Raw genomic sequence first — 288,358 nt, 5'->3', positions numbered from 1 at the left:
TTATTTTTGTTTCAATATTGATGAAATGTGAGCATTAGTAAGAGGGAAAAAATTGATTATTTCATCATCTGTGATTACCTGTTGAATAGAATAATTAATCATAAAGTGTGTCCCCATCATTCTGTTTTTTTTGCTGCACCTTACAGGATCTGGTTTCCCAACCAGGGACTGAAGTGGTGGCCCCCACAGTGGAAGTACAAAGTTTTAACCACAGGACCACCAGGGACGCCTCTGTTTCCCATTATTCTAAAATTAGGAAGCTGAATGGAGTAATCAACTAAATGCATACTGAACTGAGCCCCCTCCTGTGTTCTCCTAGGGGATTATTTTCAGCATCATTTATATGGATAGCTTTGAAAAAGGGGTACACAGTGTGGTGTCACCCCAAATACTGACAATGACAAAGAGCAAACCTGAAAATAACAGGGCTTATCTTTTTCAACAGGGCTTCCCTGGTGGCTTAGACATTAAAGAAACCACCAGCAATGCAGGAGACCTGAGTTCAATCCCTAGGTCAGGAAGATCCTCTGGAGAAGGGAACGGCTACCCACTCCAGTATTCTTGCCTGGGGAATTCCATGGACAGAAGAGACTGGTGGGCTACCGTCTATGCAGTCGCAAAGAGTCGGACATGACTAAGTGACTAACACACATTTTTTCAATACTTTTAACAACTGCAACTTACTAGAACATATGGAAGAATGTATTTTTCGAATATATCACTTCTGACATAAATTTCCTGAGGCCTCCTTTCCTTTTCCTAATTTTTCCTTTCCTTGTCATTACTGGTAACTTTCAGTTCAGTTCAGTTCACTCGCTCAGTTGTGTCCGACTCTTTGCAACCCCATGGACCACAGCACGCCAGGTCTCCCTGTCCATCACCAACTCCCGGAGTCTACTCAAACCCATGTCCATTGAGTCAGTGATGCCATCCAACCATCTCATCCTCTGTCGACCCCTTCTCCTACTGCCCTCAATCTTTCCCAGCATCAGGGTCTTTTCAAATGAGTAAGTTTTTCACATCAGGTGGCCAAAGTATTGGATATCACTCCTTTCAATGAAAATTAAGGACTGATCTCCTTTAGGATGGACTGGTTGGATCTCCTTGCAGGCCAAGGGACTCTCAAGAGTCTTCTCCAACACCACACTTCAAAAGCATCAATTCTTGGCACTCAGGTTTCTTTTGAAGAAAAATTCTCGATTTTCTTTCTATGATAGTTCCAACATGATGAAACACTTTCAAGAATAATATTAATAGAGTGGATACTTAGCATTAGGAATTATGTCATGAACAAGACAGAAATGGTCCCTGTCCTCATGGTGCTCACATCCGTCCTCCTTGGGCTAAGATGCAAAGTGCAGCCGACACACCGCCAGCTCCTTAAGGGCCAAACCTACTCTCAGGGGCCATAACTTTCAATCACCTAATGTTAACAGTGAGAAATTCCACAGAACAGTCTGCAGAATTTCAGGGGTCTGGTTAATTGCATTATGAGTGGAAGACAGCCTGCACTGCCCTCCCAACCTGAGAGCCCCAGTACTCACTTGTACATTCCAAGCGTTTTACATCTCGTGACGTCTCTAAGAAATACCACCGAAGAACAAAGAAAATGATGCCAAGGGGAATCACAGGTATAGCAGTCCAAGGAATTGCAGCCACCATCACGACCACCACACCAATCACAAGTAGAAATGTCTGAAATAGAGAAAATACAGATGCCTTTGTGTCAAGGATACTTATCAAAGATAAATGTTATTGATTTGTTCAGATTAAATTCCTTTCCTTGAAACTTGTTGAAACAGCAGGGAATGTTTTCCTTTCCAAAGAAATAAAACTATAGGTGGTCCTTATGATGTTTATTGAATGCACCAAACACTCTGATAAGAACTTTCTAGGTATCAGCTCTTGTGATACACTCAGCAGCCCTTTGAGGCAGGCATTACTGCTTTTAACAGAGGAGACTATTTGAGGCTCAGAGAGAAGGAGCTGCATCTCAAACTATCAGGAGTCAGCAGGTGATACTAGAGAGATGAGTGAGCAGGCATCACAGATGAGGAAGCCAGACACCTCAGCTATCCATGTAGGGATAAAGAAGTGGTTAATTACAGATTCAGTGCAACATATCTAATAACAGTATTATCTAATTTTACAAATGGAGACAGTGAGGCACAGAGAGAGGAAAAGCAACTTGATGGAGACTGCAAAGCCTGAGTCACGGAGCTGGGAAGCCCATGTCATGAGCCTTTGTGACATGTTTAAGCTTGCCCCCAACTTACAGCCATCTTTCTACCATTATACTAAGTATTTAAAATGTCCATTCCAAAGGTTAACTATTATAACAACACCAGATTCCATTTACAATGTGTGCACTGTGTGTAATGCTCTGTGCTGAGTTCCAGGAACATTCTCTTAATCGTCACATTATCTCCTGAGATGAAATTCTCTTGGGAAATGATCTTGGTCTAAAAAAGACAGCAGGTAGAATAGAAAATGAAATCACTGGTTGATGCTGATTTAAGCATCCATCTTTATCAGGAAAAGCATGATACCCTGGAGGACAGTATCAGGCAATAAGAATACAATCAACATTTAGTGTCTGCCTGCTATGAAAGTGGGGTGAGATGGTAGGGATTCACCCAGTCTGGGCCAAGGCCTCTGAAGTTTATGATCTCAGGTGGATACAAATTCATGGTGATCTGCACAGAGTGCTGGGGAAACACAGAGAAGAATATCTGAATATTTTTAGACAATTCTAACACTCATGACTGATTTTATAAACTTGTTTAACAAATAGAAAGAATGGCATGAATGACTTGCAGGCAGTAATCACAGTTGATGGAAATTTTGACCAAAAAGGAGCTGGGATGAGAAGGTTGAGATGCTTGTCTGAGTTAACACTGGCCTTTCTTTAAGATAAGAAACATGAGGTTGGGAGGGTAAGTGGCTGTCCTAAAGTTTCCCAGGAAGGTATTGCTTATCCTGGAGAAAGAGAGGAGCAGTTTGTACTCTGAGAATCCCAGAGCCACAGCTGCAGACAGGAGGAACAAACAACCAGAACTGTGGCCAGGAGCCTTTGGAAACCAAATTGCATGATCTGGATGGAGACCCATGTGCTTTTCCTATTTCTCCCCATCTCTGTGGTGCTATCAAAAGAAAACTCAGAGTGAAGAGGATGGAGTTCTGAAGGAATAAATTCTAATCATAAGTGGAAAAAAACAGGGCTGTCTGACCTCACTCCTAATAGATCTACAGAAAACAATTTCTTACAGCCACTGGCTTGACTGTGCATCCTACCAGGCTACAACCTTCATGTTCATGGGGAGGGGTCCTTCCAGCTCCTTCTATGTCTAGCCTTTAGGTCACTTGGCTTTCCATTTTTGTTTGTCAAAAAAAAAAAAAAAAAAAAAAAAACTACTAAAATGTCAATTATAAAAAAAGTCCAAATTACTGGTTTTTAGCAGACTTGCATCATTTGATTAACAACATTCATCCATTTCAATAATCTGGCTCTCCCCAGGTGGCTTCCCTGGTGGATCAGTCATTAAAGAATCTGACTGCTATGCAGGAGACCCAGGTTTGATTCCTGGGTCAGGAAGTTCCCCTGAAGAAGGAAATGACAACCCACTCCAGTATTCTTGCTTGGAACATCCCATGGAGAGAGGAACCTGGCCAGGCTAGTGTCCATGGAGTCAAAAAGAGTCACACAAGACTGAGCGACTAAACCACTCCAGGTGAGGGCCTTTTATGTCTAACCCAGCCTGGAAGGTAACCTGAGAAGCAGAGCTAAGATCAAAATGAAGGGCTCCATGGAAGCGGTGCCAATGCTTTTTCCTTAGGTACCCACTGAAGACCTATTACTAATGCTCTCTGAAGCTCCGGGGTTAGGGTCAGATTTCATGGCCCTAAATCTAAAGCAATTTAAAGAGGATGGCTCTAACAGCTTTATTATGCACACACACACACACACAACATATTGATTTCCCAAGTGGCTCAGATGGCTAAGAATCTGCCTGTAATGCAGGAGACCCAGGTTTGATCCCTGGGTTTGGAAGATCCCCTGGAGAAGGGACTGGCAACCAACTCCAGTATTCCTGCCGAAAATTCCATGGACAGAGGAGCCTGGCAGGCTACAGTCCATGGGATCCCAAAGAGTTGGACATGACTGAGCACTTTTACTTTTATATATATATACATTTGTGAATCTTTTATTGCCAGCCATCTCAAACACTTTATAGAAGTTTGTAGAAGATGAAAATAGTATCTAAGCAAAAAGCCAACATCTGAAGAAGGAAACAAAAGATCCTAGTGTACAATAAACACACAATAAATCCCTTCCTTAAAGCAAACCTCATTTCTTTCTCTTACACCCCCAGGAATTAAAAAAAGCCCAGTTCAAGCTACACACACAATTCCCCCCACTGGTTGGATTCCAGGCCCATTTGATGGACCACATCACCATGGCCAGTGCTTCTGCACCTCTGTCACACTATGGAACAGAGACAAGGATGGATATAAAGAAAGAAACATATTGACTCAGAAGCAAGTGACCCAAGTCTTGATACTCCCCAGATAAGGATAATCATTATTTTTATATATTTCCCATTTGGACCACACCATTTGGGAAATTCTATCCAAAGTCTATCAATCCACATGCACAATAAAAAAAATCCTTAGATGAACTCTTTCACTTGAAAGAAAATGGTGATTTTTCACAATTCAGAAAAATTCTTCAGTTGGCAGAGGATGACAATCTATACCTGCAGGAGAAACTCCATTAACCCAATATTGTGCTGAGATGGGCTTCCCTGGTGGCTCAGATGGTAAAGAATCTGCCTGCAATGTGGGAAACCTTCCTTTGATCTCTGGGTTGAGAAGATCCCCTGGAGGAGGGCATGGCAACCCTCTCCAGTATTCTTGCCTTCAGAATCCCCAGGGACAGAGGAACCTGGCAGTATACAATCCATGAGGTTATAGAGTTGGACATGACTGAGCGACTAGGCACACAAGCTTAACACTAACCAAGGGTCAGTGCTGAGTCTTCATGTAAGCAGTTACCGTAGCTTGCACGTCTCAGAAGTTTAGAGATCAATTCTGGTCCTCAGATCCCTCCTTCATCACCTCTGTTTCCTTTGATATAACCCAACTCATTTAACTCTGTTAAATCAGGACATTATAAAATATTGGTGAGTCTTAGCTATATGATGAGTCTTAGCTATACAAACCCTGGACTTCCCTGGTGACTCAGATGGTAAAGAATCTGTCTGCATTGCAGGAAGACCCCGGTTCAATCCCTGGCTTGGGAAGATCCCCCAGAAAAGGGAATGGCACCACACTCCATTATTCTTGCCTGGAGAATTCCATGGACAGAGGAGGCTGGCAGTCTATAGTCCATCAGATTACAAAGAATCAGACACAACTGAGTGACTAACATACATACACACACATGTACAAAGCCTAAGACTAAGATTTCTAAACCTGCCCTTTGCTTGGGATATATTAATCACATTTTTCATCCCTCATTTGGCTGCCTTGGATCTTTTCACAACCACATAAGCTCTGGGACCTGAGTATCCTTCAATTCGTTCCCAAATGAAAGTCACAGCTAACTCCACTAAAGAGTGAATAGTGGGGTTTGGTTCACTGTTTGCTAACCAGTACAACAGGAAGCTTTAGGGAAACATGATGTATCTCTTCCTTCATGGTTAGTGTATCTCATTGATCAATAGCTTCCTTTCCACTTTTGTCAGGGTTCAACATTATTACAAAATTTAAGTCTGGAGCCCACTTATTTGTTAATTTAACAAGGTACACCTTCAAAAGAAGAGCACTATATAAGTATATTACAGGGAAATCTACTCAACATTCTGTGATAACCAATATGAAAAAAGAATCTAAAAAAGAATGAATATTTGTACATGTATAACTGAATCACTTTGCTGTACATCTGAAACAAACACAACATTGTAAATCAACCATACTCCAATAAAATTAAAATACCTTTTAAAAAAGAAAAAAAGTCTTTAAAAAAAGCTAAAAGTCAAGGGTTTTGAAATCTATCTTATAAATAAAAGAAAAAAAAAGAACATAAAGTATGTAGGAGAATGAAAATAAGAAAAAAAAAAAAAAAGCCTCTTGAGAGTCCCTGGGACAGAAAGGAGATCAAACCAGTCAATCCCAAAGGAAATCAATGCTGATTATTCACTGGAAAGATTGGATGCTGAAGCTCCAGTACTTTGGCCACCTGATGTGAAGGGCTGACTCACTGGAAAAGACCCTGATGCTGGGAAAGACTGAGGAGAAGGGAGCGACTGAGGATGAGATGGTTGGATGGCATCATCAACTCAATGGACCTGAGTTTGAACAAACTCTGGGAGATAGTGAAGGACAGGCAAGCCTGGCGTGCTGCAGTCCAAGAGGCCGCAAATAGTCAAGACACAATTGAGCAACTAAATGACAAAAGACCTGAATGAAAAAGAAAACTAACTTTTAAACAGAAAAATCAACAAACACAAAGCATGGTTCTTTAAAATCACCAAAAATGCAAAAGAAAAAAAAAAGAGAAAAGTTACAATTCACACGAATTAAAAAAGGATAACACAAAAGACTGGGCTTCCCTGGTGGCTCAGATGGTAAAGAATCTGCTTGCAATAGGGGAGATCCAGGTTTGAGCCCTGGGTTGGGAAGATCTGGAAAAGGAAATGGCAACCTACACCAGTATTTTTGCCTGAAAAATCCCATGGACAGAGGAGCCTGACAGGCTACAGTCCATGGGATTACAAAGAGTGGGACATGACTGAGGAACTAATACTTTAGCTTTCATTTTAATACAAAAGATACCATAAGCATTACAAAGAGAATATAATAAACATTGTGCAGATAAATTTTTAAATTTTAATGTAAAGGACAAATGTCTTAAAAAACGACATACAAAACTAACATAATGACATAGAAAATCTGAATAACTGCATATTGATTTAAGAATGTGAATCCTTTATTTCATTTTACTTTATTTTATTGTTTTGGCCTTACTATGCAGCTTGTGGGATCTTAATTTTCCTACCAGCAATCGAACCCAGGCTCACAACAGTGAAAGCATAAAGTCGTGACCCATGGACTACCAGGGAATTTCCTGACTACATGGGCTTCCCTGAATACATAATTTTTAGATTTCTCAAAGAAAAGACTGTAAGTCCAGAGGGCTTCACAAAAACATTGTACAGAAAAGTTTTACCAAACTTTTCCAGAGTACATGAGTCCAGCATTATCATGATATGAAAAAACCAGATAAAGACATTAAAAGAAAGAAAAATTACAAACCAAACTGTCTTGGAATATTAAACAACATACCAATGAACTGAATATAGCAATATAAACAAGATAATACTCCTCAATCTAACTTGACTGGGCAAGTACAAAATCCTCAGGTTCGCCTATTACAAAGGACAGGCTAAAACCCTTGGGCAAGAGTTGCTGTTCTCCACAAGCAGAATTTCTTTTACTTCAGGGAGGCACTGTCCCTACTTAAAATTAACTGAATATGGACTTCAATCACATCTACAAAATACCTACAGAGAAACATACAGATCACTTTTTGACTGAATAACTGAGAAATGTAGTCTGGTCAAGCTGACATTAAACTGACCATTAAAAATGGAAATATTTACCATGTATTTTCATGAGGATACATAAGAATTAATGCTTTTGAACTGTGGTGTTGGAAAAGACTCTTAACAGTCCCTCAGACTGCAAGGAGATCCAACCAGTCCATCCTAAAGGAGATCACTCCTGGGTGTTCGTTGGAAGGGCTCATGCTGAAGCTGAAACTCCAATACTTTGGCCACCTCATGTGAAGAGCTGACTCACTGGAAAAGAGCCTGATGGTGGAGGGATTGAAAACAGGAGAAGAAACGTGGCTTGGGAAATTTTGAGCATTACTTCACTAGCGTGTGAGATGAGTGCAATTGTGCAGTAGTTTGAGCATTCTTTGGTGTTGCCTTTCTATGAGATTGGAATAAAAACTGACCTTTTTCAGTCCTGTGGCCACTGCTGAGGTTTCCAAATTTGCTGGCATACTGAGTGCAGCACTTTCACAGCATCATCTTTTAGGATCTGAAGTAGCTTAACTGGAATTCCATCACCTCCACTAGCTTTGTTTAGTGATGCTTCCTAAGCCCCACTTGATGTCACATTCCAGGATGTCTGGCTCTAGGTGGGTGATCACACTATCATGATTATCTGGTCCTAAAGATCTTTTTGTACACTTATGTGTATTCTTGCCACCTCTTCTTAATATCTTCTGATTCTGTTAGGTCCATAACATTTCTGTCCTTTATTGAGCCCATTTTTGCATGAAATATTCCCTAGGTATCTCTAATTTTCTCGAAGAGATCTCTAGTCTTTCCCATTCTATTGTTTTCTTCTATTTCTTTGCACTGATTGCTGAGGAGGCTTTCTTATCACTCCTTGCTATTCTTTGGAACTCTGCATTCAAATGGGTGTATCTTTCCTTTTCTCCTTTGCTTTACACTTCTCTTCTTTTCACAGCTATTTGTAAGGCCTCCTCTGACAGTCATTTTACTTTTTGCATTTCTTTCTCCTTGGGATGGTCTTGATCCCTGCCTCTTATACAATATCACAAACCTCCATCCATAGTTCGTCAAGCACTCTGTCCATCAGATCTAGTCTCTTAAACCTATCTCTCACTTTCACTGTATAATCATAAGGGATTTGATTTAGGTCGTAACTGAATGGTCCAGTGGTTTTCCCTACTTTCTTCAATTTAAGTCTGAATTTGGCAATAAGACACCTTAAGACAGAGCAATCAGCTTGTGAAAAGGAAAACTGTCTACAAAAGCAAAAGACATTTTCTGAGATGACTTTGATCCCATAATTGAATTACTGGCATAAAAGCCTTCATATCTTCAAAGCTGCTCTCTATTAAACTTGTTGGACTTCCCAGGTGCCTCAGTGGTAAGAATCTGCCTACTCTACAGGAGACACAAGTCTGATCTCTGGGTTAGGAATATTCCCTGGACAAGGAAATGGCAACCCACTCCGGTAGCCTTGCCTGAGAAATACCATGGATGGAGAAGCCTGGTGGGCTGCAGTCCATGGTGTTACAAAAGAGTTGGACACAATTTAGCAAGTAAACAACACTGTCCTTGTTAAAGTATTATTTTCACCTTATTTTTAACCAATATTTTCTTTGTAAGTAACCACACCTGGCTTTATCCAAATAAAAAGGTGCAGCAAATAATTGTCCCCTGTGGGAATACAATATATCATGCTCGTGCTTAGCTCTGTCTGACTCTTTGCAGCCCCATGGACTATAGCCCACCAGGCTCCTCTGTCTGTGGAATTTTCTAGGCAAGAATACTGAAGTGGGTTGCCATTCCATTCTTCAGGGCATCTTCCCAACCCAGGAATCGAACCCACGTCTCTTGCATCTCTTGCATTGGCAGGTAAATTCTTTACCACTGAGCCACTTGGGAAGCCCAATACAATGCATAATTTAGTTGATCTAGGTTATCTTTCCATGAGAGGTGATTGTCTCTCTGTTGTGAAATGTGCTCACAGTAAAGGGAATCCATACCAGACACCTGGAAGGCAGAGGGAGAACCACTTACCCAGCATGTCGCTGCTTCAGACCAACCTTGACATGACCGTGTAGCCACTCCTGCCCCAGGTGTCATTCATGTTAACTCAGCCTCCCAATCACAGCCATACCTGTCTCTCAGAAACACAGCCTCTTACTGAAGATAACAGGCGACATCAGCAGGCTGAAAGGCCCACCTCCAATCCCTGTGAAAAATCCTTGAGAAACAGGCACTCTGCTCTTCCCTGTGAGAACTCTGGCAGGACTGGTACACTACCTGTATGAAATCTTGAAATATCAGGGGCAACAAGTCATCCATATGCCCAATGTCTTTGAAGAAACGATTTAAAATTCTTCCTGCAAGAATAGGGATACAAAAAATTACTCATTTCCTCAGATAGGAGCTTTAAGAGAAATAATACATGAACAAATCAAAACAATATTTTTGAAGTATATGTATTTAGGGACTTTCCCGGTGATACAGTGTCCCCAGTGCAGGGGACATGGTTTGATCTCTGGTGCAAGAAGATTCCACATGCCACAGAGCAACTAAGCCTGTGAGCCAGAACTACTGAAGCCCATGTGCCTAGAGCCTGAGCTCTGCAACAGAAAAAGAGACCACAATGTGCAGCAACAAAGACCCATGCAACTAAAAATAAATAAATAAATAAATATTTTTTTAAAAGTACATGTATTAAATATTTAATATATTGGGCTTCCCTAGGGGCTCATGCTAAAGAATCCACCTGCCAATGCAGGAGACATAGGAGACAGGAGTTCAATTCCTGGGTCAGGAAGATCCCTTAGAGTTGGAAATGGCAACCCGCTCCAGTGTTCTTGCTAGGAGAATCCCAGGGACGGAGGAGCCTGGTGGGCTGCCATCTATGGGGTCGCACAGGGTAGGACATGACTGAAGCGACTTAGCAGCAGCAGCAGCCAGTATTCTTACCTGGGAAATCCCATGGACAGAGGAGCCTGGCAGGCTAGAGTCCATGGGACTACAAAAGAGTCAGACATGACTTAGTGGTAACACAACAACAAATTTAATATATTACAAATTCATATGAAATAAGCCAATGTCAGTGGTATAAAGAAAGACAAAATAGGATGATACCTAAAGAGAAACAAAAATACCACCAAATGGCATTGGGTGGGGAATTGAAATTTGAGTCCTGATTTCTAAAAGAACGGGGGAATCTTGTGGCAGTAAAAGGAAGGGTTGGTGGATTTGAGAATGTTCCCTCCCTTTAGATCCATCCCATCTAAGGCTCACTCCAAGTGCTAAATTGGTAAATAAATAGTTGCAAAATACCTAAGTTTATCCTAATTGTTACACCAATTTTGCTTTCATTATCAAGATCAATTTTGCCAAGTGATACTTTTTAAATAAACATAACTATAACCTCTCTGCAATTGTTTTTTTCCCTCCAGATGGCTCACAGAAGCTCACATTTTGGGAAATTATGGCTTGTGGCCATTTCCAAGCTGTAAGTTTACTACTGGGGTAATAAGCCCTTATTTTCAGAGGTGTACTAGGTGTGACAAGCACAGACTTATGAATAAGCATCTAAGAAGACCAAAGGGATGTAGGCAGGAAAACTGAAATATTGCTAAATGACCAAGAATCACTTATCATTGATTTTACCTCCCTTCTCAGAATCCACAATAATAGTATATCCTTAAGGCTGCAGGATAGAATATGAGAATTTCTGGTAAATATCTGGCATAAACTAAAAATGTCACCTGTCGCTTCAGTAAACAAAGGATGCTGTAGCCATCAGGACTCTGCAGCCACCCCTGTGAGGGTGCTGCACCCTAAGGAAACTCAGGATGAGAAAGAACAGGACACTGGCCCCAGACAGGGGAGGCACACGTCAAAGGAACTGTAACAGAGATGAGCCAATATTGACTCCATGCTGGATCTGTTTCTTTGACCATTGCTATTCACTGTTTTTGTCAGGGAACCCTGCCCTTCTGCCTGAATGTTAAACTAAAGTGGCTTTTATCATCTCACATGGAGACAATCTGACCCTCACCACCTGTGAATGGCTGCAGAAAAACTACCCTCTTATTGTGTAAGATAAATGGCCTTTTGACTTCACTTCCTTGCCTACTCTCCCCTATATTCTGTAAAAGAACCAGGCATCTAGACCCCAATAAGATGGTTATTTTGAGATTTTAGTCTGCCATCTTCTCAGACGACCAGGTTTCCAAATAAAGTCATTATTCTTTGCCTTAACACATTGTCTGTAAGACTTATCAGCATTGTGAGGCAGGCAGAGCGAGCTTGAACTTGGTAACAAGTAATACCACTGTATGTGGTTTTCTCTTCATGCCATCACATACCAGAAACCAAGACCACCATAAATTATCTATTAAAAATTCTACTTTTGAAAATAAACACAGAAAAGAGTTCAATTCAATACACCACCAAAAGAGTAAATAACTGATGCCCCTAAACCTTTGGACCTATCTTTGCAGTACTTATTTGGGCTTCTATTTTCTTGAAGGAATGAAGTTCTGATAATAGACACAGGAGGGGGAGATAAGATACACACTGTGTATGCCTGCTGCTCTAGGATTAGTGACCTTAAAGATTTAAACTTGGTTCCAAATCCTTGAATAATAAGTCAGCATCTGGAGAAGTCTACAGGTCATCAACAGCCTGGTTAACAGTGGTCACAACCACTCAGAGGCTGTGATAACAGAAATTCAGTCCCACTTGATGCTCCCAAATTTATGACTGTAGTTTTCACATTAACAGGCAATGTATAGAGACTTCACAGCTGCAATAGCAAAAACCTTTCCAATTACTTTCTCATTTCAGCTTTGTAATGAGAAGAGACTGTGTGGGCCTCTGCCATTTACTATCCTGTGCTCCTCACAGTGCCTGGACTAAAGAACATGTCTTGAGTAAATCTGCACAAGATGCTGCCCTAAACAGTCTTATTTAATCCTCACAAGTCTTGTGAAACAGGAAGGGCAGTGGTTATTCCCATTTCACAGGAGAGGAAGTTCCCAGACCCCATGTCGACATTCTCACTGAGGTTCATAAGGCACTGACCCTGTGCTAAGTGCTGTGAACTATTAACATGCTTAATGGCCATAACACCAAGATATTGGTAAGTGTGTGAACAGTATCCTCATTTTACAGGTAAGAAAATTGAAACACAGAGAAATTAAATAACTAGCATATAAGTATTAACATAATTATAACTGGCTATTACTATTAGTAACTAGCACCAGGAAGTTGGATCCAGGGCCAATACTTATAACCATGACAACATCTTGCCTGGAGATTTGCTTCCAGTAGTATCTACCTACTTTGGCCTTGATCACACAGCTAGTTGATAGCCAGGCCAAGGCTACTCTTGTCCTCCCTCCAGTCACACCCCTGTCTCAACAGGTCCTGTCAATAATCACCTGCAAAAACAAAGCCACCCTGGGCCTCAGCACAAGTCTAACCAACTGGACAGAGTGGGCATGTACACTGATGAACTAACTCTTCATAGGAACCCAGATCAGGAGACTACCTTCCAAAGCAAGACAGGTGAAGGCCTCAGGGTGGAGAGAAGCAACCACTAGGAACCTTTCAGGGACACTTTTATTTAACACTGAAGATCCACCTGCTATAAACTACAAGACCTCTTAAATGTAACCAAAAGTCCACTGTAAAACTAGAAGGTTGATTTTATTGAAGAGGATGTTTACATTTCACTGATCTTGTATTTTAATTAATCTTACATTACCATTTAGGTAAAACTCAAAATACGGGCATGTGTCAGAGCTCTGTGGTCTCAGAAAAGGATGGACAATGAAAGAAAGAAACACACAGCCTGTCTTCTGTAGAGATGTTCCTGGAAAAAGGTTCTTCCTCATTAGCTCAACACTACATAACACACCCAGCATTTCAACAGCTGGTCAAAAACATTTCAATACTTTTGCATCATCTGTTAGGTGTTTAATATGCCACATAACAAATGGACTCCTAAATCATCCTGCAAAGTAAACATTCATGTATTTTTACAGACATGCATAAATTGGAATAAAACATTATATGTTACTATATTCAGATTTGCTCTGGCAGGAAAAATTATCAGTGAAGTTTTTGTAGAAAATGAATAAACAGACACAGTGATTTTCTTCCAAGTGTATCTTCCATTTTCAAATACGAAAATGTAACCAGGCACTTAATGTGTTAACAAGACATATTCACTGAAAAATTTGGTGTCTGACTTACCTATTGGATTTATATTGAAGAACAATACCGGAGCTCTTAAAATGGCCTCCAACATTTTGTTGTGCAAAGTTTGTGAAGAATTAACAAGGATGTAGAATATCAACAGAGACCGTGTGATGCCAAAAAGGACAGTAGACACAGTTAACCCTGAAATAAAGAAGCATCAATCAGCACAAGATCTCTGTCTCATCCTCAACCATGCTAAAGCATGGCAGGCAGTTTAAAAAGATACTGTGTATTTTATTTTATAAATAAAATTTGTATAGAGGTTTACATACACAGAATACAGAATAAAAAACATATATATATATATATATATATATATATAAAGTAGATTTTCTAATAGTTTAATGCTTTCAAAAAATACATTTATAAAGTAAAGTGTAAAAATCACTGTTTCCCTCTCACTAAATAGAAACAACATGGAGGAAAAATTGTGTAAACTACAGTTTCATTCTAGGCCTAATTCAATTACAAGTTCTAATAAAACTTGTAAGAAAGATAATTATACAAGTAGCTGATATTTTTTTTTGCCACATTTCAAATCTCATTATTTACAACATGTCCCATAATCTAAAAGTAAAGTATGCTTTGGTGAAAGTGAAAGTGTCAGTTGCTCATCTGTGTCATACTCTTTGCAACCCCATGGACTGTAGACCCCAGGCTCCTCTGTCCATGGAATTCTCCAGGCAAGAAAAGCGGAATGTGTGGGTTGCCATTCCCTTCTCCAATGCTTTGCTACCAGCACAAGAATTAATAGGAAAAAGGAGACATAATCTACCATTTCCTTGTAATTTACAAGGAAATTTATTTCCATGTAAAGTAGCTTTTTAAGAACTCACTCCACGTAATACTCTGTGGTGGCCTAAATGGAAAGGAAATCCAAAGACAGGATACCTATGTTCAATGGTTCACTTGGCTGTACAACAAAAACTAAAACAACATTGGAAGGAACTGTAATAAAAACTAATAAAAATTTAAAATAATACAAATAAACTAGCTACTTCTATGCCCAAGTAGCTACAAGGGGTATGAAGAGAACATGTTAAGTTGCAAGTGGACAATCTCTTAAATAATTGAACTGGAGAAACTACAAATTATATGTTGACATGAGATAATCTAAACTAACCTCTCACTATTTTATAGAACCCCAAAGCATTTGTAAATAAATATAATCATTTAAATTTATGTCATATTAATGACATAAAAGAGCACAGGAGACAGGGATCAAGACCATCCCCATGGAAAAGAAATGCAAAAAGGCAAAATGGTTGTCTGAGGAGGCATTACAAATAGTTATAAAAAGAAGAGAAGCAAAAAGCAAAGGAGAAAAGAAAAGATATACCCATTTGAATGCACAGTTCCAAAGAGTAGCCAGGAGAGATAAGAAAGCCTTCCTCACCGATCAATGCAAAGAAATAGAGGAAAAAAATAGAATGGGAAAGACTAGAGATCTCTTCAAGAAAATTAGAGATATCAAGGGAACATTTCAGGCAAAGATGGATTCGATAAAGGACCGAAATGGTATGGACGTAACAGAAGCAGAAGATATTAAGAAGAGGTGGCAAGAATACACAGAAGAACTGTACAAAAAAGATCTTCATGAGCCAGATAATCACAATGGTGTCATCACTCACCTAGAGCCAGACATCCCGGAATGTGAAGTCAAGTGGGCCATAGAAAGCATCACTACGAACAAAGCTAGTGGAGGTGATGGAATTCCAGTTGAGCTATTTCAAATCCTGAAAGATGGTGTTGTGAAAGTGCTGCACTCAATATGCCGGCAAATTTGGAAACCTCAGCAGTGGCCACAGGACTGGAAAAGGTCAGTTTTCATTCCAATCCCAAAGAAAGGCAATCGCAAAGAATGCTCAAACTACCGTACAATTGCACTCATCTCACACGCTAGTAAAGTAATGCTCAAAATTCTCCAAGGCAGGCTTCGGCAATACGTGAACCAAGAACTTCCAGATGTTCAAGCTGGTTTTAGAAAAGGCTGAGGAACCAGAGATTAAATTGCCAATATCCGCTGGATCATCGAAAAAGCAAGAGAGTTCTAGAAAAACATCTCTTTCTGCTTTATTGACTACGTCAAAGCCTTTGACTGTGTGGATCACAATAAACTGTGGAAAATTCTGAAAGAGATGGGAATACCAGGCCACCAGACCTGCCTCTTGAGAAACCTGTATGCTGGTCAGGAAGCAACAGTTAGAACTGGACATGGAACAACAGACTGGTTCCAAATAGCAAAAGGAGTACATCAAGGCTGTATATTGTCACCCTGCTTTTTTAACTTATATGCAGAGTACATCATGAGAAACGCTGGGCTGGAAGAAGCACAAGCTGGAATCATGATTGCTGGGAGAAATATCAATAACCTCAGATATGCAGATGACACCACCTTTATGGCAGAGAGTGAAGAGGAACTAAAAAGCCTCTTGATGAAAGTGAAAGAGGAGAGTGAAAAAGTTGGCTTAAAGCTTAACATTCAGAAAATGAAGATCATGGCATCTGGTCCCATCACCTGATGGGAAATAGATGGGGAGACAGTGGAACCAGTGTCAGACTTCATTTTTTTGGGCTCCAAAATCACTGCAGATGGTGATTGCAGCCATGAAATTAAAAGACTCTTGCTCCTTGGAAGGAAAGTTATGACCAAACTAGATAGCATATTAAAAAGCAGAGACATTACTTTGTCAACAAAGGTCCATCTGGTCAAGGCTATGGTTTTTCCAGTGGTCACGTATGGATGTGAGAGTTGGACTGTGAAGAAAGCTGGGCACCGAAAAATTGATGCTTTTGAACTGTGGTGTTGGAGAAGACTCTTGAGAGTCCCTTGGACTGCAAGGAGATCCAACCAGTTCATCCTAAAGGAGATCAGTCCTGGGTGTTCATTGGAAGGACTGATGCTGAAGCTGAAACTCCAGTACTTTGGCCACCTCATGCAAATAACTGACTCATTGGAAAAGACCCTGATGCTGGGAGGGATTGGGGGCAGGAGGAGAAGGGGACAACAGAGGATGAGATGGCTGGATGGCACCACCAACTCGATGGGCATGAGTTTGAGTAAATTCTGGGAGTTGGTGATGGACGGGGGGGCTGGCGTGCTGCGATTCATGGGGTCACAAAGAGTCAGACATGACTGAGCGACTGAACTGAACTGAACTGATGCATATAAAAATTAAAATAGCCCTCCAAACATCTCTTCAACTCACAATGCTATATAGAGTGGGGATAACTTTGGCAATATATATTCCATCAAGTACTTTTTTCCATTCAGCTACCACATCAGTGTTATTTAATTTCTGAAAGCAGCTTAAATTCCTGAATTCCATCAACAGGAATTTGCCTTAGCCCACCATCCTATATTAATGTGTAACAGAATCCCTTTCTTCTTCTTTAAGCCATCATTGTCCACCAATTCAGAAGTTAAAAACTGGTAGATTCAAGTTTCTTATCAAGTGATCAATAAAATAAATACCAAATTTCAACGAGTGGATTTTTACATATCTTACTCTTTGTAGGAAGCTTGTACAAGCATTACCTGTGAGAATATTTCAATGTTTAGTTATTTAAAAAAAATAATTGGGGTATAGTTGCTTTTCAATGTTGTATTAGTTTCTGCTGTTCAACAAAGTAAATCAGCTATACATATACATATATCCCTTCCCCCTTGGACCTCCCTTCCCCCATTCCCTCCACTCTAGGTCACTGCAGAGCACTGAGTTGAGCACCCTGTGCTATGTAGCAGCTTCCCACTAGCTATCTGTTTTACACATGGTAGTGTGCATATGTCAATCTGAATCTTCCAATTCATCCCTCTCACCTCCCCACTCCCGCTCTGTGTCCAAATATCTATTCTCTACATCTACAACTCTATTCATCCCCTGAAAATAGGTTCATCTGTACCATTTTTCTAGATTCCATGTTGTTGTTCAGTCGCCAAGTCATGTCCAACTCTTCACAACCCCATGGACAGCAGCATGCCAGTCTTCCCTGTCCCTCACCATCTCCTGGAGTTTGCCCAAGTTCATGAATCGGTGATGCTATCCAATTAGCTCATCCTCTATCACCCTCTTCTCCTTCTGCATTCAACCTTTCCCAGCATCAGAGTCTTTTCCAGTGAGTAGGCTATTTGCATCAGGTGGCCAAAGTATTGGAGTTTCAGCTTCAACATCAGTCCTTCTAGTGAACACCGAGGACTGATCTCCTTTAGGATGGGCTGGTTGGATCTCCTTGCAGTCCAAGGGACTCTCAAGAATATTTTCCAACACCACAGTTCAAAAGCATCAATTCTTTGGTGCTCAGTCTTCTTTATTGTCCAGCTCTCACATCTGTACATGACTACTGGAAAGATAACCTTGTGTATACAGACCTTTGTTGGCAAAGTGATGTCTCTGCTTTTTAACACACCATCTAGGTTTGTCAAAGCTTTCCTGACAAGAAGCAATTGTATTCTAATTCATGGCTGCAGTCACCATCTGCAGGGATTTTGAAGTGCAAGAAAATAAAGTCTGTCACTATTTCTGATGTTTGCCCATCTATTTGCCATGAAGAGATGGGACTGGATACCATGATCTTAATTTTTTTAATATTCAGTTTGAAGTTGGCTTTTTCACCCCCCTTCTACAACCTCATCAAGAGGCTCTTTAGTTCCTTCTTTATTTCTGCCATTAGAGAGGCATCACCCACATACCTGAGACAGATACTCTCCAGCAATCTTGACTTCAGCTTGTAACCCATCTAGCCCAGCATTTCACATGGTGTGCTCTGTGTATAAGTTAAATAAATGGGGTGACAACAAACAGCCTTGTCACACTTCTTGCTCCATCCTGAACTAATCAGTTGTTACATACAGGGTTCTAACTGTTGCTTCTTGACCCACATACAGGTTTCTCAGGAGACAGGTAAGATGGTCTGGTATTCCCATCTCTTTAAGAGTTTTCCCCAGTTTGTTACGATCCACACAGTCAAAGGCTTTAGCTTAGCCAGTGAAACAGAGGTAGATGTTTTTCTGGAATTCCCGTGCTTTCTCTATGATCTGGAAAATGTTGGCAATTTGATCTCTGGTTCCTCTGCCTTTCTAAATGCAGCTTGGACATCTGGAAGTTCTCAGTTCACACGATGCTGAAACATAGCTTGAAGGATTTTGAGCATAACATTACTAGCATGGGAAATGAGTGCAATTATCTGGTGGATTGAAATTCCTTAGTACTGCCCTTCTTTGGCACTGGGATGAGGCTTGACCTTTCCCAGTCCTGTGGCCACTGATGGGTTTTCCAAATTTGCTGACACACTGAATGTAGCACTTTAATAACATCATATTTTACGACTTTAAATAACTCTGCTGGAATTCCATCACCTCCACTACATTATAGGCAGCAGTGCTTCCTAAGGCTTACTTGACTTCACACTCCAGAATGTCTGGCTCTGCGTAAGAGACTACATCATTGTGGTTATCCAGGTCATTAAGATCTTTATTGTACAGTTCTTCTGTGTATTCTTTCCATCTCTTCTTGATCTCTTCTGCTTCCATTAGGTCTTTACCGTTTCTGTCCTTTATTGTGCCCATCTTCAGATGAAACGTTCCTTTGATATTTCCAATTTCCTTGAAAAGCCTTACCCCTTCTGTTGTTTTCCTCTATTTCTTTGTATTGTCCATTGAAGAAGGCCTTCCGGTCTCTCCTTGTTACTCTCTAGAACTCTGCATTTAGTTCTAGGAGGTCTTCTAGGTCTTCATAGACCTGGTCAACTTCAGCTTCTTCAGCATCAGGGGTCGGTGCATAGATTTGGATTACTGAGATGTTGAATGGTTTGCCTTGGAAATGAATCGAGATCATTCTGTCATTTTTAAGGTTGCACCCACAAACTGCATTTGGACTCTTGTTGATTATGAGTGCTATTCCATTTCTTCAAAGTGATTCTTGCCCACATTAGTAGATACAATGGTCATCTGAATTAAATTCACCCATTTCTGTCCATTTGAATTCACTGATTCCTAAGATGTTGATGTTACTCTTACCATCTCCTGTTTGACCACATCCAATTTACCTGGATTTGTAGACCTAACATTCCAGGCTCCTATGCAATACTGTTTTTTACAGCATCAGATTTTACTTTCCCCACCAGACACATCCACAACTGAGTGTCATTTCCACTTTGACCCAGCCACTTCATTCTGTCTGGAGCTATTAGTAGTTGTCTTCTGCTCTTCCCAATAGCAGCCATGAAATTAAGAGACACCTACTCCTTGGAAGGAAAGTTATGACCAAGCTAGACAGCATATTAAAAAGCAGAGATAATACTTTGTCAACAAAGGTCCATCAAGTCAAGGATATGGTTTTTCCAGTGGTCATGTGTGGATGTGAGGGTTGAATTATAAAGAAAGCTGAGCGCAGAAGAACTGATGCTTTTGAGCTGTGGTGTTGGAGAAGACTCTTGAGAGTCCCTTGACTGCAAGGAGATCCAGCCAGTCCATCCTAAAGGAGATCAGTCCTGAATATTCATTAGAAGGACTGATGTTGAAGCTGAAACACCAATACTTTAGCCACCTGATGTGAAGAGCTGACTCATTGGAAAAGCCCCTGATGCTGGGAAAGATTGAAGGCAGGAGGAGAAGGGGATGACAGAGGATGAGATGGTTGGATGGCATCACCAACTCAATCATCTGAGAGTTGGTGATGGACAGGGAGGCCTGGCATGCTGAGATTCATGGGGTCACAAAGAGTCAGACATGAATGAGCAACTGAACTGATCTGAACTTCCCCAGGAGCATATTGGACACCTTCTGACCTGGGGGCTAATCTTTTGACATCCTATCTTTTTGCCTTTTTATGCATTTCATGGGTTTCTCATGGCTAGTACACTGGAGTGGTTTGCCATTCCCTCCTCCAGTGGATCCCATTTTGTCATAACTCTGCACTATGACCTGTCTGTCTTAGGTGGCCCTACATGGCATAGCTCATAGCTTCATTGAGTTATGCCAGCCCCTTCTCCATGCAGAGACCCACGAAGAGGCTAGATTCCATATATATGCATTAATTCAAATATATTTTTTTTTCTGTTTTTCTCTTTCTGACTTACTTTACTTTGTATGACAAACTCTAGGTCCATCCATGTCTCGACAAATGACCCAATTTCATTGCTTTCTAGGGATAAGTAATACTCCAGTGTATATGTGTGTTAGTCACTCAGTCATGTTCAACTGTTGCAACCCCATGGACTGTAGCCTGCCAGGCTCCTCTGTCCATGGAATTCTGCAAGCATGAACACTGGAGTAGGTTGCCATGCCCTTATCTAGGAGTTCTTCCTGACTCAGGGATTGAACCCAGGTCTTCCACATTGCAGGCAGATTCTTTACCATTTGAGCTATCGGGAAGCCCCCCCCCCCCCGCCCCCGACCCAGTGTATATATGTACCATAAATGAAATGAAAAGACAGTCCTGAGAATGGGAGAAAATAATTACAAAATAAGTAACTGACCAGGGATTAGTCTCCACAATATATAAACAGCTCATGCAGCTTAATATATATATATATATATTAAAAAAAAAAAAAAACCCAATCAAAAAATGGGCAGATCTATATAGACCTTTCTCCAAAGAAGATATACAGATGGCCAAGAGGCACATGAAAAAATGCTCATTATCATTATTAGAGAAATGCAGATCAAAATTCTGATACGGTATTACCTCACACAATAAATGCTAGAGAAGATGTGGAGAAAGGCAACCTTCTTTCACTGTTAGTAGGAATGTAAATTGCTACAGTCACTATGGAGAACAGTATGCAGGTTCCTTAAAAAATAGAACCATCATGTGACCCAGCAATCCCACTACTGGGCACATATCCTAAGGAAACCATAATTCAAAAAGACACACGCACCCCAGTGTTCATAGCAACACTATTTACAAAAGCTAGGACATGGAAGCAACCTAAATGTCTATCAACAGATGAATGGATAAAGAAGGCATTTAAAGTTTTTGTTAAAGACATCCTTTAAATAGTATGTAATGCTATGCTATATGTATTCTAAATACTCTTGTGAATGGAGACAATCATGATAATATTAGTCTGGCAAGCAAAAGTTTGAATTAATCACACAGTTGGGGAGGAGATAACACTGCGATCTCAGGGTAAGAAAGAGAAGGAATCCTAATTCTAGACAATGGACTTCCCTGCTTAGCTTCTCGAATTATTAGTGAAGTCCAGGTGATGAGCAGTGTGGAAAGGGGAGCTTTGCATACCTGGGAGGGAATACTGCTTTTATCTGGGGCCCATGCTGTCAGAGGATTTCATTCAAGATCAATAAAAGCCAAGGTTTATTCAGATAGAACTGGAACAACCTGAACCACAGGATAGGGATCCATTTCTAAACCCCCTGCCCATCCATACAGCGATATAAAATTTAGTTAAAGCACCTATTAGAATACACAATAGCTACATATTTCCAGTGGATGATTTTCTCAATAGTCAGTCCTGGTTTAACTACCAAAATCCAGTATGGACCAAATTAAGAGTCCCTATTCAACCTCTTTTCTTCTAGTAGGTCTTTAAAATAATTATTTTAATTAATTCATAGAGTAAATGTGATTCAGACTCTTAGTCTGTTGACATTACTGAATTACTCTGGAAGCCGTTGTTGCTCACACAGACTCATTGTAAGCACCTTAAACCCTGGTATAACAAAGCAGATGACTCAGCTTTACCTGAATAAACTCCTAAGTACCAGTTCAGAACGAACACTACATCTTCATGTTCTTTTACATATCTCCCAAAATACAGGTCATTTTGTACATTTGCCCTATGGAACAGGAAATAAAAAATATTACACTATAGATATACACAGAATTTACACAAATATCACAAAAAAAATTACCTCAATTCAAGAAATATATATTATGCTGGAAAGTGTTTCCCAGCTTGAAAGGCCCAGTGTATATCTCCCTTTTAAAAACCTGAATCATGTATTTACATGTATGACAAAAACCACTACAGTATTGTAAAGTAATTGGTCTCCAACTAATAAAAATAAATGAAAAAAAAAATCTGAATCACGACTTTCAGTTTTCAAAATTATCTGTGAAGACAGACTTAGAAAATGAACTTATGGTTGCCAAGAGGAAGGATAGTTAGAATGTGTGGATGCTCATGCACACACTGCTATATTTAAAACAGGTAACCGACAAGGGCTTATTGTAAAACACTTGGAACTCTGCCCAATGTTATATGGCAGCCTGGATGGGAGGGAAGTTTGGGGGAGAATGAGTACATGTATATGTATGGCTGCGTCCCTTCGCTATTCAAATGAAACTATCACAACATTGTTGATCAGCTATATTGCAATACAATATTAACAGTTCAAAAAAAAAAAAGAATTGTCTGTGAAGAAGCTGCTATGGGGAGGGACATGAGGAAGGACCACAGGGGGATCACACACCAACTGCAGGAACTTTCATCTTTCTTCAGGGAAACTACCTTAGGGTCAGAAGAGGAGGCTGAACTAGCCCCATGTCTCCCCCTGACTCTGTGGGAAAGTGAGGCTCCGTGTATATTTCTCAGCACTTTGGATCAGACCAGGAATCACTTACCAGTATGCAAGCCACCAGTCCTGCAGGGTGTAGGCGACCTGGAGCAGGAAACACAGTCACTCAGACACTGACGTCACCAGGGTGGGGGATGGGAAGGCTCCAGGACACGGAGACGGTCCTTCTGGCTCAGGTCTGCGCCAAGCCCCACAGGTGACCACAGCTCAGGGAAGGGCATCTTACAACTTAATATGCTTAAAAGAAATCCCCTTTTCCCTGGAAAACTTTGCTTCCCAGATATAACGTACTTCAATGCAAATTCAAGTGGACTGCAAAAGGCAGTAATAACAAAACTAATGCTGGGAGTTTTCAAAGCAAAAAGCTTAACAGGTACAGCGATGGTCAGTTCTGGGTTTCAGGTTAGCTGGGCCAGTCTCCGGTGATTCAACCAAACACTCATCTAGATGTTGCTGTGAAGGTATTTTGTGGATGTGATTCACATCCGTCATCAGAACTTCAGGAAAGGAGACCACCCTCAACACTGTGGTGGCCTCATCCAGTCAGATGAAGGCTTGAAGAGCAAAACCTGAGGCTTTCTGGAGGAGGAAGAAATTCTGCTTCAAAACAGCAGGGTCAGCTCCTGCCTGAGGTTTCAGTCTGTAGGCCTGCCTTTCTGATTTCACATTCACCCAGATAGGCCTACAACTTCATGAGCCAACTCTTTGAGATAAATCTCTTAAAACACATATTTAAAAATAATTATAAAATATAGTATAAATAGTATGCAAATATCAACCTGAGTGCACAAACCAAAATAAACACCCTTACATACCTGAGCTGCGATGTTGACTAGAATAAGGAAGATGATGACAGGCCAGTCAGCACCAGCTGTGAAGTAATTCTCATAGGTCTTAAAACCAACTTTTCCTTCCAAGTGGTCCTCTAGAGGTAGTGTAACATGTATATTCTCAGTCTAGAAGGGGAATATGTCAGTGAGATGAAATTTTTAAAAATGAACCCCAAATGTGAAGAGTTCAACAATGTCCTCCACTGCAAAGCTGTGGGAAAGACACATTTCATACACTGGCAAGAGTGCAGGATGGTCCATCTCCTATGGAGAAGGGTGTGGGAATATCTAGCCAAATCACATATGTGTTTACACTTGGACCCAGCCATCCTACTTCTAGGAATCTATTAGAAAGAAGGAAATGTCATTCACATGAGGTTATTCACTGTTGGGTACCTTTGCTTAAAATAGAACATGACTCTCAACACACACACAACAAAATCAATTAACGTATAAATGCAGAAGCTTGCTCTAAGATAACACACAAAATGATATGGAGATAATGTATTCCTCTAGATGACTTGTGTCATTCAATGATAGAAACATAAAACATACTTAGGGCCCAAAATACTAGCCAAATACAGCAAACTGAGTTCACAGAAAGAATTGGAGTAATATGAGTTTGGATAGCACATTGCAAGCATGTGGTTTGAATCTATTTGATTCCTAAGTTTCAGAGAGTGACTCCTGAGTTTAGAAAGTGAACAACTAATCTGAATACTTATCAGAGTCATTCCAGGGTCCTGGGTTTGGATATTGAGGGTTTGGTTATCAAGGGAATATCTGTATGTGTTTTAAAGGGAGATCTAGTGCATTTCTGTCTGGAGGACTTAGAATGCATTATAGCACCACAGGAGCCTAGTGTGTCCTCGGCTCTCTCCTGGCCACTGGGATTCAAGGTTGATAAGATGTGGTTCTGTCTTGAAGGGTAAGAAAGGAAGATGGGAACTAACACCAAAGTCTCTACCATGTGTCAGGTCCTTTGCCCACATTACTTCTGACCTGTCATAAACTATCTGACACCAAGGCAAAATACTACCATCAGCCACCTGCAGTGCCAGAACATTCCAACATATAGGAAAAGCAGCTGATTTAATGTGGCAACAGCAGGACTCAGTCTAAGGGAGTCTTCACATTAAGCCTCTAGATGCATAAGGGAAGCCAGGAGCCACCAGCATGACTAGGATGTAACTATGGTAAACTGAAGAGTTCTCAATCAGTGTGAGCCACATAAACCCAGAAATTCATAGCAGTGCACCCACTCCTGGTCTCCATAAGATTCTACATCCTACATTCAAAGGGGAACCCCAAGCAGGCTTGCTCCCTTCATGCTCTTCTAACTCTACCAATTCCATGGAACAAGACTTTGGGAACCTTAGGGTCTACTTTGGGACAAAGGAAGATGTCATGAGCAGAGCAGACTGAAGGTCCGTGAGACCACCAAGAGCAGACAGACCCAGGCACACTGCAGGATGAGAAACTCACATCTTGGTCTTCTGGAGCCGCATCTTTCAGCGAGGGTCTGGGAGATTGGAGAGACTGAACCAAAGACTCAGAGTTCACAGTGGGAGTTCCTGGAACTGGAGATGATTCAGACTGCTCATTTCCCTTCTCAGAAAGGGAGAAAACATCTACCCCAGATTTCAGGAACTCAGAATAAGTTCCTCTTGCCACCATTTTGCCCTAAAATTAAAAAAATTGAGAGAAATTAATTTATATTTGATAATATTAAACCAACCTAAATATTAATCAAAAAAAGTTATCTGGTCTTAAATTATGATTTTTATAACAAAAAAAATGATGCCTGGGTCTAGAATTCTTGTTAAGAAATTTAGTTCTGTCAGCTCAGGACAGAACTGAGCATTGTGTTCTCTGCCAAACCCTGTCCCTGTGTTAGGTGCTGGGGGATGTGAAAGAAAGGTGTGCTCATGTGTTAAAAATGAAGGTCATTGACATGACTACCCTGGGCACTTAGGGAAGGAAGAAGTACAGAGGTTGGTGGCAGGATCAGCACAGTCTTTTTAGACAACATGGGAACCGAGAGAAGCCTCATGTGACAATTCCAGGAAAGAAATTTAAACTTAACCCAGAGTTGGCACAAGCATATCTACATATAGGTAAGAGTAACTCATTAAATCTTCAGTGACCACCGTCACTGTCATACTATCATGTGCCCAGCTGGGATAATAGGAACCAGTCCCGGACAGAAAACCAATGAGAGGCATCTCCATGGTCTCCACAACTGGCCCCACACACTCAGCAAGTTCCCAACTGAAAATTCAATATTCTACCTGATAGAGTAATTAAACAAGGAGGCCAAGGGTCTGGGGTGGCTGTAAAGCCTTGGCAGTCTGTGCCCATGAACCAAAACCTAAGCCAGAATCAATGCACTTAGATCCAAGAAAAAACTTCAGAACAATCAACCACATGCAACCAACTAGGCTTCCCCAAATTAGGCAACTGCTTAAGCTACAGCAAATCAAATCATTTTCTTTGAACATGTGTGACACATCCTTGCAGTTTTTCTCCCTTACAAAGTCATATAAAATAATGTGCAGATGTTTCACTATTTTCTGACCCCATGAAACCAGACTCAGCTGATCCCCTCAGTAGCAAATAAAACATCAGAGGAAAAAAATGTCAGGATGCAAAACTCATCAATTGAGAGCAGTTGTGGTTAAGGCAGCTCAGGTGGAGGGAGATGGCCCAGGACCCTCGCTGGGACCCCTCTTACCCTCTTCCCTGAGGGGGTCCACTGGGAGAAATGCAGGGAGGCATCTGGGTACTGTCTGATACTGCAGAACTAGAAAATTATGCAGAATGTATTGTGTCTTGTTCCACAGCAGAGGCAAAACTCACACACCTCTTTAATGAAATCACCACCCCCCACATCAAATCTATAATATGCACAATGAAATGACTGGTAGTACAAAGACAGCAATTTCTCTCAGCAGTCAAGCACTGACAATTCCGAAGGGATAAGGGGGCAGCCATCCCCTCTCTGCTGTGAGAGAGGAACCAGACAAACAGTGAGGATGGTCCCCAACTCATCCAGGAGTGCTCACCAGTGGACAAATAGTTGTTTTGTTAATACTAAAGTTGTAGGTAGTGTCCTGAAAGGAAGCAATAAGGGGGCCCCAAAACATCTAGGGACTGGCTAAATAGATTATTCTCCTGCCCACTGATCCTGTGCTCAGTGGGTCAATATCAACACTGCGGTTTACACACTAGAATCACCCCCTCTGAACATGAAATCAACTGCTCTCAACCTTGCGAACCTTAGCCTCTTCTAGAGGAGTGGAGAAAGAGTTGACATATGGAACTGCTTTCAGAGAGGCAGGGGTTCTGTATTTTTATAGTCTTTCTTGGAGCAGAGATTCATTTCAGAAGTCAGGGATCTGACCAAGGGCCTGTGGAGCACTCAGGGGTTAACAACAAAGGTGCTGAGATCTAGAAGTAAAAAAGCCTAGGTTAAGTGAAGCATTAAACAACCATCAAGTCTATAAACTTCTCACTAATCTCCACACCACCCCCAGTCATGCTAGGAGTTGTGGGTTGGATGGTGCCCCCTCCTCAAAAAGAGAAGTTCAAACATGACACCTATGAACATGACCTTATTTGGAAACAGGATCTTTGCAGATGTAATCAAGTTAAGAAGAGGTCATACTGGAGCAGTGTTATCTCCAATAAGACTGATGTTCTTATGAGAAGAGACCCAGACACGGGGACAATGGCCATGTGACATCAGAGGCAGAAACCACAGTGCTGCAGCTGGAAGTCAAGGAACACCAAGGAAGGCCCGTGAACACCAGAGGCTGGAAGAAAGGATTCTCCCCTGGAGCCTTCAGGAGAGCACAGCCCTGCCAGCACCTAGATGTGGGACCTGAAGCCTCCAGAACAGGGAGATGATAAACTTCTGTTGTTTTAAGTCACCCAGTTTGCAGTACTTGGTTAGGACAGCTCTCGAAACTGATACTCTAGCCTGAACTCACACTTCTATCTCCTCAGCTTTACTAAGACTTGTCACTGCTTCTGCTGTCCCCCCTCCAGTGACCATCAGAGGAATCTCTTAACTCCTACATCAGACCACATCCCTCCTCTTCTATGGACCGTCTAAGCTTTCCATCCTACTTCCAGGCCCACAGCTCAGAGACCAGCTCCCTCCCATATCCCTGCTCACTCTATTCAGACACGCTGGTCTTCCTGCCGTTCCTTCAACCTGTCAGGTCAGCTCCTTCCTTAGGACCCCCTGCCTCAGACCCCGCCTCCCCCAGGTGACTGCGTGGTCCCCACCTTCATGTCACTCAGACCCCATGAGGCACCAGCTCATCAGGGAGGCAGCCAGGATGTCAGTCCACCTCTCTCTGTCACATCCTCCCCGTAAGAACAGGAGCCCCATGAGGGCAGGGCCTTGTCCTCCTGCTGCACAGGCTCCCATACGTATCAGGCATATAGAGACCTGGGCAGGGAGACCAGCAACTGGAGACACCAGCAGAGTGGGCATCTCTGACCCGGATGCTCAGCTACCCAACCTCACTTCTCGTGTTAATGGTAGATGCTCTTGAGGCAAACTATATGACAATCACGTGGATACAAACAGATCTAAGTATCTCTAATTTCTAAGTAATAAACTTTGCCTTAAGTCATGGAATAAGAAAATAAAAAAAAAATCTAAATAAAATTACAGCATTACACTTAACAGATTTCATTAGAAGAGTGATGATTCGGTAACCTAGGTTTTATGCAGCCTAGAGTTTGAAAGAAAGTGAAAGTCAGTCATGTCTGACTCTTTGTGACCCCATGGACTATACAGTCCATGGCATTCTCCAGGCCAGAATACTGGAGTGGGTAGCCTTTCCCTTCCCTTCTCCAGGGGATCATCCCAACCCAGGGATTGAACCCAGGTCTCCCATACTACAGGCAGATTCCTTACCAGCTAAGCCACAAGAGAAGCCCTAGAGTGTAGGCTTAGAGTATAGTAGTGATATTTCTGGGCTTTCCAAGTGGCACTAGTGGTAAAGAATCTACCTGTCAATGAGATAGTGTTCAATGGTAAGAGACTCAGTTTTAGTTCCGGGGTTGGGAAGATCCCCTGGAGGAGGACATGGCAACCCCCTCCAGTATTCTCGCCCGGGAAATCCCATGAACAGAAAAGCCTGGTTGGCTACAGGTCTTTGGATTCATCCTCCAAGGCATGAACAGCAGCTCTGAGCAGAAGGGGACATAAAACTCAGGGAGAAGAGGGTGTTTACCATGAATGCCAGGAGAGTGACTTGTGGGGATGTCTGTCCTTCAACACACTTGAGTGCTAGCAATTCCACAGACTTCTAGAAACTACTTACATCTTTCAGTATCAGAATCTGACTTGCATCTTCTAGGTACTGCAACTGATGAGTCACAAAGATCATGATCTTCTCCTGCATGGCCTGACGAATACACCTACAAAGGTAAAAGGTACAGTATGCAAAAGCACATTAATGGGGGTACTTCAAACTGGAAACTTATATTTTGAAAAGAAAAAGACAAAGACTACACAGCAGTCAAAGATCTGCAGTTTAAATGCCAAATCAATAATAAATATTAAATAAACATAAATCAGTTAATCCAATTAGGTTCTTAAATTTATCAGCAGCAAATTTGAATCTAACTCTGCTTAAAAAAGCAGTCTAGTGAAGGAGGCACCAACAGCTAAGGTTTTTTTCTAAAACTCAGCTTAACAATTATTTACATGTTTCATAAATAAAAACAACTAATACTGAGATTCTGAAGTTCTACTGAACTAAAATACTATTTTATTGCTATGTAGGAATGGGAGGAGAGGGATCTATGTCATATAAAAATGTGTACATTCTTAGACACCTTTCTATGTAATTATAATTAATGATGTAAATATTAACAACAACAACAACAAAAACTAAGATTTTTGGTAATCTTTGCCACAGTGCATTTGCTAGACACTTGTTCCCAAAGAACATTAGATAAAAAATGAATGCCAGCGTGGCCTCCATTAGTTTCTGCAATATTCTCAGTTCCATCCAGAAAGCAAGTCTTCTTCCATTAGGACTGAACACTTTCCAAATATGAAAATAAAATGAACGTATTCCAAATGGCCCGAATCACAGTGGAAATCACCCAAAGTCTCAGAGCACGTGCCAGTTCTCTATAGTCAAGATCCCCCTTACTATTCAACCTTAAATTTTTTTTTACAGAAAAAAAAAAATCCTGCTCCTACATTTTAAATGCAGACCCCTAATAACTCAGCCCCAGTCTAACCCCAAAGGGTCCACAGCCCCTCTAGGAAAGCGAGTGTCCAGGTCTGGGGCCCTGGTGACCATGGGCAGGTTTCCAGGCAGGTACTCTGAGAGCCTGAGCCCCCTTGCAGAGTAAATCTCAAGAACCTGGGCCAGAACTCAGCCTGTGAGTGAGTCAGGAGAGTCTGAAGGCAGCAGACTGCAGCTCAGTCCCTCTCAGGAGCCTGATAATGTTGGACAAGAGAGTAAATCTCAGTTTCTCCATCTCAGAACAACATCAATGACAACTCATCCATACCTTCTAAGAAATCAAACCACCAATACGCTCAGTGAACATCAGTCCTTTTCTCCACTCCTTCCTAACCACAAATGGTCAAGTGCTTTGGACTCAGGACAGAAGAGTCCTAAAGGGACACTCTGGACACTGGGTCTGTGATTAGAAGCAAGACTCCAGGATGTATACACATACACCATCACTTCATTAAGTCCAAAAGGATTCATTTTTACTCTTTAACATGTGTTAGTTCAGCATTCATACTAGGTTTCTTGACTAACACTTTTTTTCAGATATAGTACTAAAGCATTTAAATAGAAATTTTTCTCCTTAATTCATAATTACCTGCCAGTAGTCTCTGAAGGTGGATGTTAATCAAATCCAATGGGCTGTTATGTCCAACCAACACAAAAGTTTTTAAATGTTTTCTTAACAGTCCATCACAGGTGAGATAACGTAAATCATTACAAGAAAGTGATCAGTTGATGGCTTTATATTTTTTCCTAAAAAATGCTTTTATCCAAATCATTAGGAAAATACACTATTTTCCAAGTTTTTAGAGTAAAGATTTCCAAGTCATGACATAGAAATTACTGAGTCAGCAACCAGTTGTTTAGCTGTTATTCCAATATAAAGGCTGTGTTAATCCTATAATCCCACATATAATCATATATAAGGACTGGCCCCTGATAGCTCAGTTGGTAAAAAAAAACTGCCTGCAATGCAAGAGACCTTGGTTTGATCCCTGGGTTGGGAAGATCCCCTGGAGAAGGGAAAAGCCACCCACTTCAATATTCTGGCCTGGAGAATTCCATGGACTGTATAGTCCATGGGCTTGCAAAGAGTCGGACATGACTGAGTGACTTTCACTTTTACCTTAAGAGAGGACACATCCCTTGTTGGAGGGGACACAAATGAGACAGAGGCCCCACCTCCATTCATTCAATCGGGAGAGGTTAGCTGAGGAGCCAGGCACCGTCCTAAGTGCTGAGGATCCACCCACAGGTCAAGATAGAATATAGACATACAGATGGCTAACACACACATGAAAAGATTCTCAACATCACTCATTATCAGGGAAATGCAAATCAAAACCACAGTGAGGTACCACTTCACATCAGTCAGAATGGCTGCTATCCAAAAGTCTATAAGCAATAAATGCTGGAGAGGGTGTGGAGAAAAGGGAACCCTCTTACACTGTTGGTGGGAATGCAAGCTAGTACAGCCAATATGGAGAATAGTGTGGAGATTCCTTAAAAAACTGGAAATAGAACTGCCATATGACTCAGCAATTCCACTGCTGGGCATACACACTGAGGAAACCAGAATTGAAAGAGACGTGTCTACCCCAATGTTCATCACAGCACTGTTTATAATAGCCAGGACATGGAAACAACCTAGATGCCCATCAGCAGATGAATAGATAAGAAAGCTGTGGTACATATACACAATGGAATATTTCTCGGCCATTAAAAAGAATACATTCGAATCAGTTCTAATGAGGTGGATGAAACTGGAGCCTATTATACAGAGTGAAGTAAGCCAGAAAGAAAAACACCAATACAGTATAATAATGCACATATATGGAATTTAGAAAGATGGTAATGATAACCCTCTATGTGAGACAGCAAAAGAGACACAGATGTATTGAACAGACACAGATGTATTGGACTCAGTGGGAGAAGGCGAGGGTGGGATGATAAGGGAGAATGGCTTTGAAACATGTAAATTATCATATGTGAAACGAATTGCCAGTCAAGGTTTGATGCATGAGACAGGGTGCTCAGGGCTAGTGCACTGGGATGACCCATAGGGATGGGATGGGGAGGGAGGTGGGAGGGGGCTTCAGGATGGGGAGCACATGTACACCCATGGAGGATTCAAGTCAATGTATGGCAAAACCAATATAATATTGTAAAGTAAAATAAATTAATTAATTTAAAAAAAAAGAAGATAATGCTCTGCACCATGTAGAGGACACACTGAACAAGTATAGAAAATGCACTATTTGGCTGTGACCTGTGCTCTAAAGAAAAACCAAGGGGGCCTGCTGTCTTAGATGTGGAGACATGGGAGCCCTGAGACTCTCTGGGGAAACATCTTGGAAGAAGACACAGCAGGTGCAGGGGTCAGGACTGAACACTCTGGGCTGAGGCACTTTCCTGCATTCACAGCTTGGGGGTGGGTAGAGGGGACTCATAAATGGTCAAGGGCACCCACTGAGGGCTGTGGGAAGACAGAGGGCATGGCCGCCCCCTGGAGGAGTAGGAAAGAATGGCAGGGCCCACCGTCCTGTGTCCTGTGCACTGCTCCCTGGCTCTGGGATAGAGGGACCAGTGTGCACAGACAGACAGGGTGAGAAAGGACCCCCACAGAGCCAGCACAGCTGGATACCGAGTTGGTGTGGGGATGAGCTGGAAAGGCTGATGGGGACAGACAGCAAAGAAGCCTATTCTCTGTCTGAGGACCTGGAGCTGCTTCCTGATTGTGAAGAGGGGTCTGTGAAGGGCTGGAGCAGGAGAGTGAGCTGTGTAGACAGCAGTGTGGGAATCTGATCAGGACAGAACTGAAGACGTGATAATGCAGGAGGTGGAGGTCTGGGATGTGGAGCTGAACCAGGACCAGATCCATGGCTGGACACAGGTGAGACAGCATTGGTTCACCTAAGGCCCCTCACCTTCTGTGGGTGACAGAACTCATTTAGTGTTCACAGCATACTGTAAATCTCATGAACCTTAATGATCTTCCTTCATGACTGAAGGAATCTGCTAGTCATAAGTAAAAGTATTATTCATTCATTTTTAATACAAAACCCTTCACATGACTAAGCTTCCACGTGACCACCATATCTCACAGCATATTGTTCCATCCAACTCTCTAACTTGAAAACACCCTCCAGTTGCTGCTGAGTGATTTCCTAATTTGCTTTCATGCTCTCTGCTTTTGCTTTAAGTCTCCCTAGAGAATGTGGTTCTGATTAGCAAACAATAGTCTTAAGCCTGCTTCTATCAAATATATATCCAAAGTGGTGCACCCAAAATATTTGAAAGGATTTTATAAATATCTCCTGTGTTCGAAAAAGAACTCAGGAGAACTTCTGTGATCAGCACACTATATCTGACACCAATTGCCTTCCCCTGTGACACAGATGCAACATCCAGCAGAATCTGTTCCTGCCCTGATGGAGAACTTGTGCATATGCTCACAAGATGGGGTGACACACATTTATGAGCTCAGGTTGGGGTGCTGGGAACAAGGAGGCTGAGATACTCATGATGCCAGGAGGGTGAGGGTGGGGAATCCCTGCACAGGACAAGCTCCTGTCACTGAAGTCACGACAAGACACAAGGAACTTCTCTGAGGGAAAATTCATCAAGTTATTAACAGGAGAGGGTGGGAAAGGGAGGTCAGAGCAGAGAGCTGGAGGCCAAGCCATGTGTCATCTGCCCTGTTCTCTCATTCTCAAAGATTCTGTGCTACTATGCAGGTTTGTATGTGTGTTACAATATACCTAACATGAAATTTACCATTTTAACAATTTTAAGCATACAGGCCAGTGGCATTAAGTACATTCACATAGTTGTGCAGCCATCACCATCATCCATCTCCATGACTCTTTCATCACCTTAACACTGAGCACATGTAAAATTTGGGCAAGTTCCACCAAAGACTAACGATCCCTGCTTAGAGGACATGGAATCCCACCTCCTCATGTCCAGAGCTCAGAGCTCCTCACATGTCTCGCTCTCACACACTGGACTCTGCTGAAGTCTCTACTTTGCTATTCAGGACCTATAAATCAATCATGTCCCCTCAGATTCACTTGACACTTTTAACCATCAGTACCGTCGAATTCACTGACAGGAACTTTTAAAAGGTAATCATTACCCTTAGTTATACTGGACCTAATCTAATCTGACTGGTGTGCTTAGATGAAGAGGAGACTAAGGCACAAGGACAGAGACACAGGCATGTAAATCAGTGAGGTTAGAACACACCCCCTCACCATGCACAAAAATAAATTCAAAATGGCTTAAAGACTTAATCATAAGATGTGACACCATAAAACTCTAGAAGAGATTAGAGGCAATACATTCTCTGCATTAATTATACCAATGTTTCCTTAGGTCAGTCTCCTAAGGCAATAGAAATATAAGTAAAAATATACAAACAGGGGCTTGTCTGGTGGCACACTGGTAAAGAACCCGTGTGCCAATGCAGGAGACATGGGTTTGATCTCTGGTCCTAGAGGATCCCACATGCCATGGAGCAACTAAATCCATGCACCACAACTACTGGGCCTGTGCTCTGGGGCCCAGGAGCCTCAACTACTGAGCCCACACACCCTAGAGCCAGTGCTCTGCTCAAGAGGAGCCACTGAAATGAGAAACCCACACACTGCAACTAGAGAGAAGTCCCTGCTCATCACAGCTAGAGAGAAAGCCCCACAGCAACAAAGAGCCAGCACAGACATAAATAAATATTTTTTAATTAAAAAAATAAACAAACAGGACATAATCAAACTTACAAGCTTTTGCATAGTAAAGGAAACCATAAACACAGTGAAGAGACAAACTACAGAATGGGAGAAAATACTACAAATGATGTGACCAACAAGGGCTTAATTTTCAAATACACAAACAGCTCAACAACAACTACAAAAAATCCAATCAAAAAATGGGCAGAAGAACTAAATAGATGTTTCAACCAAGGGCACATACATGTGGCCAATTCAGTTCAGTTCAGTCACTCAGTCATGTCCAATTCTTTGTGACCCCATGAACTGCAGCATGCCAGGCCTCCCAGTCCATCACCAACTCCTGGAGTCCACCCAAACCCATGTCCATAGAGTCGGTGATGCCATCCAACCATCTCATCCTCTGTTGTCCCCTTCTCCTCCTGCCCTCAATCTTTCCCAGCATCAGAGTCTTTTCCAATGAGTCAGCTCTTCGCATCAGGTGGCCAAAGTATTGGAGTTTCAGCTTCAACATCAGTCCTTCCAATGAACACCCAGGACTGATCTCCTTTAGGATGGACTGACTGGATCTCCTTGCAGTCCAAGGGACTCTCAAGAGTCTTCTCCAATACCACAGTTCAAAAGCATCAATTCTTTGGTGCTCAGCTCTCTTTATAGTCCAACTCATATCCACACATGACCACTGGAGAAACCATAGCCTTGACTAGACGGACCTTTGTTGACAAAGTAATGTCTCTGCTTTTTAATATGCTGTCTAGGTTGGTTATAACTTTCCTTCCAAGGAGTAAGCATCTTTTAATTTCACTGCTGAAGTCACCATCTGCAGTGATTTTGGAGCCCAGAAAAATAAAGTCAGCCACTGTTTCTACTGTTTCCCCATCTATTTGCATGAAGTGATGGGACCAGATGCCATGATCTTAGCTTTCTGAATGTTAAGCTTTAAGCCAACTTTTTCACTCTCCTCTTTCACTTTCATCAAGATGGCCAATAGTCACATGGAAAGAAGCTCACCATTTTGAATTAGAGAAATGCAAATCAAAACTACAATGAGGTATATCACCTCACACCAGTCAGAATGGTCTTTATTAAAATAACAGTTGCTGGGGGGGAATGGAGTAAAGGGAATCCTCCTACACTGCTGGGGAATGTCAGCTGTTGCAGGCATTATGGAAAAGATTATGGAGGTTCCTCAGAAAACTAAAAACAGAATTACCTTATAATCCAGTAATCCCACTCCTGAGCATATATCTGGAGGAAACTATAAATCAAAAAGACACATGCATCCCTATGTTCATAGCAAAACTATTCACAATAGCCGAAACATGGAAATAACCTAATGTCCATAGAAAAATGAATGGATAAAGAAGATATGATACATATAGACAATGCAATACCAGTTAGCCATAGAAAAAAAAGAAAGAAAGAATACCATTTGCAAAAATGTGGATGGACATAGACTTTATCATACTAAGTGAAGTAAGCCAGAAAGAGAAAGACAAATATCATATATCACTTACATGTGGAATGTAAAATATGGCAAAAATGAACCTATCTACAAAACAGAAACAGACTCACAGACTAGTGAACAGACTTGGAGTTGTATGGATGGAGGGGGTTTGGGGGAGAGATGGACTGGGAATTTGGGGTTATCAGATGCAAACTATTATGTATATAATGGACAGACAACAAGGTCCTATGGTATAGTAAAGAGAACTATATTCAATATCCTGAGATAAACCATAATGAAAGAATATTAAAAAGAATGTATATATGTGTATAACTGAGTCAGTTTGCTGTACAAAGAAATTAACACAATACTGTAAATCAACTTTATTTCAATAAAAACTTATAAAAAAACACAAAAAATGAACAGAGACACAGGGGTGCTCAAGGACAGAGGAAAGATCATGTAAGGACACAGCAACGTGGATGCCACCAGTAGCCAAGGAGAGTGTTCTCAGCAGAAACCAAAGCTGCCCACACCCTGAACTTCCAGCCTCAAGAACTGTGAGAAAATTAATTTCTGTTCTCTAAACACCTCTATCTGTGACACTTTGCTATAGACTGAATGCTTTTGTCCTCAAAATTCATGCATTAAAACCTAATCCCCCGTGTGTTGGTATTAGGAGGCGGAGCCATCAGGAGGTGATCAGGTCATGAGGGTGGAGCCTCCATGAAAGGGATTAGTGTCCTGATAAAAGGAACCACAGGGCTCCCTCACCCTTCTACCATGTGAGGACACAGGAATCAGACCCTCACCAGACGCTAAATCTGTCAGCACCGTGACTTGGACTTTCTCAGCCTCCAGAACTGAGAGAGATAAACTTCCATTATTTTTAAGCCATCCAGGCGCTGGTCTCCTGTGAGAGCAGCCTGAATATATGCAGCCCCAGCAACTAACACAGGACCTGACAGTGAGAATTCCCAAACAGCTTCTCTCTGCTGAGTACCCCACCTCCTCCAGGCGAGGACGTGCCTGCTGTGCTCCTCACAGTCCTGCTTCCTCCTCCCACCACACCTGAGCTTCTACTCTTCCTTCCCCAAAAGAACGGGGTCCTCTTCTCAGCCTCCACACACCTGCCCAGCCTGCAGGCCCCCAGGGCACTGCCCGCCCAGCCCCGGGCACAGGGAGCTTTCCAACTTCAGTGAAAGCCTCCAGCTGCCACTTCCACTTAGTATTTCCCACCCTGTATCGAAACTCTCTAAAGCTTGACTCTGCTGACCTTTTCCCAGGCATCTGTTTTAACAAGCTCCACGTAGAGACAGGTTCCTCAGAGGCAGGAATGAGAGCTGGGCGTCCTAGTCTCCCTTATTCGGTCCAGTGTGGTCCTTCCCCTCTCCTAGCTCACTGTCCTCCTTGTAAACTAAGAGGTTTTCTGTAGGAACATCTGTAAGGGCATCTAACTCAGTGCACACAGCAGGGTGTTAATAAGTGCAGCTGGAAGGCTCATTGGCTTTAACAAGGTGAACAACAGCAAGAGAACTAACTGTGGGGTAGATGTGGAGGATGCTTCAGAAAGAGCGAATTCATGAGGCTTTTAAAGAGGCCAGTATAGACTCCACCAGAGGCCTTGGTCAGCATGTGTTAGGACAGAGAGGCATCAGAGCTGTTATCCTTCAGGAGTTCTGTGGCCAAGAAAGCACCACTGACAACAAATTCTAGAAACAAAGTGAGAGTCAGGACTTCAACTAAGATACCGAGTTTCAAATTCAAGGTAACCCTACATGAGGGTCTAAGTATTAATTCTAGTAAGAATCCATGAAACAGTGTTAAGTAATTGAGTCATACTCAGATGTGAAATAAACCATTTGTAAATTCTAGACTTTATTAAGTATTTCCAAACCAACAGATTAATAAACCAACAGTCTTTCTATGGAAGCCCTATGTTGGTACTGAAAACTTCACTTCTATTGTGTCTTCAACACATAATGGAGGGAAATGATTGGCATTCAGTTATCAGGTTCCCAGGGCCTATTCTCTGATTTAAACATTTTACATCATCCTTCTTATCCCTGGAGTCTGGAAACATCAACTGCAAGTCATGGGGGAATCTGCCATCTATCCCCGACTCCCTAAAGCACAGACCCCAGTCTCCTCCACACACTGGAAGCACCTTCTGTATGTTCCTGTCCTGACCTCATCATGATGCAAAACTTCTCTACGATGGATCTTCTGTGGAGGGAAGAGAGGGGAGGGAGGAACACCAGGGCAGAGCGAGCTAAGACTCCTAAAGCACAAAGGATTTCCTGAGTTGTCCTCTCTGATTTCTCTCTACAGGTGCCTGGAAGGCAGAGATCATAGAAAACAGGCGCAAACTCACTGTTCGAACAAGTGCCTGCTGACCACCGTGTCCACCGCGCTGAGTGGATCGTCCAGGAGGTAGATGTCCGCATCCTGATACACGGCTCTAGAAAACATAGAGAGATGTCAGGAGAAAACACTTCACACTCCCTGGGTCTCAGCCCTGAATCATGACAGCGTCCAACAATTCCATGTTCGTTCCAGGAGCCCAGGGGAAGGAGCAAGACCCTGCTTCAAACAGGCCCACCCGGTGAGCGGGGTCTGTGTGCTCACGTCCACTAGGAGCCATGGAGGAGGAGGGGCAGGACGGCAACTGAAACCCCATTTACCTGGCGAGGCTGACCCGGGCTTTGTCCTGCACTCAGCGGGGTTCCTCCATCTCCTGTCACAGTTAGATGTGAAATAAACCATCCTGCAGAAGCTGCAAATCCTGTATGGAGATAGAAAAGGGAAAAAAGAAAAGATTTAGGATGTATTCTCCTCCTCTCATCCTATTTTTTTTTTTTTTTTTTTTTTAGCCACACCGTGTAGCTTGTGGGATCTTAGTTCTTTGATAAGGGACTGAACCCACATTCTCAGTCAGGAGAGCACAAAGTCCTAACCACCGAACCACCAGGGAATTCCCATCATCCTAATCCTTTAGCATCAGTTCTTCATACAAGTATTTGATGAAGAGCAATGGGAATGTTTCATAGCGACTAAACTATAACCTTGAATAACAACAGCAAAAAAAAGCCTCTTAGGGTTTCTCATTTGTTTTCATTCTGTAGTTTTTCACAGCATTTATGCATTTGACCATTTTAATAGATATTTATTGAGGATTGACTACACACCAGGCATTGTTCTGGGCACAATTAATTCAGCCACTGGAAACAAAGTCCCAGAGTTTCTTTACGTGGTAGGAGATGATGATATGGAAAATTAACCTGAGTGCAAGTACTAAGGATGAGAAGGAAAAGGAAGCCGACTCAGGGGGATGGAGAGTGAAGGGGGGAAGTGAGTCCACACTGGGGTGTGAGGGCTCTGCTCAGAAGGGGTGTGAGCAGATATGGGGGTGGTGCTCAGGCAGACCTGGAGAGGCTGCTCCTCACAGAGGGAGGGGTGGGTGCAGGGGCGGAATGCCCAAGGGGTTCAGGACAAGCAAGGACACAGGAGAGCAAAGTAAGAATGAGGGGGTGAGGGCGGAGACAGAGGAGGAGGAGCCTGGGGTCACTCCAGTAAAAGGTGGAGGTGGGTGATGGATCTGGTCTGAAGTTTTTAAGGAATCACACCTGTGCTTTATGGAAAACAGACAGGGGCAATGAGTGAGGGTGGATACAAATGAGGAGGCTACTGGAATAATCGAGGTGAGAGATGACCACAGTCAGAACCAGAGTGGGAGCAGCAGGAATGGAGTGACAGGGTCACATTCCAGACCTAGTTGGATGGTGGAGTCTGTAAGACCTGCTGTGAGGATAAGCATCGGTCATAAGAGAAGAGGTGGTGTCTGGGACATGAGGAAGGGGAAGGATAGGGTCTCAATTTACTGAGTTGGGGAAGATGTTGGATGCAGGTTTAGGGGATTCTGCTCATGGACAAGCTGAGATGACCTCTCAGTGATGTCATGCTGCAGTTGTACATGCAGGTATGAAGGTCGGTGCTAGAGATACAGGTGTGAGAGCTGGTGGCCCAGGCTGGTGAAGGCACAGTATTTATTTTATCTTAAATTACCAGTTTTGCTGATCTTGGTCTCCCCTTTCCACTTTCAGAGAAGTAATAACACCTGATCTGTGTTTTCACAGTGATACTTAAGGCAAGTCATAAAGCAACAGACAAAAGCTATACAATAAACGTGAGTGCACACACACACACAAAACAAGCTGGGCAAGAAAAACCAAAGGGAAACAGTGTACTCAAGGGACACCAAACAGATCAGCTAAACCAAGTAGATGCTTGCCTGTGGAAGCAGAAAACAAAGAAGGATATAAAGCTTTGATTTGAGGATCAGGGAATCTATCACGAGTTTTATTTGAATATTACTTAAGAAATAAATAGAAAATTCAGTCTATTTTCTCCAGAGTACCTGGTGAAATTAAAAAAAAAAATGACAAGAACATCACCAAAATCACAAGATAACAATTAGGTTTAAGTTACACAGTTATTATATTAGAAATTTTAGACTACCTATAATTATCACTGGACAAACCCTGGCATAGACAAAGCAGCACCCATTTCTTTGTCTCTACTTTAGCAAATTTGGGGAGGAAGCAAGTGGCACACTGGGTCTCCATGATAAACAAGTCCTTTGATCTCCCTAGGTCTCACTTCCCTCTTCTATAGAACATGCTGCAGAAACAAGAGTGACTAAACTTAAGGATGCTGTGAGAATATAAAGAAGTGTATGAACACTCTCCATAAATGAAAAAAAGGACAGGATTTGATAACTTCCTATTGGTGACTGATCACACTCCTAGTAAAGAGAGAAACTGAGACTCAATCCTTGAGCCTTCTGACTCCTGGACTTCAGAGTTATGTCATCAGCCTGAATTGATGGTGCAAATGTGATTACTTCATATCTCCCCACTTTCTTACAGAAAAGTCTTCAGCTCAATGAACTCAGAGGTTTATTGAGTTGCTCAGTTGCTCACTTCAGTTGCTCAGTCATGTCCTACTCTTTGTGACCCCATGGACTGCAGCACACCAGGCTTCCATGTCCATCACCAACTCCTGGAGTTTACTCAAACTCATGTCCATCGAGTCGGTGATGCCATCCAACCATCTCATCCTCTGTTGTTCCCTTCTCCTCTTGCCCTAATCTTTCCCAGCATCAGGGTCTTTTCCAGAGTCAGTTCTTTGCATCAGGTGGCCAAAGTATTGGAGTTCCAGCTTCAGCACCAGTCCTTCCAATGAATATTCAAGACTGATTTCCTTTAGGATGGACTGGTTGTATCTCCTTGCAGTCCAAGGGACTCTCAAGAGTCTTCTCCAACACCTCAGTTCAAAAGCATCAATTCTTTGGCACTCAGCTTTTTTGTAGTCCAACTCTCACATCCATACATGACTGCTGGAAAAACCATAGCTTTTACTAGACAGAACTTTGTCAGCAAAGTAATGTCTCTGCTTTTTAATATGCTGTCTAGGTTGGTCATAGCTTTTCTTCCAAGGAGCAAGCATCTTTTAATTTCATGGCTGCAGTCACCATCTACAGTGATTTTGGAACCCCCTAAAAATAAAGTCTGTCACTGTTTCCATTGTTTCCCCATCTATTTGCCATGAAGTGATGGGACTGGATGCCATAATCTTAGTTTTTGAATGTTGAGTTTTAAGCCAACTTTTTCACTTTTCTCTTTCACTTTCATCAAGAGGCTCATTAGTTCTTCTTCACTTTCTGCCATAAGGGTGGTGTCATCTGCATATCTGAAGTCATTGATATTTCTCCTGGCAATCTTGATTCCAGCTTGTGTTTCATCCAGCCTGGCATTTCTCATGAGGCACTCTGCATATAAGTTAAATAAGCAGGGTGCCAATATACAGCCTTGACATGCTCCTTTCCCTATTTGGAACCAGTCCATTGTTCCATGTCCAGTTCTAGCTGTTGCTTCTTGACCTGCATACAGATTTCTCAAAAGGCAGGTCAGGTGACCTGGTATTCCCATCTCTTTCAGAATTTTCCAGTTTGTTGTGATCCACACAGTGAAAGGCTTTGGTATAGTCCACAAAGCAGAAGTAGATGTTTTTCTGGAACTCTCTTGCTTTTTCTATGATCCAACAGATATTGGCAATTTTATCTCTGGTTCTTCTGCCTTTTTGAAACCCAGCTTAAATATCTGGAAGTTCACAGTTCATGTACTGTTGAAGCCTGGCTTGGAAAATTTTGAGCATTACTTTACTAGCATGTGAGACGAGTACAACTGTGTGGTAGTTTGAACATTCTTTGGCATTGCCTTTCTTTGGGATTTGACTGAAAACTGACCTTTTACTTCAGTTAGATCTAGTTTAATACATTAGGTGTTATTAACATATGTAATATAAAAAAAAAAATGTTGCTTTTTTTAAAACCTATTTGTCCTCCAAAATTAGGCAGAAATGGGCATAGGGAGAAATGTAAGGAGAAATCTTTATTATATGTATATGTATTTAAGTATGGATGAATGAAGAGAAATAGGCTATAATAGTGACAATGACTACCATTAACTGAAAGCATTTCACAGGCATGGCCTGTGGCCTTTACAGTAATCCCACCCCTCCCCCACTTAATAATGAAGAAACTGAGATAAACACCTGGAGCTACTATGGAGGACTGTTTCTCTTCAAAGATTAAGCCTTTTCCATTGCACATGTAGTCTCTGTATATTCAGGCCAAAATAACTCTTAAGACACTACTATTCTGAGACTATCTTATGTCCATCCACTGACACGTGGATTCCACAAGGAGATAAGCAGAGGATTGTAACTCATTAAGTGGTTCCCAGGTGTTGCAAAGACATTGCTGACCCCTTGCTAGTTGCTAATCACAGTCATAGACAACATTTCAAAGCAGCAATAAAACCTCTTGGAAACCCTCTGATTCATGGTCCTTACATTGCTGCAGAAATGTCAGAGGGCCAGGCAGGTAACAGGATGTGTCCAAAGTGATAGTGAGCAAGTGATGAACTGAGGCCAGGACTCCCTCTCAGCTTCTCCTCCACCCTGGGCCTTCCTTCCTGCCAAGGAGGGAATGGGCACAAGGGGCCCCGATGCTATGTCCCAACCACACAGAGAACAGGAGAGCAGTTCATGTTTATAAATGTTCCATCACATACAGAAGAATCACTGTGCAGGCCAGTCCTGCAGGGGCCCTTCCCACCAGAGCCTGCTGCACAGACCTCCGAGGGTGGGTGAAGCCCTGGACACTGTCCATGTTACTGTTCTTGTCACCCCACGCGGCTGCAGGAAAGCATCAGCTCCCTGGGGAAAACGCTGAACAGCAGACACTGTCCCAGCATCTGCTCTTCTCAAGAGATGCTCAAATGTGGGGAAGAAAGACAGGGCTGAGCTTCACCAGAAAGGGAAGGCCGTGAAAGAAACACCCCACCCTGGCCTGAGTCTCTGGAGTCTGATCTGGGCATCAGGAGGTGGACGTGACTAAGCTAAAGAGGAAAGTCTGAGATCTGTTTACTCCACATCCCACTTTCCACTTTCATGCATCATCTGCTTTTTAAAAAGTTCTTTATTTTAAACTTCTTCAAGACAGCACAGCACCATGGGCAAGCATGGAGTCTAGAGTTGTACAGAAACAAATCTGAACTTGAGTACCAAACTTTAAGGACAGCTGTTTCAATTCTCCAAGTTTTAGTTTTACCAAAAAGCAATGAGGAATTTAACATCAAGGACACTCACAAAGAATAACTTACGTACCTTCTTATGTGTGTTCTCACACATGGATGAGAGAGAGAAAAATGATTTGCACGTACACTCTGAAAAAAATGGGAACTATGTTCTCACTGTTTCATACTTGCTTCCCCCTTTTCTTATGTAGTATTTGGAATGTAGTGTTAGTTGCTCAGTTGTGTCTGACTTTTTTGATTCCAGGGACTGTAGCCCACCAGGCTCCTTTGTCCATGGGATTCTCCAGTCAAGAATACTTGAGGGGATTCCATTCCCTTCTCCAGGGATCTTCCTGACCCAGGGATTGAACCTGGGTCTCCTGCATTGCAGGCAGATCCTTTACCATCTGAGCCACCAGTGAAGTCCAAATATTTGCTTTTCTATTGTTTTTTACTTTTTGGTTGTGCCATGTGACATGTAGGATCTTAGTTTCTTGACCAGGGATTGAACTCATGCCCCCTGCGTTGAGAGCACAATTTTAGCCACTGGGCCATCACAATACAAACACCATTTAATATAAATCCAGTTCACTCCTGCTTCCTTGATACTGTAACCAGGAAGGGTTAATTTTGAATTCATACTGGATCTTTTTCTGTGATGTTAACTCTTATCTTGCTGCTTTTGCTATTGTAATAACAATAATCCTGCCCACCTCTGAAGGGTTATAAGGAAGTGAAAGTAACACATCCCTCTGCCTGAGGCTGATGCTTTATGAAATACTTGCAAGAATTAAATGGCCTTATACTTTGTTTCCTCACCTCCTATCTCTGATCCATAAAAGAACCTGGAAAACAGGCCCCAACAAAATGGTTATTTTGAGGTGCTAGCCTGTCATCTTCTCAGGCAGCTAACTCCCGAAATAAAGTCCCTTCCTTGTCTGAATGCACTCATCTCACACACTAGCAAAGTAATGCTCAAAATTCTCCAAGCCAGGCTTCAACAGTACATGAACTGTGAATATCCAGATGTTGAAGCTGGATTTAGAAAAGGCAGAGGATCCAGAGATCAAATTGCCAACATTCATCATCAAAAAAGCAAGAGAGTTCCAGAAAAATATTGACTTCTGCTTTATTGACTATACCAAAGCCTTTCACTGTGTGGATCACAACAAACTGTGGAAAATTCTGAAAGAGATGGGAATACCAGGTCACCTGACCTACCTCTTGAGAAATCTGTATGCAGGTCAAGAAGCAACAGCTAGAACTGGACATGGAACAATGGACTGGTTCCAAATAGGGAAAGGAGCATGTCAAGGCTGTATATTGGCACCCTGCTTATTTAACTTATATGCAGAGTGCCTCATGAGAAATGCCAGGCTGGATGAAACACAAGCTGGAATCAAGATTGCTAGGAGAAATATCAATGACTTCAGATATGCAGATGACACTACCCTTATGGCAGAAAGCGGAGAAGAACTAAAGAGTCTCTTGATTAAAGTGAAAGAGGAGAGTGAAAAAGTTGGTTTAAAACTCAACATTCAAAAACTAAGATAACGGCATCTGGTCCCATCACTTCATTGCATGTAGATGGGGAAAGAGTGGAATCAGTGACAGACTTTATTTTTTTTTTGGACTCCAGAATCCCTGTAGATGGTGCCTGCAGCCATGAAATTAAAAGACACTTGCTCCTTGGAAGGAAAGTTATGACCAACCTAGAGAGCATATTAAAAAGCAGAGACATCGCTGACAACGGTCTGGCTAGTCAAAGCTATGGTTTTTCCAGCAGTCATGTATGGATGTGAGAGTTAGACTATAAAGAAAGCTGAGTGCTGAAGAATTGATGCTTTTGAACTGTGGTGTTGGGGAAGACTCTTGAGAGTCCCTTGGACTGCAAGGAGATCCAACCAGTCCATCCTAAAGGAGATCAGTCCTGGGTGTTCATTGGAAGGACTGATGTTGAAGCTGAAACTCCAATATTTTGGCCACCTGATGCAAAGAACTGACTCATTGGAAAAGACCCTGATGCTGGGAAAGATTTAAGGTGGGAGGAGAAGGGGACGACAGATGAGATGGTTGGATGGCATCACCGACTCGATGGACATGAGTTTGAGTAAACTCTGGGAGTTGGTGATGGATAGGGAGGCCTGGTGTGCTGCAGTCCATGAGGTTGCAAAGAGTCAGTGACTGAACTGAACTGAACTGTCTCCAAACCTTATCTCAGATTTACTAGCCTACTGTGTAGTGAGCAGAGCGAGCTTGGTCTAGGTAACAATTCATTTCCACAGAAGTGCAATCTCCCATCAACAACAATCCAGGAGAAAGAAGCGTTTCCCTGGTGGCTCAGCTGGTAAAGAATCCACCTGGGTTTGATCCCTGGTTGGGAAGATCCCCTGGAGAAGGGAACTGTTACCCACTCCAGTATTTTGGCCTGGACAATTCCAAGGACTGTATAATCCATGGGGTCACAAAGAGTCAGACACAGGACCATTAAACAAGTGATTATGTTCTGTTCATACCATCATAAAATGCTACTCACCTGATACAATCTATGATGTGCAAGCCACTGTTCAAGCAAAATTACTAACACCTCACCAAGTGAGTTTGGAGCCTTCAATACCATACTTTTAAAAGCCCATCCCAGCTTTTTCCTCACAGTATAAAAGAACAGACTGCACTGAATAGGCCTGGGGAGGGGAAGCCCTTCAACACTGTATTATTCACAGATTTTTATAACTCAAGAGAGTAATATAGTATTTATCAGCATTTAGTTTTTTCTTTCTTTTTGCCAAATTATATCCTCTTATCAGGTAAGTTCAGTTTTCACCATTCATTCACCAATTTTTATCTAAATTCCAACACAGGGTTTCATCTTGCCATTTTCTGTAAAATTCAATGCTATTTCTGAAAACAATCTCTCCCCCAGTAAAATAGGAAGAATTAAGAAGAAATGTTAAACCATGCTATTTCCTTTAAATAAGAATAAGTCAAAACCAAGTGAAGAGAGAAACCTAGAAGACTGAAAGGGACAAAGGAGGAGTGCAGGGGGCAGACCTCATGTGGAGTCTGATTCAAACCAATGGTGAAGAAGATTTCTCAGTGAAGTGATTAGCAACAGGTAAATACTGACCAAAAGGTTGATAATATTGAGGAATTTGGGTTATTTTTCAGGTGAAATAATGTGTTTTTGTAAACGCTTTTCTTAGTAAAACATTTTTGTGTTAGTTGCTCAGTCATGTTTAACTCTGCAACTCCATGGACTATAGCCCCCAGGCTCCTCTATTCACAGAATTCTCCAGGCAAGAATACTGGGGTGGGTACATTCTTTCTCCAGGCAATCTTCCCAAGCCAGGAATCAAACCCAGTTCTCCTGCACTGAAAGCAGGTTCTTTATCATATGAGCCACCAGGGAAGCTTTCAGTTCATTTCAGTTCAGTTCAGTCACTCAGTTGTGTCCGACTCTTTATCGGTCAACTAATCTGAGGTCTAGGATCTGCTCTAGAATAATCTGGGGTGGGGGGTGGGGCTGGCAGGGAGCAAGAGTAGAGATTCAGCAAGACTGGCCACCAGCTGAACCTGGCTGAAGCTGGGGATGGATACATGGGGGTTCATTACACTGTGCTCTCTAATTTTAGAAATTTTCAGAACTGTAAACTAAGAAGTTAAAAGTGAATGAAACTTCACAAAATGAAACAATCTGCCCCCCAAAGAAGGGTATTCTGTGAGTGTCATTATGACATCAGGATTGAACAGTAACATATATGCCTACATTATTACCCAGGAGACCAGCATAAATATTAAGCAACACTGAATGATGTTTCAAACTTTGGGGGAAAAAAAAATTTTTCAACAAACCATACTTCTATTTTAAACCAGTTTATCCTTATTTGAAATTATGGAACTACTCAAAAGTCATTACTCACCTCTTCCAAAGCACAAGCCCTTATTACTTCTTCATACCGTTCTTTTTCATATTTCTTCCCAAATAAAATATTACTCCTCACAGTCCCTGGAAACACCCAGGGCTGCTGAGAAACATAGGCAATCCTCCCTTGCACGCTGACCTTCCCCTGGCTCAGGGGCAGCTCCCCCAGCAGAGCGCTCAACAGTGACGACTGAAACAGAGGGCAACACAGGCAAGTGAATAGGGTGCACTCAGGATGGAACACACCCTGCGGCACAGCCGACCCCACCCTGGTGCTTCATAAATAATAGAATCCTTGTTTTGGAACAGGATAAAGCACAGCCCTTGAAGTTTGGACAAAAGCAATTGAAAATAACACTACTGGTCAATGTAAATGAATGATTTATAAAAAATATTAATAAAATACTACAACAATCTCCTCTGCCCAAGAGGAGACCCCAAATGAAGTACCACATTCAGCAAAAACTAAGAATGTTTAACATTCTTAACTAGCAAATCAGCCCAGCAGAATGTGTATTTCACGCACATGATGTTTAATGCAGCTGTTCCTGCATCTGGGTATCCTCCACTTGACAAACACTTGTTCTTAAAAAGCTATGTGTGAAGAATATATACAAAAATTATTACTTAAATGAACTCTAAAGTGAGTCGTATCTAAAGAGCAAAAGTCCATCACAAAGAAAATCATCACCCTCTCCTGTACACATCTCACGTTGAGGTTTCTATATTTTATTGTTTCACAACACAGGAAGCTAAGTGCAAGTGCACATGCCCTTCAGATCTCTTATAACACACAGAAGTGACATATCTGTGTTTATACCATCAGTGTGTTCACCACACTGGACTGAGATAATCTGCCTGCATATCTGTCCTACTCTGGAATCTGGTTGTCTTTGGATGGCAGACTTGTCAGGGTTTTGCTCATGTCTGTATCTTTAGCTCCAGCACATGGCTGCACATTCACTACACGTGCACTGACAGGACAAAGTCAAATCACATGAGGAAATCCTCAGAGCTTCCCAGAAGAGCCTTTACCACCTCCAGACTTCCTGGAGGGGCCTCTGTGACAAAAAGAAGTCCCCATTGTCGCCATCCATCCTGAACAGCTATCACATCAATAATTTCCTTTATTGAGATGTCCAAACTCCCAACAATGGTTCCCAACTGTGCAACATGAAGCACCAAAAAGGGAAACTCTGCGTGTGTTTATCAAGATTTACTTGCCATGAAACCTTCTTGCAAAACTAATAGTCCATGAAACACACTTAGAGAGACGCTATTCTAGACACACTTGATTCAAACTGAGTCACACTCAGCTCTGGGCTCCACTCTGAGGATTTAACAGAGGCTGTGGTATTGCATCAAGCTGAGAAAAGGCATAACAACTTACCTTTCCTGAGCCCACAGGTCCAACCACAGCTAATAGTTCACCGGGTCTGACAGTGAAGGAAAGTCCTTGTAGGGTTGGGGTTCCTGATGCCTACAAATTAAATTTCGTAAAAATGTGCACATTTCAATAAAGTAACATACATTACTTCAGAAAGTACAGAAAATTGATAAGCTAATGTAATTCATACTTTTCTCCTTCCTATTTTAAGATACTATGTTCTAGAGGCCTTTATATCCAATTGTACATATCTCTTTGGGAGTTTGAACGGTTTTAGTTGCCTTTAACAAGGCACATTCTTTTATCAGATTTCCATAAGGACATAGCTCTAGACACCCACAGAATTTAAGTAGTAGAAACAGCAAGGTATCTGCCTTAAATGCAAACTGAATGATACATCTGAGATAATTAAAATAATGTACTTAATAGAACATTCGGGGGGGTGGTGGTGGTGGTTAATCACTTATAAGTTTTCATCATAAACCTTGGCTTTAACTATCTCACTAAACTCCAAAGGTGGCAGCATAAGTTCCTGGCATGCCTTTGATATTTTTCAGTGGCTCTGTCTTGTCTGACTCTTTGAGACCATATGGACTACAGCATGCCAGGCTTCCCTGTCCTTCACTATCTCCCAGAACTTACTCAAACTCATGTCCATTGAGTCAGTAACGCCATTCAACCATCTCATCCTCTGTCATCCCCTCCTCCTCCTGCCTTCAATCTTTCCCAGCATTAGGATCTTTTCTAATGAGTCAGCTCTTCACATCAGGTGGCCAAAGTATTGGCGCTTCAGCAGCAGTACTTCTAATGAATATTCAGGATTGATTTCCTTAAGGATTTACTGGTTTGATCTCCTTACAGTCCAAGGGACTCTCAAGAGTCTTCTCCAACACCACAGTTCAAAATCATCAATCCTTTGGTGTTTAACCTTCTTTCTGGTCCAACTCTAACATCCATCCATGACTACTGGAAAAACCATAACTTTGACTGTACAAAACTTTGTTGGCTAAGTAATGTCTCTGCTTTTTAATATGTTGTCTAGGTTGGTCATAACTTTTCTTTTAAGGAGTGAGCATCTATTAATTTCGTGGGTGCAGTCACCATCTGCAGTGATTTTGGAGCCCAAGAAGATAAAGGCTGTCACTCTTTCCATTTTTTCCCCATCTATTTGCCATGAGGTAATGAGACCAGATGTCATGATCTTCAGTTTGTTTGTTTTTTTTTTTTTTCTCTTGTCTTGGAAGAAATTTTATTTTATTTATTTTTTAATTTTTTCCATTTATTTTTATTAGTAGGAGGCTAATTACTTTACAATATTGTAGTGTTTTTTTTCATACATTGACATGAATCAGCCATGGATTTACATGTATTCCCCATCCCGATCCCCCCTCCCACCTCCCTCTCCACACGATTCCTCTGGGTCTTTCCAGTGCACCAGGCCCGAGCACCTATCTCATAGTTCCAGGCTGGGCTGGTGATCTGTTTCACCCTAGATAATACACATGTTTCGATGTTGTTCTCTCGAAACATCCCACCCTCGCCTTCTCCCGCAGAGTCCAAAATTCTGTTCTGTACATCTGTGTCTCTTTTTCTGTTTTGCATATAGGGTTATCGTTACCATCCTTCTAAATTCCATATCTATGTGTTAGAGCCCTCAGATTGGGAGAAAATAATAGCAAACGAAGCAACAGACAAAGGATTAATCTAAAAAATATACAAGCAACTCCTGAAGCTCAATTCCAGAAAAATAAATGACCCAATCAAAAAATGGGCCAAAGAACTAAACAGACATTTCTCCAAAGAAGACATACAGATGGCTAACAAACACATGAAAAGATGCTCAACATCACTCATTATCAGAGAAATGCAAATCAAAATCACAATGAGGTACCATTACACGCCAGTCAGGATGACTGCTATCCAAAAGTCTACAAGCAATAAATGCTGGAGAGGGTGTGGAGAAAAGGGAACCCTCTTACACTGTTGGTGGGAATGCAAACTAGTACAGCCACTATGGAAAACAGTGTGGAGATTTCTTAAAAAACTGGAATTAGAATTGCCATATGACCCAGCAATCCCACTTCTGGGCATACACACTGAGGAAACCAGATCTGAAAGAGACACATGCACCCCAATGTTCATCGCAGCACTGTTTATAATAGCCAGGACATGGAAGCAACCTAGATGCCCATCAGAAGATGAATGGATAAGGAATCTGTGGTACATATACACCATGGAATATTACTCAGCCATTAAAAAGAATACATTTGAATCAGTTCTAAGGAGATGGATGAAACTGGAGCCCATTATGCAGAGTGAAGTAAGCCAGAAAGATAATGACCAATACAGATCTTCGTTTTTTGAATGTTGAGTTTTCAGCCAACTTTTTCAGTCTCCTCTTTCCCTTTCATCAAGAGGCTCTTTAGTTCCTCTGCTTTCTGCCATAAGGATGGTGTTTTCTGCATATCTGAAGTTATTAATAATTCTCCCTGCAATCTTGATTCTAGCTTGTGGTTCATCCAGCCCAGAATTTTTCATGATGTACCCTGCATAGAAGTTAAATAAGCAGGGTGACAACATACACCCTGACATACTCCTTTCCTAATCTGCAATCAGTTGGTTGTTCCATGTTTGCTTCTAACTGTTGCTTTTTCACCTGCATACAGATGTTGCAGGAGGCAGGTAAGGTAGTCTAGCATTCCCATTTTTTTTAAGAATTTCCCACAGTTTGTTGTGATCCACACAGTCAAAGGCTTTAGTGTTGTTAATGAAGCAGATGTTTTTCTGGAATTCTTTTGCTTTTCTATGATCTAATGGACATTGGTAATTTAATCTCTGGTTCCTCTGACTTTTCTAAACCCAGTTTGAACATCTGTGAGTTCTCCGTTCACACACTGTTGAAGCCTAGCTTGCAGAAGTTTGAACATTACTTCACTTGCATGTGAAATGAGTGCAATTGTGTAGTAGTTTGAACATTCTTTGGCAGTACCCTTCTTTGGGATTGGAATGAAAACTGACCTTTTCCAGTCCTGTGGCTCATGCTGAGTTTCCCATATTTGCTGGCATATTGAATAAAGCACTTTAACAGCATCATCTTTTAGGATTTTAAATAGCTAAGCTGGAATTTTATCAGCTTCACTAGGTTTGTTCCTAGTGATGCTTCCTAAATGCCACTTAACTTCTTATTCCAGGATGTCTGGCTCTGGTGAGTGATCACACCATTGTGGTTACCTGGGTCATTAAGATGTTTTTTGGTATAGTTCTTCTCTGTATAGTTCTTCTGTGTATAGTTCTTCTAAGTCCTCTTCTTAATATCTTCTGCTTCTGTTAGGTCCATACAATTTCTGTCCTTTATTGTGTCCATCTTTGCATGAAATGTTCCCTTGTTATCTCGAATTTTCTTGAAGAAATCTATAGTCTTTCTCATTCTATTGTTTTCCTCTATTTATTTGAATTGTTCACTTATCTCTCCTTGCTATTCTTTGGAACTCTGCATTCAGATGGGTATATATTTCCTTTCCTCCTTTGCCTTTAGCTTGTCTTCTTTTCTCAGCTATTCATAAGGCCTCCTCAGACAACCATTTTGCCTTTTTGCATTTCTTTTTCTTGGGGATGATTTTGATCACTGCCTCCTGAACAATGTTACAAAACTCTGTCCATAGTTCTTCAGGCACTCTATCAGATCTAATCCGTTGAATATATTTCTCACTTCCACTGTATAATTGTAAGGGACTTGATTTAGGTTATATCTGAATTGCCTAATGGTTTTCCCTACTTTCTTCAATTTAAGCCTGAATTTTGCAATAAGGAGTTCATGACTTGAGCCATAGTCAGCTCCCAGTCTTGTTTTTGCTGACTGTAGAGAGCTTCTCCACCTTTGACTGCAAAGAATATAATCAATTGATTTCAGTATTGACCATCTACTGATATCCATGTGTAGATTCTTCTCTTGCATTGTTGGAAGAGGATGTTTGCTATGACCAGTGAGTTCTCTTGTCAAAACTCTGTTAGCCTTTGCCCTGCTTCATTTTGTACTCCTAGGCCAAACTTTCCTGTTACTCCAGGTACCTTTTGACTTCCTACTTTTGCATTCCAGTCCCCTATTGTGAAAAAAAACTTTTTTTTTTTTCTTTTTTACGTTAGTACTAGGTCATATAGGTCATCATAGAACTGTTCAACTTCAGCTTCTTTAGCATTACTGGTTGGGGCACAGACTTGGATTACTGTGATATTGAATGGTTTGCCTTGAAATCAAACAGAGAACACTCTGTTGTTTTTGATATTGCACCCAACTACTGCATTTTGGACTTTTCTGTTGACTATGAGGGCTGTGGGCTTCCGTGGTGGCTCAGATGGTAAAGCGTCTCCCTGCAATGCAGGAGACCTGGGTCTGTTACCCAGATCAGGAAGACCATCTGGAGAAGGAAATGGCAGCCCACTCTAGGACTCCTGCCTGGAAAATTCCATGGATGGAGGAACCTGGTGGGCTACAGTCCACGGGGTTGCAAAGAGTTAGACATGACTGACGACTTCATTTCATTTCACTTTGTAAGGGCTACTCCATTTCTTCTAAGGGATCTTGCTCACAGTAGTAGATATAATGGTCATCTGAATTAAATTCATCCATTCCGGTCCATTTTAGTTCACCGATTCCTAAAATGTTGTTCACTCTTGTCATCTCCTATTTGACCACTTCCAATTTACCTTGGTTCATGACCTAACATTCCAGGTTCCTAAGCAATACTGTTCTTTACAGCATCAGACTTTAATTTCACCACCAGACACATCCACAGAAGGGCATTGTTTCCTCTTTGGCCCAGCCTCTTCTTTCCTTCTCGAGTTACTTCTCCACTGATCTCCAGTAATATATTAGCCACCCACCAACCTGGGAAGTTCATCTTTCAGTGTCATTTCTTTTTTTGCCTTTTCATACTGTTCATTGGGTTCTCAAGGCAAGATTACTGAAGTGGTTTGCCATTCCCTTCTCCAGTGGACCACTCTCTGTCAGAACTCTCCACCATGACCCATCCATCTTGGGTGGCCCTACATGGCACAGCTCATAGTTTCATTGAGTTAAACAAGGCTGTGTTCCACATGATCAGTTTGGTTAATTTTCTGTGAATGTGGTTTTTATTCTGTCTGCCTCTGATGGATGAGGATAAGAGGCTTGTGCAAGCTTCCTGGTGGGAGGGAGTGGCTGTGGGGGAATCTGGGTCTTGCTCTGGTAGGTGGGGCCAAGCTCAGTAAATCATTAATCCAATTTTCTACTGATGGGTGGGGCTGTGTTCCCATAGTTTGGCCTGAAGGGTAATGGCTTTCCTTCAAAAGTACTTATGCCAACATGTCAAGGCTCCCAGGTCTGTTGTTGTCAGTCCTTTGACCCGGCAGCAGGCTACTGTCAACCCATGTCTCCTCTGGAGACTTCCGGACACTCACAGAGAAGTCTGGCTCATTATCCTGTGGAGTCACTTCTCCTTTCTCCTGGGTCCTGGTGTGCACAAGGTTTTGCTGTGTACTCAAAGAGTCTGTTTCTTTGAGGGTTTTCAGTCCTTTTGCCGGATGCCCAGGTTAGGAAATCTAGAAAGGTTGTGGGCCAGGTTGTGGGCCCTAGAACTTTTGCAACACTGCAAGAACTTCTTTGGTATAATTGTTCTCCAGTTTGTGGGTTGTCTGCAAGGCGGCTCTATAGTGGCACTAATGGTGACCTCCCCCAAGAGGACTTATGCCTTTGCTGATTTCTGGGTTGTCTCACCCACCACCATTTTACCATTTTTGATTTTCCCTGCTTTCATCATCTATGTAACTAATTCCCTGTAGGAATTCCCTCTCCTGTGGTTAGGGTTCTGTTTTCCTGACTGGTCCACACTGATACAGGAGGATGTGCACAGAGGACCGGAGAACCATAGTGATGGAAATGTTTCAGTCATGGGTAAAGGGGACAGCAATTCATGTGCAATTTTGAGAGCGGACCCTTTTTGTTTTTTCTGTTTGCCAGAAAGTCATAAATAAACCAAGTGTTGGAAAATCACCAGTATCCCTATCAGCTTCCACACTGTGCAACCCTTAAACTAGGAATCACTGGTGCTCACGATGCCCACCTGCTGTCTCTCCACTGCCTGTGGCTGCCACCCAAGTAGCCAGAACCATCCAGAAGCTCAGGATGGGGGAGCGCCCACCCTACCCCACAGCAAAGATCCAGATCACCCAGTATATAATAAAATGATAATCAAGGCAAAAAATGTACACTGATTTCCCAAAGCCTCTTGTCTTTAATAAATAGTTGTGCATTCATTAGTTAACCCATTCCACACTGCAGCATTTTGTCCCTTCAATCCTGTAAAATCCAACATTAGAAACACATGAACTTTAAATTCAAACATATGTCCTTTTAAATTCAATCATATGTACTTTAAATTATTAGAATAGTACTTTGAAAGCTCTCTTGAAAATGAAATAAAAAGCAACGTGTCAAACTTCTTAGGCTGATTTTACACTTAATCTCCATTAGCTGCAAACCTTATTCCCTATTTTCAGAATTTTTGTAACATAATCTCAGTAAATGATCAAATCACATTTTACACCATGTGTAAAACCACAACATTCTCCAATAAATCTGTCTTCGGTTGTCAATTAGTAGTCATGATCTTGGAATGGAGGACTTGTTACCTTATCCCAAGAAGCAGTGCAGTCTTTCACATCCACTATCGTTTCACCGTCTGATGGCAGCTGACTGTTGAGCTGTGATATCTCATCAAGCAATAGAAAGTTCTACAGAAAAAAGGAAAAGCAGACAGTTTAAGTTGCAAGAACAAAGCAGAAACAAAAATTATTGCTTTCCTGGAATTTGCAATAAAAGACTTTATACAGCCTACATATCATTTTGCCAGCTGTACTTAAAGTAGTTTTGTTTCATATCAGAACATACTAAATAATATACATTCTATAGAACAATATGTATCATATGGAATATACAATCATGTAATATAGTATATATAGTATACATAGTGTTTTATATACATATACATGTATAAATATGTAAATATATTTGTATAGAAAGCACATATAAGAATATTTCACATATAAACATTGTTGTCTAATCACTCAGTTATGTTTGACTCTTTTGAGACCCCCTTGGGATTTTTCAGGCAAGAATACTGGAATGGGTTTCCATTTTCCCCTGCAGGGGATCTTCTTGATTCAGGGCTCAAACCTGCATCACTTGCATTTCCTGCACCTCTTGCATCTCCTGCACTGAAAGGATTCTTTACCATGCACCACTTGGGAAGCCATATAAACATATATGCAAAATAAAGATTTCCTGGCCAAGAGCAAAGTTATAACTTTCTCAACAAGTGAACTAGTTCCTCCTTAAAGGGAAAATATGACTCCAAACTCCAACAGTTAAGAACCTGGACATTTTTTATTGCTTAACTTTTGAGTTACTAACAACAAATAGCTGAGCTGATAGGAAATGATTCCATACATATTTCCTGGATCCCACCATGTGCCAAGCATTATTAAGCACACTGCTAGGAACAGAGAGAGGAAGGCCGTGCCCAAACCTTCAAGTATCAAGTGGCACAGGACAGGCTGGGGACACGAAACCAAAGGCAGAGATGCCAAACAAAAATCCCAGCTATGCCTGTTTTGCCTCATGGTCTTTCCCTGGGCACTTAAGCACACTTTGCCTTTCTCCTCATGTGTGTTAGGTCAGTATCACTGCTTTTCATTAACTATCACTTAAGTCATTGCTCTAAAAATGAAATACTCTTAAATTTCCATCTCTTATGAAATATTTTACAAGTATCTTTTCACAATCACTGTCACTTCTCCCTAGTCACTGCCCTCTCTCCTCCTCTAGAGTAGGAATGGGTGCAGCTCCCACTTTTTGTGATTTTTCACACCACTTAGCAGCTATTCAGTGGAATATAGCTGAATAAAAGCAAGTCCTGAGAACCACTACAAAACTAATATAATCTTATGCAGGAAACTTCCCTCTTGCCCTTCAAATGCTAGACATCATTCAGTGAGAAAAGCTACTATGATAGAGAAATTGAGTAAACAACCAAGACAACCCCAGTGCCACCTCCTCCTGCAAGAACTGTGAATGTGTGGCAGAGACTGCTGACTGTCCTCAAAATCTGTTCTTCCTGAATGCTGGATTTTAGCTGCACCTGGCAACCTGGAAGGAAGGCCTCTCTCTCCAGCCTTCTGAGAAAATAGGTGCAGCCACATGACTAAATCCAGGTCGATGGAAAGTGGCAATGCCCAAGACCTTCCTCCACCCACCCCACCCCAAGCCTGGGCTTTGAAGGCTGCCAACTTGGTCAAGGCCATACACAGTGGGGTAACAAGAGTCTGGGACTTCCCTCATGGTGCAGTGGATAAGAATCTGCCTGCCAATTCAGGAGACAGGGATTTGATCCCTGGCCCAGAACATTCTACATGCCACAGAGCAACTAAGCCCATGTATCACAGATACTGAGTCCAAGCTCTAGAGCCCATGTGCCACAACTACCAAAGCCTGTGCACCTAGAGACCATGCTCCACAACAAGAGGTCACCACAATGAGAAGCACACTTGTTGCAACTAGAATACATGTAAATCCATGGCTGATTCATATCAATGTATGACAAAACCCACTGGAAAAAAAAAATAATAATAATAAAAATTAAAAAAAAAAAAATAAAAAAAAAAAAAAAAGAAAGATTAAGACTAAAAAAAAAATAAATAAATAAAAAAAAAAAAAAAAAAAAAAGACCCAGCACAGCCAAAAAATTAATTAAATTTATTTTTTTTAAAGAATTTGGGCCCCTGGTACCATGGAGGATGATACTAACCACAGAACTTGTTATGGGGTGAACAGCATCCCCACAAAAAAGTATGCTGAAATCCTAACAGTGAGAACTGGACATGGAACAACAGACTGGCTCTGAATAGGGAAAGGAGTATGTCAAGGCTGTATATTGTCACCATGCTTGTTTAACTTATTTGCAGAGTACATCGTGAGAAACGCTGGGCTGGAGGAAGCACAAGCTGGAATCAAGATTGCCGGGAGAAATATCAATAACCTCAGACACACAGATGACACCATCCTTATGGCAGAAAGTGAAGAAGAACTAAAGAGCCGCTTGATGAAAGTGAAAAAAGAGAGTGAAAAAGTTGGCTTAAAGCTTAACATTCAGAAAACTTAGATCATGCCATCCAGTCCCATCACTTCATGACAAATAGATGGGGAAACAGTGGGTGATTTTATTTTTGGGGCTCCAAAATCATTGCAGATGGTGGCTGCAGCCATGAAATTAAAAGATGCTTACTCCTTGGAAGGAAAGTTATGACCAACCTAGACAGCATATTAAAAAGCAGAGACATTACTTTGTTAACAAAGGTCCATCTAATCAAGGCTATGGTTTTTCCAGTAGTCATGTATGGATGTGAGAGTTAGACTATAAAGAAAGCTGAGTGCCAAAGAATTGATGCTTTTTAACTGTGGTGTTGGAGAAGACTCTTGAGAGTTCCTTGGACTGCAAGGAGATCCAACCAGTCCATCTTAAAGGAAATCAGTCCTGAATATTCATTGGAAGGGCTGATGTTGAAGCTGAAACTCCAATACTTTGGCTACCTGATGTGAAGAGCTGACTCATTGGAAAAGCCCCTGATACTGGGAAAGATTGAAGGCGGGAGGAGAAGGGGACAATAGAGTATGAGATGGTTGGATGGCATCACTGACTCAGTGGATATGAGTTTGAGTAAACTCCGGGAGTTGGTGATGGACAGGGAGGCCTGTTGTGCTGCAGTCTGTGGGGTCGCAAAGAGTCAGACACAACTGAACAACTGAACTTAACTAAACCTCAAAATATGACTTGTTTAAAAACAGGATTGTTGCAGATGTAATCAGTTAAGGTGAGATCACACCAGAGTAGGGTGGGCCCTGAATCCAATATGGTTGGTGTCCTTATAAGAAAAGAAACCCAGAGACACACACAGAAGGAGAAAGTGCCCACGTGATGATACAGACAGAGGCTGAAGTGATTGCAGTTACAAGCCAAGAAAGGCCAAGGTTTTTCTGCAACCACCTAAGTTAACAGAGGCAAGGAAGGATTTCTTCTTCCAGGATTCACAGAAATCATGACTCTTCTGACACCTTGATTTCAGTCTTCTAGGCTCTAGGACTGAGAAACAATTAATTTCTGGGGTTTTAAGCACCTATTTGTGGTACTTGGTTATGGCAGCCTCAGGAAACCCAAACACAGCATTAAAGGACACTTACATGAGAGAAAAATAAACTGTGTAAGCAGCTTTAACATAGGTAATTCCAGGAGTCATAGGCAAACCAAGTCCTAATCAACACAGGGAGAATCTGAAATAAGTCTTTGAGGATTTTGAGGAAGAAAACAACACATAAATAGTAAACTGTGTGCTTAGTCGCTCAGTTGTGTCCTACTCTTTGGGACCCCATGGGTTGTAGCCTACCAGGCTTCTCTGTCCATGGGGATTCTCCAGGCAAGAATATTGGAGTGGGTGGCTTATTCTTTCTCCAGGGGATATTCCTGACCCAGGAATCAAACTGGGGTCTCCTGCATTGCAGGCAGATTCTTTATCGGCTGAGCTACCAGGGAAGCCCCAAATAGTAACCTACTACCCTACAAATCATAAATACCCTTGAAGCATTTAACTTCAGAATATCATGTCCCAAAGTCACAAATGTTATTGGAATCTTCTACTGCAAAAGAACAAGTTGTAAAAACTGAATATGAAAACCTGCTTCTATGCAGGAAAAGTTAGATGAGATCCTTGCATTTCTCTCAAAAACTGGTGGGAGATGCAATCCACTCACTCCTTCCTCCTCTCATCCAAGCTCACTGAGAATTTGAACCCTGGGTACACCTAGTCCTATCCACCCCGAGCCTGTGTCCAGAAGGAAGCAGGATGCATGGACGGTGGTCTGAGGACTTCTCTGCAGACTCTCAACCACTGCTGCCTGAGTCCTCTCTCCACACCACCTCTCCCATCATCAGCCAGGTACCAGTTCTCACCTGTTCTGCCACTGTTTCTCCCCTTCCACTTCTTTCCTCTTGAAACAACATAATTTCAGAATCTCACTCACTATTAATCATTGTAAATACTAATACAACTTTTCTTTTTTCTGGCTCCTTCCCTAGCCCTCCCTAACCCCATCAAACTGACCCCAACACCACTCCCTCCTGATCTCCTTACACACCTCCAATAGTGTCCACCACACTTAACAGCCTCCAGTTACCTGTCAGCACCTAAGTCCACACTCTCCAGGTGGCCTCCATCTGGACACCCTGAGTGCTGACCCACCTATCCCTCCAGTCCATCTCAAATGCTAATCCTCCTGGGAACCAGCTCAGGACATTCCACGTTGGCATCACCCTCCCTAATTTTGAATCCGCAGAGGGATAATAAGTAACGAAGAGGGGCGACACTATGTCATTCACACACTTACACAGTCCCAACTCCAACTAAGACCAAGCTTTGCACAGATTGACCAATTCATGGGTAAGACAAGGAACAGACTGTAGGGCTGGTTCAAATCAGTCCAACCATTGACTGCATGGCTATAACCGTACACAGCTGAGCTAACACAGCAACCAAAGGTTACACATGTATATTATACATCTTGTCTAGACAGAAATTCCAATTTTAGCTTAAGCATGCTACCATGACAAAAAAAAATATCCAGTATGTACACAGTAGAAATTTCCAACTTTCAAAAAAAAAAAAAAAAAAAGAAGGTAAAGAATAAGCATGTCCTAAGTGAAGAATTAAATCTATTGAGCACTTGTCCACAAATAATAGGACTGAGTAGGGAAAGACATCACAGTCTTCCAGGGATTAAATGAGACTCCACTCAGCACATGACCAGTTTGTAAAGGTGCAGAAGTGCTGGCTGGATTTTTCTCCAGGACTCAAGGTAATGAAAAAGCTGAAATTAAATTGCTGTTAGACCCATGATGTGCAGACCCAGAACTGGTCACATGGGAAAGTATTAACACCAGAACTGCAGCCAAAATGACTGACTTCCCAGTAGCATAATGGAAAACCTGTTCTGTGAACAATATAATTTTAGACACATTTTACTGGATGTAAAAGTCACTGAAGACTTTCAGTGCTTCAAAGTTAAGACAAGATATTTACAATCCTATTGGAGTCATTCAATGCCAAGACTTTCAGTCCCTTTCCTTATTCAGAGAAAAACAGAGGGACTTCTTGAGCCTGTAAGATCATGATAAATCTTCAAATTCTTTATATGAAAAAGGAAATTGAAAAGCATGTATAAATAAGACAAGAAACTTTGAAGCCCATTTGTGGGTCTGCCTGTGGGTATGAACCATCGCTCCCTCTCCAAGGTGGGCAGGGGTGGTGGATTTCCTTCCTAGGGCTCCCAGATGTGACCTGAGCAGAAATCCTGGATGATGAACTATCCAGTCTACTGAGTCCCAGGCTGCAGGAGGCAGTGGGGCAGCAGGGCTCAACACCACACTATGTTCTAAACTCGACGCTCCCACCACGTCTCCAGCCCATCTGTGGTCAAATCTTGCCAAGTTTTGACCACCTGGTCAGTAAACTCAGCTGACCTTTTCTCCCACTCCTGCCCTTTTCACCTTCTAGTTGGGCATTATCACAATCTAAGTGAGAGGCAGGGAAAGGAAGAAAACGAATATCTGATCATTGCCTGTTACTCGTTAGATAACAGGACAGAAGGCTGAATCAGGCTCATGGCTGGTCAGTCAGGTGGGTCTTAGAATAAAACTGAAAACACTGAGGTACTTCACAACCTCTCAGAATTCAAAACCAAGTTCATGCTTTTCTCCTCCCCAAATTTGGTTCTCTTACAGTATTTATTTTAGTGAATCCAGGTGATTTTGCAGCCTGAAAACCAAAAGCAGCCCAAGATTCACCTCTCCCTCCTCTCATACCCAACTCAAGATGTATCCTGAGTGGCTCTCAAATCTGGCCAAGGCCATTTCACCCTAAGCTAAAGCACATCATACTTTTCCTGGGCCATGCACAGCACTAAGCTCTTGATGCATTTCCCCATCTCTACTCTGGGTCCCCATCCCACTTCCCTGACCTGTTTCCCAGGCTGCAGCCACAGTGAGCTTTGAGATAAGAAAAACTTTGATGTTACCTGTGGAGTCCTGTATAAAGTCAAAATCACTCAGCCATGTCTGACTCTTTGCAGCCCCATGGATGATACAGTCCATGGACTTCTCCAAGCCAGAATACTGGAGTGGGCAGCCTTTCCCTTCTCCAACCCAGGGGTTGAACCCAGGTGTCCCACTTTGCAGGCAGCTTGCTTACCAGCTGAGCCACCAGGGAAACTCAGAATATTGAAGTGGGTAGTCTATCCCTTCTCCAGCAGATCTTTCCGACCTAGGAATCAACCCAGGGTCTCCTGCATTGCAGGTGGATTTTTATCAGCTGAGCTACCAGGGAGGCTTAACAGTCCCCTGCTCAAGCCTCTCACTCTCTATTCTGCAGCCTCAGACATTTTTGGTTCCTCAAATGCATGACCCCTTCCTGTGCACTAAAAGCCTGTGCCACATCACCATCCCCAGGAAAATGTGAAGCATCAACCCCCCACCTACCCCACCTCCCCACACAGAATTCTCCAGGTAACTTTTTCAGCCTTCCCAGGAAGCACGAGCTCTAAGACTACACCAGTAACTCTGCCAAAGCACCCCATGACACCTTGGACTTTTCCTTCCAAGGACTAATAACACACAAACACGTCCACAGTGAGTTTCACTATTTGATTCTCTATTAACCCCCCACTTAATGAAACATATATTCCAAGTGGGAAGGACTTCTCTGCATTTCCTTACCTATGATTGTTATATATGCATCTAGCCTGTGCCAGGCTTCAGGCAGACACTCAGTTATTCTGTAGAGAAAGTGACTGAAGGAATAAATTCAAATTTCACCCTGAAAAGTCTAGCATAAAACAAGAAAGTTTTTTTTTTTGAATCAACTGATTTTAGTCTTAACAAGATCCTATCATCTAAATGCTAAAGTACATTTTGTTTTTGTTTTTGTTTTCTGTAACCAACATAATGTTACCAAAATATGGTTTATTTTCAGGTACACAGGATCATTGATTAAAGATATAGATATCTTGGGCCCTAGCCAATATCCCTAATGAATCAGAAACTCCAAGGTGTGATGATGTAGGTTTAATAAGCACTCCAGGTGATTCTGATGAACTAGAGAACGAGATTTTTAAAGGGTTGCCAAAATTATATATTATGAAGAAGCATCTAATATCTAAAAGGTAAATCTTACGCCAATTAATTCAACTCACCAGGAATCAATTTCCCACGGTAACATCAACCCTAATCACCACTGTTATTCTCAGCCATTTGTCCCACCTTTACTGATAACAGCTACTGAAGAAAGATCTCTAAATTTCTAGACCACCTTCCTGACAGACACTTTGTGTACACAAGGGAAATTTTAGGTTTTATGACCAAAACAAAGGTGCTTTCTTCATCAGGACACAAAGCAGCTTGACAAAGTCAGCCCCAGAAAATTCAAAGTGTTTCCCAGGTCGTGATTTTAATATTACTGCACATATCTGCACAGGAAGAAATTTCAAGTCTCAGATAGTTCAGCTGCATTTTGGTGGAAAAAGAATAAAAAATCCTACCTAAATATTTGAGCACAATTCCTTGAAAACCTTCTGTAGGATCCCTTTTATACCACATTCTTTGGTGCATCACATAATTCACCAAAGAATCAAAGTCATCACTCTCTCCACTACAACCATGCTTACTGGTTAGGCATCTATTGCAACCCAGACATGATGGAGCTGGAAGGTCCCTTCAGTTGCACATTTCCTGAGTGCTTGCTATTTGGGAGGACTATGAAGATGAGCGAGGCATTGTATCTGCCCTTTAAATAAGTCTGGAGTTCAGGGAAGCAAAGAAATCCATAAACAGATGGCTTAGTGAGTACAAAGTCATATTCGGGAGCTTTAAGGAAGAGACGGGGATTCAAGAGGGTGTGATGGCTAATTTTATCTCAACTTAACTGAACTGCAGTCCCCATACACTTACTTAAATATGCATTACAGTGAAAATATTTTTCAGGTGAGACAAACTTCTAAATCCAGAAGACTCTGAATAAAATAAATTAGTCTTCATAGTGTGGATGGGCCTCATCCAATTAGTCAAAGGTCTTCAGAGAAAAAAGACTGACCAACTTCAAAGACGAGGGAATTCTGTCTCAAAACCACCTTCAGACTAGAGATGCATTTTACCATAAAGCCTCATGGTATTGATCTTTTTTATTATTTCACGATGGTCAACAAGACAGTCGGACTAACTTTGTTAACTCAGTAAGACTGACTGTTTCTAATCACCTACAAGCCCCACGAGCCCAGATAAGGAGCCAGGCCAGAAGAGTCTACATGAACACCAGGCTGTGCAGGGCACAGCTCCTCTCTTTCAAGAGCAGGTCCACCAAGTTCAGTCAGGCTGGTTTCAGATACACAAATGGACACACAGAACAAGGGGAGGATTCAGACCTATTCCCACTCTGGATAAGATCCAGCTCCCCTGGGTTGAGACCCTTCCCCAAGACCTGATGTTGCAGGAATGCCTAACTCTAACCTGCTCCCTCCTTCTGCATTTCTGCAGCTTCTAGTACAGGTTGGATCACCCTGGGCCTCTGTGTCACATCCCAGCCATTTCCTGTAACTCTTGTTTCAGTCAATCCAGTGTTTATTCAATGCCCATGATGTGTCCAGCATGGGCGGGGCACTACACTTAAGAACAACCAGACATAGTCTGCTGTCACGGGGCTCAGAACACTCCCGGGGAGTCAGCTTCATGCCAACAAATACTAGGCTGAGTGGTGTGGGACTGGCCGTGCACATAAACAGAAGTCCTGGATCAGCGTGAACGGAAGTGCTGGGAGAGGGTCATGGGGCTATGGGAGGCTCAGCAGCATTTGCTTAAATCAAGAACAGAAGAGAAGGAACCCAGGGGGCCCAACAGAGTGAGCCAAGACCCCAGAGTGAGGGTGAGTGTGGCAGGTCACAGGCAATGTCCCCCCCTCCCCCTCCCCCAGAGCGCAGAAAGTGATGGAGCAGCCAGTGGAGCCTAGGGTTTAACATTTTGATTCTACAAGAAACAAAGAGCCTTTGAAGGTCTTCTGAGTGAGACTAGATGATGGAGACCACATTCAGGAGATATCTCACGTGCCAGAAGGCATGAAGGAGACACCATAACAGTGGTTAAAAATGAGGCTTTAGACAGACTCCTAGTTCTGTCACTCACGAGTGAGGATGGGTGAGCTATTTCTCCTGTTCCAGGAACCTGCTCGCTTATATGTATGGTGGGGGCACTGACGATTATCCCATTCAATTGCTCTCAGGTAAATGAGAGATGTGTGAAGGTTTCAGGACTGCCCAGACCACACATCGAGTCCTGACGGCACTGATCTAAGACAGTGACTGTGCCAGCAACAACCACAAAACCACAGCAGCACAAAATACATACGTGTGAAGCTTTCATCTGAACAAATTACCTTGTCACTGATAAGGTCACCATAATCCAAGCACACAGTCCAAGTGTATTCCTAAACATCTTATTTCAAGATGTGAAAGCCATGAAAAAGAAATTTTGTTGAACTGAATGTATCATCCCTTATCAGTGTTGCTAAAAGCCCCCATCAGAAAGAAGAATAAGCTCACAGAATCAGAACTGACTCCATATGACTAATGTTTTATGGGTAATAGTTTTTTGTAGTATAGAAACTTCATCACACACACACACACAAAATCAGCTTTTATGGCAAGACCTAAAAATAAAATGTCATCACAACCAGAGCTATATAACTTTTCTAGAGATCTATTACTGACCATACATCACTGTGGAGAAGCAGGAACAGAACGATTTAGACTTTTTATAAAGCCCAGATAAGTTCAAGCTCAGGCTGCACCACAGAGTCAATGTATCTTCATTGTAGACCTACTCATAAACATGTGAATACTTGAGCACCTACTGTGTGCCAGGGCCTTATCTTGGTGATGTAAATTATCTGCCCCTAGCTATTTACAAACAGTTAGGAAAAGGACACAGTGGGTATGGAGGGAATCACAAGTTTGAAAGGAAGAGGGCAGCTAGAGATAGGATTAAGCAGTAAGTGAAAAGAGGACAAGGATGACAAGGCAGATCCAAAAGGCATGCTCAGAAATCCACCAGCAAAGCATCTGTGGAGGAAAGAACCCATTTTTAAAGACAGAGAGCTAAGTGAATCTGAGGCCACTCTTCCTGCCTGAGGAGCAGGGAGCTCCCAGCAAATTCTTCCCCCGCCATCCAGGCCAGAGAGGAAAGCCTATTCACCTCAGGACTGAACATAATTGTTACCTAGTCATTTGAGTCACAATCTGCTTCCTTCTTCTGCTTTTAGACATTTAATCACACTGCAGTCATCACTGCAAATTAAGATGCAAATGCCACTGCTACTGCTACCCATAAATGAGTAAGGATCTTAGCATATTTGTAATGCACTCTACCTTGCCTAAAAAATTCCACGATGGAGAAGCCTGGTGGGCTACAGCCCAAAGGTTCACAAAGAGTCAGACACAACTGAGTGACTGAGCATGTACGCACTACCTAAGAAGAGAGAAGAGTGTGTAAGACAGTTTGGAATGGCTGCCAGGTTTGGCACTGAGAGAGTTAAATCTCACTTATAGGAATACCGTCACATCAAATAAAAGGTATTTTACATAAAATCCACCTACAACTTGAAAAAGTTATTTGTCCCCAAACCTTGATTCTTCGGATGCTGATGACAGTCTCCGACACCTTCTCAGTGGCCATGGGGAAGTAAAGGGTGCTCGAGAACCGCAGAGCCTCGAAAAGTGTCACCACCACAAACACTTGGCTGGCTGTGATCAGGTTGTCAAGGAACTCATTGGTGATGAAGGTAACGAAAATCATGATTTTGCTTACAGCGAAAAATGATGCCAAATTCATTCCTCTAAGGTAGGAACTTCTGAGAATCTTGGAAATTTCCTCCCTAGAAACAAGAGTTTTAAAACAGATTTTAAAACAATTGTTGACATCCAAGGCATGAATTCAAGTGCCCTAGGTGAGTGGCCCCTTTCTAGGGAGTGGACACAGATTAAGATAAACCACCCCTCCCATTATGGAGACACTACACAGTACATACCCAGGGCCCTGCCCCAACCCAAGGACCACACACCACAACCCAAGGACCTCATCACCACTTCACTCTTACAATTAAATGGAGGCTTAATGTTGCACTTTTAAACATTTTGGGTCAATCATACTGTATTTAAACATTCATTCAACAAGCATTCATAACCACAAGTCCCATGCCTGGCTCCTCACTGATGACAGAAAGACAAAGCCCATCCCCTCCAGGAGCTCATTAAATTGGGGGAGGGGGGAGAATAATAAACCCCTGTACTTCCCTTGTGGTACAGTGGATAAGAATATGCCTGCCAATGAGGAGGACACGGGTTCAATCCCTGGTCCAGATAGTTACACATGCTGCAGAGCAACTAAGCCCATGTGCCACAACTACTGAGCCCAAGCGTTGGAGCCCACATGCTGCAACTACTGAAGCCAGCGTGCCTAGAGCCTGTGCTCTGCACCAAGAGAAGCCACCTCAGTTAGAAGTCCACACACCACAATGAAGAGTCCGCTTGCCACAACTAGAGAAGGCCTGCACACAACAATGAAGACCCAGCACAGCCAAAATTAATGAATAAAGAAATAAATAAAATGATGTGGTGTGATGTGTGTGTACATTAAAAAAAAGAAAAAAGAGTAAGCCCCCAAATTGTAAGACACTAGACAGAGGCAGCCAGCACAGCCCCCACAGGAGCACAGAGCAGAGGCATGTAACCCTGAACAGTAGTGACAGGAAAGTCACACACATGTGGACGCTGAGATGAGCTGGAGTCAGTCGCTTGGCAGAGGCTAGAGAAGAAGAAAGACGAAGTGTGTCCCCAGCAGAGGGAGGGGCGCCCACAAAGGTGCACAGTGAGAGGGGACAGGGAGCAGCCAGAGAATTCTAAGCACCCTGGGCTCGAGTACAAACACTCATCAGATATTTAAACGAAATATTTTTTAAAAGTCTACAAACATAAAGCAAAGACAAAAGAACAGTCTTTTCAGGGCTCTGTTTGCAATGAGTAATACCGGTTCATAACATTTGGCCTGATACAGGTACACTCAATCTCTATCAACTCCCCATTTATGCTATATCAACATATACTACAATTTTAGTTTAAATACTGTCATCTCAAACACTAATATTTTACAATCAATGCTTAAGAAATATTTAGAACTTCATTTCTGTATAAGTAAGAAGCATATATGTATTTTCCTTTAAGAAGATGGTAGATGGAGAAGCAAGTTAAACTGACATCTCCTCTGCTCCACTTAACATTCCTGCCAAGTGTGAGGGGATAAAGTGAGTAGTATTTAAATTCACTTTAATGTGAAAACTAGATAAGACTTCTAAACCATTCAGTAAAAATAGGAAATAAAAAACTACAAACATACAGTATAATATATATATATATATATATATATATATATATATATATATATATATATATATAAATATAAAACCTTACCATCTCAATCTGGGAATAATGTCTATAAATGACTTTTCCCAAGCATTCATTTTAATTGTTTTGATGCCAGTTATAACTTCGCTTATGGTTCTGATCCTGTCGTCTGTGATAGCCGCAGTCTTACTCCTGAGGAAACAGATGTGAGAGATGAGCCTTAGTAACCACAGCCCAAATTTCCTTATTATCAGCAGCAGCAGGGGGCACAGACAGAGACCAAGGATCAGAGAAGTCCCCACAGCTCTTTTGTGCTGACAATACAGGCAGCTCCTACTCAAAGTACAAATGGAGAAAGATTTCAATTAGGAAGCCAACCACTCAGTCCAAATCAAGAATTAACTTGGAGAACTTGCAGCATCAGCTAAGGAACACCTGAAATAATTCAGATACAAAGCATCTGCTCAAAGTGGTCACAGTTAGGCAGGGAAGGCAGAAAAGAATATAACAGGAAGACAGTGTTTGTGTTGTAATAAAAATAGGAATAAAAATTGCTGGTTGCAGTGGAACAGGGCCTGGAAGGATAAGGAACATCTCTCCAACCAAAGAGAGGAAAGAACTTCCAAGTAGAGAAAAATACCACACATGGTTGCAAAAAAAAAAAAAAAAGAAGAAGAAGAAAAAACTCAAGAAAAAACCTTCAAACAGCACAACACCTCCATCACCTGACAACCTGGACAATGACACATCTCCAACCCCCTGGGACCTGCTTCAGCTTTATCTGATCATCACTAGGCTCTTCATCACCAGTCTCTTTTCTGTCACATACACTGCTGGGACTCTGGGGTTTTATGAAGATATAATTAAGGTCAACCTTGCCCTTGGGATGTCTATAACTTAATGGAAACATTGAAATAAAACACAACATAAACATGGCTCTAACACAAGTATAATAAAAATAAATGCAGCTAGAAATGGGCCTGTACAATTATGATTATTTTTAATAACATTTAAGTAACTTAGACATGGGTAAATTCTGCTTAAGGACACTCTGCTTATTCAGATACAATGCCAGGAGGAGTCAGTGAATGCCATCACCATGTCCACTTCAAGATCAGCCTTCAGCTTAAGGCTGGAGCCTCCACTGGCTAAGCCTGAAGGGTGTATGTATGTGTTCAGTTGCTAAATCATATCTGACTCTCTGCGACCCCGTGGACTATAGTCCACCAGATTCCTCTGTCCACGGGATTTCCCAGGCAAGAATACTGGAGTGGATTGCCATTTCCTTCTCCACGGGTCTACAACCCACACAAAGAAGAGAGGAGAGAAACCTTTTGTTTTGCTTTTGAACAAAAACATCTAGCAGACTGTGGAAGTTGCCAAGTACATGTTACCTATTTTTTAAAACCAGTGTTTCTCTTACCGGAGTGATGAAAACAAATTTCCGAAGCAGCTTTGCAAAAGCAGAAGAATAATGAGAACCGCCATCCCGGCAAGACACGACATTCCTATTTCCATCCAGAGCAGGGCGGTCACTGCAATAGCCTGCAGTGGCCCCACCCACAGATAGTGCAGGAACATCATTACCTTAAAAGAGAAAGACAGAGCCTTCTTAGAATGGTATAAAAACAAAACCAGTAAGGACCCATTATAGAAATAATATGCTGTGAAAGAATAGACAGGAACCTAAATGGGAATGATCCCAATGGGTTTTAAACCTGCTGAAGCAGAGAGTGAAGCATATACCCCAGATGACGCTGTTCTGGGGCAGCACAGGGCCGGCCTCAGGGACATTCCGGGAGAACCAGACCAGCAGCCTTGAAAGAAAATGTTGATTTTGTCTATACCACATGTGAGCTCAGGGCTTCCCCAAACTTTCTCTGCCTCAATGTTCAGTCCCCATTTCACTCCAGCACCCAAGAAAAGCTTATATTACCTACCACACTCTCCAGTAATAACTTGTATACTCACCTTCCTGACAGCCCATGACTTCTTCAGGGAAAAACTAAATTGCATTCATCCCTGAAACTGAGTACTGTCCTTACTTCATGTTTGATGAATGAATAACTGAAAGAGAAGTGTCTAGTGCAATATAGATGTTTGACCAATAGCAATAACACCCTGGGTCATGTGATCTATTCATTACATAAGTGGGGAAAAAAAGTATGGCGGGATAGCAGAGAATCAGCTGTGTCTAGCTGGGGACCACGCACTTGACATATTCTTCACGGGCTCCTGATGCAGCAAGCACTGAACAGGGTTCAGGGGAAAGAACAATCCCTGCCCTCCAGGCCTTCATCATCCAGAGGAGGAGGAAGACAGTCCAGCAACACCAACACTACATGCCAAGAAAAGTCACTCCAGGAGGACCCCGGACACTAAGCCAGACAAGAACACTGCTGCCTGCCTAATATTAGAAAAACAAAACCCTCATCTACAGGACAACATACATTATTACATCTAAGTTGCACACAGAAGAAATAAGCATTGAATAAAGAGAACCCTTGTCTAAGTTCCTCAACAGAATCCAGGCTGACACCAAACCCTGGCACCTGGCATCCCACTAAGCTGAACCCAGCGAGAAGGACAGGAACTGGAAGAGGATCCCTCAGGGGCAGCTTACCTGATCAAACCTGTTCACATCGTTGGACAGCAGGTTGACTATCTGGCCTGTGGTGGTCTTCCCCATGGCGGAGCTACCCAGGCGAAGTGCCTGAAATGAGAGAAAGAAACAGAGAACTGGATTCCTGTAGTGATACTAAATCACTCTTAGAACATAAAATGAAGAGTTTTTCTGGGGTCTTCTGTGGTATCAGGACAAGCAAGATGATCCCCGACAGCAGGGCTCTAGGGACGGACATTCATTCATCCTTCGTGTCCTCAATGTGGCAGCAGCCCTGCCCATGAGGACAGCAAAGGGAGGAGTAGAAGGTAGAAGCAAAATCCTCCACCCTGTTTCTCAGTGAACTTGGCCCTGTCTGAAGGATAAAGGGTGTAGGTTTAGGTTTTCCTTCTCCAGAGGTTTAGACTTGGGAACAAACTAAAGTAAATTTGAGGCAAATTAAGTGAGAGTGGAGAGGCTGCATTAAGGAAATAAAATAAGAGATTTGGACTGTAAATCTGGAATCAATCATTAATTCTGTGGATGATGTCATTTAAACACTTTGGGCTTAGGTTCTTCATTCTGAAATGAATGAAACCTGAAATGTAGCATTCAAAGCACTATTCCTGTGAGGAATCTGTGTTCTTAATGCCAGTCTGCTGACTTTACAAAAAACACAGCCTGAGTTGCCCAATCCCTTTATTTGGTAAAAAGTTCTGAAAAATGCCCTAGAGAGATAAAGAACCTGAAGAGACACCACAAGCTGCTTCAATAGACCACCAACTGGAGCCACTGATCCAAACAAAATGTCAGTTTGTAAAATCTTCTCATATAGTCCTTAAGGTAAACAGAAAAACCAATCAAGTGTGAATGTAAAATGATGTAGCTATGATGAAAGAGAGTATAGCAGTTCCTCAGAAAACTAAACATAAGATCAGCATATAGTACAGCAATTCCACTTCTGGGGATGTACTAAAAGAACTGAATACACAAACTTTTTGCACATCTGTGTTCATGGCAGCAATGTTCACAACAGCCAAAAGGTGGAAAGAACCCAAATGTCCACTGACAGATGAATAGATATACACAATGTTTTATAATGGAATATTATTCAACAATGGAATATTATGGAATATTACTCTACAATGGAATATTATACAACAATGATCTATAATGGAATATTATTCAGCCTTAAAGAGGAATTAAATTCTGATACCTACTCCAACATCAATGAACCCTGAAGGCATTGTGCTACATGACATAAGCCAGACACAAAATGACAAACATTGTATGATTCCACTTACATGAAGCACCTACAGTAGTCAAATTCAAAGAAGTAGAACGGTGATGTCTGATGGGAGGGAAGTTGTGGCTAAGAACAGTGGTGATAGCTGCACAACAATGTGAATGTACTTAATGAACTAATGGCTGACGCGTGTTGACATGTGGCAGAAACCAACACAATACTGTTAAGCAACTATCCTTCAATTAAAAAAAAATTAAAAACATAATAATAAAGTAATGAGATGCCCTTTAAAAAAGGCTCAGGTGGAAAGAGGTTTAAAAGAAAAAGTTAAAAATGGTAAACGTTATATTGTGTATGAAGTGAAGTGTTAGTCGCTTATTCATGTCCAACTCTTTGTGACCCCATCACAGTATAGCCCTCTAGGCTCCTCTGTCCATGGGATTGTCCAGGCAAGAATATTGGAGTGGGTTGCCATTCCTTTCTCCAGGGGATCTTCCCGACCCAGAAATCGAACCTGGGTCTCCTGTATTACAGGCAGATTCCTTACCATCTGACCACCAGGGAAGCCCTATATTGTGTGTATTTTGCCACAATTTTTAAAAGTCAATGATCAAAAGCCAAAAGTAATTTTACCAAAACTGTGGAAATGTTAATAAATGACACACCATTTTACATATGATCCCTCTCACAAGATCAAAGTTCATCTGAAAAGAGCACTAAAATGCTGAATGGGCTATTTTAGGAAATGGCAGATGTGCAACCTTAGAGAGCTCCTGGAAACATGCCCAGCCTGGAGTCCACGGTGTAGACAAACTATGACTATGAGCTTAGTGGCCACTCCTTTTCTAACACCCAGCCTGGTTTCTCCCAGAATCAGGGATTATGCCACAGCCTGTGGGCTGAAAGTCATCAAAGGCAGCCCTGACCCAATCTCAATAGAAAGCTTCCCATTATATACTGGCAAAAGTTTGCTGAGATGACAACAAACTTGACGAGGCAAATAGCAAGCTTCTCTGTTGCCGTTCAGTCACTAAGTTGTGTACAACTCTTTGAGACTCCACAGACTGTAGCCTCCCAGGCTCCATGGGATTCTCCAGGCAAGAAAACTGGAGTGGGTAGCCATATCCTTCTCCAGGGGAATCTTCTTGACCCAGGGATCTTGACCCTGTGTCTCCTGCATTGGCAGGCGGGTTCTTTACCACTGAGCCACCTGGAAGCCCTAGCACATTTCTCTAGTAATGTGTAAGTATTTCTAGTCACAAAATGTATAATTTACAGAGAACTTTCCCCAAATGTTCCCAATGCTTCAGGGGAGGTACACACTGTGGTACCGAGCGACACTTACCTTGCGGTAGATCATATGGCACACGGCTACTCTCAGCCTCATCCCCACACGCTGAATGTGATAGAAGTACAAGTGGTGCAGAACGGCCCACACGAGCACGCAGGCGCTCAGCCCTGCTGCATAGCCGTAGGCTTCGTGCAAGGTGACAGAATTGGAGCTTTCAACATAACTAATCATTTTCCCCAAAAATATGGGCTGAACTACTCTGGTGCCTTCCTGAAAGAAAAAAGCTTTAATTAGAAATGCAAGCCATAATTATTTTTTTAATTCAAGCTTTACTTTTATTATTAGAATGTTAAAAAGGTATTTTGACATAATGCTACATCCACGGCTAATCTAAAAACAACAACAAGAAAACAAAACAAAAAAAGCATATATACTATCTTCTAGAAGACAAGCAGACAATAGTTTTAACCTTAAGCCCAAACTCTATATTCCAAGACAAGAAAGCTTTAGTACATTGTGCTGAATACACTCTGGAAGTTCAATAAATAGTACAACCAGTACATTAGAACACATTTGACAAAATACCAAGTGAGCCTTAAGATGAATAAGGATAAAGGTGGCAGAAGAAGGCTAAGAAATCTGCTTCTATATGAATACAAGCCCTCTGCCAGGCTTCCCCTGTCCCTCGTATGCTCAATGTCTCAACCCAACAGAAAGTCAAAGTGGCTCCTATATGTGGGACATGCTCTTACCATCTTCTGCTTTAAGAATCTTTATGAACAGAGACACCAGCACAAACATATCCACTCTTTCCCACCCTGAACTGCACATGTCTGTAGATGAAGAGAATGGAGCCCAGCCACTGTTGGAGTATAACAAAGAAAGCAGGTTGGGGAGGTTCCCAGGCTCTCAGTCCCAGGGTGATACTGTGTTAACATCTCTACCCCCTAGAATCTGGGATGTACCTCAGAATCAACAATTAAACATGGCAGAAGTCAATCTAAAAAACAATATCTTCCATGATTTGTCATCAGCCACATATTGAAGGTACTGGTTTGGATGAAATGTTACCAATCATCTCTTCCCCAAGGCAAAAATTAAAATCCTAAATTAATGAACTGGGGGGCATTGAAACTTACCTCCTGAGTAAGACTTACGGAAAATAATTTTCTTCCCCAAAACTAAAAGCAAAAAACTACAACATTTGCTCACTCTGCCAAATGGCCACTCCACCCCACAACCTACTTCCTCCCTCTAGGCACTCCCTGAATGTCCCCCTTTCCCCCATCAAGGAAAACCAAACACTCAACACAAATCCAACTCACCAAAAGTGAACACCTTGGCCCTCAACATCATTTCCTCCACAAAAAAAGACACAATGACAAAAGTTTGGAAATCTTTCAGGATCTTTGAAACAAGCTTTTCCTTTTAGGTAATCCCTTCTTATTAACACAGACAGGGTGAACAGCCAGCAGCTTGCTTTGATAGCTCTCTTCTGTCTGTCTAAAGTTGAGAAGCCCACATGCAAGTGGAAGGGAAAGAGAATCCAAAACATCAGACATGAAACAAAACTAACAGCATTTTCTGTTCAGCCAACTAGTGCCTGATCAGGATATTTACAGAAAGGTGTCCCCATTCCTCAAGAGAATATAACGTGAAACTCCAACACTCCTGTTTTGTTCTACATACATGTTCACAGGCTGTACCAACTGTCTCACCTTACACAAGGTCACAGAAGGCTTCATCTACTACAGAGAAATAACAGATCACCATTCAGCTGAAGAAGTATGAGTAGGATGATCAGATCAGAGTAGTAGGATCAATTCACAAGAACACAAAGGCTCACTATTACATTTCCAGCAAGCCCCATCATTTACCCCTAGAAGCTCTAAAAGTTTATGGAAGAGCCCCTCATACTGTAAAATGTAAAACAGACTTTTTATAGACTTCACTGAAAGAGAAATTTGTAGGCTCACACAGAGAAACAAGAATGTCAGCCCAGGCATGGCCGAGGGCAGTCCAGTGCTGCAGCCTGCAAACCCGGGGCTCTCCACCAGAAGCCAGCACTAACACCTGCCATCCCAACCTTTCCTGAAACATATGATTCTCTTTGGGAATCAGTGTTGCCTGTTAGCTCTCCATTTGAGCCTAATATCAGTGTAATTACAGGAGAAATAAGAGTAATGTCCCCTACCAAAGAGAATACTGATAGATACAACAAATTCACCAAAAATGAGTACAAAATAAAGGCGGGTCATTACTACCTAAGTGTCTGGAATTTTCTGCTGAGAGATAGTATTTAATAATCCAGTTGAGTGATCAGTCTCATTAAGGAGTAATGTCATGGGCTTCCCAGGTGGATCAGTGGTTAAGAATCCACCTGCCAATGCAATAGACATGGGTTCAATCCCTGGTCCAGGAAGATCCCACATGGCACTTAGCTCATGCACCACAATTACTGAGCCTACAGTCTGTGCTCCACAATTAGAGAAGCCATCATAATGAGAAGCCCGAGCACTGTAACCAGTGTCCCTCACTTGCCACAACCAGAGAAAGCCTGAGTGCAGCAATGAAGATTCAGCACAGCTAAGAAAAAAAAATCACATAGGGATGGTAATGAGGGGAAGGTGATTCCTGAAGGGCTTCTGGTCCATCTGAAGGTAGCATGATGTTGCTGCCACTGTTACCCTAGCCACTTCCGGCAACCAGGGGACATGGCCACCTGGACTCTACCCTCATTTATGATCCCATCTGACTTCCTGCTGCAGGAAGTTCTTAGCATTCTATTTATTACCCTTTGGCCAAGTCCAGGATGCATATGTCTGAGACCATGAAGACAAAGCTCTCAATACGAGCCTTCCTACCCTGGACAAGCTCGCAATCATTGAGATGGTCAGGCTCACAAGTCAGAGAGCCCAAGATGGAACCTCACTGTCCTTTATGTTTTGTGTGATCAGAGGCACACTGTGTAAATACTTGGACTCAGAGTCCTTTCTTCTAAAATGGGGTGATATGAAACCTACAACTTTGTTGTCAGCCAAAGGAATAAAAGTGATACTGCACATAAAGTGCTCATAGCAATTCCTAATACATAACTTTTTTCAAGTACGTCCTGTTGTTGTGTGTGTGTGTTTTCATTTGCTAAGTCACATTCCACTCTTTGTGACCCCACGGTCTGCAACCCACCAGATTCCTCTGTACATGGGATTTCTCAGGCAAGAGAACTGGAATGGGTTACCACTTACTCCAGGGGATCTTCCCAACTTAGAGAAGGAACCCTCCTATCCTGCATTAGCAGGTATATTCTTTACCACTGAGCTACCAGGGAAGCCCTGCTTACTAAACTAATAGTACTGCTGTGGATACCACCATAACTTCTGAGTATGTAGTTATTTGTTACTTCTAGTACTACAGAGGATGAACCCCCACATTTACCAGGTCCTCAACTCCCCACTTCTCTGCCATGACCACCCAACAACCAGTCTCCTGAAGGAGGGACCAGGGCTCTACCAGTTGCACCTTATGCAGCCCCAGGCCCGGCCTTCCTAGATCCCCAGCAGGAAGTATTCCTGGGGCTGGAAACTTAGAAATCAACACTCCATCCTGCCCTTCTCAAAACACTGAGGTATCTACATGGTCAGAGCCCTCTCTAATGCGGCATTCTGCCCCACACACCTGTTCCCACCCTCTGGCACAATGGTCAACACACCTTTGTCATCAATGAGAACTCCATCCCCCAGGACCACCCAGTCCCCTGGGAGCTGACAGACTCTGTCTCTCCAGTTGTGTGGGGCGGACTTCACCTACCCAGCTGCCCACTGCCCTCAGTGCCCTTCAGTGCAGCACAGCCTTTAAACAAGAGCCACGCCGCCCACCTGTAAACCACCTGGCCCACCCATCTCACCCCCAACACAATGAACTAATGACAGCTCATACCTTCTCCACCTAAAACCCCCCTTTGACAGCAACTGCATTTTCCATCCCTCCTGCTCTCATACACTCACAGCCCGCCCATGTCCCTAAGGCAGCGCTAAGGGACCACGGAGAGCACAAGCCGCCCAGGGGGGTCTGCAGCAGAACCCCAGCAGGCTCAGCCAGAACAGGGGGCTGCCGGCACTGTGTTCCCAGGTGGACTGTCCTCTGGGGGATCTTGACTCAGGATCTTCAGGGTCATGGAGGTCACTGACCTCACAGCTTTCTGTCTCTGGTTTTCCCTGCACATCCCCTTCTCCACCATCTGCCAGTGCCAGGCTACCAGGATCCCCCTTCAACCAGAAAACCACCCCCACAGCCAGGATGGAAACCAGCACAGTTGGTGCACAGATTCTCCACGATTCATGGTGAAGCTGGAGCTCCTCCCCACAGGGGGCTCTGGCCTGAGTGACCTGGCCTCTAGGGCAGGGGGAACAGCCCAGAGAAGGGCGTGCCCCTGGAAGCTCTGGCAGGTTCAGCCCAAACACTGGGCCCAGGTTCTGTTCCAGAGGAAGGGGAAAAGAAATGATCATTTCTTAGGAAAGCATTCATCAGATGTGACCTGGGCAAGTTAACAATTATTTGCTGATCACCTGCAAAATGCCTTACGTTACCGGGGCTCTGGTCCAAGTTTATTTCCTCCAAACCAGGAAGTATATATTCCTTGAGCTTGTAGGATATTCTTCTAGTAAAGGAATAATTTTAGCATTTATATCATTTACTGAGCACCAATAATGTCCTAATATGGTATAAAATGTCTTTTCTTTTTTAGTGTCATCCTTCCATCACACTATGTTGAAAGGAAAATATTCAATTAGCCAACAAATTCGTTTGGGTTTTTTCAAAAGACGTTATGGTGGTTAAGTGGTTCAGAATTCACATGCTAATGCAGGGGATACAAGTTCAATCCCTGGTCCGGGAAGGTTCCACATGCCATGGGGCAACAAAGCCTGTCTGCCACAACTGCTGAAGCATGTGTGCCCTAGAGCCTGTGCTCTGCAAGAAGAGAAGCCACTGCAATGAGAAGCCCACACACCATAACTAGAGAGTAGACCCTGCTCACTGCAACTAGAGAAATCCTGCACACAGCAACAAAGACCCAGTGCAGTCAAAATACATTTTTTTTTTAAAAAAAGATACATACAACCACTGAGTTATATCATATTTCCTAGATGAGATTTAGCCTCAGACCTTAAGCCATTGACCTCTCTCCACACATGTCCATCTCAGTACTGACCCGCATACCCTGAAAAGCAATGCACTGTATGTAAAAGTTTTTACCTCAAGAAAAGTAAAAATTCCCCAAACTATATAGGATTTCCAGTAACACTTTATGATCGCTTTCATTAAAGAAGGCTCCCATGCATCTTTCTCAGCTCTCTTAACTTCCTGATCCCAGTACCTGCGATGAGAAACAGAGCACAGTGAAGAACAGCGTGTCCATCACAGGGAAACGGGGAGGGGCGGAGTGGGAGATGGGCCTTCACTACAGGGCGCTCTGTGGGGCCCCATAGATGCTGGCTGACTGCTCACAGGGCTCCTGAAAGATGAGCGGTGCAGACCTTGAAGCACCAGAAAAACAGGCCTTGAGGTAAAAGTTTTAGTCTCAGGAAATAAGTTCCTGCCAAACTTTGCTGGATTCTTAGCACCATGAGCAGCTCATGAGGGCAGACATCCTCCTCCAGGGGCCCCACCTCCGGGGACAGAGCTCGACCTCCAGGGCCATGGCTGCAGGCTCCCTCCACGTCCACAGATGCACAGGGAACACGGGCTCCCCCAGCCTCCAAAGTGGGCTAAGCCCAGGGTCAGCCTGAGGGGGTGAGTGTGCAGTGTCAGGGGAGGAGGCTCAGAAGAACCCAGAGGAAGATAAAGCCCCCCCACACCTGTAGTCCCATGTGGAAATTCTGACTCTTTCTCCCTTCTGCCTGATGTCTGTGCTCACCCTTGCAGCTCTTCTCCAAGGTGCTGGGAGCGATCTTCTGCAAGCACTGAGTACAAGTCATCTTGTTTTAATTTCCGTTTATAACCAATTTTAAACAAGGGGTTTAGCCACCTGTTAAAAATTAAAAGGACAGTGACATATATCTAAATTACACAGCTCTAATTAGAATCCTACAGTGATGGGCTTTGTTAAAAACAACAACAACAACTGTATTCTAAATATATAGAGATAGGGGGAATAATTAGATATGTGTTTACACACTCACACACAGACATGCACACACACGTACACACTCCCTAATTGTATGTTGAGAGGCCCCAGAAGCAATGACACACTGTTAGCAAAGAGCATTCTAGCCCCCCGATCTTGGGGTTTTGTTTAACATACACAATTACAATTTTTTTTCTTGTCGGAAGAAATTTGTAAGGTTTACTCTCTTATCAGCTTTCAAATATTCAATACAGCAGGATTAACTATAGTCACCAGACTGCACATTATATCCCCATAACTGACTTGTTTTATAACGAAGTTAGTGCCCTTTGGCCCCCTTCACCCAGACCTTGGCTTTTTAACACCTTCTTCCTTAAAAGGAACTAATTGAAGAAACGGCTGGTTCCAAGGTTGGGGCAGTGTGTGTCAGCACCTGATAGTTCATTTTTATTATTGTAATATAAGTGCCTGACATTAAGCTTTGAGGACAACCATGTCAAAGACATCCATCTCCAGTGAATATCTACACAACGTGACAGCTACACAATGAGATAAAGAGCCAGGCCACCCCACCCATGAAGTTCCCGCTTTCAGAAAGCTCTGGTTGACCTGATAACAGACCATCTCACTGACTGCTTGCTTCTCCCTTCTCAGACTTTATTTCCCGCTCTTAAGTTTTAAATTCACCAATAAAGAATGAACCTTTAAAATACTAGACACCCTACTCTCAACCTCAAAAAGGCAGAACCCCAAGTTCAAGCTTGCTCATGAGCACTCTCTCTCTATCCAGAACCTCGCTGTGTCACCCCAGGGGTGCATTGTACCCTCCAGGACATGTGAGTGATACACCTTGGCATTTCAAAGTTCCTTTATGGTTGTTTCTGAGATGTGTCTCACAATCCTAAGAACCACAAGGGCCAGTTCAGCCACAACACTGACTGCAAAAGGAGAATTTCTGTGGGGGCTGCTCATAACTAGTATGAGCCCTGATGAGCAGAGCTCCAGGCAGAGAAAGTCAAGATGGGTCTGGGACATCTTGTGCCATAAAATAAGGAAGCACTCAAGGAATCATGAGGATGTGTAGGAAGGACAGAGAAGCTTGAATGACTCTTGCTAGACAAATCTGGGATACTTTGAGCATCAAAATAAATAAATGGCAATGAACCCTAACCCAGTAAATAGTGAAAGAATCCATGAATCAGTACTGTTACATAAACAGGAGAGAATGGAAAACTCTTGCAAACAAATACAAACAAACATTAAAGGAGAAATCATTTACTTTTAAACTGTGCACATAACTGAGAATGTACTCTACTGAAAAAATTTTAAGTGCAAAGGTATTTTTTTATCTTTATATGAGGAAATAACTTGGGGAATTGTTTTGTGATTCAATCCGTAAACTATGTATCCCAAGACATGTCTGTTCTATATAGATGCTTAGTCCTTTGTTCAAATCAAGTGTTGGTCCAAAAGACTGCTGAAATTTTAAATGCTTACTGATATTTTACACTTTTTTATCCTGCATGTCCTGTAAAGTTATAAGTCTACACAATAAAAATGTTTAACAATTTCAAAACAAAAAGGAACAATCAAGTCAGAAAATCATCAATGGAAATTAAAAACAGTGTGTGAAAGTTTGAAGGGGAAGATTATATTGACATAATCTCAATGTATCTCTCTGCAATTATTTATTATAAAGGGAAAAAATAGAACTGTACAGAAGATCCCACCAAAAAAACCTATTCAGATCAGTTATGCATTATTTAAATGATAATAGCTAATATGCAGAGACAGCCCATAGGTAAACACCATTTTACTGATTTTGCCAGGGTAGGAAATTTCCAAGATCAGACCATAATAACCCATGGATACAGATCAAACCAGTCAATCCTAAATGAAATCAACTCTGAATATTCATTGGAAGGCCTGATGCTGAAGCTCCAATACTTTGGCCAAGCTAATGCAAAGGAAAAGACCCGCATGCTGGGAAAGAATAAAGGCAAAAGAGAAGAGGACAGCAAAAGGTGAGATGGTTAGATGACATCACCAACTCAATGGACATGAGTTTGAGAAAACTCTAGGAGAGAGTAAAGGACAAGGAAGCCTGGTGTGCTGGTACATGGGGTGGCAAAGAGTTGGACAGGACTGAGTGACTGAATAACTGCAACGACAGAGATTACATTTCTTTTATCCTGTTATTCTTAGGATGACATGGGTACAGATGCTCAAGAACTATTTGTTGAATGTATGACTATGCATGACTCATTAAAGAAGCAATAAGACTGAACTTCAGATTTTGCTAATATGGGTACCTTGGCACCCCTAAAGAACCCCAGCCCAGGAGTCAGAAGACCGGACTCTAGTCCCAGCAGTAGGGCTGAGCACCCAGGACCTCAGCTGCCCTCTGCTCCAAGTTTCCACTCCAGTTCAGCACCTCCACCACCTTGAACATCTCTACGTCTCAGTTACCTTCCAAAACAACAGTATACCATCTGTGAGGTTTACCACTAAACAGGCTTCAAACATGTTGGGTGATTTATTCCACACTTGTCCCCTATAGAAAATTCTCAGGGAATTAGCACCAGGACTTACCCAGATGATGACATCCTACCCCCAAAATGAAAGTGTTAGTCACTCAGTTGTGTCCAGTCTGCAACCACATGATCTGTCCATGGAATTCTCAAGGCAAGAATACTGGAGTGGGTAGCCATTCCCTTCTTCAGGGGATCTTTCTGACCCAGAGATTGTCTCCTGAATTACAGACAATTTTTTTCATCATTTAAGTGACAAGGGAAGCCCACAAAGACCCTCTTTAAAATTCTGCTTGAAGAGCAAAAGATGCTCAAAATCACTAATCATGAAGGAAATGCAAAAGAAAACCACAATGAGATTCCAGCTCACATATATTAGGAAGACTACCATGAGAAAAAAAGAATAAAAAATAGTGTCAGCAAGAATGTGGAGAAACTAGAACCCTGCACACTGATGGTGAGACTGTAAAATGGTGCATCACAAAGGCAAATATTTTATGATTTGATTTACATCACATGCTAGTAAAGTAATGCTCAAAATTCTCCAAGCCAGGCTTCAGCAATATGTGAACTGTGAACTTCCAGATGTTAAAGCTGGTTTTAGAAAAGGCAGAGGAACCAGAGATCAAATTGCCAACATCTGCTGGATCATTGAAAGAGCCAAAGAGTTCCAGAAAAACATCTATTTCTGCTTTATTGACTATGCCAAAGCATTTCACTGTGTGGATCACAACAAACTGGAAAATTCTGAAAGAGATGGGAATACCAGACCACCTGACCTGACTCTTCAGAAACCTGTATGCAGGTCAGGAAGCAACAGTTAGAACTGGACATGGGACAACAGACTGATTCCAAATAGGAAAAGAAATATGTTAAGGCTGTATATTGTCACCTTGCTTATCTAACTTACATGCAGAGTATCATGCATCATGAGAAATGCTGGGCTGGAGGAAGCACAAGCTAGAATCAAGATTGCCAGGAGAAATATCAGTAACCTCAGATACACAGATGAGACACCCATACGGCAGAAAGTGAAGAAAAATTAAAGAGCTGCTTGATGAAAGTGAAAGAGGAGATTAAAAAAGTTAGCTGAAAGCTCAACATTCAGAAAACTAAGATCATGGCATCCAGTCCCATCACTTCATGGCAAATAGATGGGGAAATCGTGGAAACACTGGCTGACTTTTTTTTTGGGGGGGAGGGGGGCTCCAAAATCACTGTGGATGGTTATTGCAATCATGAAATTAAAAGACGCTTACTCCTTGGAAGGAAAGTTATGACCAACCTAGACAGCATATTAAAAAGCAGAGACATTGACAACAAAGGTCCATCTAGTCAAGGCTATGGTTTTTCCAGTAGTCATGTATGGATGTGAGAGTTGGACTATAAGGAAAGCTGAGCACCAAAGAATTGATGATTTTGAACTGAGGTGTTGGAGGAGACTCTTGAGAGTCACTTGGACTGCAAAGAGATCCAACCAGTCCATCCTAAAGGAGATCAGTCCTGGGTGTTCATTGGAAGGACCTATGTTGAAGGTGAAACTCCAATACTTTGGCCACCTGATGTGAAGTGCTGACTCATTTCAAAAGACCCTAATGCTGGGAAAGATGGAAAGCATGAGGAGAATGGGATGACAGAGGATGAGATGGCTGGATGGCATCACTGACTCAATGGATATGGGTTTGGGTAAACTCTGGGAGTTGGTGATGGACAGGGAGGCCTGGCGTGCTATGGTTCATGGGGTCACAAAGAATCGGACACAACTGAGTGACTGAACTGAACTAAACTTATATGAAGTCCTCAGAGCAGTCAAATTCAAAGAGAAACAAATTGGCCTTGTGGTTGCCAAGGGCTGGGGGCAAGTGAAGTGGCAAGTTATTGTTTTAATAGCACACTAGTATACCATCTAGTCAAGGCTATGGTTTTTCCAGTCATCACGTATGGATGTGAGAGTTGGACTGTGAAGAAATCTGAGTGCCAAAGAATTGATGCTTTTGAACTGTGGTGTTGGAGAAGACTCTTGAGAGTCCCTTGGACTGCAAGGAGATCCAACCAGTCTATCCTAAAGGAGATCAGTCCTGGGTGTTCAGTGGAAGGACTGATGCTAAGGCTGAAACTCCAATACTTTGGCCACCTCATGCGAAGAGTTGACTCATTGGAAAAGACCCTGATGCTGGGAGGGATTGGGGGCAGGAGGAGAAGGGGATGACAGAGGATGAGATGGCTGGATGGCATCACTGACTCGGTGGACATGAGTTTGGGTGAACTCTGGGAGTTGGTGATGGATAGGGAGGCCTGGCTTGCTGTGAGTCATGGGGTCACAAAGAGTTGGACTCGACTGAGCGACTGAACTGAACTGAACTGAGTACAGGATGAAAAGTATTCTAGAAATTGGTTGCACAATAACATGAATATACTTAACAATACTGAACTGTATGCTTAAAAATCATCAAGATGGTAAATTTTGTGTTGTGTACATTTTCCACAGTTTTAAAACATTTAATGAGAAACAAAAATGGAACCCAATGTGCCTCATTTAGAAATGTTCCTGTGTTAGAGTCTAGACTTCGCCACTTCCTGGTTACATGACCATGAACCAGCCACAAAACCTCTCAGGATTGGCCTCTGGAAAGTGGGGAGAACACCTGGAGAGAACACCTCCCTGGGATGCTGAGAGGGTCAGTGATGCTCTGAACAGGACAAAGGTCCCCGCCCCCCCCACCCCCACCCCAGACAAAGAGCAGTCATCACCACCACAGAGTGCTTGAGTAATCCCATGTGGTCCCCAGCAGAAAGCCTCTGAAAGTTTGATACATGAAGTTACAGCAGCATTGCCCAACAGGAAGAAGAAGGACTGCTCTCCTTACCTGGCAAGGACTCAGCCAGTGAAAAGCCATGGACTTTGTAAGAGCCCGTCCAACCTTCTCTTCCCCTCTAAAAAAGTGCTTTCAAGCCCTGGCACTTTGGGGACTTACACTTGGCTCTCCACAAATGTAGACCTCAAACTGCCATTCTCTGATGATTCTGAATATGCTCATTTTTGCTGGAAAAAGTTCAGGTCAACAGAGGGAATGGAATCAACAGGACAGGGAATCAACATGGAAGATTCCAAAAGGCAAATTATCTACTTGACACATCTGAGTGGATACTAGTCTCAGGATGATCAGATGCAGGACTGTAAAGCCCAAAAAAGTCAAGATTAAACTACAAGAGATAAATTTGTTAGGCAGTTTATTTTGCCATAAGGACATACGAGTAACTTTAAATATACCTTTGGGTTGTTCTACTTCTTTCTTGAGGCTATAGTTATTGTATAAAATTACCAAAACTCAACAAACTAAATGCTTACAGGCAACAGGTCAAGGCCAGAGAGAGAACCCTGGAGAGCTCGCCAAGCCTCCTTCTACAACATGTGGATTTCTGACTGTTAATGAAGAGTAACAAGTGGTATTCTAAAAACGGTGCAAAGAATCCTAGTTTGAAATTAAACATTTCTATCCATTCACAATCAGTAGTTACTGAGGACCTAACAGGACCAACCTCCCTAAACCATCTCAGTACTCAGCCAGTTCACATCCCCCTCATGTCATCAGCTTCTCTGACAAGAGTCTCTGGAGAGTCTGTCTTAACACAAGTGACAGTTTCCACATCCTCACTCCCTTTGCAAGGGGACAGTTCACTGACTGAGACATGGTCAGTGTCAGGGGATTGAGGATGCAACCACTCCCTGAAGGGTAAAGTGCATCTGGTCCAAGACCATGCTCCACCCTCATCTCTGGGGACAGGTCCTGCACTCACCCCCAACCTGCTGGCCTCTGGGACAAGGGTGGAGAGAAATGCAGAGCACACCCCAGAGGCTGCAGTGAGGACAGTAGGGACATCATCAGGGATAGTGTCAGCAGACTAGACAATCTGGTCCCCAGCTGGCCACGGTTCATTAACTGTGCTTCTTATTTCCAATAGAGGGAAATAAGAATTATTTAATCAACCGTAATAGGAAAATGGACAGTTTTTTAAAAATTGGGGCCTATATCAACAACTAAAAAAAAAATTTCTAGCTGTCTTTACTGTTAGAAATAAAATAAGAAAAAAGCTAAAACAAAACAGAGATTTAGATGACTTTAGGACTTTTAAAAGACATACTACAAAAGCCACAGGAGAAATAAAAAAGAAAAGCTCAATTTTAATTAACGATATATAATTTAAAACCTCTAAAGAACAAATGAAAATCTGAAAAAGTATTACATACACTTCAGTTCAGTCACTCAGTCGTATCCAACTCTTTGGGACCCCATGGACTGCAGCAGACCAGGCCTCCCTGCCCATCACCAACTCCCAGAGTTCACCCAAATTCATGTCCATTGAGTTGGTGACACCATCTAACCATCTCATCCTCTGTCCTCCCCTTCTCCTCCCGCCTTCAATCTTTCCCAGCATCAGGGTCTTTTCAAATGTGTCAGCTCTTCACATGAGGTGGCCAAAGTATTGGAGTTTCAGCTTCAACCTAAGTCCTTCCAATGAACACTCAGGACTGATCTCCTTTAGGATGGACTGGTAGGATCTCCTTGCAGTCCAAGGGACTCTCAAGAATCTTCTCCAACACCACAGTTTAAAAGCATCAAGTCTTCGGCACTCAGCTTTCTTTGTTGTCCATCTCTCACATCCATACATGACACCTGGAAAAATTATAGCCTTGACTAGATGGACCTTTGTTGTCAAAATAATGTCTCTGCTTTTTAATATGCTGTCTAGGTTGGTCATAACTTTCCTTCCAAGGAGTAAGTGTCTTTTAATTTCTTGACTGCAATCACCATTATATGCACTATTACAAGTTATTTAAAAAATATAAATGCTCTATAGGAAAAAAAATCTATTAATAGACATTTGAAGAAAGACATAAATGGTCAATAGACATAAAAAAATGTTCCATCTCTACAAATCAAATGGCAACCCACTCTAGTATTCTTGCCTTGGAAGTCCCATGGACAGAGGAGCCTGAGAGGCAGTCCATGGGGTTGCAAAGAGTCGAACAGGACTAAGTGACCGAGCTTGCATAAATTAAATAAATTCAAATTAAAACTGAACTATTTTTAACTTTAGTCCCAGGAAAAATGTAATTCAGGTACTCAAAGTTGAAAATGAAATAAGCTCACAAACAGCTGTTAAGAGGGCAAATTGGTCTGAACCTAATGGAAAAAAATTCAGCCTTTCACTAATTATTCTACTTCTGGGAACTTGGAAAGATGCACCAAAATATATTGTCATAAATGTGCATCACATCCTAATTAGCAATAAACTGTATTAAACAAAAGTGAAAGACTGCATACATTTTAGTTAAATACCACATTTTGACAGAAACAGACTCTCAGAGAAGAAACTTATGGTTGCCAGGGAAAATGATAGGGGTAAGGGATAGTTAGGGAGTTTGGTAGGGACGTGTACGCACTGCTTTATTTAGCATGGATAACCAACAAGGACCCGCTGTGTCACACAGGGAACTCTTCAGTGTTATGTGGCAGTCTGGATGGGAGGGGGGTTTGAGGGAGAATGGATACATGTGTATGTATGGCTCAGTCCCTTTGCTGTCGTCCTGAAGCTGTCACATTGTCCATTGGATATACTCCTATACAAAGTAAAAAGTTTAATTAAAAAATAAATGCCATGTTTTGCACATTAGATAATGCTATAAATAAATGTTAACCATCAAAAATTAAGAAGAAATCAGGATTCAGACATATTTAACTTCATAGGAAAGCATGCATAACACAACATTGTTAAGCAATTTACTCCAATAAAAATTAATTCTAAAAAACCATAAGCTATAATTTCAATTAAAAAAAAAAAAAAACTGTGCATGTGCAGATAGGCAAAGATGTCGAGTGGAAAGACTAAGAAATAACCAAAATATCAGCAAGTATATCAGGCTAATAAAAACAAATCCTTATTCCTTTCCTCTTCTATGTGCTGTCCTGTCTGACTCTTTGAGACCCTGTAGCCCACCAGGCTCCTCTGTCCATGGGATTCTCCAGGCAACAGTATTGGAGTGGGTTGCCATTTTTTACACCAGGATATCTTCCTAACCCAGAGATCAAACCCCTCGTCTCTTGTGTCTCCTGCACTGGCAGGTGGGTTCTTTATCTCTGTGCCACCTATCTAGGAGGCCCTCCTTCTTCCATACTTTTAAGCTTTTTATAGAAATATAAAAATATATATATTCTTCTCAAATTCACAATTACCAACAGTCATAATGCACGACTTCTCTTAGACTCTCAGTCCTACTTGTGCTGTGAAAACACTAAAACCCAGTGCGATCACTTGTATAAAGTCAGTAAGCTAGTTATTGGCATCATTGACAAGTTGAGGGGTTGCACAGAGTTGAACACGACTGAAGCGACTTAGCAGCAGCAGCAGCAACAAGTTGAGAAAGCAGATGAAATGTGAGAAGAAAATCAAACACCCAAAGAGAAGCTGAAAACAGTTTCTCTACAAGGTGGGTCTTGTCTCTGGGCAGCACGTCCTGCCTGGGCTCATTTCTACTTTCCCAGGACAGCGAGTGGGGGACACGAGGAAATCATGAGGGTACCTCAGACTTTACAAACAAGATGGCAATTATGGTCACCAACTAACTTCACTAAGTCTGGACCCCTTTTTAAAAGTTAACACTGAAGGAACAATGCCAATGGGAGGAGCGGCTTAAAGCAGAAGTCAGCCTCCACCTTCCATCAGAATCGCCTGAAGCCTGTTTAACCCCACTCCACCATTTCTAAATTTACAGAACTGGTCTAGAAGGACTGGAGTAGGTGGGGGTGGGGTGGGGGTGGGGACTTGCATTTCTAACAAGCTCCCAGGTGACGACAAGGATCTTGCAGGTCTGAGAGCCATGCTCTGAGAACAGCCGCCTTAAAGCTTGATTATAGAGATGTTTCACGAGCATCATCTCCAACAGCAAGAACTTAAAGAAAATCCTTGAAAATCCCCTGCCTACAAGACCAAAGCTGTATTTGCATTTGCCTTCTCCCTGCATTTAAGAACAAGTATCCAAAGAGAAGCAGTTCTGAACAGCAGTTACATACAGGACAACACAGACTCAGGAGCCAGACTCCTGGTTTGGGATCCAACTTTTACTATTAAGCTATGTGACACAGGCAAGTTACTCAAACTCTTGGAATTTGGGGGAGAATGGTTACATGTATAGGCATGACTGGGTCCCTTTCCTGTCCACATGAAACTATCACAACATTTTAAATTGGCTATACTCCAATATAAAATAAAAAGTTTAAAAATACTACTCAACCTCTCTGCTTCAGTGACTTCACATGTAAAACAAGAGGTAATAGCTACTTCCAATTCAGCAGGAAAATTGCAAATGGGGTCTACCCAAATCAATGAGAAGTCCTCATCTTCCTATTTCCATACACACACATTTTGAAAATCCACAAATAGAACATCCCTGGAGAGTTCCTTGCCCTGCCTCAAGTTAAGGAGAGGTGTCTCTACTTTGTTATCATTTACAGTTGTTGCTATTCAGTCACTCAGTCATGTCCAACTCTTTTGCAACCCCATGGGCTGTAGCCTTCCAGGCTCCTCTGTCCATGGGATTTCCCAGGCAAAAATACTGGAATGGGTTGCCATTTCCTCCTCTACGGGATCTCTCCAACCCAGGGATTAAACCCACGCTTCCTGGTCTCCTGCTATGGCAGGCAGATTCTTTACCACTGAGCCAGCAGGGAAGCCTACACCCATATTTTTTCTACTTGACCCTCTTTCCTTAAAGGCTACCAAATGGCCAAGAGATGTAATTACACACACTGAACACACCACCATCAGAACAAGCATAGAAGCTTCGGTTCCCTGGGGATCCCCAAGGCCCTCCCATATAAAAAAATGAAATGTCAGAATTTGTGGGAAAGATGAATGGATTAGTGTTCAGGAACAAAAGATAAAAATCACTCAAGTGTGATTAAACCCAAAGGTTCTGCCCCACCTAATTAGTGGTCCCAGGTACCAGATGGAAAACTTTAGTTGAGAACTTCATCTCTCTGAGCCACTTTTTGTCTTTGTTACCTCCCAGCTCAGGGACCCTTCAGTGGTTTCAGGACCAGAGGACTCCAGGGCAGGACCACCTGCATCAAGACCCTGCACTGCTTCAGGAAAGGCTAGAGATGCAGATAAGACCCCACAGGCTTCAGGGACCCCATCCTCAGGGTGACTCTCAAAGGTGGAAGCAGAGACATTTCACAGTTAGGAAAGGGGCTGGTCAAATACATCCTCCAGTCCTCTCAATGTATCCTAGATAAAAGCAAATTGGGTTCAAGAATCACGACCGGTTCATTAAATAAAAAACAATAGTGTTCTTACACACGTGAAATGTGTCACAACTACATACCAGGATATACAGTGAGAGATGCGCACGGAGAGAAAGAGGGAGGGAGACATGGTCACAGACACAGGGACAAGGGAGCCCGGTGCAGTTGGAACTCAGCCGCCATCACTTAAGGAATGTGGGGAAACGTGGGGCCACTGTTGGAAGATGGCAACAGGAGCAGAGCACTCATTAGATAAAGGAAGCTGTTCAGGGTTGTTTGCTTAGTGGGGAAAGGGTGCAAATTAATTCAGAACTATGAATCCGAACTGTCCTGGGGAAGCCGGCTAAGGATGGAGGTCCGGGGTCCGGTCCTTCTCCGGCTGGCGGTGACCCCCTGGGCAGCCTGGGTTCTCAGCCTCCCTGCCTGCTGCTCCCGCTGCCCCTCCTGCTCCCGGGACTGAGGAGGCTGACAGGGCAGCGAGCAGCAAGGCAGGGAGACCCTGCGCCCCGCCACCAAGTCCCTCCTCCCCTTCCTGCTACCCCTTCCCGCCGCCCCACCCAGAGGGCGCAGACAGGGACCCCCGCGGCCGGCGTGGGGCGACCCCACCCGCTACAAGCACCCATCGGAAAGCGCTCCCTCGCCCTGAACCTCGACCCTCAGCCCCTGAGAGGGGTCAGCAGCGTCAGGCACTGGCCCCTGAGGCGGCGGGGTGTCTCAGCCCAGGCGGGGCTCACCAGGAGAACAGCCGAGAGCAGACATTCGCGTCCTGAAGCGGGTTGGGCTTCTCCTCCGGGGACACCGGCCGCATCTTGCCCGCCTGGACCCGCATGGGCTGGGGCCATGGGGTGGGGGCAGCCGGGGCCACACGCAGGTGTGAGGCGAGGCCGCAGGCGCCGCTGATGGAGGCGGTGGGGGAACCTCACTGCGCGGGGAGCAGGACCCCAGGTGCCCACGGTCCTGCACTGGGCTGCAAACTCTACTAGAGGGAGCGCTCTGAGCCCGGGCCCCCACCCAGAAGGTGGAGAGGGAGGGGCGGGCTGCTGCAGAGACACCCCTCAGCTGTGGTGAAGACCTGGAGAAAGCTGGCAGAAGGAGATAGCAGCCCGCCCTCCGGGCACGCTGCCCTCATCAGGACCAAACAAGGGCTCTGTGGGAAGCGCCAACTGGAATGGAGCAGGACTCTGGGGGACTTTCCTGGGATAGACCCCACCCCACCGCGAGATACACTGAGCTAGTGGCCAGTACTGATCAATGGAGGTGAGAACTGATGACGGGCACAAAGCTGCCAGGCTACTTAGATGACAGCCCCAGGCTCCCTAGTGTCTGTTTTACTGCTAGGCTGGCCCTGAGGAATCCTATTTTGATAAAACGAGGGAAAAGGAAAGACCACAGCGCATTCTTCTCCTGACATGAAGGACAGCTACTCAGCACTGAACTGAGCACAGAGAAAAGCACATAAGCAAGAAGTCAACGTTTACTTTGTTTATCCCTCAAATAAATAAACTAAATGAGCTAATAAGCAGGTATCAGTACAAGAGGGAAGTGAATTACTTCAGCTATTTTTCCTATACACGAAGCTCATATTAATATATATGAAGAAAACAAATGCATTCAAAGAAATATTTCTGGAATGAATAAATAAAGTGTGGTATAAACATACAATGAAACATCACTCAGCCTTAAAATGGAAGGAAATTCTGACACGTGCTGCACGGTGGATGAACCTTGAAGACTGTGATGTTGTGACTTAGAATATGTCTTTGGTCTTCATGATGTTGCTGGTACAAAACTCCTAAAACCCTTAGGTGCTCTAAGGTAAGAGTGGAAAAGTATTTTTTGATAATTATAATAGGCCCCTTTCAACTACACCTGAGTTTTAGTGAATTCATCTATTGTCAGAAAAACCAAACACCTGATGAAAGGGTTGGCATTTTCAGCATCACCCTCCCATGTCTAGGGAGAAGAGGGACTGGAAACAGTTCAACCTCCAATGGCCAATGCTTTAACCAGTCTTGCCTAAAGTATGCTTCTATGAAACCTCAATAAAAAACCAATAGGATAGGGTTGACAGAGCTTCCCTGCTAGTGACCCTGTGCAGGTGCTGGGAGGGTGACTCACCTGGAGAAGCCTGGAAGCCCCTGCCCCTCCCCCTACCTTGCTTTCTGCATCTCTTCCATCTGGCTGTTCTGGAGTTGAATCCTTTTATAATAAACTATTATTGGGTAAATTGTTTTCCTGAGCTGTAAGCCACTCTAGAAAATTACAAAACCCAAGGAGGGGGTTATGGGAACCCTGATTTATGATCAGTCCATAAGAAGAATAGGTAACCACCTAGACTCACCACTGGCTTCTGAAGTTGAGAAGAAGGGGTAGTATTGTGGGAATGGGTCCTTGACCTATACATGGTCTAACAAAAATTCCAGGCAGTGTCAGAATTGACTTAAATTGTGGGACACAGTTATGTCTGTATAGTCAGAGAACTAGTTCAGTTCAGTTGCTCTGTCATGTCCGACTCTGCAACCCCATGGGCTGCAGCATGCCAGGCCTTCCTGTCCATCACCAACTCTCAGAGTTTACTCAAACTCTTGTCCATTGAGTTGGTGATGCCATCCAACTGTCTCATCCTCTGTCATCCCCTTCTCCTCCTGCCTTCAATCTTTCCCAGCATCAGGGTCTTTTCAAATGAGTCAGTTCTCTGCAACAGGTGGCCAAAGAATTGGAGTTTCGGCTTCAGCATCAGTCCTTCCAATGAATATTCAGGACTGATCTCCTTTAGGATGGACTGGTTGGATCTCCTTGCACTCCAAGGAACTCACAAGAGTCTTCCCCAACACCACAGTTCAAAAGCATCAATTCTTCAGCACTCAGCTTTCTTTATAATCCAACTCTCACATCCATATATAACTACTAGAAAAACCATAGCTTTGATTAGATGGACCTTTGTTGGCAAATTAACGCCTCTCCTTTTTTATAAGCTGTCTAGGTTGGTCATAACTTTTCTTCCAAGGAGCAAGCGTCTTTTAATTTAATGGCTGCAGTCACCATCTGCAGTTTTTGGAGCCCTTAAAAATAAAGTCTGTCACTGTTTCTATTGTATACCCATCTTATTTGCCATGAAGTGATGGGATCAGGTGCCATGATGTTAAGTTTTCTGAATGTTGAGCTTTAAGCCAACTTTTTCACTCTCCTCTTTCACTTTCATCAAGAGGCCCTTTAGTTCTTCTTCGCTTTCTGCCATAAGGGTGGTGTCATCTGCATATCTGAGGTTATTGATATTTCTCCAGGCAATCTTGACAGACTGAAAATCACAATCACAGAAAACTGAAGATTAGCTGTACTTAAAACAATCAAGTTGACACTGGTCAGACCACCAGTGACCAATTTCAAGATGACTGTCAGTGCTGACTCTGCTGTTTATACACACAGCCTTCTCCCTCTGTCTAAAAAAGCTCTTGTCCACTAATTGTCAATGGTGGGGACAGTCAGCCTTTGGACAGGTGTCCACCTTCCCCCAGCCCCAAAACACACATACTGGCATCCAAAATAAAGTTCTTTTCCACCAACCTGGCCTCTTTATTGGCTTTTGAGCAGAGAGCAGCCAGACCCCCTCTTTGGTATCACTTTTTTGACTTCTATGGTCAGCCTTTGAACTATCACAGCACTGGTCATGGTAAGAGGGGAGTGACTTTTAGTGTTATAATGCAGGATCAGAGGCCAGACCATGCTCAACATCATCCTGATTTAACTGATTCAAGCAAGTTTTTGTGGAATCCTGTTTTTCTCAATATCTGTGCCCCTCTTCCTTCCTGTCTCAAAAGCATGGACACGCTATTTCCTTAGTGACCAGGCCATCTTAATGTGTCATCTTGGAGTCCAGACCTGGTACCTGATGCCTAGGTCTTTCCCTTGCCCATCTAAGCAATACCAGGTTGTCTTCCTCAAATGAAGGGCACCACAGACTCCCACTTATTTCAGGAGCAACACCAAGCCCCAGTCAAGAGGAAGTTATGTTATGGGTAAAAAACCAAAACTGATTATATCAATACCTTTCCTTTTGGACCTTCAGGCATAGGGGAGAAATTGGTCTCTTTCTCTTCATCAAGATTATCTCCACAGGTAACAAAGGAAACATTCATTAAAGGTAAGGTAGGGCCCTTCAAAGCCCATCAACAATCCCTTGGGAGTAAAATTGGAATCTGGATAATGAAATGAAGTTTACCTTGTTTCTGAACTCCCTTTGTGCTGAGTCTTGTTTCACTTGCTCACAGGGCACCTCGTGCAGAAGCCTTGCACCTGGTCCTTCAGACAAGACCCCCTGGTGTGAAATGGCTGTGCTGACACCTCAGCTCTGAGGGCCGTGTGCAGAGTCTCTGCGCCCGGCACTGTGATTCAAGATGCTGGCCAGGGGGCCGTGTGCAGAGATGCTGAGCCCAGCACTGTGATCTGAAGCCAGAGGCAGAACAGTTGAGCTTGCCCTGTGAGAACCCAAATCACATACAGCAGTCCCAGGTGTGCTTTTGGGAGCGAGTGTGTCCTCTAGAGCATGTTATGTTAGGACAAGCCACACCTGGCAGAGGGGCTTCCCAGGTGGCTCAGCAGTAAAGACCATTCCTGCCAGTGCAAGAGACTCGCATTGATCCCTGGGTCAGGAAGATCCCTTGGAGCTGAAAAATGGCAACCCACTCCAGTATTCTTGCCTGGGAAATCCCACTGACAGAGGAGCCTGGAGGGCTGCAGTCCATGAGGTTGCAAAGAGTCAGACATGACTGAGTGACTAAGCACACACACAAACCTGGTTAAAGGACTCCCCAACCCCGGTTTGGGTCTGACTGGGGAGGGTCAGTAACAAAATAGGAAGAAATCAAACCATCTTTGGTTTCCTGGTGGCTCAGATGGTAAAGAATCTGCCTGCAATGGAGGAGACCCAGGTTTGATCCCTGGGTTGGGAAGATCCCTTAGAGAAAGAAATAGGCAACCAACTCCAATATTCTTACATGGAGAATTCCTTGGAATTCTGGAGTTGCATGAGAGTCATGGAGTTGCAAAGAGTCAGACAAGACTGAGTGACAAACATTTTCTAGCATGAAAGCAGCTGCCATTTGGGAAGAAATGAGATCTTTTCTTCCTATAACATAGGTTCTCTATTGGCTGCAGGGTGGAATTACCTGAGGGTTTTTTTAAAGTGTTTACTCCTGCATCCCCTCTCCCGAGATTCTGATTTAACTGAGATGAGGCTTCAGCACTCGGTTTACAGAGTCCCCTGGTGATTTTACAATCCATTGGACTTTGCCATGTTTAAGCTATAAGGACTCCATCTGGACGAGGAACGGAGTAAACAAATCAGGTGATTCTATAGGAGCAGGAGTGTGTGTTTCTGTGTCTAGGGTGTAGATGAGGTGGGTGAGGTGGGGGCCTCTCTCATGCCCGCTGAGAGGTCTTCCTGGCTGCTCATTCCATGGCCCTTCCACGCTGCTCACCTGGATACATTGATTCATCTCCCCCCTGGTGGTGATGTTCAGTATAGCACAGTTGTCCCTACAGGTTTCACACAAGCCCAGCCTAGTTGGGCTTCCCTGGTGGCTCTAGTGGTAAAGAATCTCCCTGCCAATACAGGAGCTGCAACAGACACAGGTTCAATCCCTTGTTCGGGAAGATCCCCTGGAGAAGGAAATAGCAACCAAATACTGCAGTATTCCATGGACAGAGGAGCCTGGCAGGCTATAGTCTGTGGGGTCGCAAATAGTTGAATACAACTGAGCACACACACACACACACGCAGGATTTATGGGCAGATGCTGACAACATCAATTCACTCATGTTATTAAAAGCTGGCTACAAAACAGCTTCAGTGTGGATAAGTGCCTCTCCAAGTGTTACACTCCTGCAGTTACTTCTTTTAAAAGATTCCCTGATGGCTCAGATGGTAAAGAGACTACCCGCAATGCAGGAGATCTGAGTTTGATCCCCAGGTCGGGAAGATCCCCTAGAGAAGGAAATAGCAACCTACTCCAGTATTCTTGCCTGGAAAATCTCATGGACAGAGAAGCCTGGTGGGCTAGAGTCCATAGGGTTGCAAAGAGTCGGACATGACTGAGCGACTTCACTTTCACTCCTGGGGCTTCCCTCCTAGCTCAGCCAGTAAAGCATCTGCCTTCAAAGCAGGAGACCTGGGATTCAATCCCTGGGTCGGAAAGATCCCCTGGAGAAGGAAATGGCAACACATTCCAGTATTCGTGCCTGGAGAATCCCATATGGACAAAGGAACCTAGCAGGCTACAGTCCATGGATTCACAAGAGTTGGACAAAACTTAGCAACTAAACCACCACAGCCTTAGTTCATCACAAACCTTAGCCTGAGTCCCAGTGTTTGGTTTTCTGGGAGGGAAATCCTGGGAGCCGTACAGGATGAGCAGCTGGGCAGTAACTTCAGGAGTCACTCCTGTGCATAGAAGCTCATGGAGCTCTGGGCCACTGGCCAAGCACGGGTCTATAACAGGGCTGTGACTGGAGTCTTCAAATGCCTGGGGTCTGAGGGGTGTGTGTGTTCAGTCATGATGACTCTTTGGGACCCCATGGACAGAGGATGGGATTTCCTAGGCAGGAATACTGGAGTGGGTTGCCATTTCCTCTTCTGGGGGATCTTCCTGACCTAGGAATGAAACCTGCATCTCTTGTGTCTCCTACAGTAGCAGGCAGATTCCTTACCACAAGCCCCCCCTTGGGGGGTTGAGGCAATTGATCTTATCAGCCAGGGACAGGTGCTTCCCAGTCTCAGTGGTAAAGAATCTGCCTGCCACTGCAGGAGACACAGGAGAGGCAAGTTCCTTGTCTGGGTTGGGAAGACACCCTGGAGGAGGAGATGGCAACCCACTCCAGTGTTCTTGCCTAGAGAATCCCATTAACAGAGGAGCCTGGCAGGCTACAGTCATAGGGCTGCAAAGAGTCTGACGTGACTGAGCACAGCCAGTGACATGAACAGCACAGCACAGCCTATGATATCGAGCATCAAGCAGTGCAGAGGTGTAAGGTGATGAGTGTCCCAATAAACAGCAGCCGCCCCTTATTCTGCTGTGTGCCAAGATATGTTTTTACTTAACTATCATGTTTAATTAGTTTTTGGTATATAAAAATTTATTACTATCATGCTTTCATCATCCAAATTTATGATCTTGGTCTTTCCTTCTTGCCTCTGTATAAGTCCAAAAGAGAGACACTGGCTACTTTGACAACCTTAAAGCGGACTCCAGGAATGTCACCAACAGTATGACCTTTGCAACCAAATCCAGCAACCATAATGTCATTATTTTCCTCAATAGAATTCAAGCAACCATCACTGGGTACAAAGACTGTGATTTTTTACCATTCTTGATGAGCTGAACCCTGACACTTTTCCTGATGGCAGAATTTGGTTGTTTGGCTTCAACCCCTACTTTTTCGAGCACAATTCTCTTGGCATGAGAAGCGCCTCCAAAAGGGTTGGCCTTCAGGGCTGTGTCCAAATGGGCTTTCTTGTACTATTTATCATGCTGCTTCTGGGCTCGTCAGTGGTTACAGAAATTCCTGGCAGTATGGAGACCACGACACTTGCCCATTCTGCCAGTATCATGGGCCTGAACAAAAGACTATCATGTTTAATTTTAACACAAGCTCGGAGGGTATTAGAAACCCCATCCTACAGCACTTTAGGACCTTGATCAATGGCATAGGACTCCTAACTGGCAGATGCAGACTCTGAGCCCAGGCAGGTGGGAACACAGTCTGTCCCCACTCCACCCGTGTCCTGCGGGACCAGGAGGTCTCTCTGCCCAAAGACCTTCTCAGTGGCTTCAGCCTGACTCCCCGGGTGGGTCCTTGAGGTCCCTCTAGGCACCCGCAGCCCCTTTGCTCTGACTCAGGTCCTTCTTTCTGTAGGGCAGCCCCCGAGAGCCCCACGGTCGGCAGGAGGACACCCTTGCCCTGTTCTGGCAACTTCTCCCTGCAGCCAACTCACGGAGGTGGGGTCAGGCCAAGTTGTGAGGAGAATCAGGAGAGAAGCTGTAAGCTGTAAGTTGGTATCAGTGTCTTCCTCTGACCTGGGACCTCCCTCTCTCTCCCTGACACTTCCTGCCACTTGTGGCAGCTCCCCTCCATGTCCCCCCTAACATTACACGTGCTCCTGTAGCTCTGCTGTGGATCAGAATCACCAGAGGAGGGGGTCAGAATGCAGAGTCCTAGGCTCCAATCCCAAAGATCTGATCCAGAAGGTCACATAGTGGGGCCTGGGAATTTGAATCTTTATCAATCCCAGTGGATTGGGATACATGAAGTCCTGTGAACACTCTGAGAAACATTTAAAAGACCTGTCACTTACATCCGTGGCCCCAGGTCAAGAGTATAAATGAAGCCCATACTATATGTTTAAATATTTTAAAGTTATAAATCAGTCATACAAAACTGTCAAGTACACCTAGGTAACTATTAAAACCTGGAAGACTGGGGTTTTGGACACTGAGCTCTAAGCCAGAAGGCAGGGCAGCAGAGGGAGGGGCCGCCCCAGCCCCCAGCCGCCCCCTGCTCTTCCCGCCTCTGGCTCTGACCCGCTCTGTGCCCTGAGCACTCTGCTGCTCAAGCAAGAGCACCCCCAGCCTTCAGGTCCAATCTCAGGCCACGCTCTTTGTGCCCATAAACAGCTATATCGTGACCACCTGTCGAGCTGGGACATGGGCCCCGGGAGAGGGGCGGGCACAGGCCCTGGGAGCAGGGGTTCTGGGGTCCAGGTGCTCAGAGCACGGCCTGGAGGGGGCGGGGCTCCAGGTGGCCACACCCTCTGGTCCTCCCTGGCGGCCTGCACCTGGGGAGGGTGCAACAGTAGGATGACGGATCAGGGCCTCTAAACCAGCACTTCTCTGACTGTACTGTGAGCAGGACTCACCTGGAATCCAGAGATTCTGAGTCAGTGGGTCTGGGATAGAGACAAGATTCCGTGTTCTAATGGCCCCCCAGGCCAGCCGATGCTGCTGGTCCACAGGCTGCGCTTAGAACAGCAGAGCTCTGGGGCAGGGTGGGCAGAGTTTTCCTGTAAAGGACCAGGAAGTCCATTTCCAAGCTTTGTGGGCCTTGCGGTGTCCGCTCAGGAAAACATTTACTTCTGCTTCGCTGACTACACTAAAGCCTTTGACTCTGTAGATCACAACAAAATGGAAAACTTAAAGACCACCTTACCTGTCTCCTGAGAAACCTGTATGCAGGTCAAGAAGCAACAGTTAGAACCAGACATGGAACAACCACCTGGGTCAAAATTGGGAAAGGAGTATGACCTGTATATTGTCACCCTGATTATTTAACTTATATGAAAAAGAATGTATGTATAACTGAATCACTGCTATACAGCAGAAATTAACACAACATTGTGAATCAATGATAGATACTTACATAAATTTTTGAAGAAACTAGGGAAAAAAAAGTCAAGGCTGTCAGTAGGTTCGCTATTAATAATATTTACTCTGGTTACTTGCTTAGCCAGGTGTTTGCCAGATTTTTCCACTTTGAAAATACAATTCTTCCCCAAAGAATTAATCTGAGAAGATATTTTGAGTCCATGAAAATGCTGTCTCCCCCAACCCATGAACATTCACCATATATTCAGACAATGATGATTTTTGTCTGAATTATTTATGACAAGGATGGCTGCTATATGGTAATTTGCAGTCAGTCTGGCTACATTTGTGAGTTGACCCTCTACTGCAAAAAAGGGCTTTCCCTTCCTACTACCTATTTTACATCTTATAGGAATCAGTACACTCATGGATTTAAAAAAAAATTAATGTTATAAAACAGGGTTTTAAAGCCCTCAGTTCTCTGTTTATCATTATTTACTTATTACATTTCTAATGTGATGAAAACTCCATCTCAGAGACTCATTTTTTGTCTAGGTAATCTGAAAATTTTAATTTTAAACATGTTTTTCATGTAATGTCCTCTAGAATTAAATATGATAAACTTTTGGATCAAACACTGGTTTGGAATACCCAAAGCTTCCACCTGTTGGGATGGATACTTGTGAACATGTTTGCTGAGTGAAAGAGTGAATTTAGTCAGAACCATCCAATGTGAACTTCTTATAGAACATTCCTAGTGTGTCTAAGTCTTAACCTTGGTTCTTCTTAAAAAAATAATACAATCCCAGTTTGACTCCAAAGGCAAGTCAGATGGGCCTGGAGTACAGATGGAGGTCTCACAGGGCTGGGGCATGCGATTCCTTCTAATAATGCTATTTTTTAGGTCTAAATTCAAATAAATATATATTTCTCCCAGTTTTCAACACACATTGCTGTTCTAGTTTTTGGAAAAAAGAAACACTTTCCTTAGAACATTAGGTTTAAAAAATAAAAGATCCACATTCTTTCTGTTTTTAAAGGAAAATTAATAGCTTACACATAAAACCTTGTGTTTAAAAATTCTGTAGGTTTTAAAGTGACCTGTTGTGCTTCCAGGGACCTTCTTCAACATTAGGACCATGCTGCTGTTTCAAGAATAGAATTGGTAAAACATATGCACAGTATTATTTTTAGACTTAAAAAAAAAAAAACAAACCTTTAAACTTGAACAGGAATTTAATTATTTCTAGCTTTTTAATGCTATTAAAAACATTGACAATGTATAGTAGGGCCTTTTGAAAGCCTATGTGCTCTAATTGTAAGATAAATATGATGGTAACAATTAATAAAGAGGATAGTGCTGGAGAGAGTAGTACTGATTGACAGCTAATCACATATCCAGTATTGTTCAAAAGCAGTGTTTCACACCTGTCTGGGATTAAATATCAGTTTTATTTAATTTTACATTTTCAGCCCATTGCAACCTAATCAATGATCCACTATGCACGGCTAGGGTGCAGTTCAGCCACGTGTCCCTCCCCCACCCCAAAAGTGCAACACTCACACTGGTCCCTGGGGTGTTCAGGATCCCACCCATCCTGAGGGTGGATGTCACAGCAAAACAGATGGTTGTGAGTTTCTAACTTTCTTGAATTTCCTGTACTTATTTCTAACCAGGTTACAAACAGGTCATGGACTGACACTAGTGCACAGACCACACTGTGTCACTGTCATAGTTAATCTTGGCAGCAGCCCTCTGAGAATCATACTGTCCCCACCTCAACTTTCAGACAAAGTCATTGAAGCACAGTGGGCTTCCCAACCTTAAGAGCCCCCACTTAGCAGGTAGCAGAACTTGAATCCAAACCCAGTCAGTGCCCAGAGATGCCAGGATTTGTCCCTGACTCCAGAGCGTGTGCTCTTCCCCATGTGCTTGTGTCATTTTAACTATATGTGGAGGAGGAACAGTTTGGTTTAGGCCATCAGATGAGGACCTCCTCAAGTACACCTTCTACAGTCTACAAACCTCCTTCATCCAAACCCATCCTGTTCTCCTGTCCTAGTGATAAGATTCACCAAGGTCAATGATTCCACCCTGTGTCTTTGGATGATCTTAGTCCATCCATCATCCAAACCAAAGCAATGGTTTAAGAGAGCAGGAACTATATTCATTTTCCAGACAAAGAAGCTGAGATTTAGAGGTTGAGATATATACTCAAGCATGTAACTAAGACTACATGACTAAAGGATGTCCAGAGCCTATTTTGTCAAGGATGGTGCCATTCTAATATCCTGGCACCTTGGCTGGGTACTGCTTGCCCACACCCACACTGCTAGTGAATAATAGAGAAAGGACAGATCAGTGTGACTGACTCCAAAACCAGGGCTTCCTGTTATCCCAGGCTACCACTCAAAATCTCAAAGTTATAAAGTTGAGACGAAGGTTTGCTCTCAGTCATCATTTGTTCATTCCACAAACACTTACTGAGCAATATGTATAGATATTCTGCTGGAAGACATAATTAAAAAGTGAACAGGGCACAGTTTCAAGTCTTACCACGTGTAAGCTGAAGCTGACTGTGGCTCGGATCATGAACTCCTTATTGCCAAATTCAGACTTAAAATGAAGAAAGTGGGGAAAACCACTAGATCATTCAGATAAGACCTAAATCAAATCCCCTATGATTATACAGCAGAAGTGAGAAATAGATTTAAGGGACTAGATCTGATAGACAGAGTCCCTGATGAACTATGGACACAGGTTCATGACATTGTACAGGAGACAGGGATCAAGACCATCCCCAAGAAAAAGAAATGCAAAAAAGCAAAATGGCTGTCTAAGGAAGCCTTATAAATAGCTGTGAAAAGAAAGGAAGCAAAATGCAAAGGAGAAAAGGAAAGATATACCCATTTGAATGCAGAGTTCCAAAGAATAGCAAGGAAATATAGGAAAGCCTTCCTCAGCAATCAATGTGAAGAAATAAAGGAAAACAATAGAATAGGAAAGACTAGCGATCTCTTCAAGAAAATTAGAGATACCAAGGGAACATTTCATGCAAATATGGGCTCAATAAAGGACAGAAATGGTATGGACCTAACAGAAGCAGAAGATATTAAGAAGAGGTGGCAAGAATACACAGAAAATCTATACAAAAAAGATCTTCTGTGTGTTGAAGCTGAAACACACAATGGTGTGATCACTCACCTAGAGCCAGACATCCTGGATTGTGAAGTCAAGTGGGCCTTATGAAGTATCACTGGGAACAAAGCTAGTGGAGGTGATGGAATTCCAGTTGAGCTATTTCAAATTCTAAAAGATGATGCTGCACTCAATATGTCAGCAAATTTGGAAAACTCAGCAGTGGCCAAAGGACTGGAAAAGGTCAGTTTTCATTCTAATCCCAAAGAAAGGCAATGCCAAAGAAAGTTCAAACTATCACACAATTGCACTCATCTCACACACTAGTAAAGTAATGCTCAAAATTCTCCAAGCCAGGCTTGAGCAATACATAAACTGTGAACTTCCAGACGTTAAAACTTGTTTTAGAAAAGGTAGAGGAACCAGAGATCAAATTGCCAACATTCACTGGATCATCGAAAAAGCAAGAGAGTTCCAGAAAAAAACATCTATTTCTGCTTTATTGACTATGCCAAAGCCTTTGACTGTGCAGATCACAATAAACTGTGGAAAATTCTGAAAGAGATGGGAATACTAGACCACCTGACCTGCCTCTTGAGAAACCTGTATGCAGGTCAGGAAGCAACAGTTAGAACTGGACATGGAACAACAGACTGTTTCCACATAGGAAAAGGAGTACATCAAGGCTGTATATTGTCACCATGTTTATTTAACTTATATGCAGAGTACATCATGAGAAATACTGGGCTGGAAGAAGCACAAGCTGGAATCAAGATTGCCAGGTTAAATATCAATAACCTCAGATATGCAGATGACACCACCCTTGTGGCAGAAAGTGAAGAGGAACTAAAGAGCCTCTTGATGAAAGTGAAAGAGGAGAGTAAAAAGTTGGCTTAAAGCTCAACATTCAGAAAACGAAGATCATGGCATCCAGTCCCATCATTTCATGGCAAATAGATGGGTAAACAGTGGAAACAGTATCAGACTTTATTTTTCTGGGTTCCAAAATCACTGCAGATGGTGACTGTAGCCATGAAATTAAAAGACACTTACTCCTTGGAAGGAAAGTTATGACTAACCTAGACAGCATATTAAAAAGCAGAGACATTACTTTGTCAACAAAGGTCTGTCTAGTCAAGGCTATGGTTTTTCCAGTAGTAATGTATGGATGTGAGATTTGGACTATAAAGAAATCTGAGAGCAGAAGAATTGATGCTTTTGACCTGTGGTGCTGGAGAAGACTTGTGAGAATCCCTTGGACTGCCAGGAAGGACTGATGTTGAAGCTGAAACGCCAATATTTTGGCCACCTGATGCGAAGAGGTGACTCATTTGAAAAGACCCTGATGCTGGGAAAGATTGAAGGCAGGAGGAGAAGGGGGCGACAGAGGATGAGATGTTGGATGGCATCACCGACTCAATGGACATGAGTTTGAGTAAACTCCGGGAGTTGGTGATGGACAGGGAGGCCTGGCGTGCTGCGGTTCATGGGGTCACAAAGAGTCAGACACAACTGAGTGACTGAACTGAACTGAACACTCACAGTCAGGGCAGACTACATGCACAACAGAAAGAACAGGCCCCTTGTTTAAAAATAAAGTATCTCAAGATGGTGACAACAGGACCCTAACCAAGTATGGTTTAGTTTAACACGAGAGGTGCTCAGGGTAACACTCAAATCCGAGTTACCTAGGATGACAACTGATCTTCATGTGACTTCCTAGAAGAGGTGACAACTGGGCTGACCCTGGAGAATGAGGATATCTCCCCTACATGGACCTTCTCCTCTATTTTTTAGAACAGAGGGTATTCAGGAGAATCACTGAGTCATCATTTTAACTTAAACATCAGTCATCAAGAGTCTCCCCCACAGTACACCCTCATCACCTACCTCTGGAACTGTGATACATGCCCAGGGGGGACATGGAGACGTGCTGTCCTGACCTTTCAAGGACTTGTTGTCCAGCAGCTGTAAGTGCTGTCAATGGGCAACCTTAAACCACCAGCCCTCTGGGGGCAGCCTACATGCAATGATCCATCCAGGTGAAGGTATAAAGGCTTGGCCATTGGATGTGTCAGGACAACCCTGAAGGGCCATCGTCACTCCAAACTCACATGGGGTCAGCTCAGGTCATCTGGCCAGAGTTGCACCTTGATCTTTCCCTCTGCCTTACCCTGTTTCTTCCCTCCTGATTCCACAGTGTTGACCCCAAGGGCAACCCTGATACACATCCCAGCACTAAAGTCCATCTGAGTCTGCATCCTAGAGAACCAGCCTGCAACACGTATCAGAAGACATTCCAGTATTGGGGGACGACTTTTTATTGAAAAAATTTTATTGAAAATTACTGGTTATACATGTACTTATAACATTTTAACCCCCCGCCCCGAATAAAATACAAAATGGCAGAAACAAGGACCTTTAGTATGAATGCGATTACCTTTGAGTTAGAATTCACAACCTAATGTTCTCTGACCAAATGAAATTAAGTTATATATTAATAACAAAAGACAACTATATGTTGAACCATATGAAAGTGCCATTTTATAGCTTATAAAAAGACTGAATGTTAACAGTTCTACATGGTTCAATCTAAAAGAAGAAATCTATTAGCATTTGAAATTTAGAGAACATTATACTTATAAATGTTCAAGCTGGTTTTAGAAAAGGCAAAGGAACCAGAGATCAAATTGCCAACATCTGCTGGATCATCAAAAAAGCAAGAGAGTTCCAGAAAAACATCTATTTCTGCTTTATTGACTATGCCAAAGCCTTTGACTGTGCGGATCACAATAAACTGTGGAAAATTCTGAAAGAGATGGGAATACCAGACCACCTGACCTACCTCTTGAGAAACCTGTAGGCAGGTCAGGAAGCAACAGTAAAAACTGGACATGGAACAACAGGCTGGTTCCACATAGGAAAAGGAGTACATCAAGGCTGTATATTGTCACCATGTTTATTTAAATTATATGCAGAGTACATCATGAGAAACACTGGGCTGGAAGAAGCACAAGCTGGAATCAAGATTGCCAGGTTAAATATCAATAACCTCAGATATGCAGATGACACCACCCTTGTGGCAGAAAGTGAAGAGGAACTAAAGAGCCTCTTGATGAAAGTGAAAGAGGAGAGTAAAAAGTTGGCTTAAAGCTCAACATTCAGAAAACGAAGATCATGGCATCTGGTCCCATCACCTGATGGGAAATAGATGGGGAGACAGTGGAAACTGTCAGAATTTATTTTTTGGGCTCCAAAATCACTGCAGATGGTGACTGCAGCCATGAAATTAAAAGACGCTTACTCCTTGGAAGGAAAGTTATGACCAATCTAGAGAGCATATTAAAAAGCAGAGACATTACTTTGCCAACTAAGGTCTGTCTAGTCAAGGCTACGGTTTTTCCAGTATTCATGTATGGATGTGAGAGTTGGACTTTGAAGAAAGCTGAGCACCGAAAAATTGATGTTTTTGAACTGTGGTGTTGGAGAAGACTCTTGAGAGTCCCTTGGACTGCAAGGAGATCCAATCAGTCCATCCTAAAGGAGATCAGTTGGGTGTTCATTGGAAGGACTGATGCTGAAGCTGAAACTCCAATACTTTGGCCACCTCATGCAAAGAGTTGACTCACTGAAAAAGACCCTGATGCTGGGAGGGATTGGGGGCAGGAGGAGAAGGGGATGACAGAGGATGAGATGGCTGGATGGCATCACCGACTCAATGGGCATGAGTTTGAGTAAACTCCAGGAGTTGGTGATGGACAGGGAGGCCTGGCATGCTGCGATTCATGGGGTCGCAAAGAGTCGGATACGACTGAGCGACTGAACTGAAGTGATTCTTATAAATAACCCATGGGTAAAAGATATAGTTAATGAATTAAATTAGGAATTAGAAAATATATAATACTATGGCTATTGACAGTGATGAGTACCAAAACTTGCAGGTTGCAGCTCAAGTGGATCTTAGGAAAAAAGTCAGCTTTATATACTTATAGTAGAAAAATGATGACATTACTAATCTCTTTTCAATTTAAGAATTAGAGGAAAAACCTCAAAGTTAAGCAAAAGTTGAAGGAAAGAAAGAATGATATAATGAACTAGCAAAAAAAGAGCATCAATCAAGCAAAAAGTTGATTCTTTGAAAACAGGGAAAAGTTATGCAAGATTATTCATAAAAAAGAAGGTTAAAAGAAAATTAAAAAGCCAAAAGAACACAGATGCTGCAGAGATTAAACATATAAGATATTGTGAATAAATTTATGTCAATCAAGCTCAAAACTCACAGGAAACAGATTCCTCCTAGAAAAATGAAATCTATCAAAGTGACTCTGCAGAAATAACACACTGAAGAGGAAGCACATAATTACCAAAAGTTAAGCTGCGCTACACTGTAAATGTGATTAATGCCACTGGATTGTGTGACTAAAAATGGTTATATGGTAAATTTTATGTTATATATACTTTATCACAATTTGTAAACAATAAAATAAAATCCTCTATCTAGAAGACAGTCTAGCACACATCTGTGCTTCATTAGCAAATCCCCTAGAAGGGGTCCTTTTTTGAGAAAGCATATTTTCCCTTCCTTCTCTTTTAGAACATCTAATATTGTCCTTCTGTATTGTATTTAACCATATATCTATTTTTTTTGTTACTTAAACTATAGTGTATTATATGTTTTTCCTATCAGGTTTCTCTACGGTATTTTAATCAGAGGTCTTTTAGTATAAAAATGGATCCTAGTCATGTTAAAGGAAGTGGTGACACAAAACAGCAACTTCACACAGTCCTCAAGTAAACAGAATCCCTGATATAATTGGAAAGTAATATGTAATTCTGGGAACAGTAAAGAAACATCTGTGACAACTTTGCCTCAAATCTTAGAAAATGAGTTTGGCTCTGGAGTCTCTCAAGACACAAAACCTGTGAGACAGTTTATTGGTGGCCTGCACGTCTGATTTAGATAAGAAAGCAAGTAATATAACATTTAAATAAACATAATAAATCTTTTTTCAAGAGCCTGAAATCAATGAGTGAAGTTGGAGAACTAACATCTTGTAATGTGTAAACATTTGTTGCTGGTGTAAAAAAAAAGCAGAATATAGTTTATGCAGTGCAAAACCTGTTGGAAAAAAAGCCTTTGTAGTAGACATGAACTCGTGGTAGAATCACAGTGTTGACTCAAAAATTGTTAAGGCTGAGGGCTGTCCACTGGAAACGTTCATAACCACAGGGTCACTGTGAGTAATATCTGGCTATCTCCTTTTGAAGTACACCTGAGGGAGAAAAAGACAAAAACGACATGTTTAAAATTTTAAAGTCCTCCTCCTAAGGCATCACATTTCTAGGTTTCCTTCTTCATGTTAAGCAATCATATCACTATTGGAGGCACAGTTTTAAAAAATCAGGGTTGTATTTATTCTATGGAGGATGCAGTCCCATTAAAACCCTTAGTGGGGCTGGGTTTAATGCCAAACAACCTGTAGCTCTAAATTTCTGATCATTCTGATTCACAGATGTTTTATAATTACAGTAAATTGATTAGAAAAATCATTTATTCCCTGAAATAAATTAAAAACAGGGTAACAAAGAGAATAGGAAGTCTAGCATCTGAACAGGGTTTGTCATTTTCACACATAAAAGGAGCACAGCAGATCTGGATGTTAGTATCAGGTTATTATCTTTATATTTATAAACTCTGACAGGCACTGAAACACTGGTGTGTATGTATGAAATATCCTGGGGTTTAATTTGTGTGGCAAAACAGTTATAGGGCCTATAGAAATGTGATCTGTGGATAGTGGGTCCCAAGAATGAAAAGAGAATCAAACATTTTAATGATGACTCAACCAATAAACTGCTCTAAAATGGAAGATGATACACAATAATAGGACAGCTCTTGAATTCTACCAAATTCTAGCTGAACTGGAAGAGATACACTTATATCAGTATTTTTCAGTATATCAGTATTTTTTCAGTGTATAATCAGAACACAAAGGAAATGAAGTGCTGTCAAGTTCCACAATCATCAGTTTTTAGTAGCTGTATTGTATCTCGGTTCCTTACAGATGCACAAAACAAAATAAAATAATGTCAGGGCTTGTGAAACCTTATCTCTGAACATGTTTGGGCAAAAAACGAATTCATGTGTAACTCTTTTTCCTCAAAGAAGAATGTGAAAAGTTTCCTGAGTCTTTAAAACAGAAAATGTATCCTCTATCAGAGGCTGACACCTGTCACAAACTGGGTTGCTTAGACACATGATTCCAAATCTCTTTTAAAAACCTGACTGCAAGTGCATTTGTGGGTGCTGTAAACAGTTATTGTGAGAGAGAATGAACTTCACACATGAAACAGAAAAGCACTAGGACACCTACCTTCATAGTAAGTGCACTTACTAATTCTCTTGTTGCTAACATAACCTGCTCTGCATATGAAATACTATATATTTAAATGTCACTTAAGGAGAAAAATAAACTCTACAAGAATGCTTGGGCCCACTGGCTGAAATCTGAGGCTATTTCCATTGTAATGGAAGCACTTAAAAAAGCCTTTGGTGGGAGTAGGGGGGAGGTTAATTGCATGTCATCACCCTCCTCCATTTTATTAAGCTAGACATATTTGGTGATTATATATTTAAGTACTCTTTTGGTGAAACTAAAACAGTTAAAGAAACTGTTAGGTAGTTAGAATAGGGAAAAGGAGTCCAAAATGGTGGTGGCTAAAAGACCTGGAAGGGAAAAGCCAGCGAAAATGGAACAAAGGAAGGTCCAAGGACCAGAGTGAGAACCTCAGGTAAAGCAAACAGCACTCTTGGCTGGCCCAATTTATATAGGACAGGCCCAGGGAGAGAAAAACATATAAAAAGAGGAGCCAAAGGTAGCTGGCTCGCTCTCTCTCCCGCGCACTGGGGCACTCTTCTCTTCGCGTCTTTGGGTCGACATGCCCTCATGCCTCGAAGATGAATTTTCCTGCTATTATCGAAATAAAATAGAGCTGTAATACTGAGCTAACACTGATTTCTCTAAGAGCTATAACACGGTCCGTTCGAGACCTGAGAGCTATAACATGGTCTGTCCAAGACCCGAGAGCTGTAACATGCTGAGGGGCTCTAACATCCGTCACTTCAAATCTTTGTTGTGATGAGACAAAAACCGAGGAGCATACACTCGCCTGACAGAACAAAAGAAAATTCATTTCATCTTCTACTGCTTAATATTCTTTCCAAAATCTTCTGGCTCTTTTCTCCATAACCCTTCTCAATACAATTTTTTATAAAGAAAATATTACTTTTAGCAAGTTTTAACTGAAAAGGGCTTTGTTTCATGGTCTAAAATACCTGAACTGAATACTGCAAAGGATATTCAGCAGTTAGGGACCCCTGATTAGGGTCTCTAAAGTGACCTAGAACAACTATGGGTATATTTGTTTTATTACTGGGAGGCAACATTTCTACCTAGAGCCTTTTACAAAATGATCCCACTTTTATACCATAAAACACTCTATATTCTCAAAGCACTTAAGCATCTGTTCTCTCATCTGATCCCTGTGATAAGTGTGAAGAAGCCAGCAGGGCTGTAATCCTGCTCTACACACAGGTGAGGACCTGAGGCTCAGAGACTCTGGGGGACACAAGGCCACATGGATGCTAACTGCCTGCTCCATCTAGCCAACTGGACCAGGCTCCTAGAGCTAGGATATGAGAATTTTATAACTTCTGGGCTGTATTAGGTGATTTCACGAATAGACAAAACGACACCTCTGTTACACACTGGGAACAAAGAAACTTCAAAAAACCTCAACCAGATCTGCTTCATCACAGAACAGAATGGATGACAGGCATTTATTCTTGGAGCTGAACTGTGTCCCCTCTGAAAGGCTGTTGCTGAACCACAAAAGACGTCATGATTCGTGGCTTCCAGAGGAGAAGAATTAAATTTGGGGCCAGTGATGAGGCCTGATCACTCAGAGCTTTTGTGTAATAAAATTTTATTAAAGTATAAAAGAGATAGAGAAAGCTTCTGACATAGACATCAGAAGGGAACAGAAAGAGTGTCCCCTGATAGTCTTTAGGTGGATGTTACATAGCCAGTAGTAGTAGTCAGTAGTGTTAGTCGCTCAGTTGTGTCCAACTCTTTTTGACAACATGGACTGTGGCCTGCCAGGCTCCTCTGTCCATGGGATTCTCCAGGCAAGAGTACTGGAGTGGATGGCCATTCCTTTCTCCAGAGGATCTTTTTGATCCAAGGATCTAACCCACGTCTCTTGCATTGCAGGCAGATTCTTTACCATCTGAGCTACAGGGAAGATCCAAATAGCAACTAGCAGTCTGCTAATTAGAGAAAGGAAATGTCTCAAAACTCAGAGACTGTCACCAGGCCCCTCACATACAACTTGCATTTTGAGATAACATTGGCACAAGGTGAGTTGTCCCTGGCCATAAAATGATTGACATGAATCTTGAATAGGCAGGTTTCTAAGCAAATACAGTCTCATTGACATAGCTTAAGAGAACATTTGCATGAGTAAAACATTCTGGTTTGCAAAGTCCATTCTGAGTCTTAGGGGGAGCCCACTTGAAGACTGAGTCTAGGGTAAATACATAGTTCATTAACATGGTTTAAGACAAACATTTTCATAAGAAAATTGCTTTGGTTAGCTCAAGGTTTGGGAAAAGTTAAGTTCAGGTGGAACCAGTTATCCTATAGCAACACAGAATTTTAAAAGAAACTTCTTTTTAAATTTGTATCACTTCAGTTCAATCCCTCAGTCCTGTCCTACTCTTTGTGTCCCCTTGGACTGCAGCATGCCAGGATTCCCTGTCCATCACCAACTCCCAGAGCTTACTCAAACTCATGCCCATTAAGTCATTGACGCCATCCAACCATCTCATCCTCTGCCATCCCCTTCTCCTCCTGCCTTCAATCATTCCCAGCATCAGGGCCTTTTCAAATGAGTCAGTTCTTCACATCAGGAGTCCAAACTATCGGAGTTTCACCTTCAGCATCAGTCCTTCCAATTTCCTTCAGGATGGACTGGTTGGATCTCCTTGCAGTCCAAGTAACTCTCAAGAGTCTTCTCCAACATCACAGTTCAAAAGCATCAATTCTTAGGCGCTCAGCTTTCTTTATTGTCCATCTCTCACATCCATATACGACTACTGGAAAAACCATAGCTTTGAATAGATGCACCTTTGTTGTTTAAGCAATGTCTCTCTCTCTCTCTTTTTTTTTAATATGCTATCTAGGATGTTCATAACTTTTCTTCCAAGGAGCAAGCGTCTTTTAATTTAATGGCTGTAGTCACCATCTGCAGTGGTTTTGGAGCCCCCAAAAATAAAGCCTGTCATTGTTTCCATTGGCTCCCCATCTATTTGCCATGAAGTGATGGGACTGGATGCCATGATCTTAGTTTTCTGAATGTTGAGCTTTAAGCCAACTTTTTCACTCTCCCCTTTCACTTTCATCAAGAGGCTCTTTAATTCTTCTTCACTTTCTGCCATAAGGGTGGTGTCATCTGCATATCTGAAATTATTGATATTTCTCCTGGCAATCTTGATTCCAGCTTGTACTTCATCCAGTCCAGCACTTCTCATGATGTACTCTGCATATAAGTTAAATAATCAGGGTGACAATATACAGCCTTGATGTACTCCTTTTCCTATTTGGAACCAGCCTGTTGTTCCATGTCCAGTTTTTACTGTTGCTTCCTGACCTGCATATAGATTTCTCAGGAGGCAGGTCAGGTGGTCTGGTATTCCCATCACTTGAAGGATTTTGCACAGTTTGTTGTGATCCACAGAGTCAAGGGCTTTGGCATAGTCTATAAAGCAGAAGTAGATGTTTTCCTGGAACTCTCTTGCTTTTTCGATGATCCAATGTATGTTGGAAATTTGATCTCTGGTTCCTCTGTCTTTTCTAAATACAGCTGCTTAAACATCTGTGAGTTCATGGTTCACATCCTGTTGAAGCTTGGCTTGGAGAATTTTGAGCATTACTTTGCTAGTGTGTGAGATGAGTGCAAGTGTGCAGAAGTTCAAGCATTCTTTGCTATTGCCTTTCTTTGGGATTGGAATGAAAACTAACCTTTTCCACTTCTGTGGCCACTGCTGAGTTTTCAAAATTTGCTGGCATATTGAGTGCAGCACTTTCACAGGATCATCCTTTAGGATTTTAATTAGCTCAACGGGAATTCCATCACCTTCACTAGCTTTGTTCGTAGTGATGCTTCCTAAGGCCCACTTGACTTTGCATTCCAGGATATCTGTCTCTAGGTGAGTGACAACACCATTGTGATTATCTGGGTCATGAAGATCTTTTTTGTACAGTTCTTCTGTGCATTCTTCGCACCTCTTCTTAATATCTTCTGCTTCTGTTAGGTCCATACCATTTCTGTCCTTTATTGTATCCATATTTGCATGAAATGTTCCCTTGGTATTTCTAATTTTCTTGAAGAGATCTCTAGTCTTTCCCATTCTATTGTTTTCCTCTATTTCTTTGCATTGATCACCGAGGAAGGCTTTCTTATCTCTCCTTTCTATTCTTTGGAACTCTGCATTCAAATGGGTATATTTTTCCTTTTCTCCTTTGCCTTTAGCATCTCTTCTTTTCTCAGATATTTTTAAGGCCTTCTCAGACAATCATTTTGCCTTTTTGCATTTATTTTTCTGTGGATATAAATTTGTATAGAGAAGGGGAAAAAATATAACACTAGTAGTTTGTTTCCTCCTGCAGCTTAAGAGAGAGATAAAAAATGTCTGATACTTGCAGCATATTCCCTCCGTTTGGAGTCCCCTGGTCTTCTTGCCTGTTACCCTCTCACCTCCGATTTTACATGTTGAAGTCCTAAACCCCCCAGTACCATAGAATGAGACTGTAGTTGGATACAGCATCTTTAAAGAGGCAATAAAGTTAAAATGAAATCATACAAGTGGGTCCTAACCTAACAGACTGGTTCTCATAAGAAGAAACCAGGACACACTCTCACACAGAGGGAAGAGCATGTGAGACACAGAGGGAAGATGGTGTCTCCAAGACAAGGAGTGAGGCCTCAGAGGAAACCAACCCTGCTGACACCTTGACCTCAGACTTCCAACCTCTGGGACTGAGGATGTAAGTTTCTGCTGTTTAAGTCACCCTCTCTTTGGTCTTTGTATGGCAGCCCTAGCAAACTACTGCCCTCTTTAGCTGTATGTATCTAAAAGGGACTTTCTCTACTTTTCATGGATCATCCAAAAAGGGTCAATCAGACTGTGATCAGCTCACCTGAGCTAGGAGTTCAAGAAAATGTGATGTTGGAAGCACCTTCTCCCAGATGTTGGGTTTTCTTTTCAGATGAATGAATTCTGTTCTATTAGAGTAAAAATCTTGTGACTTAGGCTAATGCTCCCGGTGTTATAGCTCTGAACAATACATTGATACCTGATGCTTGCACATTCAAAAAACTGATAATCTGACAGTTTATCCTCCTAAGAGGATGCAGAGTATGCAAAAATAATGTCAAGATGGCATGAGAATTCAGAAATGCTTTAGTTTCTGTAGAGGTGACCTGAGCCAGTGGCAGGACTAAAATCCAAGAATGAGGTTCTGCCACCCTGTGAGCTTAGGTGACTGGCCCTCCCTTGGCTACCACATGACAGGAGCAGTGTTCTCAGGCCCGACACAGAACGCAGGACCTAGAACAGCACCCAGCCTCCCTCAGCAATCCCCGCTCTGTGCAGAAAAGTATGAAGAAAGGAAAATACAACCATAATTTGACACCCAGAGATAAATTTTCAATAGGGAAGCCACATCCCACCCTGAAACATGCATGTTAAGGGGCAAGAACATCAGACCTTCCTTCCCTCCGTTTATCTTCCCATCAATCCCAATCCCACTCCCACCTTCTTCCAGAGAGACTTACAGATGGCTGTATGACAATGGCTAAGGTTCTTAAACCAGACCTTGGTTACCAGTACACCTCTGTTAGGAGGATACCACGTGACTGGAATGTTCCTCACTGAGCGCCTTCCTCACACCACACTCAGTGCTTCGTGCCTCCCACACCTCGTCTCTGAGAAAGTGCTCTGTGACCTTCAGCACCACTCAGACTACAGTGTGAAGGTGTTGTGAGTTCCTGATTTGTCCTGATGACAATTTCATCTTCTAGAATATAGAGGAAGCATGGGGGGAAATGGACCTAATTCTATGCAACAAAGAATTGGGGAGAAAGTGATAATATCAGGTAAGAGTTTTCTTTACAGATTAGGAAATAGAAGAGACCTACTTTTCTCTGGAAGATCTTCCTAGAATCAAAATCTTCCAAGTTTTTTTTTCCCTTAAATTCTCAAATTTCCTGAATGTTCCTTGACAGAACTTGTATCACAAATGTGCTGAGCACCAATCAGAATGAATGTAAAGGATCTGCAAAATGAGAATGTTCTATGGTCCATGAGAATCTAAACCCAGAGACCAAACATGTGGAAAGTTGAATCTAAAATCTCTCTCTCAGGCACAGGTGCAGGCACACAGAAGGGCACACATCGTGACCCCACCCCCAGCACTGCTGCAGATTCTCAGCCGACCGGCCTTCCACCTGCCCTGTGTTGTTAAGACCCAATCATGATGCTTCCTCTCTGAAGGCTTCTATTGAAAAGAACACAGGGTGCTTCTTCTCAGACCCTTGGTGGAGAGCCTGTGAAGAGTGAACTCTGGAGGTGAATTGTAATTATATCTTCCTGCAGCAAGCTCACCTATTTTGCCCTTTTAACAAGGACAGCAGCCTCTTCCTCACCCAGTTGTTGAACCATCTTATAAAATAGGCTGTTTCTATCTTGCAGCAAATCATATGGCGGATAATATTCTTCCTGTTTCCCTGAATCAAAAACCTGTTAACAGCAGAAAGAAATCCATTAGCACACAGTATCTCCGAGTAACATATAATTCAGACAATATTTCAAAAAAGGGACAGGACAGGGAGAATTTGGGTGGTAGGATTGGTGGTATTTAAATGGTTTGATTACTCTGTTTTACTAGGCACACAAAGGCCTAACCCAGCCTTTCATTATTGTATGGTTATAGGAAAGGAAGAAAATGATAGTTCTCTTTCATTTTCAGAAAACAAAAGTTTTAATCATGACTATGATTACCGGAACTGAACAGTCTGTAGTGTTTTATATTCTGCCCAGGGGCTTTGGGGTTGTTATCATCAGTTAGTGCTTTTAGCTCTCAGACTCTGAGCTTTGAGGGCTATTTATAAGATACGCAGAGTTGGGAAATGTCTTGATTCAGGAAAATCAAACATTCAAGAAAATCAAACATCTGTCACTTCCACAGCCCCTCCTCCAGGCTGGTGGTCCACCCTCTGGAGCATTAGACTTTGCAGCAGACTAACTTGTCTTTATGTCCTTAAAGGTTTCAGAACAGACAGTCACTTGCTTTCCAGAAATAAAATAGGTACAGGCATCCCTCAGAGCTATTGTGGATTCAGGTTCAGAATACCAGAATATAATGAACATCACAGTAAAGTGAGTCACATGAATTTTCTGGTTTCCCAAGGCACGTGGAAGTAATATTTACATTATACTGTACCCAAGCATGTGTGCCATAGCATTACACCTGAAAAAAAAATAATGTACAGACTTTAACTTAAAAATAAGGTATTGCTAAAAAATATTAACTATCATCAGAGACTTCAGTAAGTCATAGTAGTAACATCAAAGATCATTAATGTTATGGATCATAGCTATATGATCCTTATAGCATGATCCACTCTGCTCTCCCTCCTTCCTTTACATCTAAAACCACACTGACGGTCTTTCAGTTCTCCAGATTCAGTGTTCACTCTCTTCCAATGTGCCCTAGACTGTTGGATTAGTCTAAAATGCCTGTAGTGGAAATGGCGAGATGGTGGGACTTGGGATAGATAAGGAAGTGAAACCAAGTGGACTGCTTGATGGATTGAACATGGGATCTGAGGGCAGAGAAAGAAGTTGATGTTGGTTTCTGGGTACAGAGACTGAGCATCTGTGTGAGTGGGGAAGACAGAGGGAGAAGGGAGATGCAAGGGTTCTCTTTGGAGCCTATCACCTTTGTGATGAATGACCTTGTTTCCAGGAAAGAATCCTACCCTTCACTGTGGAGCTGCCGTTCCCACTCCTGTGTTGGGAGACCTTCAGTTTAGGGCTCCCTGGTTGAGGTCATCAGGGATGTCACAGGGAGGTCCCACCAGGAAATGTAAACTCGGCCACTTGTTTATATCTTGTTCTGAACTGGTTGTGGTTGCTGACTCCTCTGGTAGGAACGGCAGGATTAGACCTCAGGGGACCAAAAGACAGGCATCCCCCAGTTACAGAGTTGGGGATTATCCTCTGTGCTCCATTCACTCCAGATGTAAAGCTTGTATGTTTTTCTAGAGCTTCTGGTTACCAGTTGACTTTCAATTCAGCAAAAACATCACCAGTAATGTTCTTTCTCAAACCTTTAATTTTTGAGGCAATCTTGTTTTTATTGATTGCTTTAGAAATACAGATATACCTTGTTTTATTGTGCTTCCCAGATACTGCATTTTTTACAAATTGAGAGCTTGTCATAAACCTGTATTAAGCAAGTGTATGGGTGTCATTTTTCTAGCATCAATTGCCCATTTTGTGTCTCTGTGTCACCTTTTGGTACTTCTCACAATATTTCAAACATTTTCACTATCATTGCAGTTGCTCTGGTGACAAAGCTCTGTCTAGTTAAAAGCTATGTGGACACGAGTTTGAGCAACCTCTAGGAGATAGGGAAGGTCATGGAAGCCTGAGCTTCCTGAGGGACTAAACAACAATTTGATAAGTAAAGCATTAAACAAATGAACATATTTTGATAATAGATACAAAGCTGCTGTGTTCAGAGGATACAGATGTTCACATCTGCAGATCAGGTGCCGATGATAACACTTTAGGACTGACCAGGTGACAGTTCAGCTCAGTTCAGTCACTCAGTCATGTCTGACTCTTTGTGACCCCATGGACTGCAGCATGCCACGCCTCCCTGTCCATCACCAACTGCCAGAACTTTGCTCAAACCCATGTCCATAGAGTCAGTGATGCCATCCAATCATCTCATCCTCTGTCGTCCCCTTCTCCTCCTGCCTTCAATCTTTCCAGCATCAGGGTCTTTTCCAATGAATAAGCTCTTTGCGTCAGGTGGCTACAGTACTAGAGTGTCAGCTTCAGCATCAGTACTTCCAATGAATATTCAGGACTGATTTCCTTTAGGATTGATCGGTTGGATCTCGTTGCAGTCCAAGGGACTCTCAAGAGTCTTCTCCAACACCACAATTCAAAAGCATCAATTCTTTGACACTCAGCACTCAGCTTTCTTTACGGTCCAACTTTCACATCCATACATGACTACTGGGAAAAAAAACATAGCTTTTAACTAGACAGAGCTTTGTCAGCAGAGTAATGTCTCTGCTTTTTAATATGCTGTCTAGGCTTGTCATAGATTTTCTTTCAAGGAGCAAGTGTCTTTTAATTTCATTGCTGCAGTCACTATCTGCAGTGATTTGGGAGCCCAAGAAAATAAACTCTGTCACTGTTTCGATTGTGTCCCCATCTATTTGCCATGAAGTGATGGGACCGGATGCCATGGTCTTAGTTTTCTGAATGTTGAGTTTTAAGTCAGCTTTTTCACTCTCCTCTTTCATGTTCATCAAGAAGTTCTTCAGTTACTCTTCACTTTCTGCCATAAGGGTGGTGTCATCTGCATATCTGAGGTTATTTAAATAGCTGGTAAATGAAGAGAAGTTAAAGGAGAAAAGCAAAGACATACTCATCTGAATGCAGAGTCCCAAAGAAAAGCAAGGAGAGATAAGAAAACCTTCCTCAGTGATAAATGCCAAGAAATAAAGGAAAACGATAAAATGGGAAAGACTAGAGACCAGGTGAAATGCCCAAATTTTGTCCTTCCTCAGTTTCCCTAGCCAACCACACATTCCAAGGTGACAGTATTTCTAAGAATTAGATAATAAAAAGAATCAGCTACCATTAATGCCATTAATGCTATAATACCAAAAACTAAAAATAAATCTTCAGGGTACATTTAGGAGCAAAGAATTTAATTGAATAAACCCTTAACTGAGCTGGAGATCAAGCCATTTTTCTGCTGCTGTGTCTAAATCCTGACAAAGGGCTTGAAATAGGTAAATTTCATAGCATCATTTATTTATAGTGGAAGAATGGAGCTTTAGGGGACAATTTTGAAATACAATGTTGAGAGGTAAGAACAAAGTGACAGGTAAAATCTAGAAATAAAAGGTTACTTTTCAATTAGCATCAAGAAACAAAATGAACGATTAAGGATGCCTGACACAAAACATTTATAGAAATTAAGAGTCACTGCTGGGCAATCTTGAATGTCACCCTGTTCCTAGTGAAAGTCTGCAGATATAGCCTGCTTCTTACTGTGATGTCTAGTCCAGGTAAGCAGACACACTGGAGCCTAGAGCATCCCTTTGGTCGGGGATGCCCCACTCCTGTCGTCTGCCTCCCCAGAGCTCACTCCTGTGCACGTCCAGCTCAGGGAGTGAGGCTACAGGCACTGCTTCAGTGCTGTAAGTCTGGCATCTACTCGGTGTCCCCACTGATGTCCCATCTGACAACACCTGTGAGGTAGGGTGGGAGGTGATATTCCAGGAACTGCCAAGTCAAAAGAGGTAGTTCTATTATTATCAGACATAAAGAACTCTGGGTATTACTGCCATTCATTAGCAATTATTGTCTGTTTTATATAGACCATTAAAATACCTTAAAGTATCTTCCATTCCTTGAAATTATTTGCTGCCCAAAGGTTTTCCTTTGAGGGGTGCTTTTCTTATTCATAAAGCCACATCCTAACATTTATTGAAACTGAGCAAGCAAAAGAGGAAAAGGACAAGGAAAGAGATAAAACGAAAAAGAGAGAGAAAAGGAATAGATGGAGGGAGGAAATAGAGCTAAGGAAGGAAATATTAAATTACTAAGGAAGAAAGAGCCAACCAAACCTGGAAGGAATATACTAGACAGATATCCAGAGACCAAAGCCTGGAGCCTGCCGTGTGTGCAGAACAGAGCTATTGTTTAAAAGACTCACTGGTTGTTTATTTAGTCTCTCATCCCTGATTTCCCTTTCTTTCCAAACTCTCATCTGTGATGAAAAAGCTGGCTCTCTGCAAGTCACTGCAACAGTTCAGACTCTTTGGCCAGGTGGCCTTTGTTAGGTCCTGCCAGTAGGGGGCACTAGAGGCAGACTGAAGGTGGGAAACACAGCTAATGTTCTACCTGATTCTGCTACTAGCATCACCTCAGCACTGGGACCTGACTCCAGCCCCCGGCTATTAGCACATGGAGAACCAGCCCCATGCTGCCCCCTCACAACCGGACAGTGACCTCTCCTTGGAGGTCTGAGCATCAATTTTTTAGGGCCTCTCTTCCGAGTTCTCAGGTCTGGAGATCACCCGAGGATATGGTAGCTGCTTTCTAAATTCATTACCCCAGTGTTTCATTTTTCTAGCCCTCTAATCCCTATGTTGGAGAAGGAAATGGCAACCCATTCCAGGGTTCTTGCCTAGAGAATCCCAGGGACGGCGGAACCTGGTGGGCTGCCGTCTGTGGGGTCACACAGAGTTGGACACAGCTGAAGCGACTTAGCAGCAGCAGCAATCCCTATGTAATACATTTCTTATATTAAATCCGTTCGGTTAAAAAATACTCTTTTTCTCACTAGGCCTTTTCTTCTCATGGACTTCTAAGAAATTCTACAACTTTAGCTATCAACCTCCTGACAGTCTAAATTAGAGTCTATTTTTTTGATAAGGGAACCCAAAAATGCTGAAACAACTATGACACAGTGAAAATGACTGTGTTATACTCCACTAGAATATGGAGCTATAACTTGGGTTTGGAATATTTTAATGGTTGGCCATCATAAAAAAAATGACAATTCAAATAAACTTTTAATATGAACATATAAGATTATTGGATATATTATTTAATACCAGAAGTTCTGCCCAGGGAAAGAGAAGATAAATGTCTCAGTTCAAGCAGAGAAAAAAGTCCCTTCCTCTGCTTTTCGTTAAGTTCAAGGCCTCGGTGGATTGGACAATGTCTATCAGAAGACAACCAGAGTGGCCTCTACTCAGCTACTGGTTCACGTGCTAAAGTCTTCCAGAGACACCCTCACAGATACACCCAGAAATAATGTTTTGTCAGCTATGTGGGCATTCTTTAGCCCAGTGAAGTTGACACACAAAGTTAAGATAGAAGGGACCCCTTCTACACTGTTGGTGGGAATGTAAATTGATACAACCGCGATGGAGAACAATATGGAGTTCCTTATAAAATGAAAAACAGAATTACCCTATGACCCTGCCATCCCACTCCTGGACATATATCCAGAGAAAAATATGATCTGAAAAAATACATGCACTCCAAAGTTCATTGTAGTACTGTTTACAATAGCCAAGATATGGAAGCCATCTAAATATCCATCAACAGAGGACTAGATAAAGAAGATATGGTACTTATACATAATGGAATATTACTTGGCCATTAGAAAGAATGAAATAATGCTGTCTGCAGTAACATGGATGGATCTAGAGATTATTTTACTAGGTGAAATAAACCAAACAGAGAAAGACAAAAGCCACATGATATCACTTATATGTGAAGTATAAAATATGATACAAATGCACCTCTTTAAAAAAATAGAAACACAAAGACATAGAGAGCAAACTTATGGTTACCAAAGGGGAAAGAGGGAAGGGAAGGAATAAACTAAGAGTTTGGGATTAGCAGATACACACTAGTATATATAAAATAGATATACAACAAGGTTTTCTGTATAGCACAGAGAACTATATTCAATATCCTGTGATAACTATAATGGAAAAGAATATAAAAAAGAAAAAGTTTTATTCATGTATATATTATATATAACATATATATATATAATATGACTGAACCACTTTGCTACACACCAGAAACTAACACAACATTGTAAATCAACTATATTTCAATTAAAAAATAAAAAGTTAAAAAAAAAATAGTGCATTCTAAAAGTATAGTTAAGTACTTGAGTAATTTTCGGAAATAAGAGAAGAAACTAAGAGAAAAATTAGTGGAGGTTCCTATCAAACTTTACAAGGAAGGATACATTAAAAATTGAACATAAATGGAAACAGCTAAAATGGTGAGGGTCTTACCATTACCCATTCACAGTCAATAATGGTGCTCAACCTGTGTGCAACGGTCAGCACAGTGCACTGGGAAAATCTCTCATGAATTTTTTTTTGTATTAACTCATCAGTTCTAGAAACAAAGAAGTTAATTTAGTTCAGTAAAGAGAGGCAAAGCATACTTAAGACTTAAAAATATCCTGGGATATTTTTTTAATGTTTTTAAAAATCAATACTTTAACATATATTCATGTTCCTAAAAAACTAAGTATAAAAAGTCTACTTAGAAATTTACTATTTTTCATAAAATGATGGAAAATTAGTCTTCCCTCCAAATTGCTTGAGATTATCAGGAGCTGGATTTAGGAATTCTGCTTTCTTAGGGTGCCTCATAACAACAATAACACCATATAACATGTCTTGATTTTTTCCTTTGTTTTCTGGAATTAATATTATCAACAGATATCCATGAGGCTAAGCAAACACTTAGAAACATTTCAAAGATTCACTAAATATTTTCCATTTACCACATTTACAAGTCAGATTCAAGATTTCCTGGGACTCAGCTCCATACCTTGGATCCACATATGATGTGGCTTTGTCAATAATCAATATCTGATTTTTCCTGAGAATAGTCCTGGCAAGGCACACCAGTTGTTTCTGACCAACACTCAAATTCAATCCAGATTCTGCTAATTCAGTATTCATTTTAGCAGGAAGACCTTTGATGGATTCTTTAAGTTGTACCTGTGGATACAGAAAGAATGACATTTTTCTAAGCAAACAGCTACTGAAGTAGACAAGCCTCTTAGACATTAGAGCTTTGACATCCTCAGGACTTCTTACGTATTTTACGTGTACAGCCAGGTGATGGGGAGAGCTCCTTCCAATGAATGTTCACTGAGAAAGATGGTGGAGTCAACTCAGGACAGAAAGATCTCAGTGTCCCCCATTCCCATCATAGGACATCCAACAGAAACCCCACCTAGGGGTTAGTTAAGGAAGTCCCTCAAAAAGTGAAGCTATTTCTCCCAATGTGATTTAAACAGAAAAGTTAAAAGGATCTTTATGTTGAGTCAAGTTTCCCAAAGTACATTTTGCATAGGAGTTGGTACACTAGAGAAAAACTTTCAAAACCTTTACAGAAAATCTGGTTCTCTAAAGATATAATCTTATTGGCCCTTTACTATTTTCTAAAGTTTAATATATGCAAGTTTCAAACAATGGCAAACTGCCCCTTATACATTAGTAATCCTGGAGCCCATTCTGATGATGGTTCTTTCCCAAGTTTAAACCTATAAACGGTAGACCAATCAACCATATTTTCTTCAGTGTCATAAATGCATTGTAGTGAAGGAAAATGCATGAAAAATAAAACATAACATCTTATTTCCCCCAGCACATGGATATAGGTTGTTGTTGTTCAGTCACTGAGTTGTGTCCAACACTTTGCAACCACATGGACAGCAGCACACCAGAATTCCTTGTCCTTCACTATTTCCTGGAGTTTGCTCAAACTCATGTCGATTAAGTCAGTGATGCCATCCAACCATCGTGTCCTCTTTTGTACCCTTCTCAACCTGAGGCCATCTTTCCCAGCATCAGGGTCTTTTCCAATGAGTCATCTCTTCAAATCAGGTAGCCAAAGTATTGGAACTTCAGCTTGATCATCAGTCCTTCCAAGGAAAATTCAGGGTTGATTTCCTTTAGAATTGACTGGTTTGATCTCCTTGAAGTCCAAGGGACTCACAACAATCTTATCCAGAACCACAGTTCAAAAGCATCAGTTCTTCAGTGCTCAGCCTTCTTTATGTCCCAACTCTCACACTGATACATGACTATGGGGAAAACCATAGGTTTGACTACATAGACTTTGTCAGCAAAGTGATGTCTCTGCTTTTTAATGTTCTGTCTGTGTTTGTTATAACTCCTCTTCCCAGGAGCAAGCATCTTTTAATTTCATGGCTGCAGTCACCACCTGCAGTGATTTTGGAAATAAAGTCTGTCATTGTTTCCACCATTTCCCCATATATTGCAATGAAGTGATGAGCTAGAATGCCATGATCTTAGTTTCTTGAATGCTGAGCTTTAAGCCAGCTTTTTCACACTCCTCTTTCACTTTTATCAAGAAGCTCTGTAGTTCCTCTTCACTTTCTACCATTAGGGTGGTGTCATGTGCATATCTGACATCATTGATATCACTCTCAGCAGTCTTGATGCCAGCTTCATCCAGCCCTGAATTTCGCATGATGTACTCTGCATATAAGTCAAATAAGCAAGGTGATAATATATAGCCTTGATGTACTCCTTTCCCAATTTGGAACCAGTTCAAATTGTTGCTTGGAACCAGTTGTTCCCTATCCGGTTCTTACTGTTGCTTCTTGACCTGCATACAAGTTTCGCAGAAGGCAAGTAAGGTGCTCTGGTATTACTATCTCTTTAAGAATTTTCCACAGTTTGTTGTGATCCACACAGTCAAAGGGTACAGTGTAGTCAATAAAACAGATGTTTTTCTTAAATTCTCTTGCTTTTTCGATGATCCAATAGATGTTGGCAATCTGATCTCCAGTTTCTCTGGCTTTTCTAAATCCAGTTTGCACATTTCGAAGTTCTTGGTTCATGTACTGATGAAGCCTAGCATGAAGGATTTTGAGCATTACCTTGCTAGCATGGGAAACGAATGGAATTTTTTGGTAATTTGAACATTCTTTGGCACTGCCCTTCTTTGGGAATGGAATGAAGACTGACATTTCCCAGCCCTGTGGCCACTCCTGAGTCTTCCAAATATGCTAGTATATTGAGTGCAGCACTTGAACAGTATCATCTTTAAGGATTTGAAATCAGTTCAGTTCAATTCAGTCATTCAGTCGTTTATCAGATTCTTTGCAACCCCATGGACCGCAGCACATTAGGCCTCCCTGTCCATCACCAACTCCCAGAGATTACTCAAACTCATGTCCATTGAGTAGGTGAGACCATCCCACCATCTCATCCTCTGGCAACCCCTGCTCCTCCCACCTTCAATTTTTCCCAGCATCAGGGTCTTTTCAAATGAGTCAGTTCTTTGCATCAGGTAGCCAAAGTATTGGAGTTTCAGCTTCAACATCAGCCCTTCCAATGAATATTCAGGACTGATTTCCTTTAGGACGGACTGGTTGGATCTCCTTGCAGTCCAAGGAACTCACAAGAGTCTTCTCCAACACCACAGTTCAAAAGCATCAATTCTTTGGCACTCAGCTTTCTTAATAGTCCAACTGTCACATCCATACCTGACTACAGGAAAAACCATAGCCTTGAATATATGGGCTGTTGTTGGCTAAGTAATATCTCGGCTTTTTAATATGCTAAGTTAGTCATAACTTTCCTTCCAAGGAGTATGCATCTTTTAATTTTATGGCTGCAGTCACCATCTGCAGTGATTTTGGAGCCCAAAAAGATAAAGTCTGTCACTGTTTCCACTATTTCCCAATCTATTTGCCAGGAAGTGATGGGACCAGATGCCATGATCTTAGTTTTCTGAATGTTGAGCTTTAAGCCAACTTTTTCACTCTCCTCTTTCACTTTCATCAAAGGGTTCTTTAGTTCTTCTTCACTTTCTGCCATAAGGGTGGTGTCATCTGCATATCTGAGGTTATTGATATTTCTCCTGGCAATCTTGATTTCAACTTGTGCTTCCTCCAGTCCAGCATTTCTCACAATGTACTCTGCATATAAGTTAAATAAGCAGGGTGAGAAAATAAAGCCTTGGCGTACTCCTTTTCCTATTTGGAAGCAGTCTGTTGTTCCATGTCCAGTTCTAACTGTTGTTTCCTGACCTGCATACAGATTTCTCAAGAGGCAGGTCAGGTGGTCTGGTATTCCCATCTCTTTCAGAATTTTCCACAGTTTATTTTGGTCCACACAGTCAAAGGCTTTGGCAGAGTCATAAAGCAGAAATAGATGTTTTTCTGGAGCTCTCTTGCTTTTTCAATGATCCAGAGGATGTTGGCAATTTGATCTCTGGTACCTCTGCCTTTTCTAAAGCCAGTTTGAACATCTGGAAGTTCACAGTTCACGTATTGTTGAAGTCTTGCTTGGAGAATTTTGAGCATTACTCTACTGGTATGTGAGATGAGTGCAATTGTGCAGAGTTTGAGCATTCTTGGGCATTACCTTTCTTTGAGACTGAAATGAAATCTGACCTTTTCTAGTCCTGTGGTCACTGCTAAGTTTTCTAAATTTCCTGGCATATTCAATGTAGCACTTTCACAGGATCACCTTTTAAAATTTGAAATAGCTCAACTGGAATTCCACCACATCCATTAGCTTTGTTCGTAGTGATGCTTCCTAAGGCCCACTTGACTTCACATTCTAGGATGTCTGGCTCTAGGTGAGTGATCACACCATCATGATTATCTGGGTTATGAATATCTTTTTTGTACAGTTCTTCTGTATATTCTTGCCACCTCTTCTTAATATCATCTGCTTTAGTTAGGTCCATACCATTTCTGTCCTATATTGAGCCCATCTTTGCATGAAATGTTCCCTTGGTATCTCTAATTTTCTTGAAGATATCTCTAGTCTTTCCCATTCTATTGTTTTCCTCTATTTCTTTGCACTGATCACTGAGGAAGGCTTTCTTATATCTCCTTGCTATTCTTTGGAACTCTGAATTCACATGGGTATATCTTTCCTTTTATCCTTTGCTTTTCACTTCTTTTCTTTTCACAGCTATATGTAAGGCCTCCTCAGACAGCCATTTTGCTTTTTTGCATTTCTTTTTCTTGGGATGGTCCTGATCCCTGTCTCCTGTACAATGTGATGAACCTCTGTCAATAGTTTATCAAGTACTGTATCAGGTCTAGTCCCTTAAATCTATTTCTCACTTCCACTGTATAATCATAAGGCAGTTGATTTAAGTCATACCTGAATGGTCTAGTGGCTTTCCCTACCTTTTTCAATTTAAGTCAGAATTTGGCAATCAGGAGTTCATGATCTGAGCCACAGTCAGCTTCCAGTTTTTTTTTTTTTTTTTTTTTTTCCTGACTGTTTAGAGCTTCTCCATCTTTGGCTGCAAAGTATATAATCAATCTGATTTCACTATTGACTATCTGGTGATGTCCATGTGTAGAGACTTCTCCTGTGTTCTTGGAAGAGGGTGTTTGCTTTGACCAGTGCGTTTTCTTGGCAAAACTCTATTAGCATTTGCCATGCTTCATTCTGTCCTCCAAGGCCAAATTTGCCTGTTACTCCAGGTGATTCTTGATTTCCTACTTTTGAATTCCAGTCCTCTATAATGAAAAGGACATCTTTTTTGGGTGTTAGTTCTAAAAGTTCTTATAGGTTTTCATAGAACCCTTCAACTTCAGCTTCTTCAGCATGAGTGGTTGAGACATAGACTTGGATTACCATGATATTGAATGACTTGCCTTGGAAACAAACATATCATTCTGTCATTCTTCAGATTGCACCCAAGTACTGCATTTCGGACTCTTGTTGACTCTGATGTCTACTCCATTTCTTAGAAGGGATTCTTGCCCACAGTAGTAGATGTAATGGTCATCTGAGTTAAATTCACCCATTCCAGCTCATTTTTGTTCGCCAATTGCACAAATGTCGACATTCATTCTTGCCATCTCCTGTTTGACCACTTCCAATTTGCCTTGATTCATGGGCCTAACATTTCAGGTTCCTATGCAATATTTCTCTTTAGAGCATCAGAACTTCCTTCCATCACCAGTCACATCCACAACTGGTTTTGCTTTTGCTTTGGCTCTGTCTCTTCATTCTTTCTGGAATTATTTCTCCACTGATCTCAGGTAGCTTACTCGACACCTACTGACCTGGGGAGTTCATCTTTCAGTGTCTTATCTTTTTGGCTTTTCATATTTTTCATGCGGTTCTCAAGGAAGATTACTGAAGTGGTTTGCCATTCCCTTCTCCAGTGGACCACATTTTGTAGGACTCTCCACCATGACCCATGGGTATTGGGTGGCCCTAAACAGCATGGCTCATAGTGTCATTGTTAGACAAGGATGTGTGTTCTATGTGATTAAATTGGTCAGTTTTTTGTGATTGTGGTTTTTGGTCTGTCTGCCTTCTGATGGAGAAGGATAAGAGGCTTATGGACACTTCCTGATGGGAGAGACTGACTGAGGGGGAAACTGGGTCTTGTTCTAAAGGGTTGGGTCATGCTCAGTAAATCTTTAATCCAATTTTCTGTTGATGGGTGGAGCTGTGTTCACCCACTTGAAATAGAAAAGCTGGAATTCCATCACCTCCACTAGCTTTCTTCATCATGATGCTTCCTAAGGCCCACTTGACTTCACATTCCAGGTCGTCTGTCTCTAAGTGATTGATCACACCATTGGGGCTATTTGGATCATTAAGACCTTTTTAAAAAATTAATAATAATAATAATAATAAAAATTAAAAAAAATAAAAAATAATTCTTCCATGTATTCTTGCCACCTCTTCTTAATATCTTCTGCTTCTGTTACATCCATACAGTTTCTGTCGTTTATTGTGCCCATCCTTGCAGGAAATGTTCCCTTGGTATTGCTAATTTTCTTGAAGAGATCTCTAGTCTTTCCTTTTCTATTGTTTTCCTCTATTTCTTTGCATTGATCACTTAGGAAGGCTTTCTTATCTCTCTGTGCTATTCTTTGGAACTCTGCATTGAGATGGGTATATCTTTCCTTTTCTCCTTTGCCTTTTGCTTCTCTTCTTTTCTCAGCTATTTGTAAGCCTTCTTGGACAACCATTTTGCCTTGTTGCATTTTTTTTTCTTTGGGATGGTTTTGTTTACCACCTCCAGTAGAGTGTTACAAACCTGTGTCCATAGATCTTCAGGCACTCTGTCTATCAGAATTAATCTCTTGAATATACTTGTCACTTCCACTGTATAATTTATAAGGGATTTGTTTTAGTCACATCAGAATTGCTTGTGGTTTTCCCTAGTTTATTCCATTTAAGCCTGAGTTTTGAACTAAGGAGTTCATGATCTGAGCCATAGTCAGCTCCTGGGTTTGTTTTTCCTGACTGTATAGAGCTTCTCCATCTTTGGCTGCAAAGAATATAATCAATCTGATTTTGGTATTGACCATCTGGTGATGTCCATGTGTAGAGTCCTCTATTGTGTCATTGGAAGAGCGTGTTTGCTATGACCAGCATGTTCTGTTGGAAAAACTCTGTTAGCCTTTGCCCTGCTTCATTTTGTACTCCAAGGCTAAACTTGCCTGTTATTCCAGGTATCTCTTGACTTCCTACATTTGTATTTCAGTCCCCTAATATGAAGGAGAGTCTGAAATGCAGTACTTGGATGCAATCTTGAAAAACGACAGAATGATCTCTGTTCATTTCCAAGGCAAACCATTCAATATCATGGTAATCCAAGCCTATGTCCCAACCAGTAATGCTGAAGAAGCTGAAGTTGATTGGTTCTAAGAAGACCTACAAGACCTTTTAGAACTAACACCCAAAAAAGATGTCCTTTTCATTATAGGGGCCTGGAATGCAAAAGTAGGAAGTCAAGAAATACCTGGAGTAATGGGCAAATTTGGCCTTGGAGTACGGAATGAAGCAGGGCAAAGGCTAATGGAGTTTTGCCAAGAGAACACATTGGTCATAGCAAACACCCTCTTCCAACAACACAAGGGAAGACTCTACACATGGACATAACCAGATGGTCAACAATGAAATCAGATTGATTATATTCTTTGCAGCCAAAGATGGAGAAGCTCTATATAGTCAGCAAAACAAGACGAGGAGTTGACTGTGGCTCAGATCATGAACTCCTTATTGCCAAATTCAGACTTAAACTGAAGAAAGTAGGGAAAACCACTAGACCATTCAGGTATGACCTAAATCAAATCCCTTATGACTGTACAGTGGAAGTGAGAAATAGATTTAAGGGACTAGATCTGATAGACAGAGAGCCTGATGAACTATGGACAGAGGTTCGTGACATTGTACAGGAGACAGGGATCAAGACCATCCCCATGGAAAAGAAATGCAAAAAGATTGTCTGAGGAGGCTTACAAATATCTGTGAAAAGAAGAGAAGCAAAAAGAAAAGGAGAAAAGGAAAGATATTCCCATTTGAATGCAGAGTTCCAAAGAATACCAAGGAGAGATAAGAAAGCCTTCCTCACCGATCAATGCAAAGAAATAGAGGAAAACAACAGAATGGGATAGACTAGAGATCTCTTCAAGAAAATTAGAGATATCAAGGGAACATTTCAAGCAAAGATGGGCTTGATAAAGGACAGAAATGGTATGGACCAAACAGAAGCAGAAGATACGAAGAAGAGGTGGCAAGAATATACAGAAGAACTGTACAAAAAAGATCTTCACGAGCCAGATAATCACAATGGTGTGATCACTCACCTAGAGCCAGACATCCTGGAATGTGAAGTCAAGTGGGCCTTCGAAAACATCATTATGAACAAAGCTAGTGGAGGTGATGAAATTCCAGTTGAGCTATTTCAAATCCTGAAAGATGATGCCGTGAAAGTGCTGCACTCAATATGCCAGCAAATTTGGAAAACTCAGCAGTGGCCACAGGACTGGAAAAAGTCAGTTTTCATTCCAATCCCTAGAAAGGCAATTCCAAAGAATGCTCAAACTGCCACACAATTGCACTCATCTCACACACTAGTAAAGTAATGCTCACAATTCTCCAAGCCATACTTCAGCAATACGTGAACCGAGAACTTCCAGATGTTCAAGCTGGTTTTAGGAAAGGCAGAGGAAACAGAGATCAAATTGCCGATATCCGCTGGATCATGGAAAAAAGCAAGAGAGCTCCAGAAAAACATCTATTTCTGCTTTATTGACTACGTCAAAGCCTTCGACTGTCTGGATCACAATAAACTGTGGAAAATTCTGAAAGAGATGGGAATACCAGACCACCTGACCTGCCTCTTGAGAAACCTGTATGCAGATTAGGAAGCAACAGTTAGAACTGGACATGGAACAACAGACTGCTTCCAAATAGGAAAAGGAGTAAGTCAAGGCTGTACATTGTCACCCTGTTTATTTAAATTATATGCAGAGTACATCACGGGAAACGCTGGGCTGGAAGAAGCACAAGCTGGAATCAAGATTGCCAGGAGAAATATCAATAACCTCAGATATGCAGATGACACCACCCTTATGGCAGATAGTGAAGAGGAACTAAAAATCCTCTTGATGAAAGTGAAAGAGGAGAGTGAAAAAGTTGGCTTAAAGCTTAACATTCAGAAACTAAGATCATGGCATCTGGTCCCATCACCTGATGGGAAATAGATGGGGAGACAGTGGAAACAGTGTCAGACTTAATTTTGGGGGGCTCCAAAATCACTGCAGATGGTGACTGCAGCCATGAAATTAAAAGACGCTTATTCCTTGGAAGGAAAGTAATGACCAACCTAGACAGCATGTTAAAAAGCAGAGACACTACTTTGCCAACAAAGGTCTGTCTAGTCAAGGCTATGGTTTTTCCAGTGGTCATGTATGGATGTGAGAGTTGGACTGTGAAGAAAGCTGAATGCTGAAAAATTGATGCTTTTTAACTGTGGTGTTGGAGAAGACTCTTGAGAGTCCCTTGGACTGCAAGGAGATCCAACCAGTCCATCCTAAAGGAGATCAGTCCTGGGTGTTCATTGTAAGGACTGATGCTGAAGCTGAAACTCCAATATTTTGGCCACCTCATGCGAATAGTTGTTGACTCATTGGAAAAGACTCTGATGCTGGGAAAGATTGAGGGCAGGAGGAGAAGGGGGCGACAGAGGATGAGATGGCTGGATGGCATCACCGACTCAATGTGCATCAGTGTGAGTAAACTCCGGGAGTTGATGATGGACAGGGAGGCCTGGTGTGCTGCGATTCATGGGGTTACAAAGAGTCGGACACAACTGAGCGAATGAACTGAACTGAACTGAACTGAAGATGAAGGAGACATCTTTTTTTGGTTTTAGTTCTAGAAGGTCTTGTAAGTTTTCATTAAACTGTTCAACTTCAGCTTTTTTTGGCATTAGTGGTTGGGGTATAGACTTGGATTACTGTGATACTGAATAGTTTCCCTTGGAAATGAGCCAAGATCATTCTGTCATTTTTGAGATTGCATCCAAATACTGCATTTTTGACTCTTTTGTTGACTTTTCTTTCTTTTTTGTTTTTTTTTTGCAGCCAACAAAAACAAATTGGAGACTTGAAGCCAGGCCCCCTGAGGATAAGTCTTGCCTGGCTCTGCTAACTGGGCAAATTCCTGAACCTACTCTACTTTAGCTTCGTAAACTCTAAGTAAGACTATAATATCATAATTATAAGGGTGTGTACCTCCTAACATTGTTAAGAATATTAAATGTGTCAGTACATGCAGAATTTGTGACAGATCAATAGATATTGCCCATCATTAATAATGCTATCAGCTAGCCTCTACTTATGTTCTGCCTCACTTTTCTCCTTTGCATTTATCAGCACTGAGATTTCATTACATATGCACTGGCTTGCTTTTCAGCTTCTCTAGGAGAATTTCAGCTCCAGAAGGACAGATATTTTGTCTCTTGACGACTGTGACAGCCCCAGAATCTGCAACATTGCCTAAGAAGCTCTCAGTAGCTACTTGTTGGCTGGATGAAGGTGGGCTTCCCTGGTGGCTCAGTGGTAAAGAATCTACCTACCAAGCAGGAGACTTGGGTTCGATCCTGGGTGAGATCCCCTGGCTAAGGAAATTGCAACCCACTCCAGTATTCTTGACTGACAAATCCCATGGACAGAGGAGCATGGTGGGCTACAGTTCGTGGGGTTGCAGAAGAGTCAGACACGACAAACAGCAACAACATGAATGAAGACATAAGTGACTAACTGCATGACATATCTGTTCCTGTAAATTAGAAATTAAATTCATATGGACAAATAATTTATATATAAAACTGTTTTATTATTAAGTGTAATTGTAAAAGGATATATTCTTATAACAATTAACTGGCTCCAAGATATCATATCACACTTTAAACAAAGGAAAGCACTGAAAAAGTTATAATTTAAGGAAAATAGAACAAATAATAACTATTCAAAACTATACATCTCAGTATAGAATACCTCAGATTGTTTTTGAGCTTGGGAAAATAATAGAATATAGCAAAACTGAAAAATAATAAACTGGGCTTATAAGGCATCCTGTTTCTATCATCATTGTGTGCACTATATGTAGTAGGTGCTGACGCCCCTCACAGGAGGTGAACATGGATGTCAGGTGGTTTCCAAATTTTGTGGAACTTTCTTACTTTTCAAAAAGAAAATCTGGTGTGGGTCAGAAGGAGACACTGAAATGCAACCAACAAATGGCAAAAAGCTTTTATTAGAGCAGGGCCAGAAGTAAAGGAAGTTCACCTAATACAAGGCCCAGGGAAATGGACATGTGACCTGCCTCCACCGCAAGGACTGAACCACGTGGTTCCTGATGCAGAGGCTGCTGACTCCTAGGTTTCTATATCTTGGTTTCCTGTGTGATGAGACACACTTGTGTCCTAATAGAGACAGTATAAATGTCAGATATTTAACTGTATGATTTCTTCCCGGTTTTGACAGGACATTTTTGTTATTGTTTAGTTGCTAAGTCGTGGACCTTATGGATTGTAGCCCACCAGGTTCCTCTGTCCATGGGATTTCCCAGGCAAGAATATTGGGGTGGGTTACCATTTCCTCCTCCAGGGAATCTTCCCAACTCAGGGATCAACCCCACTTCTCCTCCCTTGCAGGCAGACTCTTTATCACTGAGCAACTGGGGAAGCCCCCATACTCTACTCTTAATTCCAAATCCCAGTATCTAAGGTGTTTTGTTTTTGCTTTTTTTTTTTATTTTTTATTATTTTTTTTACAATGAATATAGTTTATTCAGTTAATGAAATAAACCAACTACCTGTAAAAATATTTGGAATATACAGAAATAGAAGAAAAATTTAAATAATCTTCATTCCCACCATTTACATGTGTACAGCTGAAAAAAAAAATTTATGGGAGTGTTTTTGCTTTTTAATAGAAGCAACACATCAATGATTCATTTCCAGAGTTTTATCTACTATGAACTTTTAACCTCTGAGTGATAAATTGCTTCATCTTCAGGTACTACTCATGTTATATTTTGAAGCTGCCTTTGCTTTTTAGCATCCTAATAGCACTAATTTCTGATGAACTTTTATCAGTTTACAGTAAGTTGGCAAATTTTTAGCACATGAAAAATGTATTTTCAGCATATTTAGAAAAATAACCAAAATGAGACAGGCAGCATCCATACGACTGTCTTCCTTCTGAATGTCCATCTCTGCCAAGGAAAAGGGATGAAAGAGAACTAGAAGACCTTAAAAAAATTTCTAAGCCATCTTTCCTTTTAATTGAAGTTCATAAAGAGGAAAACATAGTGGTTCCCTCCTACTCATTCTCAGGTTAACTCTGTGAGTTTGGGTTCACATATCCAGTTAGGCATCATTTACAAATTAATAACTAGAGTTTTTGGTTCACTTAAAAACTGACTTCATTGATTTAGTGACACCTCTTGATGAGGGTGAAGGAGGAGAGTGAAAAAACTGGCTTAACACTCAACATTAAGAAAACTAAGATCATGGCATCCGGTCCCATCATTTCATGGCAAATAGAAGGGGAAAAGATAGAAGCAGTGGCAGATCTCCCTTTCTTGGACTCTAAAATCAGTGCAGATGGTGACTGTAGGCTTGAAATTAGAAGACGATTGCTTCTTGGCAGGAAAACTATGACAGTGTGTTAAAAAGGAAAGATATCACTTTGCTGACAAAGGTCCATATAATCAAACCTATTGTCTTTCCAGTAGTCCTTTACCGGTGCGAAAGCTGGACAATAGATGAGCGCTGAAGAATTGATGCTTTTGAATTGTGGTAATGGAGAACATTATTGAGAGTCCCTTGGTAAACAAGGAGATAAAACTAGTCAGTCTTAAAGGAAATCAACTCTGAATAGTCTCTGGAAGGACTGATGTTGAAGCTGAAGCGCCAATATTTTGGCTGCCTGATGCAAACAATTGACTCATTGGAAAAGAGATGCTGTGAAAGACTGAAGGCAGAGAAGAGGGAGACAGAGGATGAGATGGCTGGATGGCATCATCGATTCAATGGACATGAACTTGGGCAAACTCCAGGAGATTGTGAGGGACAGGGAAGCCTGGTGTGCTGTAGTCCGTGTGGTCACAAAGAGTCAGACGTGACTTAGAAACTGAACAAGAATAACTTAGAGTGATAAATCACCCCTTTTTCCAGAGTCTCTAGGAATTATTTCTTTATCACATTTCTACATTTTTCAATGAATGATTTGGTAAGCTTTCTTTTAAAACGGTCTTAAGGAATCAATTCCTAGAGAAATATAATGATGGGATGATTTCTCTAAGTGATATCACCAAAGTTAACAGAGTTAATTCCAGAAACAGTACATGGAAACCACACACTTCACTTTGTGAAATAAACTCACATTGCTCTCTTTTTATAGAAAGTTCCAAATGTAGTTTAAATAGAAGTAGATCTTAGTATTATCTATCACTTCAGCATTTTTATAATTTAGATGAACATTGACTCTCTGTCCATGGAACAATATGTTGTAAAATTCTAGAGTAATGCTACCTGAGAATCTGTGAATAAAGGTCTCAATCTGGGAAACAAATAGAAAAATAATTTTCCAGTACTTCTAGTTACTTTTTTTTTTTAAGATGTGTCCCAATTTCACCATTAAATTTGTCCTATAAATTCAAGAGTAGTGGATCATCCTACCATTCTTTACATTTAATGGTTAAATGTCCTACACACCTCTTCTCTTTTAGAATTTTACTGTAAAAGACCCACAAACTTAAATGAAATTAGAGGTGCACTGCTTTTCAGGCAGGAGAAGGTGAAGAAATTGACCCAATTTAAGAAAACAAAATTCACATGCTGCTGAAAAGCAGGGTGGGTGTATAAAGACTCAGTGGTGACATCCTTCAGAACCCAGAATTATTGGCTAGAGATGGTCATACCTCCAAATCTGCCTGCTCACAGTCAAGGCTCATCTGTATATTACAGATTTCAGAGCCTCCCTGGAAGGGTGACACTAAATGACAAGCACACCAATTTAAACTGACATGAACAATCAATCTCTCAGATCTGTGTAACAACAAAAAATTTAGAAAATATGCCACACTTCTCTAAAATGAAAAGGTCAATCAAACATTTAGTAGTTATTTATGTAGTGTTTTCTCTGTGTTTTCCTCTAAGAGTTTCATAGTATCTGGTCTTACATTTAGGTTTTCAATCCACTTTGAGTTTCTTTTTGTATACAGTATTAGGGAGTGTTCTAATTTTATTCTTTTACACATAGCTGTCCAGTTTTCCCACAGAACTTACTGAAGAGACCACCTTTTCTCCATTGTATATTCTCCCCTCTTTCATCATAGATTAGTGGACCACGGGTATGTGAGTTCATCTCTGGGTCTCTAGCCTGTTCCATTGATCTATATTTCTGTTTTTGTGCCCGTGCCATGCCATCTTGATTACTCTAGCTCTGTATTGAACTAGCCAAAAAGTTCATTAATTTTTCCATAAAATCTTATTTAACAAACTTTTTGGCCAACGCAATAATATATTCTGAAGTCAGGGAACCTAATTTCCCCAGCTTCGTTTTTCTTTCTTAAGACTGCTTTGGCTACTTGGGCTCTTTTGTATTTCCATTAAAACTGTAAAATTTTTGGCTCTACTTCTATGAAAAATGCCATTGGTAATTGACAGGGATTGTATTGAATCTGTAGATTATTTGGGTAGTATAGTCATTTTCACAATATTGTTTCTTCCAATCCAAGAACATGGTGTATCCCTCCATCTGGTTTGCATCATCTTTGATTTCTTTTGTCAGTATCTTGTAGTTTTATGAGTACAGGTCTTTTGCCTCCTTAGTTTATCCCTAGGTATTTTCTTCTTTTTGTTGCAATGGTAAATGAAATTGTTTTCTCAATTTCTCTTTCTGATCTTTCATTGTTAATGTAAAGGAATGCTCATTCTTACTTTTTAAAAACAAAAGACTGAGCTAGGTCCTAGGGGAAATCAGAAATTTGTCTATGGCTTAGAAGTCTGTTTTCCACCAGTAGAACTGATTTGTAAAATGAGTACAAGTACATAAAATAGTTTGTATTAAAATATAAACTGACAGAAACTTAATAGTCAAAAAAATGTTTTTTTCATGCAAGGGAAATTCATGGAAATTCAAAGAAGTGGGACAAGGGAAAACATGACACAAATAACAGAAAATTCTCTAGAAATGAACCTACCCATATAAAAACTGAACAGAATTTCCAGGGTTCTGTTATCTGCATTAATGCTACTGCATTAAAATGACATGATTTCCAACAAATAATCATCAATTCTGACTATATAATTTACATTTATAAACACTTTCCTATGAAACTTCTACATTTTATTAGTATGATCCTATTTACATCTTTTAGTTAATAAGGAAAAATTACTATTGTCTCTACTTAGTAGATGTTTCCTAAGACCAGAGGAATAAAATGAATATTAGAGTATAATGGAATAATTAATTCACTAGGTCACTAATAGAATTTGATCCCACAGTTTTAACATCTAATTGAGTACTCTGCTAAGGACAAGATAATGTATCTATTTGTTCAGGGTTCTAGGGAAATAGCTAAAATGAAAACTTATCACATTATATTATTGATTTTCATCATCATCAATACACACATTTTTAAGTGCACCCATGTCATCAGAGTTTTCCTAGGAGGTAAACAAAGTCAGTGAAGCTGATATACTCCCCTTAATGATCTGCAATGCTCTAAATATAAACACACAGATACTGATGCTAACAAGTTAGTTACAGTTACTATTACTAAATTACCTCTTCTAAGGCATTCCACAGTTCGTTATCCGTATGCTCATTAAAGGGATCCAGATTTTTCCTCATTGTTCCAGTGAATAAAACAGGTTCCTAAATACCCCAAAATAGTGAATGTTATTACCTAAACCTCTTTTCATTTTATTCCAATGTGCACAGAATGTCAAAATTAAAATACAAAAACATCTAAATTCATTAATTATTATTAATAAAGTTGCAAATGTATGTTTAAAAACTATATCTACAATAATTTTCCATTTTACAAAGTGTGCTATAATATATCTATTGGACTACTGAACAGTAACAGAAGAAAGTATTTAAGAAATTTTTTTCATCTTAAGGAAAAAACTGAAGACAAAGGAAGATCTGTTTTTGTTTTTGTTTTTTTAACATCACCCTGGTAATAAATATCTGCTTAAACATGTACACAAACTGAGGAAATAATTCCATGAGAAACTTAACATCAAGATCTACATAAATTAACTGTTAATCCTGGTGTGACTGGGAAATACCAACAGTATGATTAGTAGAGATTTGCTCAGTTCAGTTTAGTTCAGTCGCTCAGTCATGTCCGACTCTTTGCGACCCCATGAACCACAGTACGCCAGACCTCCCTGTCCATCACCAACTCCTGTAGTTTACCCAAAATCATGTCCATTGAGTCAGTGATGCCATCCAACCAACTCATCCTCTGTCATCCCCTTCTCTTCCTGCCCTCAATCTTTCTCAGCATCAGGGTCTTTTCAATTGTGCCTCAAAACAAACCATTAAATATTTACACATTAGCACTGAAGAATAAACTAGACTATTTTCTCCATTGGTCAAACTGTCTTCTAGGATCTGAAATCTCTCCACATGTGTGAAATGAATCCCCACGTGTGCATGGGGAACGTCAACTCCTGGGATCTGCAGCACGTCTGTCCATGGAGAGATCTCCTCTGATTCTGCATCAGCTGGTCCCACATTCTCTAACCTGTGTGTCAGGATGACCTGCCTCAAAGAACCTCGTTATTAACTGCAAGACCAGGAGGACTTGAAACCCACTGTGATTTGTGTCATGATACTTTAATTTAAATAGTTCTTCCTATTCATCTGCTTCAGGAGGAGCCACAAGTAAATTACTCTGGAAATATATGCCTCTCTTGGCTTCAAGAGATAATCCTGTACAAAAGCTCAGGTAGGCTATTTACATTTTCTTCTGGATGGTTCTAGTAAGCCAGGAAATAAGAATATGGGCAGCAGTGAAGAGCCCAACAGGCTCATTTCAGTGAAGGGGGCAGAACAAGGGATGTACATCTGTGGGAACAAGAGGAGATCTGACTCTTCCACAGGTGCCCAGAACTGCTCTGAATCCCCACGTTCAAATCCCTCCTGGCCTTAGGGCTGGACTTTCCTCCTCACTTCACAAAAGCCTGAGAGGAAAGATGAAGACAGACATTTCTTTTCCCTAATCATGAGGATGAATGATACTCAGGAAGCCTTCCAAACCTTCCTTCAATATGGTCTCAATTTTAAGTCTGGTGAGAGAGAAACAAATACAGAAAACTCATGGTGTGCCACCAAAAAAGAGATATCCCTGAGTAAATCCACAATTAAAAAGACATTATAGAGGGAGATTTATTCACACAAAGTTGGTTAAGTGGCCAATATGCCTCCAAAGCACTGAAAATCACTAGTCATACAATATTTCAGAATAAGTACTGAACTAAACTAAAAAAAATTTGAGACCCAAATTTAAGGTCTCCCTTAAAACTCGAATTTAGGACCAAAGGCTAACAACCATCTAAACAATGGTAAGCGTCCCTTGTCAGGGGAATAACCATCATTCTACTTCAGATTTTTATAAAACTTGTTACACTTTGTAATTCTCAACCCTAAGATTCCCACATGCAGGTGATTTCTCATCCTTCAGCTGTCTCCATGAGGTTTATACAAGTGCCAGGAACAGGCAAGGGGAGGTTGGTCCCCAATATTCTTCCTCTTTCCCTTCTCCATCTTCCCTCCATTTTCCAGTTTATTTCAAGTAAACTGGCTGCTCCCTGCATATAATCTCAATCCGTGTTCTTTCTGGGGATATATTTAACTACTTCAGATCCTGAGCAAAAAGGATGCACATACTTCAGCTACCTGTTGTGTTTAAGGAAATTATTTAAGAATTTTAATTTTTGCTTATTCCTGAAATTTTGAACAGAAGTAGAGGAGTACCTTCTTAAGAACACAATATTCATCTTTGAATATTCCCCCCGTGACTGATGGTCTATGTCCCCACTACCCTGTCTCTGCTCCTACCCAGGTCCTTGTTACCATCACATCTCCCCTAGTTCTGACCTATTCGTGGGGGGTCAGCAGTGACGGGGATGAGACTGGGAGGAAAAGAGACCACCATGGACGCGCTCTGCTGCTTCCAGGATCACAGGGACCAGGGATCCAGGGAAGACGGTGTGGGCCTGGCTCACCTAAGAGAGGCAACTCAAACAAACAGCACTGGGCTCCCCCTCTGCAGAGTCTGCTTTCAGCTTCCTAAGTTCCCTACAATGGGGTGTTGAGACATAAGCATCACTGCTTCCTACTCATTTGAGGGGAAGAGGAATTTAAGTTTTAGACAAGTAAATTCAAGTAACTAAACTAATAGATGTTCTCCACTTCTGCAGCTAGCAAGATGCGGTAAAGACAAAGGGCTTTTGGTTCGGGAGGGATAAGATTTTGACAATCTTCTCTTGACATATATCAGCTCATGAAATACAAGTGCATAAACCCATTTCTAAACTGATATTGTCCAAATGAGGGACAGAGCAATAGGAGTAGTATCTCCTGGCTTTGCTCTATCCTTATTCACTCTTGCTATGGTTTTGGGAGTCCTTTCAAATGGGATGGTAGGGAAAATGTGGAAAATATCTGATGAGTATGACATAGCTGAAGAATTTATGCTTTTTAACTGTGGTGTAGGAGAAGATTCTTGAGAGTCCATTGGACTACAAGGAGATCAAACCAGTCAATCCTAAAGGAAATCAACCCTGAATATTCACTGGAAGGACTGTTGCTGAAGCTGAAGCTTCATTACTTGGCTATCTGATGTGAAAAGCTGACTCATTGGAAAAGACCCTGATGCTGGGAAAGACTGAAGGCAGGAGGAGAAGGGGATGGTTGGATGGCAACACCAACTCGATGGACATGAGTTTGAGCAAGCTCCGGGATTTGGTGATGGACAGGGAATCCTGGCATGCTGCAGTCCATGGGGTCACAAAGAGATGGGCATGACTGAGAAGTGGACAAGTTGGAGACTAGAGAGTATAGGTCTCTGTCATATGACTAGTACTTTGGGTTTTACTCTGCTGAAATGGGAGTCTTTGGAGATAAAGCAGAAACTCTTTGCTATACAATTGAAACATTGTGAATCAACTATACTTTAATAAAAAAAAAAAAATAGACTTGCATAAAATTTGAATCCTGGCTCTGCCCCTTACTTGAAAAGTAGGATAATCTCCCAGGGACTCAGTTTTTAACCCTGTCAGATAAGGATAACAACAAATTGTGAGGATTAAGCAGGAAATGGTGGGATAAGAAAATAAAATGTTAATGATTCCATAAACGTTAGGAATTATTATTAATACTCGTGTAACTTGTCAGGGACTGTAGCAAGCACTAGGGGAACAGAAATGAGAGATACAGGCCCTGGCCTCAAAGAGAGAGAAACAAAATAGTCAAGAGTGCGGGGAAGGCTGAGAAAAAGGCTGGCGGTCTTGATGGGGGATTGGAAAGTAAGAGTATGTACAAGGTGATGGTTAGGAAAGAAGTTCGTGGGAGGAAAGCTAGAAATCAAAATACAAAAATATTTTAGTCTGATTTATTGCTCTTGGTGGAAAATGTAAGGTACATTTCTCTGTTGTGCTTTTCCCCAAAATTTCTATTGTGTTTTTTTTGTTTGTTTGTTTGTTTTTATTTTCTGTTTCTCAGCTTTACTATTCATATTTATGTAAACAATTTAGTTTTCATTATTAAACAATTAATATAAAGAAAATCACCAAAGACCATGAACACATGAACAGAAATTAAAGAATAAAGTCATTTCAGAAGGTGTTACTGTTTTAGTTAAGTAGAATTAATACCCAAAAGGCCAGTGCTCTGTTTCTTAGGAAAAATTACAGTTCCTGATGACTGAGCATTCCTAAGAATGTGACATGGGCACAAACATTATCTAAGTTACATCTTCACAACAAATCTGTGGGACAATGATTTCCAGACTGGGTTTAAGGATGAGGATGTTAAAGCTTGGCAGCCAAGTGACATCATCGAAGCCCCACAGTTGATGAGGCAGAGCAGGAATAAACTGTGGTCACATTGACACTTGGTCTACACTCTTAACCATTCTAGCCCTGTCTGCCTCGTGAATGGCTTCCTAGGAATCTTTACACATTGCAAGTTTTCTCCAGATTCTTTGTCTTTAATCAAGCAACACTGCACCTTGGAAATAAAGGCATATAAAGTGGAATCTACATGGATACAAAGCTTAGCACTGTTTTGTAAGCATGCTATCTGGAGTGTGTACCTAGAACATGCTCAAAGGAAGGATGGAAACCAACAGAATAGAACCAAAACATGCTGATGTCAAGGCATGTTTAGTCTTTGCTCAGATGTGCTTCCAAATATTATTGGCAGAGCCAAGAATCATCTAACATTATTTATTTACAGTTATTTTATGTATACAAGTGTACAACTTTTTCTTATTAAGAAGCATTCAAAATAACACAGGGCATGTTTTTAAAGCTTTGCATCCAAGGATATGAAACGACTTTCGAGACATGCCCTTTATTTCTACTAACTAATCTCACATGGCCTTTTCAGAGATGAATACCATTAAAACATAAAACTTGGGAATTTAAGGTCATTTATTTTCTATTGTAACCATAAGTCATAAATCTAATAGCCAGAGGAAATCTTCAAATATGGGGACTCAATGTGCTAAAAAGTTCTTCCCATTTTTCCTGAAAGGGATACCTTTGAAAAATTTTTTTTTCAATTGTGATAAAATACACATAAAATTTGCTAGATTAACCATATTAAGTGCACAGTTCAGTGGTGTTAAATACATTCACATTGTTGTATAGCCATCACCACCATCCACCCACATATCTTTCATCTTGAAGAACTGAAACTCTGTACCCATTAAACAACAAATCCCCAGGGGGGGTGGTCCTAAGATGGTGGAGGAATAGGACAAGGAGACCACTTTATCCCCCACAAATTCATTGAAAGACCATTTGAACACTGAACAAATTCCACAAAACAACTTCTGAACACTGGCAGAGGACACCAGGCACCCAGAAAGGCAGCCCATCATCTTTTAAAGGAGGTAGGACAAAATATAAAAGATAAAAAGAGAGACAAAAGATTTAGGGATGGACACCCGTCCCATGGAGGGAGTCATGAAAGACGAGAAGTTTCCAAACACCAGGAAACCCTTTCACTGGCGGGTCTGTGGGGAGTTTTGGAATCTCAGAGGGCAACATAACTGGGAGGAAAAATAATAAAACCCACAGATTACATGCCTAACCACAACTCCCAGGGGAGAAGTAGCCCAGATGCTCTCATCTGCCACCAGCAAATGGTGGCGGGGGGGGGGGGGGGGGGGGGTTGGGGGGGCTGCTGAACAGGGAGGCACAGGCTGCATTGCTTAGGGTAAGGACCAGGCCTGAATGCCCTGAGGGCAATCTGAGGGACCTAATGTGAGATAACTACCCAAACTGTGGGGTAGCCAGAGAGAAAGATTAAGAAAAGAGATAGAGAACTTTCCTGTGAAAAGCTCTAACCTAAGGCATGCTGGGCCTGCTCACAGAACAAAGGACTGAGCAAATACCAGAGGAAACCTAGCCGGCTGCGGACAGGCCCACCCCTGCCAGAGGCAGGCGGGCAACAGCCAGAGTGAGAAAGGGGCAAACTCAGCCCCAGAGACAGCATCCTCCACCAAACTGTGAGCAGGCCCCCAGTTGCTAACCAAGACTTCCTGGGATCCTGGATGGTTGACAACCGCCAGGAGGGTCATAGCCAGAGATCAGCTCCCCAGAGGAGAAACACAGCACACCTGAGGTGGTGCTCTCACTGCACAGCCAGAAAACCTAGTGGATGGGACCAGGGTGGCGATAAGATGCACCACCCGCCTGGGGAGAGTGCATTCATCAAGCAGCCTCAGCTGCTCAGACGTGGGAAGGGCACAAAACACAGGCCCAACCAAGCCTGTGTCTTTGTGGAGTACCCGAGAACCTGAACAGCTTAGACTTGGGAAGTACATGCAGCCCAGCCCACCTCAGTCAGTTCCCCTGCAGAGCAACCTGGAGCCTGAGCAGTGTAGACTGGGGAAGCACATACACCGTGAGCTGGGGCAAACCCAGTGTGGCCCAGGCACTGTGAGCACTCCCCACACCTGCCAGTGATATTTGTTTGCAATGATACTCTCTCCCCACAGCACAATTGAACAAGGGAGCCTAAATAAATGACCACCTTCACCCCCTTGTGTTAGGGCGGAAATTAGACACTGAAGTGACTTGCAAACAGAAGAAGCCAAAATAAACAGAGGAACCGCTTTGGAAGAGACAGGTACAATAGATTAAAACCCTGTAGTTACCACTGACTACATTGGAAGGGGCCTATAGACCTTGAGCAGTACAAGCTGGAACAAGGAACTATCTGAAACTGAACTGACCCCACACTGCCTTCAACAGCTCCAGAGAAATTCCTAGATATATTTTACTATTACAATTTTTTTTAATTTTTTTTATTTTTAAGTCCTTTATTACTCCTTTAATTTTCATTTTTATAATCTACTATTACCTTGCAAAAAAGAAATACCCTATTTGTAAATCAAATTTCATTTATATTTTTTATAATTTTGGGTATTTTGCTTGGTTTTTTTAATATTGTATTTTTAAGAGTCTAACCTCTACTTTAGATTTTTAATCTTTGCTTTTTGGTATTTGTTATCAATTTTGTACCTTTAAGAATCCAATCTTATGTACCCATTTTTACTTAGGAGTGTGATTACTGGCTTGATTGCCCTCTGCCCCTTAGTGACTCTCCTTTTTCTCCCCAAGGTCACCTCTATCTCCTCCCTCCCCCTCTCTTCTCTACCCAACTCTGTGACTCTCTTTGGGTATTCCAGGCTGTGGAGAGGACAAGGAATTTGATTACTGGCTAGATTGCTCTCTCCACTTTTGATTCCCCCTCTTCTCCTCCTGGCCACCTCTATCTCCCTCTTCCCACTTCTCTTCTCCATGTAACTCTGCAAACCTCCCTGGGTGTCCCTCACTGTGGAGAATATATCTCCATTAACCTAGATGTTTTATCATTGGTGCTGTATGGGTGGAGAAGTCTTGGGGGTACTGTAAGAATAAGACTGAAAACCAGAGGCAAGAGGCTTAAATCCAAAACCTGAGAACACCAGAAAACTCCTGACTCCAGGGAACATTAATCTATAAGAGCTCATCCAAAAGCCTCCATACCTACACTGAAACCAAGCTCCACCCAAGAGCCACTAAGTTCCAGAACAAGACAGTTAAGTTCAGTCGCTCAGTCATGTCCGACTCTTTGCGATCCCATGAATCACAGCATGCCAGGCCTCCCTGTCCATCACCAACTCCCGGAGTTTACTCAAACTCATGCCCATTGAGTCGGTGATGCCATCCAGCCATCTCATCCTCTGTCATCCCCTTCTCCTCCTGCCCCCCATCCCTCCCAGCATCAGGGTCTTTTCCAATGAGTCAACTCTTCACATGAGGTGGCCAAAGTATTGGAGTTTCAGCTTCAGCATCAGTCCTTACAATGAACACCCAGGACTTGTCTCCTTTAGGATGGACTGGTTGGATCTCCTTGCAGTCCAAGGGACTCTCAAGAGTCTTCTCCAACACCATAGTACAAAAGCATCAATTTTTCAGCACTCAGCTTTCTTCACAGGCTAACTCGCACATCCATACATGACCACTGGAAAAACCATAGCCTTGACCAGATGGACCTTTGTTGGCAAAGTAATGCCTCTGCTTTTTAATATGCTATCTAGGTTGATCATCACTTTCCTTCCAAGGAGTAAGCATCTTTTAATTTCATGGCCGCAGTCACTATCTGCAGTGATTTTGGAACCCCAAAAATTAAGTCTGACACTGTTTCCACTGTCTCCCCATCTTTTTCCTATGAGGTGATGGGACCAGATGCCATGATCTTAGTTTTCTGAATGTTAAGCTTTAAGCCAACTTTTTCACTCTCCTCTTTCACTTTCATCAAGAGCAAGATATACCACACTAATTCTCCAGCAATGCAGGAACATAACCCTGAGCTTCAATATACAGGCTGCCCAAAGTCACATCAAACCCACAGACACCTCAAAACTCACTACTGGACACTTCATTATACTCCAGAGAGAAGAGATCCTGCTCTACCCACCAGAACACCGAAACAAGCTTCCCTAACCAGGAAACCTTGACAAGCCAGTTGTCCAACCCCACCCACAAGGAGGAACCTCCACAATAAAGAGGAGCCACAAACTGCCAGAATACAGAAAGGTCACCCCAAACACAGTGATCTAAACAAGATGAAAAGACAGAGAAATATTCAGCAGGTAAAGGAACATGATAAATGCCCACCAAACCAAACAAAAAAGTAGGAGATAGGGAGCCTACCTGAAAAAGAATTCAGAATAATGATAGTAAAAATGATCCAAAATCTTGAAAACAAAATGGAGTTACAGATAAATAGTCTGGAGACAAGGATTGAGAACATGCAATAAATGTTTAACAAGGACCTAGAGGAAATAAAAAACAATCAATCAATATGAATAATACAATAACTGAGATCAAAAACACTCTGGAGGGAACCAACAGTAGAATAGCTGAGGCAGAAGACAGGATAAGTGAGGTGGAAGACAGAATGGTAGAAATAAAGCAGAGAGGAAAAAAAAGAAAAAAGAATTGAAAGAAATGACGACAACCTCAGAGACCTCTGGGACGTCATATGCCCAAACAGTCAAATCATAGGAGTCCCAGAAGAAGAAGACAAAAAGAAAGGCAATGAGAAAATACTTGAGGAGATAATAGTTGAAAACTACCCTAAAGCGGGAAGGAAATAGCCACCCAAGTCCAAGAAACCCAAAGAGTCCCAAACAGGATAAACCCAAGGTGAAACACCCCAAGACACATATTAATCAAATTAACAAAGACCAGACACAAAGAACAAATATTAAAAGCAGCAAGGGAAAAACAACAAATAACACACAAGGGGATTCCTATAAGGATAGCAGCTGATCTATCAATAGAAACTCTTCAGGCCAGAAGGGAATGGCAGGACATACTTAAAGTGATGAAAGAGAAAAACCTACAACCCAGATTAATATACTCAGCAAAGATTTCATTCAAATATGAAGGGGAAATCAAAAGCTTTACAGACAAGTAAAAGCTGAGAGAATTCAACACCACCAAACCAGCTCTCCAACAAATGCTAAAGGAGCCTCCCTAGACAGGAAACATGGAAAAGGTGTATAACCTTGAACTCAAAACAAAATAAATGGCAATGAGATCATACTTATCAATAATTACCTTAAATGTAAATGGGTCGAATGCTCCAACCAAAAGACAATGACTAGCTGAATGGATACAAAAACAAGACCCCTATATATGCTGTCTACCAGAGACCCACCTCAAAACAAGGGACACATACAGACTGAAAGTGAAGGGCTGGAAAAAGATATTTCATTCAAATGGAGACCAAAAGAAAGCAGGAGTACCAATACTCATATCAGATAAAATAGACTTTCAAATAAAGGCTGTGAAAAGAGACAAAGAAGGACACTACATAATGATCAAAGAATCAATCCAAGAAGAAGATATAACAATTATAAATATATATGCACTCAATATAGGAGCACCACAATATGCAAGGCAAATGCTAACTAGTATGAAAGGGGAAATTAACAGTAACACAGTAATAGTGGGAGACTTTAATACCCCACACCCACCTATGGATAGATCAGCTAAACAGAAAATTAACAAGGAAACACAAACTTTGAAGGATACAATGGACTAGTTAGACCTAATTGATATCTGTAGGACATCTCACCCCAAAACAATCAATTTCACCTTTTTCTCAAGTGCACACAGAACCTTCTCCAGGATAGATCATATCCTGGGCCACAAATCTAGCCTTGGTAAATTTAAAAAAATTGAAATCATTTCAAGCATCTTTTCTGATCACTTGCAGTAAGATTAGATGTCAACTACAGGACAAATCTATTAAAAATAAAAACATACAGAGTCTAAACAACACTCTACTGAATAACCAACAAATCAGAGAAGAAATCAAAAAAGAAATCAAAATATGCATAGAAATGAATGAAAATGAAAACAAGACAACCCAAAACCTACGGGATTCAGTTAAAGCAGTGCTAAGTGGAAGGTTCATAGCAACACAAGCTTACCTCAAGAACAAGGGAAATATCAAATAAATAACCCAACTCCACAACCGAAAGCAATTAGAAAAAGAAGAATTTAAGAACCCTGGGGTTAGTAGAAGGAAAGAAATCACAAAAATTAGGGCAGAAATAAATGAAAAAGAAACAAAAGAGACTAGAGCAAAAATCAACAAAACTAAAAGCTGGTTCTTTGAGAAGATAAATAAAATAGACAAACCATTAGCCAGGTTCATTAAGAACAAAAGGGAGAAGAATCAAATCAACAAAATGAAAAATAAGAAATCACAATGGACAAAACAGAAATACAAAAGATCATAAGAGACTACTATCAGCAACTATATGCCAATAAAATGGACAACTTGGAAGAAATGGACAAATTCTTAGAAAACTATAACTCTTCAAAACTGAACCAGGAAGAAATAGAAAATCTTAACAGACCTATCACATGAAAGGAAATTGAAACTGTAATCAGAAATCTTCCAGCAAACAAAAGCCCAGGACCAGACAGCTTCACAGCTGAGTTCTACCAAAAATTTAAAGAAGAGCTAAAACCTATTCTACTCAAACTCTTCCAGAAAATTGCAGAGGAAGGTAAACTTCCAAACTCATGCTATGAGGCCACCATCACCCTAATGCCAAAACCAGACAAAGATGCCAAAAAAAAAAAAAAAAAAGAAAGAAAGAAAGAAAAGGAAAGAAAACTACAGGCCAATATCACTGATGAACATAGATGCAAAAATCCTTAACAAAATTCTAGCAAACAGAATCCAACAACATATTAAAAAGATCATACATCATGACCAAGTGGTCTTTATCCCAGGGATGCAAGGATTCTTTAATATCCACAAATCAATCAATGTGATACACCACATTAACAAATTGAAAGATAAAAAGCATATTATTATCTCAATAGATGCTGAGAAAGCCTTTGACAAAATTCAAGATACACTTAAGATAAAAAAAAAAAAAAAACCCTCCAGAAAGCAGGAATAAAAGAAACAGATGTCAACATAATATAAGCCATATATGATAAACCCACAGCAAATGTTATCTTCAATGGTGAAAAATTGAAAGCATTTCCCCTAAAGTCAGGAACAAGGCAAGGTTGCCCACTCTGACCATGACTATTCAATATAGTTTTGGAAGTTCTAACCATAGAAATCAGAGAAGAAAAAGAAATAAAAGGAATCCAGATCGGAAAAGAAGAAGGAAAACCCTCACTGTTTGTAGATGACATGATCTTCTACATAGAAAACCCTAAAGAGTCCACCAGAAAATTACTAGAGCTGTGGTGTTGGAGAAGACTCTTTAGAGTCCCTTGGACTGCAAGGAGATCCAAACAGTCCATCCTAAAGGAGATCAGCCCTGGGTGTTCATTGGAAGGACTGATGTTGAAGCTGAAACTCCAATACTACTGCCACCTGATGTGAAGAGCTGACTCATTTGAAAAGACCCTGATGCTGGGAAAGATTGAGGGCAGGAGGAGAAGGGGACAACAGAGGATGAGATGGTTGGATGGCATCACCGACTTGATAGACATGGGTTTGGGTGGACTCTGGGAGTTGGTGATGGACAGGGAGGCCTGTTGTGCTGCAGTTCATGGGGTCGCAAAGAGTCAGACACTACTGAGCGACTGAACTGAACTGAATCAATGAATACAGTAAAGTTGCAGGATATAAAATTAACACACAGAAATCCCTAGCATTCCTATACACTAACTATCAGAAAACAGAAGGAGAAATTAAGGAAACAATTCCATTCACCATTGCAATGAATAGAATAAAATGCTTAGGAATAAGTCTACCTAAAGAAACAAAAGACCTATATATAGAATACTATAAAACACTGATGAAAGAAATCAAAGAGGACACAAATAGATGGAGAAATATACTGTGTTCATGGATTGGAAGAATCAATATTGTGAGAATGAGTATACTACCCAAAGCAATATATAGATTCAATGCAATCCCTATCAAGCTACCAACGGTAATTTTCAGAGAACTAGAACAGATAATTTCACAATTTGTATGGAAATGCAAAAAACCTCGAATAGCCAAAGCAATCTTGTGAAAGAAGAATGGAACTGGAGGAATCAGCCTGCCTGACTTCAGGCTCTACTACAAAGCAAGAGTCATCAAGACAGTATGGTACTGGCACAAAGACAGCAATATAGATCAATGGAACAAAATAGAAATCCCAGAGATAAATCCACTCACCTATGGACACCTTATCTTTGACAAAGGAGGCAAGAATATACAATGGAGAAAAGGCAATCTCTTTAACAAGTGGTGCTGGGAAAACGGGTCAACCACTTGTAAAAGAATGAAACTAGAACACTTTCTAACACCATATACAAAAATAAACTCAAAAGGAACTAAAGATCTAAATGTAAGACTAAAAACTACAAAACTCCTAGAGGAAAACATAGGCAAAACACTCTCCGACATAAACCACAGCAGGATCTTCTATTACCCACCTCCCAGAGTAATGGAAACAAAAGCAAAAATTAAAAAATGGGACCTAATTAAACCTAAATGCTTTTGCACAATGAAGGAAACTATTAGCAAGGTGAAAAGACAGCCTTCAGAATGGGAGAAAATAATAGAAAATGAAGCAACTGAAAAAGAATTAATCTCAAAAATATACAAGGAACACCTGCAGCTCAATTCCAGAAAAATAAGTGACCCAATCAAAAAATGAGCCAAAGAGCTAAACAGACATTTCTCCAAAGAAGAGATACCGATGGCTAACAAACATGTGAGAAGATGCTCAACGTCACTCATCATCAGAGAAATGCAAATCAAAACCACAATGAAGCACCATCTTATGCCGGTCAAAACGGCTGCTATCAAAAAATCTATAAACAACAAATGCTGGAGTGGGTGCAGAAAAAAAGGAACCCTCATACACTGTTGGCGGGAATGCAAACTAGTACAGCCACTATGGAGAACAGTGTGGAGATTCCTTAAAAAACTGAAAATAGAACTGCCATATGACCCAGCAATCCCACTGCTGGGCATACACACTGAGGAAATCAGAATTGAAAGAGACACGTCTACCCCAATGTTCATCGCAACACTGTTTACAATAGCCAGGACATGGAAGCAACCTATATGTCCATTGGCAGACGACTGGATAGGAAAGCTGTGGTACATATACACAGTGGAATATTACTCAGCTATTAAAATGAATGCATTTGAATCAGTTTAAATGAGATGGATGAAACTGGAGTCTAATATACAGAGTGAAGTAAGTCAGAAAGAAAAGCACCAATACACTATATTAATGCATATATATGGAATTTAGAAAGATGGTAACAATGACCTTATATGTGAGACAGCAAAAGAAACACAGATGTAAAGAACAGACTTTTGGACTCTGTGAGAGAAGGCGAGGTTGGGATGATTTAAGAGAATAGCATTGAAACATGTATATTATCATATGTGAAACAGATTGCCAGTCCAGGTTTGATGCATGAGACAGGGTTCTCAGGGCTGGTACACTGGGATGACTATGAGGGATGGGATGGGGAGGGAGGTGGAGGGAGGGTCAGGATGGGGAACTCATGTACAACCATGGCTAATTCATGTGAATGTATGGCAAAAAATACCACAATATTGTAAAGTAATTAGCCTCCAATTAAAATAAATTAAAAAAAAAAAAGAAAGCTGTGGTACATGTACACAACGGAATATTACTGAGCCATTAAAAGGAATGCATTTGAATCAGTTCTATTGAGATTGATAAAACTGGAGCCTATTATACAGAGTGAAGTAAGCCAGAAAGAAAAACACCAATACAGCATACTAACGCATATATATGGAATTTAGAAAGATGGTAATGATGACCCTATATGCAAGACTGCAAAAGAGACACAGATGTATAGAACAGTCTTTGGACTCTGTGGGAGATGGCAAGGTTGGGATGATTTGAGAGAAGAGCATTGAAACATGTATATTATCATATGTGAAATAGATCTCCAGTCCAGGTTTGATGCATGAGACAGAGTGCTCAGGGCTGGTGAACTGGGATGACCCTGAGGGATGGGGTGGGGAGTGAGGTGGGAGGGGGGTTCAGGATGGGGAACACACGTACACCCATGGCTGATTCATGTCAATGTATGGCAAAAACCACTACAATATTGTAAAGCAATTAGCCTCTGATTAAAATAAATAAATTAATTAATTTTTAAAAAATCCTCTCTCCTGGCCACTCCTGGCACCTACCATACTATGTCCTGTATCCATGAATTTCCTACTCTAGGTAACTTCTATTAGTAGAATCATATAGCATTTGATCTTTGTAAATGACTTATTTCACTTAGCTTAAATTTCTCAAGGTTCATCTGTGCTTTAGCATGTGTCAGAATTTTCTTCTTTTTTAAGGCTGAGTAATATAGAACTGGACATGGAACAGCAGACTGGTTCCAAATCTGGAAAGGAGTACATCAAGGCTGTATATTGTGACCATGCTTATTTAACTTATATGCAGAGTACATCATGAGAAATGCTGGACTGGAAGAAGCAAAAGCTAGAATCAAGATTGCCAGGAGAAATATCAATAACCTCAGATATGCAGATGACACCACCTTTATGGCAGAAAGTGAAGAGGAACTAAAAAGCCTCTTGATCAAAGTGAAAGAGGAGAGTAAAGAAGTTGGCTTAAAACTTAATATTCGGAAAACTAAGATCGCAGCGTCTGGTCCCATCACTTCATGGGAAATAGAGGGGGAGACAGTGGAAACAGTGTCAGACTTAATTTTTGGGGGGCTCGCAAATCACTGCAGATGGTGATTGCAGCCATGAAATTAAAAGACGCTCATCCTTGGAAGGAAAGTGATGACCAAACTAGACAGCATATTAAAAAGCAGAGACATTACTTTGCCAACAAAGGTCCTTCTGGTCAAGGCTATGGTTTTTCCAGTGGTCATGTATGGATGTGAGAGTTGGACTATAAAGAAAGCTGAGCACTGAAAAATTGATGCTTTTGAACTATGGTGTTGGAGAAGACTCTTGAGAGTCCCTTGGACTGCATGGAGATCCAACCAGTTCATCCTAAAGGAGACAAGTCCTAGGTGTTCATTGGAAGGACTGATGCTGAAGCTGAAACTCTAGTACTTTGGCCACCTCATGCGAAGAGTTGACTCATTGGAAAAAGCCCTGATGCTGGGAGGGATTGGGGGCAGGAGGAGAAGGGGATGACAGAGGATGAGATGGTTGGATGGCATCACCAACTCGATAGACATGGGTTTGAGTAAACTCCAGGAGTTGGTGATGGACAGGAAGTCCTGGCGTGCTGCGATTCATGGGGTTGCAAACAGTCGGACATGACTGAGCGACTGAACTGAACTGAACTGAATATTCTACTGTATGTATACACATCACATTTTGCTTGTTGATTCATCTGTCAATGGATCCTTGGGTGCCTCCACCTTTTGGCTGTTGAGAACAATGCTGCTATAACATGCATGTTTCAGTATCTCTTCAAGACATTTCTTTCAATTCTTTTGGGTTTATACTAAAAAGTAGAATTTCTAAGTTAGATGATAATTTTATCTTTAACTTTTCAGAGCAACCAACAAGTTGATTTCCATAGTAGCTGCACTATTTTACATTCCTATCAGCAATGAACAAGGATTCCAATTTCTCTACATCCTTGCCAACACTTATCATTTTCTTTTTTCTCTCTCTTGTCTTTGATAGCAGATATCTTAAGGGGTGTGAGGTGGCATTTTAATAGAGTCTGAAAAGAAGATCTTGGTTTTAAAAGTACTTAGAGCAATTCCAGTTATTTTAGAGGTCACAGGTAGGTAACAGCTGTACCCAAGCCCACATTCACCTTCCTTTTGGTGCCCACGTTGTACATGTTTCCTGATAAACAGGTATTTCAGGAAACATTACACCCACATTCCAGGAAGCACATTTGCCTGGCTCATTCTGTCTCATCTCCTCTCTGTTTCTCATCTCAAGAAGGTATTTTCCTGAGCTTCCTTTGATGGGCAGATGATTACTAGGTATATAAATGAAAATTCAAAATTATTTTTAAAATCAGCAAATCTGTCAAAGCATAGGGGAGGATGATAGATGAGGACACAGGGACTTTGTTGCCCTTGGCTATATACCTGGAGGATAGTAAATTATCAGTAAATGTCACAGAATTATGTTGAGTGAATGAACCACAAGGAATGACAGGAGTGTCTACCTCTGCATATAATCCAGTCTCCAAACTCTCCCTGAAAGTTTTACTACTTTACAAAGAAGAAGAAAAGAGAACAGAATCAGAGCCCAGGAAGAGATGGCCAACTCAACTCTCCACCGTCACAGCAGGCATATATGGGTCTACATGAAGCACTTCACACTCATTGACCTATTTTGTCCTCACAACAGATTGAGGGGGTGATCGTGTTATGTGCCTTGTAAGACAGAGAAACCCAAGGTACATAGAGACAGAATTCTGAGTCCCCTGCTCTTCCTTATTATTCTGTATTGTCTCCCTGGTGAAAATTATTCATTAATGGCTAAATTGTCAAAGTCTCCCCAAAGCATCTATATATCCTATGATTCACAAAGCCCCACAGTTTCACAGAAAGTTCTCCAAGGAGATAATCACTTTAAAAAGATGTCCTCATTTCCCACAGCAAAATTACATCTCTAAGACACTTATTAATAAAATTCATGTTTTCCTATAGGAAACTCTCCAGCACTAAGCAAACCACTTATCCTTCTATTCTCAGAATAATGTGATTATCAGTGGATATAATTGTGGAAACTGAGGAAGTCTGAGTCCAGAAATCTATCTCAGTAAGTTATTAAATCACATGCACACAAAACTAACAAATGAACAAAAAACAAACAAAACCTGGTATCTGATGAAAGTGTCTGTTGAAAATACCTGCTGCTACATATATGCTTTACTGGGGAAAAAAGGATCAACTCATCCACTTAACTTGAAAAGACCAATAAAATTAAAAGCACTTAAACTTTAGACACATTATAAAAAGAACATGTGACAGTGTTCTGCTATGCATACCTGAAGTGCAACTGACATTTTCTTCCTCAAATCGTGAAGTCCAATACTGGTTGTCAAGATATCATCAATGTAAGTGTCACCTTCAGGTTCTGATAATCTAAAAAGGGCAGCAGTGAGGGAACTTTTTCCAGCTCCTGTTCTTCCCACGATGCCACACTGTAAAGAGACCCAGGGGGATGAAGAATTAACAGGAGGCACAAAACCCAGGAGAACCCTGATTGTTGAAGATGAATTTTAAAAGTTCTATTATATGTAAAGAATAGTCTATACGTTTCTTAAGCAAGGCCCTGCTGACATTCTGAACCAGACAATTCATTGTTGAGGGTCAGAAACCTGTCCTGTATATTGTAGGATGATTAACAGTAGCCATGAACCCACTAGATACCATATGCAACTCCCAAAACTGTGGCAACCAAAAATGACAGAAATTCACAAATGTCCCTGATTGAGACCACCATCATCCTAAGAATACACAATATAAACTATAGTGACTTTCATGCCTTCTAAAAATGTCAGATAATTTTATTCAGATTTCCCTGATTAAATGCTTAATATGCAGAAAATTGTTTGTTTTCTATAATTATCACATAATATCCATTATGTGGTATGTTAAAGGGGGAGACATATATGTGTATATGTGTGTGTGTGTGTATGTGTATGTATGTAACTAACATTTGTAAGTAAAGGAAGATGACTTAAAAAAAAATAACCTGACTGCAGTGAAAAACCAGCAGTCTCCTAAGTGGCTCATAAGAAGTCAGCTTTTAAATTAATTTTATTCCTACTCCTTGTGTAATTTGACCTTGAAAATTACATGGGTAATTTTATAGAGATATCAACAAGTCAAGTCAGAAGTATTATATACAAACAAGTACTCACTTTCTCAGGGATATGTTATTTATCTAAGAGGAATTATTCTTTGATAGAAAAATGAAATCACTTCTTGATATTAAATATCTTAATTACATTTTATCTTGAAAGGAAACATCTTCAAATATGAAATGCAGGTCTCAGTCTTGAAAGACAGAGGCCAGTAGACAAAATGTACATAATGAGACCAACAACAACACAAACAACGTTTGCTGTTTACATGGGACCTTTCATCAGAGCAGTTCAAAAGGCATTTTATTAATACATTAATACTTACAATGGAACCTTTGAAAAACATATGTCAAGTGTCAGTCTATTTATTAAAAACAAAGCAGAGAGAAATTAAGTGCACTAACAGTAAGATTAAAGAATCAATACAATGTAGGTAAAATGCTGGTGGTTGGTGGTTTAGTCGCTAAGTTGTGTCCGACTCTTGCAACTCATGGACTGTAGCCTGCCAGACTCCTCTGTCCATGGGATTCTCCAGGCAAGAATACTGGAGTGGGTTACCATTTCCCTTTCCTGGGTAAAATGCTGGTGGTTGGTGGTTTAGTCGCTAAGTTGTGTCCGACTCTTGCAACTCATGGACTGTAGCCTGCCAGACTCCTCTGTCCATGGGATTCTCCAGGCAAGAATACTGGAGTGGGTTACCATTTCCCTTTCCTGGGTAAAATGCTGGTGGGGACTAAAACCACATTCAAATATATATGCAGAAACTGGCCTTTTTTACCAATGAATTTTAAAGTGAAATAAAGCATTAGACGATCAGTCATGTCCAACTCTTTGCAACCCCATGGACTGTAGACTGCCAGGCTCCTCTGTCTATGGAATTCCCCAGGCAAGAAAGCTAGAGTGGGTTGCCATTTCCTACTCCAGGAGATCTTCCTGACCCAGGGATGGAACCTGAGTCTCCTGCTTTGCAGGCAGATTCTCTACCATCTGAGCCATGCAGGAAGCCCAACTGCAAATTCTCTGAAGGAAGCTTTCCAAGAAATGATTTCATCTCTATGTAAACTCTGGAATTGATGAGAGTGTAAGATAAGCTTGGATCATTTATAAATCAGTAAAGTTTTAAAACGTCTGGCTTTATAAAAGAATAACTAAATCTTTTTGAGCAATATAATCAGAATGCTTAGAACCTTTCATGTTTTCTGATTTGAAAAACTCTGAAGTTTCACATCTTAGTCTGTCAAATCAATCATGGCATTTCAAAAAAGAATTTATAGAGATTAAGCAAGAAAAGTGGGTTCAGCTAGTTTTATTATCTTATAAAGATAATACAATGACTATAAGACATTTTGTTTTGTTTAGTAGTGTCCGACTCTTTGTGACCCCATGGACTGCAGCGTTCCAGGTTTCCCTGTTCTCTGTCTCCTGGAGTTTGCTCAAACTCATGTCCATTGAATCAGTGATGCCACCCAACCATCTCATCCTCTGTCATCCCCTTCTCCTGCCTTCAGTCTTTCCCAGCATCAGGGTCTTTTCCAATGAGTTGGCTCTTCTTGTCAGGTGTCCAAAGTATTGGAGCTTCAGCATCAGTTATTCCAGTGAATATTCAGGACTGATTTCCTTTAGGATAGGCTGGTTTGATCTCCTTGCTGTTCAAGGGACTCTCAAGAGTCTTCTCCAGCACCCTAGTTCAAAAGTATGAATTCTTCAGTGCCCAGCCTTCTTTATGACACAATCCTTACATCTGTAATTGACTACTGGAAAAACCATACTTTGACTATATGCACCTTTGTTGGAAAAGCAATGTCTCTGTTTTTTAATATGCTGTCTAGGTTTGTCATAGCTTTTCTTCCAAGGTGCAAGCGTCTTCTAATTTCATGGCTGCAGTCACCATCCACAGTGACTTTCAGAGCCTAAGAAAATAAAGTCTATCACTGTTTCCATTGTTTCCCCATCTATTTGACATGAAGTGATGGAAACAGATGCTGTTATTTTAGATTTTTACATGGTAAGGTTTAAACCAGCTTTTTCACTCTCCTCTTTTACCTTCATCAACAGGCTCTTTAGTTCCTCTTTGCTTTCTGCCATTCAGGTGGTATCATCTGCTAATCTGAGGTTACTGATATTTCCCCTGGCATGTGGATTCCAGCTTGTGCTTCATCCAGCCCAGCATTTTGCATGCTGTACTCTTCATGTAAGTTGAATAAGCAGGGTAACAATATACAGCACTGAGGTACTCCTTTCCCAATTTTGAACCAGTCCATTGCTCCATGTCCAGTTCTAACTGTTGATCTGCATACAGGCTTCTCAGAACATTCTGTACTTTATGTTAAACACTAATTCATATAATATAGATGGGCCATTCTCTGCATACAGGCAGGTCATAATATGTATATGTGTCATTCTGTGTACAGACAGGCCTCAAAGATATTTTGCAGTTGGCTCCAGACCACCTTAAGACAAGAATATCAAAATTAAGCAAGTTATATGAATGTTTTGTTTCTATGTGCAAATAAAAGTTACATTTATACTATACTGTAGTCTAATGATGTACAACAGAATTATATATAAAAAATGTACATACCTCAATTTCCAATACTTTATTGTTAAAAGAATGCTAATGATCTAAGCATTTATAGGGTAGTAACATTAAAAACCAGTGAAGGCAATGGCAACCCACTCCAGTACTCCTGCCTGGAGAATCCCATGGATGGAAGAGCCTGGAAGGCTGCAGTCCATGGGGTCACTGAGAGTCAGACAAAACTGAGCGACTTCACTTCCACTTTTCACTTTCATGCACTGAAGAAGGAAATGGCAACCCACTCCAATGTTCTTGCCTGGAGAATCCCAGGGACGGGGGAGTCTGATGGGGTGGTGTCTATGGGGTCGCACAGAGTCGAACACGACTGATGTGACTTAGCAGCAGCAGTAGCAATATTAAAAACCACTGTTCAAAGATCAGGATAATAAATATAATAATAATGAAAGGTTTGAAATACTGCAAGAATTATCAAAATGTGACAGAGACATGAAGTAACCAAATGCTATAGGAAAATGGTGCCAAGGTACTTGCCTGACACAGCATTGCCATAAATGTCCATTTCTTTTTAAGGCAATATCTGTGAAGCCAGACATCCTGGATATGAAGTCAAATGGCCCTTAGGGAGCATCACTACAAACAAAGCTAGTGGAGGTGAATGCCAGTTGAGCTATTTCAAATCCTAAAAGATGATGCTGTGAAAGTGCTGCACTCAATATGCCAGCAAATTTGGAAAACTCAGCAGTGGCCACAGGAATAGAAAAGGTCAGTTTTCATTCCAAACCCTAAGAAAGGCAGTGTCAAAGAATGCACAAACTACGAACAATTGCACTCATCTCACACACTAGTAAAGTGATGCTCAAAATTCTCCAAGCCAGGTTTCAGCAATATGTGAACCGTGAACTTTCAGATGTTCAAGCTGGTTTTAGAAAAGGCAGAGGAACCAGAGATTAAATTGCCAACATCCGATGGATCATCAAAAAAGTAAAAGAGTTCCAGAAACACATATATTTCTGCTTTATTGACTATGCCAAAGCCTTTGACAGTTCACAATAAACTGTGGAAAATTCTGAAAGAGTTGGGAATACCAGATGACCTGACCTGCCTCTTGAGAAATCTGTATGCAGGAAGCAATAGTTAGAACTGGACATGGAACAGCAGACTGGCTCCAAATAGGAAAAGGAGTACGTCAAGGCTGTATATTGTCACCCTGTTTATTTAACTTATATGCAGAGTACATCATGAGAAATGCTGGGCTGGATGAAGCACAAGCTGGAATCAAGATTGCTGGGGAAAATATCAATAACCTCAGATATGCAGATGACACCACCCTTATGGCAGAAAGTGAAGAAGAATTAAAGAACCTCTTGATGAAAGTAAAAGAGGAGAGTGAAAAAGTTGGCTTAAAGCTCAACATTCAGAAAACTAAGATCATGGCATCTGGTCCCATCACTTCCTGGCAAATAGAAGGAGAAACAGTGGAAATGGTGGCTGACTTTATTTTTCTGGGCTCCAAAATCACTGCAGATGGTGACTATAGCCATGAAATTAAAAGACGCTTACTCCTTGGAAGGAAAGTGATGACCAACCTAGACAGCATATTAAAAAGCAGAGACATTACTTTGTCAACAAAGGTCCGTCTAGCCAAGGCTATGGTTTTTTTCAGTGGTCATGTATGGATCTGAGAGTTGGACTATAAAGAAAGCTGAGCGCCGAAGAATTGATGCTTTTTAACTGTGGTGTTGGAGAAGACTCTTGAGAGTCCCTTGGACTGCAAGGAGATCCAACCAGTCCATCCTAAAGGAGGTCAGCCCTAAGTGTTCATTAGAAGGACTGATGTTGAAGCTGAAAGTCCAATATTTTGGTCACCTGATGAGAAGAGCTGACTCATTTGAAAAGACCCTGATGTTGGGAAAGATTGAGGGCAGGAGGAGAAGGGGATGACAGAGGATGAGATGGTTGGATGGCATCACCAACTCAATGGACATGGGCTTGGGTAAACCCTGGCAGTTGGTGATGGACAGGAATGCCTGGCGTACTGTGGTTTATGGAGTCGCAAAGAGTCAGACATGACTCTTTCACCTTCATCAAGAGGCTCTTTAGTTCCTCTTTGCTTTCTGCCATTCGGGTGGTATCATCTGCTTAGCTGAGGTTACTGATATTTCTCCTGGCAGTCTTGATTCCAGCTTGTGCTTCATCCTGCCTAGCATTTCTCATGCTGTACTCTGCATTTAAGTTGAATATGCAGGGTAACGATATACAGCCTTGAGGTTCTCCCTTCCCAGTTTTGAACCAGTCCATTGCTCCATGTCCGTTTCTAACTGTTGCTTCTTAATCTGCACACAGGCTTCTCAGGACATTTTAAACATTATGTTAAACCCTAAATCATATAATATAGATTGGCCATTCTCTGCATACAGGCAGGTCGTAGTGTGGATATATGTGGCTCATGTTTTCTGTGTACAGGCAGGCCTCAGAGAGATTTTACAGTTGGCTCCAGACCACCTCAACACATGAATATAAAAATAAAGCAAGTTATATCAATGCTTTGTTTCTCTGTGCAAATAAAAGTTACATTTATACTATATTATAGTATAATGATGTACAATAGCTTTATGTATAAAAAATGTACATACCTTAATTTCCAATACTTTATTGTTAAAAGAATGCCAACCATCTAAGCATTGATAGGGTAGTAACATTAAAAACTACTGATCACAGATCAGGATAATAAATACAATAATAATGAAATGGTTTGAAATATTGCAAGAATTATCAAAATGTGGCAGAGACATGAAGTGACCAAATGCTATAAGAAAACTGGTGCCAGTGTACTTGCCTGACAGAGTGTTGTCATAAATGTCCTTTTTTTTTTTTTTTTAAGCATTATCTCTGAAGCACAGTAAAACAGGTGGGCCTGTATTTCTGAGTGTTCTTACACATAAATCAAGACACATCAGGACACAGGTGAGAACTGATCTGTGAGAATGTGTGTATGTTCCCATGTTATCAGCTCCACTGAAACTGATCCATCTATGCAAATGGGAACATCTGTAAACTTTGGGTAAATGGACTGAGATATGTAGGGGCACCAAGGATTGACTGCTCATGACCACAGGACTGTGAGTTCCAAACTCAAGCACAGAAAACTAAAAAACCAGGGGACTTCCCTGTTAGTTCAGTGGTTAAAATTCTGTGCTATCACTGCAGGACGCATGGATTCAATCCCTGGTCAGGGAACTAAGATCCCACATGATGCATGGCCCCAGGATCTCCAAAAAGAAAAAAGGTAACTCAAAGAAAACCTGACTCTGATTATTCCTTGAGTTCAGTCATCAAAGCTATAGTCTAAACGTCTTTTCTGAGTAACCAAAGGTTTTTACCAATTGCCCATGGAGAGTGCCGCCAGTATCAGTAAGCTCACATTCTTCAATCTAAAGACACTCGGGGGCTTCCCTGGTGGCTCAGTGTTAAAGAAACTGCCTGCCAATGCAGGAGACGTGGGTTCAATTCCTACTCCAGGAGAATCCCACATGCTGTGAAGCAACTAAGCACATGTGCCACAACTATTGCACTCTAGAACCTGGAAACCACGACTATGAGCCTACATGCTACAACTGTTGAAGTCCTCACACCATATAGCCCTTGCTCTTAACAAGAGAAGACACCATAGTGAGAAACCCACACACAGCAACTAGAGAAAAGCCCGAGCAGCAACAGAAACCCAGCCCAGCCAAAAATAAGGAAACAGATACAATTATAAAGACACTTGAAGAAAATCTTGTTATTTGCTTTGCCATGGCCCCTTTCTGTTTTTCTAACCAGTTTGCTCTCTGATGATGACACAACTTGTTAGACACTTGCTCCTGGATCTCTCTTCACACACCACACTCAACATAATCAACACCCAATGCTCCACACAAAGCAACCCCTTCATCCATCTTCTCCACTTTACTCTCATTACACCTTTCCCAGGCTCAGTGTTTAAAAGTAAAATTAAAATAAACTCTTTCCTTAATCATAATCAGTGCAAATGAATTTGAAAAGTAAATAAACACTAGCTATACCCCAGCACTCTAAAAAAATAAATTCTTAAAATGTTTTTACTTTCTAGGCTTCCATATGTATTCTTTTTATTGTTTTATTTTTTTGTATATGTTCTTAAAGACACAAGTTAACATATTTAAACAAAATGGAATTAATGTGAACATACTGTTATATGTGTTTTCATTTTGTATTTCATAAAAATATTTATTTTAATGGTTGCATAATATTATACTACATGTTGAGAGGGTAACAGGCAGGAAGGCCAGGGGTCTCCAAATGGAGGAAATAGGCTGCATGTCAGACATTTTTATCTCTCTCTTAAGCAGCAGGAGGAAACAAACTAGTGATATTTTTTTCCTCCTCATTACAAATTTAAAAGGAGGTTTCTTTAAAATACTGTGTTGCCATAATGATACCTGGTTCCCGTGAAGTTAACTATTCTCAAACCTTGAGTTAACCAATGCATTCTTCTTATGGAAATGCTTGTCTTAAGCTATGTTAATGTACTATGCGTTTACCCCAGACTCTGTCTTCAAGTTGGTTCTGCCTAATGGATCAGAACCGAGTTGACAAACAAACCAGTATGTTATATTCAGACATTGTTACCCTAATCTATGTAAACGAAACTGTATGGTAATCTGCCTTTCAACAAGATTCAAGTCAATCATTTTGTGGCCCGGGATGACTCCTCTGGCGCCAAGATTATCCCAAAATACATATTATGGATGAGGGGCCTGGTGCCATTCTGAGTTTTAAGACATTCCTTTCTTTCATTAACAGACTGCTAGTGACTATATAACATCCAGCTAAAAACTAGCAGGGGATACTCTTTCTGCCCCCTTCTGATGCCTATGTCAGATGCTTTATCTATCTCCTCTATACTTTAATAAAACTTTATTACACAAAAGCCCTGAGCGATCAAGCCTGTCTCTGGCCCCGGATTGAATTCTCCTCCTCTAGAGGCCAAGAATCCCAGCGTCTTTTCATGGTTCAGCAACAACCTTTCAATGTCATTTATTTCACAAATCCTCTACTGCTGGATATTTAGGCAGCATCAAATAGTTAGCTACTATAAATAACTCTATGTTAAATATCCCTGAAGCTAAATCTTTGCACACAACCTTAATCACTTCCTTCACAAAAATTCTCTGATGTGGAATTGCTGACAGTCATGTATGAACCCCCTGGAAAGCAGGGAGATCAAACCAGTCAATCCTAAAGAAAATCAGTCCTGAATATTCATTGGAAGAACTGAAGCTAAAGCTCCAATACTTTGGCCACCTGACACAAAGAGCCAACTCACTGGAAAATTCCCTGATGCTGGGAATGACTGAAAGCAGGAGGAGAAGGGGATGATAGAGGATGAGATGGCTGGCTGGCATCACTGATACAATGAGCATGAACTTGGGGCAACTGCAGGAGATGGTGAGGGACAGAGAAACCTGGTGTGTGTCAGTCCATGGGGTCATGAAGAGTCATACACAACTAGGTGACTGAACAACAACAACAAAGTATGAATATTTTCAGAGGAAGCTGTTAAGCTGCTAACCTACCCTCCAGAAATATGATACCATTTTCTACTACCACCCATTCCCCTGCATGTTCACAAATCCAGGTGTTACAGCTTTGTTTTAATTGACACCAATTTGATCCTAAGAAGTGGAATCACTTTCCCAGGATGTCTTGCTAGAGGCATAACAGCTCCTGACTCCCTGCCCCCTGCACCTGCCCACTCTGGTCCATGTGCTCTCACTTCTCAGATTAAACTCCTGAATGCCAGCTCAGCACCCAACACTCCACCCCAGGATGTCTCTTCTACAAAATTGTCCTCTCTAACCTCTCCATCCTTCATGTACATGAGTCAGCTTCCTTGGCATCACTAGGTAGAGAGTTGAATGCAAAAATGCATGTTACACACTTGGTAGTTCATTTTCCTGAATGCTTTGCAGGTATCTAGGTCTTCACTGGATCAGGGCATCATGCTTTTGCTTATGATGGTCCCACCTCCTAGAATGTCTTCCACATGATTTCCACCTCCTGAAACCCAAACCACACATCACTAAGTCTGTCTTACATGTCTAATTCCTTGGAAATGTTCTCCCTGTCCCCTCATGTGGGCTTGTTCCAACTCTAACAGAAAGTTATTTCATTTTTTATAGACATCTACAAAAATTATGACCTCCTTCTAACTTCCAAAGTTAATATAATCATTTTCTTGTTTCTTCAACCAGACTGTATAGGTTGACATCAGGATCTCTAGTGGACTTGACTTTTTCTTACTTGTATTACCTGTGGTGTCCTGAGACAAAGAAACTTCGATGGGAGCTGAGATTTTTAACTCAGGCCAGAGAAATTTATGGAAAATCTATTACCATATTATTTAAATATAAGATAAATCAGAGACAGACACAGCAGATCAATCCTACAGCCATAAATACAACTTCAAATGGCCAACACCTCATTCTCATGGGACAGACTACACCTTCCGCAGCGTAAGTGGTTATGGTCATTTTACACCCTATGAAAACAACTATTTTTGTCCAAGCATTTACTCTGGGTGCTTTGCATGCCTTATCTTGTTTAAGCTGTACATCAACCCTACAGGTTACAATCTATCACTTCCATTTTGTGTAAGAAAAGATTGAGGCTTAGATGAATTAGTCTGTCTGAGTATCAGAGCCCATAAATAGCAGGATGGGACTCAAATCCATATCTGTTGGCCTCTTTTCCATCTGCTGATGGGTCTCCTTTCCACCTGCTGATGGGCCTCCTTATCCCCTGGATGGCCTGACACATTATCATGTCCCTCTGTGTAGCTAGAACAGAGAAAGTGGGGAGAGGTGTAGCTGCAGTTAAAGGAACAGGCCTACCATAGAGATCTTACGGTCAGAAAGTTAAAGCATGACGTGGACACAAGCATACATGTGGTGAGTGAGAGCAAAGAGGGTACCTGAGGGCAGGTGGACCAGCTGTCAGCAGGAAGACCTGGCACCCACAGCCAGATTGAAAGAGAAACCTGCAGCTGAGTGGGACACATGATGCCTGGGGAACAGGCTAAACAGACCCCATGCCCTGCTTGGGGCAGCAAGACTCATTTTTGATCCCATCAGGTGGTGAAACAGCCACACATACACTGCTGCGCGAGGGTGTCTCTGACTCCAGATCCAAGCAGGGCTGAGTCTGTGGGAAATCCCTCCAGTCCCTGCAGGAGGCTGGTGTGGGGAAGGACAGACTGCAGGATGAAAACTGTCTGTAATGAAGACAGACTCCACTGGAAAGGTGCAAAGAAATGCAGCAGAATCACACAGAATTAGATTATAATGCAAAGGTGCAATTTACAGAGCATCAGTTCAGTTCAGTTGCTCAGTCATGTCCAGCTCTTTGCAACCCCATGGACTGCAGCACGCCAGGCTTCCCTGTATGTCACCAACTCCCAGAGCTTACTCAAACTCATGTCCATCGAGCTGATGATGCCATTCAACCATCTCATAAAAGCATAAAAGTATGTAAAGCTAGTGGCACAGAACATTCTAGAGTCTCTTGCTCAGTCACAGCAGAGATTTGGAAATCCTTGAATTCAATTTCAAACTGTCAAAGGACATTTCTTGGGAATCACAGGTTATCACTCATCAAAAATTGCCCATGGGAGAGAAAGGAAGAGGTCATGTTCAGATGTGAAGCTGAGTCAACAGGTCTGGGTGGGCCTGAGACTCTGCATTTCTAAGAAGCTCCAGGAGAGGCAGGTGCTGCTGATCCTGGCACCACCATCTGTCTGAGTCACAGGGAATTAGGAAGCCAGCAAGAGAATGGGGGCAATCTGGGAATGAGGAGAGTGGTTTTTAAGAAAATAATACATAAAAAAGGAAAAAATGTAGGAATATTTTTGCACATTATAGCACGGTCTACTAAGCATCTGTAAAAATGTATCATCCAAATAATAGCTCTGAGCAAAAGCAAAGCAAAATCAATCTACCTCAAGAGCTGGAAAATACTTTATTTCCCAGGACTCTCTAAAATTATCAAATCAACCACAAAATCATCTAAATGAAAAACACAGCCCATGTTCAGACTCTCACCCGGAAGTCTAGAGTGCTATTTACCCCATGTTGATTTTTTCTCTGTTTGGCTGTTCTGGTTCTTGATTGTTTGCACGAGCTGTCTCTAGTTGTGATGATGGGGGCTGCTCCTGCAGCACACAGGCCTCTCCCTGAGGGGCTTCTGCTGATGCTGAGCAAAGACTTCAGGAGCTGTGTCATGGGGGCTCCATAGCTGTGGTGCAGGGCTTAGCTGCTCTGCGGCAGGTGAACTCTTCAGACCAGGGATTGAACCAGAGTCCCCTGCATTGGCAGGTGAATTCTTCTCCACTGCACCACCAGGGAAGTCCTAGCTCCTTATTTTTACTTGCTATTTCTTCTGTGAATTAAAATCCTGCATAGTACCTACTATAGTTTCCTAGTGACTCTAACTTCCAGAAATCAGGACAGAAGACGAAATGAGGGAAAGAGAATAAAGCTCCCAGTCTGCTGAGCTGGCTCATTCCCATGTCCCCTGCCTGCCTTCACCCCAACCCCGCAGCTTCTCTCAATCAAATCCAACATCAAAGGGGTGTCCTGGAGTTGTGAGGGATGGGACAGGCAGAAGAGGGAACCTGGGATGTACACAGGTGGGGTGATGCCTGGGTATCATCTTCAAACAGAGAAATGAAGCTAACAGTGATACTGTGAGTAGACCAAGGCACAGATCAAAAGTCAAGTTACTGCAGTTATTAACTCAGTCTCCAAATTCAATTTTCCTTCAAATATTTTAGAATCTTGATAATCCTATCATTTGCAGGTTTTAAGAAGGAAGAATAAGAATCTGTTATGTTCCTACATTGTACTACAAATTATCTTAGATAATTCATATTTTATGGCTTTGGGGAAAATATAAGACAAGTGCAGGTGAACAGAATTATATTTACAACAGAAAATCTGACAGACACACTGTCTGAGAGTAAGTAAACATCACCTACAGTGCTCTCAGGGAAAAGAATTGTATCAGGACCTGTGGTTAATATTTTCCTGACACAGCAGTTCACGTTTTTCCTGACCTACAATGGAACTGGAAATAATTAGGAGGGGGCTTTTGCCCTGTGACTAACTGACACTGCACCCTGGGTAGCATTTGGGCATTAAGTTGAATATTCTTTCATGTTGCAAGAGTTTCATTAATTAAATTACAGCTACAGTCCATTAGATAAGTCTGGGGTGGTAAGAGTTTTAAAGAGCAATTCTTTCAGTTATTGATGGAGTTGTCGTGTGTGTATGTGTGTGTGTTGGTTCCTGCTTGCTCACACCTGTGTTACTCACTCACCCTCACAACCAGAAGTCCCTCAGCACCCTCTCTGTGCCCTGCAGAATGCCACTTTCTGGGAACAAAAATGAAAACAAGATGCTCGCTGATTTTAAAAAGCTTCAAGGTTCTGTGTGATACAGATCCCAAGTTACAAAGCATGTCACAGGTGCTATCTTTTATCTTAATTATGATAAAATTCAACTAACCATTTTTAAGTGGACAGTTCGGTGTTCAGTACATCCATATTGCTGTGCAACGAAGCTTGAGCATTTTTTTTCTGCCTCAAAAAACTGAAATTCTTACCCATTAAGCAAACTAGTCCCCATTTTCCCTCCCCCAGTCCCTGGAGTCCACCATCCTACTTCCCATCTTCTTGAATTTGATTACTTTAGGAATCTCACATAAATGGAATCAGAGTATTTATTCCTTTTGTGTCTGGCTTATTTCATTTAGCAAGATGTCATCAAGGTTTATCCATAAGTCAGAATTTTCTTCCTTTTTAAGGCTAAATTGTAAGTATTTAGTTCCTTCCAACTTTTGGCTGCTATAAACATAGGTGTACCATAAACACTATCTTAAAAGTATACATAACACACTAAGGAAGAACTGAGAGTCTCGAAAATGCATTAGAGTTGACTCAGAAAATGAGGAGATTTTCACCATCCAGATGACAGAGGGCCTGGGTCTCTTTCGTTGAGGGGCAGCATGTGCACTGGAAACAGGGAGGACATGGCGCTTTGAGAGAAACTACACGCAATCTGAGTGCAGGGGGGCATGTATGTCAGACATACTGGCTGCAGAGGGAGGTGGGGAAGAGCTTCTAACCACCTTGTCTGTTCCGATTTAGTCTCTTCTTCAAGATTCTGTCCTGATCCCAGCTGAGGGCCTCAAGCTGAGTGCGGAAGGAACATCACCAGCAGACATGGATGCTGACAGGTCCAGGTCACACACCTCTTTGCCGTCTCCCACATGGATCTTCTCTGCTCTCTTAAATTTGCTTTTGACTTTGAGCCAATCTCTAATCCCTGCCTCCATCTGAGGCCCTGGTTCCTCACTGCTGACTGGGTCATTATTGAGGCTCTTCTCTGGTGGACACAAGCTCACCCCACGGCCCCTGCTGGAGTGGGCTTGAGGCTATGCTATGGTTCCAGCAGCAGCTCAGCCAGGCCAGTAAGGATCAGATCTGTGCTAAAGAAAGAATCAGTCTGTGGGGGGAGGGCAGGGGGCTGGCAGCTCAGTATGGGTGAGTGGAGAAGGCTGCAGGAAGGGCTAAGGGACAGAGAAGGAGGCTGCAACCAGAGGGCACCATGGGAGGAAGAGAAGATCTCAGAAATACAAACAAGAAAAAATGGAAAGGAATGAGATATTGGAGAGTTAGGGCCAGAAAGACAAGGCTGATGTCCCAGACTTTGCATGAATAATCAGGTGTCACATGTAGTGTCCTGAATCAGGTTAAGATGGAGCTCTGGGTCCCAGGGCCCATCAACCACCATGAGGGAACTCACAACACAGGGAAAACATTGCTGGGATCCCCATTCCATGGTCAGTTTCCAAGAGGGATTCATCTACAATGTCACTGATCTAATCTGCATCCATTAGGACAGACACACTGACAGATCCCCCTGACACAATGACAAGGAAGCCAAGAGCAGATGTGGTGCGAAATCTTCAGCTGGATTTTAAAAAGGCAAATGGATTAAACTAAGCTTTTGTCCTGGGTAAATGTATGCATACACATTCTTCAGTACTAGAGGCCCATCTGACTTATGCCTGAAGTTCACATTGATAAAAGAAATCAGTCCTTCATTGGGCCAGGATGGTGGTGGACGATACTCGAGTTCCCAGGATGCTTCTTTCTCAAGGTCTGTGTATTCAATCACCCTTTCTAGTGAAATCATCTGAAACACATATGACATCACATGAGTTAGTATCAGAGGGTCTTGTTTATGGATGTTCAGAGATTGTAAATGAAACCGTCTGCTTGTCTGTGGTTCAGAACATCCCAGGTCTCAGCATCCACAAAGGACAGAAGTAGGAGTCTGATGAGACCTTGGATAATTAGCAAACTTGTTCATTGTCTTCAATACTTTTACTTATGACTACTTTCTTCAATTTTATATTAAAGCTAAAACAATTAGAGAAATGAATGGTAAAATTTTATTGATCCACCTTTTACATCTGAATAAAAAACAAGAGAATTTTTTCTAAGAAAAGGACACTTATGGACACCAATCAGTATATGTGGCTACAGAAGGGCCACATGTTACAGATGAGCAGAACTGGACAGTCATCAAACCTCATTTTAATAATCAGTCACTTTCTACTCTGTTAGAAGAAAGAAATGGAAAAACTTCATTTTTATTGTTTTTCTCCCTTTAGGAGAAAGTACAAATATTCAAAAGTGTATAATTTACATATTGACTAAAGCTTCTTAAACAACCATGACTCCACACCTTAGCGAGCACACTCTGAGAGGGAGCCTATCCTACCAGGAAGAAGGGCCACAGGCAAATTCAGGTGTTCGACACACACAAGGATAAATGCTAAAATGGGGGAGGGGTGAAGGAACATAGTAATTAAATAAACCTCCAAACACTGGATTCTTTTCTCTTACCAAAAATAAGGAATTACCCATTAAGAAACAAATAGAAACAAACTGCTAAGAAATTAGTTTATATTGTCTCCTCCTATAGAGACATTTATTGTATTTGAAGACAGTTTGTGATGAATATAAAACCTTCTGACATGGCATACATATGACTGAGAAAAATATGTATATATTTTATTTTACATTAACTTTAAGCACATGGAACATGAAAGTGAAAGTTGCTTAGTCCTGTCTGACTCTTTGCAACCCCATGTACTGTAGCCTGCCAGGCTTCTCTGTCCATGGGGATTCCCCAGGCAAGAATACTAGAGTGGGTAGCCATTCCCTTCTCCAGAGGATCTTCCCAAACCAAGGATTGAGCCTGAGTCTCCTGTGGCTCCTGCATTGCAGGTGGATTATTTATCATCTGAGACACCAGGGAAGCCCTTAAGCAGATGGAGGAGAATGTAAAACTTTGTAAAATTAAGTAAAAATAACAGTTTTATTATTTTACATAAGATTTACTTTTATGCCATTTAACAGCAAGGAGACCTGGAAAGGCTAAGAACAGAAAGATAAACATCACCATGTTCTCAACTTCGGCACTTTGCCTGACGCACCACTGGAACATCCCGGTAAGTGTGAGCGTGAGAGACAGGACCAGGCCAACATGCCCGAGATCCAAAGCCAAATGAGGAAGAAGAGGAATAAAGTCAGTCTACTTCTCAACCCCTCACACAGGTCCTTCTGTCACTTTACAAAGAAGACTCCTTTATTTTTATGATTTTTATTGGAGTATAGTTTATTTACAAAGTTGTGTTAGTTTCAGGTATACAGTAAAGTGAATTGGCCAGACATATATATAATCTGCTCTTTTAAAATTATTTTCCCATATACATCATTGCAGAGTATTAAATAGAGTTCCCTGTGCTATACAGTAGGTCCTTTTTAGTTACCTATTTTATATATAGTAGTGAGAAGACTCCTTTATAATATTTAAATCAGTTGTATGTAATGATAGCATTACTCATAATATCACTTCTGTTGTATAAGACAGTAATACATTAAAAAAATTTTAAAAACCCACTATGTGGGACTTCCCTGGTGGTCCAATAGCTAAGACTACAAAATCCCAGTGCACAGGGCCCGGGTCTGATCCCTGGTCAGGGAATTAGACTCCACATGCCACAACTAAGAGTTCACTTGTTGGAACTAAAGTCCTGCCTGTCACAACTAAGACTGAAGATCCCAAGTGCCCCAGCTAACACCCAGTACAGCCAAATGAATAAGTAAATTTTTAAAAATATTTTGAATTTAGGAAGAACTAACAAAGTTGTTGTTGTTCAGTCACTAACTTATGTCTGACTCTGTGTTGTGATGGACTGCCACATGCCAGGCTTCCCAGTCCTTCATTATCTCCCAGAATTTGCTCAAATTCATGTCCATTGAGTTGGTGATGCTATCTAACCATCTCACCCTCTGCCACCCCCTGCCTTCAATCTTTCCCAATATCAGGGTCTTTTCTAACGAGTCAGCTCTTTGCATCAGGTGGTCAAAGTTTTGGAGCTTCAGCTTCAGCATCAGTCCTTCCAGTGAATATTCAGGGTTGATTTCCTTTAGGATTGACAGGTTTGATCTCCTTACAAACAGTCCAAAGGACTCTCAAGTGTCTTCTCCAACACCACAGCATGAAAGCATCAGTTCTTCAGCCCTCAGCCTTCTTAATGGGCCAACATGTAAATCTGTTGACAACTCTTACACAACTACTGGAAGAAACATAGCTTTCACTTATACAGACCTTTGTTGGCAAAGTGATGTCTCTGCTTTTTAATATTCTGTCAAGATTTGTCATAGTTTTCCTTCCAAGAAGCAAACGTCTTTTCATTCATGGTTGCAGTCACACTTCACAGTGATTTTTTGGACCCAAGAAAATAAAATCTGTCACTGCTTTCAATTTTACCCCAGATGGGACTGGATGCCATGATATTCGTTTTTTTAATGTTGAGTTTTAAGCCACATTTTCCACTCTGCTCTCTCACTTTCATCAAGAGACTCTTTAGTTCCTTTTCACTTTCTGCCATTACAGTGGTATCATCTGCATATCTGGGGTTATTAATATTTCTCCCAGCAATCTTGATTCCAGTTTGTGTTTCATCCAGCCTGGCATTTTGCATGATGTATTCTGCATATAAGTTAAATAAACATAATGACAATATACAGCCTTGTCATACTCCTTTCCCAATTTTGAACCAGTCCATTGTTCCACATCCAGTTCTAACTGTTTCTTCTTGACCTGCATACAAGTTTCTCAGGAGACAGGTACAGTGGACTGGTATTCCTATCTCTTTCAGAATTTTCCACAGTTTGTTGTGATCCACACAGTCAAAGCCTTTCACATAGTCAATGAAGCAGATGTTTTTCTGGAATTCCCTTGCTTTCTCTATGATCCAGTGAATGTTGGCAATTTGATCTCTGGTTCCTCTGCCTTTTCTAAACCTACCTTGTATAGCTGGAAGTTCCTGGTGAATGCACTGTTGAAGTCTTGTTTGAAGGAATTTGAGTATATCCTTACCAGTATGCAGAATGAGTGCAATTGCATGATAGTTTGAACATTCTTTGGCATTGCCTTTCTTTGGGGTTGGAATGAAAATTGACTTTTTCCAATCCTGTGGCCACTGCTGAGTTTTCCAAATTTGCTGATATATTGAGTGTGGCACTTCAACAGAATCATCTTTTAGGATTTTAAATAGCTCAGTTGGAATTCCATTACCTTCACTAGCTTTTTTCATATTAATGCTTTGAAGTTAAGGCCCACTTGACTTCACACTCCAGGATGTCTTGCTCTAGGTGAGTGACCACACCATTGTGGTTATCCAGGTCATTAAGATCTATTTTGTACAGTTCTTCTGTACATTCTTGCCATCTCTTCCTAATCTCTTCGGCTTTTCTTCGGTCCTTACCATTTTTGTCCTTTATCCATATTAATCCCACCTGGATTGAGATACACTTGGCAGTATAATATAGGTGAAGATGTCATTGTTCAGATTTTTGTCTTTATGCTTCAATTATAATTAAGTAATTTCACTTTCTATGTCCAATGTAGCTACAGTTGAAATCACAAAAACAAGACAGTGGGTTCTAAGAGCCAATGTTTTTAAATCTAAAATATCACTTGCATTTTTCCATTATTAAAGACTGTGATTCAGGTTATTGCTATGCATAGTGAGGGATGATGAATTCATGCCACACATTCCAACAACTGCTCACCTGAGACCTACATAGCAGTGGGGATACTGTTTTTGCTACAGAGAATCTTTCTCACCCCAGTACACCAGACCCCTACAACCAAGAGATCCAAGTAGCTCAAAAGCTAAAACCTAAGCTGTACCTGGTTCTCTCCATCTAACTATAGGACACTACCCAGAATCTTCAGAAGGTAATCTTGCTACAGTTATGTAGACCTCAACCCATTCAAAGAAAGAGAAAAAGATAAGAGATCTCAATGAAGACCTACTGCAAACAAACAAGCAAACTACTCAAAGCAGTATACAGAGTCAATGCAATCCCTATCAAATTACCAATGGCATTTTTCACTGAATTAGAACAAAATTTACATTTTGTATGGAAACACAAAATACCATGAATAGCCAATGTAATCTTGACGAAAAAAAAAGAAGAAAAATGAAGGTAGGAGGAATCATACTCTCTGTCTTTAGACTATACTACAAAGCTACAGTAATTGAAACAGTATGCTAGTGGCACCAAGGACAGAAATATAGATCAATGGAACAGGACAAAAGTCCAGAGATAAACCCATGCATCTGTGATCACCTATGGTAAAGAAGGCAAGAATATACAATGGAGAAAAGAGAGTTTCTTCTGGGTCTCTCGAAACATCCCACCCTCACCTTCTCCCACAGAGTCCAAAATTCTGTTCTGTATATCTGTGTCTCTTTTTCTGTCCTGCATATAGGGTTATCATTACCATCTTTCTAAATTCCATATATATGTGTTAGTATGCTGTAATGATCTTTATCTTTCTGACTTACTTCACTCTGTATAATGGGCTCCAGTTTCATCCATCTCATTAGAACTGATTCAAATGAATTCTTTTTAACAGCTGAGTAATATTCCATGGTGTATATGTACCACAGCTGGCTGATTCATGTCAATGTATGACAAAACCCACTACAATATTGTAAAGTAATTAGCCTCCAACTAATAAAAAGAAATGAAAAAAAAAAGACAGTTTCTTAAATAATTGGTGCCGGGAAAACTGGACAGCTACATGTAAAAGAATAAGATTAGAATACTCCCTGACACCATACACAAAAATAAACTCAAAATGGATTACAGACATAAATGTAAGAACAGACACTACAAAACTCAGATGAAAACAGGGAGAACTCTGACATAAATTGCAGCAAGCTTTCTTTTTTTTTTTTTTAACCCATCTCCTAATGAAAATAAAGTAAAATAAAATAAAACCTAAACAAATGAACCCAATTAAGCTTAAAAGCTTTTGAACAGCAAGGAAAACCATAAAAAAAAAAAAAAACAAAGACAACCTGCAGAATGGGGGGAAATACTTGCAAATGAAGTGACTGACAAGGGGTTACTCTCCAAAATACACAAATGGTTCATTGCAGTTCAATATCAAAAAATAAATAAATAAACAAACAACAAAACAAAAAAAAATGGGCAGAATATTAAAAGACATTCTTCAAAGAAGACATACAGATAGCCAAAAAGCACATGAAAAGATGGCCAACATCTCTAATTATTAGAGAAATGCATATCAAAACTACAGTGAAAAAAAAATGAAAAATAAAAGCAAAAAACTACAGTGAGGTGTCACCTCACACCAGTCAGAATGACCATCATCAAAAAGTCTACAAAGAATAAATACTGAAGAGGATGTGGAGAAAAAGGAACTCTCCTACACTGTTGGTGGGAATATAAACTGGTATAGCCACTAAGGAGAACAATTTAGAGGTCCTTTTAAAAACTAAAAATAGAGCATCCATATCATCCAGCAATCCCACTCCTGGGCATTTATCCAGAGAAAACCAAAATTCCAAAATATACATACACCCTTATGTTCACTGCAGCACTATTTACAATGCCAGGACATGGAAGCAACCTAAATGTCCATTAACAGAGCAATGGATAAGGAAGATGTGCCATACATACAATGGAATATTACCCAGGGATAACAATAGGCAAAATAATGCCATTTGCAGCAACATGGCTGGGCCTAGAGATTTTCAAACTGAGTGAAGTAAGTCAGACAGAGAAAAATAGAATATGACATTGCTTATACATGGAATCTAACAAAAGGCTACAAATGAACTTATCTATAAAACAGAAGTAGAGTAACAGATGCAAAAAACAAATTCATGGTTACCAGTGAGGGTAACAGGCAGGAAAGCCAGGGGTCTCCAAATGGAGGAAATAGGCTGCAAATGCCAGACATTTTTCTCTCTCTTAAGTGGCAGGAGGAAACAAACTAGCGATATTTTTTTTCCCTCCTCTATACAAATTTAAAAGGAGGTTTCTCTTAAAATGCTGTGTTGCCATGACACCTGGGTTCACCTGAAGCTAACTATTCTCCAACCTTGAAGTAAATACATTTTTTTCTTATGGAAATGTTTGTCTTAAGCTATGTTAATGTACCCCAGACTCTGTCTTCAAGTTGGTTCCGCCAAATGGCTCAACCTACTTGACAAACCAGTATGTTATACTCAGATATTGTTCCCCTAATCTATGTAAATGAAACTATTTGAATGCCCTTCTACAAGATTCAAGTCAATCGTTTTATGGCCCGGGATGAATTATCTGGTGCCATTCTGAATTTTAAGACATTCCTTTCTTTTCTTTAACAGATTGCTAGTGACTATGTAACATCCACCTGAAGACTAGCAGGGGGTACTCTTTCTGCCACCTTCTGATGCCTATGTCAGAAGCTTTCTCTATCTCCTTTATACTTTAATAAAACTTTATTACACAAAAGCTCTGAGCAATCCAGCCCCGTCTCTGGCCTTGGATTGAATTCGTCTCCTCCAGAGGCCAAGAATCCCAGTGTCTTATTATTCAGCAGCAACGTTTCACCAGGGGATAAGGGAGGGGAGGAATACATTGGAAGGCTGGGATTGACACATTCATACTACTATATATAGAATATTAAAATAGACAGCTAATAAGAAGCTACTGTAAAGTACAGAGAAGTCTGTAATGACCTATATGGGAAAATAATCTAAAAAATAGTGTGTGTGTGTATACATATATGTATATGTATAGTGGATTGACTTTGCTATATATCAGAAACTAAGACAACAGGGTAAACAAACTAAACCCCAATAAAATTATATACAAAAATGAAAGAATGGCCTGAGTGAGCCAAAGCAGGGGCCCATGCCACCACAGGTCTGCTGGAGCAGGCATATTCATACCTGATCTTTGCTCCTGAATATTCCTAAAGTCAAAAACAGAAATTCTTTTCTAAGTGACAATTCATTTGAAGTATTAATCAAAATGCAAAGTACTAAAAAAATACATACACCCAAATGTTTATGGGGGTATGGAAAAAGAATCTTTGAAAAAGTGAATATATGTATAACAGATTCAGGTACACATGAAGCTAACACACTATAAATCAACCACACACCAAAAATTTTTTTTTAAATGGTCTCAACAAGGACCTACTGTAAATAAATAAGTAAATGGAAAAAAAGATAAAACTTCTCACCAAGACACAAATGACTTCACATGGACCACAATGTGGAGTCACATACTGCAGACACTAATACAATTCATTAGAACCAAAGAATATATATTAGACAAGATGACAAGAGTTTAATAACTACAAACAAAGCTATAAACTGTAAATGTACCACAAATATTCACATCTGTACTTACATTCTACCAGAATCAGGGCCCCAAAGGCAACAACAGTGACAAAGATGGCACAGATGACATCTAGATACACAGCGAGCCATCGGGACGTCATCAAAAGCAGGAACCAAGCCTCTGGATTTGTGAACCGTAATAAGTATAATGCATAAGCAGAAAAACCATGTTAGCTGCTTCTCACAAGTGAGAGCATTTTCTCAGTTGAGCTACTGAAGACTTTACATAAGGCAGGACAGCAAAGTTACACACCCAAGAAACGTGAAGATTCCAGAAAACTAGGTTCTAACACAAGACAACATATGGGACACACAGGAATCAGTCCAGGAAGCATGTATTGAAAACGTCAACCCACAGGTTATCAATAGAAATATGATCACAAGAAGGAAGATGGAAAATCGTCATTTCCTGCAGTGATGGGCCTCAGTGTGACGATCCTCCTCTCACAGGGCCGACTGCTCCCAGCTCTCACACAGCAGAGAGCACAGCTCATATTGTTTCCGGCACCTTCTGCCCTCACTACAGGGCCCTGTGGTGTTTACTCTTAGAGGCCAGTGTCTATGTGACCATCAGCTAACAGGATCTGCACGTGACTTTCAAAATGCAATTTTATCTTCAAAATACAATAATGATTGGAAATTTTGGCTCGAATTTTATATACTTAGAGAAAATCCTGAATTTTCTACCTAGGGAAAAAAACTTCACTGATAAAAACATAATCAAGTGGGTGGCAAATCAGGAAATTATTTTCCTCAGTCACATCTGCCACCCTCCATGCTCTGAAATGAGTCAGCCTGGAGGGCGAGAACAGCCACCACCTGGTTCTGTAAATAAAGTTTTATTGAAACACAGGTACAGCCATTTTCTGATGTATTATCTTTCCCTGTCTTTGTGCCACAACAGCAAAGGTGAGTAGTTGCAACAGACACAGTATAGCACACAAAGCCTACAATATTTTCTATCTGGATCTTTGCAAAAAAGAAAAGTTTGCTGTCTCTTGCTCTAAAGAGACAGAAGTCCACAGGGCACAGTGATGCAAGGACAATGCAAGCCAGTCAAGGGAGAAAAGCAGAGCTGTGAGGTGGGGGAGGGGGAGCATAGAGCGGGTGCTGAGAGGAAGGGTGGGGGAGGCGGGTGTGCAGAGGGGGATAAGGGGAGGCACAGAGAGAGATGCTGGCCAGCCAGGCCACCCGAGAGGGAGTCAGCTTCAGAAGGCAGCAGATCTCATCCTTAGAAATTATCTCCAGAAACCTACAGACCTGAATGCAAATCCTGGTGTGCATCGAACACTTCCTGAAACTTGTGTTCAGCTTTGTACGCCCGGATGGTCCAGAGTCCCCGGAGAGAAGATGCTAAGTGGGAAAACACCACGCTCCGTGCTGGGGAAGCAGAGACAGACACACAGAGAAAGTCAGGGAGACTGGACGTGAGGAAACCATTGCCTCCTGGGCCCTGTGATCATATGTCCCGCCAAAGGGAATCCTCCATGTGACCCTAAACTCCTGTTCACACAAAGCTTCACTTTAATGACCTTGGAATGAAAGATTCTCTTTGAAACTATCTTTGATCAAATTCAAATCACAGCTAGATTTAGATAAAGAAATTCTTGTTCTTTCATCAGGATCCTCTCAGACATGCCTCCCTCTAAATTTTTCTGGCATCTCACCAGGTGGGAATTGTTCACATTTTAAAAATATATATATTGAAGTATAGTTGATTTACAATAATGTGTTAGTTTCAGGGATATAGTATAGTCATTCAGTTAGTTTTTTCGATTATACTCCATTACAGATTATTGTAAGATACTGCATAAAATTCCCTGTGCTTTACAGTAATGACTTATTGTTATCTAGCAGTGTGTCTATTAATCTCATACTTCTAATTTGTTCTTCCCCCTCTCCAAATCCCCTTTGGCTACTGTAAGTTTGTTTTCTATGTCTGTGAGTCTATTTCTGTTTTGTGTACAGATTCATTTGTATTATTTTTAGATTCCATATATAAGTGATATCATATTTATCTTTCTCTTACTTTACTAATAATAATATCCCCTAAGTCCATCAATGTTGCTGCAAATGATAATATTTCATTCTTTTCCATGGGTGAGTAATTACTGTTCACTAATTTTTGAATCAGTAGCATTTTAAAATTTAATTCCTCATTAGAGTCCTCACCACTCTGAATTTTGGTGAGCTACCTGTGGGCCATCTCCTCCTTAGATGAGTAACCTAAGGTTAGGATAGAGTCAGTACATCCTCCACCCTGGACCAGACCCAGACCCAGGACAGGGTGAGACGAGTAAGGGAGCAGACAGTCTGCCGTCTCCCCGCTCCTGGGCCTCTCCCCGCACCTGCGCCAGGAGTCTCTGTGCGGGTCACAGTGCATCTGGTACTGCACCACCCTTTTGCCTACAGGACCGGGCAGGTGAGGAATCTTTGCATAGTCTTGACTTCTGCTCCAGGAATCTAATTGACGTTTTTATAACTGCCTGCTGGATACCTGTCCTGCTGTTCTGAGGTCACAGCAGCATGTGACACTCACACCAATCTTGTAGAATCTGACACTGGCCTCTGTGTCCATTCTCTTTTGAGTGACTTCATGTGGGTTTGGGGTCTGGTGTCACATCACTGACCATTCATTTCCCACCATCTTCTCTAAGAGCACACTGACCATGAGCACCAGGGTCAGGCTCCTGCCTGTCAGGGAACAGGTGGGCTGCAGGCTGCTGGGCAGGGAGGACACTTCCTGGTGGGGTTTTCATTCCCCACCATGAATGAGGATGTAACTTGCTGTTGTCAAGGGCACATGGTGAGCCTGTGACCTCAGTCTGGCTGAGTGACAATTTGTGTTGTATCAGCAAAAATACTGACATCACTTTGTTACCTGTGCATCTCCTAGAGAAGACCCATTAGTACAATGAGGTTGTTTACAGGAAGTTAGTAATGCATCTTACAGAAGGCTATAGAGACTTTATAAAATGATGGGGAAAGGATCAAGGGGGAAACTCCACACCATTCTCAGGTCCTCACTCCTTAGTCCAGGATCTGAATGCCTGGCTGGTACAGTTCAGTCAGTACCCACGTGCACCTGGGCACTGCACGTTTGGAGGGCTTGAGGTACAAACAGGTGAAGACACAGAACCTCCTCTTGTGTTTAGTGTCCCCAGCTCTATAAGGAAGGAAGGAGCAGGCTTCCTCCTTGTGAGACACTGGGGCTCAGAGAGGGTGGGAAGCCCTGGGCTGGGGGAGGACAGCCTGAGCAGGGAGCCAGGTGACCATCCACTTAGCCCTAGGATGAGATGGTTGGAAGGCATCACCAACTCAATGGACATGAGTTTGAGCAAACCCTGGGAGATGGTGAAGAACTAGGAATGGGAAGCCTGGTGTGCTGCATGCAGCCCATAGGGTCAAAGAGTCGGACATGACTGAGGGACTGAACACCCCCATCACCACCACCTAGAGAGAGAACACAAACATTCTAGCCAACTGGCCACCACATTTGGTTATCTGAGGTGTGCAGGATGGGGTACCTGGATTAAATGTATTGTCTAACTTGTTGCAGCCTACTGGGTGCAAAAAATCCAAATAATCCACAGTGATAGTGCCAAAGTTCTCAGACTCTCCAGATCAAATATTGAGAAAATCCTGTACTGCTTCTTGACAAATGCCTCAGGAGAAGCCCTTCTTTCCACTTCCATATGAATGGGAAATGGCCCTTGCCCCAGGCAAAAAGTCTGTCAAATATTCTTTCTGGAACAACCCCTCTCTCAATGTACCAGAGACCTGCTTTGCAGCAACACTGTTGAATGACTCATTTCATGAGTCACCTCAAACCATAAAAGGTCTGAAGCCCTGTCTACACAGAAGACTGGATGGAGCCCATCACTTTCTCTTCTGCCTCCTCAGGTCCTACCATACTACTCAGTCATACAGGTAGAATGTCACACACACCTGGACTCTACTGCTACCCATCCATCCAAACACCTTGCCAAACTCGACCTCACAGGAGGTTAGCTGCTTCTCTTGATGAGTGAAAATGTCTTCTACAGACTTTATGAAACTGATGATCACTATCCTTTTTGCAAATAAAGATAAATACCTCAAGTGTTTATTATTAAAAACAAAACATACAAATGCCACAATAAAAAAAAACAACTCCTCTGACTGGATGAACTGAGATTTTTGTCCGCTTAGTAGATACAGAGAAGCATTAGACTCAATATGTGTCTGTTCTTGGCTTGGTTTCTAGAAGGTTAAGTTGGTATTAATTTGCAATAATTATTCATGGTTGAGGTCTCTGATGCAAACATATTATCTCCTTAATTTTTGGCCAGTGTTTTTATAAAATTTTTAAAATATATAACAATCTATTTTCCTTATTTTTAATATTGATGAAATGTGTGCATTAATAAGAGAAATTTGATTATTTCATCATCTGTGATTACCTGTAAAATAGACTAATTAATCATAAAATGTGTTCCCCATTATTGTTTTTCTGCTGCACTTTGCAGGATCTGGTTTCCTAACCAGGGACTGAAGTGGTGGCCCCTGCAGTGGAAGCACAGAATCTTACCCACAGGACCACCAGGGACGCCTCTCTTTCCCATTATTCTAAAACTAGGAAGGTGAATGGAGTAATCAACTAAATGCATACTGGACAGATTCCCCTCCTGTGTTCTCCTAGGGGATTACTTTCGGCATCATTTATATGAATAGCTCTGAGAAAGGGGTACATAAACAGTGTGGTGTCACCCCAAATACTGACAATGACAAAGAGGAAACCTGAAAATAACAGGGCTTATCTTTTCAGCAGGGCTTCCCTGGTGGCTTAGACATTAAAGAATCCACCAGCGATGCAGGAGACCTGGGTTCAATCCCTGGGTCAGGAAGATCCTCTGGAGAAGGGAACAGCTACCCACTCCAGTATTCTTGCCTGGGGAATTCCATGGACAGAAGAGCCTGGTGGGCTACAGTCCTTGTGGTCGCAAAGAGTTGGACATGATTAAGCAACTAACACACATATTTTCAATACTTTTAACAGCTGCAGCTTACTAGAACATGTGAAAGAATGTATATTTTCAAATATATCACTTCTGATATACATTTCCTGAGGTCTTCTTTCCCTTTCCTAATCTTTTCCTTTGCTTGTCATTTCTGGTAACTTTCAGTTCAGTTCAGTTCAGTCACTCAGTCGTGTCCAACTCTTTACAACACCATGGACTGCAGCACGCCAGGCCTTCCTGTCAATCACCAACTCCCAGAGTGTACCCAAACTCATTTCCAATGAGTCGGTGATGCTATCCAACCATCTCATCCTCTGTCATCCCCTTCTCCTCTTGCCCTCAATCTTTCCCAGCAACAGGGTCTTTTCAAATGAATCAGCTCTCTGCATCAGGTGGCCAAAGTATTGGAGTTTCACCTTTAACATCAGTCCTTCTAATGAACACTCAGGACTGATCTCCTTTAGGACTGGTTGGCTTTCTTTGCAGTCCAAGGGACTCTCAAGTGTCTTCTCCAACACCACAGTTCAAAAGCATCAACTCTTCAGAGCTCAGCTTTCTTTTTCTTTTCTTTTTTTAATTTATTTATTTTAATTGGAGGCTAATTACTTTACAATATTGTACTGGTTTTGCCACACATTGACATGAATCAGCCATGGGTGTACATGTGTCCCCCATCCTGAGCTCTGCTCTCAACCCCCTCCCTATCCCACCTCTCTGGGTCATCCCAGTTCACCAGCCCTAAGCATCCTGTCTCATGCATCAAACTTGGACTGGCAATCTATTTCACATATGATAATATACATTTTTCAATGCTATTCTCTATTTTCCTTCTACATTAGTTTCAACATGATGAGATAGTTTTAAGGATAGTATTAATACAGTAGATACTCTATGTTAGGAAGTATGTCATTAACAAGACAGAAATGGTCCTTGTTCTCATGGTGCTCACATCTGTCCTCCTTGGGCTAAAATGCAAAGTGCAGCTGACCCACCACCAGGTCCATTTGCCTTAAGGGCCAAACCTACTCTCAGGGGCCATAATTTTCAATCACCTAATGTTAACAGTGAGAAATTCCACAGAACAGTCTGCAGAATTTCAGGGGTCTGGTTAACTGCAGTATGAATGGAAGACAGCCTGCACTGCCCTCCCAACCTGAGCACCCTGTACTCACTTGTACATTCCAGGCGTTTCACATCTCGTGATGTCTCTAAGAAATACCACCGAAGAACAAAGAAAACGATGCCAAGGGGAATCACAGGTATAGCAGTCCAAGGAATTGCAGCCACCATCACGCCCACAACACCAATTACAAGTAGAAATATCTGAAATAGCGAAAATAGAGGCATTCGTGTCAAGGATACTTTTCAAACATAAACTTTGTTGATTTGTTAGGATTAAACTGCTTTCCTTGAAATTTGTTGAAACTGTAGGGAATGGTTTCCCTTCCAAAGAAATAAAACTAAAGGTGGTCCTCATGATGTTTATTGCATGAACCAAACACTCTGATAAGAACTTTCTAGGTATCAGCTCTTGTGACACACTCAGTAGCCCTTTGAGGCAGGATTTACTATTTTTAACAGATGAGAATATTTGATGTTCAGAGAGTAGGAGCTGCATTTCAAACTATCAGGAGTCAGCAGGTGTTGATTCATCTACTAGAGAGATGAGTGAGCATGTATCAAAGATGAGGAATCCAGATGCCTCAGCTATCCATGTAGGGATAAAGAAGTGGTTAATTACAAATTCAGAGTAACATATCTAATAACAGTATTATCTAATTTTACAAATGGAGACAGTGAGGCACAGAGAGAGGAAAAGCAACTTGCAAAGGACATTGCAAAGCCTGAGTCACAGAGCTGGGAAGCCCATGTCATGAGCCATTATGACATACTTAAGCTTGCCCCCAATATACAGCCATCTTTCTATCATTATACTAAGTATTTAAAATGTCCATTCCAAAGGTTAGCTATTATAACAACACCAGATTCCATTTACAATGTATGTACTGTATGTAAGGCTCTGTCCTGAGTTCCATGAACATTCTCTTAATCATCACATTATCCCCTGAGATGGCATTCTCTTGGGAAATGATTTTGGTCTAAAAAAGACAGCAGGTAGAACAGAAAATGATATCGTTGGTTGATGTTGATTTAAGCATCCATTTTATCAGGAAAAGCATGATACCCTGGAGGACAGTATCAGGCAATAAGAATACAACCAACATTTAGTGTCTGTCTGCTATGAAAGTGGGGTGAGGTGGTAGGGACTTGCAGATTCACCCAGCCTGGGCCAAGGTCTCTGAAGTTTATGATCTCAGGTGGATACAAATCCATGGTGATCTACACAGGGTGCTGGGGAAACACAGGGAAGAATACCTGAATATTTGTGGACAGTTCTAAGACTTATGACTGATTTTATAGGCTTGTTTACCAAATAGAAAGAATGGCATGAATGACTTGCAGGCAGTAATCACAGTTGATGGAAATTTTGACCAAAAAGGAACCAGGATGAGAAGGTTGAGATGCTTGTCTGAGTTAACACTGGCTGTTCTTTAAGATAAGAAATATGAGGTTGGCAGGGTAAGTGGTTGTCCTAAAGTATCCCAGGAAGGTATTGCTTATCCTGAAGAAAGAGAGGAGCAGTTTATGCTCAGGGGATCCCAGAGCCCCAGCTGCAGACAGGAGGAACAAACAACCAGAAGTGTGACTCTGTGGCCAGGAGCCCTTGAGAACCAAACTGCATGATCTGGATGGAGACCCATGTGCTTTTCCTGTTTCTCTCCACCTCTGCTGTGGTATCAAAAGAAAACTCAGAGTGAAGATGATGGAATTCTGAAGAAATAAATGCTAATCATAAGTGGAGAAAAATAAGGCTTTCTGACCTCCCTCCTATTAGACCTATTAAAAAACAATTTCCTACAGCCACTGGTTTGACTGTGCATCCCACTATGCTACAACCTTCATGTTCATGGGGAGGGGTCCTTCCAGCTCCTTCTATGTCTAGCCTTTAGGCCACTTGGCTTGCCATTTTTGTCAAAAAAAAAAAAAAAAACAAAAACTACTAAATGTCAATTATAAAAAAATGCAAATTACTGGTTTTTAGCAGACCTGCATCATTTGATGGATAACATTCATCCATTTCAATAATCTGGCTCTCCCCAGGTGGCTTTCCTGTGAATCAGTCATTAAAGAATCTGACTGCTATGCAGGAGACCCAGGTTTGATCCCTGGGTCAGGGAGTTCCCCTGGAGAAGGATATGGCAACCCACTCCAGTATTCTTGCCTGGAAAATCACATGGACAGAGGAACCTGGCAGGCTAGAATCCATGGGGTCAAAAAGAGTCAAATAAGACTGAGCAACAAAATCACTCCAGGTGAGGGCCTTTTATGACTAACCCAGCTTGGCAGGTAACCTGGGAAGCAGAGGTAAGATCAAAATGAAGGACTCCATGGAAGCTGGGTCAATGCTTTTTCCTTAGGTACCCACTGAAGACACATTACTAATGCTCCCAGAAGCTCTGGAGTTAGGTTCAGATTTCATGGCCCTAAATTCTAAAGCAATTCAAAGAGGATGTCTCTAACAGCTTTATTACACACACACACACACACACACACACACACAACATATTGTTTTTCCAAGTAGCTCAGATGGTTAAGAATCTGCCTGTAATGCAGGAGACCCAGGTTTGATTTCTGGGTTTGGAAGATCTCCTAGAGAAGGGACTGGCAACCAACTCCAGTATTCCTGCCTGGAAAATTCCATGGACAGAGGAGCCTGGCAGGCTACAGTCCATGGAGTCCCAAAGAGTTGGACATGACTGAGCACTTTTACTTTTATACGTATATACATTTGTGAATCTTTTATTGCCAGCCATCTCAAACCCCTTATAGAAGCTTGTAGAAGATGAAAATAGTATCTAAGCAAAAAGTTAACATCTGAAGAAGGAAGCAAAAGATCCTAGTGTACAATAAACACACAATAAATCCCTTCCTTGAAGCCAACTTCATTTCTTTCTCCTACATTCCCAGGAATTCCAAAAAGCCCAATTCAAGCTACATACACAATTCCCCCCACCTGGTTGGATCCCAGGCCCATTTGATGGACGACATCACCATGGCCAGTGCTTCTGCACCTCTGTCACACTATGGAACAGAGACAGTGATGGGTATATAGAAAGAAGCATACTGACCCAGAAGCAAGTGACCCAAGTCCTGATGTCCCCCAAATAAGGAGAATCATTATTTTTATATATTTTTATATATTTCCCATTTGGACCACACCATTTGGGAAATTCTATCCAAAGTCTATGAATCCACATGCACAAATAAAAAAAGTCTTATATGAACTCTTTCACTCGAGAGAAAATTGTGATTTTTCACAATTCAAAAAAATTCTTCAGTTGGCAGAGGATGAAAATCTATACCTGGAGGAGAAACTCCATTAGCCCAATATTGTGCTGAGATAGGGCTTCCCTGGTGGCTCAGATGGTAAAGAATATGCCTGCAATGTGGGGAACCTGCCTTTGATCCCTGTGTCAAGAAGATCCCCTGGAGGAGGGCATGGCAACCCTCTCCAGTATTCTTGCCTGCAGAATCCCCAGGGACAGAGGAACCTGGCAGGCTATAGTCCATGAGGTTGTAAAGAGTTGGACATGACTGAGCGACTAAGCACACAAGCTTAACACTAACCAAGGGTCAGTGCTGAGTCTTCATGTAAGGAGATACAGTAGCTTGCACGTCTCAAGAAGTTTAGAGATCAGCTCTGGTTCTCAGATCCCTCCTTCGTCACCACTGTTTCCTTTGATATCATTCAACTCATTTAACTCTGTTAAATTAAGACATTATAAAATGTTGGTGAGTCTTAGCTATATTATGAGTCGGAGCTATACAAACCCTGGACTTCCCTGGTGACTCAGATGGTAAAGAACCTGCCTGCATTTCAGGAAGACCCTGGTTTGATCCCTGGGTCGGGAAGATCCCCTGAAAAGGAGAATGGCACCCCACTCCATTATTCTTGCCTGGAGAATTCCATGGACAGAGGAGGCTGACAGTCTACAGTCCATGAGATTGCAAAGAATCGGACACAACTGAGTGACTAACATGCATACACACACAAGTACAAACCCTAAGACTAAGCTTTTCTATACCTTCCCTTTGCTTGGGATACATTAATCACATTTTCCATCCCTCATTTGGCTGCCTTGGATCTTTTCACAACCATGTCAGCTCTGGGACCTGGGTATCCTTCAATTCACTCTCAACTGAGAGTCACAGCTAACTCCACTGAACAGTGAATGGTGGGGTTTGGGTCACACTTTATTAACCAGCACAACAGGAAGCTTTAGGGAAACATGGTCTATTTCTTCCTTCATGTTTAGTGTATCTCATTGATAAATAGCTTCCTTTCCACTTCTGTCAGGGTTCAACCTTATTGCCAAATTTAAGTCTGGAGTCCCCTTATTTGATAATTTAACAAGGTATACCTTAAAAAGCACCATTACAGGGAGATCGACTCAACATTCTGTGATAATCTATATGAGAAAAGAATCTGAAAAAGAATGAATATATGTACATGTATAACTGAATCACTTTGCTGTACATCTGAAACAAACACAATATTGTAAACCAACCATATTCCAATAAAATTAAAATAATTAAAAAAAAAGTCTTTAAAAAACTAAAAGTCAAGGGTTTTGAAATCCATCTTATAAATAAAAGAAAAAAACAGCATATTAAAATATGTAGAAGAATGAAAATAAGAAAAAAAAAATAGACTCTTGAAAGTCCCTGGGACAGCAAGGAGATCAAATCAGTCAATCCCAAAGGAAATCAACGCTGATTATTCACTGGAAAGACTGGGTGCTGAAGCTCCAATACTCTGGCCACCTGATGTGAAGCGCTGACTCACTGGAAAAGACCCTGATGCTAGGAAAGATTGAGGACAGGAGGAGAAAGGAGCGACTGAGGAAGAGATGGTTGGATGGCATCATCCACTCAATGGACATGAGTTTGAACAAACTCTGGGAGATAGTGAAGGACAGGCACGCCTGGCGTGCTGCAGTACACGAAGCCGCAAACAATCAGACACAACTAAGCAACCAGATGACAAAAGACTTGAATGAAAAAGAAAGCTAACTTCTAAGCAAAAAAATCAACAACCACAAATCATGGTTCTTTGAAATCACCACAAAAATGCAAAAGGAAAAATAAAGAGAGAGAGAGAGAATTTACAATTCACATGAATTAAAGGAGGATAACACAAAAGATTGTGCTTCCCTGGTGGCTCAGATGGTAAAGAACCTGCTTGCAATAGGGGAGATCCAGGTTTGAGCCCTGGGTTGGGAAGTCCCCCTGGAAAAGGAACTGGCAACCTATACCAGTATTCTTTTTTTTTTTTTTTTTTATCAGTTGGATGCTAATTACTTAACAATATTGTAGTGGTTTTTGCCATACATTGACATGAATCAGCCATGGATTTACATGTGTTCCTCATCCCGATCCCCCCTCCTGCCTCCCTCCCCACCCCATCCCTCTGGGTTTTCCCAGTGCACCAGCCCTGAGCACTTGTCTCATGCATCCAACCTGGGCTGGTGATCTGTTTCACCCTTGATAGTATACTTGTTTCAACGCTATTCTCTCGGAACGTCCCACCCTCGCCTTCTCCCACAGAGTCCAAAAGTCTGTTCTGTACATCTGTGTCTGTTTTTCTGTTTTGCATATAGGGTTATTGTTACCATCTTTTAAAATTCCATATATATGTGTTAGTATACTGTATTGGTGTTTATCTTTCTGGCTTAATTCACTCTGTATAATGGGCTCCAGTTTCATCCATCTCATTAGAACTGATTCAAATGAATTCTTTTTAATGGCTGAGTAATATTCCATGGTGTATATGTACCACAGCTTCCTTATCCATTCGTCTGCTGATGGGCATCTAGGTTGCTTCCATGTCCTGGCTATTATAAACAGTGCTGTGATGAACACTGGGGTGCACGTGTCTCTTTCAGATCTGGTTTCCTCAGTGTGTATGCCCAGGAGTGGGATTGCTGGGTCATATGGCAGTTCTATTTCCAGTTTTTAAGGAATCTCCACACTGTTCTCCATAGCGGCTGTACAGCATTTATTGCTTGTAGACTTTTGGATAGCAGCCATCCTGACTGGTGTGTAACGGTACCTCATTGTGGTTTGATTTGCATTTCTCTGATAATGAGTGATGTTGAGCATATTTTCATGTGTTTGTTAATCATCTGTATGTCTTCTTTGGAGAAATGTCTGTTTAGTTCCTTGATTGGGTCATTTATTTTTCTGGAATTGAGCTGCAGGAGTTGCTTGTATATTTCTGAGATTAATCCTTTGCTTGTTACTTTGTTTGCTATTATTTTCTCCCATTCTGAAGGCTGTCTTTTCACTTTGCTTATAGTTTCCTTTGTTGTGCAAAAGCTTTTAAGTTTAATTAGGTCCCATTTGTTCATTTTTGCTTTTATTTCCAATACTCTGGGAGGTGGGTCATAGAGGATCCTGCTGTGATTTATGTCAGAGAGTGTTTTGCCTATGTTCTCCTCCAGGAGTTTTGTAGTTTCTGGTCTTACATTTATATCTTTAATCCATTTTGAGTTTATTTTTGTATATGGTGTTAGAAAGTGTTCTAGTTCATTCTTTTACAAGTGGTTGACCAGTTTTCCCAGCACCACTTGTTAAAGAGGTTGTCTTGTTTCCATTGTATATCCTTGCCCCTTTTGTTGAAGATAAGGTGTCCATAGGTATGTGGCTTTATCTCTGGGCTCTCTATTTTGTTCCATTGATCTATATTTCTGTCTTTGTGCCAGTACCATACTGTCTTGATGACTGTGGCTTTGTAGTAGAGCCTGAAGTCAGGCAGCTTGATTCCCCCAGTTCCATTCTTTTTTCTCAAGATTACTTTGGCTATTCAAGGTTTTTTTGTATTTCCATACAAATTGTGAAATTATTTGTTCTAGTTCTCTGAAAAGTACCGTCGGTAGCTTGATAGGGATTGCATTGAATCTATAGATTGCTTTAGGTAGTATAGTCATTTTCACAATATTGATTCTTCCAATCAATGAATATAGTATATTTCTCCATCTGTTTGTGTCCTCTTTGATTTCTTTCACCAGTGTTTTATAGTTTTCTATATATAGGTCTTTCATTTCTTTAGGTAGATATACTCCTAAGTATTTTATTCTTTTTTGTTGCAATGGTGAATGGTATTGTTTCCTTAATTTCTCTTTCTGTTTTCTCATTGTTAGTTATACCAGTATTCTCGCCTGGAGAATCCCATGGACAGAGGAGTCTGACAGGTTACAGTCCATGGGGTTATAAAGAGTCAGACATGACTGAGGAACTAACACTTTAGCTTTCATTTTAATACAAAAGATACCATAAGCATTACAAAGAGAATATAATAAACATTGTGCAGATAAATTTTTTTTTAATTTTAATGTAAAGGACAAATATCTTTTAAAAATGACATACAAAACTAACATAATGACATAGAAAATCTGAGTAACTGCATATTGATTTAAGAATTTGAATCCTTTTTAAAATTTTACTTTATTTTATTTTTTTGGCCATACTGTGCAGTTTGTGAGATCTTAGTTTTCCTACCAGCAATCAAACCCAGGCCCACAGCAGTGAAAGCACCAAGTTGTGACCACTAGACCACCAATGAATTTCCTGAATACATAATTTTTAAATTTCTCAAAGAAAAGACTGTAAGTCCAGAGGGCTTCACAAAAACATTGTGCAGAAAAGTGTTACCAAACTTTTCCAGTGTACTTTCCCAGGGTCCAGGATTACCATGATACAAAAACCAGATGATGACTTTAAAAGAAAGAAAAATTGTGAACCAAACTGTCTTAGAATATTAAACAACATACCAATGAACTGAATATAGCAATATAAAAAAGATAATATTCCACAATCTAACTTGACTGGGCAAGTCCAAAATCCTCAGGGTCGCCTATTACAAAGGACAGGCTAGAACACTTGGGCAGGAGCTGATATTGTTCACAACAAGCAGGATTTCTTTTTACTTCAGGGAGGCTTTATCCCTACTAAAATCAACTGATTATGGACTTCAATCACATCTACAAAAATACCTACAGAGCAAAAAAAAAAAAAAAAAAAAAAATACCTACAGAGCAATACACAAATCACCTTTTGACTCAAAAACTGAGGAATGTAGTCTGGTCAAGCTGACATTAAACTTACCATTAAAAATGGAAATATTTACCATGTATTTTCATGAGGATACTTAAGAATTGATGCTTTTGAACTGTGGTGTTGGAGAAGACTCTTGAGAGTCCCTTGGACTACAAGGAAATACAACCAGTCCATCCTAAAGGAAATCAGTCCTGAATATTCATTGGAAAGACTGATGCTGAAGCTGAAACTCCAATACTTTGGCCACCTGATATGAAGAACTGACTCACTGGAAAAGACCCTGATTCTGGGGAAGATTGAAGGCAACAGGAGAAGGGGATGATAGAGGATGAGATCGTTGGATGGCATCACTGACTCGATGGACATGAGTTTTGAGTAAGCTCCAGGAGTTGCTGATGGACAGGGAGGCCTGGCGTGCTGTGGTTCATGGAGTCGCAAAGAGTCAGACATGACTGAACAACTGAACTAACTGACATACTTCTGGTAACAAAAGCTGACAAAATATTTTAAGGAAAGCAAATTATAGACCAATATCCTTCATGAAAAACAGGTACAGAAATTCTTGACAAACTACACACAGCAATAAATAAAAAGATGCTACATTCATTTTAGTTCAGTTACTCAGTCGTGTCCCACTCTTTGTGACCCCATGAACCACAGCATGCCAGGCCTCCCTGTCCATCACCAACTCCCACAGTCCACCCAAACCAATGTCCACTGAGTTGGTGATGCCATCTAACCATCTCATCTTCTGTTGTCCCCTTCTCCTCCTGCATTCAATCTTTCCCTGCATCAGGGTCTTTTCAAATGAGTCAGCTCTTTGCACCAGGTGGCCAAAGTATTGGAGTCTCAGCTTGAACATCAGTCCTTCCAATGAACATCCAGGACTTATTTCCTTTAGGATGGACTGGTTGGATCTCCTTGCAGTCCAAGAGATTCTCAAGTGTCTTCTCCAACATCACAGTTCAAAATCATCAATTCTTCTGTGCTCAGCTTTCTTTATAGTCCAATTCCTACATCCATACATGACTACTAAAAAAACCATAGTCATGACTAGATGGACTTTTGTTGTCAAAATAATGTCTCTGCTTTTTAATATGCTATCTAGGTTGGTCATAACTTTCCTAACAAGGAGTAAGTGTTTTTTAATTTCATGGCTGCACTTACCATCTGCCGTATTTTTGGAGCCCCCAAAAATAAAGTCAACCACGGTTTCCACTGTTCCCCCATCTATTTGCCATGAAGTGATGGGACCAGATGCCATGATCTTAGTTTTCTGAATGTTGAGCTTTAAGCCAACTTTTTCACTCTCCTCTCTCAAGTAAAGTCTTTTCCAGGAATGTTAAGTTTGTCTTTCAAATACCAATCACCATAATTCACATTAAGAGAGTAAAGATAAGTAATCATATGACCAGCTGAAGAGATGCAGAAGAAATATTTGTTAAAATTCAATACCTCTTCTTCATTTTTTAAAAAAAGTAAAATTCTTGCAATTGAGGAACTAAAAGAAATATTTTCAATATGATAACAGATATCTACCTAAAAATGCAATTAATATTATTTGTAATGAAAAATTACTGATTTTTCCCTGAGAATACAAGATTATATTATCTAACCAATTCTCTTTAACATTAACTGGAAAGTCTAGCCACAAGTCAAGAAAAGGAAATAAAAGTCATAAATATTGGAAATGAAGATACAAAACTGTGATTATTTACAGCTGACATGATTGCATATGGACAAAATCCTATAGAATTAAAAAAATAAAAAAGCATACCACTATTGACTCCATCAATGCAAAGTTAATTCACAAATAAATCAACTATATTTCTATAGACTAGCAACAAGCAAGTGAATAATGGTATCAGAAACAAGACTTCCCTAGTGTTCCAACTGGTTAAGAATCCACCTGCCAATGCAGGGAACATGGTTTTGATCCCTGGTTTGGGAAGAATCCACATGTGTAGAGCAGCTAAGCCCATGTGCCACAACTACTGAGCCCAGGCTCTAGAACCAGACTGCTGCAACTACTGGCACCCATGAGCCCTAGAGCCCATACTCTGCAATAGAAAAGCCATCAAAATCAGAAGTCCACCCATAGCAACTAGTCAACCCCTCTCACCGCAACTAGAGAAAGCCCATATATAGCAAAGGAGGCCCAGTGCATCCAAAATAAATGAATAAATAATTTTTTAAAAATCCAATAATACTATGAAAAAGAAAATATGCATGAATAAATTTAACCAGAGAAGTGTAAGATGTCTATAGTAAAAATTACAAAATATTTCTAAAATTAAAGACCTAAATAAGCAGAGACACATATTAGTAACTGTAGATCCAACATTGTTAAGACTCAGACTTCTCAAATATTTTACAGCTAAAAGGAAATATTAATAAAATTTTCAGGCTTTTATTTAAAAACAAATTGAAAGGCTTCTAAAATTTACACATAAAAGTAAAAGAATCCAGAATAATTAAAGCAACCTTGACAAAGAAGCACAAAGTTAGACAATTTAAACTATGGGTTTCATCTCTTATTAAAACGTACAGTAACTAAGAATGCAGTATTAGTATAAGGATCAAAATATCAGCATAAACTGCAACTACTGAGGAACAAAATATATTATACAGATGCAGATTTCCTTAATTCAATGCATAAAAGTCTTTAACAAATGTGTCCAGAAAAATTGGAAAAAATATAACTCAACCACTAATTACTCTTTCACATATAAAATTAGTGCAAGATGCATCAATATCTAAAAAGGTAGAACATAGAAAAATATCTTCACACTTCTAAGGATAGGCAAAGATTTCTTAGGATACAAAAACATCAACTGTGAAAGAAAAAAGGTAAACATTAGACTTCATCAAAATTAAACCTTGATCTCCACTAAGGATAAAAATGGCAAGCCACTGACTGGAAGAAAATATCCACAAAGGACTCGTATTAAATATATGTTAAAAATAAACACCCCAAGGGGGATTTGAGGAAGGGGTTAGGGAAGGGATCCACACCACAGAAATCTCAAAATGACAAACTCATTATTCAGTGGGAGAGGCTGGAATACTCTCTACACACTTTCCCTGACATCCCTACACAACGAAATGCAAGGGTCAGAGGTGCTGAGACAAGTAAAGGCTGTAAAAGCAAGTGACCCCTAATAACCTATTACGCTGATTCTCAGGCTTCGTTCTCAATATCCAGATGCACTGGCCTGTTCTTCTGTGCTCCCCTTTCTGGAAAGAAATGACTGAGGACACCTCCTTCACATTTTCTTTTTCTTGGGCATTTTCACTTCATAAAACTGCGGTCAGTGCGTTGTGTGTGCTGAGGAGGTAATGACACAGCATTACCTGTGTAACACACAGCATTATAGCTGTGGCGAGGTGCTCTCACCACAGCCGGCATTGGTGGCTCAAGGGCATTTGCCCTTTGTGTCCATGAAAGGACGTGAAGACTCAGTTCAGCTCTGACAAGCTGCTGATTTTGTTTTTTTCCCGCTGAATGAGGGATGTGTGGGGAATAAGCATTTTACAACTTAGTTTTCCTCAATAAATTACAGTGTTTTGCTGGGAGCAGCTGTGTGCAAGTTCACACGCCCCAAACTTTTTTTTTGAAAATTAAAATGCCTAAACCTAACTTCCACATCTCACTTTCAGTTTTACTTATTTTAGCAGTAGGAAGACTCCTTGGAGGTGATGATTTCAATGACAAGAATTATAGATAACTGAGACTTCTTACTCAGTGTTATTTGGGACTTTAGCAAATTGTATGAAAATTACATTACTCTGAAATACTTAATGCTCAATGGTCTGTCTTGAAAACAACTGATTTTTATTTTGTGAGTCTACATAAGAAAGTGTCCATTAAAATCTTCAAGGATCATAAACCTGGAATCTCTGTGATACAAAATCATGAGTTGATATTTATGGGCCTGGAAACTCTGACAATAACTTTAATGCAACATAATGCCATTTTGCCAAAGGCAAAAGGAGAAAAGGAAAGCAGAGAACAAGATGGCTGGATGGCATCACTGATTCAATGGACATGAACTTGGGCAAACTCTGGGAGATAGTGAGGGACAGGAAAACCTGGTGTGCTGCAGTTTATGGGGTCACAAAGAGTTGAACATGACTTAGTGACTGAACAACAACAAATACCACTGTCATCAGACTATTTCTTACCTAAAACACATATGTGGTATTTTAAAAATAGTTACTTACTGCTCATCATGCATTTAGATGTTATGCAAATAAGAATATTAAAATGAATTTCATTTTGTCTTTCCAACAATCTTGTTAAGTGGGTATTATTTTTCCATTTTACAGAAAGGAGAGTGTGGCTTTGTGGGGCAGAGATGGTAAGAGGGAAAGCTGGGACGGGGGCTTGGAAAGGGAGACTGCGGGGCTCTGCACTGCCTCACTTTAAAGCTGTTCACATCATGAATGACTATCAGGTGCAATCACACCACATAAATTGATTTTTTAAGCTGCTTTCCTTCATCCTTTGAAATGGTAAGCAGCTCCAATTTCCCCCACCACTCGTATAATGTGACTAAACAGGCAACATATCTGGTAGCTGTGAGAGTCAGTGTACAGGATGGTGCACAAACTCACGATCACCTCTCTGTTGGGATCTAGTCTCTGAATGACATCACCTGAGGGGGTGGACTGTCCTGCAGTGTAGACAACTACTCAGAATCCAGGGTTTTCCTTAGCAACACCTGGCATCACTTTCACAAAATATTAAATAAATCATCTGAAATTTCATTTAAGGGAGTGAGAAGAAATTAGATGAAGGAACGTATATGGAATAAATACTTTAGAAGTAATAAAAATAAAAACAATCAAGAATCTTCAAAGGTTTATACAACAAGGATAAGCAAAATCATCAAAAATGAGTTTGAAACAGGTGCGCTTACCCAGCTGAACAAGGACTTTCCAGCCCCGTCCCTTCCCCTCCTCAGCTGGTGATAGAAAGACTGGGCCTCACACAACAATGTGGCATCCACCAACACCTCCTGCCCCACCATCCACAGCAGCCTTTCCCTCTCATCTGGAGTCAAAGGTCACCTCCTAGAAGCTCCGCCACCTCCTAGGCCAGGAGTCAGCTCTTTGCGTCAGGTGGCCAAAGTATTGGAGTTTCAGCTTCAACACCAGTCCTTCCAATGAACGCCCAGGACTGATCTCCTTTAGGATGGACTGGTTGGATCTCCTTGCAGTCCAAGGGACTCTCAAGAGTCTTCTCCAACACCACAGTTCAAAAGCATCAATTCATTGGCGCTCAGTTTTCTTTATAGTCCAACTTTCACATCCATACATGACTACTGGAAAAACCACAGCCATGACTAGATGGACCTTTGTTGTCAAAGTAATGTCTCTGCTTTATAATATGCTTTCTAGGTTGGTCATTACTTTCCTTCCAAGGAGTAAGTGTCTTTTAATTTCATGGCTGCACTCACCATCTGCAGTGATTTTGGAGCCGCTCCAAAAAAAAGTCTGCCACTGTTTCCACTGTTTCCCCATCTACTTGCCATGAAGCGAGGGGACCAGATGCCATGATCTTAGTTTTCTGAAAGTTGAGCTTTAAGCCAACTTTTTCACTTTCCTCTTTCACTTTTATCAAGAGGCTCTTTAGTTTTTCTTCACTTTCTGCCATAAGGGAGGTGTCATCTGCATATCTGAGATTATTGATATTTCTCCCAGCTATCTTGACTCCAGCTTGTGTTTCATCCAGCCCAGCATTTCTCATGATGTTCTCTGCATATAAGTTAAATAAGCAGGGTGACAAAATATAGCCTTAACGTAGTCCCTCTTATATTTGGAACCAGTCTGTTGTTCCATGTCCAGTTCTAACTGTTGCTTCCTGACCTGCATAAAGATTTCTCAGGAGGCAGGTCAGGTGGCCCAGTATTACCATCTCCTTCAGAATTTTCCACAGTTTATTGTGATCTACACAATCAAAGGTGTTGGCATAATCAATAAAGAAGTAGTAGATGTTTTTCTGGAACTCTCTTGCTTTTTTGATGATCCAGAAGATGTTGGTAATTTGATCTCTGGTTCCTCTGCCTTTTCTAAATCCAGCTTGAACATCTGGAAGTTCACAGTTCACATATTGTTGAAGCCTGGCTTGGAAAATTTTGAACATTACTTCACTAACGTGTGAGATGAGTGCAATTGTGCAGTAGTTTGAGCATTCTTTAGCATTGCCTTTATTAGGGGTTGGAATGAAAACTGACCTTTTCTAGTCCTGTGGCCACTGCTAAGTTTTCCAAATTTGCTGGCATATTGAGTGCAGCACTTTTATGGCATTATCTTTTAGGATCTGAAGTAGCTCAACTGGAATTCCATCACCTCCACTAGCTTTGTTTTAGTGATGCTTCCTAAGGCCCACTTGATGTCACATTCCAGGATGTCTGGCTCTAGGTGAGTGATCACACCATTGTGATTATCTGGGTCGTGAAGATCTTTTTTGTACAGTTATATGTATTCTTGCCACCTCTTCTTAATATCTTCTGATTCGGTTAGGTCCATATCATTTCTGTGCTTTATTGAGTCCATCTTTGCATGAAATATTCCCTTGGTATCTCTAATTTTCTTGAAGAGATCTCTAGTCTATCCCATTCTATTGTTTTCCTCTATTTCTTCACACTGATCACTGAGGAAGGCTTTCTTATCCCTCCTTGCTATTCTTTGGAACTCTGCATTAAAATGGGTATATCTTTCCTTTTCTCCTTTGCTTTTCACTTCTCTTCTTTTCACAGCTATTTGTAAGGCCTCCTCAGACAGTCATTTTGCTTTTTTGCATTTCTTTTTCCTGGGAAATGGTCTTGATCCCCATCTCCTGTACAATGTCCTGAACCTTCATCCATAGTTCATCAGGCACTCTGTACATCAGATCTAGTCCCTTCAATCTATTTCTCACTTCCACTGTATAATCATAAGGGATTTGATTAAGGTCATACCTGAATGGTCTAGTGGTTTTCCCTACTTTCTTCAATTTAAGTCTGAATTTGGCAATAAGACCCCTTAAGACAGAGCAATCAGCTTGTGAAAAGAAAAACTGTCTACAAAAGCAAAAGACATTTTCTGAGATGACTTTGATCCCATAATCGAATTACTGGCTTAAAAGCCTTCATATCTCTAAAGGTTCTCTCTATTAATCTTGGTGGACTTCCCAGGTATCTCAGTGGTAAGAATCTGCCTACACTGCAGGAGACACAAGTCTGATCTCTGGGTCAGGAACATTCTCTGGACAAGGAAATGGCAACCCACTCTAGTATTCTTACCTGAGAAATTCCATGGATGGAGAAGCCTGGTGGGCTGCAGTCCATGGTGTTGCAAAAGAGTCCCACAATTTAGCAACTAAATAACATTGTCCTTGTTAAAGTATTATTTTCACCTTATTTTTAACCATTTTTTTCTTTGTTAGTAACCACACCTGGCTTTATCCAAATAAAATGGTACAGCAAATAATTGTCCCCTGTAGGAATACAATGTATCATGCTCGTGCTCAGCTGTGTCCAACTCTTTGCAGCCCCATGGACTACAGCCCGCCAGGCTCCTCTGTCTGTGGAATTTTCTAGGCAAGAATACTGAAGTGGGTTGCCATTTCATTTTTCAGGGCATCTTCCCAACCCAGGAATTGAACCCACATCTCTTGCATCTCCTGCATTGGCAGGTAAATTCTTTACCACTGAGCCACTTGGGAAGCCCAATACAATGCATAATTTAGTTGATCTAGGTTATCTTTCCATGAGAGGTGATTGTCTCTCTGTTATGAGACATGCTCACAGTAATTGACAAAAGACACGTGGAAGGCAGAGGGAGAACCATTTACCCTGCACATCGCTGCTTCAGACCAACCTTGACGTGACTGTGTAGCCACTCCTGCCCCAGGTGTCTCTCATGTTAACTCAGCCTCCCAATCACAGCTGCACTTCTCTCTCAGAAACACAGCCTCTTACGTAAGATAACAGGACACATCAGCAGGCTGAAAGGCCCACCTCCAGTCCCTGTAAAAAAATCCATGAGAAACAGGCACTCTGCTCTTCCCTGTGAGAACTCTGGCAGGACTCGTACACTACCTGTATGAAATCTTGAAATATCAGGGGCAACAAGTCATCCATATGCCCAATGTCTTTGAAGAAACGATTTAAAATTCTTCCTGCAAGAATAGGATACAAAAAAATTACTCATTTCCTCAGATAGGAGCTTTAAGAGAAACAATTCATGAACAAATCAAAACAATATTTTTGAAGACTATGATGTATTTAGGGACTTCCCTGGTGGTATAGTATCCCCAGTGCAGGGAATATGGGTTCAATCCCTGGTGCAGGAAGATTCCACACGCTGCAGAGCAACTAAGCCTGTGAGCCAGAACTACTGAAGCCCATGTGCCTAGAGCCTGAGCCCTGCAACAGAAAAAGCCACCACAATGTGAACCCCAGGCACTGCATTGAGTGGTAACCCTTGCTCGCTGTAACTAGAGAAAACCCACATGCAGCAACAAAGATGAATGCAACTAAAAATAAATAAATAAATCTTTTTTTAAAGTACATGTATTAAATATTTAATATATTGGGCTTCCCTAGGGGCTCATGCTAAATAATCCACTTGCCAATGCAGGAGACATAAGAGACAGGGGTTCAATTCCTGGGTCAGGAAGATCCCTGGAGGAGGAAACGGCAACCCACTCCAGTATTCTTACCTGGGAAATCCCATGGACAGAGGAGCCTGGCAGGCTACAGTCCATGGGACTACAAAAGAGTCAGACATGACTTAGTGGTAACACAACAATGAATTTAATATATTACAAATTCATATGAAATAAGCCAATGTCAGTAGTAAAAAGAAAGACAAAATAGGATGATACCTAAAAAGAAACAAAAATACCAACAAATGGCAGTGAGTGGGGAATTGAAATTGAGTCCTGATTTTTAAAAGAATGGGGGAATCTTGTGGCAGTAACAGGAGGGGTAGGTGGATTTGAGATTGTTCCCTCCCTTTAGATCCATCACATCTAAGACATACTCCAAGTGCTAAATTGGTAAATAAATAGTTGCAAAATACCTAAGTTAATCCTAATTGTTACACCAATTTTGCTTTCATTATCAAGATTAATTTTGCCAAGTGATACTTTTTAAGTAAACATAATTATAACCTCTCTGCAATTTTTTTTCTCTCCAGATGGCTCACAGCAGCTCACATTTTGGGAAATTATGGCTTGTGGCCATTTCCAAGTTGTAAGTTTACTACTGGGGTAATAAGCCATTATTTTCAGAGGTATACCAGGTGTGACAAGCACAGACATATGAATAAGCATCTAAGAAGATCAGAGGGATATAGGAAGGAAAACAAAAATATTACTAAATGAGTAAGGATCACTTATCATTGATTTTACTTCCCTTCTCAGAATCCACAATGATAGTATATCCTTAAGGCAACAGGATAGAATATGAGAATTTCTGGTAAATATCTGGCGTAAACTAAAAATGTCACCTGTCACTTCAGTAAACAAAGGATGCTGCAGCCAGCTTTGCAAGGGTAGTGCACCCTGAGGAGACTCAGGATGAGAAAGAACAGGACACTGGCCCCAGACAGGGGAGGTACACACCAAAGGAACTGTAGTAGGGAGGAGCCAATATTGACTCCATGCTGGATCTGTTTCTTTGACCATTGCTATTCTCTGTTTTTGTCAGGGAACCCTGCCCTTCTGCCTGAATGTTAAACTAAAGTGGCTTTTATCATCTCACATGGAGACAATCTGACCCTCACCACCTGTAAATGGCTGCAGAAAAACTACCCTCTTATTGTGTAAGATAAATGGCCTATTGACTTCACTTCCTTGCCTACTCTCCCCTATATTCTGTAAAAGAACCAGGCATCCAGACTCCAACAAGATGGTTATTTTGAGATATTAGTCTGCCATCTTCTCAGTCTGCCAGGTTTCCAAATAAAGTCATTATTCTTTAGCCTTAACATGTCGTCTGTAAGACTTACTGGCATTGTGATGTGAGCAGAGCAAGCTTGAACTTGGTAACAAGTAACACCACTCTATGTGGTTTTCTCTTCATGCCATCACATATCAGAAACCAAGACCACAATAAATCATCTATTAAAAAATTAGACTTTTGAAAATAAACACAGAGAAGAGTTCAATTTAATACACCACTAAAAGAATAAATAACCGATGCCCCTAAACCTTTGGACCTATCTTTGCAGTACTTATTTGGGCTTCTATTTTCTTGAAAGAATGAAGTTCTGATAATAGACACAGGAGGGGGAGACAAGATACACACTGGTATGCCTGCTGCTCTAGGATTAGTGATCTTAAAGATTTAAACTTGGTTCCAAATCCTTGAATAATAAATCAGCATCTGGAGAAGTCTACAGGTCATCAACAGCCTGGTTAACAGTGGTCACAATCACTCAGAGGCTGTGATAACAGAAATTCAGTCTCACTTGATGCTCCCAAATGTATGACAGTAGTTTTAACTTTAACAGGCAAAGTAGAGAGACTTCACAGCTGTAATAGCAAGACTCTTCCACTTACTTCCTCACTCTAGCTTCATAATACCATGAGATTGTGTGGGCTTCTGCAGTTTACCATCCTGTGCTCCTCACAGGACCTGGAATAAAGAACATGTCTTGAATAAATCTGCACAAGGTTTATTCACTGAACAGTCTTATTTAATCCTCACAACAGTCTTGTGAAACAGAAAGGGCAGCAGTTAATCCCATTTCACAGGAGAGAAGTTCCCAAACACCATGTCAACATCCTCACTAAGGTTCATTAGGCACTGACCCTGTGTTAAGCACTGTGAATGTATTAACCTGCTTAATGCCCACAATATCAAGACACTGGTAAGGTGTGTGAACAGTATCCTCATTTTATAGGTAAGAAAATTAAACATAGAGAACGAAACACAGAGAAATTAAATAACTAGCATATAAGTATTAACATAACTTTAACTGGCTATTACTATTAGTAACTAGTACTAGGATTGAACCCAGGAAGTTGGCTCCAGACTCCATACTTATAACCATGACAACATCCTGCCTGGAGATTTGCCTGCCCAGTAGTATCTACCTACTTTGGCCTTGATCACACAGCTAGTTGATGGCCAGGCCAAGGCTACTGCTGTCCTCCCTCCAGTCACATCCCTGCCTCAACAGGCCCTGTCAATCATGATCTACAAAAACAAAGCCTCCCTGGGCCTCAGCAGAAGTCTAACCAACTGAACAGAGTGGGCATGTGCGCTGATGAACTAACTCTTCATAGGAAACCAGGTCAGGAGGCTACCTTCCAAAGCAAGACAGGTCGAAGATCTCAGGGAGGAGGAAATAACCCCTGGGAACCCTTCAGGGACACTCTTACTTATAATGAAGATCCACCTGCTAGGTACCACAAGACCTCTTAAATGTAACCAAAAGTCCATTGTAAAACTAGACGGTTGATTTTATCAAAGAGGATGTTTACATTTCACTGATCCTGTATTTTAATTAATCTTACATTACCATTTAGGTAAAACTCAAAATACGGGCACATGTCAGAGCTCTGTGGTCCCAGAAATGGATGGATAATGCAAGAAAGAAACACACAGCCTGTCTTCTGTAGAGATGTTCCTGGAAAAAGGTCCTTCCTACTTAGTTTAACACTACATAACACATCCAATGTTTCAACAATTAGTCAAAAACATTCAATACATTTGCCTCATCTGTCAGGTGTTTCATAAGAAATGGACTCCTAAATCATCCTGCAAAGTAAACATTCATTTATCTTTACAGATATGCATAAATTGGAATAAAAGCTTATATGCTCCTATATTCAGATTTTCTCTGGCAGGAAAAATTATCAGTGAAGCTTTTGTAGAAAATGAATAAACAGACACAGTGATTTTCTTTCAAGTGTATCTTCCATTTTCAAATATGAAATTGTATTTCATACAAACCAGGCACTTAATGTGTTAACAAGACATATTCACTGAAAAATTTGGTGTCTGACTTACCTATTGGATTTATATTGAAGAACAATACTGGAGCTCTTAAAATTTGCTCCAACATTTTGTTGTGCAAAGTTCATGAAGAATTAACAAGGATGTAGAATATCAACAGAGACCGTGTGATGCCAAAAAGGACAGTAGACACAGTTAACCCTGAAATAAAGAAACATGACTCAGCACAAGATCTCTGTCTTATTCTCAACCATGCTAAAGCATGGCAGGCAGTTTAAAAAGGCACTGTGTATTTCATTCTATAAATAAAATTTATATAGAGGTTTACATATATAGAATACAGAAAAACCATATATGTATGTATATATATATATTTATATATAAAATAGATTCTCTAAGAGTTTAATGCTTTCAAAAAATACATTTATAAATAAAAGTGTAAAATCACTGTTTTCCTCTCACTAAATAGAAACAACATGGGGGGAAAATGTGTAAACTACAGTTTCATTCTGCTGCTGCTGCTGCTGCTAAGTCACTTCAGTCGTGTCTGACTCAGTGCGACCCCATAGACGGCAGCCCACCAGGCTCCGCCGTCCCTGGGATTCTCTAGGCAAGAACACTGGAGTGGGTTGCCATTTCCTTAAAGTGAAAAGTGAAAGTGAAGTCGCTCAGTCGTGGCCAACTCTTCGAGATCCCATGGACCGCAACCTACCAGGCTCCTCCGTCCATGGGATGTTCCAGGCAAGAGTAATGGAGTAGGTTGCCATTGCCTTCTCCACAGTTTCATTCTAGGCTTGCCTAATTCAATTACAAGTTCTAATAAAACTTATAAGAAAGATAATTATACAAGTAGCTGATCTTTCTTTCTCCACATTTCAAATCTCATTATTTACAACATGTCCCATAATCTAAAAGTAAGGTATGCTTTGGTGAAAGTGAAATTGTTAGTTGCTGAGTCGTGTCATACTCTTTGCAACCCCATGGACTATAGCCCCAAGGCTCCTCTAACCATGAAATTCTCCAGGCAAGAATACTGGAGTGAGTGGGTTGCCATTCCCTTCTCCAATGCTTTGCTACCAGCACAAGAATTAACCGGGAAAAGGAGACATGATCTACCATTTCCTTGTAATTTATAAGGAAATTTACTTCCATGTACAGTAGCTTCTTAAGAAGCTACTGTATAGCACAGGGAACTCTACTTAATGCTCTGTGGTGACCTAAATGGAAAGGAAATCCAAAGATAGGACATATGTTCAATGGTTCACTTAGCTGTACAACAGAAACTAACACAACATTGGAAAGCAACTATAATAAAAATTAACAAAAATTTAAAATAATACAAATAAACTAGCTACTTCTTTGCCTAAGTAGCTATATAGAGTATAAAAAGACCATGTTAAGTTGCAAGTGGACAATCTCTCAAATAATTGAATTGCAACAAATTATATTCTGACATGAGATAATCTAAACAAGATAATCTAATCTCTCACTATTATATAGAACCCCAAAGCATTTGTAAATAAATATAATCATTTAAATTTGTGTATTATTAATGACATAAAAGAGTACTACTATGCATATAAAAATTAAAATAGCCCTCCAAACATCTCTTCAACTCACAATGCTATATAGAGTGGGGATAACTTTGGCAATATATATTCCATCAAGTACTTTTTCCATTCAGCTACCACATCAGTATTATTTAATTTCTGAAAGCTGCTCAAATTCCCGAATTCCATCAACAGGAATTTGCCTGAGCCCACCATCCTATATGAATGTGTAACAGAATCCCTTCCTTCTTCTCTAAGCCCTCACTGTCCACCAATTCAGAAGATAAACTGCTGGTAGATTCAAGTTTCTTATCAAGTGATCAATAAATACCAAATTTCAATGAGTGGATTTTTACATAACTTACTCTTTGTAGAAAGCTTGTACAAGCATTTCCTGTGAGAATATTTCAATTTTTTTAAATTTATTGGGATATAGTTGCTTTTCAATGTTGTATTAGTTTCTGCTGTTCAACAAAGTAAATCAGCTATACATATACATATATCCCTTCCCCCTTGGACCTCCCTTCCCCCTATCCCTCCCCTCTAGGTCATCACAGAGCACTGAGCTGAGCACCCTGTGCTATGTAGCAGCTTCCCACTAGCTATCTGTTTTACACATGGTAGTATGTATATGTCAATTCTAATCTCCCAATTCATCTCTCTCACTTCCCCACTCCCGCTCTGTGTCCAAACATTTTTCTCTACATCTACAACCCTGAAAATAGGTTCATCCCCTGAAAATAGGTTCACCTGTACCATTTTTCTAGATTCCAAGTCATGTCCAACTCTTCACAAACCCATGGACTGCAGAATGCCAGGCTTCCCTGTCCTTCACCATCTCCTGGAGTTTGCTGAAGTTCATGAATCAGTGATGCTATCCAACTAGCTCATCCTCTGTCACCCTCTCCTCCTTCTGCATTAAACCTTTCCAAGCATCAGGGTCTTTTCCATTGAGTTAGCTGTTTGCATCAGGTGGCCAAAGTATTGGAGTTTCAGCTTCAACATCAGTCCTTCCAGTGAACACCCAAGACTGATCTCCTTTAGGATGGGCTGGTTGGATCTCCTTGCAGTCCAAGGGACTCTCAAGAGTCTTCTCCAACACCCCAGTTTGAAAACATCAATTCTTCAGTGCTCAGCCTTCTTTATTGTCCAGCTCTCACATCTGTACATGACTACTGGAAAGAGAGCCTTGTGTATACAGACCTTTGTCGGCAAAGTGATGTTTATGCTTTTTAACACACTAGGTTAACACATCTAGGTTTGTCATAGCTTTCCTGCCAAGAAGCAGTTGTCTTCTAATTTCATGGCTGCAGTCACCATGTGCAGGGATTTTAGAACCCAAGAAGAGGAAATCCGTCACTGCTCCCAGATTTTCCCCTTCTGTTTGGAGAATTCCATGAAGTGATGGGACTGGATGCCATGATCTTAATTTTTTTAATATTCAGTTTTAAGTTGGCTTTTTCACCCTCCTTCTTCACCCTCACCAAGAGGCTCTTTAGTTTCTTTTCGCTTTCTGCCATTAGAGTGGTATCACCCACATCTTGAGACTGATACTCTCCAGCAATCTTGACTCCAGCTTGTAAACCAACCAGCCCAGCATTTCACATGATGTGCTCTGTGTATAAGTTAAACAAATGGGGTGACAACAAACAGCCTTGTCATACTTCTTTCTCCATCCTGAACTAATCAATTGTTACATACAGGGTGCTACCTGTTGCTTCTTGACCCACATACAGGTTTCTCAGGAGACAGATAAGATGGTCTACTATTCCCATCTCTTTAAGAGTTTTCCCCAGTTTGTTATGATCTACACAGTCAAAGGCTTTAGCTTAGTCAGTGAAACAGAGGTAGATGTTTTTCTGGAATTCCCGTGCTTTCTCTATGATCCAGCAAATGTTGACAATTTGCTTTCTGGTTCCTCTGCCTTTCTAAACACAACTGGGACATCTGGAAGTTCTCAGTTCACATGATGCTGAAACATAGCTTGAAGGATTTTGATTATAACATTATTAGCATGAGAGATGAGTGCAATTGTCTGATGGGTTGAACATTCTTTAGTACTGCCCTTCTTTGGAACTGGGATGAGGATTGACCTTTCCCAGTCCTGTGGCCACTGCTGGGTTTTCCAAATTTGCTGACACACTGAGTGCAACACTTTAATAACATCATGTTTTAGGATTTTAAATAGCTCTGCTGGAATTCCATCACCTCCACTACATTATAGGCAACAGTGCTTCCTAAGGCTCACTTGACTTCACACTCCAGAATGTCTGGCTCTGCATGAAAGACTACATCATCTTGGTTATCCAGGTCATTAAGATCTTTATTGTACAGTTCTTCTGTGTATTCTTTCCATCTCTTCTCGATCTTTTCTGCTTCCAATAGGTCTTTAACATTTCTGCCCTTTATTGTGCCCATCTTTAGATGAAACGTTCCTTTGATATTTCCAATTTCCTTGAAAAGCCTTACCCCTTCTGTTATTTTCCTCTATTTCTTGCATTGTCCATTGAAGAAGGCCTTCTGGTCTCTCCTTGTTATTCTCTAGAACGCTGCATTTAGTTCTAGGAGGTCTTCTAGGTCTTCAGAGAACTGGTCAACTTCAGCTTCTTTAGAATCAAGGGTTGATGCATAGACTTGGATTACTGAGATGTTGAATAGTTTGCCTTGGAAATAAATCAAGATCATTCTGTTATTTTTAACTGAATTTTGGACTTTTGTTGATTATGAGTGCTATTCCATTTTTTCTAAGTGATTCTTGCCCACAGTAGTAGATACAATGGTCATCTGAATTAAATTTACCCATTCTTGTCCAATTTAGTTCATTGATTCCTAAGATGTCGATGTTTACTCTTACCATCTCCTGCTTGACCACATCCAATTTACCTGGATTCATAGACCTAACATTCCAGGGTCCTATGTAATACTACTCTTTACAGCATCAAATTTTACTTTCCCACCAGACACATCCACAACTGAGCATTGTTTACACTTTTGTCCAGTCACTTCATTCTCTCTGGAGCTATTAGTAGTTGTCTTCCACTCTTCCCCAGTAGCATATCGGACACCTTCTGACCTGGGGGCTAATCTTTTGGCATCTTATCTTTTTGCCTTTTTATGCAGTTCATGGGTTTCTCATGGCTAATACACTGGAGTGGTTTGCCATTCCCTCCTCCAGTGGATCCCATTTTGTCAAAACTCTCCACTATGACCCATCTGTCTTAGGTGACCCTACATGGCATAGCTCATAGCTTCACAGAGTTATGCCAGCCCCTTTGCCATGCAGTGATCCACGAAGGGGCTAGATTCCATATATATGCATTAATTAAAGTATATTTTTTCCTGTTTTTCTCTTTCTGACTTACTTTACTTTGTATGACAGACTCTAGGTCCATCCATATCTCGACAAATGACCCAATTTCATTCCTCTCTTTGGATAAGTAATACTCTAGTGTATATGCGTGTTAGTCACTCAGTCATGTTCAACTCTTTGCAACCCCATGGACTGTAGCCTGCCAGGCTCCTCTGTCCATGGAATTCTCCAAGCATGAATACTGGAGTAGGTTGTCATACCCTTATCCAGGAGTTCTTCCTGGCCCAGGGATCAAACACAGGTCTCCCACATTGCAGGCAGTTTCCTTACCATTTGAGCTACCTGGGAAGCCCCCCTCCCTCCTTGACCCAGTGTATATATGTACCAAAAATGAAATAAAAAGACAGTCCTGAGAATGGAAGAAAATAATTACAAAATAAGTAACTGACCAGGGATTAATCCCCACAATATACAAACAGCTCAGCAGCTTAATATAAAAAAATAAAAAATTAAAAAATGGGTAGATCTATATAGACCTTTCTCCAAATAAGACATACAGATGGCCAAGAGGGACATGAAAAGATGCTCAATATCATTATTAGAGAAATGCAGATCAAAACTCTGATAAGGTATTACCTCACACCAGTCAGAATGGCCACCATCAAAAAATATACAAACAATAAATGCTAGAGAAGGTGTGGAAAAAGGGAATCTTCTTGCACTGTTAGTAGGAATGTAAATTGCTACAGTCACTATGGAGAACAGTATCAGTTCAGTTCAGTTGCTCAGTTGTGTCTGACTCTTTGTGACCCCATGAACTGCAGCATGCCAGGCCTCCCTGTTCATCACCAACTCCTGGAGTTTATTCAAACTCATGTCCATTGAGTCAGTGATGCCCTCCAACCATCTTATCCTCTGTCATCCCCTTCTCCTCCTGCCCTCAATCTTCCCCAGCATCAATGTCTTTTCAAATGAGTCAGCTCTTTGCATCAGGTGGCCAAAGTATTGGAGTTTCAGCTTCAACATCAGTCCTTCCAATGAACACCCAGGACTGATCTCCTTTAGGATGGGCTGGTTCGATCTCCTTGCAGTCCAAGGGACTCTCAAGAGTCTTCAACACAACAGTTCAAAAGCATCACTTCTTTGGTGCTCAGCTTTCTTTATGAAAGTTCCTTAAAAAATAGAAAACAGAACCACCATACGACCCAGCAATCCCACTACTGGGCACATATCCTGAGAAAACCATAATTCAAAAGACATATGTAACCCAGTGCTCATAGCAACACTATTTACAAAAGCTAGGGTATGGAAGCAACCAAAATGTCCATAAACGGATGATTGGATAAAGAAGGCATTTAAAATTTTTGTTAAAGACATCCTTTAAATAGTATGTAATGCTATGCTATATGTATTCTAAATACTCTTATGAATAGAGACAGTCATGATAATATTAGTCTGGCAAGCCAAAATTGAATTAATCACACACTTGGGGAGGAGATAACACTGTGATCTCAGGGTAAGAAAGAGAAGGAATCCTCATTCCAGACAATGGACTTCCCCTGCTTAGCTTCTTGAGTTATTAGTGAAGCCCAGGAAATGAGCAGTGTGGAAAGGGGGAATACCTGGGAGGGAATAATGCATACCTGGGAGGGAATAATGCTTTTATATGGGGCCCATGTAGCCAGAGGATTTCATTCAAGATCAATAAAAGCCAAGGTTTATTCAGACAGAATTGGAACAACCTGAACCACAGGGTGGGGATCCATTTCTAATCCCCTTGCCAATCCATACAGCAATATAAAATTTAGTTAAAGCACCTATTAGAATATACAATAGCTACATATTTCCAGTGGATGATTTTCTCAATATTCAATCCTGGTTTAACTACCAAAATCCAGTATGGACCAAATTAAGAGTCTCCATTCAACCTCTTTTCTTCTAGTAGAGCTTTAAAATAATTATTTTAGTTAATACATAGAGTAAATGTGATTTAGACACTTAGTCTGTTAAGACATTACTGAATTACTCTGGAAGCCCTTGTTGCTCACACAGACTCATTGTAAGCGCCTTAAACTCTGGTATAACAAAGCAGATGACTCAGCTTTACCTGAATAAACTCCTAAGTACCAGTTCAGAACGAACACTACATCTTCATCTTCTTTTACATATCTCCCAAAATACAGGTCATTTTGTACATTTGCCCTATGGAACAGGAAATAAAAAGTATTACACTATAGATATGTACAAAATTAACACAAATATCACCAAAAAATTACTTCAAGAAATGTATTTTATGCTGGAAAGTGTTTCCCAGCTCACAAGTCCCTTTGTGTGTCTTCCTTTTAAAAGTCTGAATCATGAATTTCAGTTTTCAAAGTTATCTGTGAAGACAGACTTAGAAAATGAACTTATGGTTGCCGAGGGGAAAGATAGTTAGAATGTTTGGATGCTCATGCACACACTGCTATATTTAAGACAGGTAACCAACAAGGGCTTATTGTATAGCACATGGAACTCTGCCCAATGTTATGTGGAAGCCTGGATGGGAGGGAAGTTTAGGGGAGAATGGGTACGCGTATATGTATGACTGCATCCCTTCACTGTTCATATGAAACTATCACATTGTTGATCAGCTATATTGGTATACAACATAAAAAGTTAAAATACAATATTTAAAGTTAAAAAAAAAGAAAAAGAATTGTCTGTGAAGAAGCTGCTACAGGGAGGGACATGGTGAGAGACGACAAGGGGATCACACACCACCCACGGGAACTTTCATTTTTCTTCAGGGAAACTACCTGAGGGTCAGAAGAGGAGGCTGAACTTGCCCCATCTCTCCCCCTGACTCTGTGGGAAAGTGAGGCTTCATGTAGATTTCACAGCACTTTGGGTCAGACCAGGAATCACTCACCAGTATGCAAGCCACCAGTCCTGCAGGGCGTAGGCGACCTGGAGCAGGAAACACAGTCACTCAGACACTGACATCACTGAGCCTCACCCCCCCTCCACCCCTCCACCCCCCCTCACAGGATAGGGGAGGGGAGGGCTCCAGGACACGGAGGCCGTCCTTCCGGCTCAGGTCTGCGCCAAGTCCCTCACCCCGATGACCACAGGTCAGGGAGGACATCTTACATGTTACTATCTTTAAAAGAAATCCCCTTTCCCCTAGAAGACTTTGCTCCCCAAATAACTTCAATGCAAATCCAAGTGGACTGCAAAAGGCAGTAATAACGAAACAAATGTTGAGATTTTTCAAAGCAAAAAGCTTGACAGAAACAGTGATGGTCAGTTCTGGGTGTCAGCTTGGCTGTGCCAGTCTCCAGTGATTGAACTAAACACTTGTCTAGATGTTGCCTTGAAGGTAGTTTGTGGATGTGGTTCACATCCATCATCAGAACTTCAGGAGAGGAGATCACCCTCAACACTGTGGTGGCCTCATCCAGTCAGTCAAAGGCCCTTAGAGCAAAACCTGAGGCTTCCTGGAGGAGGAAGATATTCTGCCTCAAGACATCAGGGTCAGCTCCTGTTTGAGGTTTCAGTCTGCAGGCCTTACTTTCTGATTTCACATTCACCAAGCTAGGCCCACAACTGCATGAGCCAAGTCTTTGAGATAAATCTCTTAATACAAATATTTTAAAATAATTATAAAATATAACATAAATAGCTGAGTGCACAAATCAAAATAAACACCTTTACGTACCTGAGCTGCGATGTTTACTAGAATAAGTAAGATGATGACAGGCCAGTCAGCACCACCTGTGAAATAATTCTTATAGGTCTTAAAACCAACTTTTCCTTCCAAATGGTCCTCTAGAGGTAGTGTAACTTGTATATTCTTAGTCTAGAAGGGGAAAATGGCAGTGAGAGATGAAATTTTTAAAAAATGAACCCCAAATTTCAAGAGTTCAACAATGTCCTCCTCTGCAAAGCTGTGGGAATCAGACACAACTCATACACTGGTAGGAGTGCAGGATGGTCCATCTCCTACAGAGAAGGGTGTGGGAATATCTGGCCAAACCACATATGTGTTGACTCCTGGACCCAGCCATCCCACTCGTAGGAATCTATGAGAAATAATTAAATGTCACCCACATGAGCTTATTCGCTGTTGGGGAGCTTTGCTTAAAATAGAACATGACTCTCAACACACACATAACAAAATCAATTAAAGTATAAATGCAAAAATTTCCTCTAAAATAACATACAAAACGATATGGAGCTAATGTATCCCTCTAGATGACTTGTGTCATTCAATGAGAGAAACATAAAACATTCTTGGGGCTCAAATACTAGCCAAATACAGTAAACTGAGTTCACAGAGAGTAAGAGTAAATAGGAGTTTACATAGCATGTTGCAAGCATATGATCTGAATCTATTTGGTTCCTAAATTTCAGAGAGTGATTCTTGAGTTTAGAAAGTGAACAGCTAATCTGAATACTAATCAGGGAGGACCCAGGGGAACCGGGTGGGGGGGGAGGTGGGAGGGGGGATCGGGATGGGGAATACATGTAACTCCATGGCTGATTCATGTCAATGTATGACAAAACCCACTGCAATGTTGCAAAGTAATTAGCCTCCAACTAATAAAAATAATTGGAAAACAAAAAAAAAAAAAGAATCATTCCAGGCTCCTGGGTTTGGTTATCAAGGAACATCTATGTATATTTTTAAGGGAGATTTAGTGCATTTCTGCATTTCTGTCTGGAGGACTTAGAATGCATTACAAAGTCACAGGAGGCTAGGATGCCCATGACTCTCTCCTGGCCACTGGGATTCAAGGTTGATAAGATGTGGTTCTCAGTCTTGAAGGGTAAGATAGGAGGACGGGAACTCACATTGAAGTGTCTACCATGTGTCAGGTCCTTTGCACACATTACCTCTGACCTATCACAAACCATCTGACACTGAGGCAAAATACTACCATCAGTGATATGTAGTACCAGAACATCCCAACATACAGGAAAAGTAGATGATTTAACATGGCAACAGCAGGACTCATCTAAGAGGGTCTTTACATTAAGCCTCTGGATGCATAAAAGAAGCCGGGGGCCACCAGCATGAGTAGGATATAAATATGAGTCCTCAATCAGTGTGAGCCACATTCAGTCAGAAAATCACAGAAGTGCACCCACTCCTGGTCTCCATAACATTCTCCATCCTACACTCAAAGGGGAACACTAAGCAGGCTTGCTCCCCTCATGCTCTTCTACCAATTCCATGGAACAAGACTTTAGGAACCTTAGGGTCTACTTTGGGACAAATGAAGATGTCATGAGCAGAGCAGGCTGAAGGTCCATGAGACCACCAAGAGCAGACAGACCCAGGCACACTGCAGGATGAGAAACTCACATCTTGGTCCTCTTGAGCTGCATCTTTCAACACGGGTCTGGGAGACTGGAGAGACTGAACCAAAGACTCAGAGATCACAGTGGGAGTTCCTGGAACTGGAGATGGTTCAGACTGCTCATTCCTCTTCTCAAAAAGGGAAAAAATATCTATCCCAGATTTCAGGAACTCAGAGTAAGTTCCTCTTGCCACCATTTTCCCCTAAAATAAAAAAGTTGAGAGGAATTAATTTATATTTGATAATATTAAACCATCCTAAATACTAATCAAGAAAAGTTATTTGGACTTAAATTATGATTTTTGAAAAACAACAATCCCTGGGTCTGGAATTCTTGTTGAGAAATCTAGTTCAGTCAACTCAGTATAGAACTGAGCATTGTGTTCTCTGCCAAACCCTGTCCCTGTGTTAGGTGCTGGGGGATGTGAAAGAAAGGTGTGCTCATGTGTCAAAAATGGAGGCCACTGACATGACTACCCTGGGCACTTAGGGAAGGAAGAAGTACAGAGGTTGGTGGCAGGATCAGCACAGTTTTTCTTAGACAACACAGGAATTGAGAGAAGCCTCACGTGACAATTCCAGGAAAGAAATTTAAACTTAACCCAGAGGTGGGCACAAGCATATCTACATATAGGTAAGAGCAACTCATTAAATCTTCTTTGACCACTGTCACTGTCGTACTATGATGTGCTCGGCTGGGATAATAGGAGCCAGTCCCAGACAGAAAACACATGAGAGGCATACCTGCCCCCACACACAGCAAGTTCCCAACTGAAAATTCAATATTCCACCTGAGAAAGTAATTAAACAAGGAGGCCATGGGGCTGGGGTGGCTCTAAAGCCTTGGCAGTCTGTGCCCACAATCAAAACCTAAGCCAGAATCAATACACTCAGATCTGAGAAAAAACTTAGGAATGACCAACCACAAGCAGACAATTAGGCTTCCCCAAATCAGGCAACTGCTTAAGCTACAGTCAATCAAATCATTTTCTTTGAACACATGTGACACATCCTTGCACAGTTTCCCTCCCTTACAAAGTCACATAAAATAATGTGCAGATGTTTCACTATTTTCTGACCCCATGAAACGAGACTCAGCTGACTCACTTGGTAGCAAGTAAAACATCAGAGGAAAAAAATGTCAGGATGCAAAACTCATCAAATGAGAGCAGCTCTGGTTGAGGCAGCTCAGGTGGAGGGAGATAGCCCAGGACCCTTGCTGGGACCCCTCTCACCCTCTCCCCTGAGGGGGTCCACTGGGAGAAATGTAGGGAAGCACCTGAGTACCATCTGATACTGGAGAACTAGAAAATGATGCAGGATATAGTGTGCCGTGTTGCACTGGGGAGGCAAAATTCACACACCTCTTTAAGGAAATCACCACTCACCACATCAAATCTGTAATATGCAAATTGAAATGACTGGTGTTACAAAGACAGCAATTTCACTCCACAGTCAAGTGCTGACAATTCCAGGGGGATGAAGGGACAGCCATTCCCCATCTGCTGTGAGAGAGGGACCAGACAAACAGTGAGGATGGTCCCAACTCATGCAGGGCTGGTCACCAGTGGACAGATAGTTGTTTTGTTAGTACTAAAATTGGGGGTAGTGTCCTCAAAGGAAGCAATAAAAGGATGCCAAAACATCTAGGGACTGGCTAAATAGGTTATTCTCCTGCCCACTGATCCTTTGCTCATAACACTGTCAACACTGGGGTTACACACTAGAATCACCCCCTTTGCACATGAAATCAACTGCTCTGTTGAAAACCTTAGTCCCTCCCCCCATTCCTAGAGGAGTGGAGAGGAGTTAACACATGGAACTGCTTGCAAAGAGGTAGGGGTTCTGTATTTTAATAATCTTTCTTAGAGCAGAGATTCATTTCAGAAGTCAGGGATCTGACCAAGGGCCTGTGGAGCAGTCAGGGGTTAACAACAAAGATGCTGAGACCCAGAGGTAAACAAGCCAAGGAGTGAAGCATCAAATGACCACCAAGTCTGAACACTTCTCATTACTCTCCACCCCACCCCCAACCATGCTAGGAGCTGTGGATTTGATGATTCCCCCTCCTCAAAAAGATAAGTTCAAACATGACACCTGTGAACGTGACCTTACTTGGGAACAGCGTCTTTGCAGATGTAATCAAGTTAAGATGAGGTCATACTGGAGCAGGGTGACCCTACATCCAATATGACTGATGTCGTGATGAGAATAGCAGAGACTCAGACTGACATGGCGACAACGGCCATGTGACATCAGAGGCAGAGACCACAGTGCTGCAGCTGGAAGCCAAGGAACGCAAGGAAGGCTGCTGCTGCTAAGTTGTTTCAGTCCTGTCCGACTCTGTGCGACCCCATAGATGGTAGCTCACCAGGCTCCCTGGGATTCTCCAGGCAAGAACCCTGGAGTGGGCTGGCAAACACCAAAGGCTGGAAGGAAGGATTGCCCCTGAGCCTTCAGGAGAGAATGGCCCTGCCTGCACCCGATTTAGGACCTGTAGCCTCCATAAAAGGGAGACGATAAGCTTCTGCTGTTTTAAGTCACTCAATTTGCGGTACTTGGTTACGGCAGCTCTAGAAACTGATACTCTAGCCTGAGCCCACACTTCTGTCTTCTCACCTTTACTAAGATTTCTAACTGCTTCTGCTGTTGCCCCTCCAGTGAACATCAGAGGAATCTCTTAACTTCCACATCAGACCACATCCCTCCTCTGCTCTGGACCATCCAAGGCTTCTATCCCACTTCCACCCATTGCCCACTGCTTGGAGACCAGCTCCCTCCACAGCCCCTGCTCACTCCCCTCATACACGCTGGTCTTCCTGCCATTCCTCCAACCTGCCAGGTCAGCTCCTTCCTCAAGACCCCCTGCCTCAGATCCCCTCCCCCAGGTGACTGCGTGGTCCCCACCTTCATGTCACTCAGACCCCGTGAGGCACCAGCTCCTCAGGGAGGCAGCCAGGATGTCAGCCCACCTCTCTCTCTGTCACATCCTCCCCATAAGAACAGGGGCCCCGTGAAGGCAGAGCCTTGTCCTCCTGCTGCACAGGCTCCCATGTATCGGGCACATAGAGACCCGGGCAGGGAGACCAGCAACTGGCGACACCAGCAGAGTGGGCGTCTCTGACCCGGGTGCTCGGCTACCCAACCTCGCTTCTGGTGTTAATGGAAGATGCTCTTTAGGCAAACTATGTATAACAATCAACTGGATAAAAACAAATCTTAGATCTCTAACTGCTAAATAATACACTTTGATTTAAGTCTAATTTCTAAAAAATACACTTGGACTAAATAAAATTGCATCATTATCCCAAACAAATTTCATTAGAGCACTGATGATTCAATAACCCTCTGGTTGCATTTCTATATACTTTAGGGTTTATGTGTCTTAGAGTGTAGTAGTGACATTTCTACAGGGCTTTGGATTTATTCTCCAAGGCAAGAACACCAGCTCTGAGAAGAAGGGGGTGAAAAACTGAGGGAGAAGAGGGTGTTTACCATGAATCCAGGGAGAGTGACCTGCTGAGAGGTCTGATCTTCAGCATGTCTAAGTGCTAACAATTCCACAGACTTCTAGAAACTACTTACACCTTTCAGTATCAGAATCTGACTTGCATCTTTTAGGTACTGCATCTGATGAGTCACTAAGATTGTGATCTTCTTCTTCAAGGCCTGACGGATACACCTACAAATGTAAAAGGTACAGAATGCAAAAGCACATTAACGGGGGTGTTTCAAACTAGAAACTTACATTTTGAAAACACTGAGACAAAGACCACACAGCAGTCAAAGATCTGCAGTTTAAATATCAAATCAATAATAAAAATTAAATAAACATAAATCAATTAATCCAAATAGGTTCTTAAACTTATCAGCAACAAATTTGAACCTAATTCTGCTTAAAAAATTCTAAAAAGTTCTCCAGTGAAGGAAACACCAAGAGCTAAGTTCTTTTTCCTAAAACTAGGCTTAACAATTATTTACATGATTCATAAAGAAAAATAACTGAGTAATACTGAGATTCCAAAACTTGACTGAACTAAAACACTATTTTATCTCTATGCAGGAATGGGAGGACAGGGATCTATGTCATATAGAAATGTGTACCTTCGTAGCTTTCTAGGTGATTATTTATAATGAATGATGTATGTATTAGCAACAAAAACTTAATAGATTCTTGGTAACTTTGCCACAGTGCATTTTCTAGGCACTTGTTCCCAAAGAACGTTAGATAGAAAATGAATGCCAGCATGGCCTCCATCAGTCTCTACAACATTCCCATTTGCAACCAGGAGGCAAGTCTTTTTTCATTAGGACTGAATACCTTACAAATATAAAAATAAAAGAACAGAATCCAAATGGCCCAAATCACAGCAAAAACCACCCAACAGCTCAGAGCACATGCCAGTTTTCTATATCCAAGACCCCCCTCACTATTCAACCTTAAATTTTATTCACAGTTAAAAAAAAAAAAAAGCTGCTACATTTAAAATGCAGACCCCTAGGAGCTCAGCCCCAGGCTCACCCACAGCATCTACAACCTGTCAAGGGAAGCAAGAAGCTGGGTCCGGGGCCCCAGTGACCATGGGCAGGGCTCTAGGCAGGGACTCTGGGAGCCCGATGCTCCCACAGAGTAAATCTCAGAAACCTGGGCCAGAGCTCAGCTGAGAGAGTCAGAGCAAGAGTTTGGAGGCAGCAAACGGCAATTCAGTCCCTCTCAAGAGCCTGACGACGTCAGACAAGCAACTCAACCTCAGTTTCTTCATCTCAAAACAAAGTCAATGACAACTCATCCACACCTTCTAAGAAATTAAACCACCAATATGCTCAGTAAACTTCAGCCCCCTTCTCCACTCCTCCCTGACCCATAAGTGGTCTTGTGCTTTGGACTCAGGACAGAAAAGTCCTAAGGGGACATACTGGACACTGAGTCTGTGATCAGAAGCAAGACTCTGGAATGTAGATGCATACACCATCACTTCATTAAGCCCAGAAGGATTCATTTTTACCTTTTGACAATGCTTGCTCCATGTTCATACTTAAGTTTCTTGACTTAAGTTTCTTTTCATACTTAAGTTTCTTTTCAAACTTAGTACTAAAACATTTCAACAGAATTCTTCTCCTTAATTCATAATTACCTGCCAATAGTCCCTAAAAGCAGATGTTAACCAAATGTGAAAGTCCGTTATGTCCAAGATGGACCAACCCAAAGTTTTAAAACATTTTCTTCCTCACATTCCATCACAGATAAGGTAATATAAATTATTACAATGAAGTGATCAGTTGATGTCTTTGAATTTTTCCTAAATAATGCTTTTATCCAATCACTAGATAAATACACTGTTTTCCAAGTTTTTAGAGGAAAGATTTCCAAGCCATGCCATACAAATGACTGAGTCAACAACCAGTTGTTTAACTGTTATTCTTATATAAAGGCTGTCTTAATCATATAATCCCACATATAATACTATATAAGGGCTGTGTGTGTTAAGAGGTGACACATCCCATGGTGGAGGGGATACAAATAAGACAGACAGAATCCCCACCTCCATTCATTCAATCAGCAGAGGTTTGTTGAAGAGCCAGGCACTGTCCTAAGGCAAGACAGCAGATGATACTCGGCACTGTGTACACAGGGATACACAGAATGAGTGTAGAAAATGCACTATTGCACTGTGACATGTTTTATGAAGGAAAAGCACAGGGTGCTGCTGTCTTAGATGGGGAGACACAGGAGCCGTGAGACTGTCTGGGGAAACATCCTGGAAGAAGACACAGCAGGTGCAGGGCTTGGGACAGAACACGCTGGGCTGAGGTGCTTTCCTGCATTCACAGCTTAGGAGGGGTTGCGGGGACTCATAAATGGTCAAGTGCACCCACTGAGGGCTGTGGGAAGACAGAGGGCATGGGCGCCCTGGAGGAGCAGGAGGGAATGGCAAGGCCCATCTTTCACCTTCCTTCTGTGTCTTGGGACACTGCTCCCTGGCTCTGGACAGAGGGACCAGCATGTACAGACAGAGAGGAGTGAGAAAGAACCCACCACAAAGCCAGAACAGCTGGATACCAAGTTGGTGTGGGTTTCCAGTGATGAGCTGGAAAAACTGATGGGAGCAGATAGCAAAGAAGCCTATTCTCTGTTTGAGCACATGGAGCTGCATCCTGAACATGAGGGGTAGAGGGGGCTCTGTGAAGGGCTGGAGCAGTAGGGTGAGCTGTGTAGACAGCAGTGTGGGAATCTGATCATGAAGACCTGAAGAGCGGATGATACAGGAGGAGTGGGTCTAGGATGTGGGGCTGAACCAGGATGGGATCCATAGCATGATAAGACTCCGTCAGTTCACCTATGACCTCTCACCTTCTGTAGGTGATAGAACCCCCTTAGTACACCCAACATAAAACTCCCCAACATAAACTCACAAACCTCAATGACCTTGGAGATAGATTCATGACTGTAGGAAACTGCTAATGGCAAGTAGAAGTGTGATTCATCCACTTTTAATACAAAACACTCCCCATGACTAAGTCTCCGTATGACCACCATCTCTCACAGCATATTGTTCCATCCAATTCTCTAACTTGAGAACACTCTCCAGTTGCTGCTGAGTGATTTCCTAAATTGCTTTCATGCTCTCTGCCTTAAGTCACCCTAAAAGACATGGTTCTGATCAGCAAACAACAAACTTAAGCTTGCTTCTATCAAGTATATATCCAAAGTGGTACACACAAAATATCTGAGAGAATCTTACAAATATCTCCTGTGTATGAAAAAGAACTCAGGAGAACTTCTGTGACCAGTACACTGTACTTGGCACTAAAATGCCTGCTCTCCCTTCCCTGTGACACGAATGCAACCACCAGTAGAAACTAATCCTGCAGTGATGGGGAACTTGTGCAGATGCTCACAAGACAGGGTGACAGACATTTGTAAGTCCAGGGTGGGGTGCTGGGAACAAAGGGCCTGCTATACTCAGGATGCCAGGAGGGTCGGGGTGGGGAATCCCTGCACAGCACTAGCTCCTGTCATTCAACTCACAGCAAGACACAAGGCACTTTTCTAAGGGAAAATTCATCAAGTCATGATCAGGAGAGAGTGGGAAAGGGGGGCTAGATCAGAGAGCTGGGGGCCATGCCATGTGCCAGCTGCCCTGCTCACTCATGTTCTAAAAGATTCAGTGATACTATACAGTTGTTTTTTTTTAATTGTGGTAAAATATACCTAACATGAAATTTACCATTTCTGCCATTTTAAGCAGACAGCTCAGTGGCATTAAGTACATTCACATTGTTGTGCAGCCATCACCACCATACATCTCTACGACTCTTTCATCACCCCAACACTGAGCACATTTTACATTTGGGCAAGTTTCACCAAAGACTAACGACCCCTGCTTAGTGGACATGGAATCCCAGCTTCTCGTGTCCAGTGCTCAGAGCTCCTCACACGTCTCTCTCTCACATTTGCTGACTCTGCTGAAGTCTCTACTTTGCTATTCTGGGCCTGCTGTACATCAATCATGTCCCCTCCAGATTCACTTGCTGACATCTTAGTTACTAGTACCTTGGAATTTGGTGACAGGGACCTTAAAAAAGTAATAATTACCCTTAGTTATACTCAGTTCAGTTCAGTCGCTCAGTCGTGTCTGACTCTTTGCGACCCCATGAACTGCAGCACACCAGCTTCCCTGTCCATCACCAATCCCCGGAGTTTACTCAAACTCATGTCCATCGAGTTGGTAATGCCATCCAACCATCTCATCCTCTGTCAACCCCTTCTCCTCCTGCCCTCAATCTTTCCCAGCATCAACGTCTTTTCAAATGAGTCAGCTCTTCACATCAGGTGGCCAAAGTATTAGAGTTTCCACTTCAGCATCAGTCCTTCCAATGAACACCCAGGACTGATCTCCTTCAGGATGGACTGGTTGGATCTCCTTGTAGTCCAAGGGACTCTCAAGAGTCTTCTCAAATACCACAGTTCAAAAGCATCAATTCTGTGCTCAGCTTTCTTTACAGCCCAACTCTCAAATCCATACATGACTACTGGAAAAGTCATAGCCTTGACTAGATGGACCTTTGTTGACAAAGTAATGTCTCTGCTTTTTAATATGCTATCTAGGTTGCTCATAACTTTCCTTCCAAGGAGTAAGCCTCTTTTAATTTCATGGCTGCAATCACCATCTGCAGTGATTTTGGAGCCCAAAAATAAAGTCAGCCATTGTTTCCACTGTTTCCCCATCTATTTCCTATGAAGTGATGGGACCAGATGTCATGACCTTAGTTTTCTGAATGTTGGGCGTTAAGCCAACTTTTTCACTCTCCTCCTTCACTTTCATCAAGAGGCTCTTTAGTTCTTCTTCACTTCTGCCATAAGGGTGGTGTCATCTGCATGTCTGAGATTATTGATATTTCTTCTGGCCATCTTGATTCCAGCTTGTGCTTTATCCAGCTCAGCATTTCTCATGATGTATTCTGCATATAAGTTAAATAAGCAGAGTGACAATATACAGCCTTGACGTACTCCTGTTCCTATTTGGAACCAGTGTGTTGTTCCATGTCCAGTTCTAACTGTTGCTTCCTGACCTGCATACAGGTTTCTCAATAGGCAGGTCAGGTGGTCTGATATTCCCATCTCTTTCAGAATTTTCTACAGTTTATTGTGATCCACACAGTCAAAGACTTTGGCATAGTCAATAAAGCAGAAATAGATGTTTTCCTGGAACTCTTGTGCTTTTTCAATAATCCAGCAGATTTTATACTGGACCTAATCTAATCTGACTGGTGTGCATAGATGAAGAGGAGACTAAGACATGAGGACATGGACACAGGCATATAAATCAATGAAGTTAGAACACACCCTCCCACCATGCACAAAATAAACTAAAAATGGCTTGAAAACTTAATCATAAGATGTGACACCGTAAAACTCCTAGTAGAGATTACAGGCAAAACATTCTCTGACATAAGTTATACCAATGTTTTCTTAGATCAGTCTCTTAAGGCAATAGAAATATAAACAAAAATATACAAATGGGGGTTTCCCTGATGGTTCAGTGGTGAAGAATCCACCTGTCAATGTGGGAGACATAGGATCCATCCCTGGTTCAGGAAGATCATGGGTGCAAAGCAACTAAGCCCATGCACCACAACTACTGAGCCTATGCTTTGGAGCCCAGGAGCTGCAACTACTGAGCCCACACACCATAGAGCCCATGCTCTGCAATGAGAGAAGCCATCGCCATGAGAAGTCCATGCACCACAGCTAGAGAGTAGCACTTGTTCATCACAACTAAAGAAAAACCCCCACAGCAACAAAGACCCAGGGGAGTCACAAATAATTATTTTTTAAAAAATTAAAAATGCACAAATGGGACCTAATCAAACTTACCAGCTTTTGTATAGCAAAGGAAACCATAAACAAATTGAATAGACAACTTATAGAATGGAAGAAAATATTTCCAAATGATGTGACCAACAAGGGCTTGATTTCCAAAATATACAAACAGCTCATACAACTCAACAACAACAAATCCAATAAAAAAAAAAATGGGCAGAATATCTAAATAGACATTTCTCCAAAGGACACATACAGATGGTCAACAGACATATGAAAAGAAGCTTACCACTGTGAATTATTAGAGATATGCAAATCAAAACTACAATGAGGTATCACCTCACACCAGTCAGAATGACCATCATTAAAATAACAATGACTGAGAGGGTTTGGAGTAAAGGGAACCCTCCTGCACTGCTGGCAGGAATACAAATTGCTGCAGGCACTATGGAAAACAGTATGGAGGTTCCTCAGAAAACGAAAAATTGAATTACCTTATAATCCAGTAATCCCACTCCTGGGCATATATCTGGATGAAACTATAAACCACATGTACCCCTATATTCATAGCAACAGTATTCACAACAGCCAAAACACGGAAACAACCTAAATGTGCATTCACAAATAAATGGATGTGGTACATAGTGACAATGCAATACTACTCAGCCATCGAAAAAGAAAAAAATAATACCATTTGCAGAAACATGGATGGACCTGGAGATCATCACACTAAGTGAAGAAAATCAGAAAGAAAAAGACAAATATCATATATCACTTACATGTGGAATCTAAAATATGGCAAAAATGAACTTATCTACAAAACAGAAACAGACTCACAGATATAGTGAACAGACTTGCAGTTGCATGGATGGAGCCAGTGTTGGGGAGGGATGGACTGGGAATTTGGGGTTAGCAGATACAAATTATTAAGTATAGAATGGATAAACAAGGTTCTACAGTATAATACAGCGAACTATATTCAATATCCTGAGAGAAACCATAATGGAAAAGAATATTAAAAACAATGTATGTATGTATATGTGCTTCCCACATGGCTCAGTGGGTAAAGAAGCTGCCTGCAGTGCAGGAGATGCAGATGCAGGAGACACAGTTTCGATCCCTGGGTAGGGAATATCCCCTGGATGTCGGCATGGCAACCCACTTCAGTATTCTTGCCTGGAGAATCCCATGGACAGAAGAGTCTAGCGGGCTACAGTTCATAGATTTGCAAAGAATCAGACAGGACTGAAGCAACTGAGCATGCATGCACATGTATGTATATAACTGAGTAACTTTGTCACACAAAGAAATTAACACAATATTATAAATCAACTATATTTCAATAAAAACTTCTTTAAAAAAAGGACAGAAATACAGGGGTGCACAAGGACAGAGGGAAGACCATGTGAGGACATCGTAGGGTGGATGCCATCTGTAGCCAAGGAGAGAGGTCTCAGCAGAAACCAAACCTGCCCACACCTTTAACTTCCAGCCTCAAGAACTGAGAAAATTAACTTCTATTCTTTAAGTACCCCCAACTGTGACAACTTGTATAGACTGAATGTTTTTGTCCTCAAAATACATACATTGAAACCTAATCCCCACTTTAAAGGTATAGCCACTGGGGGGTGACCAGGTATTGGGGGTGGAGGTTGCATGAAATGGATTAGTGTCCATATAAAAGGGACCCACACTGCTTCTTCATCCCTGCCACGACATGAGGACATAGGAACTGGACCCTCACCAGACACTGAATCTTTTGGCACCCTGATCTTAGACTTTTTCAGCCTCTAGAACTGAGAGAGATAAACTTCACTTCTAATGTGCCTTCAACACATGATGGAGGAAAAGAACTGGCAGCCAATTACTTGGTAACCAAGTCCTACACTCTGATTTAAAAACCATACATCATCCTTATTTCTGAGCTCTGGATCCATCCACAGTGTCTGGATTCATCAGCTGCAAGTTGCAGGGGGAAATCTTCCATCTATTCCTCACTCCCTAAAGTACAGACTCCACTGTCCTCCACACACTGGAAGCACCTTCTGTATTTTCCTGTCCTAACCTTATCAGGAAGTAAGATTTCTCTATGATGGATCTTCTGTGGAGGGAAGGGAGGGGACAGAAGGACACGAGGGCAGAGCAAGCTGAGTCTCCTGGAGCACAAAGGCTTTCCTGAGCTCTCTTTCCTGATCTCTACAGTGCTCTTCGAAAGCAGAGATGACAGAAAACAGGAGCAAACTCACTGTTCAAACAAGTGCCTGCTGACTCCTGCATCAATTGCGCTGAGCGGATCATCCAGGAGGTAGATGTCTGCGTCCTGATACACGGCTCTAGAAAGCAGAGAGAGATGTCAGGAGAGGACATTTCACACTGCCTGGATCTCATCTCTGAATCATGACAGTGTCCAACAACTTCACGTTCCTTCTACAAGCCCAGGGAAAGGGCCAAGACCCTGCTTCACACAGGCGCACCCAGTGAGCAGGGTCTGTGTGCTCACGTCCACTAGAAGCCGCGGAGGAGGGGCAGGATGGCAACTGAAACCCTATTTACCTGGCGAGGCTGACCCGGGCTTTCTGTCCTTCACTCATCGGGGTTCCTCCATCTCCTGTTACAGTTAGATCTCCTTTATTCAATTTCTGCAAATCCTGTATGGAGACGAAAAAGGGAAAAAAGAAAAAGATTTTAAATGTGTTCTCCTCCTGCCACCTCAACCTTTATAGTTCTTCATACAAGTGTTTAATCAATAGCAATGGGCTTATTTCACAGTGACCAATCTGTAACCTGGAAAATTAAAAAACCTCTCAGGGATTTTCATTGGTTTCTATTCTGCATTTTTTCAAAGCATTTTTGCATTTGACCATTTTAACAGATATTTATTGAGGACTGATTATACTCCAGGCATTGTTCTGGGCACAGTGAATTCAGCCATGAGAAAACAGAGCCCCTAGAGTTTCCCTCCACAGTGGGAGATGGACACAATGGAAAATTAACCTCAGTGGAAGTACTGAGGACAAGAAGGAAAAGGAAGCCGACTCAGGGGGTGGAGAGTGAAGGAGGGAAGTGAGTGGACTGGCGGGGGGGAAGGCTCTGCTCAGAGTGGGTGTGAGCAGATCTGGGGCGGGGAGGGGCTCAGGCAGACCTGGAGAGGCTGCTCCTCACAGAGGGAGGGGCGGGTGCAGGGGCCCCAGGGAGATGCCAAAGGCAGTCAGGACAAGGACACAAGAGAGTGGAGCTGAGTTAGAATGAGGGGAGTGAGGGCAGAGATGGAGCAGGAGGAGCCTGGGGTCACCCCAGTAAAAGGGGGAGGGGGAAGGGGAGGACTGAGATGGTCTGAGGTTTATAAGACATCACTCCTGTGCTTTGCAGAAAACAAACAGCAAGGTCGGGGTGGGGGGCAGATGGAGGGTGAGGGTGGATACAAGTGAGGAGGCAACTAGAATAATCTAAGGAGCAGTGGGAATGGAGAGACGGGGTCACACTCCAGACACACTTGGAATGCAGAGTCTATAAGACCTGCTAACAGGATGGGTGTGGGCTATAAGAGAAGAGGAGGACTGTGGTGTTTGGGACATTAGGATGGGGAAGAAAAGGGTCTCCATTTACTGAGTTGGGGAAGATGGTGGAGGCAGGTTTAGGAGACTTGGCTTGTGGACAGGCTGAGATGACCTCTCGGAGATGTCACTTTGCAGCTGGACATGCAGATGTGAAGGTCTGTGCCAGAGACACAGGTGTGAGAGCTGGTGGCCCAGGCTGGTGAAGGCACAGGATTTATTGTATCTTAAATTACCACTTTTGCTGGTCTTGGTCTCTGCTTTCCACTTCCAGAGAAGGGATAACACCTGACCAATGTCTTCACAGTGGCACTTAAAGAGTGACAGACACAGACAAGGTCTGTGCAAGAAATGAGAACAGAAAGAGCAAGCTGGGCAGGAAAACCTAAAGGAAAGAAACAGTGTGCTCAATGGACACCAAGCAGATCAGCTGAACTAAATAGATGCTTGTCTGTGAAAGCAGGAAAAACTCAATGCTGAGAAGGATATGAAGTTTTGACTTGAGGATCTGGGCATCTATCATAAGTTACATTTGAATATTATTTAAGAAGTAAATAGACAAATCAGTCTATTTTCCCCAGGGTATCTGGGGAAATTAGAAAAAAATGACAAAAATATGCCCAAAATGACAAGATAACAATCAAGTTTAAGTTACACAGTTATCATATTAGGAATCTTTGAATTATCTACCAAACCCTTCAGGCATCAACCTAAGATACACAACAGTACCTTTCTGCTGATGACGTGCTCACTTCTCTGTCTCTACTTTGGCAAACTTGGGGAGAAAGCATGGTACACTGGTGTCTCCATCATAAATAAGTCCTTTGATCTCCCTAAGTCTCACTTTCCTCTTCTACAGAATGTGCTACAGAAACAAGAGTCACTAAACTCAAGGATGCTGTGAGAATCTAAGTATGAACACCCTCCATAAATGGAAAAAGAATAGGAATTGATTGTAACTTGCTACTGGTGGTTGATGACTATTTTCTTATCAAACCAACAGTAGGACACCATTCACAGTGTGGTTCATAACATGCAAAGCACAGGACCATAAAGAGAAGAAAGATAGGGTCTCCATCATAAGCCACACTGATAGCCACAATGACACACAGACACACACAGTTTCCCTGCTCACTCAAAGATTAACTGAGGTGCATCCAACGAAAGGCAACAATTGCTCTGCCATGAAAATTCATCATTATTTCATCTTCTTTCTTTGTTGAGTTCAGAAGTTATTACTAGCCTTTGCTTTGGTTTTCATGAACAATAATGAGCCATTTTAAGACAGGTTCTCAGTCCCCCCAGCCACACACACACACACACATACACACACACAGGTATTGGCCTCTATTTCATTGTTGAAGTCCTTTCAAACTGTTTCACTTAGCTTTTATGCGTTAATTCTACGTTGTTTCATTTTGTTTCTCAAAATAGTAACATGTCATAGCACAGCAATCTTAACCATGTTCTAGAAAAGGAACCTAAACCCACTCATTTACTCAGCACAGTCAGGGCATAAGAAACAGGCTCCCTCCAAGTCTGGTAGCAGGACTGTGAGTATGTTGTTGACTCTGACAGTTATTTATGGACCAGCCCCAAATGGGAAAAACATTTCAGAGAATTTGATGCAAAATCCAAGTCAGGCTAATTTTCCAGTCACCATTTTCTGATTACGTTAAAGGAGAAAGCCTGACTTCAGTATACACTGCAATTCCTCCCACTGACAGGAAGGTGTTCTTATTCACATTATTTTCCTTTAAGTTAAATTTCACCAATTTTCACTGAACAGCAGACACACACACTAGAGGCAAACTAGGAAATGGTGATGCTGGTTTGACATCATCTGTCCAGAAGCACATCAAGGGCCCTTCAGCAACTGCAGAGACTTAAGAGTAGAAGCACCACAGAGCAGACTGTTGAAATGCTTAATGTTGCCCAGACATACCCTGGCAGAGGAGGGCTGGACTCTAGAGTCAAGCAGGAGGAGCCCTGCCTTCCTTCACAGCTTTTCTTTCATTTGGAATTGCCCCTCCTTTCAGGCCTGTCAATACCCTGCCCATCCTTCCAGGCTCAGCCCAAACACACTCTCCCATGAAACCAACCTGGATTCATCTCTTCCTGCTGAGTTCCTAAGGCTCTCTTTACATCTCTCATCTCTTACAAAGGATCATCTTATTCTGCTCCATCATTTGTACATGTGCACACAGATTCTCTCAACTCTTGGGGGGTAAGATCTGTGCACCAAGCTCTGTGCTGGACCCTGACGCTGATTATCTCTAATCCTCACAACAAGCTGCACAGGAAGTACTGGGCCCATTTCATGATGAGGAAACTGAGACTAAGTGAGGTCACATCTCTGGTCTGAGGACGGTCAGCTGATAAGCAGAAGAGCTGGAATCTGAACCAGCTCATGTCTTTTGCTCTTTCACATCATGCTGCCCAGATGGTAACTAAAGAGCATATTTGAAATGAAGGCAACACTAAAATAACTCAAGTCTTGAAAGCCTCTATACCTAGACACAGAAGGATCAATACACTTATTATACTATGATTGTCAAGGCAATCTGAAAAGAAAATGTCCAAGTTGAAAGGAGTGTGTAAATATAAGATGAAAGTACAAACTTATAGGCAGCCAAGAGGGATTTGTAAGGTCAAGCAATCTATGTGGAAAAACATCAAACTAGAATTTATCAACATCATAACTTTAACTATGTAATGCCTAAAAGTTCTTAAAATCCTTAAAAGCTTTTTATAAAAACTTGTTTTTAAAAAAAAACCTTAAGTTTTTAAAAGTGGTTAAAGATAATATACAGGCAAATGTTACATACTATATTGCTTATGGTAACAGAATATGTTTATTGTTGATTTATATGGCATCTGGTCCCATCACTTCATGCAAACAGACAGGGGAAAGGTGGAAACAGTGACAGATTTTATTGTCTTGGGATCAAAAATCACTGCAGATGTTGACTGCAGCATGAAATTAAAAGATGCTTGCTCCTTGGAAGAAAAGCTATGACAAACCTAGACAAAATATTAAAAAGCAGAGACATCACTTTGCCAACAAAGGTCCATATGGTCAAATCTATGGTTATTCCAATAGTCATGTACAGATGTGAGAGTTGGACCATAAGGAAGACTGAGTGTCAAAGAACTGATACTTTTGAATTGTGTTGCTAAAGAAGACTCTTGAGAGTCCCTTGGACTGAAAGGAAACCAAACGAGTCAATCCTAAAAGAAATCAACCCTAAATGTTCATTGGAAAGATGGATGCTAAAGCTGAAGCTCCAATACTTTGGCCACCTGGTACGAAGTGCCAACTCATTGGAAAAGACCCTGATGCTGGGAAAGACTGAGGGCAGGAGGAGAAGGGGACGACAGAGAATGAGATGGTTGGATGACATCACCAACTCAATGGACATGAGTTTGAGCAAACTCCTGGAGATGGTGAAGGACAGGGAAGCCTGGCCTGTTGCAGTCCATGGAGTCAAAGAGAGTTGGACAGGACTTATTGACTGAACAACAACAATGAAATGTTTACAGATGAACTAATCTGAGGTCTAGGATCTGCTTTAGAATCCCGGGGGATCAGGTGGGGGTTTGAGTGGAGGGGTGGCACAGGGCAGGGGTAAAGATCCAGCAAGACTGGCCACCAGCTGACCCTGGATGAACCTGGTGGTGGGAACATGAGGGTTCATTACACGGTGCTCTCTATTCTTACAAATTTTTGTTAACTGTCCATTAAAAAAAGAATCTAAAAGAGAATTAAACTTCACCAAATGAAACAAAGGCATTCTGTGACCATCATTATCGCATAAGAATCAAAACAGCAAAGTACATGACTACATACTTATCCAGAAGTCCAGCTTAAAACAACAAATAAAAGACTTTCCAAACTCAAATAAAAAGAACTTTCAACAAATCTTAGAGCTTAAACCAATATTGTCATTATTTGAAATTCGAGTACATGCAACTCAAGAGTCATTACTCACCTCTTCCAAAGCACAAACCCTTATTACTTCTTCATATCGTTCTTTTTTATATTTCTTTCCAAATAAAATGTTACTCCTCACAGTTCCTGGAAACACCCAGGGCTGCTGAGAAACATACATGATCCTCCCATGCATGCTGACCTTCCCCTGGCTTGGGGGCAGCACCCCCAGCAGAGCATGTAACAGCGACGACTGAAACAGATGGGAACACACACACATGAACAGGCAGCACTCAGGATGGAAAACTCCCCGCAGCACAGCTAACCCCACCATGATGCTTGATCAATAATATCAGAACAGGATAAAGTACAGCTCTGGAAGATTCAGAAAAAAATGGAAAAGAGCACTATTAGTCAATGTAAACTAAAAGTTGATAGTTCAGTTCTGACACTCAGTCATATCTGACTCTTTGTGATCCCATGAACCGCAGCACACCAGGCCTCTCAGTCCATCACCAACTCCTGGAGTCCACCCAGACCCATGCCCATTGAGTTGGTGATGCCATCCAACCATCTCATCCTCTGTCATCCACTTTTCCTTCTGCCCTCAATCTTTCCCAGCATCAAAGTCTTTTCAAATGAGTCAGTTCTTCGCATGAGGTGGCCAAAGTATTGGAGTTTCAGCTTCAGCATCAGTAGTTCCAATGAACACCCAGGACTGATCTCCTTCAGGATGGACTGGTTGGATCTCCTTGTAGTCCAAGGGACTCTCAAGACACCACAGTTCAAAAGAATCAACTCCTTATTGCTCAGCTTTCTTTATAGTCCAACTCTCACATCCATACATGACCACTGGAAAAACCATAGCCTTGACCAGATGGACCTTTGTTGACAAAGTAATGTCTCTGCTTTTTAATATGCTGTCTAGGTTGGTCATAACTTTCCTTCCAAGGAGTAAGCGTCTTTTAATTTCATGACTGCAGTCACCATCTGCAGTGATTTTGGAGCCCAAAAAAATAAAGTCTGACACTGTTTCCACTCTTTCCCCATATATTTCCCATGTAGTGATGGGACCAGATGCATGATCTTAGTTTTCTGAATGTTGAGCTTTAAGCCAAATTCTCACTCTCCTCTTTCACTTTCATGAAGAAGCTCTTTAGTTCTTCTTTACTTTCTGCCATAAGGGTGGTGTCATCTGCATATCTGAGGTTATTGATATTTCTCCCAGCAATCTTGATTCCAGCTTGTGCTTCATCCAGCTCAGCATTTCTCATGATGTACTCTGCATATAAGTTAAATAAGCAGGGTGACAATATAGAGCCTCGATGTACTCCTTTTCATATCTGGAATCAGTGTGTTGTTCCATGTCTAGTTCTAACTGTTGCTTCCTGACCTGCAAACAGGTTTCTCAAGAGGCAGGTCAGGTGGTCTGGTATTCCAATCTCTTTCAGAATTTTCTACAGTTTATTGTGATCCACACATCAAAGGCTTTGGCATAGTCAATAAAGCAGAAATAGATGTTTTCCTGGAACTCTCTTGCTTTTTCAATGATCCAGCAGATGTTGGCAAAAGTTGATAAGGAATATTAACACTGTAACAATCCACTCTGCCTGAGTTTCTGCCAAATGAAGTGCTCTACTCAGCAAAGACTAAGAATGTTTAACATCTTTCACTTTCACAGAGCAGACCAGCATGATGTGTACTTTCTGTATCTGATGTTTAATGCAGTTTTTCTTGCATATGGGTATCATATACTTGAGAAACACTTGTTCTTAGAAAGCTATGTGGGACTTCCCTGATGATCCAGTGGTTAAGAATCCACCTTCCAGGATAGGGGGAAGGGACAGTTTAGGAGTTCAGGATGGACAGGTACACACTGCTATATTTAAAATGGATACCAACAGGGTGACTGTTGTAGTCAACATGGTGACTACATGGTGCAGCCATGAAATTAAAAGAAGCTTACTCCTTGGAAGAAAACTTATGACCAACCTAGACAGCATGTTAAAAAGCAGAGACATTACTTTGCCAACAAAGGTTCATCTAGTCAAGGTTATGGTTTTTCCATTAGTCATGTATTGATGTGAGAGTTGGACTATAAAGAAAGCTGAGCACTGAAGAATTGATGCTTTTGAACTGTGGTGTTGGAGAAGACTCTTGAGAATCCCTTGGACTGCAAGGAGATCCAACCAGTCCATCCTAAATGAAATCAATCCTGAATATTCATTGGAAGGACTAATGTTGAAGCTGAAACTCTAATACGTTGGCCACCTGATGTGAAGAACTGACTCATTTGAAAAGACCCTGATGCTAGGAAAGATTGAAGGTGGGAGGAGAAGGGGACAACAGTGGATGAGGTGGTGGTTGGCATCACCGACTCAATGGATATGAGTTTGAGTAAACTCTGGGAGTTGGTGATGGATAGGGAGGGCTGGCGTGCTGCGGTCCATGGAGTCGCAAAGAGTCGGACATGACTGAGCAACTGAACTGAACTGACTGAACCAACAGGGACCTACTGTATAGCACATGGAACCTTATTCAATGTTACATGGCATCCTGGATGGGAGAGGAATTTGGGGGAGAATGGATACATGTATATGTATGGCTGACATATACCCTTCACTGTTCACCTGAAACTATCAGAATATTGTTTATTGACTATACCCCAATACAAAATAAAAAGTTAAAAAAATAATAATTACATTCAGATAATAAACACTGAAGAAAAATAAGACAAAACTGCTTCCAATGCCAGAGGTTCTGGTTAGATTCCTGGTCCCCTGGTCAGGGAACTAAGATCCCACATGCCCCAGGGCAACTCAGCCCACTTGCCACAGTTAGAGATATCATGCACTGCAACCAAGACCCAGTGCAACCAAATAAATTTAAAAAAACTTTTAATCTATGTGTGAAGAATATATCCAAATATTATTATTTAAAAGAACTCTGAGGTTGTTGTATTTGAAGAGTAGAAGTCCATCATGCTCAGGGAGCTCAAATCCTGTGCTCTGTGACAACCTACGGGGGTAGGATGGCGTGAGAGGTGGGAAAGAGGTTCAAGAGAGAGGAAACCTATGTAAACCTATGGCTGATTCATGCTGATGCATGGCAGAAATGAACACAATATTATAAAGTGATTATTCTCCAATTAAATAAATTTTTAAAAAGTCCTCCATGGAAGAAATCATCACCCTCTCCTATACACACATCCCATGTTTAGGTTTCTGCATTTTGTTGTACAAAACACAGGACACAGTGCACCTACACATGTCCTTCAAATCTCCTGTAACACACATAAATGATGTATCTGTGTCCACACCATCAGAGTGCTCACCACACGGCTGAAATAATCTGCCTGTGTATCTGTCTTGTCCCAGAACCTGGTTGCCCCTGAAAGGCAGAGAGTCGGTGTCTTGCTCAAGTCTGTGCCTTTATCTCCAGCACGTGGCTGCACCTTCACTACATGTGCACTGATGGGACCAAGTCAAGTCACGTGAGGAAACACTCAGAGCTTCCCAGAAGAACCTTTACCACCTCCAGACTTCCTGGAGGGGCTGCCGTGACAAAAAGAAGTCCCCATTGTCTCCATCCAACCTGAACAGCTGTCATATAAATAATCTCCATCACTAAGACGTACAAATTCCTGACAACCAGTTCCCAACTAAGCAACGTAAAGCACCAAGAAGGAAAACATAATGTGCGTTTATCCAGATTTATCTGGCCACAAAACCTTCTTACAAAACAAATATTTCATTGAACACACCTAGAGAAACACCATTCTAGATACAGCCAATTCAAACTGTGTCACACTCAGCTCTGGGTTCCACTCTTGAGTGTTTAACAGGGGCTGTGGTATTGCATTGAGCTGACAAAAGGCATCACAACTTACCTTTCCTGCACCCACAGGTCCAACCACAGCTAACAGTTCACCGGGTCTGACAGTAAAGGAAAGGCCTTGTAGGGTTGGGGTTTCTGATTCCTGCAAATTAAAATTTATAAAAATGTACCCATTTCAATAAAGTAACACACAACTTACTTTAGAAAGTAGAGAAAATAACGTAATAGCTATTGATATGCTAACATTAACCAACATTTTTCTCCTTCCAACTTCAATATACTGTGTCCAGGAGGCCTTTTCAACCAACTCCATCTCTTTGGGGGATTGAGGAAGTTTTAGTTGCTTTTAGGAAGCCTCCTTCTTTTACCAGATTTCTGGACACAGCTCTAGACCCCCACAGAATTTAAACAGTAGAGGTGAGAAGGCACCTGCCTGAAATGCAAACTGAAAGATGCACACTAGTCTTTAAAAATAATGTACTTAATAGAATATTCAGTGTGGGAGGTTTTTAATCATGTGGCTCAGATGGCAAAGAATATACCTGCAACATAGAAGACCTGGGTTCGATCTCTGGATCAGGAAGATCCCCTGGAGAAGGGAATGGAAACTCACTCCAGTATTCCTGCCTAGAGAATATCAGGGACAGAGGAGCCTGGTGGGCTGCACACCATGGGGTCGCAAACAGTAGGACCCCTGAGTGGTCTGAGCAACTAACACTCACTTCCTTTTCAAGTTTTCATCATGACCCTTGGTTTTAACTGTCTATCTCATTAATCTCCACAAGGTGGCAGCATAAGTACCTGGCACTTTAATAAACAATTTATAATATAAATAAATATAATAATAATCTCCACAAATCTCTCCATTTTCATTTGATAAAGAATGAAACTCAATAATGCTCAGCAAGGAAAGGGGAACTTTAATATGAAGAAGTCACTCTTGGTAAATTAACTCTTACGTGTAACAGTCAAAGCTCTCACTTAACGAGAGCTCTAATGTAACACCAACAACAAAACAATGTGGAATAAAGAAATTAATTATGACATCATAGGATAAAGTGATAAAGCCTCAAATTCATATGTGTTACATGCATTACCTGTCCTGGCTAAATAGGAGCAATAAAGTACTTCTACTGTAAGAAAAACATAAAACATGAAGGTACACGCAACAGCACACATTCCAATGTGAGGGAGAAGAACAAAGTACTCATCATGCCAATCACAGGTTGTGTTCCTGGGAGACTTAAGGGTGTGTGCATGTGTCTTTACATATTCAAAATGTTAATAAAATTGTCAGTAACCACTGTGTCAAGAAAAAAAAAAAAGGAGTGGTTACATGTGATTAAGTAAAATGCCCTAAAAACTAAAAGCACAGAGTCTGGATTAAAAGTCGGAATAATCTTCAAATTGAAATTTTTTTCCGAAAAGAACTGAACTGATTATATAAGATTCACATACTTAAAAAAATGACAATGATTTTTCAACACCAAAAAATCTAGTTTCAGATTTGGGAAATGACAAACTATCAACAAGAAGCTTGATTTTAATACACAAGAAATACTTTTTAAGCTTTTTAAGCTTCTCCACTCCTTTCTTCCTGTATGACACTTAGGATTACAACATTACTACTTTTTACTCAGTTATGACTACAAAATAGTGAACCACTTACAAACATCAGCTTCCTATTGCAGGCCCTCAGTCTCTCAGGGCCAGCCACTGAGTTCCCTCCCTGTTCAGGCTTCAGGATTCAGCACTGCTCTGGGGTGAACAGAAGGGGGCAGCACTCAACAGTTCATGGCTGCTGGGTCCCCTCCGCCACTGGTTATCCAGGTCAGGGGACACTGACTCACAAAAATCATCAGTTGAGCCCCCACTCTGTGCAGACACAGTTCAAAACCCCTGCCCCATGAGATCTGGAGGCTCCCACAGGACCATTTATTTATTTATTTATTTTATTTTGGCTGCACTGGGTCTTTGTTGCAGTGTGGGGGCTTAATTGCTCCATAGCATGTGAAATCTTAGTTCCTCAACCAGAGGTGGAACCCACATCCTCTGCACTGAAAAGTGGATTCTTAACCACGGGACCATCAGAGAAGGCCCTGGATCATTTACTTTAAAGCTTAAAGACTGAGACCAGGTACTATGATTCCGCGAATGAGACCTGGGTCCCTGAGACCTCCCCACACCTGCCCAACTGGCTGTCTAGGGGAGCAGGTTACAGAGCTCTTGTTTGTTTCCCACCTCCCAATCCAGCAGGGACTTCATTCAGACTCAGCTTCTCTCAGAAATCCCAATGTCTTCCCCTTCCCCTCGAGGGCTCTCTCACCCATGACCTAACATGACAGCCCTAACTACTAACGACCCCAGGAAGGGGCACAATCCTTCCATAGGCAAGGCCAGGACAACAGAACAGGGTGTTCTGGACTACAGTGCAATTTACACAGAAGTCTGTGACAATGTTATTAAGCTCTTGAAAGAACAAGATAATTAATTTTAAAATGCTGCATAGCTCTATGCCAATAAAATGGACAACTTGGAAGAAATGGACAAATTCTTAGAAAAGTATAACTTTCCAAAACTGAACCAGAAAGAAATAGAAGATCTTAACAGATCCATCATAAGCAAGGAAATTGAAACTGTAATCAGAAATCTTCCAGCAAACAAAAGCCCAGGACCAGATGGCTTCACAGCTGAAGTCTACCAAAAAATTTAGAGAAGAGCTAACACCTATCTTACTCAAACTCTTCCAGAAAATTGCAGAAGAAGGTAAACTTCCAAACTCATTCTATGAGGCCACCATCACCCGAATTCCAAAACCAGACAAAGATGCCACAAAAAAAGAAAACTACAGGCCAATATCACTGATGAACATAGATGCAAAAATCCTTAACAAAGTTCTAGCAAACAGAATCCAGCAACATATTAAAAAAATCATACACCATGACCAAGTGGGCTTTATCCCAGGAATGCAAGGATTCTTTAATATCCACAAATCAATCAATGTAATACACCATATTAACAAATTGAAAGATAAAAACCATATGATTATCTCAATAGATGCAGAGAAAGCCTTTGACAAAATTCAACATCCATTTATGATTAAAACTCTCCAGAAAGCAGGAATAGAAGGAACATACCTCAACATAATAAAAACTATATATGACAAACCCACAGCAAGCATTACCCTCAATGGTGAAAAATTGAAAGCATTTCCCCTAAAATCAGGAACAAGACAAGGGTGCCCACTCTCACCACTACTATTCAACATAGTGTTGGGAGTTCTGGCCACAGCAATCAGAGCAGAAAAAGAAGTAAAAGGAATCCAGAAAGGAAAAGAAGAAGTGAAACTCTCGCTGTTTGCAGATGACATGATCCTCTACATAGAAAACCGTAAAGACTCTACCAAAAAATTACTAGAGCTAATCAACGAATATAGCAAAGTTGCAGGATATAAAATTAGCACACAGAAATCCCTTGCATTCCTATACACTAACAATGAGAAAACAGAAAGAGAAATTAAGGAAAGAATACCATTCACCATTGCAACAAAAAGAATAAAATACTTAGAAGTATATCTACCTAAAGAAACAAAAGACCTATACATAGAAAACTATAAAACACTGATGAAAGAAATCAAAGAGGATACAAACAGATGGAGAAACATACCGTGTTCATGGATTGGAAGAATCAATATTGTCAAAATGGCTATACTACCCAAAGCAATCTATAGATTCAATGCAATCCCTATTAAGTTACAATGGTATTTTTCACAGAACTAGAACAAATAATTTCACAATTTGTATGGAAATACAAAAAACCTCAAATAGCCAAAGTAATCTTGAGAAAGAAGAACGGAACCGGAGGAATCAACCTGCCTGACTTCAGACTATACTACAAAGCCACAGTCATCAAGACAGTATGGTACTGGCACAAAGACAGAAATATAGATCAATGGAACAAAATAGAAAGCCCAGAGATAAATCCACGAACCTATGGACACCTTATCTTCGACAAAAGGGGCAAGGATATACAATGGAAAAAAGACAACCTCTTTAACAAGTGGTGCTGGGAAAACTGGTCAACCACTTGTAAAAGAATGAAACTAGAACACTTTCTAACACCATATACAAAAATAAACTCAAAATGGATTAAAGATCTAAATGTAAGACCAGAAACTACAAAACTCCTAGAGGAGAACATAGGCAAAACACTCTCCGACATAAATCACAGCAGGATCCTCTATGACCCACCTCCCAGAGTATTGGAAATAAAAGCAAAAATAAACAAATGGGACCTAATTAAACTTAAAAGCTTTTGCACAACACAGGAAACTATAAGCAAGGTGAAAAGACAGCCTTCAGAATGGGAGAAAATAATAGCAAATGAAGCAAGAGACAAAGGATTAATCTCAAAAATATACAAGCAACTCCTGAAGCTCAATTCCAGAAAAATAAATGACCCAATCAAAAAATGGGCCAAAGAACTAAACAGACATTTCTCCAAAGAAGACATACAGATGGCTAACAAACACATGAAAAGATGCTCAACATCACTCATTATCAGAGAAATGCAAATCAAAACCACAATGAGGTACCATTACACGCCAGCCAGGATGGCTGCTATCCAAAAGTCTACAAGCAATAAATGCTGGAGAGGGTGTGGAGAAAAGGGAACCCTCTTACACTGTTGGTGGGAATGCAAACTAGTATGGCCACTATGGAGAACAGTGTGGAGATTTCTTAGAAAACTGGAAATAGAACTGCCATATGACCCAGCAATACCACTTCTGGGCATACACACTGAGGAAACCAGATCTGAAAGAGACACGTGCACCCCAATGTTCATCGCAGCACTGTTTATAATAGCCAGGACATGGAAGCAATCTAGATGCCCATCAGCAGACGAATGGATAAGGAAGCTGTGGTACATATACACCATGGAATATTACTCAGCTGTTAAAAAGAATTCATATGAATCCATTCTAATGAGATGGATGAAACTGGAGGCCATTATACAGAGTGAAGTAAGCCAGAAAGATAAAGACCATTACAGTATACTAACATATATATATATATATATATGGAATTTAGAAAGATGGTAATGATAACCCTATATGCAAAACAGAAAAAGAGACACAGATGTACAGAACAGAATTTTGGACTCTGTGGGAGAAGGTGAGGGTGGGATGTTTTGAGAGAACAGCATCGAAACATGTATATTATCTATGGTGAAACAGATCACCAGCCCAGGTTGGATGCATGGGACAAGTGCTCAGGCCTGGTGCACTGGGAAGACCCAGAGGGATCGGGTAGAGAGGGAGGTGGGAGGGGGGATTGGGATGGGAAATACATGTAAATCCATGGCTGATTCATGTCAATGTATGACAAAAACCACTACAATATTGTAAAGTAATTAGCCCCCAACTAATAAAAATAAATGAAAAATAAATAAGTAAATAAAATGCTGCATAGTTTGGTACAAAAGAAATTTATTGGACACCTGCACACACTGGGGGCGGGGGGGAAGGTGCAGGGGACAGAAGGACAGACAGCATTGGGTGCCCCAGGTCCACTTGAACACCTGCATGGAGGACACGATGTCCAGGCTCTCCCACCCGCTGCTCTGGGCCACAGGCTGCCTGGTCATGCTCTGTGTGATGACCAGCTCAGGGAACCACCGTGACCCTGAACATGACTACAGCCCCAGCTTTACTGAGTACCACCACTAGAGCCCCAGTACCACCACTCCTCAGGAGAACCTCTTTAGCACCAGAAATCCGTGAAAAGCACAACTGTGTTTCCTGTTTTGATGCTAAGGCTGCTAATACTACCTGCTTTGGGAATAAATGAAAGGTAAAAGCTACTCTTCAGATAATTCAACATCAGTGACTGCCAGGTGCTGAATTCTGTTCTGTGCCCACTGCCAACCTTCACCAACCAATTCTAAAACCACAACTCTGCCTTCCCCTCCTCAGCTCCCACCACAGCAACCACATCAGGTACAACTAACACCACTCTAACTCCGACTCCCAACGTGTGCCAAAGTCTGCCTTTGACACATCCAGTTTCTTTGGAGGAAATGTCTTTGTCTCGGGTGTACAGGGTGTAATTTTCTTTCTCTATAAATTCTGCAGATCTAAAAAACAAAACTAGTACACTGTGAAAACAGACCTGCTAAATTAACAAGGACTGGAGTGTGACTAACTGAATCAATATTATCTTTCAATATGTCCCATGTGGAAGATGTTATTCTAGGACCTTTAATTATTCCCATATGAGCATTGCCCTTGAAGAAGAATCAGTTAAATCACTTTGTTCAAGGGAATATTTAAAATATTCTTCATGAATCCTTGTGTCTTCTTTTACCTTAAATGACTGTTGCTGTGGTATTAGGTTCTCTCTTCTTGACATGTCAGCTGTGACTCTGTAAGTGATGGAAAACACTGTTCTGTACAGACAACCCCATGACTCTCTTGGCAGTTTAAATGTTGTCATTTTAAAGCCTGAAAGCTGCATTATTTTTATGCAAACTCACGATGTAGTTTGGTGACCAGAATTGAGAAGAATATGCTGAAGGAGCATCAACCAGGTGGATTTTGGGCTATCATTTCCAAAGTGGAATAAATTCATAAATTTAGTGGCCTTAGAGCAAAATTTTGTGCTTAATAACAGTAATTTTTTCTACATAGAAACAAGAAAAATAGTAAAGTATAGCAGCATATTGTTCATACTTGTAAAGCACCTTATATCATTGAGAAATTAAAAAACAGTGCCTTCAATACAGACTGAAAGGTATACTCAACCTAAAATTTTGGTGATTCGATATTTCACATTAAAGAAGGGAAAAGTTGGTCTGAGGATGTAACTGTTGATGTGGGCAGTAAAAAACCGGGTTTAAGATACTTAACAGTCAGCATTTAATTAAAAACATCCCTGTTTTAATCAAAGCCCAAGTGACTTAAACAATGTTATATTAAGTCAAAAGCCTTCATCTATTGAACCACCCAAAAGTTTTCTTATGGTTATTTAAAGTATAAAATTGATTTCATTTCACTTTCCTTTGTACTTTAAAAAATTATCCTAACACTGTTGTGCCTCAAAGAGATTTCCACCAAGCTTTCTTGAAAAGTAACTTCTATAAGGCAAGAAAGAAGGTGTTTTAGAATCATTTACTCTTTAATGAGACAATCATTTTAAGTTTTAACACAGTAAATGTGAGCAGTGTAATTTAAGAAAAAATTTAGTTGATCAGATTACTGTGGATTTTTAATGATGATTGCCCTGAGTAAACAGATCATACTTTTTCTTTCTTCTCTCCCATCCTTTACCAGTTTCAATTCCTGTGGTTTGATAACATGCATACTTTCATTTCTTTAGTTTCTTTATGAAGCACTAGTTTTCTCAGGCTTAGAGGGATCCTTCTTCCCTGCCTTTGACACACAGGATTAGTTCAGGGGCTCAAATCAATTTAAAATGAGCTTTTGCTCATTAAGGCTCCAGTCACTAAGGCTTTTTTGTTTTAGTTTCTTTAACCTATAGTGGTTGAATTTAGCACTTGGTTTTCAATATTTTATGGCAAGAAATGACAAATTGTTTTTGTCCATTTCTTAAGCCAAATTTCCTTACATTTAGACAATTAAAGGTTCTTAAAATGAAGATTTACTATTTCTTCATTACTTGTTGGTACAGCTTGAGTTTCTTTTCCCTGCAAATCTGTACATATCCCTAGTGTTTTCAAGGGCCTTAATTGTTTAAAATCTCTGGCTTCAGAGGTTTCTGGGGAAAGGCAGGGTTACATTTTTGTGTTTCCCTCAGTAGTAACAACCAAGGTACCTCACAATAGTGCCATGACTATTAGTTTTTAGTAAGTGCTATAAGATACAAGATTCAGTTGAGAATACACAGAATTTCCATTCTCCCAAGGTGGTAAATATTAGCTGCAATGGCATCATTGTCATTTAGGTAGACAGGAATACCTAGCCACACAGTAAAGTTAACACTGTAGCTATTTCTGTGAAAATGTAGCTGATGAAGCCTCTCCTGTAATTTTGAATGCTGCTCTAACAAAACCATAATATGGAATTAGAATTTACAAGAAAAGTCTCACAGCCTTGTTCCTCTTCCTTTAGCAGTTTAGTACCCTGAGTTATTAATAATTTGATTTTTTTTTTTTACTTTAGAAGGTATATAGAAACCATTTCAGATTTTTCACCTGATTTTTTCACATATACTGTAGTACAACTAAAATCCCTTATTTAAAAATAAAAATAAATAAAAAATAAAATAAAATCCCTTATTTTACCTTACAGATATTTGTTGCACAGGCAGATATGGTTGTATATAGATACTTTTATTTCAGTTCATTAAAAACTGCAGAACCAATCTGCATCATATATCAAACTGATTTAAAATAAATCTACAAAAAATAAATAGATAAATCTATGTGCTTACTGGGAAAAAAGAAATCTGCTAATGAGTCATATAAAGTATGTGTTAGCATTCACATAAAGTGGCCTTTAAAATGGAATTTTAGCGGTGCTTTCTATAAATGCTTCAAGAGCATTATGCCGAGAAACAGCAAGCAGGAGAAAAATCTACTATATTAAAATAGGAAAAACCATCAGGGAAGGGCAGGCACCGTGTATGAGTCTCCATGGACAGAAGGTACAGGGATGTGGTTTCATGTATCTGGGAGCAAACCACTGTCTTGACTGTGGGGACTACAGGGGCTGAGTCAGAAGCAGGTGAACACGATGCAGGTGGCACCACAGAGTCACAGGCACGAAAGACAGGATGAGTCTACAATCAGGACACTTGCTCTGTGGTCCCCACTCTGACAGCAGCCGGGTTCCTGGGCTCTGCTCTGGAGGGTGGACCCTCTGATGGAGGTGTCTCCTCCCTGAGTCCCTCCGGCCCGGGGGTGGGAGCAGCTTCCTGCCATTGCTAATCTCTGGGTTGTCTCATGCACCACTGTTTTACCCTTTCTAATTTTTTCTCCCTCTTTTATCACCTACGTTACTAACTCCCTGCATGGAACTCCCTCTCCTGCGGTGGGATTCAGTTTTCCTGACTAATCCACACTGATACAGGAGGGTGAGCACAGAGGACCACGAAACCTGGGGTGGGGGGAACATTTCCCTCGGTAAAGGGGCTGCACTAGGTGTGTGATACTGACAGCTTCTTGAGACCAGACCTGGTTGTTTTTTCTCTTTGCCTGAAACTAACAAATAAACCAAGTATTGGAAATCACCAGTTCTCTGTCAACCTGTCATCAAGTGCAATCCTTTAACTGGGAATCACTGGTGCTCATTATTCCCACCTGCTGTCTCCCCCTGCCCCTGGCTGCCAACAAAGTGCACAGACCATCCAGAAGCTCAGGATGGGGGAGCCCCCACCCTACCTCAGCCAAGACCCAGATCACAGTCTCACTCTATGTATAATAATGTGATCTGATAATTAAGGCAAAATTGTACACTAACTCCCCAAAGCCTCTTTAACAACCAGTTGTGCATTTGTTAGATAACCCATTCCACACTGCAGCATTTTTTCTGTCCATTTCTGTAAATGCTAACATTACAAATGTATGTACTTTAAGTTCAAAAGGTGCTAATACTTTGAAAGCTCTCTTGAAAATGACATAGAGAGCAATAAGTCAAAGGTCTTAGGTTGATTTTATACTTAATCTCCATTAGATACAACTTTAGTGCCAATTTTGAGAATTTTTATAACATACTTTGAGTAAATGAGCAAGTCACATTTTACACAACACATAAAATTTAAAATTCTCCAGTAAATCCACATCACAGTTGTCTGTTAGCAGTCAGGATCCTGGAATGGAGGACTTGTTACCTCATCCCAAAAAGCAGTGAAATCTTGCACATCCACTATCCTTTTACCATCCAATGGCCACTGAGGGTGGAGCTCTGGTATCTCATCAAGTAACAGAAAATCCTACAGAAAAGAAAAAAGAAAAAAAATATTGTTAAACTGCAGAAGAAAGCACAAACAAAAACAACTGCTTTCCTGGGATTTGCAATAAAAACCTTTGTACAGTCTAAATAATGTTTTACCAACTGTACTTAAAGCATTAATTCACATCAGAACATATTAAATAACATATGGAATAATATTTACTGTTATTACAGGTTTATATCAATAAAATCATATAATATAGTGTATTTGTTGTGGTTCAGTCATCAAGCAGTGTCTAACTCTTTGCAGCCCCGTGGACTGCAGCATGCCAGGCTCCCCTGTCCTTCACTATCTCCAAGAGTTTCCTCAAATTCATGCTGATTGAGTCAGTGACACTATCTAACCATCTCCTCCTCTGTTGCTGCCTTCTCCTGCCTTCAATCTTCAAAAAGCATCAGGGTCTTTTCCAATGAGTCGGTTCTTGGCATTAGGTGGCCAAGTATTGGAGCTTCAGCTTCGGCATCAGTTCTTTCACTGAGTACTCGGGGTTTAAAATCTTTGCAGCCCAAGGGACTCTCCAGAGTCTTCTCCAGCACCACAATTCCAAAACATCAATTATTTGGCACTCAGTCTCCTTTATGGTCCAACTCTCATATCTGTCATTACTACTGGAAAAATTACAGCTTTGACTATATGGACTTTTGTCGGCAAAGTAATGTCTCTGCTTTTTAATATGCCGTCTAGGTTTGCCACAGCTTTCCTTCCAAGGAGCAAGCATCTTTTAATTTCATGGCTGCAGTCACCATCTGCAGTGATTTTGGAGCCCAAGGAAATAAAATCTGTCACTGCTTGCACTGTTTTCCCATATATTGCAATGAAGTGATGGGACCAGATGCCATGATCTTAGTTTTCTGAATGTTGAGCTTTATTTCTGAATGTTGAGCTTTCTCACTCTCCTCTTTCACTTTCATCAAGAGGTTTTTAGTTTGTCTTCACTTTCTGCCATTAAAGTGGTGTCATCTGCATATCTGAGGTTACTGATATTTCTCCTGGTAATCTTGATTCCAGCTTGAGCTTCATCCAGCCCGGCATTTCACATGATGTACTCTGCATATAAGTTAAATAAGCAGGGTGACAATAAACAGCCTGATGTGCTGTGCTGTGCTTAGTTGCTTTGGTCATGTCCAACTCTTAAGGACCCCATGGTCTGTAGCCCAACAGGCTCCTCTGTCCATGGCAATTCTCCAGGCAAGAACACTGGAGTGGGTTGTCATGCCCTTCTCCAGGGGATCTTCCCAACACAGGGATCAAATCCTGGTTTCCTACATTGCAGGCAGATTCATTACTGACTGAATCTTGAGGGAAGGTTACAATATACAGTCTTAACATACTCCTTTCCCAATTTGAAACCAGTCTTTGTTCCATGTCCTTGTTCCAGCAACAGTTCTAACTTGCTTCTTGACCTGAATACAGTTTTCTCAGGAGACAGGTAAGATGGTCTGGTATTCCCATCTCTTTCAGAATTTTCCACAGTTCATTGTGATCCACACAGTCAAAGACTTTAGTGTAGTCAATGAAGGAGAAGTAGATGTTTTTCTGGAATTCTCTTGCTTTTTCTATGATTCAATGGATGTTGACAATTTGATCTCCGGTTCCTATGTCTTTATAAATCCAGCTTGTGTATATGGAAGTTCTTGGTTCACATAATGGTGGGAATTACAAATTTGAAAAGAAGAGAGCAGTTAGAGAGAGGATTAAGCAGTAAATAAAAAGGGGCCAGGGATGAAAAAGCAGATACAAAAGGCAGGCTCATATACCAACAAGCAAAACATCTGTGGAGGAAAGAACTCATTTTTGAACACAGAATTAAGTGAATCTGAAGTCACACTTCCTGTCCAAGGAGCAGGGAGCTCTCAGCAAGTTCCTCCCCTCACGGCCCAGAGAGGAATCCTGTACCCCAGGACTGTGCACAGTCACTGCCTAGTCATCGGAGTTAGCACAGGAGATGCACTCTGTTTGCTCCTGCTTTTAGACATTTAATCACTCTCTGCAGGCATCACTCCACAAGAGCCCTGTGCCACTGCCATCTATATATACTACTGGCCCTACATGAGAACCAGTCTTATGATACCTGTAACACACTCTACCTAATAAGAGAAGAGAGTACTTACAACTTTCTGGGAAGTCTGCCAGCTTTGGCACTGGGAGAGTTAAATATCACCTAACTGGAACACAGTGACACCAAATAAAAGGAGGCATTTTACAAAACATGCACCTACAACTGAAAAAAATTATTTGTCACCAAACCTTGATTCTTTGGATGCTGATGACAGCCTCTGATAACTTCTCGACAGCCATGGGGAAGTACAGGGTGCTCGAGAAACGCACAGACTCGATCAGAGTCACCACCACAAACACTTGGCTGGCTGTGATCAGGTTGTCAAGGAGCTCATTGGTGATGAAGGTGACAAAAATCATGATTTTGCTGACAGCAAAAAATGATGCCAAATTCATGCCCCTAAGGTAGGAACTTTTCAGAATCTTGGAAATTTCCTTCCTGGAAAAGAGAGCATGAAGTAGGTTTTAAAAGAAGCATCGATATCAAGTCCTCACACAGAGGGACTATACAGTGCACCTCCGGGGCTCTGTCCTGACACCAGGACCACACAGTTCATCACCACTTCACTCTTCCAACTAAACAGAGGCTTCATGTCACCCTTTTAAATACTGTGGGTCAATCAGACTGGGTTTGAACATTCATCCAACAAGCATTCATAACCACAAGTCCTGGGCGGGGCTCCCCACTGACAACAGAAAGACACAGCCCCTCTCTTCCAGGAGCTCATGAACTTGTGGGGGAAGAGATTAATACACCCCAAAATTGTGAGACACCAAGACATTAGACAGAGGAAGGCACCATGGCCCCTCTGGAAGTACATGTCCTGGCTATCGTAAATAGTGCTGCAGTGAACATTGAGGTACAAGTGTCTCTTTGAATTCTGGTTTTCTCAGGGCATATGCCCAGTAGTGGGATGGCTGGGTCATATGTAGACTTATTCCTAGTTTTCTAAGGAATCTCCATCCTGTTGTCCATAATAGCTGTGCCAATTTGCACTCCCACCACAGAGCAGAAGGGTATTGTTTGTAGATGTTTTTTTGATGGTCATTCCTACCAGTGTGAGGTGATACTTCACTGTAGTTTTGATTTGCATTTCTCTAATAAAGAGTGATGTTAAGCATTTTTTTCATGTGTTTATTGACTGTTTGACTTCAGAAGCATATATAATTTTGCCTTTAAGAAAATCATAGATGGAACAGCAGGTTAAAATGACATCTACCCTCTTTCACTTAACCCTCTTGCGACATGTGAGGTGTGGAGTTCATAGTATTTAAGTTTGTCTTCATGTGAAAACTTGGTAAGACTTCTAATTTCAGTCAGTAAAAATAGGGGGGAAAGTACAAAAATATGGTGTGATACATACAAAAACTTACCTTCTCAGTCTGGTAATAAGGTCTATAAATGACTTTTCCCAAGCATTCATTTTTATTGTTTTGATGCCAGTTATAACCTCACTTATGTTCCTGATCCTGTCATCTGTGAGAGCTGCGGTCTTACTCCTGAGGGGACAGATGTGAGAGATGAGCCTTAGTGACCACAGCCCAACTTTCTACAGCAGCAGCAGGAGGCACAGGGAGGGACCAGGGATCAATGATCCCCTACAGCTCTTCTGTGCTGACATCACAGGTAGGTCCTTCTCAGAGTACAAATGGAGAAAAAGACTTCTAGGAAGTCAACCATTCAGCCTAATTCAAGGAGTAACTTGGAGAACTTGCAGTACTGGCTAAGGAAGACCTAAAGTACGTCAGGTACAAACTCTCCTCCCAAGGAGGTCACAGCTGGGCAGGGAAGGCAAAAAGACACTGAATCTAACAGGAAGACAGTGTCTGTGCTGTGATGAAATAGGAGTGAAGTGCCAGTGAGCAGAAAAGATCAGGCTGTTAATTCCACTGGGAAAGGAGAACAAGAGCTTCAGAGACCTGGCAGCGCTGGAACAGGGCCTCAAAGGGTAAGGAACATCTCTCCACAGCGAGACAGGAAAGGAAATTTCAAATAGACAAAAATAACACATTTTGTAAAGTCACCAAAAAAAGAAGAAGAAAAAAAAAAATTCATAAAACACAATACCTCCATCACCTGACAACCTGGACAAAGACCCACCTCCAACCCTCTGGGACCTGCTTATTATTACTATTTAATAATGCTTAAATAACTTCAATATAGGTAACTTCTTCTCAAGGACACTCCACTTATTCAGGTATGGTGCTGGGAGGAGCCAGTGAGTGCCGACACCTTTCCCTCTTCAAGATCAGCCTTCAATTTAGGGCTAGAGTTTCCACTGGCTAATCCTGAAGGGATTACAAAGCACGCAAAGAAGAGACTAGGGAAGGCATTGGTTTTGTTTTTGTACAAAAGCATTGAGCAAATGGTGAACGTTACCAAGCACATATCACCTATTTTTTTTCTCTTACCTGAGCGATGAAAATGCATTTCCAATGCAGCTTTGCAAAAGCAGAAGAATAATGAGAACCACCATCCCAGCAAGACATGATATTCCTATTTCCATCCAGAGCAGGGCGGTCACTGCGATAGCCTGCAGTGGCCCCACCCACAGATAGTGCAAGAACATTGTAACCTTAAAAGAGAAAGACAAAGCCTCCTTAGGACTGTATAAAATCAAAACCAGTAAGGAGAGAGTGTAAAACAATCTGCTCTGAAGGAACAGGAATCTAAACAGAAATGATCTCAGTGAGTTTTAAACCTGATGAAGCAGAAATCCAAGTGTCCACCCCAGATGATGCTGTTCGGGGTCAGCATAGGGCCGGCCTCAGGGACGTGCCAGGGAGAACCCAACTAGCAGCACTGAAGGAAGATGTTGATTTTGTCCACAACACAGATGAGATCAGGGCTTCCCCAAACTCTCTCCGTCCCAAAATTCAGCCCCCATCTCCCCAAAAAAGCCTATATTATGGGACCTACCACACTCTCCAATAATTACTTGAGTATTTACCTTCCAGACAGGCTGTGGCCTTTCCAGGGCAGAAATTAAGGCTTCTGTTCAGTTCAGTTCAGTCGCTCAGTTGTGTCTGACTCTTTGCGACCCCATGAATTGCAGCACTCCAGGCCTCCCTGTCCATCACCAACTCCCGGAGTTTACTCAAACTCATGCCATTGAGTCAGTGATGCCACCCACCCATCTCATCCTCTGTCGTCCCCTTCTCCTCCTGCCCCCAAACCCTCCCAGCATCAGGGTCTTTTCTAATGAGTCAACTCTTTGCATGAGGTGGCCAAAGTATTGGAGTTTCAGCTTCAGCATCAGTCCTTCCAATGAACACCCAGGACTGATCTCCTTTAGGATGGACTGGTTGGATCTCCTTGCAGTCCAAGGGACTCTCAAGAGTCTTCTCCACCACCATGGTTCAAATGCATCAATTCTTCGACGCTCAGCTTTCCTCACAGTCCAACTCTCACATCCATACATGACCACTGGAAAACCCATAGCCTTGACCAGACAGACCTTTGTTGGCAAAGTAATGTCTCTTCTTTTTAATATGCTATCTAGATTGTTCATAACTTTCCTTCCAAGGAGTAAACATCTTTTAATTTCATGACTGCAGTCACCATCTGAAGTGATTTTGGAGCCCCCCAAATTAAGGCTTATTCACCTTCAAATTAAATATAGGCCTTCAGATCAGTTCAGTCGCTCAGTCATGTCCGACTCTTTGCAACCCCATGAATCGCAGCACGTCAGGCTTCCCTGTGCATCACAAACTCTCAGAGTTTACTAAAACTCATGCCCATCGAGTCAGTGATGCCATCCAGCCATCTCATCCCCTGTCGTCCCCTTCTCCTCCTGCCCCCCATCCCTCCCAGTATCAGGGTCTTTTCCAATGAGTCAACTCTTCGCATGAGGTGGCCAAAGTATTGGAGTTTCAGCTTCAGCATCAGTCTTTCCAAAGAACACCCAGGACTTATCTCCTTCAGGATGGACTGGTTGGATCTCCTTGCAGTCCAAGGGAATCTCAAGAGTCTTCTCCAACACCATAGTTCAAAAGCATCAATTTTTCTTTTTTTTTTTTTTAAGACATTTAAAAGAATTTATTTATAATCTTATGTACAGAATTTATATAATTAAAATATTACCTAAATATTTGTTGCTAAATCATTTTAGCAACAATTCAAAAATGTAATATGAATGTGATACCATTTTTAATGTTGTTTTTATCTTTTTTTCTTTTTTTTCCCCATTTATTTTTATTAGTTGGAGGCTAATTTAGACGCTCACCTTTCTTCACAGTCCAACTCTCACATCCATACATGACCACTGGAAAAACCATAGCCTTGACCAGATGGACCTTTGTTGGCAAAGTAATGTCTCTGGTTTTTAATATGCTATCTAGGTTGGTCTTACATCATGTTTAATGAAAAAAATAATTGAAGGAGAAATGAAAGTGTTAGTCGCTTAGTCATGCCCAATTCTTTGCGACTCCATGGATTGCAGCCCACCAAGCTTCTCTTCCCATGGGATTTTCCCAGGCAAGAATGCTGGAGTGAGTTGCCATTTCCTTCACCAGGGAATCTTCCTGACCCAGATATAGAAACCAGGCCTCCTGCATTGCAGGCGAACTCTTTACCACCTGAACTACAATGGAAGCCCCTAAACTCAAAGGCCAAGATCATCCAGGAAAGAGAAGTGGTCCATACAGATCTGGCCAACAGCTACACCACTCTGGGTAATGTGATCTATTTATAAGGTAAGTGTGAAATGGGTGTGATGGGACAGCAGAGAGTATGCTGTGTCTGGCTGGAGACTACCAACTTGGCATATTCCTCAAAGCCTCCCTATGCAGCAGGCACTGAACAGGGCACTCAGAAAGAACAACCCCTGCCCACCAGGCTTTCATCATCCAGAGGAGGAGGAAGACAGTCCCTCAACACCCACACCACGTGCCAAGAAGGGCCACTCCAGGAGGACCCCAGGGGCACTAACCAAGCTGGGCAAGAACACTGCTGCCTGCCTATTACTGGAGTATGTTACAGACAATGTCAGAAAAACAAAACGCTCATGTACAGGACAACACATATTATCACATCTAAGCTGTACACAGAGGAAATGAGGGTTGGATAAAGAGAACTTTTGCCTTGTGTCCTCAACAGAACCCTAGCCAGCACCAAACCCTGGCACCTGGTATCCCAATAAGCTAAACCCAGTGAGAAGGATGGGAAATGGAAGAGGATCTCTCAGGGGCAGCTCACCTGATCAAACCTGTTCACATCATTGGACAGCAGGTTGACTATCTGGCCTGTGGTGGTCTTCCTCATGGCCAAAGTACTCAGGCGAAGTGACTGAAATGAGAAAAAGATACAGAGAATTGGATTTCTACAGTGATACCAAGTCAGTCTGAGGACATAGCAAAATGAAGTGTATTTTGATGGGGTCTTGTGTAGTATCAGGACAAGCAGGATGATGCCTGAAAGCAGGGCTCTAGCGACCCATGTTCATCCTTAGAAGATTCAATGTGGCAGCAGCCCTGCCCACAAGGACAGCAAAGGGAGGAGCAGGAGACAGAAGCAAAACCCTCCACCCTGTTTCTCAATGAACTTGGACCTGCCTAAAGGATAAAGGGATACAGATTTAGACTTAGGGGTTAAATAAAGCCATTTTGAGCCAAAATCTAGACAGCATCTTAAAAAGCAGAGACCTCACTATGCCAACAAAGTCTATACAGTCAAAGCTATGGTCTTTCCAGCAGTCATGGACAGACGTGAGAGTTGGACCATAAAGAAGAATTGATGCTTTTGAAATGTGGTGCCGGAGAAGGCTCTTGAGAGTCCCTTGGACAGCTAGGAGATCTAACCACTCAATCCTAAAGAAAATCAACCCTGAATATTCATTGGAAGGACTGATACTGAAGCTGAAGCTCCAATACTTTGGCCACCTGATGCCAAGAGTTGACAAACTGGAAAAGACTCTGATGCTGGGAAAGATTGAGGGCAGGGAGAAGAGGGGACAACAGAGAATGGGATGGTTGAATGGCATCCCTGACTCGATGGACATGAGTTTGAGCAAACTCCAGAAGATAATGAAGGACAGGGAAGGCTGGTGTGCTATATAGTCCATTGGGTCACAGAGAGCTGGACAGGACTGACTGACTGAACAACAACAAGATGAGAGTGGAGAGGCTGCCTCAAGGGAAGAGATTAGGGGACGTGGACGATAAATGTGATCAGTCATTAATACTAGGTGTGATATCATTTAAACACTTTGGTCTTAGTTTCCTCATTCTAAAACTAACCAGTATAATATTCAAAACACTAATCCTGTGAGGAACCTGTGTCCTTAATGTCAGTCTGCTGACTTTACAAAAAGCACAGCCTATGCTGTACAATTCTTTCATTTGATAAAAAGCTCTGAAAAATTCCCTAGAGATCTGAGGAACCTGAACAGACTACCTTGAGCTATTTCAACAGACCACCAACTGGAGCCATGGATCCAAACAAAATGTCATGGTTCATAAAAATGTTTCATTTAGTCCTCAAGTTAAACAGAAAAATCAATGATCAAGTAAGACTATAAAGTGATACAGCCACAATGGAAGAGACTATGGCAGTTCCTCAAAAGACCAAACATGAAATTAACATATAGTATAGCAATTTCACTTCTGGAAATGTACTCATATTAAAGCACAAACTTAAACTGATTATTTGTGCACTGTGTTCATAGCAGCATTATGTACAAAAATTAAAAGGTAGAAACAACTCAAATGTCCACTAACAGATGAATGGATACACACAATATTGTATATACATATTAAGGAATATGATTCAATCTTAAAAAGGACTTAAATTCTGACATCTGCTCCAAGACGGATGAATTTTGAACACATTGTACGTACATGGCATAAACAAAATGACAAATATTGTGTGATTTCATTATATGAGGGACCTAGAGGAGTCAAATTCATAGAAAGAAGCAGTAGAAGGGTGATGACTAAGAGGAGGGGACTGGGGAGTCCATGTTTAATGGAGGCAGAGATTCAGTTTGGGAAGAAGACAAAATTCTGGAGATGCACAGTGGTGATGGCTTAATGTGAATATACTTAATGTCACCAAATGGTGCACATAAAAACAGTTAAAATGGTAAATTTTATGTTGTGTATATTTTACCACAACTTTTTTAAATGAATGAATCAAAGTCAAAAGTAATTTTACCACAGCTACAGAAAGGTAAATAAATGACAAGCCTTTTATACACAATCTTTTTTTTTTGTTAGTTTTACAGTTTATTTTTAATTAAATAACATGTTTTAGTTAGTTTTCCATGTCTACAAAAGTAGTTCTAACATCCATTTTTAAAACAGAATGATTTATACTAGCCACTCAGTCACGTTTGATTCTTTATGACCCTATGGACTAGAGCTCTCCAGGCTCCTCTGTCCATGAAATCCCCCAGGCTAGAATACTGGAGTGGGTTGCCATTTCCTTCTCCATTATATATGATACCTATTCCAAATTATAAACTATTACTTTGAGCTTAGCAGCCATTCCATTTCCAACACCCGACCTGCTTTCTCCTCAGGACCAGGGATCAGGAGGCAGGGCCTGAGCATGAGCCACAGACGTTCACAGGGGCCTTTCAGAGCTGCTCGGCAGCCCCAGGTTTGCCCTAAGGAATTGGCCCACCTGTAACCTGCAAGAAGTGTCTTATTTCTGCATCTCACGAGAAATCCAGATGCAAGGCTGTGCACAAGGAAATTCCCATGTTTCTGGAATTTCAGGTAATGTACAGTTTCTGACTTTGTAAAGAAATAATTATTTTAGGCTAATTAAGCCAGTACATGAACACTTTGGGAGATGTTTACAATCACATAAGCAACATACAAGGTCAGATCAGATTTCCTAAAGGACTCCAAAGTGTTAGTGGGAAGAGGAAGTGGACAGTGGCTCACCTGTGCAGCAATGTATGAGCTTTGTTTGACTAAACCATCATCTCAAATCTAACTTAAAGTTTTCACAATGCAGTTCTGGTGAAATTTCCTGCATACTTATGGGAGCTAAGCATGATCTGGAAAGATAAACATCTAGCTAATTTGTGGGGAAATCTGAGTATTTGTCTACTAAATGGTAGAAGGTGCAAGAGAATAACAAAAATGACGATGACTGACAGTGAAGACCCTTAACTAGAGGGTATGTCACCCAAGGAGAAACTGGGCTCATGTACCAAACACAGACAGTGAGATGCCAGGGCCCTGAGTCCACACGGTTCTGAGACTTAGCAAGAGTCTACCCAAGGAAAGAAGGGAGAAGACATTTTACATTTTGCCCAGAAAAGCATTCCCAAGAAACAGGAGCTCTAGATAAGTAACAAATAGTAAAAGAAGCAATAAGTTTCATTTAAATTGCCTGGTTTTAGCTTTCATTGAGGATTTTCTTCATTTTTAATAAGAATTAAATATATTTAATGTGGGCAACATGATGTTTTGATGTAAACAAACATTGGGAAACGGTTACAATAGGAAAACAAATGAACATACCCATCATCGCACATAGTTATCCTTTCATGTGTGTGGTGAGAACACTTAACATCTACTCTCTCAGCAAATTTCAACTATAAAATACAGCTAAATAAAAAAATTTTTCTAGGAAAAAGCAAACAGCCCAGGGCAAAGAGATATGCAAGTTTATAAAGTTTATAAATCTTATAAAGTTTATATAGTTTATATAGAAACTTTATATAGAAACTTTATAAACTATAAAGTTTATAAAGATCAAGTTTATAAAGAGCTCTTCAGCTAGGTGTATCTGTGGCAATTTGTAAAAACACCTAAAATCCGTATTTCTTTTAAACTAGTTAAGATCAGGGTAAACTATGGAATAATTCTGTGGCATTTCTCAATACAAATTCACTGAACACATCAAATCAGGTTTTATTAAAAGTGCTAAAATTCATATTAAAGAAAGAGGAAATATTGAATTAAGAAAATAACTTGAATGAATAGCAATAAATTCTCACCAAAATTACTAAAAACAGCATAAGATTTCAAGTTTCATCCCAACATTCAGCTCTATTCTTTAATACCATTATAAACAATCATAACTACAGAATATAGTGAGCAAGTCTATGTTTAGCATGGATTCCATTTATATTTTTCTTTAGTTCACATAATTACATTCAACATGATTAGATGGGTCAGTTAAACATAAAATCATTCCCTTTCTCAAATACATTCTGTGCTCCTAGATTTAACTTTACAAATCACTAAAGTTTCCTTTAAAAACAACTTTGATATAAAAGATGGTCTTGCTGCTGCTACTACTGCTGCTGCCGCTGCTAAGTCGCTTCAGTCATGTCCGACTCTGTGCGACCCAATAGCCGGCAGCCCACTAGGCTCCTATGTCCCTGGGATTTTCCAGGCAAGAATACTGGAGTGGGTTGTCATTTCCTTCTCCAAAAGATGGTCTTAATGAACAACAAAATTGCCACAAATACAGCTACAAGATTAAGGTATGAAAACATTGAAAACCAATTTGATACTTTTTATACTTATTTTTTAATTAGATTCCATTACAAGTTGAGTGGATATTATGCAATAACCTGTGGATTAAAGTAATCAAAGGCAGCCTTGACCCGATCTCAATACAAAACTTTTCATTATTTACTGGTAAAGTTTGCTTAAATGATAACAACAAAATTGGCCTGCTGCAAATAGCAAGCTTCTCTAGGAAGGTGTAAATGATCCCAGTTACAAAATGTTTAATTTACAGAGAACTTTCCCAAGACATTTCTGATGCTTCGTGGGAGGTACACACTGTGGTACCGAGTGACACTCACCTTGCGGTAGATCATGTGGCACACGGCTACTCTCAGCCTCATCCCCACACGCTGAATGTGGTAGAAGTACACGTGGTGCAGAATGGCCCACATGAGCACGCAGGCGCTCAGCCCTGCCGCGTAGCCATAGGCTTCGTGCAAAGCAGCAGAATTGGCAGGATCATAGTTTTCAACATAACTAATAATTTTCCCCAAAAATATGGGCAGAACTACCTTGGTGCCCTCCTGAAAGAAAAAAGCCTTAATCAGAAATACAAGTCATGCCAGTTTTCCTTAACATAAGCTTTACTTTTATAATTAGCATTTTAAAAACCCATCTTGACAAAATGCTACATTCATGGCTAACCTAAAAGAAAAATACACAGATCCACTATCTCCAATAAGACAAGCAGAAAATAGTTTTAACGTAAGTCAAAATCTCACATTCAAAGACAATAAAGCCTTAGTATTGGGTTGGCCAAAAAGTTCTTTTGGTTTTTAAGTAAAAATAAAAGACACATTTTTCATTTTCACCAAGAACTTTGTTGAACATATTCAAAGTTCTGTTCCACTATCTTCTGCCATTTTTCAGGAAACTTCATAATTCCATCTTCCCAAAACTTTATATCTTTTTGAGCAAAAACTATTTCAGGTACCTTTCACAGTCTTCCTGGGAATTAATATTCTTTCCATTAAAATAATTTTGTAAAAAACAAAATAAACAGAAACCCTAAGGAGCAGTGTCTGCTGAATATGGCAGATGAGTCAGAACTTCCAAGCCAAGCTGTAACAGTTTTTGCCTGGTCAACAAAGAAACATGTGGTCTTACATTATCCTGATGGAAGATAATTCATTTTCTGTTGACTAATTCCAACACTTTACATCAAGTGCTGCTTTAAGTTGGCCTAACTGGGAGAAGTACTTGTTGGAATTAACTGTTTGGTTTTCCAGAAGGAGCTCATAACAGAGGACTCCCTTCCAGTCCCACTGTATACACAATATCACCTTATCTGGATGAAGACTGGACTTTGGTGTGCTTGATGGTAGTTCATTTCACTTACCCAACCATCTCTCTCATTCCACATTAGTGTAGAGTATCCACATGCCATCGCCCATCACAATTTGTTTTTAAAAAGGAGCATTTTATTAATAGTTACATTTCAGTAGAGAATTGCATGTGGAAATAATGGTCAAGAAGGTTTTTTTTTCCCTTGCTTAACTTAGGTGGAAACCAAACATCAAAGTGATTAATTGAACCAAGATGGTGAAATGACTTTCATTTTTTTTTGCATATTTTGAGTATGCTGGCTATCTCCCACATGATATAACATTGATTGTTCTCAATTAATGTCTAGATTTGATCTCTATCAACTTTAACTGGTCTACTCGATTGAAAAGCATCATTCACCAAGAAATCTCCAACAGGAACCTTTTTTTTTTTTTTTTTTTTTGCTGTATTGGGTTTTCATTGCAGTGCATATGCTTCTCTAGTTGGAAAGCACCAGCATAGTTGCCCTGAGGCATGTAATACCTTAATTCCCTGAAAGTGAAGTCACTCAGTTGTGTCCGACTCTTTGCAACCCCGTGGACTATAGCCTACTAGGCTCCTCCATCTATGGGATTTACCAGGCAAGAATACTCGAGTGGGTTGCCATTTCCTTCTCCAGGAGATCTTCCCAACCCAGGGATTGAACCCAGGTCTCCCGCATTGTAGGCAGAAGCTTTACTGTCCGAGTCACCAGAGAACTCAAAGCCTACAGCACCCGGTATTTCCACGTGGTCTCCCATCAAAGTACTAACCAGGCCTGACCCTGCTTAGCTTCCCAGATCAGACGAGATCGGGCAAGTTCAGGGTGGTAATCAAACGCATGACCCTTGCATTGGAAGACAGACTCTTAACCACTGGACCACCAGGGGAGTCCCCTGATGGGTTTGTTTTTGATAGCTCTCTTCTGTCTGTAAAATGTTGAGGAACCCACAGGAGGAAGAGAAGGAGAATCCAAAATTCAAAACACAAAGCATAACTAAAAGCACTTTCTGCTCAACTAATAGTGCCTGATCAGATTAATGACAGAAAGCTGATGCCATCTCTCAAATGGATGTGACACTAAAGCCCTACACCCCTGTCTTGTTCTACACACATGTTCACAGGCTGTGACACCTGCCTTACCTTCCACAAGGTTACAGGAGATTTCATCTACTCCAGAGAAGAGAAGACTGTTTATTGGAAGGATTATGAGTAAGATGACCATATCAGAGGAAGATGACCAGTTCTCAAGAACACAAAGGCTCACTGTTACATTTCTAGGAAGCCTCATCATTCACCCCTGGAAGCACTAAGAACTTAAGAAGAGCCCCTCATAGATTGTAAAACACACTGTTGATATAGTTTACTGAGATGGAATTCTGGAGACTTACACAGAGAAGCAAAAACATCAAACTACACATGGCAGTACCAGCCCAGATAGGATCAAGGGAAGCCCATTGCTGCAGGCTACAAACCTGGGGCTATCCACCAGAAGCCCAGTGGTAATACCTGCCATCCCAAAGTGTCCTAAAACTCTGATTCTTTTTGGGAATCACTGCTGTCTGTTCAGTACAATTGCTCAGTCATGTCCAACTCTTTACAACCCCATGGACTGCAGCATGACAGGCTTCCCTGTCCATCACCAACTCCCAGAGCCTGCTCAAACTCATGTCCATCAAGTCAGTGATGCCATCCAACCATCTCATTCTCTGTCATCCCTTTCTCCTCCCACCTTCAATCTTTCTAGCATCAGGGTCTTTTCCAATGAGTCAGTTCTTTGCATCAGGTGGTCAAAGTATTGGAGTTTCAGCTTCAGCATCAGTCCTTACAATGAATATTCAAGACTTATCTCCTTTAGGATGGACTGGTTGGATCTCCTTGTAGTCCAAGGGACTCTCAAGAGTCATCTCCAACACCACAGCTCAAAAGCATCAGTTCTTCAGTGCTCAGTTTTCTTTACAGTCCAACTCTAACATCCATACATGACTACTGGAAAAACCACAGCTTTGACTAGACGGACCTTTGTTGGCTGTTACTCAGCTATCTGTTACTCATGTATTTGATCATAACATCATTTCAATTACAGGAGGAGTAAGAGTAATGTCATCCATCTAAAAGAATACTAATAAATGCAAGAAATTCAGCAAAAAAGAGTGTGAAATAAAGGCAGGTCATTACTGCCTAGGCGTCTGGGGTTATCTCCTGAAAGACAGTCTTTAATAACCCAGATGAGCAAACAAACTCACTAAGGAGTAATGCCAGTCCAGGGCCTATAGCTTCTACCCTTCTGTCTATTCTTGATCCTTTCCTCAACTAGTGAGGAATAAAACAACTGAGAAAATATTCCCTACCAAACTTGAAACTAACCAAATTAAAACTTTCTGGATAGGCAAGCACAAGATCAAAAATTGTTCCTCAAAACTCTTCATCTTTGACATCAGTCTGATTTGAGAATATTCTTTCCATAAACCATTGAAGAATAGAGTTTTTATATCCTCATAGGAATTCTTCACGACTATGAAACCATGAAAGATTTTTTAAAAAGAGTCTAATATAATATGACAAAATTTGATCAAAGTTCTACAAGAATCTGAGTCTCTGCAGCAGACATTTCTTGGTGGAGTCCTTGGTATTCAGCCTCCTGAAAGCACTTGATTTTTGGGCCCCATTTCCTGCTTCTTAAGGGAACTTTTCACAGAGTTAAGTGCTAAAATTCCTACTCAGTATAGTTTCTCCGGTACATTTTCACACATACTTAAAAGGTTTCTTACCCAACTCCACCATCTCTGCTTCATGAGAAAAATTAAGAAAACACAGAAAACAGAAACAACCTACATCAGACAAAGAAAAAATGCTTGAGTGAAATATATAAGCAGAAAAAAAAATGAGCTTGTGGGAAAAATGAAGGGGCAATTTATCTTCAGAAATGGGGGAATAGGTGACAAAGAGCAGAGTTGAGAAAGATCCAGAGCTAAGAAGGAAAATCAATAATCCTGAAAAATCATTAGGATTCTAAATGCAACTTCACTCCTCCTGACACAGTGATCTTCATCCTGACTGCTCCTTAGCATCACTTGGGAGGGATTAAGAGCACTCTGAGACCTGAAGGCAAACCACCAGAAACTGGTTTAGGTTCAACTGATTAAGGATGGACCCTGAAGTTCCCTCTCCCTGGAAGATTCTGGATGTAGAAACTAATCCCATGGAAGCATCTGCTATTCTCCCACATCATCAGGGCATCTGGAACTGGAGGGGCCATGAACCTGCTTTGAAGAACTTACAAGTACCACAGAAGGTTTAAACCTGAGTTCCATGTTACATATCATACTTCTAAGAAAATTCTTTATGAACCCAAGCTCTTGAGGCTCCAAAGATGAAATTCAGACCTTTCGTTCGAAACCACAGGAAAAAAATAAATGTTTATAAAATAAAGTATTTACAAAATAAAAGTATGAATCAAAATTTGTAATGTTACATCTAAAGAGGGAGAAGAATTATAATGGAACAAGGATACCAGTCTTCTTTAAAAATAGCCTCTTTTGTTGATTTGACTTTGCAATTGTGAAAACATTATACAGAATTGTAATTATAAAATAATCAAGTTTTCAAAATCAATTCCTAAAATTTCGAGTAAAATGAAACACAAACTATATCCACCAAGTAGGTTGGCAGTTACACAAAAACAAATTATTAAAAGTGGTTTTTAAAAAAAATTTGAAAACACATTCCCTGTGTGATATGCCTATCTAAGAACAATATCAACAGCAGCAACAACAACAACAATATGCTTCCAAAAGTCACATTATGGTTAATAGTGTTGATATTATAATATTTTTAAATGAATAATTACGTCAGTATCATTGAGAACTGGGATTCACTGAAGTTGCTCAGTCGTGTCCGACTCTTTGTGACCCCAGGGACTATAGCCTGCCAGACTCCTCTATCCATGGAATTTTCCAGGCAAGAATATTGGAGTGGGTTGCCATGCCCTCCTCCAGTGGACCTTCCCAACCCAAAAATCGAACCCAGGTCTCCCATGCTGCAGGCAGACTCTTTACCATCTGAGCCACCAGTAGGCATGGAAGAAAAGAGAAAAGATGATGAGAGGAAAAGAGATACCAATCTAAGAGTAAAAGATAAAGTAAAAGCACTACTGTCCTGAATCTGATTTAGATTGGAAATACCCATATAAGCTCAAGGTCTGTTTACTACAAAAAAAATGTATTCTAGCTTTGTCCAATGACAAAGCTGAGAAACAATAGCCAACTCAACAGCAATGAGCACCCCTAGTGCCCAGACCGTAGTCTCTAAATACCATTTCCCACTAGAAGGAGCCATGGCTGCTTGGAGAAATGGAGACTCCAGGGCTGGGGCAAATTTGTACTTAAAATGCACAGCTTTTTTTTGTGTAACGATAAGCCAGAACTTCTTGTCATACCAGAAAGCAAAAAATTAGCGAAGATTTCTACAGTTTGTACAAAAGACAGGAGTCCTGGGAAGAGATCTATTCTATCCTTAATGGCAGAGCTTGGTTTCACAAAGGGCTTAGAAAACTCACTGCTGTTTATAGGCCATCATGGCAGAACAAGAACTCGAGAAAAGTCACATCTAAAAGTCAACTTTTCTGGACAGTAATTAAAAGTTTCACTCTAAGAAGAATTTTGAATTTTTCACCATTATGAAAGCAATCTTTTTAAAAAGGAGTCACCTATTTCCTTGACTTATTAAAGAAAATGGATTGAGGGGGATTGGAGGATGAATGAAATAGGTGAGGAAGATGAAGAGGCACAAACTTCCAGTTATGGGAATGTAATTTAGAACATAGGAAATATAGTCAATAACACTGGAATAACTTTGTATGGTGACAGAGGGTAACTAGACTGATCAGGGTGATCATTTTATAATGTACAAAAATATTGAATTACTACACTGTACACTTGAAACTAATATAATATTGTAAGTCAATCATCCTTCAATTAAAAAAAAAAGTTTTCAATGAGACAATAAAAATACAGTTTTTTTTAAATGAATTGAAAAGCATCACCCTCAAATATGTCTCAAGGTCATCACTGTGGATATTACTAACACCTAATGGCTAATGCTAAGCTCTCAAGAACCAGCAGGGCGCACACAGCAGGTCTGCTCTGCAGGCCCCTGTCTGTTTGGCTCAATGCCCCCTCCTCCTCTCCCTGCTGTGTGGTCCTCAGTGGTTGCTCTGAGCCCACAGTATCTTTGCCACCAGCAGCCACTTCCCAGCCTCCCGGGTTGAGCAGAAGTGAGGGACACATGGAAGAAAGTGTTGGGAAATAAATGCAAAGACCACTCAGCTCCTGGGGAACCAGCCCTGAGTCCAGGCACAAAGCCCACTTTGGGACGCAGAGGATTCTGCTTACTTCCTGCCCATCAGCTGAGCTCCAAATCGAAAGCTTACACAAATATGTGCCTTCTTATAGCCTCTACCTAAAACAGAGACAACCAGCAAAAGTGGCCTTGGACAAAGGTCAGTGATTAGACAAGACCGGCCATTTCTAAGGTTCCCAGGAAGAGGACATAAACTCTGGTCACTCCTCCCCACTCAGGGTAGGGAGTGAGGGAACCCACTGAGGCTCTTTAAGGTCACCCCATTTACACACCAGCAGGTGGAGACCTCACCTCTCAGAGAGAAGCCCTGATGACCTAGGGAGATGATCTCTGTGTCTCTGGCCTAAGAAGAGTCTTTAGGATCCTCCTCTCTACCCTGAGGGCCCCAGGCAGGAGGAGACCTATTCTCCTCCTCGCCCAAGATACCCATGAAGGTACACACAGGGGCCAGGCATGCAGGGAACTCACTGGCTGGTCTATTTAGGGGAGACCTGCACATGCTCCAGGTTGAACAATAGCCTGATACTTGTTTCCCCAAGCATTATGGGCACTCCTCAATTCTCACAGGACAAAGGTTTCACACTTTGAAATCCTACCCCTTAAAGCTTCACCCTGGACTGGCATCACCCTGCCTCTTCCCACTGGTGCTTCCAGGAGTGCCCGTGCTGTGGTTGGTCACAGCACTGTCTGGGAATCATGGGTAACGCATGAGTCATTCTGTGCACCAGAGGAATTAAAAGAGGGCAGGAGGTCATAAAGTAAATGTGTTCATGTTTTAGAGAGGCGGAGCCTGGTGGGTTGACATCTATGGGGTCGCACAGAGTCGGACACGACTGAAGCGACTTAGCAGCAGCAGCAGCAGCAGCAAGCTGAGTTTAGATCTTCTGCTATCTAAAATTATCACCGGTGGTAATGAGGGGAAGGTTAAAGGGCTCCTGGTCTATCTGAACACAGCATGATGTTGCTTCTAGCATCAACATCCTAGTCAAATCTGGCATCCAGGTGACATGGACGCCTGAAATCTACCCTCATTTAGGATCCCAAATCTGACTTCCTGACCCAATTACCTGGGAGCTGACAGATTCTCTGTCTCTCCAGTTGTGTGGGGCGGACTTCACCTCCCAGCTGCCCACTGCCCACAATGCCCTTCAGTACAACACAGCCTTTATACAAGAACCATGCTGTCCACTTGTAAACCACCTGGCCCACCCACCTCACTCCCAACACAATGGACTGACGACAGCTCACACCTTCTCCACCTAAAACAACCCTTTCACAGCAACTGCATCTTCCATCCCTCCTGCTCTCACACACTCACAGCCCGCCCGTGTCCCTAAGGCAGCGCTAAGGGACCATGTAGAGCACGAGCCACCCAGGGGGTCTGCAGCAGACCTCCAGCAGGCTCAGCCAGAACAGGGGGCTGCCGGCACTGTGTCCCCAGGTGGACTGTCTCACTGGGGGATCCTGACCCAGGATCTTCAGGGTCACAGAGGTCACTGACCTCACAGCTTTCTGTCTCTGGTTTGCCCTGCACATCCCCTCCTACACCCTCTGCCAATGCCAGCTACCAAAACTCTCCCTTCAACCAGCAAACCACCCCCCACAGTCAGGACTGAAACCAGCACAGATGGTGCATGGATTCTCCACAATTCATGGTGAAGCTGGAGCTCCTCCCCATGGGGGGCTCTGACCTGGATGACTTGGCCCACGGGGAGGGTGCAGCCCAAGAAGGAGCTATGCAGCTCCTGCCCAGATGCAGGGCCCCAGGTCCTGTTCCACTGGAACGGGAGAAGTGATGCTCCCTTCTTAGGAAAGCATTTATCAGATGTGTCCTGGGCAAGTTAACAATTGCTTGCTGAGTGACTATAAAAAGTCTTAGGTTTTGGGCTCAGGTCCAAGATTACTTCCTCCAAAGCAGGAGGCACATATTCCTTGAGGTTTTAGGATCTTCTTTTTCTCAAGGATCACTTTTAGCATTTATATCATGTACTGAGCACTAACAATGTCCTAAGTAAGTAAAGTCACTCAGTCATGTCCGACTCTTTGCGACCCCATGGACTGTAGCCTACCAGGCTTCTCTGTCCATGGGATTTTCCAGGCAAGAGTACTGGAGTGGGTTGCCATTTCCTTCTATTATGGTATAAAATGTCTTTTCTTGTCAGTGCCATCCTCCCACAATACTATGTTTTAATTGGTTAAAGAAAACTATTAGCTTGGCAAAAAGTTCATTTAAGTTTTGCCATAAGCTGTTATGGGAAACCTGAAAGAATTTTCTGGCCAACCCAATAGTAATCCCCTGAAGCGTTTGTCTTTAAGCACCTGTCCATTCTAAAAGTAAATGTAACCACTGAACTCCATCCTGATTCACAGACAAGTTTTATCTTCAGACCTTAAACCACTGTCCTCTCTCCCCACCATCTCATCCATCTCAGTACTGATCTGCATACACTAAGAAGCAATGCACAGTATGTAAAAGCTTTAACCTCAAGAAATGTAAGTAGTCCCAAAACGAAATAGAATTTCCAGTAACACTTGACGATTGCTTTCATTAAAGAAGGCTCCCCTGCATCTTTCTTGGCTCTCAAAACTTCTCGATCCCAGTACCTGAGATGAGAAACAAAGCACAGTGAGGAGCAGCCCGGCTACAGGTGAGACGGGGGAGGGGCGGAGTGGGGATGAGCCTTTACTGCAGGTGCTCTGCGGCTGCCCCATAGACGCTGGCTAACTGGTCACAGGGCTCCTGAAGGATGAGCAGTGTAGACCGAAGCACCTGAAAAAGTACCAGACCAGGCCTTGAGGGAGAAGTCTTAGTCGCAGAAAACAAGTTTCTGCCAAGCTTTGCTGGACTCACAGGTCATGAGCAGCTCAGGAGGGCAGACACCTTCCTCCAGGGGCCCCACCTCCGGGGACAGAGCTTGGTCTCCAGGGCCATGGCTGTGAGCTCCCTCCACTTGCACAGATGCACAGGGAACACAGGCTCCCCCAGCCTCCAACGTGGGCTAAGCCCGGGGTCAGCCGGAGGGGGTGAGTGTGCAATGTCAGGGGAGGAGGCTCCAGAGAACCCAAAGGAAGCAAAGCCTCCCCCCACACATAAACCCCTTTAGCCCCATGTGGAAATTCTCACTCTTCCTCCCTTCTCCCTGCTTCCTGTGCTCACCCTTGCAGCTCTTCTCCAAGATGCTGGGAGCGATCTTCTGGAAGCACTGAGTACAAGTCATCTTGTTTTAATTTCCGTTCATAACCAATTTTAAACAAGGGGTTTAGCCACCTGTTAAAAATTAAAAGGACAGTGACATATATCTAAATTATACAGCTCTAATTAGAATCCTACATTGATGGGCTTTGTTAAAAAAAAAACTTTATTTTAAATATATAGTGATATGATGGAATAATTAGACATGTGTTTACACACTCACACACAGACACATACACACTCCCTAACTCTGTAGGCTGAGAGGCCCTGGAAGCAATGACACACTGGTAGCAAAGAGCATTCTAGCCCCCCAATCTTGGGGTTTTGTTTAACATACACAATTACAATTTTTTTCTTGTGGGAAGGACTTTTAAAGTCTACTCTCTTATCACCTTTCAAGTATTCAATACAGTAGGATTAATTATAGTCACCAGACTGGACATTATACCTTCATGAAAGTCAAAGTTGCTCAGTTGTGTCCAACTCTTTGCGACCGCATGGACTATACAGTCCATGGAATTCTCCAGGCCAGAATACTGGAGTGGGCAGCCTTTCCCTTCTCCAGGGGATCTTCCCAACCCAGGGATCAAACTCGGGTCTCTCGCATTCCAGGCTGGAATTCCGTGAACTGTATAGTCCATGGGGTTGTAAAGAGTCAGACACAACAGGGGGACTTTCACTTTCATGAGGATGTAATGTGCAGTCTGGTGGCTATAGTTAATCTACTGTATAACTTATTTTATAATGGAACTTTGTGTCCTTTGGCGCCCTTCACCCAGTTCTTGGCTTTTTAATATCCTTCTCCCCTAGAAGGAACCAACTGAAGAACTGCCTGATTCCAAGGTTGGGGCTGTGTGTGTCAGCACCTGATAGATATAAACACCTGACATGAAGCTTTGAAGACATCCATGTCAGACATTCATCTCCGGTGAACACGTGACAGCTACACAACGAGATAAAGAGCCAGGCCACCCCACCCTTGAAGTTCCTGCTTTCAGAAAGCTCTGGTTGACCTGATAACAGACCATCTCACTGACTGCTTGCTTCTCCCTTCCCATACTTTAATTCCTGCTCTTATTTTTTAAATTCACCAATAAAGAGGGAAACTTTAAAATCCTAGACACCCAACTCTCAACCTCAAAAAGGGGGAACCCCAAGTCCATTCTTGCTAATGAGCTCTCTCTCTCTACCCAGGACCTCGCTGTGTCACCCCGGGGGTGCCTTGTACCCTCCAGGGCATGTGAGTGATACACCTTGGCATTTCAAAGTTCCCTGATGGTTGTTTCTGAGATGTGTCTCACAATCCTAAGAATCACAAGGGCTGATCCAGCCACAACACTGACTGCAAAAGGAGAATTTCTCTGGGGGCTGCTCATAACTAGTATGAGCCCTGGTGAGCAGAGCCCCAGGCAATCCTGGCAAAAGCCTCACTGTCTACAGGCCAAGACCAACAGGCAGAGAGAGTCCAAGATAGGTCTGGGACATCTTGTGCCATAAAATAAGGAAGTGTTCAAGAAATCATGAGAATGTGCAGGAAGAACAGAGATGCTTGAATGGCTCTTACTAGACAAATCTGGGCTACTTTGAGCATCAGAACAAATAAATGGCAATGAGCCTTAACCCAGTAAATAATGAAAGAATCAATGAATCTGTAGTGCTACATAAACAGGAGAGAAAGGAAAGCTCTTGCAAATAAATGCAAACAAACATAAAAGAAGTCATCAGTTATTTTAAGCTGTGTACATAACTGAAAATGTGCTATACTGAATAATTTTTAAGTGCAAGATATTTTTTATCTTTATATGAGGAAAAGTCTTGGGAAATTGTTTTGTGATTCAATCTGTAAACTATGTATCCCAAGACATGTCTGTTCTATATAGATGCTTAGTCCCTTGTGCAAATCAAGTGCTGGTCAAAAAGACTGCTGAAATTTTATGTGCTTATTGATATTTTATACTTTTTTATCCTGCATGTCCTGTAAAGTTATAAGTCTGCACAATAAAAATGTTTAACAACTCAGAAAAAAAAACAAGGAATAATCAAGTCAGAAAATCATCAGTGGAAATTAAAAATAGTGTGTGAAAGTTTGAAGCAGAAGATGATATTTACATAATCTCAACTTATCTCTCTGCAGTTATTTATTATAAAGTGAAGAAAACAGTAACTGTACAGAGGATCCCACCAAAAAACCTATTCAGATCGATTATGCATTATTTAAATGATAATAGTTACTATGCAGAGACAGTTCATTGGTAAACACCATTTTACTGATGGGCCTCGGTAAATTTCCAAGGCCAGACCATAAAAACCCATGGACAAAGATCAAACCAGTCAGTCCTAAAGGAAATCAACTCTGAATATTCATAGAAAGGCCTGATGCTGAAGTTCCAATACTTTGGCCAAGCTGATGCAAAGAGCTGACTGATTGGAAAAGACCCGGTTGCTGGGAAAGATTGAAGGCAAAAGGAGAAGAGGACAGCAGAAGATGAGATGGTTAGATAACATCACCGACTCAATGGACATGAACTTGGGCAAACTCTAGGAGACAGTAAAGGACAAGGAAGCCCGGTGTGTTGGTCGATGGGGTCGCAGAGTTGGATATGGCTGAATAACAGCAAGAATAACAGCAATGACAGAGATCACAGTTCTTCTATCCTGTTATTCCGAGTACAACATGGGTACAAATGGTCAAGAACTATTTGTTGAATGTATGAATATCCATGACTCATTAAAGAAGCAATAAGATAGACTGAACTTCAGATTTTGCTAATCCAGGTACCTTGGCACCTTTAAAGAACCCTGGTCCAGGAGTCAGAAATCTGGACTCTAGTCCCAGCAGTGGTGCTGAGCACCCAGGGCCTCAACTGTCCTCTGCTCCACTTCATTCCAGTTCAGCTTCTCCATGACCTCTAACATCTCTAGGTCTCAGTTTCCTTTCAAAACAACAGTGTATATCTAGGAGATTTACCACTAAACAGGTTTGAAACATGTTGGGTGATTTATTCCACACTTGTCCCCTACAGAAAATGCTCAGGGAATCAGCGCCAGGACTTATCCAGATGATGACACCCTGCCCCCAAAGTGAAAGCATTAGTCACTCAGTTGTGTCTGACTCTTTGCAACCCCCTGGTCTGTCCACCGATTTCTCTAGGCAAGAATACAGGAGTGGGTAGCCATTCCCTTCTCCAGGGGAATCTTTTTGACCCAGGGATTGAACCAGGTTCTCCTGCATTACAGACAGAGCTACAAGGGAAGCCCACAAAAGACCTTCTTTAAAATTCTGCTTGAAGAAGAAAAGATGTTCAACATCAAAATATCTTTGGATCCTGATTCCTTCCTAACTTTTGATAGTTAACATTTATTTATAGCATTAAATAATGTTCAAAATGTGGTATTTATTTTTTCTTTTTTTAAATTTTTATTAGTTGGAGGCTAATTACTTTACAATATTGTAGTGGTTTTTACCATACATTGACACGAATCAGCCATGGATTTACATGTGTTCCCCATCCCGATCCTACCTCCTGCCTCCCTCCCCATCCCATCCCTCTGGGTCTTCCCAGTGCATCAGCCCTGAGCACTTGTCTCATGCATCCAACCTGGGCTGGTGATCTGTTTCACCCTTGATAGTATTTTTTAATTAAACTTTTTATTTTGTATAGGAGTATAACCAACAGACAATGTGATAGTTTCAGGAGAAGAGCAAAGAGACTGAGTCATACATACACTTGTATCTATTCTCCCTCAAACCCTGCTCCAATACAGGCTGCCACATAAAATTCAGCAGTTCCCTGTGCAATAAAGTAGGTCCTTGTTGGTTATCCATCCTAAATGCAGCAGTGTTTTCATGTCCCTACCAAACTGCCTAACTATTCCTTTCCCCCATCACTCTCCCTGACAACCATAAGTTCATTCTCTAAAGTCTGAGAGTCTGTGTCTGTCAAAATGTGATATTTAATTGAAATGTATGCAGTCTTTCACTTTTATTTAATACAGTTTATTGCTAATTAGGATGTGATGCATATCTATGACCATATATTTTGGTGCATCTTTCCTTTTTCCAAATTCCCAGAAGTAGAATAATTAGTGAAGGGGTGAATTGTTTTCCATTAGGTTCAGACCAATTTGCCCTCTTAACAGCTGTTTGTGAGCTTATTTCATTGTCACCTTTGAGTACCTGATACAGTTTTTCTGGGCCTAAAGTTAAAAATAATTCAGAACGTTTTAATTTGAATTGATTTGACTTACGCGTGCTCAGTCACTCAGTCCTGTTTGACTCTTTGCAACCCCACGGACTATAGCCTGTCAGACTCCTCTGTCCATGGGATTTTCCAGGGAAGAATACAAGAGTGGGTTGCCATTTGAGTCATAGAGATGGAACATTTTTTATGTCTCTTTATCATTTATTTGTCTTTCTTCAAATGTCTGTTAATATATTTTCTTCTATAGAGCATTTACATTTTTGAAATAACTTGCAATCATGCATATAATACTTTTTCAGATTTTCATTTGTTCTTTAGAGGTTTTAAATTATATATTATTAAATAAAATCAAGCTTTTCTTTTTCATTTCTCCTGCTGCTTTTGTAGTATGTCTTTTAAAAATCCTAACTTCATCTAAATCTCTATGTTTTATTTTAGCTTTTTTCTCATTTTATTTCTAAGAGTAAAGGCAACTAGCTTTTTTTTTTTTTTAGTTTTTGATATAGGATAGGCCTCATTTTTTCCTAAAATAGTCCATTCTCCCATTATGGTTTACTAAATTTTTCTTATTCCTCACTATTGGAAATGAGAAACACAGTTAATGAAGCGTGTCCAGCTGGGGATTGGATTGTCCAGCCCCTTGAGACTCTGTCCTCACTGAAGCCTCTGGGGTGAGCTCTGCATTTCTCTCCACTCTCGTCCCAGAGGCCAGCAGATTGGGGGTGAGTGCAGGACCTGTCCTCAGAGATGAGGGTGGGGCAGGATCCCATCAGGAAGCTGTTAAATCCTTGCTCCCCTGACATTGGCCAGGTCTCAGTGAACTTTCCCCTTGCAAAGGGAGTGTGGATGTGGAAACTGGTGTCGAGATAGACTCTCTGGAGACACTCTTCAGAGAAGCTGATGACATGAGGGGTGATGTGAACTGGCTGAGTGCTGAGATGGTTTAGGGAGGTTGGTCCTGCTAGGCACTCAGTAACTATCGATGGTGAATGGATAGAAGTATTTAATTTCAAACTCGGATTCTTTGCACCATTTTCAGAATATCACTTGTTATTCTTCATTAACAGTCAGAAATCCACATGTTGTAGATGGAGGCTGGGTGAGCTCTCCAGGGCTCTTTCTCTGACCTTGACCTGTTCCCAGTAAGTGTTTGGTTTGATGAGTTTTGGTAATTTTATACAATAACCACAGCTTCAAGCAAGAAATAGAACATCCCAAAGGTATAGTCAAATTCACTGGTATGTCCTTAAGGCAAAACAAATTGCCTAACAAATTTAAGTTAATCTGTAGTTTACTCTTGATTTTTTTGGTCTTTATAGTTCTGCATCTGATCAGCCTGAGACTAGAGTCCTTTCAGAGGTGTCAAGTGGATAATTTGCCATTCGGAGTCTTGCATGGGTTCCCCAGTGTGTTGATTCCCTACCCTCTGTTGACCTGAAACAAATAGACTGTCAGATATTTATTCAGCAAAGATGGACTTATTCAGGATCAGCAGAGAATGGCAGTTTGAGGTTTTCAATTGTAGCAAGCCAAGCGTAAGTCCCCAAAGTGCCAGGGCTGGAGAGCACTTTTATAGAAGAGAAGAGGAAGTTGGGAGACCTGTTACAGAGTCCATGGCTTTTCATTGGCTGGGTTCTTGCCAGGAAAGGAGAGGAGTCTTTCTTCTTCCTGTTGGGCACTGTTATTGTTGTATCCTCATCTATTAAAATTATCAGAGGCTTTCTACTGGGGACCACATAGGATTGCTCGAGCACTTTGCGGTGGTGATGACTGCTCTTTGTTTGGAAGGACTCGTCCTGTTCAGAGCATCACCGATCCTCCCAGCATCCCAGGGAGGTGTTCTCTCCAGGTGTTCTCCCCACTTTCCAGAGGCCAATACTAAGAGGTTATATGGCTAGTTCAAGGTCGTATAACCAGGAAGTGGCAAAGTCTAGACTCTAACACAGGAACAAAGCTTCCAAATGAGGCACGTCAGGTGCCATTTTTGTTTCACATTAAATTTTTTAAAACTGTGGAAAATGCACACAACATAAAATTTACCATCTTGACGATTTTTCAAGCACACGGTTCATTATTGTTAACTATCTTCACATTACTGTGCAACCAATTTCCAGAACTCTTTTCATCCTGTACTAGTGTGCTAGTAAAATACTAACTCCCCACTTCCCTTGCCCCCAGCCCTTGACAAGCACAAGGACACTTTGTTTCTCTTTGAATTTGACTGCTCTGAGGACTTCATGTAAATCAAATCATAAAATATTTGTCCTTTGTGATACACCATTTTACAACCCTGTCCAGTGTGCAGGGTTCTATCCACATCCTTGTCAACACTATTGTTTCTTCCTTTTTTCCCCATGTGTGAGTTGGTGTCTTATTGTGGTGCATAACTAACACAACAGGGCTAAGCAACTATCTGCCAATAAAAATTAATTCTAAAAAACCATGAGCTATAATTTTAATTAAAAAAAAAAAAACTGTACATGTGCAGATATGCAAAGATTTCTAGGGTAAAGACTAAGAAATGACCAAAATATCAGCAAGTAGACCTGGCTAATAAAAATAAATCCTTATTACTTTCTTCTTGTACGTGCTCAGTCATGTCCAACTCTTTGAAACCCTATCAACTGTAGCCTACCAGGCTCCATGGGATTCTCTAGGCAACAATAATGGTGTGGGTTGCCATTTCTTACACCGGGGAATCTTTCTAACCCAAGAATCAAACCTGCATCTCTTGTGTCTCCTGAACTGGCAGGTGGATTCTCTACTTCTGTGCCACCTATCTGGGAGGCCCTTCTTCATCTATAGTTTTTTTATAGAAATAGAAAAATATATATCCTTTTCTAAAATTCACAATTTACAATAGTCAAAATGTATGCTTTCTCTTAGACTCTCAGTCGTACTTGTGCTGTGAAAACACTAAAACCCCAGTGCGGTCAGTTGTATAAAGTCAGTAAGCTAGTTATTGCCATCATTTATAAGTTGAGAAAGCAGATGAAATGTGAGAAGAAAAGCAAACACTCAGTGAGAAAATGAAAATTCAGTTTTTCTCTACAAGGTGGGCCTTGTCTCTGGGCAGCACTTCCCGCCTGGGCTCATTTCAATTTCCAGTGGGGGACACAAGGAAATCACAAGGGTACCTCAGACTTTACAAACAAGATGGCAATTGTGGTCACCAACCAGCTTCACAAAGTCTGGACTCCTTTTTAAAAGTTAGCACTGAAGGAACAATGCCAGTGGTTGGAGCGGCGTAAACCAGAAGCCAGCCTCCACCTTCCATCAGAATCACCTGGAGCTTGTTTAACCCCACCCCCACCATTTCTAAATTTACAGAATTGGTCTAAAAGGACTGGAGGGGGGATCTGCAGTTCTAACAAGCTCCCAGGTGACAAGGATGCCACAGGTCTGAGAGCCATACTCTGAGAACAGCCGCCCTAAAGCTTGATTATAGAGATGCTTCACGAGCATCATCTCCAACAGCAAGAACTTTAAGAACTTCCCTTGAGAATCTCCTGCCTATAAGATCAAAGGTGTGTTTGCATTTGCCTTCTCCATGCATTTAAGAACAAGTATCCAAAGAGAAGCAGCTCAGAATAGCAGTTACATACTGGGCTACACAGACTCGGGAGCCAGGCTCCTGATTTGGGATCCAACTTTCACTATTAAGCTGTGTGATGCAAGCAAGTTACTCAAACTCTTAGAATTTGGGGGAGAATAGATACATGTGTAGGTATGACAGAGTCCCTTTCCTGTCCACATGAAACTATCACAACATTGTAAATTGGCTATACTCCAATATCAAATAAAGTTTAAAAAAAAATTACTCAAACTCTCTGCTTAAGTGACTTCACATGTAAAATAAGAGGTAACAGCTCCTTCCAATTCAGCAGGAAAACTGGAAATGGGGTCTACCCAAATCAATGAGAAGTCCTCATCTTCTCATTTCCATACATTTTGAAAATCCACAAATAGAACATTCCTGGAGAGTTCCTTGCCCTGCCTGAAGTTAAGGAGAGGTGTCTCTACTTTGGTATCATTTACAGTTGTTGCTATCTAGTCACATAGTCATGTCCAACTCTTTTGCAACCCCATGGACTGTAGCCTACCAGGCTCCTCTGTCCAGGGGATTTCCCAGGCAAGAATACTGTAGTGGATTGCCATCTCCTCCTCCAGGGGATCTTCCGCACCCAGGGATCAAATATACGTCTCCTGGTCTCCTGCTATGGCAAGTGAATTATTTACCACTGAGGCAACAGGGAAGCCCACACCCATATTTTTCCTTCTTGACCCTCTTTCCTTAAGGGCTATCAAATGGCCAAGAGATGTAGCCACACACAGTGAATAAACCACCATCAAAACATGCACACAAGTTTCTGTCTCCTAGCGATCCCCAAGGCCCTCCCACATAAAAACAAAAGAAATGTCAGAATTTGTGGCAAAGATGAATGGTTTAGCATCCAGGAATGAAATATATAATAATCACTCAAGTGTGATTAAACCCAAAGGTTCTGCCCCACCTAGTTAGTGGTCCCAGTTACCACATGGAAAACTTGAATTAAGAGCTTCATCTCTCTGAGCCCCTTTTCATCTGTGAGTTTCCTCCCAGCTCAGGGACCCTTGAGTGGTTTCAGGACCAGAGAACTCCTGGGCAGGACCACCTGCATCAAGACCCTGCACTGCTTCTGGAAAGCCTAGAGATGCAGAAAAGACCCCACAGGCTTCAGGGACCCCATCCCCAGGGTGACTCTCAAAGGTGGAAGCAGAGACATTCACAGTAAGAAAAGCGGCTGGTCAAATACATCCTCCAGTCCTGTCAGTGTATCCCAGATAAAAGCAAAATGGTTCAAGAATCACATCCCCATTCATTAAATAAAAAACAATAGTATTCTTACACACATGAAATGTGTCACAACTAGATATCAGAATGTACAGTGAGAGATGTGCACGGAGAGAAAGAGGGAGGGAGACATGGTCACAGACACAGGGACAAGGGAGCCCGGTGCAGTTGGAACTCAGCCTTCACCTCAGGAATGTGGGGAAAGGTGGGGACATTATGGCAACAGGAGCAGGCCACTAATAAGACAAAAGAAGCTGTTCAGGGCTGTTCGTTTAGCGGGGAAAGTGAGAATTAGTTCAGAACTATGAATCCAGAGCTGTCCTGGGGAAGCCGGCTAAGGATGGCATGCGGGGTCCGGTCCTTCTCCGGCTGGCGGTGACGCCCCTGGGCAGCCTGGGTTCTCAGCCTCCCTGCCTCCTGCTCCCGCTACCCCTCCTGCCCCCGAGACTAAGGAGGCTGACAGGGCAGCGAGCTGCAAGGCAGGGAGACCCTGCGCCCCGCCACCAAGTCCCTCTTCCCGTTCCTGCTACACCTTCCCACAGCCCCACCCAGAGGGCGCAGACAGGGACCCCCGCGGCCGGCGTGGGGAGACCCCACCCGCTACAAGCAGCCATTGGAAAGCGCTCCCTCGCCCTGACCCTCGACCCTCAGCCCCTGAGAGGGGTCAGCAGCGTCAGGCACTGGCCCTGAGGCGGCGGGGTGTCTCAGCCCAGGCGGGTGCTCACCAGGAGAACAGCCGCGAGCAGACGTTCGCGTCCTGCAGCGGGTTGGGCTTCCCCTCCAGGGACACCTGCCGCATCTTGCCGGCCTGTGGGGTGGGAGCAGCCGGGGCCACACGCAGGTGTGAGGCGAGGCCGCAGGTGCCGCTGATGGAGGCAGTGGGGGGACCGCACAGCGCGGGGCGCAGGACCCCAGGTGCCCACGGTCCCGCACTGGGCTGCAAACTCTACCAGAGGGCGCGCTCTGAGCCCGGGCCCCCACCCAGAAGGTGGAGAGGGAGGGGCGGGCTGCAGCCGAAACGCCCCTCAGCTGTGGTGAAGACCTGGAGAAAGCTGGCAGAAGGAGATAGCAGCCCGCCCTCCGGGCACGCTGCCCTCATCAGGACCAAGCAAGGGCGCTGTGGGAAGGTCTCCAACTAGAATGGAGCAGGACCCTGGGGGGCCTTCCTGGGATAGACCCCACCCCACCGCGAGATACACTGAGCTAGTGGCCAGTGCTGGTCAGTGGAGGTGAGAACTGATGACCGGCACAAAGCTGCCAGGCTACTTAGATGACAGCCCCAGACTCCCTAGTGTCTGTTCTACTGCTAGGCTGGCCCTGAGGAATCCTGTTTTGATAAGAGAAGGAAAAAGGAAAGACCACAGCTCATTCTTCTCCTGGCATGAAGGACAGTTACTCAGCAGTGAACTGAGCACAAAGAAAAGTACATAAGCTAGAAGTCAAGGTTTACTTTGTTTATCCCTCGAATAAATAAATTTTAAATGAGCTAATAAGCAGGTATCAGTACAAGAGAGAAATGAATAGCTTCAGACATTTTTCCCATACATGAAGCCCATATGAATATATAGGAAGAAAATAAATGCATTCAAAGAAATGTTTCTGGAATGAATAAACAAAGTGTGGTATAAGCATACAATGAAATATTACTCAGCCTTAAAAAGGAAGGAAATTCTGACAAGTGCTGCAGCGTGGATGAACCTTGAAGACTATGATGTTGTGACTTAGAATATGTCTTTGGTCTTCATGATGTTGCTGGTACAGAACTCCTAAAACCCTTAGGTGCTCTAAGATAAGAGTGAAAAAGTATCTTTTGATAATTATAACAGGCCCCTTTCAACTACACCTGAGTTTTAGTGAATTCATCTGTTTGTCAGAAAAACCAAACACCTGATTAAAGGGTCAGCATTTTCAGCCACACCCTCCCATGTCTAGGAAGAAGTGGGACTGGAAACAGTTGAACTACCAATGGCCAATGCACTAACCAGTCTTGCCTAAAGTATACGTCTATGAAGCCTCAATAAAAAATCAATAGGATGGGGTTCACAGAGCTTCCCGGCTAGTGAACCTGTGCAGATGCTAGGAAGGTGACTCACCTGGAGAGGCCTGGAAGCCCTGCCCCTCCACCTTAAAGGTAAGGTGGTGCCCTTAATATTCAGGGAGCCTGGGCTGTGATGGAACAATCACTGACAAAGCCCATCAACAATTCCCTGGGAGTAAAAGTAGAATCTGACTAATGAAATAAAGTGTCACCTTTTTTCTCTCCCTTTGTGCTGAGTCTTGTTTCACTTGCTCACAGGGCACCTCGTGCAGAAGCCTCACACCTGGCCCTTCAGATGAGACTCCCTGGTGTGGAAGGCTGCACTGACACCTCAGCTCTGAGGGCCATGTGCAGTCTCTGCGCCCGGCACTGTGATTCAAGATGGCAGTCCCGGGGCCAAGTGCAGAGACGCTGAACCCAGTTCTGTGATTCAAGATGGCAGCAAGGGGGCTGTGTGCAGAGATGCTGACCCAGCACTATGACCTGGAGCCATGAGCAGCACAGCTGAGCCTGCCCTTTGAGAACCCCATCCCCCAGCTGACAGGAATTACACACAGCAGTCCCAGGGGTGCTTTTAAGGGAAAGAATGTCCTGTAGAGCATTCTATTGAGACAAGCTACACCTGGCAGAGGGGCTTCCCAGGTGGCTCAGCAGAAAAGAACCTGCCTGCCAGTGCAGGAGACTCCCGTTGATCCCTGGGTCAGGAAGATCCCTTGGAGCTGAAAATGGCAACGTGCTCCAGTATTCTTGCCTGGGAAATCCCACTGACAGAGGAGCCTGGAGGACTGCAGTCCATGGGGTTGCAAAGAGTCAGACATGACTGAGTGACTAAGCACACACACAAACCAGGTTAAAGGACTCCCCAACCCCGGTTTGGGTCTGACTGGGGAGGGTCAGTAACAACATAGGAAGAAATCAAACCATCTTTGTTTTTCCTGGTGACTCAGACGGTAAAGAATCTGCCTGCAATGGAGGAGACCCAGGTTTGATCCCTGGATTGTGAAGATCCCTTGGAGAAGGGAATACGCAACCCACTCCAGTATTCTTACGTGGAGAATTCCAGGGAATTCTGGTGGCCTATAGTCCATGGAGTTGCAAAGAGTCAGACAAGACTGAGTGACAAACATTTTCTAGCAATGAAAGCAGCTGCCATTTGGGAAGAAATGAGATCTTTTGCTTCCAACAGAGGTCCTCTCTTGGCTGCAGGGTGGAATTACCTGTGGGATTTTAAAAAGCGTTGCCTCCTGCCTTCCCTCTCCCGAGATTCTGATTTAACTGAGATGATGCTTCAGCACTGGGATTTACAGAGCTCCCCTGGTGATTTTACAAACCACAAGCCTTTGCCATGTTAAGCTTTAAAGACTCTATCTGGACGAGGAACAGAGTAAACAAATCAGGTGATTCTGTAGGAGCAGGAGTGTGCGCTTCTGTGTCTAGGGTGTAGATGAGGTGGGTGAGGTGGGGGCTTGTGATACCTCTTGTCCGCTGAGAGGTCTTCCTGGCCCCTCATTCCATGGCCTTTCCACGCTGCTCACCTGGATACGTGGATTCGTCTGCCCCCTGGTGGTGATGTTCAGTAATACCACAGTTGTACTTGGAGGTTTCACACCAGCCCAGCCTAGTTGGGCTTCCCTGGTGGCTCTGGTGGTAAAGAATCTCCCTGCCAATACAGAAGCTTCAAGGTTCAATCCCTGGTTCGGGAAGATCTTCTAGAGAAGGAAATGGCAACCCATTCCAGTATTCTTGCCTGGAGAATCCCATATGGACAAAGGAGCCTAGCAGGTACAGTGCATGGATTCACGAGAGTCGGACATGACTTAGCGACTAAACCACCATAGCCTTAGTTCATCACAAACCTGAGCCTGAGTCCCAACGTGTGGCTTGCTGGGAGGGAACTCCTGGGAACCGTACAGGATGAGCAGCTCGGCAGTAACTTCAGGAGTCGCTCCTGCGCAGGGAATCTCAGGGAGCTCCGGGCCACTGGCCAAGCACGAGTCTATAATAGGGCTGTGACTGGAGTCCTCCTGTGCCTGGGGTCTGAGGGGTGTGTGTGGTCAGTCATGAGGACTCTTTAGGACCTCCTGTCGGGCTGGGACATGGGCCCCAGGAGGGAGGCGAGCACTGGCGCTGAAGCAGGGGTTCCGGGGTCCAGGCGCTCAGAGCATGGACTGGAGGGGGCGGGGCTCCTGGTGGCCACGCCCCCTGGTCCTCCCTGCCTGCCCCCCGGGGAGGGTGCAACCTAGCAGGAGGACGGCGCAGGGCCTCTAAACCAGCGCTTCTCTGACTGTACTGTGAGCAGGACTCCCCTGGGATCCGGAGATTCTGAGTCAGTAGGTCTGAGGTAGAGACAAGATTCCGTGTTCTAACAGCCTCCCAGGGCAGGCCAAAGATGCTGGTCCACAGGCCTCGCTTAGAACGGCAGAGCCCCAGGGCAGGGTGAGCAGAGTTTTCCTGTAAGGGACCGGGAAGTGTATTTCCAGGCTTTGGGGGCCTTACAGTCTCTGCTCAGGAAAACATCTACTTCTGCTTCACTGACTACGCTAAAGCCTTTCTGTGGATCACAACAAACTGGAAAACTTAAAGAGATGGGAATCCGAGACCACCTTAACTGTCTCCTGAGAAACCTGTACGCCGGTCAAGAAGCAACAGTGAGAACCAGACATGGAACAACTGCCTGAGTGAAAATTGGGAAAGGAGTATCACAAGGCTGTGTATTGTCACCCTGATTTAATTTATATGAAAAAGAATGTATGTATCTGTATAACTGAATCACTGCTCTACAGCAAAAATTAACACATTGTAAGTCATATACTTAAATATACATATACTTAAATGAATTTTTAAAGAAACATGAAAAAAAAGCTAAGGGTGTCATTAGGTTCATTATTAGTAATGTTTATTCTGGTTACTTGCTTAGCCTGGTGTTTGCCAGATTTTTCCACTTTAAAAATATAATTCTTCCCTAAAGAATTAATCTGAGAAGATATTTTGAGTCCATGAAAATGCCGTGTCTCCCCCAACCCCCAAACATTCACTGTATATTCAGCCAATGATGAAATTTGTCTGAATTATTCATGACAATGATGGCTGCCATATGGTACTTTTCTGTTAATCTGTTTAGATTTGTGAGTTTGCATTCTACTGCAAAAAAAGAGCTTTCCCTTCCTCCTATCTATTTTCTGTCTTATCAGAATCAATATAAACTTGGATTTTTAAAAATTTTTATTGTTGTGACGTGTAGGGTTTAAAAACCCTCAAGCCTCTGTTTATCATTACTCATGACATTTCTAATGTGATATAAACTACATCTAAGAGACTCATTCTTTGTCTAGGTAGTCTGCAAGATGTAATTTTAAAAATGTTTTTCACATAATGTTCTCAATTAAATATGATTAGATTTTGTATCAAACACTGTTTTGAAATACCCCAAGCTTCCACCTATTGGGATGGATACTTGTGAGCATTGTTGCTGAATGAAAGAGTGAATTTGGTCAGAATCATCCAATGTAAACTTTGTGTAAAACATTCTTAGCGTGTCTTAACCTTGGTTCTTCTTAAAACACACACACACACACACACACACACACACACACACACACAAAATCCCAGTTTGACTCCTAAGGCAAGTCAGATGGGCCTGGAGTACAGATGGAGGTTTCATAGTGCTGGGCATTTTATTCCTTCTTGTAATGTTATTTTTTAGGTCTAAATTCAAATAAATATATGTTTATCCTAGTTTTCAACACACATTGCTGTTTTAGTTTTTGGAAAAAAACAATTTCCTTAGAACATTAGGTTTAAAAAACAAAAGCTCAGTTAATCCCTATTCTTTCTGTTTTTAAAGGAAAATTAAGAGCTCACACATAAAATCTTGTGTTTAAAAACTATGAAGAGTTTTAAAGTAGCCTGTTGTGTTTCCAGGTACCTTCTTCAACTTTAGGACCATGTTGCTGATTCAAGAATAGCATCAGTATAAATACATGCACAGTATTGGCTTTAGACTTGGGGGAATAAAAACCTGTAAACTTAAAGAGAAATTTAATTAGTTCCAACTTTTTAATGATATTAAAAATATTGATAATGAACAGTATGGCCTTTTGAAAGCTGATATGGCCTCATTTTAAGCATAAGTAAGATGGTAAAAATTAATAAAGAGGGTAGTGCTGGAGATGGTAGTACTGATTGAAAGCTAATCACACATCCAGCATTGTTCAAAAGCAGTGTTTCTCACCTGTCTGGGATTAAATATCAGTTTTATTTAATTTTACATTTTCAGCCCATTGTGACCTAATCACTGAAACACTGTGCATGGCTAGTGTGCAGCTCAGCCCCGTGCCCCTCCTCCTGCAAGTGCAACAGTCACACTGGTCTCTGGGATGTTCAGGATCCCACCATCCTAAGTGTGGATGTCACAGCAACAGCTGATGGCTCTGAGTTTCTAGCTTTCTTAAATTTCCTGTGCATACTTCTAACCTGGTTACAAACAGTTTACTTACTGGCACTAGTGCACAGACCACATTGGGAGTGTCACTGTTATAGTTAGTCTTTGCAACAACCCTCTGAGAATCATACTATCCCCACTTCAACTTTCAGACAAAGACAAGGAAGCACACTGGGCTTCCTAACCTTAAAAGCGCATGATTAGCAGGCGGCTGACCTCATATCTAAAACCAGTCTGTGCACAGAGGAGCCAGGATTGTCCTTGACTCCAGAGCTTGTGCTTCTCCCCAAGTGCTTGTGTCATTTTAACTACATGTAAAGGAGGAACAGTTTGGTTTAGGCCATCAGATGAGGACCTCCTCAGATACACCTTCTACAGTCTACAAGCCTCCTTCATCCATACCCATTTTGCTCTTTTCTCTTGGTGATTAAGAATCACCAAGGTCAGTGATTCCACCCTGTGTCTTTGTATGCTCTTGGCCCATCCATCATCCCAACCAAAGCAATGATTCAAGAGCAGGAATTATATTCATTTTCCAGACAAAGAAGCTGAGATGCAGAGGTTAAGATAGTCTCCCAAGCATGAAACTAAGTCTACATGGCTGTAGGGTGTTCAGAGCCCATTTTATCAAAGATGGTGCCAGTTTATTTCCCTGGAATCTTGGCTGGTTATCAGTTTCCCATCACTGTCAAGTGTCCCAATCTTTGGATACCCACACTGCTGGTGAGTAGCAGAGAAAGACCTGACAGGCAGGTCAGTGTGGCTGACTCCAAAACCAGGGCTCTCTGTTATCCCAGGCTACCTCTTAAAATTTCAAAATTATAAATTTGAAAAGGAAGGTTAGTTCTCAGTCATCATTTATTCATTCAACAAACATTTACTGAGCACACCCTTTATGATGCACATTGTGCTGGAAAATGTAATTAAAAAGTGGATAATTCCAAGTCTTTTTCTCACTTGATTTAATGAGATAACAGACCATGTGTGAACACTCACAGTCAGGGCACACTACATTTAGTGCACAATGGAAAGAACAGACCCCTTGTTTACAAATGAAGTGTCTCAGGATGGTGACACAGGACACTAACCAAGCATGGTTCAGTTTAACAAACGAGAGGTGCTCAGGGTCCTACAGAAATATGAGTCAACTAGGATGATGACTGATCTTCAGGTGACTTCCCAGAAGAGGTGACAGCTGGGCTGACCCTGGAGAATGAGGATATCTCCCCCACATGGACCTTCTCCTCTATTTTTTAGACCAGAGGGTACTGAGGAGAATCACTAAATCACCATTTTGACTTACATATCAGTCATCAAGAGTTTCCCCCACAGTACACCCTCATCACCTACCTCTGGAGCTGTGACACATGCTGTGGGGACATGGAGATGTGCTGTCCTGACCTCCCTTCAAGGACTCGCTGTCCAGCTGCTGGAAGTGCTGCCAGTGGGCAAGTTTAAACCACCAGGCCCTCCAGGAGCAGCCTATGTGCACTACCCATCCCGGGGGAGGTATGACAGCCTGGCCAGTGGACGTGTCACGACAACCCTGGAGAGCCCTCATCACTCCAGACCCCCATGTGGTCAGCTAAGGTCATCTGGCCAGTGTTCCTCTGTCCTATCCCGTTTTGTCCCTCCTGATTCCACAGTGTTGACCCCAAGGGTACCCCTGATACACATCCCAGCACTAAACTCCATCCGAGTCTGCATCCCAGAGAACCAGCCTGCAACATGTATCAGAAAACATTCCAGTATTCGGGGAGGATTTTTATTTGAAACTTACTGGTTACATACATATTTATAACATTATAAAACCCCAAGTAAAATACAAAATGGTAGAAACAAGGACTTTTTGTGTGAATGTGGTTACCTTTGGTTTAAAATCCACAATCTAATGCTGTGTGACCAACATGAAATTAAGTTATATATTAACAACAAAAGAAAACTATGTTTAACCATATGAAAGTGCCATTTTACAGCTTATAAAAAGATTGAATGTTAGCAGTTCCACATGGTTCAATTTAATAGAAAAAATCCATTAGCATTTGAAATTTAGAAAACATACTTATGAATAGTCCATAGATAAGATATAGTTAATGAATTAAATTAGTAATTAGAAAATACATAATACTTTGACTATTGATTGGTAGTATCAAAACTTGTAGGTTGCAGCTAAAATGGATCTCAGAAAAAAATGTTAGCTTCATATACTTATATTAGAAAAATAATGACATTATTAATGTTTCCAATTTAAGAATTTAGAGAAAAAAATCTCAAAGGAAAAGTTGAGGGAAAGAAAAAATGATGTGAAGAATTAGAAAAAAAAACAGCCTCAATAAAACAAAAAGTTGATTCTTTGAAAATAGGAAAAAGTTATGCAAGATTATTAATAAAAAAGAGAAAGCTTAAAGAAAATTAAAAGCCAAAAGAACACAGAGATGCTGCAGAGATTAAGCATATAAGATACTGTGAATAAATGTATGCTAATCAAGCTTAAAACCCACAGGAAACAAATCCACTTCTAGAAAAGTGAAATGTACCAGAATGACTCTGCAGAAATAACAAACTTTACCAAAAGCTACCTAGACAGTGATGGTTGCACAACCTTGTAACTGTGATTAATGCCACTGAATTGTATAACTAAAAATGGTTATATGGTAAATTTTATGTTATATGTTTTACCACATTTTTTTAAAATGTAAAAAAAAAAATTAAATCCTGTATCTAGAAGACAGTCTAGCACATGTTTGTCCTTCATGAGCAAATCCCAGGAAGGGTTCCTACTTTGAGAAAGCATGTTTTCTCTTTCTTCTCTTTTAGAGGGTTCCCCAGTGGCTCAGAGGTAAAGAATCTGCCTGCAATGCCAGGGACACAGGAGATGAACATAAAATATTGTCCTATACTTTAACCATATTTTTTTTTTTTTTGGAGGGCAACACCTCTCTTTCCTATAATTTCACTTAAACTACATGTATTGTATGTTTTTCCTGTTAGTTATCTCTAGTATTTTAACCAGAGGTCTTTGAGTGGGAAAATGGATTATAGTTCTGTTAAAGGAAGTAGTGACACAAAACAGCAAATTCACACTGTCTTCAAGTAAACAGAACCCCTGACATAATTGGAAAGTAATATGTAATCTGGAAACAGTAAAAAAAATCATCTGTGACAACTTTGTCTCAAATCTTAGAAAATGAGTTTGGCTCTGGAGTCTCTCAAGACACAAAACCTGGGAGACAGGTTTATTGGTGGCCTGCACTCTGATTTGGGTAAGAAAGAAAATACTGTAACATAAAAATAAAGATAATAAATCCTTTTGCAAGAGCTTGAAATCAGAGTGAAGGTGGAGGGAAAAAATCTAGAAAAAAAATAAACATCTTGTGATACGTAAATATTTGTTGCTAATGCAAAAAGTGCAATATGATTTATGCAGTGCAAAAACATACTGGAAAAATGCCTTTGGAATAGACATGAACTCATGGTAGAATCACACAATTGACTCAAAAATTATTAAGGCTGAGGGCTGTCCACTGGACATTCATAACATTCATAAAACCACACAGTCACTGTGAGTGCAATCTGGCTATTTCCTTCAAAACACACCTGGGGGTGGGGAAAGACAAAAACAAATGTTTAAGAGTTTTAAAGTCCTTCTCCTAAGGCAACACATTTCTAGGGCCACTTCTTCACTGAAGCAAATCATATCACTACTGGAGACACAATTTAAAAAAAACAGGTGTGTTTATTCTACAGAGGAAGTAGCCCCTTGAGAACCCTCAATGGGGCTGAACTTAATGCCAAACAACCTGTAGATCCACTAGAGTTCTGATCATTTTGATTAACAAGTAAGTTCTATCACTAGAGCAAACTGATAAAATCATTTTACTAATTCAAAGCCTGGAGATAAACACAGGGTGACAAAGAGGCTGGGAAATCTATTAATACTGTCTGCCCAAGGGTTTCTCATTTTCACACATAATGTGAGTACAACAAATGTGGATGTTAATATCAGGTTGTAATCCCTATGTTTTAAAAACCCTGCTTGACAAGTATTGACAATAAGGAGTAGGAAATAGAGAAAGTGCAACACTATGTAGTCATTAAAAGGAATGAGACAACTATATGCATTGATGTAATCTGAGATATAATATTAGCTGAAAAAAGGAAAGAACAGCTATCATCTGTGCTTAAAAACAGGAAGACCACATGTTCACAAGTTCTTCCTGATGCACAGAACAGTCAACAAGACGGTCAACAGCAGTGCTGGGGCTCTACCTGGGGAGGAGCTGTGTGATGACAGGAGGGAAGGGTGATTTACTTTCTGTTCATAAATTCTTAAAAAGTATTTTTAAAAGATTTTGAATTTTGTAGCAGTATATGTTATCATTTATTTCAAAACTTATTATTAAAAATAACTTTTAATTATTTACAGCAGCAGTCCCCAATGTTTTAGGCACCAGGAACACAGTTTCATGGAAGACAAGTTGTTCACAGACAGGACTGGGGTGGGAGGGGAGGAGGTTCAGGTGTAATGTGAGTGATGGGAAGCAGCAGATGAAGCTTTGCTCACCAGCCCACCACTCACCTCCTGTTGTGCGACCCAGTTCCTAACAGACCACAGTATGAGTCTGTGGTCCAGTGGTTGGGGATCCCTGATTTAGAGTCTCTGAAGCTACTTAGAAGGACTATGGGTATATTTGTTTTATTATTGGGAGGCAAGGCTTCTGACTACAGCCTTTACAAAATGATCCCTTTTAATTTTTTTTAATTGAAGGATAATTGTTTTATAGAATAGTGTTGGTTTCTGCCAAACATCAACATGAATGAGCCTTAGGTATACATATGTCCCCTCTCTTTTGAACCTCCCTCCCACCTCCCTTCTCATCCCACCCCTCTAGATTGTTACAGAGCCCAGGTTTGAGTTCCCAGAGTCATACATCAAATTCCCACTGTCTATTTTACATTCAGTAATGTAAGTTTCCATGTTACTCGCTCCATACATCCCACCATCTCCTTCCTACCCCCATCCCACCAGGTCCATAAGTCTCTTCCCTATGTCTATGTCTCCACTGCTGCCCTGCAAATAATTTCATCGGTACAATCTTTCTAGATTCCATATATACACATTGGTATATGATACTTCTTTTTCTCTAGAGTATAATAGGCTCTAGGTTCATCCACCTCATTAGAACTGACTCAAATGTGTTCCTTTCTATGGCTGAGTAATAGTCCACTGTGTATATGTACCACAGCTTCTTTATCCATTCATCTGTCGATGGACATCTAGGTTGCTTCCATGTTCTAGCTATTGTAAGTCATTGCTGCTACAACATTGGGGTACACATGTCTTTTTCAATTTTGGTTTCCCCAGAATATATGCCTAGTAGTGGGATTGCTAGGTCATATGGTTGTTTCATTCATAGTTTTTTAATGAATCTCCGTACTGTCTTCCATAGTGGCTGCATCAACTTACATTCCCACCAATAGTGAAAGAGGGTTCCCTTTTCTCAACACCCTCTCCAGCATTTAGTGTTTGTAGACTTTTTGATGACGGCCATTCTGATGGGTGTGAGGTGATATCTCACTGTGGTTTTGATTTGCATTTCTCTAACAATGAGCAATGTTGAGCATCTTTTCATGTGTTTGTTAGCCATCTGTATGTCTTATTTGGATAAATATATGCTTATGTCTTTTCCCCACTTTTTGACTGGGTTGTTTGTTTTTCTGGAACTGACTTGCATGGAAGTGTGGTAGTGTTGGCATCTCAGTTGTGTACGACTCTTTGCAACCCCATGGACTGTAGCCCACCAGGCTCCTCTGTCCATGGGAATCTCCAGGCAAGAATACTGAAGTGGGTTGCCATTTCCTATTCCAGAAGATCTTCCTGACCCAGGGATTGAACCTGGGTCTTGCACATTGCAGGGTTCTCCCTCATTGCAGGCAGATTCTTTACTGTCTGAGTCACTAGGGA

At 41.6% G+C, this 288,358-nt stretch overlaps 2 protein-coding genes across 2 annotated transcripts in view; both read right to left on the bottom strand.

The window, feature by feature from the left end:
* LOC133049596 (ATP-binding cassette sub-family C member 4-like) overlaps positions 1-92,094 on the bottom strand; it is a 154,704-nt gene extending 62,610 nt beyond the window's left edge. Inside the window, 23 exon segments of the mRNA XM_061133714.1 lie at positions 1,545-1,695; positions 9,873-9,952; positions 13,836-13,982; positions 22,544-22,638; positions 23,426-23,463; positions 24,195-24,335; positions 25,695-25,892; positions 29,552-29,648; positions 39,033-39,119; positions 39,343-39,366; positions 39,368-39,417; positions 39,420-39,443; positions 48,219-48,410; positions 49,611-49,700; positions 56,274-56,375; positions 67,412-67,661; positions 69,253-69,378; positions 70,610-70,773; positions 71,810-71,899; positions 74,380-74,595; positions 79,579-79,699; positions 80,240-80,350; positions 92,021-92,094. Of these exon segments, the coding sequence (XP_060989697.1) occupies positions 1,545-1,695; positions 9,873-9,952; positions 13,836-13,982; positions 22,544-22,638; positions 23,426-23,463; positions 24,195-24,335; positions 25,695-25,892; positions 29,552-29,648; positions 39,033-39,119; positions 39,343-39,366; positions 39,368-39,417; positions 39,420-39,443; positions 48,219-48,410; positions 49,611-49,700; positions 56,274-56,375; positions 67,412-67,661; positions 69,253-69,378; positions 70,610-70,773; positions 71,810-71,899; positions 74,380-74,595; positions 79,579-79,699; positions 80,240-80,350; positions 92,021-92,094 (2,668 nt within the window).
* A 16,793-nt stretch (positions 92,095-108,887) lies between these two features.
* On the bottom strand, positions 108,888-276,713 carry LOC133049361 (ATP-binding cassette sub-family C member 4-like). Its single transcript, XM_061133338.1, is given in 31 exon segments — positions 108,888-109,054; positions 116,509-116,643; positions 122,982-123,087; positions 123,529-123,701; positions 138,821-138,910; positions 156,294-156,447; positions 170,737-170,930; positions 172,206-172,306; positions 178,538-178,648; positions 179,788-179,907; positions 184,700-184,850; positions 200,795-200,874; positions 204,719-204,865; positions 211,632-211,726; positions 212,436-212,473; positions 213,225-213,365; positions 214,875-215,072; positions 218,455-218,551; positions 226,441-226,527; positions 226,748-226,842; positions 231,741-231,932; positions 235,569-235,658; positions 245,365-245,466; positions 247,735-247,984; positions 248,920-249,045; positions 249,958-250,121; positions 252,743-252,832; positions 257,319-257,543; positions 266,169-266,289; positions 266,843-266,953; positions 276,640-276,713. Coding segments are annotated over 30 exon segments (3,858 nt in total). The 3' UTR covers positions 108,888-109,054.
* Between the last annotated feature and the right edge of the window lie 11,645 nt (positions 276,714-288,358).

Source organism: Dama dama, chromosome 30 (genome assembly GCF_033118175.1).
Source record: "Dama dama isolate Ldn47 chromosome 30, ASM3311817v1, whole genome shotgun sequence".
Lineage (NCBI taxonomy): Eukaryota > Metazoa > Chordata > Mammalia > Artiodactyla > Cervidae > Dama > Dama dama.
Note: the sequence above shows the minus strand (reverse complement) of the source record. Positions and strands in the feature narration are given on the sequence as shown.